Genomic DNA, 288,358 nt, shown 5'->3' on the forward strand with positions numbered 1-288,358 from the left:
TCTCCTCACAGACAACCGCCACATTTCTTGATGAGGAGCAGCTGTGCAGGACCTGGAACAAAGTCTACTGGCTAATTATTAAAATACTCAATAAATATTCAATAAATAATTAAACTTCTTGTATGCAAATGTTATTGATGTGCTTAAAATGCGACGCTAAATAAAGTGCAAGTTAAGGTGTTTTTAATAAAGTGAAAGGTAGTCCTAAAGTGCTGTACAACTTAATACAAATAATTGTAGGAAGGGGGAGTCTTCCTTACAAGGAGATTATCATATTTAAAATTTTGTATAAATATCTGCATTTAAACGAGTTTGTCTTTGTAACTCCTATTACTACTGCTACTAATGCTAACATTAATATTAATAATCCTTACAAAATTTAACAAAACTTGACAAGTGGAGGATGAAAGAAGGGATAAATAACATATGATAATTCTAGAGCAGATGAAAAGCGTCTGAAAATCAGGTAATTAAGAAACCAGGAAAAATCCAGCAAAGACCTGACACAGGAACAAAGTGATCCATCTGGCCCTTCAGTTGATCCAAATACTGCTCATCGAAGCCTCATCAGCAATGGTCTCGGTGCTTTCTGGAGCACATTCTTAAGAAGGTGAAACTGGGAGAGAAGGTTCAGGCATGTCCAACAGATCTGATGGAGTAATAAATCCAAAAGTTGAAATTTTCTTTTAAATTGTCATCAATATGTAAAGAGGAAGACCAAAAAGGAACATATCAACTGAAAAGCATCTGATTGGCAGCGGCTCCATTTTTAGGATGACGATGACCCCCAAATGCTTCTAGCTTTGAAAATCCATCATGAAGTCTGGAGAAATATTCCTAAAGAACACTTAAAGAAGTCTTGCTTAAGAGCGTTCGTGTTGTGTGAAGAATACAGCTGGTGGTGCCAAATATTAAAATAATAAATAAATATATATTCCAAGCAGAGTTGTGCGAATTTAGTTTTTCTCATATAATGGATTTTCATTTAAATTTGCAGATGTTCCATAAATGTTAAATATACGTTTCAAGGCCTTTGTGCAGTAATCCATTCAAAAAATACATTACTGTTTTTAAGCGTTAAACGATCCCGTGCAAGACGGTATTTATTTCAGCGCCCACTTCCACTCCGTGCCACTAGAGGGAGGCAGATTTTTTTATTCTGGATAATCAGTGACAGCAAGTTTGTTGTTAAAGGAAGTGGCCGAAAAAGTTATGTAGCATTACACACTGATACTATCCGATAGAGAAAAGGCCACCATGAAAGAGAGATAGGACGCGTTTTACAGTAACAAAAAACAAAAAACAAAAAAACAAGCACTTGCCGCTACGCACGGAAAACGGCAGCTGGAAGGGCGACCGGAACATCTTCGTTTATATCAGATGCTGTATTAAGAGCCGAGGCTGACACCGAGCAGTCATGAACGAGAATTTCGACCGAGCTCCCGGAGCAGGGAGATCCCGTAATTTTCCAGCAGACCCCGGACTCATGACAGGCGCTGGGGACGCTGACAGCAAGACCCCGCTCTTCAACCAAAGAGAGCCGCTGAGACAGCCGCGAACAACTCCTCCTTTTACCGAGAACAGCATTGGCTCTGTCAGCGACATACCTGATGGAGGTACGGAGCTGTCAAGCAGCAGCTCAGCTAATGCAGCTAGCTGCATTCAGATTCGGGTATTTGTCATTTTAACTCAATGGCAAGGAGACCTAAAGCACAGAATGTGTTTGTTTGAGTGTAAATATTATCTGGTTGACATTTTTCCTCTGGGGAGCGCTCGGTTGTGATAAATCTGGAGTTGACATTAGCTAGCTGCTAAGGGAAAGCTAACCTTAGTGCTTTTCGGTTGGGAAATCCACGCGTTTGTTGGATTTCATGTGATCTTAGGCATCATCTAAATAAAGCTCGCACTTAGTCAACTCTGTCTTACTCAGGTTAAACTTGTGCTTGTACTTGTAGAGTTGGTTTAGCTAAAGTTAGCCCACCGTCAGCGCAAAAGGAGGAAGAACTAGCTTGGCACTGGGGAGGGAAGCAACGATTTAAAAAAGCTCACGAGACTCCGTAAACGTCCAGTTTTTGCACCACTAGAAGCCTGGATCTTGTTTCTTAAGGGGTTACTTAGTAAAGAGGCTTTCATGAAATTGTCAGAGGACCACACTTTACAGTAAGAGTAAGTCGGCTATCATGAATGTAAGTAATACTTGATGGAGGAAAACGCAGTATTAGTCATCTAAAACCTCACGAACTATCAGAAATACACGAATGGTGCACAAATGACAGGGAATGAGGTCATGAAGAATCCGTAATTCATATTTGTGGCGCTTCAGATAAAGTGGTGGTTTAGTTCCTATTGAAAAAGAGTGGTTAGCACCTTTTCTATGTTGATATATTTGTTTCCATTGCTAAATAGTCTTTAATCAGTAGGATTATATATTAAATAAAGAAATGACCTTTTTTGCAAGTATCTTCATAAGTCTGCGCTGTACCTAATCTGTAGCCTACATTATAATCAATGCAGTCCTTTTGTGGACAGTTAAATATCTTTATGCAATTATTACATTATACAGGATGTCCCATAATGATGGAGACACTTTAAATTCAAGTATCTTTGAAAATAATAATGATGTTAAGTGCAAATATTACAATTTATTACATATTCTTCATATTATCTAAGATTTATGAATTACCTTCCTTAGATGGTCACCAGGAAGAGAACATTTATGCACTTTATCCCTTTTAATCCAAACACAGCATCGCTTAGCATATAAACTGGAATGGATGCAGTCTCTCTGGATGCTTTGTTTTACCTCTGCAGCTATGCAGGATTTACCTGAATGCACACTTTCCCTGAGGTAACCACACAGGAAGTAGTTCACTGTGGATCTGGATAACCACTGAATATCACCGAATCTCAAAATTAAGTTTCTGCCGAATTGTTCTGCAAAGAAGATATCAGATACCTGTCAAGAATATATCACATTTAAATTGCCAGTGTGTAAATACACAACATTTCAAAGACAGACAAATGAACGTGCGCTGGTAAATTAACAATAAAATGTGTCCCAACATTATGGAACATTTGCATTCACTGCAGATTCTGCTGCCCTCTTGGCCAAATAGCTCTTGGAAAAAAGGAGAAAAAAAAAAAAAGAAGACATATTTACTGTCAGTGAGACTGAATAAATAAATACGTTAAAATCACTTTGCCAAAAGCTGATTGTAGTGTCTGCCTTCAGGAGGTAATGCTCTTTCTGCATCAAAAGAAGTTGTCATTCGTCAGCGATATTTTTGAGAAATTATATAATACTTTTTTTGTCAGACAATCAGTTTTGGGCACTACACACCAGAATCATTTACATATTTTAAGGTCAGATTTTTCATCATATAAATGAGTTTTGGCATCCCAGTGTTTAAATTGAGGTTGGGCTTCTCCTAAAACACATTACACCTTTTAATAGTGCAAAGTTAGTTCTGTTGAACTAACAGTAGACAAAGACAGTACCATGTCTTGGTCTTTGCTGTTGTTGTGTTGTTACACACAGCTAACATTCATTTCTCGTGTTAAGTTTTTGGACAGTGCTGCGTCTTATATTACCTGTTTTATTTGGTGGTCTAAATGTCATGTCAAATCTGTGTGCATGCTGCAAGCAACGTCCACCTGTTGTGTCAAAGGTGTTAAGTATTTTTGTTAAGGGAATCAAAAGTCCAAAAAAAGTAAAACAATGACAGAGACCATGTAGTGCTATATATTGTCCACTCGTCCAATGATAAAGCTTGTTCCTCAGTGTTACAGACCTTCTTTGTTGCCCCAAAGATTGTTAAAAATAAACCACATTACAGCAGTATTTTTTTAATTTCTCTTTTTTAAAAACACCTTTGTAGTCTCCCATAAAGCAAAGCCTGGAAATATTTTTGTTTTTCCAGATTATAGAAGACAAAGCAGACCTCCGCAGAGTCCAAATTACAACAACACATCTGCTTCAAGAGGTGGTAATGATGTGGATTCCATGATCAAGTCATCAAAGCTTTCAGCTAATGCTCCCGAATTTGTGCCTTTGGGATTTAACCAATATGATGTAAGAGAACAGTTTCGCACTACACATTGATCCTGATGCATTTTATGGTGATAGTTTTTGGAGTTATTGTTGAATTTTTCTCTGAATTTTCATGTTTTTCTTTCAATTTTTGTATAGGACTCCGCTTACTATGATGACAGCGATGCCTATTACGGCGAACCAACTCTGGCTGATACAGTCACAGACTTTCTTGGCCACCTGAGTTCCTCGCCAGGGTCCTTTGAGTCAGATGTTGAAGACATTACTGGTATTCTCAATTCCTGGGTTACCACTGAAGAGTTGTTGAAGGAGCTGGTGGAGCTGATCTACACACAGGTTCAGTCTTTAATTTTAGGCAGTGTATAATATAATTTAAAACCTTTAGACACATATTTACAAAATGCATTTACAATACATGCAATTTTGTAAAGGGGGCCTCACTAATATCTTTGCCTTTCTTTTTATTGCAGTCCACTTCTATTCCAAACTTCGCTTATACTGGTGCCAGGCTTTGTAACTACCTTTCCCATCATCTCATAATCACCCCGGCAAGCGGCAACTTTCGTCAGCTCCTTCTGAAAAGGTCTTTTTTTCCCCTCTCCTTCTGATTTGTATGTATAAAATTTGGACAAGCTCCTATGAAAAGTAAATCAAGATGTATATAACCATTTTTAACCACTGCACTGGGCAGGATCAATATAAAATAATACAAATTTATTAATTGTTATAATACTGGCACTCTCCATCTCTGCTTGTTGTAAGTAATTAGCTGTAATTAAAGATGGGAATTTTATTTTCTTCACTATTTCTGCAAAACTTTTATTTTATTTTATTTTATTTTTACTTTATTTTTTTTAAACCAACACTCCAAACTATGGGGTCAGACTTTTACCCTGTGACCTGCCTGGCATATAAATGTAAGAGTTAATAAACATATGTAAGGTGTACAGCACCACAGAATGTCACCCATAGATTCAGTTTGTGACTTCAAAAGTAAGAATGTTGTCTGTTGCAGATGTCAAACAGAGTTTCAACAAAGGGATGCAGCTGTTCGTGGAGAGCCAGAGACTCAGAAGAAATTCCACTCGTATGTGCTGTTTCTGGGAGAGCTGTACCTACATTTGGAGGTAAGAACTCAGAGTCGCTGCAGTCTCTCCTTTGGATTCTGCTTGTGTTGATAGCTGGGAGGTGTCTGCTTACCCCAGTGAGTCTTTTTCCTATAGTAAGACTCTATTGTTCAAAAGAGCATCTAGTGTTAGTAGTCCTTGGTCTGTTCTCAGCCTTAGTGAGCCTTGCGCAAGTGTGCATCAATCAGTTCTCCATCTGCTGCGGGTCCTCGTTTAGAGCTACAGATCACAGCAAAGAAAACAGTTGCTAGCTGCAGTCAGAAGAGGTTAGTTTTCAATCTTCCTGATGTCAGGAGAAGAGACTTAAGGCAGCTGATATAGACATGTTAACAAGCAATCTGGGCAACATCTCAGTAGGAAACCACAAGTATGGAAATGCAGGTTAGCAGTGACAGAGCTTTCAAAGTAGACAGAATGAATCGGCCATTAAATTTATAAAACCATCGTGTTTGCTCTCAAACAGATGAAAAAATGCCAAAATTAATCACCAAATATAATTTGAGTGTTTGAAATGCTGCATAGCTTAGTGTCCTAGTGTATGCAAGGTTTTCTTTTAATAAGCAGCCTCACTACTTTCCTGGCAGCTAGTTAGTAATCTTGTCTTTGGAGCTAGGAAGGAGCATCTCACAGTGTAAGTCCCAAACACCAGAATACTGACCAGATTACTGTCATCTTTTAATTGTGTCATTCACTTTTCCACATGTGTGTAAATCTTTTATCTTTTAGATAAAAAGTGGACAGGGACCTCCAGTTCGAGCACGTGTCCTACTAGGTGCTCTGAAAGACCTGTTGATCAGTCTGTTCTCCAGTCCTGTGGATGCAAATCTCATCTGCGCTGTCAAACTGCTTAAGGTGTCAGAGTTCAGTTGAAAATGTTACCAGATTTTTAATTTAATTTAATTTTTTCAAATCTTTTGATGTTTGTCCATCATTAATGGAGGAAATAAGAATGTTTTGAATTTGCAGTTGACAGGTTCTGTCTTGGATGATGCCTGGAAAGAGAGTGGAGAGTCGCACATGGGAGAATTAATCAAAAGAATAGAAGATATTGTTCTGGATGCTGCCTGCAGCAGGTGTGACAACCAGTCTGATCTTTTATGTACCGCTTCTTCTTAAATCGAACTTTGTAGTTAAAAAGAAAGACGCATAGTCGCCTCTGATGGTCACATGTGAACACGTTCATCAGGTCATCAAAAATCTTTTGATTTATTTTCGTGAAATATTCATGAAAATGAACACAATTTTCTAAATTTCTAAACTTAGGATCAAGGGAGCATGTGCCATAATTTAAGATTTAGCCGTAAATTGCCATATCAGCTTGATTAGAAAAGTTTCTTATTAATATTTCTTCTCAGAGATGTGAGACAGATGCTTCTTAAACTAGTGGAGCTGAGGTCCAGTGACTGGGGCAGAGTCCTTGCAGCTGCAGCAGCTAGCAGTGCCACACCAGACAATGACCCCAACTACTTCATGGTCAGTTTTAACTGTGGCATGCTCCTCATATCACTCTTTTTGGCTTTCCTTTAATTCTGCATCTTTCACTCCCTCTTTATTTCTTATTTTTCATGCATTTGTGTTTCAACCTTCCAGAATGAACCTACATTCTACACAGAAGATGGCACTCCTTTCACAGCAGCAGACCCAGGTCAGTCTACAGATATGTCCATGCATACAGAAAATTAAAAAATCAGCCCTTCATGTGGATATGCACACATCTGTAGGCAAGGGACTTTTTAAAATATATGTGCGTTTTTAAACTGGCTCTTTTCAAGTTTCTGTTTCCAGTCCACTTGCAGTCCTTTTAGGGATTGTCTAGTAGCGTTTGAGCAGGCTGTAGGTACATACTATTAAGTTCAAACAGCAGCATGTATTTGCTGAATAGAACAGAATCTTTCTATTAATTGTTCTAAATTTGACCCGTGCACAATTACGTCTGTGTTGTTCAACACATTTTTAAATGTTTTCTTGGCTCTCCTCAGTCAGGTCATTGTCCTGTATGTAATTTACATGCTGCTACTACTTTAAGTTGGCATACGAATATGATGCTGATCTTGTTATCTCTATGGTTTTACAGATTATGCTGAAAAATACCAAGAGATGCTGGACAGGCAGGACTATTTCCATGATGTATATGGTGAAAATGGAAATGAAATGTAAGTACCCACTGTAAATGTAATTGATAAGGATCATAAGGACTTATTTATTTATTTTTGGTTCCCCCCCCCCCTCTTATCTTATTTACTGAAGCTTCTTGCTTTGTTAACTAGATACACCTGTTAATTCTCTGCTAATGCATATAGAAATAGAGGAATACATATAGGGAAAATAACACAGAAAAAGTAGAAGTAGATAAATTGAAAGAAAAATACACTTAAAATGCAGTGTGACAACATAAATGTGGGCTTTAATACAAACACAGATAAAGTATTTGTTAAAAAGCTTTATTATTTTTGGTGAACCGGATTAATTTACTGGCTAATTTCTTAGTTTGACAGTTTTGCCCTCCATAGTCATTCACCAAATGCTGAATTTGCTGAATACAGCATTAGCATTTTTTTATTTTTCATTTTTGTACATCTGAATGCCCTTCAGGCGCACAATTAATCCACACATGTAATGTGTTGCAGACATCATTGTGGTTCTCTTCTCATCTAATATCAAACTCCTTGTTTACTTTGGCAAGTAAGAGTATGTAAACCTGGAGAATTACAAATGTGAGCCGCTAAGTGCAATCATTTGAGTTTTTCTGTAAAAGTATTACACCTTTCTCATAGTGCGCACACACAGTAACACTGCAGGTGCACTAATTAGCTTAATCTTCGTATCATGTTACCGTGGTGTCATTTAGACCACATTTTGTATGAATTCAACCGTGTCACCATGCTTGCACAACTTTGGTCATGTGATCGGATAGTAGCTTCCCAAGAGAAGTCATGTGACCACCACTGACCTGTGGGCCCCTGAGCTTGGCAGCTGTGTTTGACTGCCCCACAATGCAACAGGGCTGTCCACAGTCTCAGATTCAGTTTAGTCAGCAGCTGGGTGTGAAAGAGGGCTTAACTCACTCCTGCTCCCCCCCGCCCGCTCTTTCTCTCTTTCTCAGAGCTGTGTGTGTGTCTCTCTGAATATGCTTTGAAATGCCAAATACTTTAATGTACACATTTTACTTTTAAGGATCTTAAAAGTAACATCCATGCCTCTAAATCCCTTGTGTTGCATTCACAGATACGACTTTGAGGACGAGATGGAGCCAGAGATGATAGAAGCTTTTGAGAATTTTTGTTTAGAGTCGGAGAGGAAACGACAACAATGACGTGAGAGCGAAGAATCTGAAAGTCTGAAGCAGGCATATACTGTACTTTTCCCACTCAACGTGCCGGAAGAAAAAGAAAAAACTAGCATTTGATAGGCTCAGATTTTTATTTTACTGCAAGCATTTTAACAAAACGAGCTGTTCATAGTTGCATTAACGACACTGTTTTCAGTCAGTGTTGATTAGAAAAATTGGGACAATCAGTGGGATAACTGTTCAGAAGGTTGAAGAATTTAGACTTATTTTGACATGGAAGCTTTTTCTTTGTTCTTTTGAAGTAGCTTCCAAGATTTTCTTTCCTTTGCCTAAACTAAATGCCAAGAGGGAAGTAGTTTGCTGTGGATTTATTTTTTTTGTTGTTGTTGTTATTTTCTTAAAGGTGGATGTGTTTTAATCTAATGTGTGCATAATTTGTTAACTGCTAATTAATTCCCCCAGTCTATAGGTAGAGGCCAGAAAAACAGCATCACAGAGATGCTTTATTCTGATGTTAAATTCTCTGTAGATGAGTGAGTTGGTTGTTTTACTACGTATTACAGCCTTTATCCCTACTGTTGTGATATTGCATCACACCGTCAATATTAAATACTATATTTTGGGCTGTTCACCTATTCATCTGGCTGCAGCTAACTGAAGTGTTCCAAAGCTCTGTGGAAAGCTGTGCCAATTAAGAAATGTTGTATAAGAAAATATTTAAATTCATTCACAAACTGTGAAGCGAACATTGACACAGACCTTTGTGGAAAATTCAGAGCTTGAAAACTGAAATCTGCATCTAAATCCAATTGATTTCCTGAATGTACTTTCAAATATATACACATCTTGCAGGTCAGGGTTGCATAACTAAACTGCAGAAACGGACTCCTTGTTATCCCGAGACTGAAAGACTGTTTACCAGCAATCTGTGGCTCCCATAAAACGGAATGTTGTTTTATAGTTTGTAAATATTATTTATAGTATTGTTTGCCTGCAATAAATTCTTTATAATGTGAGACTGCATTTGCTTGATTTGTGTTTTTGAGTTTATAGTTGTTGTTTTTTTTTTGTTGTTTTTTAAGTGCCTTTATTTTATCCATATTTTTTCCTGTCTCAATAGTAAGTTTTGTGTGGGTGTTTTGTGTGTAAAACACACACAAAAAAACATTGAAACAAACATTACCTCACATCATTGTACCAAGGATGCACTGGAAGGAGACTGACCTAAAACAAGAGAAGCAAGATAAACTTACCAGTAAATGCGGACATCAAGCTGTTGTTAGTGTTAGCTTCCATATTCACTACTGTATTTGTCAACTGGGAGGGACTGTCTGAATTCATGGCTGTATATTTATGACACTTACCTGGACCTGAAAGGACATGAGAATTTTTACTTTGTGTGTATAAATACTAAAAGATATGCCTCCTAGAAACATCTTCTGAACAAACTCTGCCATCAGGTGGTAACTCTGTGTCAGTACAGTACTTGAGTCCACATCAATTTTCCCTAAGGGGACAATAAATCTCATCACATCCTATCAAACAACTAGATTTGATCATTGCTGACCTGTACTCATTGGTACGTCATCTGCTGCAACCAGAACAGTGCTCTACCAAACTTCAGAAACATGTTGTGCCATCAAAGTAAAGAGTTAGAGTCATGAGGCTTTGCCAGTCAAGAAGAATATTTTTTCTTTATATTAGTACAATGTAGAAGTTTCAACAGGGTTCACAATACAAATACTCCTGTTATATCATTTTTTGGTTATGATGGTGAAACAAACACTCATTGCAGTTGTCATTCTGTCAGTAAGAGGTGATGGCTCATAACAATTAGCTAAAGTTCTAGAAAGGTTTAGCTTTTTTCTTATTTGTATGATTGTTTTTGGTACTATACTATTGCTGCTCCTAATCTCTTGAACAATCTGCCCCTTAGAGAGGCCCCTTCACTGTCCATTTTTAAAACACGCCTTAAAACCCATTTTTACTCCTTGGCATATGACACAGTATGTAATATATAAATAAATTGCTTGCTTGCTTGCTATATACACACTAACATCCGTTTTTAGGTAGACTTGCAAGTACCACGGTTGACTCCCTTTTGCATTTAGAACTGCCTTAAATCTTCATGCCACAGATTCAACAAAGTGGAACATTCCTTGGAAATGTTGGCAATTTTTTTGTGTATCATTGTTTTGCACAGAGTGAGAAAACAGGCATTAAAAATTTCCATTTGCTCCATGTGTGATTGTTCCACCCTTTTAACTGTCTCCCAGTTTACAGATATGAAACTGTACAATTGTGATTGCTACCATTTGGTGAATAAAGTGAATAATGTTTGTAAAGTGAGTAAGTCATTCGTTGTCAGGGAAGTCCATGAACAACACAACACAACATTTAACTTAAATGAAGGAGTGGTGAGGTCTTTTTTTGTCTTGAGATTTTAAGTAATTGTGCAGACTAATTATTTAGTTTCAGTACTGGCCTTATATTATGAAGCTGAGTTACAAGGAGATGGATGTGCAGCAAATTGGTTGAGAATAGATGGTACCGTGTTTTCTACCAAACACAAGCACAAAATGACAGCCTCTCAGTCTCACATCTCTTTCATTTCTACATTTACATTTTTGGAAAACAGGAAAACACTATACTATATCATTAACCTCGATGACACACCAGAGATATTTTTTCTTGATGCAGTTAAACAGCTATTATGTTCTATGGAAGCATTGGAAAGCAAGTTTCATTCAGAATATATTTTGCATTTCTTTCTTGTCTGTATATTTAAAGCACTAGAGCCTATACACCCTGGACAGGTTACCAGTAACACCTATGGGCAATTTAGAGTTTCCAATTAACATATCCCCACTCCCTGCTTTGGACTGTGGTAGGAAGCCAGAGAACCCAGGGGGAACATGAAAACTCCACACAGAAAGACCCCAGCCTGATGGTGGAATTGAACTCAGGACCTTCTTGATGTGGCAGTGCAAACCACCGTGCCACTGTGCTACTGATGTTGTAGTTAAAGCGCTATGGTGGCCCATTTACGGGAAATGCAAGCCAACAATAATAACAACAACAGTTACAGTTTGAACTTTGAATGAAGCCAGTATTAGTACATACTTTTTAAAATATATTTTCAATTACTAATTCACTGCCATACCAAAAAAAGAGAGAGAGACTTTCTGGGTAGTAAACAGTTAGCATCTGCCAGTTGTTACCATTTTGGAACAAAAGAAGGAACATTTGCTTTCTAGTCTGCATAAAATGTAATGCCATCAAACAATTTTCTCACTTAAATCACATACCGTTTCAAACTGCTCTGCTAAAAATGAACAGCTCATGAGTACAGTTTAAATTTATGTGTCATCCAAATTTATGTGGATGTGTCATCCATAGAGGAAGCACACTGCATATGGCTGATATCTTACAGTTTTTTACAGACGCTAGGACACATTTCTCAATACTTAGGGCACTTTTGCAAAACTCCTCACACAGTTTTTTTTAAAATTATTATTAATCCTTTATTTATCCAGGTAAAAATCTCATTGAGATTAAAAATCTCATTTACAAGGGAGACCTGGCATCATAGCAACAAAAGTCACATACCACATAGGTATATAACATTTAGTGGTATAACAGTGAGCACAACAGAAGTCTATGTGGGCTAAACTGAGGATCAGTTATCATTGTTTTGGCACAAGATGCATTCAATGACTACATCTCTCAAATTTCATGAATTATTTTCTCACTCGGACACAGCAATTGCCAAAAATCTTTGTACGTACAGGACATTTTGCATGTACTTACATACTGTTTTCAAAACTGTTAAACTTATGGCCAAAACAATAACATAATGCAAAACTGAATAAGACCGTAAAATTCAACAGCAATATTTTATTGAAACATATTTTAAATCTAAAAATGCAGTTTAACCAGCCACAGCTGATTCTCATTGTAGATGAACATCTACACAGGTGTTACTCCTTCAATTTTTCAACTCCTTCAATTCTGGCATGCCAGAAGATTACAGTTTTTTCTGAATGCTTAAACCCTAACTGTGATTCCTGTAGCACAATCTCTAAAACTATTCAGACTTATAGCAAAACCACTCACTGAGTTTGCAAAACTAAAAGCACAAAAACTGCTTTGCACTCAGTTTGCAATTTTGTAACACACTTTGCAAAACTGTAGGCACAATTCATTGCACAACACTCAATTACCGAATTTCCAACACACTCCTAGCAAAAGTATACACATGTATGGCTATCATTAACACTAATTTGCCAACTGTCTGGCACACTTTCACATGTGAAAACTTCTTTAGATAATTAGTTCACTTTGCAATCAGCCTAAGCACTATAATACAGGTAAGCTGTGTGTGCGGAGTACAATGGAGGGAGCAGAAAGAGTGAGAAGTAGAGGAGGCCGAGGAAGAGGACGTGGAGGTGAAGAAGTAGGATGAAGAGGACGACAAGGAGGAGCAAGAGGAAGACGAGGAGGGGGGAGAGGAAGATGAGGAGGGGGGAGAGGAAGGGTAGGAAGAGTAAGAAATAGAATTGCTGATGACATCAGAGCTACAATAGTGGACCATGTAATCAACCGTGGAATGACCCTGAGGGTAGCTGGCCAACGGGTCCAGCCTAACTCGAGCCGCTACACTGTAGCAAGTACCATAAGGACATCTTGAAATGAGAATATGTTAGTACAGTCACTTCGCACAAAGATTTGTAGCACTGCCATATGCCAATGAGAAACACACCAATACCATTGATGTAAAAATACTGAAATTGTTACTTTACAGAATTGCTAGATGACCAGATGCTGGGGGCAGAGGAAGCATGTTCACTGCAGACCAAGTAACCCATATAGTCATTATGGCGATTGCAAATAATCTTATACTTGGAAATGAACACTTGTGTTTGTTTTGATGTGTTTGAATAAACACCAGTACTTGAAGTTTGGATCCCTCTATGCTTATGGATCTATGACAGAAGTACGAGCTCAAACTGACATAGCCTACCTTGTGCACAGAGAAAGCAAAAGCCAGATGTGTTTTGTATTCATACCATCAGTGTGCAGTTGGCGCATTGTGTGCTTAGTAGATGATGGCTTGTGTGTACTGTTTGATACGGAAACACCATTTTTACGAAGGTGTGAAGAGTTAATCTAGCTGTGTTTGCTTTTGCAAGAGAACTACAATGTTTTGATTATTGGGTGACAGGTTTTCTTATTTGTGTGAAGAGTTTTGCAAAATTAGCCAATAGTTACAAAAAATGTGCTTAAGCAATCAGAAAAAACTGTAAGATGTGATGTGGATGGGAACCTGTGGCCAAATGGAGAAGACCGAGTAGATTAGCATTACTATTGTATGTGTATCAGTGGATGGTGTGTATACAAATTCTTGTATTTTGGGATTACTTAGTGCAAAAAACTAAAAATACATAAACAAATATTGACGAATTCTGCATGATGTCTGATTCATTCCAGTAACATATATTGAAATTATAAACAGAGATGTGTCCTTGTTTTACACAAGAAAACACTGTGTAATGCTACATGTTGCTAGTGTTTTTTAGGTCATTGTTTTGTGGGTGACAAAGTGTGTTTGTCGGCTGTCAACCTTTGCTAGTGTTCTGGAAGAATGAGTTTATTTGAGACCTGAATAAAGTGTTTTGGTAGTTGTAGTGCATTTTGAATGTGAAATGAACTGCTTTGCCAAGCTGAAGGTCAGTTAGGAGAATTGTGTGAAGAGTTTTGCAAAAGTGACCTAAGTATTGAGAAATGTGTCCTAGCGGCTGTAAAAAACTGTAATCTACAAACCACTTGCTGCTAACTCATGACTGGCATGAAATAAAGCTGAGAAAAGAATCCCCCTGTTTGCTTAGTGCTGTTTTTTTTAGTTGAAAATATATATGTACAAATCTTGTATATAACTCTACATATCTATTTTTGGTCACATGACAGGATAGTAACTTCATCCAGTCACATTTCCAACAGCAGTCTGTGCGCAGTCATTGACTCGTGAGCCCCCTGTGAGCCTGCTGGATGTGACTGTGTGGCTCAAAATGCAACCGGGCAAACAGGACCGGAGATTCCCATTGGTCAGCATTTGGGTGTGAAAGAGGGATTAGCTCTGTGCTAAAATCCATTCACCCAGAACTTGCTTTCATTCCTGTATTCATGTCTCTGCCATCCTCTGCATAACATGTTTTAAATTTAATAACTTGTCAAATAAACACAGAAAACTGCAACAAATGTCACATGTCAGAAAATGACACAAAGAGCACTTGCATTTCTGAAATGGCTTTCTTTAACTTGGGAAAAATTAAAGATACTTTAAAAGAGTTTAGGAGTTTGGTCCTCAAATTTCAACAAGTGGTTGATAATGTTATGATCTGTGTGCAAGTGCTATAAGCAGGAAATAAATGAGATGTGTGCTCAGTTTGTAATTTGCAAGTGTGAAGCAATACTGTGGATATTCATGAAGCTTCAGTACATAGAGAAACAAACCAGAGAATGACACTACTGACCTGACTTTAAATGGGAATGTATGTTTCTGGTGGAAAGTTGCTCATTTGACAGAATTTTAGCGACTCATGTAGAAAGAGTTTTTGAGAATATATTATTTTGAAATGTTTTGACTGTAGTCACAGGTGTAGTGGTGCTGGCACAAATATCAACAAATTGTATCTCAAACCCTGGAAAAACACACAATAAAACCAAAACTACCTTTTTATGCCAAGATGTAACAAAGACAAACAAATAAGGAAAGCAAGTTTACGTTTAAAAAAAACACATACGTGTGACGGCGGGCTACCTCATCCTGTGAAACAAAAGGCTTGGCCTGTGATTACAAATCGTCTCCTAACATCCTGACCAACTTGGAATGATTCATGAGTCGCCTTGGAGGGGATTTTCAATGACTCTCCCACACTGCCACATTCTGTATGTGCCTGACAGGAAAATAAACTGCTGGCTCGTCTGTTTCAAGATCCTTCCTTAGATTGTTTAGCATTACTTAACAAATTTAACTCTTTTAAAACCTTCGATACCGCTTTTGTAAAATAATATCTATAAATAAACGAATGTAGTATCCTGTTAAAGGTGGGACCCTTTAACAGATGCGGTTTTCTTTGTATATATGAGACCGATGAGTCAGTTATTAACTTTGGGAAAAGTTGCACTTTCAGTTTCTTATCCCAGAAAAGAAGCCTGCCCCCTTCCAGGAACGTCTTCACATCACTACTACAGAATTTCTTAAACTTGGCAATTTTGAACTCTAAAGGTGCTCCAGCTCAACAGATGTCTTACATTTGTCATGCTGCGCAAACAAAGGAGGTAAGACAAAGGTTTAGCTGTGAATACTGGTATGCATTGTTTCTTCCAGTCTTTGTGAAAATAACTGAGTAAACTGATATAAATAAAGGAGTGGGTGCAGAAGCCTGTTCCCACAGAATATTTGTTTCATTTGCTTTAGGTCATTTACTGCTTTAGTAGTTTAATGAGCTACATAATGACACTGTCTTCACATTCTTACAGTTGGATCACACCTTTGGTTAACAGAAGAGCTGCTATTAACCAAAGGGGTTTAGCCTTATGCCAAAACCTTAACGTCTTATGTCAGTTGACGCCTAACTTTCATTTAATATATGACGCTTGGCGAGGAGGAAACGTTAAATCATGTTCAAATCATATTTTTTTGTGTTCCAGTGAGTTTTGTGACTTTTGAGGATGGCAAAATAGAAGCATCACGATACTTTAATGTTGGAAATGGGACAGGGTTTAGCAAAATTCCTGTTTCATTTCATTATTAAGACAAGCAATTATTCTGCATACTCTTTGGCCTCACGATTTAAGACCAGTCAAATATTCAATATTTATCTCTCTTGACTACTATTTTCTTGACGAAAAAGTCTACATTTCCCAAAAAGTACAATCTAAACCCGTCACTGCCTGGCAAAGATCTTTCACATTCCACAACCCCTGTTCACAATGCAGGCTTTGTTTTAAAAATATCTAACTGACATGAAGTCATTAGGGTCCATTTCAGACCTATAGACCCAAACACTTGGAGTCTGAGTCAGGCTTCCAAGTTAAAGTGAAAAAAAAATAGTTACACAACCCAACTACTATGAGTTACTTGCTCATTAAACATTATGACATCAGAGGGGGTAATCATCTGTCTGGGGTATACTGCGCAGAGAGCTCCGGCCAAAGATGTTTCTAAGTGAGTAATTTGGAAAGGAACCGCTCTTTCAACTCTTTCACCACCCTGACCATTGCTTTATGAAAGGCCTACGTCATTGTTTTCCAGTTAATATAGAAAGGCTTTTGGTTACTCTTCAAACATATCTCATAGAGTTTTCTATTGTTTGGGCATCATTTTATAGCTTCTGGATATTTGACATTTCTTAATATAGTAGCTGCCCTGTCATGAACATAACTCTATGCTCTGCAGTGATTTGTAAATACAAAGAGTATAGCTCGAGCTCAGGGGGATGAGGAGACGTCTCAGACTGTTCTCTGTTAACTGATTGATGATAATTGCTTTTTATTTGGCAGCGGATGATTTAAGTGTTGTTAGTCCACAAATAGCGAAGCCCTAGAATGATGATTAAAGGGGATTAAAATTAAGGGTGACGGGTGTGGGCTTGTTTGGAACACTCATATTTCCTTTCCTTATGTCTCGGAGATTTCATCTTCAAAGTAGTGGACTTTAAACTGGACTTTGAAATCTGCCTGAGGGACTGCTGTCTGCTCTTAACTTGGTTCCGAGTTATACAGAGCTATAGCTTGAGCACACCCCAGACTGTAAGTGGTCCAGTTCCTCTGAGTTTATTGCTCACTGTTTGACGGTACTTTCTGTGTGTACAGGTAAGCGGAAGACAGAGCCATATTTAGACTGTCCGGTGCGTCACCGCTGACTGCGCGCTGCGGACTGTTTTGACAAGTGCGGGACTTTATTTGTTATTAAATGGACTAACGGTGAGGATGGAGCACTTCTGGCGGAATACTGTCTTCACTTTAATTGTCATAAGTAAGTACCAAACTTCTGTTTTGGACTTTAAAGATGTTAACACATTTTTTTCGCCGCAACCCTTTCGAGGGTGATAAACAGCCAATCCTCGCTGGGAAAAGCGGCGATTTCATAGTTTTTCAGAAGATCTTTTTTTCCCCTAAGCTGTATCAGTTATTCGATGTATATTTGACTTCAGCCTCTGAACGGTTTTTGCGCATTTTGAACACATTGCAAAACGTGTGAATTTCACCGGATGATTAGCCAGGAGATTATTTTTAATGAGATTTCCAGCTTTTATTCGTCTCTTGTAGAAATAATATCATAGTCAAGGCTCTACGTTATGTGGATCATAGAGGAAATAACTAATATTTTCACATACTGCTCGCTATCGCTGCCCTCCAATGTGTGGCAGCTGTGGAGCAGAACATGACAGACATTTTTAATCCGGTCCTTATTTCTGTTCCTGTTTCAGTTGTTATTCATGGTTTTTGGGTTGTGCACGGGACGCAGCGAGCTGTTTTTGTGCTGCAGGTACACGGGCGTGGCAAGACACAAGACTGGTGAAGGTTTCGTGAATCCTCTACCTGCTGAGAAGGGAGAGAGGCAGGCTGAAAGCTGAGCTCTGCTCTGCCTGTATGGGCTTGTGGGTCTATTGCTGCACCAAATTATTCTACCTGAGGGGATTCAAATGGATGTGTTTGGGAATACAGCCATCTCTTTAGAAACAGACTGATCCGTTACAGCTTCTACTAACTCAAACTTCAACTCTTCGTGAAATGTATGAACTCTGAGTGTGTGAAGCTTCTTAATGGTCTGCCTTTCTCACTGAGTTAAGGGGATGCTTTTTTTTAACAGAGCATGAGCCACAGATGCCTCAGATTGTTGCTGAAGATAAAACTGAAGCTGTATTACTTATAACCCTGTTCTGACATCAAATGCAATATGAAATGCAGATAGATATTTGTGTTGTCAGTTGTCACACTGTGATGTTAATTCCTCTTTCCCCTCCACCAGCTGACAGTATCTGGCAGGCACAGTCCTTCAACCTTGGTACTGCAGGTGCCAAGATCTTTAGCGGAACAGCAAAAGAAGAGTTTGGTTACACAGTCCAACAAGTGGAAAACAATCAAGGCAAATGGTATGAATTTCTGTCATCACATAAAAAAAACTTCTTGAATCAAAGAGGTTTCAGTGTCATCGCCATATTTTCTTGTCTTTAATGTTTTATAACAAAAACATTAAGCTGCTATAAGCCTTCAAGCAGTGTGCATATTACTTTGCAGTTTTCCTAGAAACAGCATTAAAAGTCGGGAGATAATGGCATTCACAGAGGACAGGTTTGAGGTCCTCGTTATTAGCCTGCACGCTACAACAGGCTCAATTTGGTGTTGCGCAAAAAGGTCGGACGTGCATCACAGAGTGGTTGGCTCCAAACTGACTTAAAAGCTTCAAACAATTGTACACTTGAGAAAAAAAATCCTGTTGTTGTACACAAACTTTAATATCTTTGAATCAGTGCGCGTGCAGTCACATCATGTTATTTTCAAAAGAATCAAGTTGGAAACAACAGCCTGTAACTGCAAAGAGATGGAAATGGAAATGTTCAAGCCACTTACTGGCGCACAGACAAGTCTCCACATTGCTACGCTACCACCAAGTTGAAGCAAGTTTTCAAAGCAATACATTCCATTGCAAAAAATGTGGCCTAGTCATTATTCTATTGCAGCATCCAACAGTAGTTACAAAAGTCTTAACTATTGAGTCAACAGTTCACACATTTTTAGTTTTTAAGTGATGCGCATGGAAACTGCAGTGGCCTTAGCTGATTTCATTACATGCTTTAAAAAGGTGCACTTTATTGTTGTTAAACAGCTGTTGTTCATCTACAGTTCTCACACCACTCTTATAAGGGTTGTAGTGTGGAAACGCTGCCATTTCATTTCCCGTGGTATCACTACTGAGGTTGAGCATTTTCACAAAAACATGAACATGTAACTAAACATGTGCTGATATTACCTGTCACGTATAACAGCTGATAAATATTGAATAAGGTACAGACTTTTTTTTGTCCCAAAATGTTTAATTTTGCACGTTACTATACTGTTTGAAACCGTCTTCGCCAATTTTTATTATACATGTGTAACAGTAAAGTAGTAATAAAATTCATTACTGTTTAACATTAGTTAAACAGTAATAACAACTAGATGTATGACTGTTGTACACTCTGAGTCACCATTTGTCAGAGTAACTCACCGCCTGAAGGAGTGACCTATTTGCGTAACTTGGAAATACAGAATCTGATAAAGACTACTGATTGCACGGTGCATGGTAGTCCGCAAACTAAACAGGAGATACACACTATTACACATCATACCATATATGACAGAATGATGAGTGCCTCTTCCTGTGCCTTGTTGAACTCTAGATTTTGAGAAATGTCTAAGTAACAGCAAGAAAGAGCTGGATGTTGTGGGAATAAAGTACATGAAGTGGATATTTTCTGTTTTAACTTTGATGTTTGTTTTAAAGAATGAAATAATTGAATTATCCACATATGTTATTAAAAAGAGCAGAAAAACTCAGTGCTGCAAGTTCATAGCCTGATTAAAAGAAAATCAGTTTTCTGTATTTTACGTGAAAATGTTTGTGTTTTTGCGATTACCAAAATTTCCCATACGTAGGTAAAGCTTTAAGGATAACGCCAACAGTGCATGTTTTTTTGGGTTTTTCTTTTTCCTAGGCTCCTGGTTGGTGCTCCTTGGAGCGGTTACAGTCAAAACAGGAAGGGGGATATTTACAAATGTCCCATCACAGGATCCAAAAACAGCTGTGATAAGCTCAATCTTCAAGGTAAGGTTTTTGATGTTTGTTTCACAAATAAGAGGCTACCTTGCAGAGAAACACACAAGAAGTCATTCTGTCCTTTTTATGTTTCCAAATTCGTCAGACGTAACAGTTAAATCCAACAAAGTTGTAATAACTTCATATATTGAGCTTTTAGAAGCTTTTTCTTCAGGTTGTAGAAATTCTTGATGAGAACTGTAATCTGAACAGTAATCTAATGATGTCTTTGCCACTTTTTTACAGATTCTGTCAATGTTCCAGAGGTTAAAAATGTCAATGCCAACATGTCACTGGGTTTGACTCTTACTCGAACGCCTGGTGACAATGGTTTGACGGTATGTTTGTTTGAGTGTGTGCAACTTCACACAAAGGAAATAACACTATATCACTGAGCATAAGGAGAGCTATTTCCAGTCTATATGCTCAGTAATGTATTTTTATAACCACCTCCGTGACTAACACTTTCTATTCAGTTAGGCCTTTACAACACAACTCCTTATTCGTTACTTCATACATCACAGCTCTAATAAAGACCTTACCCTACACCATTTCCTTCCTATTTATAAGTTGGCACAAACTGTGTGTGACTCACTCCAGTGACAAAAAATATGGGTGGTCTCTTTAGGGAGCTAGACTAGAAAAGCAGAGCTGGTTGTTTAGATTGGATTGTTATGGAGTTGTTGTAGTATGTAGTATGTAGCCCATGCTAGATGAGCCTGTGATGAGCTGTGTACTGATATTTGAAGGTAAATATGACCCTTAGGAAACTGACAATACAAGTGATAATTAAGAATTTCACTTTGGTCTCTGGGTTGCAGCCAGAGACGGTTTGAGGATCTAAATTCAAGGTTCATGAGGAAGATATAGAGTGTCTATGAAAGTGCTTGAAAGTGGGACTTCCACAGTGATGTAAAAATAGCACCCATGATGAAAATTGTCCAGAAGTTTCTTGAATGAGAAACTGTCCAAAATGATCAAAGCATGATATAATATTTATTGTAGGTTCTTTAAATGGCAATATAAAGTGCCTTGAGCCGACTGTTGTTGTGATTTGGCACTGTTTAAATAAAACAGAATTGAAGTGATATCAACTGAGGGCATTAGTTGATATCACTTCACCTAATGTTGTGTTATATATATTGACAGGAAAAATGTTCATACACAAGATATCACTGGAAACCTTTAAAGATACTCATAACAACAAGCTTTCTTTAAACTTCCTTGTTTCTTCCTCTGTGGTTGGCTGATACAGACATGCGGTCCACTTTGGGGTCAGCAGTGTGGCACTCAAAACTTCTACCCAGGAGTATGTGCCAAATTGGATCCCGTCTTTCGGCCTCAACCTGCCTTTTCTCCAGCTGTCCAGAGTAAGATGTTTTAATATGCTGTGTATAGTTCATTATCTTTCTTGTAGTACTTGCCTTTTCATGCAGTATTCCCTCAATACTAACTAAAGGAAATACAGCCTTTTGTTAATCTATAGCTCTTTAATTACCAGTTTCAGATAGATCCCGGTGCTTCTGGAAAATCTGACAGAGATCTTACAAAACATTTTTAATTAATGACTAAGTTTGAAATATTTTTTTCTCCAGACAATGTTCTTCATTTTTCAAGTTCCTTCGTGTTTCATTGTTAGTCATATCGTTTGGTTACCTTCTGTTTTACTGTGAAGTTGTTGTTTTTTTGTTTTCTTGTGGCCTTGTTGTGGTTTTGATTCCTGATTTTGTTTAAACTGTTGAAAGACACGAAAATATTAACAAATGGTGAAGTGCAACTAGGAGTTAAATATGACATATTATACCAAGCAAGTGTCAGAGCTCAAGGCTGTGGCTGAATGAATGATAAATAAATGCATTGCAAGAGCACAGTTTATTTAATTACTACTGACTTTTTCAGAGTGTGGAGGGCCAATGGACATTGTGATCGTTTTGGATGCCTCCAACAGCATTTTTCCTTGGGAACCCATTGTAGAATTCCTGAAAAATTTATTACCCGCTCTTGACATTGGACCCCAAAGTACACAGGTGACTATGCAACTAAAGCTGTAAGTCAATAGTTTTGACTTGCAGCATTGGTAAAAAAGAAATTACATCCACTTTCAATTATAAGGTTTTACATCTCAGGACATAATATCCTTGTAAGAATCTGGTAATGTCCTTACCAGAACGTAAAATTAGATAAATACAACCTCAAATTAACAAGAACAAATTACAGTTTACATGATGTAATAACTGAACAAAAACTAGGCCAAAATTCTGAAGCAGTGTGTGAAAATGTATATACAGACCATGAATCAGTAAGTTGACCACATATGACTTTATCAGTCTCTCACATCATCGTTTGAGGTTTGGCCCGTTCTTTTTTACAAGGTCACTTCAGTTTATTGAGGTTTGCAGCTTAGGATCATTGTCCTGTTGCATGATCAAATTTTGGCGAAGCTTTAGCTGTCAGACAGCTCATGTGGCTGCGAAACAAGCCCAAATAATCACCCCTACATCGCGGTGTCTGTGTCTAGTTGTACATAAACTTTAATATTTAGCACACTAACTGAGACCAGAATGTGAGATGGAGCTCTTGGTTTATTTTGCAGTTTTTCTGAGCATTGCAGGTTTGACCTTGGGTTGAATGTCAACTCCCAGATTGGCAGCTGTCTTGAAGGTTTTAGACAAGTGGATAATCTTTTCCTTTGTAGCCTGATGGATTTCAAATTGTTTAGCAATTTTAAACCTCCCCAGATTGGCCAGTAGTAATGTTTGCCTTTTAAAGATCATTCCTAATGTTTCCAAGAAAATTGCCAAAACTTCCTGTTCCTACTTACCCTCTTAATTTATATGGAAGCAGTTAGAGTATACTTTTTCCACACACAGGATTCAAACAGATTATTTTTTATAATGTCCTGATATGTAAATCCCTGTAATTGGAAAAGGGGACGCTTTCGTTTCCACATGACTGTAATTAGTCTTGTTTCTTTCTAGTTTTCCTGTTATCATTATTGCCACAGTCTGTAATTTGATGTAGAATTTTTTAACATTATTATGCCAGGTTGGCGTCATCCAGTATGCCGTGAACCCCAAATTTGAATTCAAACTGAATCAGTATCAGAACAACAAAGACGCTATTTCTGCAGCATCTAACATAAAGCAGATGTATGGGGAAATGACCAATACCTTCCAGGCAATTAAGTTTGCCAGGTTAGTTGATTTTTATCACATCAGAATCATGTATTTGTTTCATTTATCCATAAATAAATCCAATAACCTGCCTTGTCCTCTCCTTTCAGCACTGATGGTTTTAGTGCCCAAAACGGCGGCCGACCAAACGCTGCCAAAGTAATGGTGGTTGTCACTGATGGTGAATCACATGACTCATCTATGACAAAAGCAGTTATTGCCGATTGTGAGAAGAAGGGCATTACCCGCTTCGGTATTGCAGTAAGTGCTCATCTACCATTTACGCTGATTATTCATGAGTAAAAAGTATGATCATAACACTGAATTTCAGGTAACCAAGTCACATATTTAAGATAAATTTCCATGACTTGAATCATACGTATTATGTAATGGTGACATTTCCTCATTTTCTGCATTTAAGCATCCTTTGTTTTAAAGAACTGCTCACTTTATGTGCAAACTCTGACAAGTGTTTGAACTGCTAGCAAGTATAGAACCAGTTTTATAGCTCACCTTTCTAACAGTACTTGCTAACTGCACAGTACTGACCTGCATTAAATTCCTTTTCTGATAGTTTATATTTGCTCATTAATTTGCTGATTTGATTTGTTACTTAAACTTATATTTACTTTGTCCAATCTGGAAATGCTGTTTTGTTTTTTGTTTTTTTTAAATAATAATAGGTCTTGGGTTATTACACAAGAAATAACATCGACACAGAAAAGCTTATAAGTGAAATCAAATCCATCGCCAGTTCACCCACAGAGAAACATTTCTTTAACGTATCTGAAGAGGCAGTCCTCTATACCATCGCTGGAACTCTGGGCGACCGCATCTTCAGCATAGAAGGTACATAGAGGATTATGCCATTTCCCATCCCGTTGTTGTGTTTACTGTAACTATATGCAGAACATATAGTCTATGTGACAGTGGATGTACAGTGCCATGAAAAAGTATTTGCCCCCATCTTGATTGCTTGATTTTTGCATTTTGTCACTTAAAATGTTTCAGATTATTTCCTTTATTAAGAGGAAATGCTGCCCAAACCTGCCTAGCCTTGTCTGAAAGAGTAATTACCCCCTGAACCTAATAAGTAGTTGTCCAACCCTTGGCAGCAAGAACAGCAATGAAGCTTTGTGATACCTGTCAATGACTCACTTAAATCCCAGTGGAGGAATTTTGGCCTCCTCTTCTTAGGAGCATTGTTTTATTTCAGGAATACTGGAGGGTTTTCAAGTCTGAACAGCCTGTTTGAGGTCATTCCAAAACATCTCAATTTGATTTGGAGGTGGACTCACTGGTGTGTTTCGGATCATTGTCCTGTATAATCAGCGCTTGAACTTCAGACCACGACCTAAAGGCCAAATATTCTCCTTTGGGATTTTCTTGTAGAGAGCAGAGTTCGCGGCTCCATCAATTATGGCAAGTCGTCCAGGTGATAAAACAGCAAAGCAGTCCCAGGCCATCATACTGCCACCAGCATGTTTGACTGTTGATATGATGTTCTTTTCATGAAATGCTGTTAGTTTTAGGGCAGATGTAGCTGGACTCTGCTTTTTTTTTCTTCTAAAAGTCTGGGTGATTACCAAGATGTTTTTTGGCAAATTTGAGATGAGTCCTTGTGTTCTTTTTGGTCTTTTTCACCTTGGAACTGGATGCCATTTTTGCTCAGTTTCTTTCTTAATGTTAAATTGTGGACTCTGACCTTAACTGAGACAAGTGAGGCCTGCAGTTCTTTAGCTGTTATTCTGGGTTCTTTTGTGACCTCCTGGGTGAATCATTGGTGGACTCTTGCTGTGTCCCAAGGTTTTAGCAAACGCTTTGTAACTCTGTCCAGTGACTTTGTTTCTTATCTGTTCTTTAGATTGTGACATGATGAGTTACCATTTGATATCTTTTAGCCTAATAAACCTTTATTTTGTCAGACAGGTTCTGTTTAAGCAGTAATCAAAAAAATCATTTTTCTTTGTCCAGTGTGAAAATTTGTTTGATAATGTGAAACATTTACATGTGAGAAATATGCAGAAAACTAAGAAATCAGGAAGGAAGCAAATTCACTGCACTGTAGATTAATTTCATGACATGTCTTTTCTAACTTAAGATCTTAACATGTGAGTTTTCATTATCTTTATGTTACCGCTTGTTATGTTTGGGTTTTGATTCTGGTGTACACATAATGCTTTGTTCCCACAAGGCACTGGAAAAGGGGCAGACAGCTTCAAAATGGAGATGTCCCAAGTTGGATTCAGTGCTCACTATTCCAGCAAACAGGTACCCACCCAGCCAAAAAATGAATCAGATTAAAAAAGGGTAAAGGTTTGTCAGACATCTTTTTTCTTGCCTGCTAAGCTGTGGAAACATGTGCAAAACCACTTTAAGAATAGCTGGTTAAAGTGGTTAGTATTTGTATCCGATGGATCTGATCTGATTTATGTTATATGTGCATATTGGTCATGCAGTGGTGTAGTGTTTGTTGCCTAGATTTTGATCTTCTCTCTTTAAGGATGTATTGATGCTCGGAGCAGTGGGAGCCTATGCCTGGAGCGGGACTGTCGTACATCAAACAGGGTCACAAGTACATATTCTCCCTCTTTCAGCCTTTGAAGATTCACTGCAAGACAAAAACCATAGTTCACTACTGGGTAGGCATTTAATTCTTTATTTATTGGAGCAAATCTATAATACAGTTTGACTTTGTTAGATAACTGTTTGCATAAAACACTACAGGGATAGGTGTAATGGATGGCTATTAGTATTAATACCAATACGTTTACACTACAACTGCATGGCTTTGAAAGCCACATTGGAGGCCTATGAATTTATTACATATGAAGTTTTTATGTTTCACTCATTTCAGTCCAATCATTGTACTTTTCAGGGTAGAGCCTTTGTTAAGCAGCTTCGCACAAACCTGAATCATTCAAGCATAAAAAGGCATTTAACTCAAGGGATGAACCAGTACATATAGCAGATAACTTAGCAAACACTGAATTTTAAATTCTATCATTGCACACTTGTTACGTTCTAGGTCTAGGCGTGTCCTGAACGCAACAAAACATTGGCCCACCACACTCCACCCAAGCAAGAACACAAACAACAATCTCTTTTAAAATGCTAAGCAGCCATTTATTTGCTTCAGCAGTGAGCAGTGCCAAAAATAACAAACAAAACTCCCTAATGGTCCCTATGCTTTCTTACCCAAACTGAAAACCAAACAAAAGACAATTCCCTTACCTAACTCGCTACATGAAAAACAGGAGAAAACGTAATCAACAAAAATGGCTTCTCACGCCTACTAGGCTGCTGCAGTGAACAATATATACAAGGTGGGGGGGGAAAAAATACTCAATTGCTACTTTACAAATCTATTTACAGCTATTTACAAAACTAAGACACCAACACCACAATGATCACAACCCAATGACAAACTGAAACACAGGGCTTAAATACATAGAGGGAGCAATCAGGGAATGGACAACAGGAGGGAAACACAGCTGGGGCAAATCAGAACTGACGAGACAAGGAAGCGTAAACTGAACACACTGAGATAAGACAGACCTTCAAAGTAAAACAGGAAACACATAACAGTCACGCCTAACACAACACACTGACAACATTGGATCGTAACACACTGTTGTTGCTCGCAGCGTATCACAAACAAACACATAATTTGTTCCAATTTCTTCAGTCAAATCCATTAAAGATGCCAAATATAGCACAGTTGGACATTAAATAATGGCAAAATAATACAATATTTTTGCAACAACGAGGTGATTTGCAAAGAGCTCTTAGCCTTTGTAAATCCAAAATTTGATCTCGTGTTTACAACGTCATAGACTGGCCCGGTATGAATTTGCTTTTTCAGTTGTATAACAAAATGAACTGTGAGACAGTGTGTTAAACGTGTGATGGCACCCCTAAGTGATAGCAATGAATATTTTAAAACAAACACCAAGATTCTCAGTTTTGCACTGTGGTTAATTCGGTTTCCGCTCTGAGAAGTGGCACCTGGGCTGAGGTATGCCAAATTACACAAGAACTGGACCAGAAATGAGTGGCAACATGTCTTAAAGAGTGATGATTTAAATATACAGTGGAGATGAGGAGAGGGGTACAACTGTGAGTGTCTACAGCTGTAGAAGAAGGTGGTGGTTGTGTCAAGATTTGGGGATGCAGTTCTGCCAATAGTTTTGGGGCTCTCATCAAAATTGATGGCTTTGTGAACGCAGAAAAGATTTTGATCGAATAAGTCCTTGATTTAAAAAAAATTCCCCAGATGTTTTCCTTTAATTTTGAGCTTCTTGAGACAGCGGGGGCATGTACAAACTGCTCTCGAGTGATATCACCCTTATGAAATTTTATAGTGCTTGCTGAAGCAGGACACCTTTCTGTGCCATTGTTCTTATTCATAAATAGTTTAGTAAAATCATTCACAGCACTGCTACACCCAAAGTGCGCCTGACTAGAGGTCTGAACAGCCAGAATAACTGAGAGCACCATTGTTGTTGAATAAATGTAGAAGAGTAGTTATTAGCAGAATTAATTGAGGACTTGAGTAAATCTGTGTTATTGTTCTACATTCTGCCACTTACCGAGTAAGAATATGTAAAGAGTTTATCTGTCAGTTGGTGAATGTTGTCTTTATGTTACTTTCCAGGTTACTCTGTCACCACAATGCGTGTTGGACCCAACGAGTACTTTGTGGCTGGTGCACCTCGTTCAAACCACTCTGGACAAGTTATCGTCTACACTGTCGATGCTCAGAAGCAATCTCATATCATAGACTCGCAAAGAGGAAAACAGGTACTGATCTGATTCAAGATGAGTGATTCATGTGACGTGAAGTGTAAGGATCAGAGTTAACCGTTGTTAATTGGTTTCCCAGATTGGCTCATACTTTGGAAGCGTCTTGTGCTCTCTGGATGTAGACAAAGATGGGACGACAGACTTCCTGCTGGTTGGTGCGCCCATGTACATGAGTGAGCTAAAGAGAGAGCAAGGCAGAGTCTTCCTATTCTCTGTCACCAAGGTAAAATTAACCACTGACTACTATTTTAGTTCCATTTTGTGGTATGGATTTCCTGCACAACAGTGCAAAAGAGATTGATCGACATATGCAGACAGGAGCAGATATTCTGCTTCTTTTATAGATTTGTTTTTAATTTATATGTTTAGCTTCATCAGCTGCATACAATCTCCATCTTATCTTCTGAAGGGCATACTGAACGAGAAGGGATTCCTTAAGGGTCCACCCCCAACCATGGATGCACGTTTTGGGATGGCCATCTCTGCTATTCCTGACCTGGACCTAGATGGTTTCAACGATGTTGTAGTTGGAGCACCGCTGGAAGAGAAAGAAAAAGGTGTTATTTACATCTACAATGGAAAGAGGGACATGTCAGGTGTAGACTTCTCACAGGTACAGTACATATTACTAACATTTTTAATAACAATACCTTTTTACATAACATATGTGAACATAATGGGGTTTTCTCTTTTCAGAGAATTCTTGGCTTCAGTCTGGATCCTCAGCTGAAGTACTTTGGAAGGTCTCTAGATAGCTATAAAGATCTGAATGGTGATGAACTCCCTGATATCTCAGTGGGGGCCTATGGCAAGGTGGTGCAACTCTGGTGAGTTAAGCAAGTGCAACTCAGGGGAAATATTATGGTTTAATATTATGATTTTCTACACTGTGTCGCTTATATCAGTCCGTGTTTTTAGTCATTTCAAACTGAACTTTTTCTCAGGTCCCGTAAGGTGGCATCTGTGACAGTTAAAGCTTCTTTCAATCCTGATAAAATCAACATTTTCAACAAACCCTGCAACATTAATGGTCGCATGCTTTCATGCTTTGACACCAAACTGTGTTTCACCGCTGCATTTAGACCTGCAACGCCTGCTGGAACAGTCGGTAAATATATAATATGTACACATGTGCACTCCTTTTTAAAGTAATAGGCTTGAAGGATTTTATACCAGACTAACATAGAATTCAGACACTTATGCAGATGTTTATGACAGGGTTTTTTTGGGTTATTTTTAAACAAGCTTAGTCATAAATCATGATTTCAGATACAGACAAATCAAATAACAAAGGCAGAAGTTGTAGGTATTTGGGGACTGGCTCAGTCTGAGTCAGCCTTGTTGTTTCTCTTTTCAAACTGGGTGGTGGCTCTATGCTTACATTAATCAAAAAGACAAGTGCTGTAAGTAACAAGTTTATCATCTGATTCTCAACAGGAAAGCAAATCAGTCCATTTCCAGAAAGTCTGATCAAGATAATCCAAACACAAAAGATTGACTGCAGAGACAAAATGTGCCACACATAATTTTTGCTTTTTTTTCAGATATTACATACAATTTGACTCTGGATGCTGACTTGCTGTCTTCAAGAGTGACATCAAGAGGAATGTTTGTAAAAAATAATGAACGCCTTCTGAAAGATGTGAAACAAGTACCATCTACAGGCCTGTGTCAAGATTACAAAGTTTATGTTCAGGTAGTGGATTGTGGATATATTACACTACATTTTCCCCCAGAATAGGTGTGAATTATTTTGAAAAAGATCCCTTAATTTGTTCATACACTTTGTATTCAACAGGAGACACCAGACTTTGACAACTCCCTCAGTCTGAAAGTAGAAATTGAACAAGCAGATCCAAATGCGAACCCTGTCCTTGACAAATTTTCTGAAAATGCTTATCAGTTCTTTGTAAGTATTTGACACCCAGCACGTCCCTGATTCTAAGTTTATTATTATTATTTTTCCCCTCATGCTATGCCTACAGGAAACAAATCAAGTGACAGAAGACCTTATGACGAAGCTGTAAAGTTGTTTGTACAGTCATTTTAAATAACATGTTTTACCTGTGAGATGATTACTGGCTGGTTTCAGTAAGTCATGCTATGCTGTTATTTCCCAGCAGCATGATTAAAGCTCACCCAACTTACAGACATGTAATCATTTCCGTTTATGATGTCTGTTCTGTTGGAAATGCGGTTTTAGAAAAACGCTGCATCGTTTGGCTGAATTTGCTGCCGTGTCGTTGTTTTAGATCCCCTTCACCAAAGACTGCGGCTCTGATGAGGTGTGCAACAGTGATCTAGTGCTGAGTGTGAAGACAGATGCAAAGACATCCGGGTAAGAAACACTGAGCTGGACAAGGTAAAATATGCCATGTGCAGGGATCGTGACACCATGTGCTGTGAATATTTTTGTTTTTTGAGTTTTCAGGTAAAGATAGGACCAGTTTTGTTTTGTGAATCTACCTGATGTGTAATGGCAGCCACAAGATTGTGTGTGGCTGTGTTTTGTCTTTTTGGTTTTTTTTTTTTACTATTTGTGTGATTGATAATTGTGAAAGGCCCTGAAAACAATACATCAATAAAACAAATTATATGTAATTGTGGGACCAAAATTTACAAACTGTGCATCAATTTTTGTTCAGTAACATTTATAGACATTTGTAGTTCTTTTTCCAAGCAGAGACGTCTCCTCCTACTGGCAATTAGAAAAAGTTCAGGTTTAAGGTACTTTGCATTTGCTCTGCCTTTTAAAACAGGTGGCTACATCCTTCTTTATATATGAAGCATTATTTCGCTATGATAATAATAAATCTTCAATAACTTATACAGCCCAACTAATTTATCAACAAGCCAGTGTTTGCAACCAGTATTAGCTATATGTTGATCTATTGGTATCAGCATTTATGAAGGCTGATAAATGAAAATGATCAAATTAAATAGGCAGTGGGAGAAGCGTCCTGCAAACATGCTTTGAGTCTTGATGTTGCAAAGTTTTTCCATGAGGGGAAAACTTCCCAGTGATAACACGTGTTTGTAATGCCACAAACTCTTAGCACAGTAATGAATAATTAGACATAACAAATGTTAGGCAAATATTTTATGGTTTATGGTGGACACATTTCATTACTGTGCTATGATGGCTGTGGAGGAGATCAACATACAAGCTTTAAAATGTATGAAATTACAGTTTCAAAATGTATGTGTTTATTCACATTTTCCACATTTTGTCCCGCTGGCCGATTGAAGTCTTTGACAGGCCAGTTCTGGCCCCCAGACTTTATGTTTGACACCCTTACCCTACATGTTATAGTCCAATAATATTGCAATACCAACCAAAAAAAAAAGCACCTTTGTTTTTCTAACAGGGCTGAAATCTTGGCAAGTGTAAAGTAACTATGTGCACCATACAAGAAAGAAATGCTTTTAACTCTTAACAAACGTTACAAATGTTTCTGTTTTCTCTGTTTTACAAGTCTGCCTTCATTGCTTTATTGCACATATTAGAGCCCATAAAATTGCTGGATCAGACTCTGAAAAACATAAAAGATTTTGGCTCCTCGGTGTATTAACTCACATGAATACGTAGGAAGGACTTTATACACTCAACAAAAATATAAACACAACACCTTTGTTACTGCTCCCATTCCCCATGGGATGGACGTAGAGACCTAAAATTCATTCCAGATACACAATATAACCATCCCTCCCAAACAGTGGTCACAAATCAGTCCAAATGTGTGGTAGTGGGCACATCTGCCATATTGAGATAATCCATCCCACCTCACAGGTGTGCCACATCAGGATGCTGATCTGACATCATGAGTAGTGCACAGGTGTACCTCAGACTGCCCACAACAAAAGGCCACCCTGGAATGTGCAGTTTTTTGCGCTATTGGGGGTCTGGGGACCCAGAACCGGTCAGTATCTGGTGTGACCACCATTTGCCTCATGCAGTGCAACACATCGTCGCATGGAGTCTATCAGATTGTCAATTGTGGCCTGTGGAATGTTGGTCCACTCCACTTCAATGGCTATGCGAGGTTGTTGGATATTCGTGGGAACTGGTACACGCTGTCGTATACGCCGGTCAAGCACATCCCGAACATGCTCAATGGGTGACATGTCCGGTGAGTATGCTGGCCATGCAAGAACTGGGACATTCTCAGCTGCCATCTGCCCTGAACAATGTGAACCATGATTCATTCGTGAAGCGCACACCTCTCCAACGTGCCAGACGCCATCGAATGTGAGCATTTGCCCACACAAGTCTGTTACGGCGACGAGCTGGAGTCAGGTCAAGACCCCGATGAGGACGACGGGCATGCAGTTGAGCGTCCCTGAGACGGTTTCTGACAGTTTGTGCAGAAATTGTTTGGTTGTGCAAACCAATTGTTCCAGCAGCTGTCTGGGTGGCTGGTCTCAGACGATCTTGGAGGTGAACCTGCTGGATGTGGAGGTCCTGGGCTGGTGTGGTTACACGAGGTCTGCGGTTGTGAGGCCGGTTGGATGTGCTGCCATATTCTCTGAAACGCCTGTGGAGACGGCTTATGGTTGAGAAATGAACATTCAATGCACGGGCGACAGATCTGGTTGACATTCCTGCTGTCAGCATGCCAATTGCACGCTCCCTCATTGCTTGTGGCATCTGTGGCATTTTGCTGTGAGACAAAACTGCACATTCCAGGGTGGCCTTTTGTTGTGGGCAGTCTGAGGTACACCTGTGCACTACTCATGATGTCAGATCAGCATCCTGATGTGGCACACCTGTGAGGTGGGATGGATTATCTCAATATGGCAGATGTGCCCACTACCACACATTTGGACTGATTTGTGACCACTGTTTGGGAGGGATGGTTATATTGTGTATCTGGAATGAATTTTAGGTCTCTACGTCCATCCCATGGGGAATGGGAGCAAAAACAAAAGTGTTGCATTTATATTTTTGTTCAGTGTAGTTTTGCAGCTAGTATTGGTTTCTGTTTTGTGCACTTGACTGATTGTTTCTCTTAATTTTAAGAAAGGCAACACAAAACTGTCTAAGGTGGTAATTAAGATTAGGTAAAAGAAATCACCCTTAATAGCAAGCAACTTTTAGGGAAATAAAGGGGTAAACAACTTTAAACTTTCCTTCTCATTCTGAAAAATACTCTTGCTGTTACATGAAGAAACATAATTTGATCTCTTGTGTTGCAGCTCAGCACCCATTCTGGTAAGCCCTAATAGCCGAGAGCTGTCATTTGAAGTTGTTGTGAAAAACAAAAAGGAGAATGCATACAACACGCAACTCGTGATAACTTTCTCCAAAAATCTCTACTACTCCTCCATCTTTCCTCTGGTAAGCATGCCTAATAAAAACTACTTATGTTTACATGATGCTAATGTGAAAAACAACATGCTCTTTGAGTAAACTTTTTCAAAAGAATTTGTTTCTTATTTTCTCTAAAGTGTATGAACAGCAATAAATAAAAATAAAAAGCAGAAAAAAATGAATATTAAAGCAAGAAAAAAGCCAGTGGAATAAAGCCACAGTCCATAATGTTGTGTACTCTGCTAAATCTATGCCTTTACAGACAGAGGATGTCAAATGCACATCACAAACAGAAAAAGTTATTTGCCATGTAGGATATCCAGTATTAAGAGAAAACCAAGAGGTAAGCACAAAACCCCATAAAGGAAAAAATAATAAATAACAAAATAAAGTTGTAAACGTTCTCTAATCTTTTTGCATATACATGTTTTTGTTTGTGAAATATTTGGAAAAAATATTGTGTTATTTCATTACAGGTGAAATTTCGCATAAATTTTGAATACAGTCTTGAGCAGCTGGAAGATAAAGCCATTCTAAAATTTGTGGCCAAGAGGTACACTGAATTATAAAGAAACTCAGCTCCAGTAATCAGCTTTATTAAAATTATTAGTGATTAATAATGTTGTCTCTTTCCTTTAAAGTGACAGCAAAGAAGAGATAGATACAGACAATGAAGTGGACTTCTCCTTTCCTGTTCAGTATGATACTGGGATTAGTTTATCCAAGTGAGTTTTCCTTACCTTAATATTACTTTTTATCATTTAGTCTCAAAGCGTAAATCTGAAAGCTGATATTAATGTTAAAACATTCATTTCATGTACTTTTTATTCTAGGCACCCAAATATTAATTTCTTTGTGGCAGATGCAACCACTCCAGTGTTAACAGTGAAAACCTACGATGATATCGGCCCAGAGTATAACTTTAAAGCGGAGGTGCGATAAATAAATCAGTCTCATAAAATATCATCAGAATTCTTACCTTTATTTTAACAAATGTATCGTCTGTAATGCAATTTATTTACAGGTTTCTACAAGTTACCTACCCGTGAGCCTTCTGTATCTGACTATTAATCTGCCAATGACCAGTAAAGGTGGAAATCGGCTCCTGTACATCACCAGCGTGGAGGAACAAACAGTGAGTTCTCAGTTTCCAAAACCCAGGAACGTTCAAGAAGATTAAAAGCTGTTTATGTCATTATCTATTTGTTTTTTAAAAAGGAATGCAAAATTAGAGTGCCAAAAACTAAGTCCACTTGAGTACCGGTAGGTTGTAGAACCACCTTCAACATCTTGAAGTAATCATTTATATCAACATGAGAGACTTTATCAGTCTCTCGTGTTGATGTGGAGGATTTTTGGCCCACTCTTCTTTACAGTGTTGCTTCATTTCATTGAGGCTTGCAGGCATTCAGTTATGCACAGCTCTCTTAAGATCCTGCCACATTACTTGAGTTGTGTTGAGGTCTGGACTTCTTTTGGTTTTCAGCCATTCTGTTGGAATGGGAATCAATGTCCTGTTGCATGACCCAGTGTCAACCAAGCTTTTGCTGACAGATTCACATTAGACTCTGGAATACTTTGGTATACAAAAGAGTTCATCATCTTGTGGTTTCTCAATTTTTGTTTCTTTTTCATACAACATCTGCAACAAAATTGGCTCTTTCTGTTGCTCAGAAGTCAAATTTCTTTGTGAAACCGATGATGGCATTACTCAAGGTTGGCCAGCTTCCTCTTTCCCAGCCACAGATACTTGCAGATTTTATTTTTTCTTTGCGAAATTTCTCACCAATATCACTCAAATCAAGTTCATATATGTCTGCAAGTCTTACAAGCTCATCTTTCGTACAATGATCCAGAAAACCTTCACGTGGTGCTGCAACAAATTCCTGTATCCCTTCCGTGATTCAGCTTAAGGCCCACATAAACACTAATAAAGACAAAAGTCAGTGTTACTCCGGGTCACTTCAGGTCAATGCAACATGTCCCTTAAGTAAAGTAGAAGCACCCCCGTGTTGACCTACTCCAATAACCCTGGCCTTCATGCAGATTAGCTTTGGGCTATTTAAACACTCAACCTTGTTGGAGGCTTGACTGGTTTAGTATAGTATACTAAACCAGTCAAGCCTCCAACAAGCTAGTTACTCACAACTAACTGGTGCGGCAGTGGAGCCACACCAGCGCTCCACTGCTGGCAGATGAGACTTGCCAAACAACGGTCATAATGTTTGATATTGATTCACGCGCAGACCAGGTATCCTTGGTAAAGAGAAAATGCGTTTATTTACAGTGAGATACCAGGTGAGAATATATATACAGTGTGGCAGGGGAAAGGGTCCAGGGGGAAGCAGGGATTAATCCAATACACGCTCTCAGTGGGTTCCAAACACACACACGCTTGCTTGGGTCCAGGGCAGATCTATATACACACAGAGAAAGAAGTCCAGGTTAGGGATAGTTGCAAACTCTCAGGTTCGGGTTCAGAGGGGCTGATGGGTTAACAATCCAGCGAAGGATGACACAGGTCCGCCGTCATAAATAGTGCTCCAAATCAGCTGGGATCGGCTGCAGGTGTGACGGTGAGCACAGGTGCGTGGGCCAGAGGCGGGAGCCCGTAATGAGCACCGCCCCGGCAGAGGAGAGAAAGTGCAAAGGAAAAAAAACAAACAAAACATGTTGCCAAAAACAGATTCAGCCAGCGAGGCACGGGGACCATGACACACATAGGCCGAAAGGATGGAAGTGCAGAGCGAGTGGTCAAAGTTTAGAAATGAAAGAGTGTACGTTGTTTTCTGTTATGAATGTTTGTGTTTCTATTGGTTACCAAAGCTTTACTCCCAAATTTGTTTTTAACTATCAGGCAGCGTACAAATTCTTCAACTTTTACTGGATTCAAGTGTTATATCTGTACAATAAATGATAGAAGGCTTCTCCTCCTTCTGCAGGGAGGTTCAGTCAGCTGTCAACACAATCTAGTCAACCCTCTGAAGATCGGTGAGAACACTCAGACTGTGTCCTTCTCTGCGGAGAGCTTCAGAGGAATGGAGAAGCTGGTCAGTGAGATATTTATACAACTGTTGCTTTTAGCAGGAAGTTATGCACAATTCCAAATATGCACATCTGCACATGTGCACAGAAATCTTTTGACGCATAATATGGAAGAAAATAGTTTGTATGCAAAAGATGATGGTTTTGATGCACTACTTCTGTTTCATATTTCCTACATGAATAATAAAGCTATTCCTTTTTTTCTTTGTTTACATATAACCTTACAGTATATGCAGATTCCACCTTAAATAATATCACATTGCTTTTTTTTTTTTTTTTCTAATATTGAGTGTTGTTTCCTGATGTTTTTTTTTTAAACTAACAGGACTGCAAGAGTGCAAACTGTGAATCTATAAAGTGCATCCTCAAAGACACTAAAGTTAAGAGCACCTACTTTGTGAACGTTAAAACGAGGATCTGGAACAGCACTTTTATTTCGGTAAATATCTTCACATCGATTTTAGAAAGATGGTCTGCTTTTATTATCATTACATTTCTTAAGTTATTGATTGTGGAATTAATCAGTTATATTAACACAATTCGTGTAATTTGTTTTATGTTAGGCCACCTATCAGACCGTTGAGCTGACCTCCAGTTTGGAAGTGAAGACCGACAAACCTGATCTGCTCATTATCACAAACAAACAGCTGACTGTAAGATTATATTTCAGTTTTTTACTTTGCTGCTTAAATCTGACTAACATGATGCTGTTTGCTTAAAAGAGCAGCTCAGTTACTCCAGCTGATGAGCATACTCAATTGTCCTGATCATTTTCACAATTTTGTATGCAAAGAGCAGTGTAAAGCACACGAGTGCTCTTATGTAAGAATATTTTATTCATTTATTTTTGTTTATTTTGTTAATCATGCCATTTCTGGTTTCATTTTAAACTATTACGCCTGGATTTGATGGAGACAGACAAGGCAATGATGTCTCCTGTTCTCTTGCACTCTAGCTTGGGTTGAGAGTCAGCAAACCTGGAGAGACGGCCGATGTTCCAGTTGGCGTCATAGCTGGCAGTGTCATAGCTGGACTGTTTCTGTTGGCTCTGGCTGTTGCGCTGCTGTGGAAGGTATGTTTTTGTTTGTTTGCTTGCTTTTTGTTAAGATGTAGAGGAACAACAGTAGGATATGTAAAACTTAGGATGATGTACATTTGTAAAATGAGCATTTCATCTTTGCTGCACCCTGCTGCCATGAACAGATATGGATGATTTTAAAGAAATCTGCAGCTTTAAGTTTACTGATTCCAAGAGTTCCTCACCAATATGCTACATAGCACAGGGATATAAGAAAGAAAACAGTTAAAACTGGTAACTGGTCTTGTAAAAATCTGTGGAAGTATTCTTTTGGTTCACTTTTTCTGTCAAACTTTTCTTTCTAGTTTGGATTTTTCAAAAGAAAGTATCAGCAGCTTCAGATGGAAGATGCACAGCACAATGCGCAGGGCGATGAGGTGCTGTGAAGAGACAACCCACAGCTTTCTCTTTCTTCTGGTACTTCTCATTAGTTCTTGTAAAGTGTGAATACACTGCAGCTCTGCCACTGGAAGCTAGGCATTTTACTGGAAACTGGAGCCTCAGTGTTACTGGGATTTAATGCTTTGCACACTTTACAGAGAATTATTATCAGTCTTTACTCTTTGTGGAGTATTTGCACTGACTTTGAAATGTATAGGTTAAAAACTGTATTTTTCATTTTTTATTTTTGCTAACATTGGCACCCTTTTGTACTGCAGTGATTTTGAAGCCTTTGCTAAAATCTTTGGTTTGTTTCCCCTTTGGAGTTTTACACTGTAAAAGCATCACTTTTAAGCATTACTGTCTGTTTTGACGAATTTCAGTCAACACTCTTTCAATTAGAATACTTATGAATGTAGCAATTTTGTCAAAACATTTAACTTTTTAAAGAAGGCAGTAACTCTGTAGTACAAATTAGTTTGAGATCTACTGTCATCTCTGCCACTCAGGACTGTTTTTTTGTAATAGGACTAGTGATATCAGGAACTTATATGCAAAACAGATACAATAATTATCATGCAAAGTGAGTGAAATTTGTAATTACTGTGTTAGTACTGTATATACTATAGAATCAAATCATCGGGTTTCATATTTGCATTTATATATGGAAATGTTGTTGACAACATGGGTCAGTGGGATATATATTTGTGTATTTGTATTGTTATTGATGATATTTGTAAAATCCCAGTAATATCACAGTTATTCAGGTATGACGAGTTTGGTAGAAAATTGCTTAAGGCTGACCATTTATACATAAGTGTGTATTAGTCTATTTATTTTGTCGGTGAATCAAAGAATGGTTTCCATATTTAATTTCAGATAACAAATGTATAGCCAGACCAGGGATGGTGCTGTTAAAAACTGGATGTCCTTTTTTTCCCAGCACACAGCATCAAAATCCCAAAGAATTAACAACAAAAAGCAAAGAAGGCAGAATATTTCATAATATTTCACACGCAGCCAACACCCATGTTTCCGATTTACAGAAAAGATTGAATGACGAGCCAAACATGTGCTGGCACTACTTTACCACAAGATGGCAGCATGTTTCAAATGACGTGTTGGCAATGTTATAGTCTGGTTTGTTTGTTTTTTCATTACTCAGTTGATGATTTGGATGCCCCACATTCTTATTGAATTGTATTTCACAATTAAGGAGTTATATCAGTTGTATTGCTTTTCTCCTATTTTGTCTTCCATCACCCTGCTCCTCTCCTCTCCTCTGCTCTCCCCTCTTCTGACCCTGCTGGGAACCCTGCTTGGATCGCTCCAGTACAACTGAGTTTCCCCTCAAACTCAATTAATTCCCTCTCACATTTTTGACTGTCAGGTTCTCCCACCGTTAGGTTAGTCTCTCCCTTGACTGTTTAGGAATGTGTTTCTGAATGTTTTCCTTTGCAGCAAGCCAACGCCAGTACCCAGCAGAGTCTTTAGTGTACATTTTGTTGGATCTGACTCAATGGAATATGCTATTTGTCTCTAATAAGCAGCATATTTTTTGTGAGTTTAGGCTCGAGTCTCCTTGTTGGAGAGAATATATAGAATTTGATAAATGACTGAACTACTCTGTTTCACGATTACTCATAGGCTGTGGCGTTGTGAAACAACCTTTGGATTCTGTCTATATGTGTACAGGGAGCAATGTGGAAAGAGTTGATGAAATGAGATACAGTGAAAGTGTTTGTATACCTTTTGTAAATTAATTTCTCTAGCGTCTTCCACATGTGATTGGCGGTTCCAGCCAAATAAATGATTTATATCATAAAGGAATGATTACTCACAGATTCCTGCAGCGTTCTTGTAATTCAGCAGGTCGTAGCAAATGATTTAATAAGTGCTGGTCTTTTTTGCACTTTGTAAACTCTTGAGCACTACCTGCATTTCAACTATAAACTCTGCATTGTGAAACCAAGGTGCTGATTGTTTTGTTTTTTTCCATTTCTCTCTTTAAACAATAGAAAACTTTGTCTTTTCTGCACAAATGCTCAAGGTAGATTATAGATTTCTGTAGATGTTTGTAGATACAGACATGCAGTATTGGAGCCTAATCTTTTGGGATTTTACCACAAAAATGCCTGTTCAAATGAAAATGGATGCCCTCCATGATATCAGAAGTGCATGGAGCTAATCAGGATTTTATTATATTCTATGGCAGTGATTTAGAGTGGCAAAACATTCCAGTCAGTACTAATCATTTGCTTCATGGGCCTGTTTGAACCAAATTCAGCTCAGAGCCTGAGCCCTGCTTGTCCCTTTGCTTATGCCATTAATGGCTTCAGGACCAGAGCCAGCACTTTAAAGTTGATACAACAGGACAGAAGAGGGCTTGCATGTTGAGAAGTGTTTTGGAAACTTCAGATCTTCAAAGACACTGATCTCACAAATCATTCACACCAGACACTGAATGATTCGTTGAACATAATTTAAGATCAAATGAATGTTTTCTTGATTTGTTGAAATGAAGAATTGTCTCACAATGAATTAAAAGTTCTCAAAAAAGTAATATATAATATATACATAACCTTTATTTGGCACATTTGTTCATTTTGTTATCAAAAGCCAATTTTTTGATCACCCACACAAGATTTTATTACCAGATACTTTAGTCTCTTGATAAAATCATAAATCATCTGTGGCATTTATGCATGATTCAGAAAAGTGTCCTTTAAACAGATTATACATATTTGATTATAGGGACCTGCAGTAGTTTTCATTACTTAAAGATGTTTCAGAAAAGCTTGGCTGAAATGTTCAGTCTTTATCCAAATATGCAAAAGTGCATAAAGCTCCGGTGATTACTCTGATAACAGTCAACACAAGCTAGAATAGAATAGAATAGAATAGAATTCAACTTTATTGTCATTGCACATGCACAGGTACAGGGCAACGAAATGCAGTTAAAATCATTTTGATAACAATTTTCTGCAGAGGGGTTAAAATAAGATTAAAAATATACAAATATTTGCCATCAGAGGATCAAATAGCTGATAAGGATTGCAGAAAATTGTCAAAATATTTGTTCTGGTCTCATATTTGCTGTATCATGATTGTTGACTGAAGGAAATGAAGACGATTGCAAGGTCTTTTATGGGGGGTTTTGTGTTAAAAACTTGTTTTGCACTGAAAATCAAGCAGTCAGAAAAAGCATGTTGTCTTCTTATATGATGTTCATTCGTTTTTGTGAGTCCTGTGTGTGCTATCGTGGAAACCCCCTTTTGAGCGTATTTTTTATTGTTTCTAATCCTAAAAAAATGTAATAACATTAATATTGTTCATTGCTTATAACAGTAATGATCTGTCTGTAATAGGAGTGATCACATAAGTAACGGTTGACGTCTTTTTTTAAGAGAACCCCCCCCCCCCCCCCACACACACACACACACACATCCTGGTCTATATTAAAATCTTACATAAATATAGATTTGATACCAGATATTAGTATCATGGAGATAAACTGTACAGTGAGTGGTATTTAACTGGATACAGACAAAGAGATCACAGTGTCTTCTACCTGACCGTCAGTTAATTAATTTCCTGGTGTCTGGTTCGCACAGCAGACACTTTGATTTGAAGAGCTGTAACCAGAATTCCGCTGAAGAGGTCGCGCAAGGACTTCTGAAGGAGTTCAGCGTCTGTGAGCGGAGAGCAGTGTGTGTGTGTGTGTGTGTGTGTGTGTGTGTGTGTGTGTGTGTGTGTGTGTGTGTGTGTGTGTGTGTGTGTTTCATTCAGTGAAACGCAACACCCTGCTTCTCTGTCTGAAGGCTCTTCGGTAACAGGTTTAATTATATTTAAAAGCTTGACCCGGGAGAGAAACCCAAACAACTGTCTGTTCTAACATTAGCAGTGCGGCTGCGGACTACTACGAATTCTATTATTGTCTGGGCTCGGATGTGTTCCAAAAGGCAACTCACATCAAAAAGATCTGCTCTTTTGTCTGCAGTTGGTGGAAAAAATATATATATATCAGTAACCACCAAATAGTAACCTTAATTTGAAGGACTGATGGTATGCCTGGAAAGGCATGCTGGTAGTGGGCCTGTCTGCACATCACCATCATCATCGTCATCATCATCATCATCATCATCATTATTATTATTATTATTATTATTATTATTATTATTATTATTATTATTATTATTATTATTATTAAAGAGCACATGTCCACGCCATGTGTATAGAAGATGCAAAGCCCATGAGTGCTCTTTTTCCACGAGGAATCACGTGAAAGTGAATAAATGATGTGATGAAAGTATCACAGGGGTTAAAATTAAACTTCGGGAACAGTGTTGATTTCAAAACAACAACAACATTTTTATATCAGCTCATACTTTTTCCATCTTGCGCTTTCTTTCTCTGCAGAGTGCCTGAGCTCCAAGTATGGTGTTTTCTTTCAAGTATTTTCATATCCTTTAATTATTGCGGCAAAGAGAAAGTTGCTAGTAACGATGTCACCTGATTGGGATTGAAAGAACTTTGGTAAGGAAAAAAAAAATTTTCCCCACCCCCATAGAAGAGGAGACCGCCCACCAGAGACAGTCAACCCGAGACCCCTTATAGATTTAAAGAGAGGCTGCATTCTCAGACTGACACTTATTCAACACTGCCACCTTAAGCAGATTACTTTTGCGCTGCCTGTGTCAAATACGTGGTTCACTTTGCCTCTCCATCATGTTTGGGATGCTGAAACACCACCTTCACCCGGGCATTTTTCTCTTGTTCTTATGGCTTTGTCACCTCATGGAACATCAAAAAGTTCAAGGTAAGCTCTCCTTATCAATTTCCTTTTATTCTCTTTCGCTTTTTTTCTTTTTTCTTTTTTAAAACGTGCACTGCTGTCAGTCACAGAACTCGCGGGGTGTCTTCCACTTGCTGCCACCGAAAAACTTTTCAAAGTTTCTTGATAAAAGTCTCTCTACATCAGGCAGTGATTGCGTAAAGCGTATAGAAAACAGGTGCCCTGTGGGACACTTCAAAGTGAGATTATATGGCAAGTTTTGCAGTCGTCACCATGCGCGCGAACTACAGCCGCCACGCCGTGTTGGTGACAGTCTTTCACAATACCTGAACATATTTTTGCAACTGTGTGAGCGTTTAGCATTCCGCGATGTTGTTGTCAATCCTCCAACAAACTTCAGAATATCCACTGTGAGCGTGTTATTTATACATTTCCCGCTAGTAGCCTTTCTGCATTGTATGCAAACACAGTTGCAGTTTTATACCTATGCAGGCTTTTGCACCCATCATTCATGGTTTCGGGGGACATATTTCAATTCAGCATAAGAAACACACTATCTCATGAAGATTTAAAAAAATGTGTTTGTGTCTTTGTCGGTTTAAACATGCTGTTACTGTCTGTGGGAAGTAATATTTTTGGCATGTAACTGGAAAAATTGTTATGTATCACATTTTAATATCTCTGAAATAAACTTTACATTGCTTTTTTTAATAAGTAAGTCATTGTCTGCTTGCTGTCTGGGATAACGTAGTGAGTGAGGCGTTGGAGACGGTGGTGTGTGTAGCCTTGTTACCTAAAAACCGTGGTTTTCTAAAGGAGAAAGATTGGCTGCTATTTAACGCTGTCTAGACGCTCCCGTTTCTGTCCAGTGATAGCAAGCAGACACTGGGAATAAAAGACAACCCCCCTCCGAAGATTCTTCTTACTTTTTTGGTTATGGCTGCATTGTAAGGGCTGTCAGTCACAGTTGGGATAGGCAAGTGTTAACAGTCTCGCAAAAAAAAAAAAAAAAAAATCAGACAAAATACTGTCGGGAGGGCGAAAAGGGAGGGAGGGAGCGTCTCGGATAATACGGCTGCGTGTGTATATTGAGTCTGGGTCAGCGGGTTTTTAGACGTCCAACATGCGGCATTCGAGCTTTTTTGGTTTTTTTTTTTTTTTGTCTACAGCTGGGAACTGTTGGTTGCAGCAGGGGAAAAACGGGAGGTGCCAGGTGCTCTACATGCCCGGGATGAGCAGGGAGGAGTGCTGTCGGAGTGGAAGACTGGGGACGTCCTGGACCGAGGAGGACGTCCCCAACAGCACGCTCTTTAGGTGGATGATCTTCAATGGCGGAGCTCCCAATTGCATACCTTGCAAAGGTGGAGGTGCACTCATTTTCCTTCGTTTTCTCACATTACATGTAATCACTCATTTTGGTTAATGAATTAAACTGGTGCTCTGGTTTGCGTAATTGTCCCATTACTTTACGCGCCAGAATACACACCAGGGGAAAAAGAAATCCTCATTAGCATCACATAACACAGAGCTTTTGTTTTAGAAACCTGCGACAATGTTGACTGTGGGCCCGGAAAGAGGTGCAAGTTGAACCGAAGAAGCAAGCCGCGCTGCGTGTGCGCACCAGACTGCTCCAACATCACCTGGAAAGGACCTGTCTGCGGCTCTGATGGAAAGACCTACAAAGACGAATGCGCACTGCTAAAAGCTAAATGCAAAGGTCATCCCGATCTGGACGTACAGTACCAGGGCAAATGCAAGAGTAAGTAAATGTAACTGTCACCACATTTCTGAAAGCTGAACGAGCTAGAAAGAATCCGTCGCTTTCTTGTATTTCTTGCATTTCGTGTCATTTTCACACAACTCTCCCAATGTCTTTGTTTCGCCAGAAACGTGCCGTGACGTCTTGTGCCCCGGCAGCTCCACATGCGTCGTAGACCAGACCAACAACGCGTATTGTGTGACGTGTAATCGGATTTGCCCCGAGGCGACGTCGCTTGAGCAATACCTCTGTGGAAACGATGGGATCATCTATGCCAGCGCGTGTCACCTGAGAAGAGCTACCTGTCTCCTCGGCAGGTCTATTGGAGTGGCATATGAGGGAAAATGCATCAGTAAGTCTGCAGCTACACGCATGAAAGCGTGAGACTTTACTCCCCGAGAGAGAGAGAGAGAGAGAGAGAGAGAGAGAGAGAGAGGTGCAGCAGTCACCGACACTGAAAACTGTTTGAGTGCATTTTCTTTCTGGCCAGCTCTGCAGTAATTCACTGCTCATTTTTGCCAACATTCCAGTGAGGAGGGGGTCTTAGAGAGAATGTGTGTTTGGTAGTTGCTTGTGTTTGCTCAAGAAATGATAGACATCTTATTATTTCCTGATGTTGGCAGCACTTTCCCATTTGGGAAAGAGGGAATGAGAGGGGGAGGGAGATGGAGGAAAACAGGGGAGTGCTGGGGGCCATGAAGACATGCTTCAAGTTTTGAGTCAGATTGATTCTTACACAGATAGTAGTCAATTTCAGTCTTGTAGTCTTTAAAAGGCTAATTAAAAACAAAGCTTTCTGTTCCACACCACGAGGCCTTATCCCGTAAAGTAGGATTTAGTTTTTATTCTCTCTAATTCTCTAAAAAACTAGGTAGTCATTTGATCCTGCTTGAAAAACATTCATGATAATCCATCTAATCAAAGATTTCCTCTCTCCTTATTTCCTTCTTTCTTCTCCCAGAGGCCAAGTCATGTGAGGATATCCAGTGCAGCACGGGGAAGAAGTGTCTGTGGGATGCTCGGATGGGCCGAGGCCGTTGCTCATTGTGCGATGAGTCCTGTCCGGAGAGTAGGACAGATGAGGCGGTGTGTGCCAGCGACAACACCACATATCCCAGTGAATGTGCCATGAAGCAAGCTGCTTGCTCAATGGGGGTGCTGCTTGAAGTCAAACACTTAGGATCTTGCAACTGTAAGTAAATTACAAAAGCAAAATATAAAAAGAAAAGAAAGAAACAAAATCCTCCCCTCCTTCTCTGAGCAAAAGACAATATTCTATGTTGCTTTCCCAACAAAAACCTCCTGTGAAATTGCCCCCCACCTTCCACCTACCCTGATTTTCCCTGAGCTCCCACCCCGGCCACATCACCAACCACAGCTTAAGCAAGCAGAAAAGACTTGGGGAATGGAAGAACTTGCATGACATTGTCCTCGTTGCTGGCTTTTGTTCTCGTGTTGTTTTTTTGTTTAATTTTCGTTTTTTTTTTCACGTTTTCCCAATTCTGCAAATCCTGCTAACAGAAAGATGCGCGAAAAACTTATATCAGCAAACTGTTTGCAGTGGATCTATACTTTCTGAGAAAATAGGTGTGTCTATGGTCATGCTAGTGACCTGCGGGAGCAGGTTGCCTTAAATCCCATGCAGTATTTTTTCAGTCATTAATGGTTTAATGTCCAAATCTTTACAGCTTGTAAATTCCATGGTCACATTGTTAATTCCCTGGAAATGGTCTATTTTCTTTATTATTATTATTATTTTTGGCTATAATCAATTTATTCAAAATGCACTGACGCTTGTGACATAAACCACACTGCCAACACGTCAGTTAAAAAAAGAATGTGTTTAAACAGACGTATGACGTGCATAAGGTGATTGTAACATTGGTACCATTGATAACAATGATGGATTTGTACACTAAGATTCATGTGAACTGCCTGTCATAGACCAGTGTGAGCTATTTATTAACCCACAAATCTCCAGACAAAATACTAAATTTAACAACAGCTTTGAGGTAGTTTCAAATTGACATTCCAAATTTCTATTTAGAAGGTTGTTTGTTTGTTTTTCCTAACTGGCTTAATATAATGTGATTAAGGTTTGCAATGAAGTCCAAGGGACCAACTTTATGATCACCTCATGGGCTAAAAGTCATAATTTACAGTGTGCAGATTGAGCATAAGCTTGTTGATCCACGCTCCCTTACTTCCCATCCCATCATCAGAAAAACGTTCATTAGCTAACGCATTCATACCGCTTCCAGTGACTGTATCGTGTATCAAAACTCCTTTTGGATTAATGAGGGACTACCTGTGTTTTCATGTATCGTTACCCTTGTGCTTGCTTGTGTGCTTTTTTATGTGTCCAATGTAAATCTCTTGTGTAAAAAGAAAAAGAATATACCTCAGAACTGTGCTAACGATCTCTGACCTGCTTGCTAAGGTCAGGCTGTGACACAGAGTCCTCCCTCCCTGTTCGTTTGAGCCAGAAGCGAAAATATTAGTAATCAGAGAAAAGAAACTATAGCGAGTCCAAGAACACAAAAGCACTTTTCTGTGTTATGTGTGTCTGCTTTCAGGAATCTGCTCAAAAGAGACCTGAGCCACTGGAACCATCATCCCCAGTGCCCCTAAACCCGCTTCCCATCCTCCCCTTAACCCACCTCGTGACCTTCCCCTAACCTCCAACTTGCCGATCCTTTCCATTGTCGCTCCTTTTTCTCATGTTGCAGCCCTGACTTGCTCGATTATGTAAATGGACATTGTATAATTAATTGGGGATGCCACAGCAACTACTGCTGCCAAGTCACACAGACTGTTCCTCACACAAACATAATCATATACACAAAAGAAAGAAACAGAAAGGAGGCTGTGTGCCAGTGGCTTAATTGTGAGATTTATTTTTTTGACAGTGATATTCTGCGCTGTTGTGGTCCATATTCATACAACAGCTACCATATATTCTCCCATATAGCCATTACAGAAGACCAGGAGGAGGATGAGGAAGATGAGGACTCAGACTACATGGCCTATGTCCATTTATCTTCTATACTGGATGGATAGGCTCACATCACTAGGGGAACAGTCCTAGGGCAAGGAATCATGTCCATACTGTACATTATGTGTATGCTTATTTATTTTTTAAAGAAAAAGGAAGTATACATATAGTTCAGTCTGCTAGATGTTTATTTATACTTTTTGTGTTTTATAAATTATACATTTACACTGTCAGGCTATCACCTACCATGATATATTGTGTTACCACTCATTTCCCTTTTTTGTTGTTTTCCCTTTTACTTTCTTTTTTTATCATGAAGAAATATATTTGTCCAAAGAAAAGCAGTGTTATTTATTTTTCATGGTACCGTGTAAGTATAAGTCCTCTTCAAGCTGTAAATTGCATTCCCTGAGCTGTAAAAAATCTGCTTGTTTCTGTCAAATCTCTATCACAGATGTTTATGTCACACATACATAAATGCATGTTTAGGCTGTGTGTTTATTTATTGGGAAATATATCAATCATTTTATGTACAGAAGTGTGTCTGGTTTGTTTACAACTATAATTACTGACCAAAGGGATTCTCTCAATGGTTTTGCAAAAGAGCACTGTAAATGGTGCAACACAGCAGTGATGGAATAGAAAAGAAAAAAAGAGCCATTTAGTTTTTTCTTTTCTTAGTTTTAAGTTTCCTTCAGTTTTAGCCCTTTAGGTTTGTTTCCACATGGAGACTGTAGACATAATTAAATATAGCTTTTATTTTGTCTCACTACATTAGAGGTAAGTTTGGGCAATACTTGATTACTTTGGAAACAATGTGCCATTAACATTTGTGAGCTGTCTTCTTGCCAATGTACTCCGTACTGCTCTCACAGAGCTACACTAGGACTAACATACTGCAATACTCTACACTATATCTGACTTCTTCACTTTGTTTCTTTTTATTTGTTTTTTTTTCTCCTCAGAATGCATTTTTTTGTTTTCAAACATCACAAGAGAAATACAAAATTCTGTTATGAATATATAGTTTTGTATTTTTTATGTAAATGTCATATGTACATACAAAGTTTGATGGTATTTGTACAGATATGAAGAGTGAATCAATAAAAGTTTTTTTTCCTTATAATTTTATCTGACTCTGGTGGATTATTTATTAGACATATGTCTAAATCTATCATAGCTTCAATGCAAGCGTTTACTTTAAAGAATAAAAGACTGGACATCAATCAGATCAAATTAAACCATACCTTTTATAGGCTTAGTCTATTTTGATGGCCATCACTTCACATCATTGTCATGAGATATTTTATTCATTTGGACTGGCTAAAACTTGAGCTATAAACAATTTCTAAACTTAAAAAGGATTTGCTAAAAATGTATATTCATACATATCAGTAAAACTACATATACCTTTACCCAGGGGATTTTATCTGCATTTCCTGTTACTGAATGTTCCAAAAACTACGTTGTGAATATACAAATGAATTTACATGGTGTACTACACAATATTGATATTGTGCAATACACAATGTAAAGTATATACATGTATTAAACATATGTTTTAAGAAACAAATTGCTCCGTTTTTTAAGCTGTCATCAGACAAAGCATAAGAAAACGGGCAGAAAAAAGACAAACATATAAACTTCAGTGAGTAGACATGAAGCACAAGCAAATTGAAATTCTTCTCAGCGTGCGGGGTTTCCTTCTATTTACACCAAAATAATTGTTCTTTGTTATATAAGAGAGCACTGGCGTAAGTAGATGTCTGGGCGTCCCTTGGTGTGCTATGTGACACATCCAAAAATTCGGTTGGCAAAGTCCTTCATGTACCAGCTGTCTCCGCCACCCGCGCGTACTGTTTGTTCCTTTGCGGTTACCGTACGTCATCGTTGACAACAATCATGGCGTCCTCAATGTCACTTCTCGGATTGGGACGTTTGTCTGCTTTTAATGCAGCTTCTAAAATGTTCTTGAATCCTATCAGGTAATTTCATATTAATTGTTTATCAGGTTTCTGTTCGCACTTGATACTCTGAGCTGAGTTTGTTTGAATTATTTAACTCCCAAGTCGACTACAGCACAGAAGCCGTGTGTCTGTTAGCTTGTCAGCGGCAGAGCACTTTAATGAAGATTTTTCTTTTTCTCTTTTCAAAATAGAGGTTTCGCACCTAACGTGGAAGACTTTATACACTAAACAACGTCAGCGCCTGCACGCTTTTATCTTGTAGTACACTGGGCTTGTAGATAATGTCATTGTCCTTACAGCACTTGCTTGCCCAGCTAATTGGCTAATGCTAGGGCGAGCTAGAAATCAGTTTAAAAGCTAACACAATTAAATGATGCTCACTGGTCTGCACAGCACGTGCTACATACCAGACCGAGACAACTTTATTAAATAAGTGACTCAGCCGACAGCTAACCTTACAATCAGCTGTAGGGAGCCTGGAAGCTAACAATTAGCATGAAAGTAATTCACTGCTATTGATAGAATACAGTGCTTCTCTCGCAGTAACAAATCTGCAAGTTATAGTTTGAGGTATTCATGTAGCCACCAGACCCCAACGATACTAACACCAAGAAAAGTTACCTGTGTTTGTGGAAGGATTTTAAACAAACTGACCCCCGTGCTGCTCCACTATGTGTTTTTTGCCACTTTTTACCACACAGTTATTTGCCACAGTTAGTGGGTTTTGTGACACTTTAAAAGAGTACCTCCATATCATAAATACTTAAATACAACAATATTTTCCGCATTCATATTTCCGGTTAGTAAGGACAGTTAAATGCGATGGTCGCTAATTGATGGCTTGCCTGGCAGTCATCGGCATTTCTTTTTAATCATTTCCTACAAGTCTTCCTCTAAAATCTTGAATGAGAAAGAGAGGAGGCTGAGCTGGAAGTGGCAGTTGAAGATGTTGACGATCTTTAAATTAAATCCCCCTTTAGCTGAAAGAAGAAGAATATAGACTTTCAGTTGTTCATCACTTTTTTTTTTTAACATTTAGTCAGAGCAGAATTGATGTTGCACAACTGATTAAAAATTCACCATTGTCATTGATAAATGCCATTGGATTTTTCCATCATCAGAAATGATTCTGTAAGCTGTTACAACAGTTGACAGTTGTATTCACAGTTACTGTCTCCTTTGGGAGTTTTTAAAGAGAGAAATAATACGATGCATGCTTTTACAACTTTTATTATTCACACAATGGCATTATGTGCAGTGCATTAGCTGAGGTTATTAATAGATACCAGATTAGAATATGTAGTGTAACCATGTTGAAAATGAAATAAGACATTTATTTTGTTTTATAGAGTCTGGAAAGATGGAGATAATAAGAAATCATTGACTTGCACAGTATTTTCTTGGCAAAATCTGAAGTAATCTAAAAGTCAGATGAGTGATTGGATAAATCACAGTATTTCCTCAGCCATGTTGATGAGGAAGCATCCTATTACCCCAAGAAACTGACAGGGATAACAGTTAAATGAAAGCCAAAGGGCGAAAAGGAAAAAGCAAATGTATACCCAGTCATCTATGCTGTGTTTTTCAGTCATTGATGGGTTTTGCTACTTTTGTCTCCCCTGCTCTCAGGTTCACCTTGATTGTGTGGTTTGTTGTTGTTTTTTTTTTTTGTTTGTTTGTTTGTTGTTGTTGTTTAAATGTGTGATTTCTGTGTGTGGTTTTACACACAGAGCTGAGCTCACAGTTAAACAGATTCAGAGGTGAAGTGGGTGGATGAGGTAAAAAAAAAAAAAAAAAAAAAGAAAGGGAAAAAACTGCCTTTTACCATGCATTAAAAAGTGTTAAATATTTAAAATCTTAAATCTAAAACAATGGGAGAACTACTCTGTTTCATTCTTAAACCAGTTTTGGGTTTTATTTACAGACACATGATATACATTTTTATTTAAATGGTCAGAAATCAAAGGAAAGTGTGCAGATTTTGGTTAAATAAGGTATAAGAATCATTGCTTTATCTGTATGTTGTCATCGCGAATACTCCCATGTGTAGTTACTCCCCAAAGCTCCTTCAATGCCAGGAAAAATGCAGAGTAGGACTTTATTCATGTGATTAAGCTGTGCAATGATTACACCTGAAACTATATTCGTCTTTTCTTTTTTAAAAATCAGTTTTTATTGAAAAAATCAGACCTGAGACTGTAGTGAAATCTTAACATTCATTTGAAATAAATACAAAATTATGAATATATGGAACGTGCCATTCTGTGATGGCACGTTGCCGTTTTGTGATGGGGCACGGCTGCACTTTGACAAAGAGCCTCACAGTCCTCGCCTGACAGTTGACTACAGCCAACATTAAGCACGTCCTGTCATTAGGATGAGAGCGAGAGTCTGCCAGAGATTCACTAGACAGAACTAATAAGTGGCGGGGGGGATTCCCTCCTTGTCGCTTCCTTTTCACTGTACCCCCATCCCACCGCCTCCTCCAAGATCGTCAGCATTTCCAGAGCTTAACTTGTTTGTGTAATTTCTTTGTCACTTGTGTACTTTTGGTGCTTTGTGCTTAGCTTGTAATCACAATTAAATTTTTTTCCCAGGTCTACAAGCACATCAACACTGAGACTGGCAGAGAAACCAGGACAAGATACACAGCTTATTACAGTTGATGAGAAATTGGTAAGAATTCATCCCTGCTCAATCTGAGTTGTACATCGGTGTTTATCTGATCTTCTGTCTTCCAATTATTCTGCTGGGGGAAAAAAACTGTTAAAAAATTTTGTCATCTGCTGCCAAACTGAACTTGTCCTAGACAGTAGGCTTTTGTAACAATATGACAGTGATGACGAATATCATCATTTGTAGTTCAGTTCACAGCTCTGATTATTCCTATCCTCACAGTCCTTCTAGGTTTAAATGCCAGTTCATGAAAGAAGTGGCTACAACTATTTGAATGGCTGAGGAAATGGAATTTTTTCTAACAGGAGAAGTGGAGTAATATTCACGCACTGTAATGCAGTTATCTTCACTCAGTCCATTTACAATGTATAGTTTTGGGGGGGTTTTACATTATGAATGCCCCAATGATATAAATGTGGATACAGTAAATCATAAAAATATCTCACAGAATAGTGCAAAATTATTTTGTTAATGATAACAAAAACTATAGTCTCTGGTGCTTTCAAATACTCAGTCAAAAAATGGGGGCACTATAGTAAAGTATTGCCATACCATGTGCAGTATGTGTTTTATATCAGCTTCCCTGCCAGTACCTCCCTGCTTGAACATTTGCCTGGGTCAGTAGTGACTGATTACTGTGATCATTAACAGTAACACGTGATTTCTTTTGCTCTTTCTGAAGTTTCACAGATTCATCAGTTGTTTGAGGGCTCTTTGTTTGGCATCAGCAGTTATCAGATGCTTTGCATAATAGTTTTATTGCCTGTCGTGACAGAAATATTTCATAATGCTTGGTTTGTGCTACTCTTTCAATGTAAATTTAGACCAGACAGGCCCGAGTCAGCCTGTTTTGTTGGTAGCATATGCCCAACAAAATGATTTTGTCTAGACTTGTCGACTTCATCTACTCTGCCTTCATTCAGTAAAGTACGCAGCTGCATTAGGATAGCTCCTAATGCAGCTGGGTGATAACAGAATTTTCTAAATCGATGCAGCAGAACGGTAAATGTTGTTTTCTGTGTCATACATTGACCTGCAAAGTAGGCAGTGTTATGTGCCTGTAGTGCCCAATGCTGGGCAATGTTTGGGACATTTGCTGAAGTCGCTGCAAACAGTTTATCAGGACTTTTCACAGCGCTTTCTGTAACCACAAAAAGCTTCATGGAGTGGTATTATCCAAATTAGAATTTGATGTTTACACATGCACACACGAAACCAGGTTACAAGTGAGGGAAGTAATGTGTAGAAACAGTTTAGCAGCACATCTGTCTTGCAACCTCTTTGAATTTGGATTGTTAGTCAGGCAAATTAAGAAAATTCATCAGGGTTAGCTTGGGCAAATGGTGAAGTAGGGCTGCTCGATTATGGCAAAAATGATAATCACGATTATTTTCACTGAAATTGAGATCTTGATTATTTGACGATATTTATTTAACAATAACAATGTATTGAATAATGACTTTAAAGATTGTCAAAAAATAATATAAAATAGTGTGCAAATACTGATAACAGTGCAAATGTTTGCAATATAAAAAATAAATGAAAAATGAGTTCTGACTCCGCGAACCCATAATGTTTCCACACCACCGAAGTTTTTTTTTACCTCTCTTTTCAACCAACGGCAGTCACTCTCCTCTCCAAATAACTTCTGCTTAGCTTTCCGAACTTCCCTCAGGTCCTCTTAATCAGCGGTCCCCAACCCCCAGGCCTCGGACCGGTACCGGTCCATGAGTCGTTTGGTATGAGAGAGTTGAGGCTCAGGTGTGAAATGTACAGTTTTCAGGGTTTTTATCGGTTTTCAGCATTATTTTGTTATCGTATTTATCGTTTACTCGGTTTTCCTTGGTCTTTTCACGTAGTTTTATTTTGTTGTATTTATCCGCGACACCTTAAAGGCCGGTCCGTGAAAATATTGTCGGGCATAAACCGGCCCGTGGCGCAAAAAAGGTTGGAGACCGCTGCTCTTAATTGTTGTTACACGTGTTCGAAATGCAGAGAGGTGCGCTCGATTTGCCACACGGAGCAGCGCGAGAGTAAAGCACGAGGGAGGGGCTAATAATCGGCTCAGTCATTTTTAATGATCGTTGAAAGCCCAGATCGTAATCGTGATTAAAATTCGATTAATTAAGCAGCCCTATGGTGAAGTCTGTTTTGGTTTTTTGGGTTTTTTTTGTAGTTTTTAAGAGCAATCAAAATGGATTTCTGGGTCCACAAATACACAAGGGCAAGAAAATGTCATCTGACATTTAGGATTTTTCAAATCTCTTATCATTTCTGTCTACAGTTTCTGGCCTAGTTTCTGACTTGCGTAACCTCTATGAAAGCAATTTCAGAAAGCAACTTTCAATGTGATTACTTAAAGATGCTGAAAGATTAAATCCCTATGAAGCCCTGTTCTTCTTTTTTCTTCTTTTACATGGTGTCTATGACTGGTCTGTTTTGGGTGAATACTGTTGCTCCAAAAGAACTGTTCCTTTTAAATCAAGCCCCAGTCAGAGAGAAGCTAGTTGACCAGGCAACGGTTACTTTACTGAATTACTTTTTCTAGGATGTGGTATAGCTCTGTTTCGCTTTAATCTTTTTTTGTTTTAGCATTAAGTGCTGAACTATAGTCTAAACAGTGATAACCAAGCATTTGAAGTGGTTAACAACGCACCAACTGTACAAAACAAAGACTGATCTTTGACATTACTGCTTTGTCATAGAAAGTTGAATTAGAAGGTTACGGAGAAAGAGTGAGTTTGGGGAGAATGTGGGAGTCTGTTGTGGACTTGTTTTGGGGCGGGGGAGCAGTATGGGCAGCGTCAGTGTGCTTTTGTCCCAGACCAAAGCTGGCCATACTGGCAGACAAACCTTTGGCTGGGCGGAGTGTCTGTCTCTGTCCTCTCAGTAGGGGCCACAGAGAGGCACAGCAGAGGAGAGGAAAAAAAGGGCCTCTAAAAAATGTGTGTGTGTGTGTTGGGGGGGGTGAAAGAAAAGAAACTAGCATGGAAAAAAGTTTGTGAGACACCCTGAGACTCACGAAAAAGACAGTGGCCACTTCAGTGTTGTTGGCCACAGAGGTTCCTTTGTAGCATGCTGTTACTGGCGACGAGGGGAAGTACTCTAATGTTCACCCAGACAGGCCGAAAAGAGAGGCCCTCAGCTGTTTACAGTACAGTGGCCTCCGTCTCACGTGGTAGAGGGCATTGAGAGCACTCTCCCTTTTGGGCATTCAGCATATGTCAGCACGCTAGTCATTCATCAGGCTGTCAATAAGTGTGAATTGCTTTCTGGTTTGACCAATCAAAGAAAGATCTCGATCCACTGAGAGGTTATTCAGGGTTTGCACGCCGTCTCTCTCGACCAGCCTGAGGAGAAAGTGGAGTGCTGCTCGTTGTGCAGTGAACATTTCTGAATAACCTCTTTCAGATGATATTGCATTTTGGCCTGGGCAAATGATATTTTGAATTCACTCCAAAAACTCTGCATGAACATTTGTCTGATACTCATTATCTTGTCCTTAGTTCTCGTGTGTCCAGAAAATGCAGACTTTACAAGAACATGGATCTCTACATTGTGTTTGGCCATCTCCATTACAGACGAATTTAGAATCTCCTGCTGGGTCAAAAATCAGGGAAAAGGACATTTAAAGTGATTTGGACTGCAGACAGAAAAAAGTTTTAAGTACTGATTAGTCACAGAAAGTTTTTATACTGACAGGGATAAGTCCAACTGCTTTTCTGAAACTGCCTTTCTAAGTGTCATTCACTAAAATTGCGTGGGGTTTTTTTTTTTCCCAAGTTAAGAGTAATTGTAAAAAAAAAAAGTATGACGATCTGCTTCTGTTGTTCATCTTATACGACAATAAGTAAAGTAGCTGGGTTTTAAACTGCTGACCAAGCAGAACAAACAATTTAATAATGCCATGCCTATTACGGTCATTCACATTTTAGACTTGCGAAAACACAAAATCAAAAGATTTATTGAGTATAAAAAAGTGCATTTTTTTTACACTAGATGTATGGGAGGAAAAAAGAATCAAGCAAAGGCATCATCTTGAAACAGTATTTGCATTTTCTTTTTTCTTTCTTTTTTTGCTTGAATAGTAATTGAAAGCTAAATTTGTAATTGAAATAGCATTTTGATATGTTACAGAGCCTTACTTACAGTAAAGTCTTTGCAGAGGAGATGATTTTGATTTTAGGGTTGACTGTAAACTTCTTTAGGTAGGTTTTGTAGGATTTGAGTGTTTTCACCTTTTTCCCCACATTTAAAGCTCTAAGTTTGACTTTTATGAGCAAAATTTCTGGGCCATTGGCTGATTTTCAGAAATGATGCCAAAGAAAAGGACGTGCGTGATGGTCCACCAGTGCCCGTAGCTGTTCCCCGGCGTGCCCATGCTGACCTGCTTTTGTTTGTAATTACTGTTTGATTAAGCATGCTGGGCAGCTCCCAGTGTCCGACTGGCTGGCCAGTGATACACAGCTTTATACGAAATGTCTACAACCGCAGTCAATTAGAGTCAGGCCTTTTTGCTTTACTCTCTGGTCCTTTGCACAAACAACTGTGGTTATAACCATAACAGCTGCTTCAATATGCAATACAATATCTCTCACTAACGCGTGAGTCTTGCAAACAGAACGTTTACTTCTCTTTCAGCTGTGGCCAAACGCGCTCTCTCTGTCCACATAAAGGCAACACCATAATCTTAAAGCGCTTGTGAAGCCTTGTTATAGAGTTCTCTAAAGGCACTAGGGTTTTATTAGCCAGAGAAGGACAGTTATTAGACCGTGGGGAATTGAGTGAAAAGGCGGAATGACGACGGCAAGAGGAGAGTGTAGGTATGTTCACTCGATGCTTGGCATGTTTACGTTTGATAAGTTTTTGGGTTTCTTTATTTCTTTATATAATTTAGAGAACAGCATTTGCTTGGCAAGATGTGACATCACATCTGGCTAAAAGATGTGGGGTTCTATTGCGGTAAGATAGATGAGTCTAAAAGCCTGTTGTCGGTTGTTTTTAAAGACAGAAATTGAAATCAGATTGAACGATCTTGTAGTTGAAACATTAGAATTTATTTTCACTGTCGGACTCCCTGATACAAAATAATTGTTTTGCAAGTGTCAAAATCCCTTCAATCACCACCATAATCCCCCCCCCCCCCCCCCCCCCCCCCCCCACACCCCCCACACACACACACACACACACACACACACACACACACACACACACACTTGGGAAATTGGGGAGAAACAAAAAACTAAAACCCACAAAAACTGCCATTCTAGCTATGAGGACATTGAGCACCACCACTTTAAGTCTGCAGTACAGGCGTGAATATCCTCTGTCGAGCCTCAGAGACAGAGTGACCTACAGTGGAGCAGACCACATTCACCACCCCATCAACCCGCTTTTCCCTCCCTTCCCTCCTCTTCCAGCCTTCCTCCTTCCTTTGCACATAGACAATTTAAGTATCTGTTTTGTCTGCTTGCCCTCTTACATGGCGCAGTTGTACGAAAAAAAATCTCTGCTCAAGTTTGAAGTAGTGGCTGAGAGGATGTTGGTCTTTGATGAATGGCAGACAAGAGGTTTTATTATGTATCATCAACTAAATAGTATTTCATTCATTAGCACTCTCTTCCATAGACTAACTCTCTGAAGAGGACTCCTCAGCTGGGGAGTTTTAGGAAGTGTCCAACTGCTAAGTGTTGTGTTTGCAGATTGGATGAAAAAGGATTGCTACTTCTGTTTGACAACACTTCAATTTATTCATTACTTGTAAGCTACCAGCTCTTTTTGTAATTTTGCAAGCTGCTTTTGGTATTCATAAAATGTAACATGCTCTAGGAAATGATGCTTAAATAGTGTTGCTCTGTCTTATAGCTTTAAGTAATTGTTTTTCCTCACAAACTTGTACTCCACTAAGATTTTGAAACTTAAAAAGATACTCACAACTCACAGTAAGATTCAGTTGAAACGGGGCAAGTCTTTGCTTGACGCATTTTCATAGTTTGGGTTTATTTATAAATTGTTTTATTATAAAATGACATTTGAGATGCTCAGACAAACAAGTGTGTCTGCATCCAAAATATTCATAAATGACCCCTCCTCTCTCCTCTCTTTACCAGTATGTGTAATGTGAAATACAAGATGACTTTCATATACCAGCTGCTTCTTGTTCTCCAATGTTGAACCACTCCCACACATGAGCAAGCAGCATAATATTTGTTTCTATTAGAGATGCCCCCAGTGTCCAGTCAGTAATTGGCACACTTTTTCCACTTCAAAGACGTCTGAAGGTGGGAACCGGCCGAGGCTGATGAGTGAGGCTCTTGGTCTGGGTGTGGGCTGGACAGTGGGGCGTTAGGGGCGATGTGTTTGGGCTTTCGGCACATGCTGACTCAACATGATTCAGCTTTGGTGACCTTTTGACCCCTCTGGGTGCCAAGTTATAGATTTGGCATACAGGTATACATCCTATGATGAGCTTATTTGTGTGGTGGCAGCCCTGGTGTCTATAAAAATGTGACGGTGACGCTAGAAATGTTCTGCCAGAGCTAGTCATCCTTTGTTTGCTTGTTTGTCTGTTTGCTTGGTTACTGTACTAACTGGAAAACACACTGTGTACTTCAGCTGAGAACTGGAAACCTTAACAAGTCTAAAAAAAACAGCACGCCAGTAGTAATGTTTAGGTAATGTGAGCAGGGCTGTTTAGGGAAACGGACATTAACCAGTTAACCACAACATTAAGACCAGGACAGGTGAAGTGAATAACAGCGATTATCTCATTGCACTGCAATGTTCTGCTGGGGAAACTTTGGTCCTGGCATTCTTGTGGTTCCATCCTAGATGCATTAAACATGACAAAAAGCCCAAAGTCCTGACCTGTCCTCCAAACTTCCCAAACTTGCCGGTACGGTTGAGGAGCCACAGGGTAGTGACCAGAGAGCACAGAGTGTAAAAGCTCAACACCATCAAACTTGATCATTTGATACCAGCAGCTCCACGTTATTGTTGGCAGTTAGAAATTTTGGAAACGCTGAGTATGTTGAATGCTCATTTATGGATGATTCATAGGTCAGTGTCCAATGTTAACAAAGACCTGACTGAAATTGATTGAAAAAGGAACCAATCTCTAAAGGAAAACTTATAAAGACTTCAGAAAGTCTGGACAACTTTTGCTCAGGATTACTTTGAAAAATGACTCCTTGGAAGATAAAATTGAAAGAAGAGTGCTGTATATGCCAGCAGAAGAGTGCCAGATAATGTTTATATATGAGCTGAACAGGTAAAAAAGTATCATGGCTCATGCAAAACAACCCAGCTACAACTGCAGCCTTGTGGGGGTCACGTAAGGCCATATATGCTACTGGCCTTATTGTACTCTGGCTGAAACCCTGAAATCAATCATCTGTATCCACCCTGTTCTCCACGTTTTCTCACCTATCTGGTTTATTGGAGAGCTGATCATTCTCATAACTGATAACCAAGTCGTCCTGGATCATTGTAAGAACAGATGTGGCATTCCTTTATTTTATGTTTAAATAAATATTTTTTTAGTACCCAGTGGGAGTATCCAGTGATTAAGTGAAAAGACAGGGGCAATTAGTTCACTGAGTGATTAAACAGAAGGTCTTTATATGCACCTGTTTTTAATTCTTTGCCAAACCTGGGTACTCTGCAGCATAAAGAGCTAGTCTGTGTTCCAAGCAGTAGATATTTTCATCAAAATGGAATTAGATGAATAAAATAAATCATAAAATTTATAATTTATATTGCTTTACTTGGACATTTTCTCAAACATTCTTCACAAACTGATTTCAATATTCTTTCTTTTCTTTTTCTTTTTTCTTTTTTAAAAATCTTTTTGGCAACCACTTTTTAGGGTAAAATACATTTGATCTCTTTCATTACCTTTTCAGAAATGCAATGTATACCACAAAAATCCTTAAACCTTTATTGTGTTTGGATTAGATCTGCAGATAATATCAGGAATAATATGAAAAACACATTTTATATCACAGAGCAGGCAAAGGTGGGTTTTATATCCCTTTGTATAAACTGTGGGAAATGAACTGCAGGAAATGTAGACATTCACCTGCAAATCATCTGAAGCTGACAAGATCGGTTAAACAATATGGGAAGAGTGGAGGCTGGAAGAACACTTGGAGAAACAGACATCCACACCCGGCATCTTGACTTTTTCAGCAATTAAAATAGGCTGTAGTCTTTGTCTTCATTGGCGACTGGTTTCTATATTTGGAAAAATAACTGAGTCTGATTGAAGATGGCTTTGAGAATAGAGCTGTCATCTCAGCGTGCCAGGTTTAAAGACTTTGATGCAGTTATACCAGTCGTTGCAAGTCAGTTTACGCAAAGAAACATCTTTGACTGGTGTACAAGCTTCTTGAATATAGATATTTAATGCATAAACACACATCCCTGTATATTAGTTTTGAAGGTGAACTCTGTATTTCTTGAAGCTAAAATAAAAGAACTAACACCATAATAATTCTCCAAAGTTTTTACGTACTGCTTCTATAAATTATTCACTACTATGCAGGCTGCTGATATATGATAAACCTTCAAACTCAAGTATCTGTTGTCCAAACTGGACTTCCAGGTGCACATTTGGTTCTGGTTCATCTCCTTCAAACATGAACTGATCATCAATGACCAAAGAAGGAGATGAAAATAAATGGAAATTAGACCAGTAGATTCCTTTGTCAGGAAGATAGACATTGCAAGTCTTTGTATTTAAAATATTCAATATTTTGGACCCGAATGAGGAAAGAATCAGGTTTGAGGTTGTTTGAAGGAGTGCTTTTCATATTTTGGGTCAAAGTTGTTTTTCTATCTGCATTTCCTTCTGAGCAACAGCTGTCTGCTCCCCACAGTGTGTGAGTGCTGGGAGAGCCACAAATACAAATGTGTGTTCATCTATATTTGTGAGCATTTTGATTGATAGTTATTCATTCCCAAGTCTCACACATCTTAAATGTCAACCATCACAACTAATGGCCAAACCTGTACCCTAACCTAAACCTAGTTGTGACTTTAACCCGAAAGCCAAGACTTCACCCTCAAACAGGCCTTTAAAAGGAGGTGGGCCAGCCAGAAATGTTGTCACTTTGATCTAAAACTCAAACTGATTTCCACAAAGACAGATGGACATTTATTTGTGTGTTATGTTTGGTTTCCTGTGATATATGACTTCATTCTCTCATGTTGTTTGGATGAGCAGTTCCCAAGACTTAACAGACAGGCACGTACACATTTAGCGAATGTAAAGGTGGCCTCGTTTCAAGAAATGAATGATTGCCTGCATGTGTTAGAGTGGACATCAGTAAAGTGGAGCTACATAAATAACCTGGGTTATACTTTATTTGAATGGATGCTGCACTAATTAATAAAAACAGTACATTTCACAAATGTTTAATTTGGAGGTATTTGGGCATCCAGCTTCCCTCTATAAAACTATTCTTTATCATTTTCTTTCTTTGGTATCTCACCGCTTCCTACAGTTTTTCCACCAGACTTAAGCAGACTGAGATTTCTGTCTTGTTTACACCAAAAATTTCCATCCCAGTTCTCTGTTGGAGAATTAGGGGTACTAGCTTTCAGCATTCTGGTGGGCCCAGTGGCCCCACAGCGACAAGCCCCTGTGCTCTTTATTTGGCACGTAGCCTGGAGGTGTCAGAAATATCGACACGCTTTCACGTGACGGAGATTTTGCCAGCCATTACCCCCCCTCTTTGTTAAGCCCTGCATTCTGTCTGCCCAGCCAGGTATTGTAGGGTCCCGTTAAGGCCCTGTGAATAGTGTCAAACTTGATAGTTCTCATTTCGCTTCCTGTACATGGCAGAAGAAAAAGTGCCCACCGTGTGGGTTTTCCTTTTGTGACGGTCCTCTCTAGTCTTCCTGGGAACACACTGCATTCCAGCCACAATCGTTCCTTTTGTGAATCTGGGTATTGTGGGTGAGCTTGTTATGCCGATAACCCTCCAAGCTTTCAGAGTAATGCATGCAAATATCAGAAGTCTAGACTTGTATTTTTGCAAACAATGCCAAATAAGCAAGCAGAGGTTTTTCAGTGATTTAGAGCGTTTGTTTTGACACATTCTCCCTTTTTGTGCTCATCCACACCCAACCTTAGGTTGCGCTACATCTGGAGAAATTATTGCAACAATTTACCATATATGTCACGTATTTTCACAATAGTTACATGTAACTATAGTGTGGCCTGCTGATCCCAAGAGTGTTATTTCTAATGTGTCTCACAGAGGGACGTAATGGGTTCAATCGCCTAGAACAGACCAGAAATTCCACATTTTATAAAACTCTGCAAGTTTTTCTTAATGCTCTCTTTTAGAATAGAGAAACCTTTGGAGCATAGCCTTTTGGAAATAAAAAGTTACAACTTGCAGGCATTTTAAAGCATTTTTGATCACCTGCTGGAAAAAAAAAGAAGGAGAAACCCTTCATCTTATTTTCTTGCTGTTTAACACTGTCTTGTGTGTTATTGTGTCATGAACCATTACCCCCTCTGGGTGAAGAGAACATGTTTTCTTCCTCTTTGTGACAAGAAGGAATTGTTCGGGTTAAGTAGATAGGGCAGCCGGAAATAATTACCAAGCACTTGTGACGGTTTTTTTCCTCCCCCCTTTTGTTCGTCTTTTCCCTTTCATTTTAACGATCTTTTCAATGTTCAGATCTTGTTTATGATTGCATGGCAAAAGATGTTTCACTGAAACAAGCAGTAGTTTAGCAGTTGGACCTGTAATTTACTAGGCTTAAATACCATTGGAAGCTCCTTTGCCAAGAGGAAGACGGGCTTTTGTGTGGAGCTCATGCAAAATGACCCCTTTCTACAAATCAACTGGCAGATGACAGACAATGATGAAAATTTGATTCTTTGAAGTTGTAATGGCCATTGAAATGTGTAAAATTCTTGTATTGAAAGGAAAGCTCCCTGGAAAGCCCTCAGTCTTGGGTGGCTGCTGCCTGCGTGCTGGGAGGTTCATCTGTGTTTTGTCGCCGACTTCCCATTGCTTGTTTGCTAATTCCCTGAAGAATTGGACCAGATCTTTGATAGGAGCTCCAAGGGGCTCTAGTTGCTCAGGAATATGCATTCAGTGCACCCTCATCCAATTGTCGTGCTGTCCTACTTCATGAAGGTCTGCAACTAATTGAGGATTAGGAATTAATTTCAGAGATGGCCATTATATTTGTTTTATATTTTACATTTTTTTGTTCTCTAACTTCATGATTGACCTTTTCAAAGTGTGCGTACGCCCAAGAACCAGTACCACTGCAGACAAAGTCCAGACCTACACAGCAACAAGTACATTCATGCACCTTTGTGTATTTTCTTGGCAATGTATTCATGAAAAAATCAAGCCAAGAGAGATTTGCTATATATACAAGTAATGGTGACTTTTTGTTAATGTCAACATGTGCAAAAAATGTTATTTAAAAAACAAAAAATAAATAGAAAATGCAGAACTACCACAAAAACAAAAACATGGGAAAAAATAGAATAAAACTCCATCCTGTCACAGTTGTAGGAGTACACCTTGATTTCTATTATTCAGAGTAATTAAAAAGAAAATTTGAACTATTTAAGGCTCTAATATATACTCTTTACACACATTAAACAACTGTTTGTTGTGGTATTGGTGTAAAAGAGAACGATAGTAAAGGTAATGAAGGCAAATTAATTCGTTATTAATAAAAAAGCATTAAAAATAGTTATTTTGTTTCTATTTTTCTTTTACATGTGAAATACTTGTTTTTAAATCTCTTTTCAAATTAACAATATATGTGATGTAATCACAAATTTTGTTACTATTTAGCATTGAAATGGTACACATGTATATTTGACTTAGTAACATATCCAAACCAATGCAGACAGGTTAAAGCTGAGGAAAGATTCAGGGATAGTTATTCACACCTGTGCTGCCAGTAACAACCCAAACTTTAGCTTGTTTTATGGCACCTATAAAACAAAGTTTAAAAAAAAAGTATTCAATTCTCAGACTTTTTTGTGTTTTATTGTTCTTTGACATCAAAGATGTACTGAACCCCCTTTTTCCACCTTAATATTTTACAGTGGGAATAAATCTGAGATTGATGTGAAGTACAAAAATATAAAACATGAAACATTTGATTACATAAGTAACTTTTATGGCCATCAAACATTTTCCTGACCTCTGTTCTCCTGACATTGAGCTCATAAAACATGTTGCTAAAGTTGTATTTTTTTTATATCTGCAGGCTGACATCAAGTGTTTTCTTTGAGAAAAGCTTACGTTTCGCATGAACTCCTAATGTTCGCAAGGAGAGAAGAAGTCATGAATAATCTAATCAAAGTAGAACACTTCATGTGGACTGCTGGCAACCAAAAACATGTTGTTGGGTTTTGGGTTGGTTGTTTTTTGTTTTTTTTTTAATAAAAGGAAATTATTTATTAATTTCTTGTAAATCTGTAATTGCCAGAGTTTTCAGTCTTAGTCACACAGGCCTAGAGCTCAGTTGGCGACTGCTGGGCAGCAACTGGTAAATAGAGAAAATGTGCATTCCCCAACTGGTTATGAGTCACTGTGAAATCAATTGTTAAAGCCAAAGTCATGAAGGCCTAGAGGCTGGCCATTGACCGAGTGGGATCCAATCGGTGAAATTGTTTGTGAAGCGGTACATGTGATGCACAGATATCTTCCCATTTGCTAAGGTGAAGATTGAAGGGGCTGCAATCTTCACAAAGTAAAAGTTTGACCCTTTAAAACATGGCAGCTGTCCATCTCTCTGTAGCTTTTCATTTACTCTGTGCAACTTGTCTGCTGGAAGTTTCACAGTCTGTCATCTTCTTAAAAAAATCAGGCTCTGGTTGTTAAAAGGCACAACTTCTAATATGAAGATGAACGTTTTGCATTTCCAGTTTGGAAAGTTGTAAGTCAGCATTTGGAATATGCAGAACACCATCAGTAACCAGTGTGATTACTACTATTGTGTAGTAATTGTAATTAATTGAATCCCAAGAGAAAGTATTTCATTGCATAGCTTAAACTGTCACACAGTTGCCAGTTAACAGTGAAACATCACAGTTCTCCAAAAGTTGATTCTGTTCATCTGGACGTAACGTTTTGTGGAAGAAACGTTTCGTCACTCATCCAAGTGACTTCTTCAGTCTCAGCTGCCTGCAGGTTTATAAACAGTACATTTGCATAATGACTGAAACTAGCACCACTGAAGGAACAATGGGCTGGGAGTGAGTGACAAAACGTTTCTCCCAAAAAACACTGGGAGAACAGAATCAACTTTTGGAGGTTTACTTACCTGGATGATTGAGCATGCATCAAAACATCACAGCTGATAATCAAGAGGAAGACCTGGCTAACCAACAGGATTTGCAGCACATTTGTGTTCAGTCATCTCACATCTCCACCAACCAAAGGCTGTAAACCACGCTTCTGTTGGGAGGGAGTTGTTACACAAGCATATGTGAAAAGGAGCATTTGAGTGGTTGTTTTCACATTGTTTATTACAAGTGACTTGCAGAACACAAGTAGTAATTGGTGCGTGACATCAGTTGTAATGCTGGATAGTCATGAGGTCAAATGAGGCCACACTTTAGAAATTAGAAGCACTCTCCTAGTTTAGATTTTTATCCTGGTGTTTTGTTAGTTTATTGTGTTTAATTTCTGTGTCCTTTAGGACATCACCACTCTGACAGGAGTCCCAGAGGAGCACATCAAAACTCGTAAGGTTCACATCTTTGTGCCAGCCAGGACAGCCATGCAGTCCGGCGTGAACACCACCAAAAAGTGGAAGATGGATTTTGATACTAGAGAGCGCTGGGAGAACCCACTGATGGGCTGGTCCTCAACGTGAGAACCTTCCACCTCCTGATTCCTACAGCACATAAACTGACATTATAGAACCTCTGCACACAGTTGTTGAATTTTGGATTCTAATGCCTTGTGTTTCTATTTTAGAGCTGATCCCTTGTCCAATATGGTGCTGTCATTCTCCTCCAAGGAAGATGCCATTGCTTTTGCAGAGAAAAATGGTAAAGAATTTTTCAGCCTTTGGTTAAACAATATATCTGTTTCATCATTTTAAAAGTGACAAAACACTGTAACAAAGAAGTAGAGAAATAAGTCTCACCACTCAGTAGTCCTCTACAAACAGGCACATCGATTTTATGATACATACAATCTCCATGTATTGACTCACCAACCACGTAAATAGTTTTTATCTGGATTTTGTCATTTGTTTCTGGCTGCAAGACAAATAACTCTCAGCAGTGAAGTGAGCAGACTGTTGGACAGGCAGTGGTTCATTGTTAGATACTGCTGGTGGTGTTTAGAGTTGTGTTGTCAGTAGTTTTGTGGCATTAACCCCATGTATGATGTATCTGGACTTAAAATGGATCAGTGTACACACTCATTTCTTCTGGTCTGAATCAGTTGAGTTTGTATGCTTTTAGCCTTTTCTTGTGATTTTTAGGGTTCTTTTCACATAAAAACCCCCACAAAATTAACCAAAATGCTAAGAATGCGAGTGGAAACTTAACAGAGATTTTACATTGATTTTATGGCTAGTTGCTACAGTTTTGTAATCTGCATGTTTCTGGTATTTCTGACCCAGAAAGCAAAGCATACCTGGGCTATGGGAAGGCTGTTTGGGTTGGATCCAGGGTTGTTCACGTTCTCACCATAAATGAACCACTCTGGAGTTTGTTTGGAAGTGGACCGAGGCCACCTCCTCTGAAGGGTCTCGGTGCCGTTTACTGCACCTGAGTGCGTTTACTGTGTTTACATCTGCACAAACGAATCGCACGGAAACGAACCAGAGTTTGATTAAACTGTGCAGGTGTCAAAACAACCTCAGCTACTGCATCTAACACAACTGACCATCCAGAGCGGTAACATCATTATTTCCACGGTCATGTTTGCATATTTTAACATATAAATCATTTACAGTATATAGTTATTTATATATCAGGGGATATATAAACTGTGAGGGGAGATGTACCTGTGACCAGATTCTTTCAGGTAACTTTGCTTTTAAAAAAATTAATTTGGTGTTCCCAGTTGACCTTTTTAACCAAAAATGGTGATGGTGGGGATCCAAGCACCTTTCTTATACCAACTAATAAAAGATCAAAGGAATGCTTTTAATGGGCCAACCAGCTCATTAGACAATCGACTACAGCCCTGTTTTAGTAAAACAAAATGAGGTGGTTTTCTGTGGAGCTCTAATCAAGTTCATTTTTGACTCAGAATTGAACCATCTGGGAAAGTTTGTTGAAACCAAGCAAAGGAAACGGGCTTACTCTGTTTATTGCACCGAAGAGATTAGAGCCGTTCTGACTACACACAGGTCGTTGATGTCTACAAAACACCTCATTGCGGTTGGAGCTCGTCCAAAAGGAACATACGTGACGTTATCAGCCCCATCACTTACTCTGATGTTTTCTTTCAGGTTGGAGCTACGACGTAACAGACAAGAGGACCTCAAAGCCACGGGTGAAATCCTACGGAGCAAACTTCTCCTGGGACAAGAGGACCCGGCGGTCCGCCAAGTAAACTGAAGACGCCCACCTGTTAGGTGGCCTGACCTGCAGCAGACCTGTATGATTCTTGTCAATAAATGCATAATTATATGAGTAAACCAAACATTTGTGTCGTAATCGCTTTTTTTCTTCAAACATTCACCTCATTACCGACTACCTAATGTAGTCCATCCAATTAATGAAGTGTTTGCTCTCCAAGTCGAGCTGTGCAACAGCAAAACAAAGGGGACGGTATTATTACAATCTGAACCTGTTTAAAAACAGGGATAAATACGTCTGTAGGCCAAAAGCAGTGACATTTTTCCTGTGTGAGTGTTTGTTTCCATCCGGTTACCCTGATTGTTTCGATGTTTGGAAAGCTGCACAACTGGAATTTAAATAGGACCTTGCAACATCTGTGCAGCAAAGTCATTTCTTTTACAATCCAAATCCAAAAAAATGTTAACTATCATCACCTTTTTAATGAGGCGTGCAACACTAACTTGGATTTTGATTTCACAAGTTTTGGAACAATAATCCACATAAAATTAGAGCTGGAAAATATTCCACTCATAGTTTAGGTTTGTAAAATGTTGCCTAATTTCTCTTAATTAAAAAAAAACAAACAAAACAAAAAACAGCATCTTAGAACCTTGCCGAATATTCATTTAACCGAATGGCAAGTAAAAAGCTACAAATCCTGATGAGTTGAAATCAGAAATAAAAGAAAATAAGACTTGTAATGCTGAAAAATAAGATTTAGATCAGATCTGTTTTACATGAATCACACAAACTCTTCTAGTTTCAATGGCCTTGAAATGCTATTTGCCTGAAAGCCAAATAACACAAGCCAATAAAAGTATGCTGGTCTCACTGTGGAGGTCAATTTCAGAACTTTAGTCATAAATTCCCTAAAATTCCAGCTATTTACACTTGGCAGCGCACTAGTTGCCAGCGCTTGTATTTGCTCTTTGTGTTCAGTAAACAGTGGTGTTACTTTGCGCCGAGTCCCCCAACCTGCGTGACTGCACTGATATTCGCACACCAATCATGGGCGCCTAATTGGTATAGACCTTCATTAATTACCGCACTGCATTGCAAATCTTTCACAGCCTTGTGCTCGCTATTTATTTTGTTCTGTCACTCGGCACATCAAAAGTGCCGATCTGATATGAGCGTAATGGTCCATCTGAAGAGCAGGGCATGAATGACAGCATGTGTTGCTTTTCCCCTTTGAAATCCCCTCAGAGACGCAGCGGGGGAAAACGTTCTTGGCACAACTTTGTACCATAAAAGTTGAAAGCATTCCTACAGTCTTTGCCTATAAGCACAAAAAAATTAGGTGAAATGAGAATGGCAGCACAGTGGCATTGTTCGAGACCATCGCCGCAACGCAAACATCAGCGATGCAACGACTCTCATCAGTAAACGTGAGCTTTCAGGCCTTAGGAGACACAAAATGGTGTTACTCCTTGTAACCTTGTTTCCTAGTTTCTAATTATGCATGAATCTTGCTCTGCTGTCACACTGGTGAATAAAGATGGAAGTCATTATGTTTGTGGTGCTCACAGCATTAAAAATCAGACACAGACTTTGTATGAAAGATGGACTAATTCCCCATGAAGTCACCTTTAAAGCCTCAGTTTTAGCCTCAAGGCCAGAACCATCGTAGGTTTTTTGGAGCCAGAGCGGACCATATTTGGCCAGGAGGGTGGCATGATTGGGAAGCAGCTAATAGCAAACATCTTAAACAGCTTTTAGTGACACTTGTTGTACAAATAAAGAGCATGAATTTCACTCAACAAAACTGGAGCACAGATGTCAACCACAAAGCAAGCCATTGTAAAACTCTTGGACACAACAGATTTAATGCTGCCTGAGCTTTTAGGTTCACAGCGACAGTATATACACTCAATACAGCATTGTGAGTGAGCATATCCCCTTAGCCGCTTGTTAACCCAAATATCTAATCAGATTGCAGAAACTCCTAGCAAAGCGAGGTCTGAGGAGAATGGCCAGATTGCTTTGAGCAGATAAGAAGACAACAACAACTTAACCACGAATAACAGCCAAAGTATGCAGAAGAGCATCTCTGAATGTATCAGATGGGCTACAGCAGCAGAAGACAACACCAGGAGACAAGAAACTGAAGCTACAACTGACACAGGCTCTTCTGCAACATTCTTTCCTTGTAGCGAAACAGTTCAGGCTGCTGCTCCTGGTGTAATTGCATGGGGGATATTTACTTGGCACACCTTGGATCTCTTACCAACTATATAGTACCAACTAAGCATCGTTTAATCCTCACATCCTACCTGGTACCGTTGCTGGTGTATGCAGCTCACTGTTGAGTTCACTGTACTCAAATTAGTGTATTTACAGCACACACACTGCATATCTGGCTCGTAGAGCTGGATGTGCACCAGGGAAGCACCTGCTCATTACCGGTATTAGTGTTTTGTAGTGTTTTCAGTCACTAACAGTGTCATAATGTTTTATTGTATTATGGGTTAAGTAATAATTGGCCTCACCAGCTGGAACGTACACCGAGCAGCTGCTGCAGTCGGAGACACACTTCAATCCTGCATTCAAATTTAACTGCACTGACAGCGAAATGTGAGCAGTTTGGACACTTCTGTAGAAGTTATAATTCTACAAATAGTGTTCAATCTATGAAATCCTGATTGAATTGTTTTATTTACTGTTTGAGAAGACTACAAGCTGTTATCATAAAACTAAGAGAAATAAATCCATCCATCCGCACCCTGTTGGACAGCATAAAGATCATCATTGAGCCCAAGCATCCTGCTTCTACTCAGCAGCTGGACGTGACAGTTGTAGTTTGAACGTTTGCCAAGATGTTATTTGCCGAGCTTCTCTAAATGATACAAACACACACACGCGCACGTGCGCTGCTTTCTGGCCCTCAGTGACCTGATGATCACTCCTGTCTGTGGTCGCCCTCTGCTGTGAATTCCCCAACCAAAGCAGCGAGGCACGCAAGCCGCCTCGTCCGCAGCCAAAGACCAGCTTCCTCGTGTGTGTGTGTCTTTGTTGTGTGTTTTCATCACAAACACTGTGTGGACCCGAGCTTGTTTTGAAAGGCACAGATTAATGATGACTTTTGGTTATGCAAACAAGAGCTCACAGCAAGTAACAGTGAAACAGAACCTAAAGTGTGCTGTTTGTTATTCTTACATCATTGCGTACACTACAGACTCGTGCACTAATTATCTTATTACATGCTAAGACAATAAAAACAGCTTGGCAGGCTTGTCTTTTAATAGGTTTGTGTAAGAGGCTCCGTTTATTTTCTTTCATAGATTGATTCCTATGAAAGAAAATAAAAGGAGCTTTCTGACTTTGTGTCAGTTCACCTAAATCACACATTAAAGGCTAAAATTTATAAGAACTGATGCTGCAACAGAATTGCACATAAGCACAGCACTTTTTCCAACTATCTCTGTGTATGAGTTCTTTATGGGCAACAATAAAGAACAATGAGTGGGGCTGATTTATAGCTTTCTGTTTTTTTGTGATTTATTTCGTATCATAGGTATTTCATTTTGTTTTGATTGGCCAGAAACGCACATTCCCGTCTGGTTATTTCAGCTAAGAAAAAGTTCCTAATAGAGTTTCCAGAAACTGTACTATGTCATCATATACAATACTATCCAAACGTTTTAGATATTTAGGTTGTCATCAGTCAAGCAAAACTATCAAGGAGGTTCCCAAATTAATTGTATTTCGTGACAACAAGCCCAATTACAGAGTCATAAAAACTTATCTTCAGTGACAAGGAGAACAGTGAGTCCTGCGGCAGATGGTCTGGCGCCGACAACGGCACTGATCTCAAAAATCATGCGCTCAGCTTGAGATTATATGAAGAGACAGAAGACATGAAGACAACTTGAAAACTCTCCAAAACGCTTGAAGTGATCTGCCTGCCAAGAACCTTGAAAAACTGAACAAGTACAGAGTGAGCGCGGTCTTAAAAGCAAAAGCTGGAAACGTCCTGACAGATTATTCATCATCCTTACTTTACTGTATGTTGATACTGTGATATAGTTTTACCTCTCAAACCTGTGTGCCATCTACACCCACCACCCATTTTATAAGGTTAGCACAAATATCTAATCAGCCAATCACATGGCAGCAACTGTATTTAGGTATGTAAACATGGTTAAGATGACCTCCTGAATGGAGGGGGGGATTTAAGTGACTTTAAATGTGGCGTGGTTGTTGGCTTCAGACAGGCTGGTCTGAGTATTTCAGAAACTGTTGATCTACACACACCCATTCTACGGTTTACAGAGAATGGTCTGAAAAAGAGAAAATATCCAGTCTGGATGAAAATGACTTCTTGAGGGGGCAAACGGGATTGGAAGGCAGCAGAAACTCAAATAACCACCCACTGCAACCACAGTATACAGAAGAGCATCTCTGAACTCAAAACACAGATGAGGCGATTGGCTACAGCAGCAGAAGACCACAGTGGAATGGATCCATCCCACCTTGTATCAATGGTTCAGGCTGGCGGTGTTGGTGCCCTAGTACCAACTGAGACTACCCGAGTATTGTTGCTGACCATGTTCATCCCTTTATAAATCTCCTAATAATACAGGATTAATGCACCATGTCACAAAGTTTAAACGAGCTCTGACTGGTTTCTTGAACATAACTATGAGTTCACTGTCCTCAAATAGCCTCGCCGGTCACCAGATTGCAATCTAACAGAGCACCTCTGGGATGTGGTGGAACAGGAGATTTGCATCATGGATGTTCAGCTGACAAATCTGCAGCAACTGTGTGATGTTATCATATCAATATGGACTAAAATGTCTGAGTAATGATTCCAGGAGCTTGTTGAATCTGTGCCACAAAGAGTTGAAGCCATTCTGAAGGCAAAAGGGGTCCAAACCCAGAACCACCTCACAAAGTGTCCAGCGAGTGTATGTTTTGTCTGCCGCTCCAGTACAATAAATCTGAATAGAGTTTCTTTAAGGTATTCGAAACACTTAAAATTGAAATCAATATTTATTTATTTTAACCAGAAGCAGCGAGCTGATTGAGCCCAGTTGGGAATTATCCTGAAAAAGATTTTCACAAAAAAACTTAAATTTGAAGGAGTTATTTGATAGTTTTAGCCCTCTAAACAGAGGCTCCTCTAACATCTACTGTGCTGGAGTGACAGTAGAGATTTCCTACCTCATTTACATCTGATATGAACATGCAGTCTGTATCTGGATAACTTATCAGCCGGGCCACATGTGGAGGTGGTGCTGTGATCTCATTTCAACCAGGTGTAAAAGTAATCTGTACAGTGAAAACACATTTAAAAACAAGAGAGAGCGGGAAAAAAGCAAAACAGAAAACCAATCTCAAAAGGTGAAAGGTCACCTGACTCCACCTCATCTTGCCAACTAAAACAAGGCTGACTGAGACCACAGGAAGAAGCAGCAACTATCAGAGATGTAAGGGGGGAAGAAAAAGCTGTGTTGTTTCCACTTACCTGAAACTCACCATGTGTGGTCAGTCAGTCACACCTACATAATTTGCAGCTTGATATCAGAACAAATTGTGGGAAGGAAGTAGATAAGGAGAAACATTTTAATACCAGGTGGAAATGCAAAGACTCGTGGATTAGATAGCATTCTCCAGATAATCGTATCCAAATCTGGACTGCATTTTAAAATGAGGCTGGCTGATCTGAAATCCTGGATAAGGATAAGACGAGAGGCATTAATTAATTTTAAATGAATTTTCTTCTTTGACACGTTGATATTGTCACCGACCAATCCTAGTTAGTGCATATCTTAAAGCCAATGCCTTTGTTCTGATTGTGTTACTAGGCTTCAAGTGCAATGGTTTCCACTGAAGGCAAATCTTTTTAAAAAAATAAGAGCAGGTGACTGAGATAAGGAAGGCTGTATAGTTCCCCAGTGCTTCTGAGCTCCATGGCTTCAGCAAACCTTACACTAACAGGAGTAAACAGTCCTATTTGTTTGACACTATTTTCAGATGTGCATTGATACAGGGTTTATTCCTTAGAGCAGAGGTATCGAACATAAAGCCCGGGGGCCAGAATCAGCCCGGAAAACTCTTGTAACCTGGACGGCTTTGGAAAATCTGAAGGAGTGCACAGATTTTGAACTTTTAACTCTATTTTCACAAATTTTAGAGCTTTTTTTTTCCTTCTCTTAAAAATATCCCTTCGTTCATATAACACCAAATTAATTAAGTAATAGATAAACAATTAAATGACAAAAAGTTCCTGTTTTTCCACTATCTACTATGTAAATTTATGCTTTTCATGGTAAGTTCACAGAAAAAAGTACATTTTCTTTTCTTTTCTTTACAGGACAGTCTGGCTGATGAACTACCAGAATTTACACATTTATCGTGTTGTTTCACTAAAAGTGAAACACAGTAGCTTGTATGTGGCCCACAACGTAAAATTAGTTTGAAATTCCTGATTTGGAGGCTGGATTTCTGTGGCACCGAAACCAAAAAAAATGGCAGTGATAGTGTGTTTCACTGATGTGTTTTTGGACATCACGGGTACTTGAGTGCAGAAGAACATTATATGTGCGACAGTGGCGCACACACTACATAATCAGATCAATTCATTGGTGGTTTTGGTCTTTTTATGGCAAACGTTGACAACGAGAACAGTATAAAGCTCACCAGCCTGGATCCTTAGATGCACAGCCATGTGTTGAGTGTTAATGAAAGGTAGCAGGAAATATTTGAGGCATGCTGCTTGATTTCAGTGTTGCTGTCTTCAAAGCAACGCTGTTAGATGGCGCGACATCCCGCCCCCTCCTCCTTCGCTTCTCAAGTCTCCAGCAGAAGAAAGGCCGGGGTTAGGAAGGCCCTCTCCTGGGACTGAAGGCATCCACACCATAACACACTCATGTTCCGCTATTTATCAGTTGCTGTATTCATCTTTTCTGTTTTCCTATTCACACCACTATCAGGTTGGATGTGACACCACCCCCACAGAAGGTCAGGATAACACCCCGCACCACTACCACCACCGCCACCACACACATACAAGCACACTATAGAGTTATCCTCCTTGAAAGAGATCAAAGATGCTATTGATTGGTAAAGAAGACAAAAGGTAGCTGAGGTGGTTAAAGTAGGCCAGTTAGCATGCCGATGCCTCTGCGTCTGTTCTAATGGGGCGCTGACGTTCAAGATAAATTCCACTGGTGAATGTTTAACATCCCATTAATGGGTAGAAGAGACCATAGAAATGTCTCTACAGCCCTCAACAGCTTTCTCAGGCATAAATCACTTTACAGCATGTTTTTGGTGCAAGTTTTGTGTCACGTGTCTTTGCGCAGGCCTTTAGGTGAATAATAAATTGAACCCACGTCCACACTAATCTCCTCGTTGCCAAATGAAGTGCAACTTTTAAAAATGTCTGGAAAAGCAATTCATATTGCCTCTGTTTGAAGTCGTCTGGCACATGCTGGGTGACGATGAATTGTCCCCCAAAGAGTTAATTGATGGAGAGGAGAAAACCTTCAGGGAGGGAAAAGTTCAGTTTTCTACCTCCCCGTCCTGTTTGAAGGAGATGTGAGTTGGCAGTGCAGGAGAGGCTTGAAGATTAATGTTGCAAAAGGGGGCTCTGACAGCCTTTCCGCTGGTTGTGGTTCTCTTGGGTGGCCCGATTGGTCTTGGATGTCACTTTTGCTACTTAATCTTGTGTATGTGAACCAGGCTGATTCAGAGGGCTGGGGGTTGGAGGGTGGGGCTGTCCGCTGGGCAGCAACAGAAGAGAAAACAAGAGTGTCACTCTCCTAATTTTGAGCAGATTACTTTTGGATTTTGCGCAAGTGAATGCAACAGAAATAAAATTCAGATTTGTTGTTGACATGTTATTACTGTTTTATAAAGCTTTAATCAGCTGATCAAATCACCTTCAAGATTCTATAAAATTAAATCAAATGGATTTAATTGGTTTGTGGTGTTTAAATATGACATTCTGTACACTAAAGATGGCAGTCCAATAATTAAATAATGCAATAATACCATGCTGTTGAAACAGATATATATAAGGCCAGGCTGTAAATTATTACAGTGTTTTTAAAATGACTTGTTAAGTGAAAAAAAAGCCACCTCCGAGTTCCGTACAGTTCTATTATTATTGGATTACTACTGCTGATGCACATTAATGTGAACAGTAATTATTTTACCTACTTTAACAAGTATTTTACAAAAGTGAATCATTTTATGCTCATCAATATTCATTTCTTTCCCCCGCATCAGGATAAATTTGTAAAAAATTATGAACCGGCTGTTAAAACCATTATTTAAATGTATGATGCAGCCATTAAAGAGAGAGAGAGTCAAATTTGAGTATTTCAGTTAGGTTGATGGGTAGACTGGATCTGCTGCAGGGATTGTGACTGGTTATTACATTGTAAGCTCTGTTTAATAAAAACAAAACACTAAACACGACTAATCGGGCACAGAAACAGTCTTTTACAGTAAGCTTCCTGTTTAATTGCAGAAATTTCTAAATAGAAACACAATTTTATATACTTATAGTGAGTTTGCCTCACTAAAATAATTACTTTTTTTTTTTAATAAAAGCAGAAAATGCCAACCAAAACATACATCTATCTGCTGTTGCACTTTAGTTGGAACATTACAAATTTGGGTTGTTGTTGGTCTAATGGCTTAGTCACATTAGAGTAAAAATAGGACATCAACTTTGTTACAGTTTGGAAAAAACAATCGGTAAACTTGCCACATCACAAACTATTGCCAGTAGTTTCTGGTCGTCCAGAGGTTGAGTGTATAACGCCATCAACCTCTGGGCGACCATTTTTGATCGTAAGGAAAACCAGGACGCCTGACTCCAAACTGACTGTAATCACTGTCAGACGGGTTGGTAAAGGTTCGCAAATAACTGCTGTCTAATAATCTGTCTCATAAATGCAGACAGATTGGCAACACGTTGCAATCAGTCTGCGTCACTCTACGCTGATGAGCGCAACTTGTCTTCGATGCCTCTCTTTGCAGTAGGGGAAGTGACTGAACTGGTTGCCTTCTGATTTAAATCCTATGTAAAATGTTGCTCAGCACTTGTATCATTTTGCAGGTAAATTGCCTGCAAAATGTATCAACCTGTAACACCTACGTCACAAATTTTAAATCTGTGAGGTTCTGGCTGGACAGCTCATGTGAATCTGTCTTAGTAGACAGCAACATACCTGTGAGTTGCTGCTGATTTACCACTGTTGATTGCCGTAATATCACAAACAGATTGCATGAAATTGCCAGCCTGACCCCATTAAATCCCAAACTGATGCTGACTGATAGCAGACCTGCTCCACCTTATTGCCATTTTTTCCCCCATCTTGAAGCCCCAAAGTTGCTTTTAAGATGGCAACTTACTGGGCGAACACTTCTGCAGGCAGTCACACACCTGGTCCCCATCTTCGAAGCAACCATTTCAAAGACAACAAGATTGCAAGTTCATCGGACACAGTCACAATAATTTTGGGGCAGTGGTATGGTCCCCAGTCTAATGTGACTGAATGCACAAATAAGCACTGTGATAGCCCCACTTTAAGCTCTGAGACTGATTTGTTACAAAGTATCCCTTTTAGATGTTTAGATGAGTTCACAGACCTTCCAAAAATATCTGTGCTTTTAATCGGGGGAGTAAAATCACTTGTTTATTAGCAGTAAAGCAATTAGAAAACAAAATCTCCATAACTGACCCAATTAGCTGTCAGACAACCTTTTTAATTCAAACAATCCCAGGAAATACAATTTAACTAAAACTTAATCTGCGTAGGATCAGATCATCTAACAGTGATTGTTCTGATCAAAAAAAGAGGAAAAAATAAGTTATTTTACAGCTTGAAAAGAAGGAGAACTATAAACGTGTTATGACTACACAGATGTTAAACACTGAAGGGCCATCTGGTAGGTAAAGAGAGCAGTTTTTCTTTCTTCTTCTGAGGTCTTCGAATTGGCTTATCCTATTAGAGGATGTTTAGGCTCAGTTCTCAGAAAAACAGTAAACAGAGAGGGGATACTGCAATGTGACACCAAAGCAACAGACTGGAGGCATTTAATAATTCTCAAATTGACCAAAAAACATTTAAAAACTGACAACAAAGTGAAGACTGTTCATTACTAAAGATATGAATTTAAGCCTGGGATTTGTTTAGTCCTGTGCTTTCATTAAATGTTAAATAAACGCAGAAACTGAACTTTTCTCGAGGTTTCATGAGTCTTTATTTGGGAACAAACTTAGTGAAAAAAAAGAGGCTGTAGCTAGGTAAGTACACAGATATGTGTTAACTGCACACATGCACAGAACTCTGACAGCTGACCAATCAGTCAGCGAGCTCCTTCCAGCTAATATCTCTAAGCCAGGCTACACTGGTCTCTTACTTGACCTTACTGACATTTAACCCTAATCCTCAACACCTTAAATGCTATTTCAGGCCTCAGCTCTAATCTTATTCCCACCATGTAACTTTGTATCTACAGCTTGTTACTCTAGCAAAGCTGAATCATCTCAGCACTTTCTCCAGTTTCTATTGTTCCCTCGGATTTTATCAGTGACCGACTTTGCAGTTTCCTGCATGAGTCAGGGTGCGTTTCGTCATTGCATTAACGGCAACGTGAAATTTGCCCGAAACCAAATATGGCTCCGGCAGTGATCAAACTGCTCCATGCCAAAAGTTTGGCAAAACACAGGTGTTCCCTCTCTACGCAGCAACTATGTTTACTAGATTGTCCCTGTGAAAGACTCAGTTTTTCTCCTTTTTCGCTTTCGCGTGAAAGGTTTGTGTTTTGAGAGCTGCAAGCTGCCCACATAGTGTCGTCACTGGAGCTGCTTTCCCCGTAAACTGTTTGGATTCAATGAGCTAATCCACCTACAGCGTTTGGCTCTGGGCCACGCAGCACACCAAACACACCATAATGTCTAAAAGGCTCAAATTTATAGGCAACTGTTAAATATTTACTACATATTAGCGACTGATTAATCACCTGTTGCCTGCACACTCACTGCATCGGCTTGTTAGGCCAAGGCTCGTAAAAACTACAATCCAACAAGGCGAATGGAGTAAATGTCACATTGTTGTGTTAGGTAAAATAACTAAATCTATTATTTAATTTCACCTGTCTCAGAAAACACAACTTCGCCCTGATCCATCCTTCCTGATGTTCATGATATGTGTTGAAAGTAATTTAAAGCTGGCATCTGCACTACATGAAAGCCACATTACCTTCTGAGAGTGCAGCCAAACCACAGCTGTACTCTGCACATGTTCATCTGGTCTCCTGCAGAGAGAGGCAGTGCATGTCAGAGCCCTTTCTTTTTGTTATTCCTTGTTCTTCTCCACCTCTGATAGTAAATTCTCTACAAGGTCCACGAAAAAGGACAGTCGGAGCGTCATGTCTGTCAGTCTTCAAAGAGTTATGACAAGGGAGAGTCACTAGTAAAAAGCAGAAACTCTGATAGCCATCAGTGGGACGAGGACTCTAGTAAATGGAGCGCTGAGTCTAGACCACTTGAGACGAGCATGTTAAGGTCATACTCATAAAAGTACCCTAGACACTTCACTCCTTACAGGCCTGGAGGGGAAGAGACGGAGGGGGGAATCACCTGCACAGATGAGTCAGGAGATGCTGAACTGCAAGCTGCTACTGGGTCCCCATTACAGAGAGAGCAATAGCTCGCATGTGCAACGCATTATGAATGACGCTCACAGCAGCCTACACTGGCTGTGTGTGTGGCAGGTATGTAGGAAGGGAAGGGCAGTGGACTGAAATGTGACAAAGGTGTCATCACATAAAGAAAACGGGGGGGAAAAAGGCAAATGAATTTATAACTTCCAGTCCACTGAAGAACTAAACAGATCCTTCAGTGGCCACCACTAATTGACCTTTAGAAGGAATGCAACACCTTCTCCTTGACTGACATTTGCTTTTAGCAGCTCCTGCGGGATGGGGCAGTGGGCTGGTGGAAGGCGATAGTGAGGGAGGGGTGAAGGGAGATCCGCCATGCCCCCTGTCCCTCAGACAACAAAGAAAGTGAGTGATGTTTGTCTGAAAACCAAGAGCCGCAATCCCTCGTTTTGATGTGTGGGCCACCTGGGATGCGGGTCTCCGTCAGCACTCGGGCCGAGGAGAGAGGAAGAGAAACAGGACTCACACAGATCTCGTCCTCAGGACAAACAATCTCAGTGACAAGCCGGCCGCAATCCCACGGAAGTCACCCAACAGATGAGGCATTCAAACACGCAGAGAAAACAAGGGACGCTTAGGTGGCTACAAAGGGGCCAGAGCAGCACAGCATGGTTTCCTCCAAAGTTTGAGGATTAAAGTTTGATCCCTGCAAGAAACAAATTAATCTCATCTAAAACTCACAAATGGTAAAAATAAATAAAATTAAAAATAACATCATGAAGGTAGTCCTAACAAATATTTTCTTAAGCACTTTCTTAAGTTTAACTTTGAAGGATGTTACACAAACTTCAGCACTCCTGAGGTAAATATTGTGCTACTTTGTTTCCTTTACAAAACCTCAAATTTGGTTTCAAAATGCCCAATGCATGCATAATACAAAACAGGGGTTTTTCTCCTGCCTAACAAACTTTGGATACTTGGTGGAGATCATTTTGTATTGAGGTACACACCCAAATTTACCTCAATATTCCTGAAAAAGTGTAAAAGTAAGACGGTAAGCAGTATTTTGTCAGTACTCTAACACAGGACCATAAAGGAACAAATTTAAACAAAGACTACAGTTTTGCACATTTATCGTCTGGTGTGAAACTGAATTCACTCACACTGACCTGAGCATTAGTTTTTAGGATTTATAGGTCTTGAGACTTGGGAAGCTTCACTAACACGCTCCTGCAGCAGACAAATATTTTTTTTTTGCATTTCCACATTGCAGAAAAACAAAAAATAAAGAGATAATGAGGAAGTCTGACTGCCAGTCATCCTAAACTAATGTGAATAAAGACTTCCTTGTTCCAATAGGATTAACTGGAAAGAAATGACTGTGGCAGCTGTCTGGTTTGGTTCCCAAGGGCCTCAATTTCCACTTGATTAACTGACATGATCAAATTACATGTAGACATTTAGACTAATTTAATATTCTCTAATGTTCATGTTTTTCTTGTGTGTGTGTGTGTGTGTGTTTTTTTTAAATATAAGACTGTCAAATTAAAGTTTAAAGTAAAAAAGCAAACACTCTGATGACTCATATGGCATAACGATCCCGGCATGTCGCTGCAAAGCGTGAGTGCACTCACTCACTGCTTGGCAGGGGTGTAACTCGTTAAGCTTCTATCAGGTTTGAGCTGTTCATTAGTCTTATGGCTCGACCACAAACCCTTCAGGATCAACGTGCACGATAGGAGGGATTTCTCTACAGTCACATTTCAGCGTCTAGTGGAGGGAAGCTCTGAGAAATCTAGAAACACAGAAATCTGGCTGACTAAAAATGAGTGAATTACTAAGAAACTGCTGAATTTTTCATTAAAAGCAATTCTGGTTAAGACTCCCATATTCTCTAACAAGAGACTATTTTTTTTCTTTTTTGGTATTGTCTTTTAACCTAAAAGCAATTTCAAAGAGAAAGGCTTAATTAATATGTATTATTCATCAAATGAGCCACCTATTTTGACGTATGTGGAAACTCTAAACAACATGATTTTGAAATTTGCACCATAACTGTGGTTCATCTGCAACCGCTTTTCCATTAATCATCAGGTTAAGTTTAAACATATGAGATTGACACCTTCAGGGTAAACAAATCTATCGCTTTTGGTGCCGTGACACCAGTGGAAATGTCACGGTGCTGCAAATTTCTGGACTCGCCTCAATCATATCACAGATCTGGAAACCATTATTTAGTCCCGGGTACATTTCGTCACCAGCTTACATCATTTCGATGCGTTTCCGTCATTTGTGTTTGTTGTTCAAAGGGGTGTGAGAGTGTTGAAGGCAAGAGAGTGCTGAAACAAAGAGGGAACACCCCGAATAGACCCAAAGGTCCCGCTTGATTACAGACTGGTATCTTTCTCAGATTAAACGTGAGCGAAAGTGATTTCTACGCTCGGCGGAGAGCTTTTTTCTTTCCCCCTCACTACGAGGGGCCGAGAATGGCAAGCGGCCCGCACAGAGCATCGGCTGTGGGAGGCAGAGTCGGGGTACAGGGCCCAGATGGATGTCAGGGCAACATCTGTTCCACCTCCTAGCTGGATCTTATCAGGAGAAACGCTGCCACACACGCTGGACGGGAGAAGCCGGAGAGAAAGAGGCATTCTTTTCAGAGTTTAAAAAAACATGCCAGCTTTTGTTTGTCCTGTAAACGAAAGTTAGGTTCCCGGTCGGGTCACACATTTGCATTTCACAAAGCTCACAGGGTTCATTTTGTGGTGTGTGATAGCATTTGTTTATACTTTTGCTGTATGACATGAATTTCTATCTTTATACATTAAGTAGTAGTTGCCAAAATATGAACATAATCCAGTTAATATTCTTATAAAATTATATTTTGTAAGAATATTCAGTACCTAAAGTGCTTAAATTATAACCAATTTAACCAGTTGGCAAAAATGCTGCAGCTGTTGAATGCTGACATGTTAAATGAATGCTGTCATTTAACATGTGAGTCAACTGCACGTGTACTTTTGTTGATATCTATTGTTTCTGACACCCATTTCAGGACTTCTGAGCACAGTGTGCTTATTCTACTCTTTGCTTTTATGCAACAGAAGTAACATGAAATACAAACAGCATATATTCCATAATGTTTTTGTTTTTTCAAACAAGCTCTTTGACCTGTTTTCAATTAAAGTGGGAGAGAAAGTGTGAGAGAAAACACACCCAGGCAGCTTTGTCGTCACTTCACATCATAGTTTTGCTAAAAAAGATGAAATGCTGCAAACATGACATTGTTTTATAAACCCACATAGCTTCTGCTTCCAACAATATGAAATATCCTGGAGCACCTTAAATGTTCAAATGAACACCGGCCGTGTTTGAACAGCACCTGATGGAAGATTTCCTGTTAACTGAAGTGTGTGTGTGTGTGTGTGTGTGTGTGTGTGTGTGTGTGTGTGTGTGTGTGTGTGTATACACACAACAAACTGTAACTAAGTTGTAAATGTGAGAAGAAAAAAAAAGCCCAGATAATGACGTGAATGCAGCACTCTTGATGTCAGAAAATCAAAACCAAAAAGACAAATGATAAACTATCATGAAGGCTGCAGCCTCGCATGGCGGATAATTGCTCGTGGTTGGCAGCTTTGAACTGTGTTGCGTAAGTTCAGCGTGCTTCTGTGCAGCGTCAGCCGCAGTCGTTCTCTAGAGGGCAATTTTCCTTGTTTTATCCTTTTGTTACAAATCACACCTTCACTTTATATTGCTGCCAACAATTAGGCTTGCCATAGATTTGTAGATCTCTTTGCATCTTCCTCCCTTCCTGTCTACCATTAATCAAGATTCATTTTAGTAAATTATAAATTATGCCTGCAGAGACTTGAATGTACTGTCTCCATCACAGTAAACATCCAGTTTCGGTTATTGTTGCTAGGTAATGTACTGTGAACGAAAATCGACTAGAAAAGTCTTGACAGACGACGATAGTTTAACTTTGAAGCTTCGTACTGAGGGTCTGCTGCCAACAAGGACGAGACACTCCCCGAGCCAGACACCAGGCATTAAATGAGCAGAGCAGGTGAAGGTTTAGCGAGGAGAAGACCGTCTGCGTCTTCTTCAGGGGAATTAAATCACCTTTACAGACATGGAGACAGAGTGGGGAGAAGTGGAAGCGTGAGAGGTCCCTCGCCTCTCTTCTTTCTCCCGGGAGGGCTGCTCCTCTGAGGTCCTGGCCTCTTCCCTTCCCCTGGGCACTCGGCATGCCCACGCTGAGGGAGGGCTACTTTGGTGTGACCAAAGGGAAGCAGAGCGATCAAGAGTGAGACAGAGAGATGGAAAAAATCTGAGCAAAGAAAAGAAAAAAAAGAAAGAAAAAAGATAAGAAGAGGGAGAAAAAAGGACTTAAAATAGAAAGTGAGAGCGACAGGAAGAAAAAAGGGAGAGCGAGACGAGCGCAGCAGCCCATGGTTTGTCTCAGGGCTGCAGGAGCTTCCAGAGCTGGTGTGCAGCAGACTGAAGAGAAGCACGTCTGCCCCAGAGGCAGAGACTGGAAAACAGGATCAAAGAGTCGCCAGGGCAACCTGCATGACACACATTGTATTAAAGCCACACGGTTAATTTGAAAGAGAGGGAAGAAGGGCAAAAGGAGAAGAAAGGGGGAGGCAGAGGTAGCACAGAGAAGAGTATATTTATCAGGCACTCCTGTCTCACTCTGTTAACTTTCCACTCAGAACTTTCTTCAGCTGCTCCACTTTGACTCTCTCTTACTCTCTCTCTCTCTTTTTTAAACCTCTGGCTCAAACTCCTCTGTGTCATCTGCATTTTCCTGATTATCTCAGCTCAGGTTTCCACGGGTCATGCTAAATCACAAACCAGAGGTACTGTGAAGAAAACATGCAAACTTTCAATTCTTTAAATATTTTGTGCTAAAACATGAAATGCAAATAATCCATTATTCAAATATTTTCCCATTCATACCCATTTTGACCAAATTTATGCACAAAAACCCTTTAGCTCCACAGCTCGGCAATTATTCTGCAAATAACTGCATTACGCCCCTCGATAGCATTCAGAGGAAGTAAGAGGACAAATGTATCAGATGTTTTACTTCCACAGTTTAAGAAGCAAAAGTGATCAAAATGCCAACAAGAACTGTGACGGTAATTTTCCTTTTAAAACGTAAATTGCCTTTTTTGAGACAAATGCAAGATGAGATGATAACAACAACAATGTAAATACTGCATTTTTAAAGGTTTGGGTAATGAAATGACATGAAAAGGCCAACAGATCCCTAGTCAACAGATTTATTTTGCTTTCAAGCAAACAAATGTATCATTCTCACATCAGGTACAAAAAGTGGTTAAATCTCTACAAACCTGACAAAAATACTAATCAAAATAACAACAAACAATACAGAGTACGCAGGAAGGAGGAGGGGTGAACATTATTCATAAGCACATCTTCGGGACAACCACACACCTGTGGCACAATGAACATGACTCATTTTAAGAGGTGTGGAGTCCACCTGAGGGCAGCCGCACTGAACTGGCTCATCTAGGCCAAAGAAGCCCCATCGAGCAGTAATGGAGACAGGGAGCGGAGCAGGAGTGGAGGGGTAGTGTTGGTTTGGATGAAGTGGGGCAGAGGTACGTGATAAACAGCAGACGGGGAGGGGTCTTCAGACAGTTGGAAGGCATTAGTGTGTCGGACAGCGACTTGTCAGATGCAGCTGTTGCTGTGGCTGATTGATAGTTTGTATTTCACCCAGATGGGAGTCTGCAGTCACAAGCCAATGCTGAAAGGGATTATATCAAATTCAAAAGAAAAAAAACATACTGTAAAAAAACAAAAACATCATCAAAAGTGACAATTTTAGTGTTAAGCAACCAAGTCCATTACATTTCTCTACTTCTGGAGAAATCCAGCCTGGTCAATCATTGTTTTTTGTTTCTTTTTTTCTTCTTTGATTTGAAAAAATTCCTAAGTGTGACTCGTGTGTGTATGACATATAAAAAAATCTGAATGCAGCTCTAAGAGGTTAAGATACAGAGCTAGAAAATATATCCTAAGTTGCACATTTACAAAAGCATTCAAACTCATTTCCACTTTCTCTGAAAGAATAATGTCTCCATAAACTCACCTAACACTAGTCACATGATTAGTAGTACTTGTGTATGGCTGCACAGGAGGGTACACAGCAATATACTTGTCTGCATGTACATAAGATACTCCATGAGATACTCAGACTACACTATTCAGATTAGATATTCAGACACGGTGTGACACACCGATATGTAACTACCGTTCATAACACAAGGCTTTGGACTATGCACTCCAATCACATGATGGCATTCGCTGTTACCGAGTCAAAAGGAGAAGCACACTTGACAGCCATACAGTACTTCTCAGTGGAAAGAACTTCAACCATGCCCACCCAAACATCCTGTAAAGTAATTAGTGGAGATGTTAAACATATCTACAGACAACCTGGGCTCCACTGTGTGTGTGTGTGTGTGTGTGTGTGTGTGTGTGTGTGTGTGTGTCTGTCTGTCTGTCTGTCTGTCTGTCTGTCTGTCTTAGTGCTCAATAATGACCAAAGGAATGCCATACCTTCCAAATGCCATTGATTTAATCACAATGGCACAAACAGCAGTAAACAAGATTTCTGTTGTCGGCAAAGTTCAGTGATTTCTTTTGACAAACTGCTTTACGCTGGGTGGGTTTAACAGTCGCGCTCCTCTGTCAGGCTGTAGTAGTTGACTGTCGCTTGTGCACGCTCTTCCAATTTGAAAAATGAGACCGCAGTGAAGGGAGGATAACATACAATACACATCTCACAGAGAGAAACCAACAACTGCTGTATTTTCTTGTGTGTGTGTGTGTGTGCGCGCATGTGTGTGAGAGTGCATGTGTGCACATGTACATGGGCACCAGCAGGATGTGTTGGTGTTTAACCGCTAATGTCTCCTAGCATTAGCAGCTTTAGCATCATATCCTTGCCGGCTCTGTGTCTTTGTCCTCCAACAGGCTAATGAACTGACCGAAGCTCTCCTTCACCGCCTCCATGCTGTCAGTGGTGCTGCCCTCCAGGATCCAGCGCTTTCCTCGGGCCAGCGGTTCCAGCTCAAAGTACTTCTTGATCTGCGGCCAAACACACGATGCAATCAGCTAAAATAATCATTTGAAAAAAGTAAAATCTTATATTTAGCGTCTAACAACAGCTCCTGTTTTCAATACGAATAAAAAAAATATGAATCAACATTTTAATTTCCCCCCAGAACATCTCTGATCAAATTCAAAGTATAAAAAGTTCAAATAAAGCAAAAACACAATCGTCAAACTACAGCTTGTAAAGGCATGTAAGCTGGCACATTTTCATCTCATATCCTCACCACACTAGGTCAGTTCACACATTACGTCACCCTCAAACATGTGGCAGAAAGTAACTGTATAACGTTGTGCTTTAGTAACACATAAGACTGAAGACATAGTACGTTTTTTAGACCGGTATCCAGTAATTGCTGCTGTTCGACCCCCCCCACACACCTAAATGAAACACAACAGCCTCTTCATCTGACGAATAAAAGGGTTGGCACTGCTCTTTGTAACAGTTATTATAAAGTTCATATGCTGGCTTTTGGCTGCTCTTGACAGTGGGGGTGCTGTGAGGTTCAGGGGAGAACCAGAACCAGCTGTTACGTAAAAACAAATCTCAGCAGAGGGAAACAATGTCTTAGACCTCCACTGAAGGTACTGCAGGTTGTTAGGGTTTCTGACATTTTCAAGCTGAGAGATATGGAAACAATTTTTTTGCCCGATGTGAACCCAGTTCAGCCATCTCCTCCTGTTTGCCTTATAGCCAGTGAAGAATGCACAAAACCAAATGTGTACTGTCAGCAGCTCTGGGAGAAAAATGCAAAGCTTCAAATGTAACAGATGCAATAAAAACACAATTTCCCACCTTATTAACTAATTTAGTCAGTTTCATGCTCAGTTTGACAATGGTGTATAGGCTTGCAGAAATGTACACAATGTGTAACAGACGCTGGGTTGAAATATATGAATATAGGCATCTCTATTTCACACTCATCTTTATTAGAATATTAAGCTACAAGCTAAACTACTGCGTTTTTTCGAATGCAATATTCACATTGAGTATTGACTGGCTGGAAAGAGGACAGCACAAAGCTATTCTCTGAAGCTATTTAAAACATTACATTAGCTATTATCAATTTAATTGATTTCTTTAGTGCTCATTTCTACACATTTCTGCAAATATCAAACCGAGATTAATGACTGCAGACAACCTCAGTGTTCTGAATTATACAAGAAAACATGTGCAGCAAATAAACACCACAAAGTCCACAAGGATCGTCACACAGTCAAATTACTTTTCAACTTCAAGTGAAATTGCTTTTGTCTAGACCGTGCTGGGCTGTCTAGCTGTGCCATGGTGTGTGGCATGAAGAGGACGGAGAGGAGGAGGAGGGGGTGCGCACTCTTTGTGTCTGCTCAAACCCAGCCAGCCATGCCAGCGAGTGGGAGAGTGAGTGCCGTCTCTGCCCCCCTGAGCCGAGTCTCTGTCCGGGTGTAATGTGAGTTTAATGACAGATTAAGTCACCTCAGCCGCGTTTGGCTCAGAGGCCTGGCTAGAAAGCCGAGTGGACCCAAACAGTGTTAACAAATCTGTCTGGGTAACTTGAGCTGCCCTAGCCCAGGCTCTAGCCCCAGACCTAGACTGTAGACGATGTGGCTGGCTGCCTGTCTGGCTGGCTTACTTGTCAGCCTGTAGCCAAGGCCCTCTTCTGGAAGACTTTGGCCCCTGCACTGGCAGACAGTCAAAAGTCCAGAAGTGACCTCTGTGCAAGTGCAGACAGGCTCAAGCTTCTCTCACTTCCCCTCACGGGCCAATAGAACACACCCAGGGGCATCTCATAGTGTGGCAAATACCTTCTTTAGCACTGTGCGACAGATGAGCGGCCTTACCAACGACGGCAGATGACTTCTAAAGTTTTCAGTGCAGCTTTACACTTATGTGCGCATGATAAAACCACTAATCTGTGATCTTAAACAATCCCCTTTTTACTTAATAGCCAACTGATATGAACACCTTCTTGCGAGCTACATTTCATCGACACTGCATATCAAATCCAGAGACTTTAATCACACAATTCAGCCATTATATGCTGCTAAAAACACTGCCTCAGTATTACATTACTGAAAGAATCAGCAATGTAATGCAATCAGCAGTGTGGCCCAAACCAGTTTCTCTGAGATTAAATCCTCCTAAGCACACTTATGCTTGCTTAAGGAATTGCGTGAGGCAGTGGTATGGGTAAGCCACACAAGACGTGGATTGCCAGATGGCTCCAAGGATGACCACTGGGTCATCCAGTCTAGCTTCTTCTAGGTCATACAGACCGGAGCGTCTTGCCTTGTGCATGTTAGAAAGCAGCTTATACATGCATGAGGGTGTCAAAAATTCTTTAATCGCTTGTGTCTGTGTCAGCCGAGTTCCTGCTGCTCGAGCCTAGTCATGCTAGCCAACAGTCTGCGCTCTCAGGAGGACAGACATGAAATCCAGGAAAGGTGAACTCTTTGGTAACAGCCCTGAATAGTTAGTAACTTCTGAGACTATGAAAAGTCTAAAGAATGGGAATGTGTAAGGAATCTAACATACCCAAGGGGCAGAAGACAGACATATAAAATAATGTTAAAGCATGATTTCTTTTTGGAATATGAGCCTCGACTTAAGTAAATGAATTATAGATCTATTTTTTAGGTTGTATAATTTGTGACCCAGTGTCCGCAAGGAGTGGCTGTATAATATAGTCAGCTAAGCTTAAGCTCCAAACCTGGCAAGCCTACTTTGGGCTATTTAAGATACCCAATGGGCATATATGGCACGTGCATCCAGCTGCTCCCTGACCTGTGCCAGATTACTGCATGTATGGTCACTCTTGGCATCATGCCATGGCAAGAGGATCTCCTGGCAGAATAAAAGAGCTTTAATGAGCTCTGCTCTGGCCTCTTGACCAACTAAACAAACTGTGGAGCCACCTAAAGGGGCAGGGCAGCTATGGAGATAACTGATATTGCTGTCTGATACTACATGTGAAGAAAAAAAACAAAACCCTAACAAATTTATATCCTCTCCTCTGCAGTTGTCTTCACCTTCTAAAAAGGCATAAAGTAGAGCAGGTGGCAGTGGGCTCAGATGTCTATATTTTAAATTATAAAGCAGAGAAAAAACAAAAACAACAAAAACTGTCAGAAGTTTTTTCTCAGTATGCTTATTTATCATATATTTAGGTACACCAGTACAGTTTCAGCTTCTCCCAGCATGCCCTGGATAACACACACACACACACACACACACACACACACACACACACGCACACACACACACACACACGCACACACACACACACACACACACACACACACACACACACACACACACACACACACACACACACACACACACACACACACACACACACACACGACCAAAAAAGAAGAAGAGGAAGAAAGAAAGCAGCACCCACTCAATCCAGACAGATACTAAGCTTCTCTGTCAGGCTGGCCAGACATTCAGGTACTGAAAGTAGACGATGCGGTTGTGATTTACTGATTATTACCTGTTCATTCTTGCACCACAACTATCAAGAAACCCAAAAAACACAGCTCCTACCATAAAAAAAAAACCCTTCCGAAATGTATTAAACCATCACACTGTTGAGACAAAACCGACACAGCATCACAGACAGAGTACACAGAGAGCTGATACATAACTAAATGGTATGTAACCTAATGTGACTCACTTTTGTTGTAGTGTTTCCACAGCAGTAATTACCTCCAAAAAGTCAATTTCATGGATCATTTTCATTATTTTATTGGTACGCAGTGTTCCTTGTAGTTATTTCTGCTGTTGAATTTGTGCTGGGTAATTTGTGGTTAAGCACCTTTTCAACAGTGCGATGGCAGAAGTCCAAGTTAACATGGTGACATTAACATGTTCAGGATCTTTCTGATAAAGCTTACTACGGTTCAGTAGGTTGGTGCTATGTGGGCGTATTTAAGAAATCTCAAGTCGTTTTTAACATATTTGCAGAGGTTTACAACAAAGCCAGATGAAACAGATTTAGATTTGTTGGATACACTCCTACAGCAGATTAGAACCGAAAGAAAGTTAAATGGTCTGTGGTCCATTTCTCATGTATGGTTAACACTTTCCTCGGGTTATAAAAGCCTGAAAAACAAACAAACAATTAAATTAAATAGAGTATTATCAAATAATACTAATAACATCTTACTGTTTAAGTAATAAGACCATAAACAGAAGAACACAGAATGTTAATCTGAGAAGACGTCAAAACCTAAAGAGAAGCCGTTAAAAATACTCAGACAAGTTATGATTTCCTCCACACAACATCAAAACTGTTTTTTGAAACAAGAAGTGCTCATTGGTCAACCAACAGTTTCGGCCTAGAGCTTTTAATTAGGCTAAACTTCAGCAGAACCCTTTTTAAACAAAAAGAGCATCACTTCTGCTCACAGGATGTGAGCAAAACACATCTTTTTATTATGTGTATGCAAATAAATGAATAACATGGCCTTCGATGCCCTTCTCCTAATATTTACCATGACAACATATCTATGAAGCGTCACTGTCACATGTCAAAACCTCACCACACGAGCAGGCACAAAACTGGAGAGGGAAGCAATAGGGGGTCTCTTAACCAGGGAAAGTGGCAGACTCAAATATCCAAGACAATCAATTACACCATCCCTTGACATGTTGGCCCCTGTGAAGATATCAGTCACTTGGAAAATGGCCCACACTGGCGACTGCATTGAAACGGGAGGGTAATGTGAGATCCACTCACCATATAATAGATATGCCTTTGTTTGCTTTTCCGCCTTACCTAAAGAGCCTTAAAGACATGAGAAAGCCTGGAGGTCCCCAAGAGAGGAACACCTGGGAAGCCTGTGAATAAACAAACACTGTGCCTCAAATTGAGGGAGGTGTGAATCTAAACAGCCCACTGGCCAGTAAATAAACCCCAAAGCCTATGTAAGCACCTATTTAAAGCTATAACACTTTCAGTAATGGACTGAAGATTTTGCATCTAAGGTGGGCAAGTAAAGGTGGATCATGACCTGATCACTTGTTTGGTTAATGTATTAGCAGTAAGTAGGGCATGAAGTGAGCACTGCAGAATCCCTCTTTGAATATAGTTGAGACAGCCAGCAGCTGGCACAGCACAGCGAGAATACAATAATAGAGCTCAACAGGATCTCCATACCAAACCCTTTCCTATTGTGTGTGCACAGCAATATATATACAAGGGCTTCCCCCAACCAAAGACTTTCCCAGCCATTAGTCGCGTAGTCATTGCATGTTGTTGATGATATTAATTAAAACATTTAACTATATTTTTGGGATTCTTTTAAAAACGGTTTGAGTTGCTGAGCCCAGAAGAGACACTACAAAGGGTAACACTGTTGATGCTTTGCTAAATCACAGGGAAAAATGTCATATTCTTGGGGTTTTACCTCTCCGAAAGATCCAAAACTTTAAATTGCCTGCAAATCATATATACTCATCTAATAACAGCAGACACCAGTCTTTACATGTCAAAGCTGCCACATCACAAAAGGTTTGAGGTTTTGTTGTGCATCTGTATGTTTCCAGTCAAATCCCACTTAAACGCTATGGACTACGAATCTCGTCATCAACCAAGCTTGGGTCCATTTTAAGGGAGCAGTGATATGATTTACATGCCTCCACTGTTGTACAGCAGAATAATAGCTTTGCTTTTAGATGCATTTTGTTCAACTTTGTGTACATAAACTGACTAACGTGGCCCAGTGGACCAATCGATACTCTGACTCCCGGCCAGCGGACGTTTGTTGCCTTACCCTACGCTCTACACTGACCAACAGACAGAGGTGAAATGCCAAATACACAAAAACACATTAGCTGTCTGGTAGCAATTATATTTTTGAGGGATACAGAAATGGAAGCAATCAGCTTTTGTATACTAAAGACCACAGCAATCATCAATAAGAAGCAGTGCACAGCTGAAGACCTTGATGTTTCAAGCTGCAGTAGATTTAGGGCGCACTCAGGAATGCAAAGATCCATGAAGAAACCTACAGCTGTACTTTGAAGCAAATAAAGAAAAATGGATGTAGGGGGTTTAAGAACACACCAATGGTGTCAAAAAGACATATTGCAAAGACTTTAAACCTGAATTCTGAGCATGACAGGAGTGAGTGGGACAAACAAAGATGTGGACTTTGAGTTAAATCCTTTCATTTGCTGTGGAAACAATCCAGGTCTAGCAAGCATGTAAAAGCGCTGAGGCCACCCTGGAACCAGACCAGAGTTGTAGAACTGCTGGAGCAGGCAAAAAATGTCTAAAGTCCCAATGTCACAATGTAAAACCTGAGCAGCCTTGAGATTTACTGTCGTGTTCCACTCAGGTGAGACCACAGGGCTTCCCTTGGGCTCAGCTTAGCGCGGGTTCAAAGTGATTCACTTGCAGTACACTTTTCTTCAAAGCCAACTGACCACTGCCAGATCAGAGTTATCCTCAGAGGCTCTGTAAATCAAGGATGCACAGGGGACATTCTTACAGACTCCTTCACTGTGCTCCTTGGAACAATGTTATTGCTTTTAAGAGGTTACACAGTGATAATGTTATTTCCATATAAGCATTTTGAAAATTTATCTAGAAGATGTGCATGAGAAAATTCCCATTTGGACAATGAACAGGTAGATCTTTTTTTTTTTTTGCTTTGTTTTTACAAGCACAGAGGTATTTGCTTTTATTTTTCTTGCAGCAAGTCATATGACTTCCAAAAATGTCTGGCTTCCTCATGGGTAAATGATGCATGTTTCAAATTTGGTAGTGACAACATCAGATGCAGTGTTTCTGCAGAACACATCCTTACATATCTACATAGGACAAAAGGGAAAAAAAGAAAAAAAACATGGCATGGTATGTGGCATAGTGAGACAAGGGTCTAGAGGACAGGCTAAAAATATCTAAAGCAATCTGACCAACAGAAAAATAAGTAATGACTCAAAAACACCAGAGGAAAAAAAACCAGGATGGCAACCTCTTTGGTGTCCCGGTGAACGCACTAGATTTTGTTATTTTTAGCAACTGATTGCAAGAAAACCTTTTTCCAAACAATCGCAGTCCAACTTGGATTAATGGCAGTCACTCTGAGTCAGACTGGCAAACGTTTGCAAATTAATTTCTATTCCCCTCTTGGAATGGCATGGAACAACTAAGGAAGATATCATTAGTGCTTCAAAGTTAAAATGAAAAAGTTCTTCTCTGAATTTAATAAGCTGATGTCATGAAATGGGCAATTAGAGGCCTTAAAGCTGTGGCTGATTAGTTTATATGCTGATATTGGTACAAAGATGTCCAGAAGATCACTTGAGAAAGGAAAAGATAACATGCTAAAATCATACCTGAAAAACAGGGCGCACTTAATTTCATAAGCTTCTGATGCTATATATATTTAGATCACAACATCTAAGAGACCTCTTTGGTTGTGGTCGCTGGCATATATCGTTAAGTGAAGCTTAGAGATGAGGTGATGTTACAGGCCAGAAGCATGAATGGCATTTTCTATAGAGTGTGGGCTGGGGGCAAAGGGGAAGGAAAACATCCGCCCTCTTGTGCAGGCTGGAGAATAATTGGCAGGTTCAGTACATGGAACAAGGCCCCTTCACCAGGGTTTGACCTGCAGGACACTAAGAAACGTCTGCGAGGGTAGAATATTTGGGAAGTGTGTGCAGTGGGTGGGGGGGTGCGTGCGCATGTTTGGCTTGCCTTATTAAAGATTTACAGTATCTCAATTTATGAAAGGCCAAGGGCTCCCTGACAAGGAACATCTGGTCTATGGGACTTAAACGGGTGAGCTGGCGTCCTGCCCATGCTCCCTGCTGCAGGGGCCAATGTGCCAGCACCTTCCTTTAAGCCCGCCCTTTCTCTCTTCTTCTTGGGAAGGGGGCTGCCTTGCTGTAGCAGCCCACACAGAGGGTTCTCAAAGCCCAGGAGGTCTGTCCCAAGCCACCGCCTCCTTCTCCAGGACCCCCCTAGTGGGACTGTCCACCCCTTTCACTCTGAAGCCCCCCTTTCACACTGCAGTTCTGACAGTTAACCAGCTTGAAAGCTGCAGCAGGCCCCCGCTTCAGCACACAGCACGCGGCAATAGAATCAAAGTGCTCCACTCCTGCAAAAGATTTAAACCATGCGTCAAGTTGGAGTCTGTACACACACCCTCACATAGCAACTTCTCTTTGCAACGCTTACTCTCACAGACACAGACGTGCAAATCAAAGGCTATCAAATTTTTTTCATTCAAGGTTGCAGGCTTTCATACTTTTTTTTGTTGCTTTGGATACCTTCTCATATTTATAATCGTAATCACATAATCAAAGGAATCAAAAGCATACATGAACATGTTTGCTTGTAATGTGTAAACTAACCACAACAAAGCTTTCCCCCCCCTAAAAACAACCAACTGGCAGGCAAAAAGGACGAAAGACCAATCAGAAAACAAAAGCTATGATGAAACCAAGGCTTGTTTGTTCAAAACACACATTTCCCAACATGTGTTCCAGCTGCTTCAAGCAAATTTCACTAATTAAAGTGCACGCCACTCTATGAAACCAATTTTCGGGAAATTTACACATCGGTGGTGTCTCTGTGGATATGCATGGTTCCGAAGCTCATCATCAAACATGAGGTTTGATGTAGTTTAAGAAATGTGTTTGTTTTTGATGCATGGTTCAATACCCTTAGTTAGAGAACTGCTTCTGTCTGGTTTTAATCTCTTCCATAATAAGAAATCAGTAGTGTATACCCAAAACTGTGGATCAGTACAAACAAAAGCAGCCATAGCCACACACGATCATTTTCATACCACAACAGGCAAGGATGAAAGCCAATCCTGTTCTTCTTATCGCATCAATTAATTATCAATAAAGCCAATAATGGCCTTTAACACTAAAGCATTTAAGAAGTTAAGAACAAACTTCTGTGAAGCCTGGATATAAATCTACCAGGAGCCCCACATTTGTGAAACAGTGCTATACCCATCAAACTTTTAGAAAACTTGTGAAAAAGGGTACATTTCAATGGATGAAAAACCTCAATGGAAGGGAACCCCCCGAGATTCCCAGCGTTTGATCCATGTGAGTCAGCAAGGGAACTTTGGGGTCAAATCGCATACTGAATAGGCTTTTCGGAAGTCTTGTCCTGGCTTGTGACGGCCGGTCGTCCGACCCTGCTTGACCGAAAACAAAGGGAGGGCCACTGACCACAATTGGGAAAGACGGGATTCTTTTCTCCTACAGAGGAAAGTACGGTGCTGAATAGGGTCTGGCTGTCTGAATTGCGCTCCAAACGGATTCTGAGAGTGAGGACCCACTAGGGTCAGGGTTCAGAGGCATTTGACGTGGGCTATGGGAAAATGCGTGCACAGTGCCCACACAACCTGCCAACTGCCCTCTCACCCACAGTGCCCCTTAACCTCCCAGAGGGACAGACCACCTGCCCAGGGATGACAGGACGAGAAAGGCGGTATGGGTGGGAAAAAGAAAGAAAGCAGAAATGAAGGTGGGCGGGAAGGCTGCGCTAGTGGGTGAGACAAAGATGTAAGAGAGATAAAACATCAAAGAAACAAGTAGTCTCTAAGTAACTTCACATACTGGTCTTCCAAGGTCTAGCACACATTCTCCAGGGGGTAATCAATATGTGCTGCTTGACTGATTTTCCAACTTTTGCATCCCAAGGTGGGCTGGATGAAGCCCCGGTTACATGTCTGTAAGATCTCTCTTGAGATTTGCAGTGCTTTTTTTTGTAATCACTCACAGACTACAGCACATGGAAACAGAGGTTAATAGCAACATGGAAATGTATGTTACAGTACCCCTAAAAGTGGCTCATCATTTATCAAAGACTCGGGTATATCTATCAGCTAAAACATCTGGAGTCAACTTTTCCCTTCTCAGGAGTACAGTTTCACATGGGACCACCAAGAAAGACAGAGTTTATCAGCCCAGTCTGCTCTGAATCTTTTTTTTTGTAAGCACTTTCTGGTTATCACTACCAGGAGTGACAACATCCTGCTATGTCTGTTCCACCATCTGTAAGAGGATATGACCAAGCAAGAGTCAGGAGCAGTGTACCACATGCAAAATGCAAAGGGGACGGTCACGCCGGTGCTATCACCAAGGATAAATTCCTCTGTCCTGTTGTTAAGAAACAAAAGTGTTTTCTCAAGCCCATCTTATTACGGTCACCAAGAAATATTGATAGAAAAAAAAAATCATATTGAAATGCAGTGTGAGTTGAGGGGAAATCAAAAGTATCAATTTAAAGTGTAAAAAGAACCAAAAACCTGACGGGACTTGTAGAGTTCTAACACCTTGAAACATCTCTGCATTAAATTACAATACTACCTGAGTGAATTGGAAAAATGAGAGCACAGACTGATTAATTGTAATAGAAGACGTAAAGGCAGACACTGACATTTAAAGACAGCTTAATTGCAAGAGTCTGTTGGAAAATCAAGCTGTCAACGCCGTGTTTTACCAGAGAAGATAGAGTCATCTAAGTGCACATGGTGGGGCCACTGGCTGGAGACACCTCTTAAAAAAATATCACGCGCTGCTTTACATGGAATGTCACACTTCGGAGTGCCATGCGGTTCACCTAATCAACTGACGGGAGGGAACTGAACTCAGAAACTACACCGAACCGTGTGCGGATTGTGTGAAGTGTTAGCAAGCATATCTGTGTGAGATAAAAATCCACCATTAAGTGCATGTTGTAGACTTTCATCATCGCTATTCAGTTACAGTTACATACTATTCTAGTGTTTCAGTGCTACCGGAACACAAAGGAATGCAGGACTGTAATCTCATTCCTACTGTATGTTTCCCCAACCAAATGATATTTGTGTGCTCTGTACAACAGCATGGACCTCGATTATGACGAGCAAATATGAAGTGAATACATTTGATGCTACTGGCGTCTGCAAGAAGAAGTTAAATATTACTCACAAAACTGAAAGTCAAACGAATAACAGCCAGCAGAGTGGAAGAGTGCATTTTATAAATCCATAGAAAAGTGTACTCTTATTAAAAAAAACACCTTCAAGAAAAGACACTGGATGAACTTACTCTAATAAGCAACAGATCACCAACATATCGTTTATGTAAATGGCCTGAAAATAATATATATATATTTTTTATCATCTGTACAGATAACTGCTGTTACAATGCTGTCAACGTGTCCGGAGGCTAACTCAAGCTCGGCTTTCTGGATGTTGCTACATTATGGTCAATATGTTTATATAATGTGACCACAGAGTCATTTGCACTTGGCAAGAATTAAGGGACAGAGCTCAGCAAGGGCACCTGCTCCTCATCCATTTTTCTCCTGTAGCCAGCAACACAAGTCTGGGGTTGGAGAGAGGGAGGTGGGGGTGGGGAGCACTGGTTGCTGACCGGCTTCAGTCTAGACGGCTCAATACGCAGTTGACTTTTTAAACCCGCTTGTCTGGAAAAGAGCAGACGTGAGGTAAGAGGGGGGTGAGCTGCAGCAGAGAGGTGGTGGTGCATTTTGGCTGCCATAGCCAGCGAGCTAAACTCACTAGGCACAAGCAGAGGGAGAGAGTGAGAGAGGGAGAGAAGAGGGGGGGTGGAAGAAAAAAGGAAAGAGAGGAAAAGAGAGCGAAAGAGAAACAGATAGAGGGGCAGAGAGAGCGAGCAAGAGACACTATCAGAGAGAGCCATCAGTCAGTGGCTGGGGCTCCATTGTCAAGGTCAGTGAGTGGCAGAGTAAAAAGTCACACCACCTGACCCCCCCCCCCCCCCCCCCACACCACCACCACCACCACCTCCGCCGCCTGTCTGCTTTCCTGCTGTTCATCCCCTGTCCTCCTGCTCAGTACCGCCATCAGTCTTGTCTGCTCACTCAGCACACAGAAAGGAAATCTGATCTAAGTGACTGCAAAAAAAAAAAAAATTCTATAGTGAAGCTGTCATTATACGGGATGTATTTTACAATTTCTCTATTTACTTAGTTTGATAAGGGGAATACACCCCAGGCAAAAACAGCTGTATATGATTTCGATTAACATCTGAATACATTCCTTTTTCGCATGAAATAGCCCGTCGATTCCCCAGATCTGTGAACACTATGGTGGTCTCCCTGCTGATGCCGTTTTTAACTCTGCACCAGAAATTTTTATGCAACAGCTGGACCTTTTAAGTTCGGAGCCCATTCATCTTCATTTGGCATCGTGGAGAAAGGTTTTATTGGGAAATTAGTAGAATTCAAAAAGAATGTCTGTTAGAAATGCTGACTGCACTCGAGCTGCAGTTTTCATTAGTCCCAATTTTTGGCAGTCAAGCTGATAAAAATTATTTGACATTGCACAATGATCTCATCTTTACAAGACTGGCAACGAGCCCGTTTGGAATTTGTCTTAATTATTATTCTGCAGAGAGCAGGAGAAAGATGAAATTGGCTCACTTTTACTTTTGCAACATTACTTAACTCTCTTAAGGCGAAAGCAAACCGCTGAAGAATACCGACATCTGCTGAATCATTTGACGAGGCTGCAGCACTCCTTTACCAACGTACGTGATTAAATCTAGATGAAAAGACTAAGACAGGTCATAGCTCTCAGACTGCCCTTGTGGTGATTAAGCACTGACCGCAGCTTTTTCTGCCCATGAGGTATGTGAAAGAACAAAGGGCAAGCCACGCAACACATACATGCCGTGCAGCGTTAAGCATAGCATCACTTTTGTCGTGAGCATCAGTGTTTACAGACCAGCTGAGTTGTGCAAACACTCCTTTCGATATCACCGCCCCTTCCTTTTCCATCAAAGGCAAACTGAGAAAGGACATCCATTATGACCTTTCATAGATTAAAGTCAGTCAATGGAGAGACATTTAACATCATCATATAAACAAATAAATAGCACAGAACACATGTGATTAGATCAAAGTTTCCTTTTCAACGCCTTGTGTCTGTGTAGAGTTAAGACTTGTGAGTGTGTGTGAGGACAATAAGAGTAGCCCCCCCACTCCAAAACTTAAATCAGTGAGACCAAATCTCACAGATTTTGCCCTAAACCATGTCTTTTTGAAGTTACCTTCAAAGAAGTCAAATTATGATCCTTCACTTCAACTGCACGACCGCGTTTTAACTAAACATGACTGTATTCTGCAAAACGATCAAGACTTTAATGCTCTGCTGTCCAAATGACTAATTTAGCATTTTACTGAAGGACATTTTTAAGGTCAGCCTATCACATTTTTTTTTTCATTTTTCACTCTTTTGAAGACGTGATTTCATGTGTTTCAATGTGACTGTGTGTCTTTTCCCTCCTCTACTCGGGTCACTCCTGCAAAAAAGCTCTTAACGCTGGATTTACTACCTCCCTTTTTGCTTGTGCTAATAATTATTTTCTAGAGGACAAAAAGGAGGAAAAAAGGTTGGTAGTGGCAGCCTTTGTAAACTCCTGTTTAATAGACTAATAGAGGGGAGGACTGAATAAAATAAATTGTCACTTTTCAGTCTCATATGTGACGTATGTGGTGCACAACTTTTATCCCGATGATTATTCTAAATGAGCTGGCAATTATTAGACATTTGCACTCAGTAATGACGCAAATGCAAGGTATTGTAAGGGTGATCTTAACAACTTAGTTATGGCCATTTGGTAAAGGCGTTGCTCACGCTGTGTTGTTTCCTTCTAAGGTTCATTGATTGGCCCTTACCTGTGCCTCATCTTCTAAACAACCAATCAGCAGCCACTGGGGAATTTTGAGCCACCAGCGTCACAGTCCACAATGACACACACACCATGTGCCAGACGTTTGACGAAAGTTTCAGACACTGGGCGCCACATGAGTCACTGAGCACAGCCACCACCCAATGTGTGCCAAGACCTGCAAGTTCACCATGTGCAAAATGTGACAGAGGACAGTGGTTGACTAGCCACTTCCGTCTGGACTATTCCCAACACAGTTTGATCAAAAGTTGTGAGAGGACTTTCTGCAATGTTAAATTGCTGTCACGGACACTAGAAAAAAAAGAATACTGTTCCAGCCACATAAGAGAGTCAAAAACCTATAGGCTCCGTTTAGTAAATTAGGGGTCTTATGCAGCAGAAATGTTATTCTGAGGACCCTGCTTTTTCCCCCCTCTATAGAAAGCCTAATTTGGTCTGCATTGAATTTCCTTTAAGTCATATTTGCAAACTAAAATAGAATTCTGATGGTTTTATATTAACTGAACAAATGTTTTTAAACTTCAGGAATGTCAGTTCCATCATAACCACATCCGGATATATATACTTCCTGGGCTTTGTGTGAGAATTTATGGTGAGTCATCTTAAAAGCCTCAATTTTAACAAATTACCTGTTTTGGTCATAACTGCCAGATCACATGCCAACACAAATTATTAGGAACCTCTCCACATTTGGATCACATTAATGCACTGTATATTCAATTAGCAAAGAGTAGGCAAGATTCAGCATGTGCAAGAGCGACATAGTTTGTGCAGGGTACAACTTGCAAAAATGTATTACTAACCCCGCAGTGCACCTACGTACATGCTGCATGCTGAGATAACTTATGAACTAATTAATGGCTAAAAACAAGCGATCAACTGGATGTAACATTCAAGTAGCCATCTGGATGTCTACCACCTGTCGAGGGTGAGTAAGAGCATTATGTGGCTAGGAAGAGATGTGTCATATTTCAAACAACAAGTCAGTGGATTTTACAAACTTTGTCCATTACTACAATTGCTAAAGGGCATATTTTTAAATTTACAGATTAATTTATTTATAAATACTTTTGCCATTTGATCATGTGTGTCTCTCTACTTTTAATTGTAATCTCAGTTTTTGCACAAAATGTGATGCATTCACGTGACTGATTTATTAAATCCAACCTCTATCTTGTGCAACAGGTATAGATAGCAAAAAAGGTTGCATAGTAACGTCATAGTCATTTTTCTAATGGTAAAGGAAATGATCAATATATTTCAGTGAAAGCACACGGTGCTTGTCTTTGTGCTTTTACTGCTCACATAAAGATAAACCCTGTAAAGACAGACAGATGACTTGTGTTTGAGATATCCCACAGAAATAAACAGATAAACCATAAAAACAAAAACAAAGGTTTTAGAATTTCTAGTAAGAACACCAGTGCAGTACATTACTTCAAATTTATGCATCATCACATCACTGGTTTAAAGTAAAGATAACTTCAGAGAAAGTCCTGCACTAAGCCAGAACAAAGATATAAAATATGAACTAAACTGAAAAGAAATAATAAAATGAAGACATGACTTTAAAAAATACACAAGGGTACTGTTTTGTTTCATTTACTGTGTGAAATAAACAACATGAAAATATGTCTGGCAGTTATTCTCTGACCAGCAGTGGTAAAACAACACCCGACTGTAATTAACTTGAATTAATTTAGCATGCTTTTCTAAGTTTGGCTCAGAAAAACATACAAATAAGAATACGCACAGTGAAGAGAGTCATCACTATCATAATGATCAGCGATGAACGACTACATTAGAAAAAATACAGATTTCAAAAAGTATGATGAAACATCTAAAAAAGGTAATTATGACTGCACGTAGGTTTTCATAAGAAACATAAACAGCAGACTGTCAGAGCTTTGCAGGGAGGCTTGCAACGCTTCCCTGCAAAAAAACAACAACAAAAAGAAACAACCGTCACCAGTACAGAGATTTCTGTTCGGTGTTTTTCTGAAGAGAAAACAAGGATGCTGTATCAGTGCTGTAGAAAAAAAATACTAATAACTGATGCACCTTAAAAAAGGTTTCTGTGACATCCATGAAACAAAAAGATGAGAAAGGAATACTTTCCACGCGTTTCACACCTTCACTCAGTTAATTAAATAGAAAATACTGCTATCAAATGACTCTTGTCAGATTAAGTGGGCGTTAATGACGATAATGAAATGCCTGCAAGGGCAGAGGTTATTAGTTACTAGAAATTGTATATATATTATTGTGCAACATTAAAGTATCTAATATGCAATTAGAGGTGAGAACCTAGAAAATGAGCTACTTTCTGAAGAGTTACAAGCAACTTAACTTTAACTGATTAAGTGACACAATCACCAGAGGGAATGAACAGTACTTTTCAGATAACTGAAGTAAAAACTTAATCAGAGAAGATGAAGCAAAGTCTGCTGAGTGAGCAACACTTGTGGCACTTGGAACTGCACCAAAACTTACCGGTAACTTTTTTTATTTCCACAAAGTACTTCTCATTTCCATTGTCTGGCTGTCTTTCCAAAGCTTTCATCTTTCTTTACTTAGACCCTTTGGGACTGTCTCTTCAAGTGAGTTGGTCTGCACAGAAATACTAGAGGGGTATCACCTGCAACTGCCCCAAACACTGCAGAAAATAGGCTTGGGAAAGATTGACTCCATCTGAGGTGTCAGCTATACCGTTTGGTGTGCATGACAGGTAAACAATAACATCCCTTAACACCCGCGGATTACTTTAAAACGCATCAATTACGAAAGATTATTTCGACGCATCCGTTAAGCATGCCATTATCCGGATGTATACACATTTCAACAATAATCGTGAGAGTTGGAATCCCATCCTCTCTATTGTCAATGACTGGAAGTTCATTTTCACAGATGATAAACAGATTCCATCTGTCTACAGGCTAGGATTACTACTGAAAAGGGGGAACAATATCATACATGCTTAGCAGAAAGCCCGTTCTGCACAACAGATGCTAAAGAAGCCATTTAAAAAGAACAGAAAGAAGCAGAAATCATATTTCAGAAAATAAAAGGTTTTTGGCTTTTTACCAGTTTAACAGCACATGGCACACATCCCGTTTGTACTTCCACATGCTCAGAAAGCAGAGCTACCACAGGCTTCATCTGGAGGCTATGACACCCAAAATCATTTGATTCACTTCCAGACAGTTAGTGCCCTAAACTATTCATCAGAAACACTGTGTTCTGAGTGGATGTTGGCACTGAGGACTGGTCATGCCGCAGCCCACGTAGAGTCCTTCTGGTCATATGGTCATTGGAGACCTTTAACATTTCACTATTAGCTCCCATTAGGTCTTAGGGGGCTTAGTCACATCCTTAGACATTCTGTTTATTCTCTCACAATTACTGGTTAAACCTGAGGGGCAGTGACTAGGCTTTATGATTGACATTTCTTGCCACATGCAAGCAGACAGGATGTAGTCATACAGATTCACTGATCAAATGTTTTTTGTCATTTGATTCACAAAAAGAGAGAAGAATCGTGGTTAAAAATTAATAAAGTTAACAGTTTTCTGTGCTTGCTTCCAAAACTGCCTCCACTCTGCCAACCAACACCAAAAACGAGCCATGTTACCAGCCCACAATTCCTTCATGGTATAATGCAACATGGCACAGTGACGTTAATGCTTTAAATTTGTGCTCACGTATCCACAATGACTACAAAAAAACAAATATGTGGGCTTGCAAATCTGGTACATGCTGATGGTACAGACACAGATTTGTGCTATGCCCACAGTATAGGAGGCAAATTGAAAACAATTACCACCACCCACTTTGGGACTGGAAATAATACTGTTCCGAGTGGGAAATGAGAAAGATTTCCTTCTATATTTGTACTTAATAACACAAGACATGGCATCGTGACGCTATGACTATGATGCACACTACACTTGTCAGCAATACTTTGATAACAACTTAGGTGTGAAAAGCTACCTTAAAATCTCACTTAATACTTCAGACACAAATGCATATGAAACACTGGTAAAACAACTATTCTCAAATGTTTAGCACAGATCAATGTAACATTTCACCAATGCTGCACTAAGAAGGGTTTAATTGGTTTCAAGAATATTTCATAATTTCATTTATGAAATATTCCTAAATGGGTGCAAAAGTTGCAGAGTGAATGAAGTAAACAGTCTTTGGGCCGAAAAACTGCAGAGGCAATTCCTGAATACATCAATAAAACACATTCACCAATCTTTACTTTGATCACATGTGGTGCAACATTCTTATTTTTATCACTTGATATTAATTTTGTTTGTTTTTTGGCAAAAATGTGTATTAGTTTATTAGAACATGTGGTGGAGATTATTGCTCTCTGGATGTTGGTGTTCCCCCAGAGGAAGGTGGTGGGAAAAGGGAAGTCTGGACATCCCTGCTCAGACTTCTGCAGCTATGATCAAGACCAGTAGCAGAAAATAGATGGATGTCTATAAGTTTCAGAACTTTTTTTATTATCCATTTTAACAAACAAACCACAGCCATTCTAGTCTACTGTTTGTCTGTACCATGTGTTATTTTTCTTATTTTTCGTTTTTCATTTTTATACCCTATAAACATTTTGTGGTTAAAGTTGTTACCATCTGTGCATCAGAACTGCAGACTGCCTTAGGGTGACATGTACAGAAATGTCTCAGTGTCCATGTTCCTTAGCAGTGATCCAATAAGAGCCTCTAAAAACGTTGTTCAAACACACGCTCAAACTCTCTGCCTCTCAAACGCACCTGTATTAGAATCTTTTTTTCCCCTTTTAGAAGATCACTAAAATCCAGTCGTCTACCTGGTTTTGTTTGTAAAGAAATGCTTAATGGTTGGAAAACACACAAGGGACGAGTTAAGTACCATGTATACATGGCATGGTACTGTGTTGGTGAAACATGGAGCTTTATAGTCCTGCACAAGGATGTTCCATGTGTCTACTCCCACTTGGTAACAGTGTCAAAAATCTGTGGTAAAACTGTTAATGTGGGGTGACGTTTGTTAACCTTAGCTTTTCGGCGGTAGAGTAAAACCAAGAGTTAAAAACTGCAGCCATTGTCTGCGCTTCTCTTCTGAATGTTTTGATCTTTGAAGTCATTTTTTTCTTCTTCTTCATTTTGTGGTAAACTTTGCCGTGGCCATTCCCTTTCATCCTGAAGCAAACTCTTCAACTAATCAACATACAACAAAAATGATGAACAAATTGTCACCTTGCTGGATGTACACAAGCATGACTCCATATCCTCTGTCTTGGCTGTGTCCTCATAGCCTGTCCCTCTGCACAGCCAAGACACAAATGTGGAGAATTAAAACTGTCTTTGGATGAAGACCCACATTAGTCCCAAAACCAACTTATTCCTTCTGACTGAAACATGAAAATGATCAATATATATGGATCTGTGCTGATTTAAGCCAGATTTGCACCTTCACACAAATGTTCCTGTCATGGCAATTCAGACTGAAACAACTGTTACTGTTGCCATTTTATTTGTTTTGGTTTACAATGGTTCACAGATGGGAATCCACCTGATGGATATCCTTTAAAAAAGATGGAGAACTTAAATCATCTGGAACTACATTAATCAACTTGTGTATTACAGAGCACCATCTACATACAGACAAAATCTTGATTTATCAGTTAATTATTCTTATTAATAGTTATTGCAGTCTTTGAATTTAAAAAGAACAATCAGATAAACAAGGTGGATCACAGGATTTGGTGTGTATGGGTAAACAAGCAGAAAAGTAAAATGGTCACGACTAGGCTACTTTTTCACAGTTCTTTGTATTTGAGTTAGAAGATGTTTGCATTTAAGAGTTTCACTGAGGTTCAGGTGCAGACCCCGAGGCTTGACTAATCCTACTTGGAGTGCCAGTCCCATTAGACCATGTAATCAGGAATGCACTGCAAAGCAGGTGTGTTAATAATGCTTATTAAACTAACGCCCATTTACTGCTGTCTGCTTTGGATACCTGATGTTTGTGATGTCATGACAGACATGGGATGGGAGGGAGAGAGGAGGAGGTAAGGTTAGTGAGGAGTATTTTCACAGACTGGCAAGTCCAGACAGAGAGGCAGAGCGAAAATAGCTCTAGGGGCAAACAAGGTAACCTTTTTCAAAAGACGCTTCAGGGGGTGTCTGCCAAGTCCCACACAATACTGTCTGCAGTGAGTGTCTGTGCTGCAGTTGTATTGCACTGCCGAACAAAATATCTTAAAATGTCTGGGTCCATCTTCTTAAGGCAGATCAAATACACTGCAACAGTCCAAAACTGCTCATATAAATGGCAAAAGTTCATCACCACCTGCAAATTCACCTGAACCCCCCCCTGTTAAAACTGTTAAATTATTACTAAACAAATGGCAGGAGTTCTGCATGCAAACAAACAAACCCAAAAAAAAGCTAAGAGTACAATATGAAGCACTGCTCTGGACTTTAATACCGCTTTATTACAGGTTGACTAATGCAGAAAATTATTACCATGCTGGACAAAAAAAAAAAAAAAGCTATTTAGACTATGAGGGAACAAGGTTTAATCATTCCGCTGAATTGTGGTATTGCATTTCCTTAGAGATTACAAGCGGAAAAGATCAAAGCATCTTATAGATTACATTTTAACTCTGTGATTATAGGACATTTATTTCTTACTGTACTTGTGTTTGATAATTACCACTGCCGTTATCTGTGTTTTTTTCTGGTCCATGGAAGTTTGAGACTTTTTTCCAACTGTAATGATAAACATGTTATACATGTCTATCACACTGTTATACTGTGGAATGCAGACCTAGTCTCCCCACTGGTGCCCCGGATTAAGCCAGGCACATAAACATGCTCCACTGAGGTCATGCATATCTCTTGTGTTCATGATATCATGACCACAAAATAAGCCGTGAACACCTAGGATGTAGCTATAATCAGATGTCCTACATGGTAACTGTTGTTAAGAATAAGACCCAGAAAATAACACTGCCTAAATCATTTGAAAGATGAGCATATCCCTTCTAAGACATCTCCGTGATTCACAGGGAGGGAGAGAAGGGGGGACATGTACAACAAGTCTGGGCATATCCATGCCAGCCAGGACATCCCCATTAAGGGGCCACTTGCTTCTAAAAGTGGAGAGAGATGGGCCATGTGGATCAGATGGCCAGTTGTTTACAAGGTGGGTTCCCACTAACATAGATAAGAACTGACAAGAAAGCAGGTGATGCTTGACCTTGCCCTGACACTAGGATCAGAGGAAAAAAAGAAAAGGGGAACATACAGCCCTCTTTCACAAGTGTTGGGACATACTATAAGATGTAAATAAAAACAAAACAAAATGTCACCATTTTCAATTCACCTTTTACTGAAGGACAACATATCAAAAATAGAGATATGACATATACCATATACTCAACTTTCGCATAAAATAACTACAGTAAACTGCATTTGAATTTAAGATTTACAGAATCAGTGGCCAGAATTATTTTCTCTTTGAGTTCTCTTTATTCTAGGACTGCATCCTCTTTGAGTTTACTGATGTGTTCTGGTCTCATTCACGGGTAATGTACCAGACAGAGCAGATTACTGCCTTTCTTCATTCTCTCTGCTTGGCTGAGGAAGTTCTCCCTGCCCATTTCCTTTTGCCAACTTTCTCTGTTGTCCTCTTAGTCAGGCTGACAGGGACACCAGTAGTAATTCTGGAAAGCCCTACCTTGTTTTTCATAAAGACCAAATAGGTCAATGCAACTCAACCAATTGCATCAGAAATGGGAAGTAAACAGACTTAGTTTGAATTAAACAGGATAGAAACCATTTCAGTTGCTTATTTGTTCTTGCTCCATGACTTCTGCCCACTGTTTCTTTTGAAGCAACAATTCAGCCACAGGGACTGTTTGAAGTGATGGTTACAACTGGATTTCTGTGACTGAGTGATTGCTATCAGCGACTTATGTTTTCTTAAGTCCTTCAAGAGCGAACTGAAGAGTTCCACACTGGCTTTGCACTATGAGAAGACCTGGGACCCAATGCAGTGTTTACATACACTCACTCATCCATCTCTCACACAACAGTGACTGAGGAGTGTTGGGCAATGAGGCGTTCAGATCTTGTCCACGGTCTATTTGTCCCCAATGAGCGGTGGCTTTTTAAATGCAAATAGCTGAAAATATAGTCATGTTTCTTGGCTATGCCATGTAAGGTGTGACACACTAAAAGAAATTAAAATAATAAAACAAATGTCTTGTCTACAATAACTTGTAGAATGGAATCAATAAAACTCCATATTACAAAAGTAGCTATAAAGGACAACCCACTAAAGATTGACCAGGCAAAAAGAAAAATGTCATGTATTTTCTCTTACTGTCTGGAAGTAGTTGTATTCTCATCATGCGTGCCTCAAGAGGAAGGTAGCTCTGGAGTATTTTACAAATATACAGATTCTACTTTGACACGTACCACCCACCCAAACAGTATTGGCAGCAGTCTCATCCAGCGTGATAATGCAGCACGCCACATAATTTTAAAGTGTCCACAGTGGGCTTGGGAACTGCTCAAGAAACATGAAAAAGAGCTTAAAGTGCAATTTGGCCACCCAACTCCTTTGGCAGCCACAGGATATGGCACAACCCATTGGACCCAAGGGATCCACTGCCAACATCTTGGTGCCAGACACTACGGGACACCTTCAGAGCAATCTGTGTCCATGCCCCGACAGGTCAGGACTGTTTTAGCGACATGAGACTGACCTAAACAACATCAGGCAGTCTGTTTTAATATTGTAGCTAAGAGTTTTATATTGACATTGATTAACTCGATACTGATTAAAGCTTATCTACAATTTGCATCTGTCTACTCTTTCGATTTTGACTTAGGCTAATACAGTACAACAGCCACGTGGACAGTACCTTTTCAGGACCTTTTACCAGTGACTTAAACCCTGCCGGTGTCATGTACTCAGACAGGCACAGTGAAAGAAAAGAAGGAGAAAGAGAAGAGCTGGCACAGAAGTAAGGTCCACAGGTTTGGCATTCACTGTGGCTGGCAGAAACATAACTAAAGATGGCTGAGTGCATTCCCAGCCCTGGCAGAACAAATGGAGCTGTTGTTTGAGTTCAGAGAAGCTGGCCATCAGAAAGGACTCTGCAGGAGGGAAGTGGCAGGGTGGGTAAACCAGACAGGGACATACGAGGACACTGGAACAGGGTGGCAGGGTTGCATCGCTGACACCACCCACTTCAGCTCCAACAAACAGCATCGAACAGTTCCCGCAGGAGAAAGCTTATGTAGAAAACAAAACAAAGGGTCAAACTCAGTGTAAGCCGCCAAGTGAAATGCAAAAGATTTTGTACTGTATACGAAGAATGTGATTTGCTTTAACAAAAATAAAGGAGTTACAAATAAGATGAAGAAACACGCCGTGACATGCTACTTTCTCTAGGCATTTAAACTGCATAATCAAAGCCCTTTTTGTTTATGTTTTCTGAGTGAAAATGACTGATTCACAAAACAGAGCTTCAAAATGTTAAGAGATTATTTAACCTCAAATTATCCGTTAGGATAAAACTGTCAGGATTTTCCTGTCTTCTTTTGCTTTCAAGCACTTTGGGGGGGTAATCTAGATTACAGCGAGCTGAGGAGGACCGTCTCATGTGGCACAGATAGCCCAGGGGATTCATCTGTCATCGGATGTGATTAAGACATACACTGAGCTGGAACAGTATCACTGCCCAATGCAACACACACTACGAACTGCCACAATCTAAAGTAAGACCTTTAGGTTGTGTGTGGAGGTGATGGATTTGAGCTGACTTGAGGTAGTAAGATGCTTCAAAAACCCTTTGGTCAAACAGTTCAAGTAACTAAAGTTGCTTCACGTCAAGAATTATAAAGAACGCAATGCTTTTCCTTGAGAAGTAAAATACTGGAAACTATTTCGATTTGAATACTTTTTTTGTTTAAAGAAATATTCTGAACAGTTGTGAAACTATGCCTAAAGTTTTGTTTTTGGTTGTTGACAACCGCATGCAAGTCATATTTAATCCCATAACTGTGTAGGGTCTGTGGATACCGACTAATGAAAAACTAAAACACGTGTAACAAGACCACAACAATATTGTTCCTATCCATAGAAATATTTATACTTATTTCTAATCAGATGTACATGATGCAACCAGCCTGCTCGCTAACTGGAAATGATGTGAGGACTGTGTAATGGCGTACAGATTGGGTTAAGTACAAAGCAGCCAGTATGGTTCAGTAACCCTTTTAGCATGATAGGTTATCTTGTGTGAAGAATGTTTGAGATAATGCTGCAGCTTTAATCATACCCAGGCAGGCTTGTGCTGCTCACAACACCTGGCTTCCAAATCCTGTCCGTCACATCTCCATTTTTGGTAGACATTTTTTAGAGGCATTAACGGTGCCTCGGTGTACGTCTGCAGACAGGGTGGCTATGGCTGTTTACCAGCTTTGGCTACAGCACTGAAACAAAAGAATGCTGCTTTTGACAAAAGACAAGATTTTATTACAATTCATCTTAGAGTCATTTGTTTTTAGGTTTAGGAATTTACAAACAGATGGGTTTTTTGCAAAGTCCAGACATGACTGACTACCTTTTTCTATGCTCTTATTTTCTGAAGAAGAAGAGTAAAATCAACATATTATTAGCTTTTAGGAACACTTTAAACATTTCATTCTTCAAACACTGCTCAAAGGAAATATTAGCTACTTTACTGGCCTGTTCTTTTTGACAGCACCGATAATGTAAAAGCAGTAAACATGTAATCTGAACCCCAGTGTGTCTGGTCTGAATTGTACCTCAGAGTTCAGATCGTATTTTAAACATATATACGTAGACAAGACTGAGATTACAAAGACTACGAAGAAGACTAGCTTGTTAAAATTCCATACATCTGCTTAAAGACCCCAGACCTTTTTAATTGTTCATCCATTTGCCTACTATTAGTACCCAATACTTACACATTATGAAGCTTACTTGTGTTCATTTGTATAATCACTGGTAGAATCTTAGTGCAATAACATGAACGGTAGTCCAATGGTATGGGGAAAAAAATACATGGCTCATTTTAAGTTTAACAGCTTCAAAAGAAACAAATGATTAAAAAAAGAAAATCAGAAATTATACTTTAGGAGGTGATATTTAACAGACAGGTTCTAGGTGACTCTGAAGAGGTCGTGTAGCTCTAATACAAAACATTTTGACAGATGTGCACAGAACTTTATCAATCCCCAAAATGTACAGGTGTGCAAAGCTTAACCCTCATGCACAAAAGCCTGTTTCCACATCCAGCATCACAAATCTGTTCTCTCTTTGACAGGTATGGCCATATACTGTTTACATGAAAGATGATGCTTGCTGATGCAGATGAGCACCTCCCAAGCAGTTACCTCACTCCCCACCTCCCTTTTGGCAGAGCATACCAATTTCCACCTGGATGGTCTTCAACTATGTGCCAAGAGGATATCACGGCAGCTCCATATCCTCTGTGTGACAGTGTAATTCCCTCTGCCCTGCAGCCATGTCTGCTAAACTCAGACAGTTTACATGTTCATGTAGCTACATTGCACTGTGGAAGAATGAATTGCCAAGTATTCTGTGCATTCATTTGATTTCTGGCACACACGGTTTAACCCCTCCAACATGAGCTGTCAGAAGCGCAGTCAAAAGGTAAGCGTGTTCAATCTTTCTATCGGCTCAGAATACAAATAACTCAAACACTACTGAGTTATTAATGCACATTCTCCTTTGTTATATTTTATTATATAATTGTATTCTGTAATTGAAATGTATTAAAATATCTCAATTTTATGCAAAGCAGCAGAGAAATGAATATAATACATGACTGAGTGGCTCTGCGGTACAGAGATGTATCAAATTCCACAATAATTAGGTATTATACCATTTCACACTCCATTACAGTACAAAGGAAACCAGTTATATACATTTCAATCACCTAAAGTCAACATTTAATTAAAACTTCCAAAACATGCCAAAAGCTTCAGATAGTTGACAGCTGGGGTTTCTTTTAAGTGGTGTTGAAATATAGCATGATTTCATTTGAATACAGCAAAGTATAAAAACTGCACAATTCATTTTAAAGACTGCAAAAACTCTGGCTTAGTTTCAGTAACTTACAGTAACTAAAAGTATAATCCTACCTGCACTGCACAAGTTAAAATGAAGTGTAGTTACAGCTGAATAAATGCACTGGAGAAAACATTCCAGAGGTACTCTTAAACAGAAGAAGTCAGATATTAAATGGGGTCTATTACAGTTTTCATTGTTTTCTTTCATACTGATACAGTTATACTCATAGATGCTTATATTTAACAAGTTGTAAGGTCAGTATATCAGCAAGAATTTGCTGTGACTCAGAACCTCAGAAAAATATTTTTCCCCCCCACTTGCGTTTCTGTATGATGTCAAATACAGTTGATATCCCTAATATGGCAAGCAGAGGAGGCGGTTCCCACACATACAAGCTTCTGGTGGTAGAACCTAGGCAAAGCCACTTAGAAGAATGTTGCCTTAAAGGGAAGATGAGCTTAAATGGAAGGTAGCTAATAGCTAACTTTGCTACAAAAAGAATGAGTGTCAAGTATATTATCACCAGAATTATCACCTTGCACTTGTATTCCTCCACCAGCACGTCTACATGCATGCAGGGTACATTCATGTCTGTCATACAGTAGTTTAACTGTTAGGCACCAGAGTATCCATCTCCTTTGAGTGTTTGAACAATGGCCAAAAATACATTCTTGTAGAAAATTATGAAGTCACAGTAAGGTTCACCTATGACCTTTTTGGATATGAAATGTCATCACTTCATTACTTTATCTTACTAGACAGTTGCGTAAAATGTTGTCATAATTACTAAATGAATTTTTGAGTTATGGCCAAAAGCGTGTTTTGTGATGTCACACTGTTCTTGACATTTGTCCAATGAATTCAGGTTTGGAGCTGATGTAATGAAATACCCTTCAGATGTACCTGAGGTATTGCATTCACAAGAATGGGACCGACATGACGTCGCAGTGACCCTCACCTCTGAACAAAAAAAAAAAAAAAAAAAAAAAAAAAATTGAATCAGTTCTTCCTCAAGGATTCAAAAGATGCCATGTTCACGACAACAGGACAGGCAAAAATAAAACCCAAAAATATCACGCTTCCAACTACAGCTGTTCTTTTTGTGGAGGCATAAAAGTCTCACCTGATGTCAAGCATGACTAAACAGGCTCTGAATCATAATGTCACTGACCTTTAAATTTACGGCCGCTTTCAGATGCATTATATTCTTAAATGATTCATAGTGAGCAGCAAATGTAGCCTGACCTTTTAAGTAGTACTGTAAACATATCCTGTATTTTGGAAGGACTGGATAGTCCCAGTGTAACTACAAACAGACATTGCTGATCACATATAACTTGTATACTTCTAATGAATTGAGATGATTCGGGCCTCTGATTAGGCTTCCCTTAGCTGTTTTCTGGCCCAACTGGGAGGAGACACTGTGATAGTCTCAGAACCTGTTAGAAAGTTTATCTAAGATGGTCTGGGAATGCTTCGCGATCTCCAGGAGGAACTGTAAAGTGTTGTTGGGGAGGAGGCTGTCTGGAATACCCTGCTTTCTTACCCTGCAGTCTACATCAATAACGAAGCTAAAATGCTAGTACTTATCTGAATTTCAATTTAAGCTTAAAAAACTAATCTATTTGACAAATTTGAATCTAAAACATTTTTTCAAACCTAACTTTCCAATCATGTCAATGTTTCATAACGGCCAACTGGGTGCCTTCTCTCAGACGTGTTTTGGGCTTAAAGACAGATAATGCACCCACAGAATGTGAGAATCCATGACAGGTTCCCAGACAGTATAAAAATTGGCTAAAGGGTTTTTGTAAATAGGATGTAACACTCATTTGAAATAGCTTGAGACAGTAACAAACAGACAAGGGCAAACAGAGGCATATGTTAATCAGCTTTTTATAACTGATTTTCTATCGTAGACAGCACCCAATATCCCCCCACCCTCTACTACTTCAAGCTAAGGCTATCAGACACTAAAGCTGCAAAAGTAAAATGACCTGGTGACTGTTAAAGCCCTTGAGAGAGTTTCTGTCTGGTTTCTGGGCTCATCCATCAATCCTTAGACTAGCTTTTATTTATTTATTTATTTTTTTATATATATATATATATATATATATACACACACACACACACACACACACTGTTCCACAGAGCAAAAGAAAGAACTGACTTCTGCTGCACACAGCTCAAAGAATGACATAATTTGATTTAGCAAAAAAAGCTTTCTGGTAAGTGCTGATTGTTGATTTTAGGTATTTGAATAAATGCTACCAAAAATCGTGCCATGAATAAACAGTAGCTGGTGAAAGTACAACCAAATAAACCTGAAAAAGGGTCCACTGCAGCTTTTATGTGTTTAATCGATACATATTTATGTGTTAACATGTTTTTATTATCTTTACCCTGATGTCTGAGAACACCCGTTGCGTGGGTACTTCAATTCATGTCCGTGTCCACTTCTATCTCCACATACACACAAGCTAACATCATCATTGTGGGTCCTGCCCTTGTGGCCTTCAGGTCAGTGGACGTGCCGATTACCCGCAAGACCTTGACAGAAGACAAATCTTAGCGCTTTGATCAGTGTCGGTGGGTCACCCCTCAAAGCCTTGTTGCAGGATTGGCGCTCGCCAATTAGCACAATTAGCTTCTGGCAAGCTGCCAAGGGTGTCACATGGGACCAGCTTTGCACTGATGATACCTGACAAGCCCACAGAGCTGTCATGGTTGCTGGAAGGACAGGAAAACACAGACAAAACAGATTGTGCCATGTACCTGCATAGGTCAGTGACAGAACAAGCACTTTTGGGGTGAAAGATTAGTTCAACGTGTAGCAGAGAAATAAAACAACTTTATAGCACATGATCTAGGTTCAGTTTAAAAAAAGCACTGCTTTTAGTACATTCACCATATTGCTGCACAGCAAGGTACAAAAACAGTCCTGAGGAGGCATTGGTTGTGCAATGGACTTGTTAAGTTTTACTCTCGGTTTTTATAAAAGTGGACAGTCATATATCCTTAGCTGTCATTTGCCTTTTAAGACAGGCAGAGATTTTGTTTGTGAGGCCTAGTTCTCTTAATGTTTTATCCAGAATGCTCAGCTGAGGGACTTCCATATCTCAAGTCCTCTGTGGAGATGAAAAACATTTGCAAATAAAGTGGCTTTATGGGGGGAATTCCAACCCATGCAAGGCTTTGCTGCTTTTACACACACAAATGGGTACATGGGTACAGTATAGAAAGACATCTGGAGGTGGTTGTGCCATAAAGGAATGTAGATATCAAAACATAAAGGCTTGGAAAGTGCAGCGAATCATATCAACGCGACTAAAACTTCAACAGGAGTATAGCTGCTGTGGGAAAAAAAAAGAAAAAAAAAAAAGAGAAAGATCAGCTGCCTCAGTCACTTTGTGGTCATAAACTCACACGCCAGTTAGATATACTAAATGAAAATGTAAAAAAGTTAAATTAAAAAAAGATCAATTGGATAATAATCACAAACCAGACAGCTGCCAAGAAAGGCCAAGAAGGCAGGTGCCCTACAAATCTAAAAGAAATCCTACTTCTCTTTTGTCACCTAAGCAAAAAGTTAATGTTTCTGTTAAAATTAGATACATAAATAGAAAAGGGTTCCAGCATACCTACAACTTTGTGCTATATAAAAACCACAAGCAAGAACTGTGGGATGGTTACAATTGGTGTGCTGATTTAAAAAAAAAAAAAAAAAGAAGGAAGAAGAAGGAGGAGGGGAAAAAAGCCCCAGACGATGGGCAGAGAGATAAGGAGAAGGGGAGGTCTGGGGCACTGACGTTCTGCCACAGAACCAGTCTCATTTGCAGCTTTGTGTTTCCTTAGTCCTCTCGCTTTTCCTCAGCCCAGTCAGTGTAAACTCAGTGCTTGGCTACACTGAATATCTTAGGTAACACTGCTTGAGATCAGTATCTCCTTTCAAAACAAGAAGCCAGGAAGTGTTTCGTCTGTCTTTATCACAATTCACCCAGGACTGTGGTTTTCCTCTTCACATCAATTCCACTCTTTATGGTTTCCTTCTTTGTGTGAGTTAGGTTTAAACCTTTCCAGCTGAGGACAGTAAAGGAGAGTGAGACCACAGCGTCTGCGTGTGTGGGTATCTACTTGCGGTTTATTCAGAGTGCAGCTGCATTCCAGTGGCTGAGCAGTGAATTGACCACATAACACCATGGTGCGTGCGTGTGTTTGTGTGGGAAACACAATGAGGAAGGAGATTACAGTGAAAAGGACTGTTGATGTAAAACTGTTTGATTTCCACCGGTGCACGCTTGCATGCATAAATGAGTACATCCGCACAGCTGCCCAAGGATGGGCGTGTTACAACACACCTTGTCTGACAACACAGACGCATCTGGAGGTCTTGAAGAAGAGACAACTTAAAAGAAGGACTTAATTATCTGGCCTGAATACCAAAGACACTCTAATGAAAACATTCCCATCTCTTCTTCTCCTGCTCTTCCTGTCATGTTGCTCGTTCTCCATAAAAGTAGATGTTTGCTATCCACATTAAAGCCTCTAAGTAAAGAGCGGCCCAAAACACCTTATCATCAGCTGCTAATTGCACTGGGAAGGAGGCTTTACGAAGAAAGGAAAAACAGTGACCTCAATAAACTGTATTGCAAAACTGTGATTTATGTCAGCGAAACAATAATCAAAGAGAGGAAGCTGAAACTTCAACCTTTTCTCATTATGTCATTATGTCCAAAACTGGTTTCAAAACAACTTTGTGGGATTTATGCACTGTAATCAAATCAAATGGACCACCTGAAATAGTTGCTTCACACCTTGGGTGTTTTTGCAAAAATTATTTGGCCTGAGACACTGTTAATTCATGTCTTCCCTTCTAGTTCAGAGGGCTTTACATGAACTAATAAATATATCAGTTCACAAGAAGTCATCTAACTTTTCTACAAAGGGCTGATGATGATGTTAAGCTAAGCAAACTGTGTTGGAAATAGACAAACCCTGCTCTTAACGGCTGTTTTAGTAAAACGCACTGTACTACAGCAACAGTCGCGTGCTATCCCCCAATAACTAACATTAGCTTAATATAAAGGCAAAAGGTTTAGATTAATGGCATTCAGTGTATCCATATTTGAATATTTAGTTACAAAGATACAAAGGCATATCCCATTTCTCCCATTACCGTTTTACTAGTAAAATTGGTTTACTTTGCATTAAAGCTTATTTAAGCTGACAAAGATGCTGAAACAGCACCACTGTACTGTTGTTTACTGCATGGCAAATAAAAAGGCAAAATGTCTTTTTATTTTCAGTGCCTAGAACAAACTGAGGCCAAATTGTTTTTTAAAAAATAAAGCACCATATCCACTACTTTCACAGAATTAGTGCATTCTAGTGTGGTTATAAGCCAGATATAACTGTCTAAATACATCTGTCTTTTTAAGAAGCACACAATATCTGATCATTATTCCTCCCACAGTGTCTGTAAACATATTCATGAGTTCATCTATTCTCTTAAAGTAAATGTACCAAACGCACTTGTGATTTTCTGCATCTGTGATTTAAAAAAGCTTAACAATAAATCAATCAATGAATTTTTCACAAACCGTTACAAGTTATTGTGTAAAAATAGTAACATGTATGCACGTCAGCGCCTGAATGTGTTGTTTTTCATCCTGATCAGTCAGTCAAAAGCAGTTTAAACTGTGGTCTGTTAATGTTGTGTCATCGTGCTTTATGACTTCATTAAATCCAATAAAAAGAATGAGCAATCCCACAGCTATCATCTAGGAATACTCCTGCCTCATTTTCCTCCTGTTTCTACATGTTTTATCAATAGTCACACCTGATTTATTTGCAGACTAAAGAGATAAATTATTAATAATAAAACTGATAACCATGATTTCTTTGTGACATCCGTGAGCCATCAGAGAGCATAAATATAACTTGGCCAACAAAAACTTCTGTATATTTAAATTGAATTTGCATACATTTTACATGGCTTTTATCTGGATATTAAATACATGAAATTAGTGTAAAAGCATTAACCAACTTTGAAAAAAACCTCTCTTTCTCTTAAATCAAAGAATTGTTGACAAATCGGATAAAAGACAGTCAGAAAACTATAATAATGCATATGGCTATACAACCCCCCCCTGCATTTAGAGCCTTTAGATCATTTTTAGAATTATAATGGATAATTATTACTAAATTGTTTTATAAAACAATATCTCTTATACCCAAGCAAATACCTGACAATAGGGAAAATAAGAACCATCGTGGACGTTTTTAACCAAGATACCACATATATATGAAGGAGTGCAGCTCTGAAGACCGAGATAACATTGTTCTATTACTGTCAATGAAAGTGGTGGCTTGAAAACTTGGGGCATAAAAAAAACTAAAAGTAATTTTGGGGCACATAATTATAATTAAAAGTGTGACCTTTATAAAAATCTGGATATGACTGACTATGCTGGTAAAACCTTACCAGCGTTTTCCACTCAAGGGAAAACGCACCACCCCCTATTCTCCCTATAGCATCTCCACTCTCTTGATAGTTCCCAGTCAAGATCCACCCCTGAAACCCTTCCTCAAAAAAATCCTTCAGGAGGTCAACAGAGAGATTAAGACCCTTCGAATGGGGTCATGGAGATCAATGATCAAACAGAGAGCCAGGGACAGGCCCCATACCCCCCACTCCACCCACTTTATTTCAGAAAGCCTGATAATAAAGACAAAAAGGCTGGCTAACAATTACTTCCCTACACCATGACCCAGCCACCCTCTTAATCTCAGGAGGTGGCCTCACCTATAGTTGTCACTGAACTTTCCACCAATCAGTGATTAGAACATTTCTATTTTGTGTGAGTCTCAAATATGAGCTAAAAAATTCAAATGAGGGCCAAAAAAAAAAAAAAAAAAAAAAAAAAAAAAAAAGATTTGTCTCAAACAGTTTGAATTGCTAACATTTTAAATAAACTAATGCAATACAGCAAAATGCAATTCTGGGCTTTTTAAAAGTGAACTTTCCACAAACCTCTTTACATGGGAAGAAAAAAAATGTTAGTTGTGGAGTTTCTATCATTGTGTGAGCCACATTCCTGGGGACCACAGGAGAACAGAAACTGGCTGCGAAGAACCCCACTCAGCTGTGGGGTTGCTGAAGATGTTCCCTGCAGAAAACTTGCCTCCCACTCAGTTACAGCTTTTCACATGCTGGAGTAAGTTCAACATTTTTCTAGCATACTTGGATTGTAAAAGAAAGGACGCCACACAGTTTTGTAAGGACTTGCAAATACATTTTTGGTATAACCACGTATGAATAGACAAGAAATTAAAAGTAAAGTAAGTGAGCATCAAATAAGAGAGGGGCCAGAGGTCTTAAACTTCCTGTCCCTAGTGCTTTTGCAGTGACACTGTCAAGATTTAGACGCTCTAGATCTCAGAAAAGAGGACAGAAATTAGCCTTAGTTTCTAAAATTTTAAGAAGCTTCACATCATAAAGTCAGATTTACACTGTGAGCGATGAACTGGTAGAGATTCAATTTGATTTTCAGTTTTAAGTTCTTTAATAGCTGGAATCCCTCAACAGACTTGAAAATAAATAAATAAAGGTGAAAATCTGTGCAATGCATATGCAAAGTCTCACTTGACCACTCATCAGATGGCATTTCACGATGTGTAATTTTTATTTATTTATTTATAAATGAGCGTGTCTCTCATTTATACATATGCAGTATGTGTTACAACGTAGTATATGAATGCAAAAAACAAAAACAAGTCCAAAATGCCAAATGTAAAAGTGGGATTTCCCCTTTTTCCCCCATTAGCTTAAGCTAAAACAGTAACCACTCTAAAATTTTGTGACTCAGATAAAGAATTCACAGAGTCACAAACCAAGATATTTTAAAAAAAGTGAACTTTTTTGGATACATTTAAGTATGGACAAGGAAAATTTGTGGGGGAGCATACTGGTTAACAGTAGATGCAAAAAAAAAAAAAAAAAAGTTCATTCAGTTAAACGTACTCCTGCTAGGATCAGCTGAAGGCAGAAACCACAGCCCATATAATGCATTGTCTGCGTCTGTGTGCCCACTGGTGTCTCTGTGTATGTTTGCATCTGCCAGCCTGTTTTAGTCAAAACATGGCCAATTGATGATCAATGATTGTTTGCATGTTTGGTGAGGAATCTGTCAATATCTGTGTCCTCTTTCGTGTCTTAATCCTCTAGATCAGGGGTCGGCAACTTGCAGCTCCGGAGCCGCATGCGGCTCTTTAGTCCTTTTAGTGCGGCTCCGCGTGGTTTGGGAAAATAAATTAGAAGTATTTAGCTGAAGTGTATTTTATTTATGTTAGTTATTTTTTTTAACTCGTAGTTCTAAATTGGAAGATTATTGTGATATTGAAATATAAAAATAAAATTATATTTTATTATTTTTTCATCGCTCAAAATAAGCGTCACACTTGCGGAAGCCGGTATACCCGCCGAAAGATGAAAGTACAGCCCCGATTTGCAGACGCTGTGCGCAGAGATTCAGGAGCAGAAGTCCCATTGTAAACATATCAAGGCAGACCCGACCATATTTCCATGAACACGCTTTTCAGCATCTCTTTATTGACCACTTTTCACACACGGTTGCTGTACGCATCCAGCCAGCTGCAGCTTTTCAGCTCACAGCCCGACACATACCTACAACAGCATAGATAGCACAGACGTTAAGGCGGCGAGGCATGATTGCGGGTGCCGCTCAGGTGCGTCCGCCTCCCCTGCAACGGTGCTGCAGACCGCACCTGACCACACACATTAACCTGGTAAAATACATATCTAAGCAGTGTGTTTCATCTTTTAGCAGCATAGTGCATTTTTTCCAATTATTTTTTAAAAGTCAGGTCAAGGCTCCAAAATCCCAAAGGCGATATAAGGGTGGCGGCTCACAACAGTTTTTGTTTGATACATGGATCATTTTAGTTCAGCTGGGTTTCTTTCCTTTTGTTATATTTCTTTAATAGTTCAAAATGTGTTAATTACATAAATAAAATGTAATTTTCTCTGTAGCATTTCATGGATTTCATAAGCAACACACCTTAGTTGTTCACACAAAGCATAAAGGTAAAAAACAATATATACAGTGTTATCTTCGTTTTAGATGTCAAAAAGTATTTGCGGCTCCCAGTGTTTTCTTTTGTGTGGAAACCGGGTCCAAATGGCTCTTTGGGTCTTAAAGGTTGCTGACGCCTGTTCTAGAAGGAAAGGCAGACTGAGAAATCATTTTTAAGAAACAATTTAATAATTAACAGACCAACAAAAATTGTTTTTCCTCTTTAAAATGCCCTCCACTTGTCCAGTTATGATGCTTGTCAGTGCAGTGCAACTCTGCAAAGGCAACATGAGATTTCACATGGTACACTGAAAACAGATGTGCTGCAATTCATACCAGACTACAAAATGCTCAAAATGAAGAAAAGCATAATGGACTCCTCAGGTCTGGATTCACTTGAGCTTGAGTGTGTGAGTATAAGTGAGGGAGTGAGTAAATGAGGGAATGAGAGTGTGAAAAAGAGAAAGAACAAGAATGGGGAAGAAAATAAAAGACAGTACAGTGTGTGCGTACGTGTGCATATGCGGGCATGTGCATGGGGTGGGGTGGGCTTTTCAATCATCCAGGGAAGCTGACCCCAATGTTTCAACGCCTCTGTCTTCAATCCTGCAGGGGAGCCTTTGTAATGGCTCCCAAAGTCAGATATTGCAGCCTGTTCCTTCTTCCTCTGTTTACCGTATTTTTTGTGTTAGTTCCCACACCAGGCATCATGACTCAGTCCAGACCTCCACTGGTTTTCCCACTCTTCATATGCTGTATCATCAGTTTTATTTCTACTTCTGTCTTTTCCTCAGACTACAACTAAAAAACACCAACATCCACGACACTGATAGCATTTTCTAAAACAACAGCACCTCATGGATGCATTCCATTAAGGCCTGCCATCCAAACAGACCTGCTTTGTTGAGGTGTTATATCAACAGGGTGACCTCCCCTCAACACCTCCCTAGCTTCCTTGGGCCCCCCAATGGCAGGAGATTGATGTCAACAAGGAATTTTATCCCATGTTTCCTTCTACCTCCTCCAGACCCAACCTGCTCCCAAAAACACTTGCTCCAGCACAGAGGGCTTCAGTCAGGCCTTAACAGGCTGGCTAAGCTATATTACCCCATTGCCACCTACTCTCACCCCTTGCTCTTACAGTGTCAGAAACACCCTAAGTCACTGATGTGACACCATAAACAAAGAGTGCCCCAGAAAACAGCACTAACAAATGCAAGCATGTGTGTGTTAAGGAAATGATCCTTGTTCTGTCAACAGTGTGGTTGCTGTGAGAAAAAGGTCAACAAGGAGACGTAATTTGTGTATAGTGTCATCGCCAGAAAAGCTGCCAATAGAATTCAGACCAACTAAATTTGGGACTGTTTCATGGGTGGTGCTTGTCAAACATTCACAAGAAGCAAGAACCTGCAATGCAGCTGCTGTCTTTGAAGGTTTGTAGAGTTCAAATGAAAACCTGCTGGAGGAGTAAGGGGTCTGCAACAGCACATTTACAAGTTCCAGTAAAAATTTGCAGCATTACTTAATTATATTCATCTGTGGCTATAATCTAATATTGCAATCTAGATCACAGCCCTGCAATGACAGAATCATGATACTGCTTTTTCAGCAGGCTTCCAGAAAAGCTGTAAAATTATGAAATATTCACTCAGAGGCCAATTTGATTAGATGTTAATGACTGCCAATTAAACAGGTGTACCTAACAAACACTGACATGGCAGCAGCTCAATGTCTTTAAGCAGGAAGATGACTTTGTAACTTTGAACCAGGCCATCAGAATGCAGAAGAAAAGTGATATAAGTGACTTTTAATATGGTGTGGTTGTTGGTGTCAGACAGACTGGTCTGAGTATTTCAGAAACTGCTGATCTACTGGGATTTTGACGCAACTGCTAGCATTTACGGAGAAAAAATAATCAGTGAGCAGAAGTTCTTTAGGAGAAAATGCCTTGCTGATGTCAGATGTCAGAAGGAAATGCTCAGATAGCTTCGAGCTGATAGGGAGAGAAGAAAAATTCCTTGTTGCAACCAAGCTATGTAGAAGAGCATCTCTGAATACACAACAGTTCAAACCTTGAAGCAGATACCTTACCATGTCCATCCCTTTATGACCACAGTCTACTCATCTTTATCACTGCTGTCTCTATATACCACGTCATAACGCTTTGATCATCTAAAACTAATGTCCTGAACATTACTTTGAATTCACTCTGTTCACATGACCTCCACAGTCACCAGTAGTGCTCCTTTTGGCTGTGGTGAAATGAAACGGGATCTGCATCATGATTATGCAGCTGACAACTGTGTAAAGCCATCATCGCAATATGGATGAAAAATCTCTGAGGAATGTTTCCATGATCTTGTCAAAAATTGGTGCCATGAAGACTTAAGGCATTTCTGAAGGCAGACAGAGGTCCAGCAAGCACTTTACTATGGTGTATAGGGCTGCCACGATTAGTCGACTAGTCACGATTACGTCGACTATTAAAATCGTCGACGACTAATTTAATAGTCGACGCGTCGTTTGAAGCTTTGTAAGATCCCAAAAGAGGCAGGAATAAGTAGTAGGATTTAAGAGTGTAATAACGGACTGAAACAGAAGATGGCAGCACTGCATGTACAAGGATGCCAGCTGCCGTTAAACCCCGAAGAAGAAGAAGCTGTGTCCCAGAATTCATAGCGCAGCCCAGCTCAGTTTCGAACAATGGCGGCAGCTAGTTAGTTTTAATATTACTCTTATTATTCTTTCTGGGTCACAAAATAAATGTTTAACATATTTTCAGGCGAGAATGTAGCTATGGAAACCTCAAATATCTGCTCAGTTTATCAAGACTATTTTACTGATGCAAATGGTGAAAATCACAACATGAGTAATATTGTCGATGGGTTCAATAAATTCTTCATAAATGTTGGCCCTGAACTAGCAGCAGACATCCCGTGTCATAAAAATGAAAATATCAGTAATATAAAATCAAATCCCTTTTCACTGTTCCTCTCAGCTACAAATGAGCAAGAAGTAATAAATATCACATTGAAATGTAAAAGTCTTCAATGGATTATCATGACATAAATATGTCTGTAGTTAAACAGGTTATTCTGAATATTGCTAGTCCCTTAACATATATCTGTAATTTATCATTTCAGTCTGGTGGTTTTGCAAAAAAAAAGAAAATTGCGAAAGTAATACCACTATATAAAAGTAATGACAAACACAGTTTTACCAATTATAGGCCTATTTCTCTACTGCCTCAATTCTCAAAAATTCTAGAAAAACTTTTTAATTCAAGATTAGAAAAATTCCTTGAAAAACATCAAATAATAAATGTTGGTCAGTATGGTTTCAGAACGCAAAGAACCACTTCAATGGCGATAATTGAGGCAGTAGAAGAAATTACTGATACACTGGATAAAAATAAATATGCAGTTGGTATTTTTGTTGATCTCAAAAAGGCCTTCGACACAATCAATCACTCAATATTATTGGATAAATTGGAAAGATATGGTATTCGAGGGAAAGCTGGTAACTGGTTAAAAAGTTACCTAACGGGTCGGGAACAATATGTTAGCATAGGGCATTACCACTCAGAGAAACTTGGTATTACATGTGGTGTTCCCCAAGGGTCAGTGTTGGGACCAAAACTTTTCAATGTATACATAAATGATATTTTTGATGTTTCTCAAGTACTTAAACTCATACTGTTCGCAGATGACACCAACATATTTTTCAGTAGCGATGATTATACTGATCTTGTAATGACCGTAAAAATGGATGGACATAAATAAATTATCATTAAATATAAATAAAACTAAAGCAATGTTTTTTGGTAATTTAAAATATAATGTAGAATTACCAATTATCATTGAAGGTGTACCAATTGATAATGTGAGTGAAAACAAATTTTTGGGAGTCGTAATTGATAACAAAATTTCATGGAAACCCCACGTCAGACACATAAAAACCAAAATTTCCAGAAGCCTCGCAGTTTTGAACAAAGTGAAACCATACCTTGATAAAGATGCACTTCGTACTCTGTACTGTACTCTGGTTCTTCCATATCTTACATATTGTGTGGAAGTGTGGGGAAACACATATAAAAATACAACTAATCCATTAGTCACAGTACAGAAACGAGCACTGCGTATTATTCACAAGGCTGGTTATCTAGATCATACTCACAAACTCTTTCTTCAGGCAAAGTTACTTAAATTCCAGGATCTGGTTAATTACAATACATCCATAATTTTGTATAAAGCTTTTACTAAACTTTTACCGGCAAATTTACAAACTAGATTTGAAATTCGAGAAAAGGTTTATAATGTGAGAGGCTTTGGAGAATTCAAATTACCCAGAACTCGAACAACCCGTAAAGGCTTTTGTGTGTCTGTATGTGGTGTGAAAATCTGGAACAGTCTGAGTTTACAATTGAAACAATGCAAAAATATTCATAGATTTAAATTTCTCTACAAACAGTTGGTCTGGTCACAGTATACTCAATGATGGTTTTAGTGTGCTCTGTAATGTCTGTTCTCTTACCATTGCTGGTATGGATTCCAAAAAAAAAAAAAAAAAAAAAAAAAAAAAAAAAAAAAAAAAAAAAAAAAAAGTGTGCGTATGTATGTACATATATGTACATGTGTGTGTAGATATATATGTATGTATATGTATTTGTTACTTGTAGTTATTACTGCCTGTTACCTGTGGTAATGCAATTTATAATTTATATATTCTGTATTCAGTTATGAAGGCTCTAATTGTTGTTTGCGAGCTGCCGTTTAGATGCTTGTATGTGCCCGGGGCTGTTGATGGGTCTGTATGCAATGATGGGCGTAGCTGCGGGAAGTTTGTTTTTTTTTGTTGATGAGTGAGTATAGGGGTGGGATTTAATAAGTTTTCTTCGTCCCACTCCTTTTTCAGGCAATTTTTGTTTTTTGTTTTGTGCATTTTATGTTCAATATAGGTATTTGTTGTGCCTGAAAATGAACAAATAAATGAAAATGAAATGAATGAAGACACCACATACTTTCAAAAGCGCTCCGACGTTTTCGGAGACGTCTGTTACCCACTAGCTCGATAGCGAGCCGGGGGCAAGGCTCACTAGAGCCGTGAGAACACCGGACTCCCGGCAAATCGTTTTCAAACCCACCGCCGTCTTTCGCTACTCAGGTTAAACATGATATATGAGTCACTTAGATAACTTAAAAAATTTATTGTTTGGCTTTTTTTTTTGTATTTTATTTGTTCCTGAGTGAATCGGTTTGGCTGAGATTAAAGTTAAAGTTTTCACACAGCTGAATAAACCTCAAGCAGACAGCTGATTATCAGAAGTGTGAGATGCTCCAGAATTTACTCCGGTTTCCTGTTATAGTTTAGATAGCAAGGAGTTTATTAAACTTCACCGAAACAATCTGCAAACTTCATTAAAATTGAATAAACTATCATTTTGTCTTTATTTTTAGTTAGCACATACCTTAAACACTTAAAGCTGTAAGCTAATGATAGTTATATAAGAGCAGATGCTGCTGGTGCAATAAGCTGTACGTTTTACGTTCAATGGATTTGATTAGTCGACTAATCGCAAAAATAATCGGTGACTAGTCGACTATCAAAATAATCGTTTGTGGCAGCCCTAATGGTGTACTTCATAAAGTGGCTGGTGTGTGTTTTTTTAATCATCCTAATTATACACATTAATATCTAGACACACTACCCCTTTAAACTGAATATGCGTGGCGTCATGGGCGCCAAAGGCTCACTGACTGGCACGGGGCACAACAGCTGGCCCATGTGACTTCATTGGACATAAGAGGTGAGACAGCCCAATTTTCGGAAAATCTCAGTGTTGGCTATGACAGGAAGTTGTCAGAACACACATGCATCATCTTGCTGTGTACATCTGGGCTGTCCACTGCCTGAGGCACCTGTGACAGACACATACGCATCAGAACTGGACCATGGTTCATCCTTCAGATTCAATACTTATTTTCCTCTTGCATAAAAATGCTGAATAAATAAACACACATAATTTATCTTATGTCTCCAACTAGAACCAATATCATGGGAACCTTGGCAGAAATGGAAACAAACTCCAGGAAGAGACCCCTGTGGACGCTGAACAAATGTTTAGTTAACGTATAGAGAAGTTTTCCTCTCAGCCGTTCTGTTTCCACTTCTCTTTTCCATTACAGTATCAAAGATATTTAGCTCTATATATAACACAGAGACAAAGAAACAAAGGGTTCTTTAACAGTTGGTCTAAAATTTTGTTTTGTCTTATGCAAAGATTATTTATGAGTCACTGAACATTAAGCTCCTTCAGTGACAAGGCATGAGTCAGATATGTGCACACAGGGACGGTAACACTCATAATGACCATAGAAATACAAACACACAAACAGATTACAACGAATACAAATATGGACATGAAATAGCATTTCTTTGGTATCTAAACTGGATTAACCACTGTGAAAAATTCTGTCAAAGTATATTAATAAACCATAAGAATAATTCAATTAAATAATACATGTTATCACTCACAGCAGATTCCAGTGCTTTATGTTAATCACCAATTTGTCATACGTGCTAGACACGATGTATATATACACAAGAGCATAGAAGGTAAAGTAAATAGAAATTAAAATAAAATTGCAGCTGGAGTTTCTTATGATCTGTAATCAATTCAAGTGCATGCATAACTAAGTCAGAAATACTATGACAAACACACATAGAACAGCAACATGGAAAACGTTCAAATTCCCAGTGACGTTCAGCTGATAGTAGACATAGTATCAAAACAACTGCATCAATCCTGAACAACTAGTTTTATGCAAGTCTTTCATGATGAACTAAACAGGGCCTTCCAACGGGGTGCAAAAAAGGCCTTTAGGCAACTTTTATCCAACCCCTCCATCCCCATAAGTCAGTCTCATGTATCATCAGTGTTTGCACACAGTTCAGCCAAATCAGAAACTGATGACTGACTGATAAGGACACATCACGCCAAGACCGCTCAGAGAATATGGGCAGGCCACAGGCAGATTAATTAATCTGCTATGATTTGAGGGCCAACAAGGGGACCAGTGTTGTCGAGCTCAAAGCGAGCAGTTGCCATTTAAATGATCAATAAGATGAGTGGGTTTCCGTGACTATTGTGGCTCATGCTCAAGTGCATCCAATCCATACTAATTAGTTACATTAAGTTAAAACTGATTCTGGTGGTGTTGGGCTCCAGAGTGCAAAAAAAATAAAAAATCTGTACAGAGTCTAAAGCTTTTCATTGGTTGCCTGACATGTGTGCATAGCTTTTTTCTGCGTTCCATTGCAGAACACTAAATGTTTGCTCTGTGTGTTGCTGCAGCTGATTCTTTTATTCATTTCTGCTGCTCAGAGTGCGATCAACACCCGCTAGCTGATCTGTAAAATTGCACTCCTGTTTCATGCACTTTGACTCACAAGTGTGGCTAAAATTGAACCGCTGGCGTTTGGTGTTCGATTCCTGCGTCATAATATCGAGTACTGATTGTATTTGTGACGTTTGTTGATATCCCTTTTAAACATTGTACCTAATTAGAGACAGGTCATCATGTTCTAACATTGTCTATGAACAAAGTGTGATTATATTTGGAAGAGTGAAGCCAGTTGCTCCACTAAATACGAATGCAAGTAATATTTAATAAACCTAGTTAGAGGTCCTTGCAGCACAACACAAAAGTTATTATTGTGGCACCAAAGACTATGGTTTGCTTCTCAAATTAACTGCTCGCACACCTAAATGCAATATTTTTCTGAAGCCCAGCAGTAACATCTTTGCTTTAGTTACAATTACTTTATGTCACAACAGAATCAGTCTCACAGCTTATCCCTTTTTCATTTCCCACAGTGGATTTCACATCCCTGAAGTAGCAACATTGGTGGTCCAGGGTAGGAAATGCAGATGGTGCTCTCTCTAACTATTCATCTTTGTCATCATTTAGAAACATCAAATAGGACCCTAAACATGATGTATGTGTGTATATATTTCTGTGTGTGTTTGTGATTTTGAGAGCGAGTGTCCACGATTTTAAAACGTATGTAGTGAGCACTGGATAAGAAATGCTAGATATAACATCCTACTCTAAGAGACTTCTTAGAGTCTCTTAGAACTGAATTTTTTGACCTTTTTGTCCTTTATACCCAAAACACAAGCAGTCATCAACTTTGTCCCAAGGTGAGGGTGTCACACGGGTTGTTCTGATTGATTACATTAAGATCTTTAGAATCAGAATACTTTATTGATACCTGGGGGAAATTATATAATGCTGCTAATTATGTTATGTTGTGCTAAATTTTGTTATATGAGATAGGTGACACAGAATGCCTTGCTATAGGATCATTTCACAGCAACATACTGTATATACCCAACACCTTCATGCTTGGACTTGGGCATGCTTTGAAATTAAATTAACAGATGGATATTTCTGACTGCTGAACTGAGAGTGTGATGTATATATGCATTTATAGAGATGCAAGTTTATCTTATCTCCTTAACTGCTCTCTCCCCACCCAAGTTATTCAGCAACAAAAATGTGAAAGAGACAAAAAAAAAAAAAAATGGAAAAGACACAGGTCTGGTGGAATTTTCTACTACTAAACTAATCTAAAGAGGTCTTTAATAATCTGAGTTTATCCCTTTGCTGGGGACCAGACTGCCTTCGGAAACCCCCCCCCATAAAACCCAAAGTCCATTGACACACAAAAGCCAGAACTCCACTACTATGAAAAACACAGAAATTTCATCCTTAGGTTTCACAATTTTCAATATCTGGCAATATGTTAACATTCCAAAAGTCATTATGTTGTCCACAGTAAACTGTGTGACAGCCCTAATGGGCCTATTGTATACAACAAGTTATTTCAGTGTAAAAAGAAAAGGGTCATCCATGTGTATGTGTATATTTATATGAGTGTGTGCAATGAATTCTGCAAAATGATGTCTTTACTAACCCAGACGTGTAAGGGGCAGTGTTTACATCTGCAAGACAAACTGAACTTTGAGAGAAACATCAAATGGAAACATTAGCAGCAGCACTGACAACAAAACTAACTTACCTGGTTCGGCGTTCTTGCAGCAGGCTTGTCCTGATGATTTGCAAGGATGAGGAAAGGTAGTGTGCAGAGCTGTGGGTGTTGCAGAGCCGAGTGGAGCTCATTACGTGCCGCCTCCAGGTCCTCATCTGATGATGCGCTATCCAGTACGAAGACTACACCCTGTGATCCTTGGTAGTAACGACTCCAATACTTCTTGATGTTGTCAGCTCCTGTGGACGGATGTGATGCTATTAAATTTAGCCACTGTTAGAGCTCTATATTAGAAAGTATGACACTTGTAATTGTTGTGTTTGTAAATTAACTTTAATGAAAAGAAAATATACATAACACTCAAATATATAAATTATGGATTAAGGAATCGGTTTGGTGTAAAACCAAAACAACCAAAGAGATGCTGACAACACGAGTCAGACATGACCGCCACCTTCCTCTGCTTCCATTCTAATTTTCACTCACAGCAAAGGTTGCAGTTGTAAAAACAAATTTGAGAAAAGACATTAATAATTAGTTAATAACAAAATAAACACACACAAAAGCTTTTAATGTAACCTTAGTGTTTCAACCATAGTATCCTATTACAGTATCATGCTCAAATTCATTGACCTCTTTAGAATGACCCATTCCTCCACAGATGTCTCTAAAGGCCTACTGCATGGTTAGGTGCTAGATTTATTACACCTGAGGCAAAGGGATTGAAAACAGACAGAGAGGTGTGGCCCATTACGTTTGTCCATATAGTGCAGAGCATTGTACGGCCCTCAGGTCACATCCGGCTCTTTGACTGTCCCTGAGCGGCCCATGTGAGATCAATAGGAAACTAGGATGCAAACATAGATAAGTATACGTCACCCAGTTTGTCCCATTTCAGCCACCAAACACTTTGATAAAATCCTCATCAGTGAATGGCTTAATAATTTTGCTATGTTTTGGATATCACAATACAGCTTTGTTGCTTTATTTTGGAGGTCAATGCTATTTTTTTTTTTTTAATTTACATATATTCGTGTGCAAGTGACTGCAGCTTCACTGTAAATGCATTGGACCAGATGTTTCACAGCTGCAAGTTATACTAGCTCTGAAAGACATCAGCTCACATTAAAGAAAAATTGATGAAGAACGTAGAGTTTTTCCACAAGACCTGGACTTCTAAATATTTATTTACTGAAGTCTGAGTTAAAGCTGGGTGCTTACTTGGTAGAGGGCGGATTGCTGTTATTAAATATTACAGTTTAAAATGTCATTAGGAGACTAAACACAGAAAAAAACAAAAAAACAAAAACAAAACCCAAAACCAAACAAATTATTGATGCAGAACAGGAACTGACATCTGATCCTTTGCTAGCAAAGTTGCAAAAGCAACAAGGAAAAAGCTTGGTTCATCCCTGGATGGGGCTTGGTCCATCAAGACCAGCTTAGTGATTCGGGACAACAACAGGAAGTGATTTGTTCACCTGGATATTCTGGGGCTCAAAATGGGACAAACTGGCAGGTGTTTCAAGCAATGGCTGTCCAAATCTGACAGTGAAAAATGTTCCAACTTTTAAGATGAACCCAGAACTGAAATTCAGATTTTTGCAATGTATTACACCTCAGGAGGTGTTGTGAAAGTCAGTTCTAAAATGAATGTTGTTGACGTAGTATCAGTGCAACTTCATCAGTGCAAGACAATCACAGACAGTTTGTTCCACTTCTGGAGGATCATGAGACCGAACATAGTGACATAGACTACCACACAGCTGACAGAGGGTTCAGCCTGGGTAAATTGCTAAAAAGAAATGGGATCCGAGGACGCAATTTTGAGAGCTTTGTGAGAAGGTAGGTAAAGCTTCCAGAGCTCTCAGATGCAGAATAGAAGGCAGATCTTCAATTTACTAGACACTCAATGTGAATTCAATACACTTGTTCAAGTCCAAAACAGACTAGATTTCTATAACTGAATAAGAAAAACGAACTAACTACAAACAAAACAGCAACAGCACTTTGCATCAAGTTAAGTCTGAAATTTAGTAGAAACTGCACATACTCATTAAACAGCGATAAAATGCTGGTACTTTTGTCTTTTTCACATTTTCATTGACTAATTCTAAAATCTACAGTGATAGTAGTTTGTAAAATTAAATCAATATTAATAAATTAACACTGAGCAGAACTGAGTTCAGCTTACTGGTGTAACCCTGCACAACAGCCCCAGTTTCCCATTGGGAAAATTAACTTCCCACTCTAGAAATAGTTTAAAGGTCATTTGTCATCTTTGCTTACTTTTAAATGAACATGTTAAATAAATGGTTAATGTCCTTAATTACAGCACCAACTGTTGGACGTCCGCTATGAAAAATAATTCCTAATCACTGCCACAAAGTATCATCATCAACATGCTTGTCAGTTAGAGAATCATCTTCAATAACAAGAAGGACAAGCGAGTCCTGCAACAGATGGCATGGCCACCACTGAGTCCTGTTCTCAACATCACTGAGTCAATCTGAGATTATAAGAAGAGAAGCAGCAATTGAGATCACCTAAATCCACCAAACAACTGTGGCAGGTTCTCCCTGATTCTTGGATCATCTTACCTACATCACTTCTTCAAGGCAAACTTGCACTTTTTCCCAATAGGAACTGGTGAATTTTAAAAACAGGGGGTAGCATACAATTTTTTTCATCTTTAACGCAAACTGTATAAATGGAAAGTCTGAGTATAGGTGTTATATGATTGTATCTATGGGAGTGTCTTTTCAGACATGTAATCATTTATAATGATTTAAATATTCATTTTCAGCTAATAACTTCTGTCTGTTTATTTCCTGGGACTTTTTCTGATGGGCTACTTTAGGGAAAAAGGTTGGTTTACAATCTTCACTGAACAAACCCCTGCCAAAAATAACCTCAAACAGCAGTGTCCACCACACAAACAAGAATCAACCTGTTATGTATTAAGAGCTGCAACACAAAGTCTGGTCAAATCTCTGAACCTCTCTTTTGCAAACCCATCTACACTACTTGAATGTACCTTTGTAATTACAGCAAGTCTAATTGGTGTTATTTATGGCAAATCTCACCATGGGTGGGACGGTGTTGCAGTAGTTACCACTATTGCCTCACAGCAAAGAAAAACCCAAAAAACAAAAACAAAAAACAACCCATGCGTTTTAGGTTAAACTGTGACTCTAAATCGAGCATAGAGGAGAGGCAAATAATGTGCCTAAAGGCACAGAACAAAGCATTGTGTGAATGTATGGTAACATGTGGCTAGGAATCAAAAGACTAGAAAAGCACTGTATGAATGCCATTCCATGTGCATCATTTTTTACTCTGACAACACTTTTCTTAAAGTCAGTAAGGAATAACCAATAACTGTGATATCTTGGCAATATTCTTTCATTTCTTGGTCCTTCAGCATTAGGGGTCTTGTCTTATGAAATAAGAATAATTCATTTTAACTGATTGAATCCAAACTGAGAACAGCTGCTGATCCTCACGAGGAATGTATGAGGAGGAAAGTACACATTTCCAACAAAATTTTGAAACAAAAAGTTTAGTTTTACAAATTCAAAGTGCACATAAGGGTTGTTGTTTTTCCTAAACAAATCTCTTTCTTATATGAAATCTATAAAAAGCTGAAGTTCCACCAACACTTTACTGCACATCACATTATAAAAAGAATAGCTGTTGTCTGGTTTCACACTTTTAAATGTATTCACTCAAATGATTACTGCCCTTTCCACATGTTTTCTATTAACAGGTACTAAATGTCTGTTTTACACGCTCAATAAAGTTGTTGTCTCTATGTACACTATACACACAAGTATGTTCACTTGATTGTAGAAGACGTACTTTCTCTGGTTAAAATTATCCCTCTCCATCTGGTGAGGTTCCTTCCTTTGCAATCTTGTGAATTGTTATTTTGTTATAGTTGCTCATAGTAAGTTAATTGCCAAGAAGTGACGAACTGTGAGGCAGGCAAATGTTTAAAAATCACGAATTGCTCTCAGTGACATTTACCTCCTTTCTCTCATGCTCTCCTTCTCTTCTTTCCTTCCTTCCTCCCCCACTCTTTCTACTCACACCTCTCACTAGAGTGGAAAGCTATCAGACAAAGTGGCACTTGAGAGATTGACTAGGAAGCTTCTCTCAACTTTGCCTGGAAATGGTGGAATGTCTGTCATGTCTCGTCGGATCTTGTTGGCAGCTTCTGCCACCTATTGGTCTGTGAGCAGGATTTGCAAACATGATGTCATGATTCTTGGAGGAAGTTACTCATATGATTAATTTTTTAAAAGTGCACCATCGGTGCGCCAGACCATCTCTTTGCTTGTTTTTCCTCTCTGTTTTTGACAACTTTCATGTATCGCTTTTATTTATATCCACCAAAAAGAACGTAGAATAATAATTTAAAAACACATTTTATAGTTTTAGACTGCAAGCAGACATAACAAGCTGGAAATTGTATCACGAGAAGTTAAAAATAGCATGTCAGTAACAGTCACGGCTCCTAGTGAACTTGTCAAGTCTTGACTCATGAACTGGACTGCTTGTTGCCTCACTTATTCCATGTGTAAAACCTGACAAAAGTAACATTAAAATGCCTGCCTCCAATATGACAGATTCCCTGCCTGAACATGACAAATTACATGGATAAACAATACATCTGAACCGAGTCCTTTTAATCAGCTAGTTGAAAGAATCTCACATAGCGCTGTCAAATCTTATGGTATGCTTTGTTGGGTGCTACAGAAGAAGAATTCACAGCTGAATACTATCACTTTTTCCTTTTTCAATTTTATTTGTGTTCCCTTGAATGCCTCCCATTTACTTCTAATTTAAGTTACAATTTGCATTTCTATGAATGTTCAACATCCTTTCTACTTGCCCTCACACTTATCTTTTGGTTCAGCTCTTATTCATTCAAATGTTCCCTTTCAGGAAGAGCTGATTGCACACTTGCTGATAGCAATAGAATTACATTTGCTAATGATCCAGGCTGTTGTGCCCAAACATCGTGTGTGACCAATGTTCATGCAAATAGATATGCAATGCACAGGGGAAAGTGTAATGTCTGCAATTTTCTGTTGTATAATTTACAAATCATAAATGCTAATCACCTGGCAGACACTCCAAGTTACCAGTGTTCCCTGAACACCTCATATGAAGCCAATTGGTTGTTATGAAAGCATAACAGACAGAAACAAGCACATAACATTTAGGTTTGTAAAAGTGAATAGTCATAAGGATGCATTTAGTGAATGGCGTGCATGTAGTTGGGTGTAATAAATGCAAAACACCTGAAGTGGGCCCGGGGACAAAAACAAATGCTAGCCAAGACATTCATTTCTAAATAATGAAATGGAAACTGACCTTGTATTAGTCACTTGCTTTGACAGACAGGAATTGAGTTGCTGGGGAGACCGCTTCATTTATTTTTAGTCTGCCCAAATTTGGCTGCAATTTCACACATGTTGGGAATTTTCTGGTAGTAGTGGGGAGTGCAGCTAAAATTACAGATGTTCCCTAAACACCTCAAGCATTCAGATTTCAGAATTTCTAAAAAAAAAAAACCCAACAACAAATAAATAAAATAAATTACACTAGCGAAACAGCTTTATTATGAGTCTGACATCAGAGTCACTTCTCAGAAATTAAATGGCTGGATAACACATCTGACTCGTTATATTTTTTTTGTTTGGCGAGTGCACATTTTTGCAGCATGTGAGGCTAAAGCAAAAAGGAAGGAAAGTACTAACACATTCCATGTACTGCATAAAATAATAAAACATATGAAAGTATGCATGGTTTGAGGTCTGGGACCCATGAATCTTAAATTCATGCCCCAAAGACCTTGAATCTGAATCTTACTTATATTGTATGAACACTTGCTGTGTTTTGCATGCATTTGATGATTCATTGCACATGCACAGCCAACTGCAACAGGACACTTATGTGAAACACTTATGAAGTTATCATGCATTACTAATGCAGCCAACTCTCCACACGCATAAAACATTTTCACATTCTTTCTCAAAGTTATTGACAATGAACGTTGATATAGGTCTAGGCTTTTGAATTTATTGAAATGTCAGAACTTTTCCACCTGAAAAGGTCTGCTGCTTAGTTAATTAATTAATCATCTATAAATAAATAACTTTTTTTTTAATCAAACCATTTTCTGTCATATTTCTGCAAATTTTTCTCTAACTTTTCACTAGTGATACTTAATGTTCTGCTTGTGGTGAAAAACAAGGCTATTTTAAGTTGCCAGTTTGGGTTTGAAGATATTCTAAAAAGGGCATTTTGACTAGTTTTAATATTTCAAAGACCATAGAATTAAAGTTAGTTCATCATCAAGAAAGAAAAAGAATCTGTAGATTAGTGGAGGGTAAAAATACACATTTGTTCCTTCCGTAGTAATCTCCATCTTCCTTAAACAATTAACTTTCCTTGCGTTACAAAATATTGTAAAACCCTAGTCTCAATGTGACAGAAAGTAGTGCACTTTTTCAGTTTATTTTGAAGCATTCAGTGGTTACACTTTACGGACACCATCTGAAGGTGAAAACACGGCAAAATTAAGATTCTGTCTGAGTTACGATCCCCGTTAGAGGAGAAAGTGGGAAAAGCAGACATTTGCCATTTGTACAAACATGTAACAGCATGTTCTGATTTTGTGTTTGACTTTTAATTAATGAACAAAACTTGGATGCAAATGCCAGAAAAACGTCAAGCAGTCAATACGCAGCAAAAATTAAAAGCAGCTTGAATTCAGACTCTTTCTGTTGCATTCAATAGCCTGTGTTTATGAATTCTTTCACAAATTCAAACAGCATGCCGTGCTCTATATTTCAACAATACATTTCAACAGTTGAAACCCTGCCACCCTATACTTCCTTTGGTATAAATAAGACTACTGTGAGGGCTTGATCTTTTTGTTTTGGTCTCAGATTTACTGTCAGGTTTAGCAATAACTTATTAAATAGTTTTGCTTCTTGGTTTAAGTTTTCTGGCAGCTTTCACCTTAAACAAAAACTCAGTATTAGGTCTTAAACTTTTGAAAAATAAATCCCGGAAAGCAATCCTCTTTGAAGTTATGCTAGTGCCAGAGACTAAGGAAAATTGCTACAACAGAGTGACGAGCGAGCCTTCTGGGACTGTTGAGCAAAGCTGTTGTAATAAAGTTTTCTTACTTCACTAAGGAATGACCTGGCTGGAACTGGAGTGAGGAGTAAAAAACACTTCCACTGTCAGTACATCTGTCAGCCTACACATTAATCCCTTTCATTTATGCACACAATTAACAGTAATTGTTTATAGAAATGCAGCTTCACAAAATATCCTAAATGACTGTGTTACTGTATGCAATAATTTGGCAGATGTTACTATAAGCAATCATTTGACTGGTGTTATTATATGTAATATTTTGGCAGAACTTTTCCTTTTTGGGTGTGTAACCCTGGTCTTCGATGGCTGAGCCATTTTCATCATGCGCCACTGTAACTGACACAGCTGTTTACGGTTATGGAAAAGTAATGTGAGTGGTTCAAAGTGTAATAATCAATCACCAAGCCACTGATGTTTATATGACACTACCCACCTCTCTTACACAAACAGTTTCCTGCACTAATATGAACAAAAATATTTAGATGATCTTGCTTGTTTCTGATCTACGGGTTCTGAAATACTGAAAATGTTCAATATTTCAGAAATTTCAACATCAAAAGTTGGCATTCCCAGAGCACCCTGAGGATGCGAATGAGTTCTTTCTGATCCACCATTTAACCACAATGAACATGAAGGAAGGTAATATGCTTGAATAAGGCTTCAAATGCAGATCGGTTACACTCCAGACTTCAGAACTCCAAAACCAGAACAGTCTGTGGCTTTCATCATCCGCTTTAAATGCAATGCAAATTACTTCACTGTGGTTGGATTTTTCCCCCCCCCACACAAAGCAAAAGCTTCTTTCAGGGTAAATTTACACACACAGTGGGGATATTTGATAGGAATGAGAACCGCATATGGTCAGTAGTAACTACTATGTGGTGTTTTTGTTCAGAGATGCGCTTGGTAGCTAAATTTGGCTGTTAAATTTTCTGTCATGTTAATCTGTCTTGCTCATCTCATCTCACTTGTGTCCTAGTTAGTCCATTGTTCTGTGGAGAGTGGGTTGGCCAAGAACTACTGGGACAGGTTTAGGGGATTAAACTACTTCAGGTTTTGGGGGTAAATCACAGGTTTGGGTAAATGGTGCCCCTTTAAGGCTTCATGTTGAAAAATGATCAATGACATCTACATCTCAGTAGTCCTCTCAACTGAGACATACCAGTGACACTGACATAAATACTCCAGAAATGACAGCATGTGTGCATATTCGTATGTATATAATGTTATGACATGAATATAATTTTACTAATATGATATGCTGAATCCTTTATTGTTTGTGAAGGAAGTTAACAGTGATTCATATCTATCCCACTGCTGTAGCCTGACATTCACTTGAAACTGAAGTGTGTCTGTCCTTAGCAGAAATGTGTCTACAAAATATTTTGAACAATGCAAATCACTTTTGTTTATTCCACAGCTTTTCCAAGTGGGTGCTACTGAGTGCAACATTAAATTATTTGGGGCTACTGACACTAGGCCAAGGCCAGGAAGATCGTGAAGGACCTCAGCCATCCCAACAACAGACTGTTCTCTCTGTTGAGGTCAGGAAAGCGATTCCGCTCCCTGAAGACCAACACAGAGAGACTGAGGAGGAGCTTCTTCCCGCAGGCGATACGGTCTCTCAATCACACCCCCACACAGTACTGACCCACACATATAGTTCTTACACACACACTGGACATTCTGGACATTGTTTTCACTTCATCACTTAAATCACTTTAAGCATATTTGCACTGCACAAGACATAATGTGGATTGCACAACACTGGACACTATATTCTTCATTTCCAGTTAATACTTGTACAGCTGCTGTTATTGTGTATATATTTATTTATTTATTTATTTATTTATTTATTTATATTTCTTCATACATTCTTATATAGTTCTATACTGTGTATTTTGTTGTACAGTTATTTTCAACTTTAATTTATATATTTTATCTTACTTATTCCCAGTTAAATTTACCCTTCATTCTAATTTGTGTTGTACAGTTATTTCATTTTTAACCTTAATTTATATTTTATTCCTTCCTAGTTAAATTTACCGTTTTTAATTTTTCATATTTATTTCCTATCTTATTCATAGCCTTTTCCTTTTTTTTTCCCTTTAGGTCACGAGCAGTTGTCTAAGCATTTCACTGCATATCGTACCGTGTATGACTGTGACAAATAAAATTTGAATTTGATTTGAATTTAGAGGGATAAATGAACGCAAACTTGCTTCTAAAATGAGAAAACACTTACAAGTGCTTCTAAATTCTACTTATTTGCAGTGATCGTTTTCCTCATCTTACCAATTAAAGGCATAAACAGAAACTGTGTAATTTTAATTAACTACTAAATCTTCACCTATGTGCACCAAATGTGCATTGGCAAATGGCGAAAATTGAATGAGTAACTGTACTTTATTCATACACATGATTAATAGGGGTGGGGGGGAAATCGATACTGTGTAGTATCGTGATATTTTGTTTGCTAATAATGTATCGATACAGGGACAGCAGAAATCGATATTTTGTTACAAACAATTTTTTCGTGGACTGGAACAAGTTTAAAACTTTTTTATGTAATGTAAAATTATATTTTGTTTTAATTTACTTTCAAATTCTTCAGTTGCTGAATGGGCTGCATAGTTTTCATCAATTGCATAGTTCAGAATAGCTATAATTGTACCAGATGGTTGCATTCAGTTAAGTTGGACTAGACTGTAATACAAACCGTTCAGTTTATAAAACTGACTGAAATGAGAGAAAGATTGAGTGTGAGCCTTTGATATTAGATAAAATGAATATTGATAAAGTTTACCTTTATGTACAGAATTTGAATATCGCAAAATATTTTTAAAAATTGCAATAATATCGTATCGTGCGTTAAGTATTATGATAATATTGTATTGTGAGTTGTATGGTGATTCCCACCTCTAATGATTAAACCGATAAATCCTACTCATAAAAAAAATTGGGCAAGGCTCCAAATGCTATTTAAATAAACTACTTTTGTAGTATTTTTTAAATAAACAACCATTATTATTACTTACTAAGATGTTATGGTTGCACTATGTTTTACCTTGGAAAGAGGAACTTTAAGAATTAAGGCCTTTTTTCAGATTTCTTTTTCAACTATATGATAATAATGATGCATGCAGCACCTGTATACAGTCATTAACATGATCACACAGACACACATGCTAATCTAGAAATAAAAAGGTCAAACTTAAACATCATACACCAAATCAATATTCATTAACTATCACCAATAGCGTATGTATAGTAATGAAAAATAACAAAGTAATGTAAAGCCTTGTTTCAAATAGTCTACAGCCCGTATTAACAACACCTCTGCATGTACAAAGATGCACCGCTGTTGTTCAAATCAAATGTCTAAATTCTTAACTCCAGCCACATCGCTACAGAACAACAGCAGTGTGTTGTGACTATTAGGGTCACTTCATCAGCTGTCCCTGCGTGACATGAATGCACACTGTGAAATGGCCCGTCTAGACTTGACGTCACATCACTGTCCACACATGTAGACACACACACACACACACACACACACACACTGGAGGTGCCCTTCCCACCTAATCCTCATACCTGGCACAGTAGCTAATGTGTGTCAGACTGAAGATAAGTACAAAAAAATGATGCAGTTTTGCTGCAGTGTTGTTGTCCACTGAATAAATGAACAGTATCAATCTCTTCATGCTTCCATCCTAGAATTAAAAAGGCACAGTTCTCTCTGGGTATTTATTTATTTAACGCCTGATTATAATTTCTAATTAGTCCTGAGAGGGTAATACAGCATGGCATACTGATGACACTGATTGACTGTGTCACTATTTAAATAAAAAGCTAAGACAGAGCAGAAGATTATTTGGATTTTGTCGCCTCTGAGAGCAGACAGACTCTGCGGTGAGATCACACTTTTGCTCTTTTTCCATGCACATTTATCTTAATTTACAAATAACTTGTTCGGAGGTGGAATCCAAATTATTCAGATTCATCTTCTCCAGGTTAGAGTTAAATCAGGCTTGGATGTGTTTATTTTGTCCTTTCATCCTGTCATACTCTTCTCTCAGCAAAGTTTTGTCAATCCTGCAGAGAAGTGGAAATTACGAAGTTATTTACAAGCTAAATACACTGACTGGCACGACAGACAAGCCTTGTCTGATACGAGCAGGGTGTTTTATCAAGGCCAGACAATGTGTCTAAATCAATAAGGGAAGCTTGACAGGAGTAAAACAAAGTGAGGCATTGTTTTGGGGAGTTTTTTGGTCTTTTTTTCTTGAAAACATCTAACAGCACAACACAGACACAATTTTAAAGATCAGAAGGTATGGTAGGCAGAAGGAAAAGACAAAAATCAGAGTTAAGGATGAAAAGGAGAACAAATTAAAATAAGTCAGTAACAAATGCATGACTCAGACAAACATATCGCCCCGCCTGGTAACATCCATCAGGGCATGCCTTCCCAAAGGTTGATTTGTGTCTTTAGTCTATAGGACATTTTGTAGATATGATAATCTGGTCCAGTGCACTCAAAGCACGGCGATTTAAAAATGCATAACCAGACTTATGCGGCATCTACACAGAATCTACAGCGTGAGCAGCACATTGCCAGGATAGATCGGCTCCAGAGCCCCATGCTACGTGTAGAAAGAGTTCAGACACAGCACTGAACTGTAGGTCACATGCAGTTCACATGCTATAGTTTAATGCTATAGTTAAGTTCGCCAATATGCAGAAGCACCGAAGCCTTGGGAAAAAAAAGTTTATTCGGGTGTCAAGTAAAATACAAGCTAATTATGCTTTAAGTACGGATTTACTGGCTTAGTATAGCTCAATATAACAACATGCTTATGTGCAGTACTCCATAAACAAAGAAAAAATAAAGACAACACTGTGCTGCCTGAAGGCACAGATAGCTTGCATAGGTGGAACGCAAGAGCAGAGTTCACCACGCAAAACAACACACGTACATTATGACCTCTGCCTTCTCTGTAGTGGAGGCTAAGCTAAAGCACAAACAACAGCCCAAACAAATAAGCGTAGCTCATTTGTTTTCTGCATATTTTGATACTATCCCCTGGTGACAATACACAGATCCACCATGTAGGTGGATCTAGTTGTGCATGACCAATGCACAACCATTCCAGTCCTTTTATATTTTTATAGCAAACTCCAAGTACAACACCATATGATCAAAATTACAGGGTCACCTATACATATGCTCCTAGAGGACCTGTTTGGCGATAGAAACCCATGTCATGAAGTTCCCAGTACACAGCTTTTGTGCTGATGTGAATGGCAGAGAAGGTTTTAACTCAGCAGTTACTGGGTCTCAGCAGAGTCTTGGTGACTTTTTCACACAATGCACCTCAGCACTCAGTGAAACTGCACTCTAACTTTACATGGTCGGAGTTATTTGGTTCATAAGCGCTTTTATCTTGCAGTAACACTTATAGTTAATTGTTGAATATCTATGTAGGAAAAGCTTTCACAAACTGACTTGTTGCTGGTTGGTTTCCTTTTGCTGTACCATGCTCGAATTTATGCCAGATCTAGAAATTTTCCTAGAAATTACCCAATGAAGGTGATTGTGCGTGCAAATGTCAGAATCAGCTGCATGGAATATCTTTAACCTGATTGTTGGGGTTTTTTGTGTAATTGTAGGGTCTTTACCTTTCAATATAAAAGGACCACGAGGTGAACGTTGTTGTGATTTGGCACTATAGAAATAAAGAAAAACAAAACTGATGCAAAACATCTCCTGCTGCTTGCTACACGTGACAAAGGACAATTTCTGATAATGTCAAGTTTGTATTCTCCTCATATGTTCACGAGTTCAACTTATGAAAGATTTTGCTGTGTGCCAGAAATGTTGACCTTAACATACTCCCATATGCCCGCTTCCAGTTCAGCTGAAACTACCTTTGTCTCCCAGATGTAAAAGGTTGAGCAATAATGAGACTTACAAAACCAAGGAAATGAAGAACAGCACATAAAAAAATAAAATGCTTGAATGCTTGAGCTTTTGTGAGGAAGTTTTATGTGACTTTGTGTCTTTTAAATGGTTTGTGTGCTCTACTCAAACAAACAAATACTGACAAACAGGTCATCTGACCTAGGGCACATACGTCACCTAAATACGCAAAACTAGCTTTACCTTTCTGACTGTTAAGCGTCAGTACCTCACTGATCTTCAATAGGCTTTCCGGTGGCATGGGAAGGAAATACACGGGAAGTGCTTCACATCCTGACACTTCTCAACAAGAGCGTCTTCTCTTGCCTTAGTCAGGGCTGAGTAAAGAGAACAAGCCACAGAGGCATTGTGTAAAACAAGGGTTGCGGGGTCAGGAACACTGATGTCTGTGCGTCACATCTTGTATCATTTTTCTGCATCATTGATGCAGTGCAAAATAACATAAAACTAAAGCAGGCATGTTTGCTTGTTTTAAAGCCATAGGGAAAGGGGAGGAATAAAAGAATACTGACAGAAGTGGGAAGTGTTGAGTAAGTTTCAAACTGTGCAGAACAAGCCTGCCATAATCAGAAGACACTCTGAGGGTCTCTGCATGAAAACTGACCAGTGGAAAATTATGCAAGAACACAAACTCTTCCAATTATATATTTGCGTCATATACAACTGGAAGAAAAGGTGGATGCCTGTGCAGGGAAAACATAATGGCTGCAAATCAACACCTTTTCTCACACACAATATCCAATATCCTCAAAAAAAAAGAAAAAAAAAAGAAGAAGAAGAAGAAGAAAGAAAAAAAGAAAAGAAAAGGTAGTTAGTAGAGGCATCAAAACATGTGCTTGTTTTCACCGTCTCCAATACATCCATATCGGATGGCAACATAAATCACTCAACTGCCTGTGCTCTGTGTATTTACAAGGAAAGGAGCAGGGGAGTAAGTGTTCAGGCAGGAGGGCTAAGAGAAAGAGAGAACAGATTTCATCACGCTTTTCTGTGGTGGCAGCCTATACTAACGTCTCTAAATCAAGTGTGTCATCCGTGGGACCAGTGTTTTTCCAACCACAATCATGTTACCACTGTTACCACCAGACTGGCTTTGACCCAATCCAGAAAAACCTCTTTTGGGGGGGAAAAAAACAAAAAACAAAACCCCTAATGCGTTCTGTCCAAATTTGGTAGCTCCCTCGTTGGTGGTCCCCCCCCAGTGCCTCTTTTTGCATTTGTGTGAGTGTGTGTGCTTCATCTTTTCAGACGCCTAAGTTGGGTGATCCTTGAAAATATGCACTGCACCTGTCATGCACAGGAAACTGAAATTACAAAACAATCTATTCCTTTTATTTCTCAAGGCTCTCTTTAAGGACTTCGATTGCATTAGCTCTGTTTATTTATCCCATCCTCCACCTCAGGTTTCCTCATCTCAACTTAATAGCTTCCTCGAGGGTTGTACATTTCCAGGAATAATACGGTGCACGTTGTTCAGCATTGGAAATTTAAAACACACCAAAAAACAAACACACTAACACATCTGACGTCTATACACACACACGCCTGTGTCTGAAAGATGTCATGCTACAGGACACAAAAAGAAACATTTTTCCCCATTCTTGATGTTTGTGCCCGCTTGTGTAAATTTCAATTGAAGAGATGGGGTGAATACAGATTAAAGACAGACAAACCATTAAAGTATATATCTAACAGGTCACATATGGACTTTTGTATACCTGTGCAACATATGAGTGTTTTGTAATCGAGGAACAAAATATTCCAATGATGTCATTGGAAAAAGAAGCTGGTCATAGTTTGGTGGGTAAACAGATCATAAAGTACGGATTTCAAAAAAGAAAACATTCATTATGGCACAATAACCGTTGCCTACTTTATATTGTAAGGTAAAGACCCTACAGTAATACAAAGAAAACAGAAAATCCCAATAATCACATGATGCAGTTACTGTTACAGGGGCCAGTTAACCTGTTAATGTCTACGATGGCCCACAGCATTTCATTGCTGGGTCACTCCGTTTCATCTAATACAGACGTTACAAACTTGAATTCCTGCATTTACTTCTTACCTCCAAGTTCTTTTACATTCAAGATGGCATTTGGAAACGGTACTGCTTTGATGCTGAAACCTGAGAGGAAAGAAAACAATGAAAATCCATCATTGCAATCACCTAAAAAAAAAAAATTGTACTTCCCTCCGTGTCAGTGTGTGTGTGTCCAGCACATGCTAGGAGTGATGAGAGTCAGCTTTTAGGAATGCTGGCTCCATTTACTTTTCAATAGTGAGAAAGTGGATTTTTTTTTCTTTAAAGAAAGAAAGAAAAAAAAGGAAAGAAAAAGAAATCAATTTTATCATTAGGTTTCCCCGGGATATTTGGTGTACCTTTTCCAAACCAGCTGGTGAACACACACAGGACTGACAACATATTTGTGTTATAAACATGAAAGAAAAACACTTTGTGTGGTCCAGTTTTAGAAAAACAGAAAAACAAGAAGAGCTAAACAGAAAAGTGTTTTGTTCTATGTTGGGGTTAGCGGAGGATACAACTAAGTACTATCGTGTATTATGTGGTTTGTTTATGCGGCTGCGTACGGGAAATAGTGGAGAAACCCACTAAAGGGCAAATTTAATGTTGCTCAAATTATGCTAACTTGTCTTGGTGGGAATTCATTTCCTGACAACATTTACAAATAGGAGGAGAGATTTGAAAGCAGATTATGATTTTACAAGCATCTAAATTAATCACTATGTACATTACAACAGTGCACAATTATAAAGCAGGAAGTAAGAATATTAGCAGGAGAGTTCCCCCTTTATTGGCCTTCCTGTTCTTCCCTCTGTACATTTGGCAGATGGACAGTGCTGACAGCTAAATCTGCTTTCAGAGATGAACACTAATTTTCTAATTTATCTATTAAGGCTTACTCATCAGCAGGCGCAGAGAGCTATTCACTCACCTAACACACCCCCTGACACAGAAAAATGCAAACTAACTGTTACAGGCAGCACATTTGGGAATTACGTTATATTTAGCTTCTCCTGGAAAAAGAGTAAATCTAAAGTGGGACTTCTGCAACAGCTCAACACTGCTGCTGTCAAAGCCCGCGAAGGAGACAGGAATGTCAGGGTTCTTGAGGGATTGCATATATGGAAAGCAGAGTGCTGACTACCACAAGAATGATGTGCAAACCCTGAAAACTCCTTCTATTCTGGACATAACACCAGCCTGCCACTTGATTGAAGAAGAAAAAAAAAAACAAGTATTGGCAGGTGACATCCTGACATCTATTCTGGCACAAACACTGGGACTGGAAAAAGTCCTTCCTCTATTGGAAAACTAATACCTGGATAGTACTATCTATCTGTTTCAAGAACATGATGTCCTTCAGATTCGAATCACAAAGGACTAAAAAGGAGAAAGATTGCAAGAACACATGTGAGCGAAGGGAGATAAGCATGCACCCTCTGCTGTTGTACCTAATTTTTTATGCCTTCTTTTCCACTGATCCATGTCTTATAACCACATACCTGTTGTAGGAACTATGCCATCGGTGCTCTCACTACAGAGGCGTGAGAGCAAGCTGGTCTTTCCAGCACCTGTCAGGCCAATGCACACCACATCATACTCTGGTCTCGGCGGTGGGGGTCCTTTACAGCACAGTGCCCGAAAACACTAAAACAAAGCATACAAAGCAATGAATGCATTGGAAGACAATTCTACGCGACGGGGGGGGGGAGATAGGGAATTGGAGGGAGGACCGCTATAATTCTGCATTTGCAATCAAAACAATTCTTAGGATAAATTCTTGCCTCCATAACTCTGCATGACAACTCTCACAGGCATTTCTGTCTTCATACGGCAAAACAAAAATTCACTCCTCGTGAAAAAACAGGCTGAGTATAGGATACACGTGCAGCTGATGTACAAGGAGCAAAAAGTATACAAATGATTGAGCAGAAAGCTTAATAAAAAAAAAGAATGCACCATGACAAAGAATGATACTACCATGATTTCTACATGTACGAACGATCTAATTTAATCATGCCACATAGAGAAAATGTCATTGACAAACTATATTCAATCAGGGGGTTAGATGCATGCATCCAAGTGCTGGTCCAACACGTTTTTGTCTGCATGTAAACCTTGTCTGATTGGGCCCTTATGGCAGCCAGAGGCAGACCTGTCACTCCATGAATCACGGCCTGGGACTGAGGGCCTGCTGTGAGACATTAAGGGGCAAATGCAGTGTGAACCGTGAATGAGAACTTTAAACTTGTGTGGGGAGATCAGTATCCAAAACTAAAAAGAGATCTCTTTTATTAGCAAGACAGGAACCAGTCTGGACATGGCAGGACAGACACACGCACGCACGCACGCACGCACGCACGCACGCACACACACACACAGTCTCCTACCCATCTACGATATCACATTTCAAGTACAAGAACATCAACACAAGATTTCCTACTGCTCATGTCAAAGGACGACCCTCCTCAACACACTGTTGCTGCGCTCAGAGACTTTAACAAGAAGTAAAAACATGCGCAAGTCTACATGAACTGCTGCACATCTGTGTGCACGCTGTCCAGGTGTGCCATCAGAAAAAGAATACCTCGGTGGGCAGAAGCAGTTAAACTAATGAGAGGATAAACAAATATTCATCATCAGTTTTCAAGTAGGTCTGTATGTTTGTATACTCTGGCTTTAAGTCGTTGTAAAATACTTTTTATCTCAAGTTAAAAGAATCAAATGAACATCCAATAAAAGAGCAATTTTACAAGATGCATCCATTGCCACTTTTAAATTGGAGGAGAACAAAACAAAGTGCTTCAGCCTCAGTTCATCTACAGAGCCCAAGACATCAATGACTACCGGGGTCAGTTTTCAGAGTCATGCCAAAACAGGACTGCCGTTTGATGGAGATGTGGGGAATCTGCTTCAGCAGAACCAGACGTCGGCTGAGCAACCCGAGCCCCCCCGACTCCTTGGTGAACCCACCAGTCTGCTCAAACAGGAAACATTCTCCTTTTCCAGAAAAACTGTAAGATCAGAAACACACGCGTGTCAGATGGAAGAGCACATGTACAAACTTGGTTTGATTGGGTTATTTTCTTCTCTTCTCTGAAGCCACATGTACAGGTTTCTGTACAAGGTGAAAACTACCCCAGCTGTCAGCCAAGAGGACTGACAGCTGATGTTTAAAAAGAAGGGTTGAGGTAAGTGAAGATGGAAGAACTCAACCAGGTACAAATAGATATTGAGTTGAATAACTTGAGTGTTCCGAGCCCTATGAAATAATTGCTAAACCAGGAGTAAACATTGTTTTTAAAAAGGCATTGAATCAGGGTGCTGCCCCATTGCGGGAGCAGAATGAGAGGACTACTCCCACCAGAGAGTTGTGATTTCACAACAGTTACTAAAGGAGCATCCAGGCCCTGACCCTGGGGTCCCCATGTACACAGTGGCCCCTGTGAGAGAGAGATGGCAGCTCCCACCTCTGGCCCTCTTTGACAGGTCAAGATTGACGAGGAGAGCTTGCTCAAAAGGCTCACAGGAGAAAAATAAATATATCGGTAGGCCTTTGCCTACTTCGAGACATGCCCCTCCCCGTCAACCACATACTCAATGTGTCACTGAGACCAAGAGCACAATCACAGAGATTGTCCAATGATGAGTATTTCCATAAATCTCCAAGCTATTTATACACACAGCTGAAATTGAGTTTTTAGTTGTATTTGACCCATACAGTAACCTGTACTTTGATATAGGAAAACATCTACGGAAACTCATGAAAAATAAAACCTATGAGGCCACTTGTCAATCCTGCCAAAAGACTCTGGGAATGACAAGCATTTTATATAGACTCTATTGATTAGTTGCCTCTTATAGAATTGGACATGTTCTAGTTGTGCTTTCCTGAAAGACCTGCCTAGACATTACCTCACTGTTGTTGTGAAAGTTGATTAGCTAGGCTTTATGTAAATGAGAATCATATCACAGAAGATGTAGCCAGGCTGCATTTTCTCCTCAAGAGAAAGATGCATGACAGGAAAAAATGGAAAAAGAAACACCACGCTCCCCAGGCCTCCAATTTTAAAAAGATGCCAAGACTTTTAATGGGTGACAAAATTAGGCCTCCTGGCAGCAGAGCATAGCTCAAGTAGACACTGAGCTTATTAGCATTTAGCCTCATCTAAATAATGGGGGGGTTCCCATATCAAGAGTTTAAAAGGACAATGATGTATGAAAAGTGCTGCAGTTCTTTTTCCTCCCAATGTTTTACTTCACATAATGCTCAAAGCCACACCACATGGTATAGCGAGAACTCCAACAATGTCTCCACAGACCCTCCTGACCTCAAGTTTGTTCATTTGCATATGGTTAACACATGATATATACATGGATTTAGGGACTGAAAAAGATCAAGGCAAAGGGTCCCACTGACTAAAGGATTCAGATAGACTTAAAAGAAAAAAAAAAGGAAAAAAAAGGAAAAACAACTAATAAATGAAAACATTTTTGTCAGTGACACATAAACTATCATGGTGTAAATTCACCTGACGTGGTTGGATGGAAAAAGAGCCAGGCTCTTTTTAGAAAATGACTTTGTATTTTTAGAGGTAATAAATGTGGGATAGAGGGAAGCCGCTATACCCACAGAAGACTAGTTCACGTTTCACTCTCGTACTCTCTTGCTACTGTCGAGACACCACAGGACCGGAAAATAGGCAGTGGCACGACAGCATGTTCCAAATTGAGGCTCCCAACAAGCTTTCAGTTTGTATGGACAAGCTTTGATCTTGTTGAAGTTATTAAATTTAACTTTTGTGTTGTCAAAGGAGACACAGAGAACATAGAAATCAAATATGCCAGCTTGGAAACGCTGATTTCATACCTATTCTGTTCAACCGGATCTTTGGAAACGGTAACATAACAAGTACGGTTTCTGCATATTTCTAAAACATCTCAACAGGTGTGCAGCGTCAACTAATTCTGCTACAGAAATACTCATGACAGCTACATAAATACTAGGGGTGGGGGGGGAAAAAAAATCGATACTGTGTAGTATCGTGATATTTTGTTTGCTAATAATGTATCGATACAGGGACAGCAGAAATCGATATTTTGTTACAAAAAAAGTTTTTGTAACAAAACTCTGACTTCAGAGCATGTTGATCAGCTCCTTTTTCTGAGCAAGAATCCTGACATTCCTTCACTGTCCAAATGTGTTTAACTTTTTTTTGGGCAGTAATAAACATGACAGTTTACTTATTTTAATTTAAGACATGTTTTATTTTAATTAAGTTTAAAACTTTTTTATTTAATGTAAAATTATATTTTGTTTTAATTTACTTTCAAATTCTTCAGTTGCTGAATGGGCTGCATAGTTTTCATCAATTGCATAGTTCAGAATAGCTATAATTGTACCAGATGGTTGCATTCAGTTAAGTTGGACTAGACTGTAATACAAACCGTTCAGTTTGTCAACAATAAAACTGACTGAAATGAGAGAAAGACTGAGTGCGAGACTTTGATATTAGATAAAATGAATATTGATAAAGTTTACCTTTATGTACAGAATCTGAATATCGCAAAATATTTTTTTAAAAATTGCAATAATATCGTATCGTGCGTTAAGTATTGTGATAATATCGTATTGTGGGATGTATGGTGATTCCCACCTCTAATAAATACTACCCAGTAATGGTTACCAATCTTTCTGGATCCTTACGATCTTTAAGTCTTAATATTTTTTTATCAGGATGGTTGGCTAACATTACCCAAACTTAACTAAAACTGACAAATGTTTTTCCAGAAAAGTTCAGATACAATATTATTCTGCAGAAATACAGTAAGAGATGAAACTTCAACTTCAGCAACTGAGTAACTGTAAATGTTTATCCAGTGTTTAGTGTTTTTGGAAAAAAAAAAAAAAATAATAAAAACAGTTTGGGGAGACAAAAGAACGAAAATTCTGTAAACCTTTGGAAATAAGGTGATAAAATAAGAAATAAGATTGATTTATAGGGAGTAAGTGCAAGATGACTGAGTCAACTGCCCTCACCACATTATACATTTTGCAAAAAAAAAAAAAAAAAAAAAAAAAGTGTCTGAAAAAGCAGCAAATTATACATGAAGAAAATCTGTCAAGCTGATGCATAAGTGCCCTTTTTAGCCCCTGTCCTGCCCATTAAGCATGTAAAACACCATGTTGAAAGGTAGATTACTCATCAGTGAGTAAGTCGGAACTATTTGCAATCATCACAGTCATGGTGCTAATGAGTATAATAATGCCCGCTTAAAAACTGCTGTATCACATTTAGCCTTTGGTATTCCAGAACACACAGACATACCAAGAAGTAACTGCAGCCTCCCCCTTGGCTGCAAACACATAAGCTGCACATACTGACTTCCGGTACAACAGAAGGGACAGGATAGAAGAGAGGAGGAGGAGGGAAAAAAAACAAACAGAAAGGACACCCAAGACACTGGCCTCAGTAGTCATGCCCACTGCAGACAGACAGACAAAGAGTACGGGCAAGCAGTTTTTTTTTTCTTTTTTCTTTCCTCCAGACTAAGTGTCGGGACAACACTTGTGTGCAGGGCTCACTCCTGACCTTTGGAAATGACAGTCCTTTATATGGGTGTCCCCATGGAGGAGCAGTGCTAACAGCTATGTGTGTAATAACACACCAACTACAGTCATAACACAGGCCTGCAGTGGAGAGGAGAGGCAGGCTGTGAGGTATGAAGGTAGTGTAGAGCGAAGCAGGGAGGTGGAGAGGGTGTGCAGGCAAAATGGGAGTGGTGGTGGGTGGATGGCTGCATTCATTCATCCTCATTCATCTTCTCCCCCCTTCAGTTGTTGTTATTTGCCACTTTGAAGCTGGATGGGGGGTGAACAGTGGGACACAGTGTGGTTCAGTACAGTGAGGGTAGGGGGGGTGTGGGGCGCACTGCATGCCATTCTCGTTAAGGGGCGAGATAGACGTGCTAGACACACAAGGCTACTCAATGGACTCTTCCCATGCTAGGTTACTGCAGACTGTTGTTACTCCAAAATCACAGATTGCTTCAGGCCCAGGTCTGCACCACCACACACCAAACCATGCTCCACCCTTTATTTTGCTTCGTAACATAGCATATATTTCTGACCATTAATTGGGCATGCTTAAGTGTTACTGGCATTTTTCTAACCACACATGCCTCTCATAGCAGTGGATTTTCTTCCACTGGTGCAGACAAGATGCTACCAGTATTATGCCTATGAGCACAAGCACGAACGACTGTTTTCTTATACCTTAATTACAAGTAAAAACAAATGCCATGTGGATTTGGCAGTGAGAACTCTGATATGCTTTCAACTGTAGCTACAGGTGATGAAATACAAGATTTACTGCACTTCAAAAATGATGGCCAGTTAAGGACACTAAACAGGTGCCATTCATTATCCCGCATCAGAAATAGATCCCTGAACAAACACACACACACACATACACACACACACACTGAAAGAGTACACTGGAACATTTGGGGGATACGCATCGCTCCCGTTCCATGTGCCTCGACAATACACATCCAGTTGTGTGGAATGTTTTTGATGCAGGGCATGCTGAATATGTCTACTGTTGACTTCAACAGCTTAAAACAAAATATCGCAGAAGGCTGCTGAACTGAAATGACAGACATACAGCAATAAGAAGATGACCCTGTCTGCGCCAGCTCAACATCCCGTCTGGTGAAGTAGACCGTGTCTTACTTAAGTCGACAAAACAACCCACAACCCATTATGCCTGCTTGTCTCTGTGTTTACGGGGAGGTCTTGTTTTAAAGGCTGATTTGCTTGTCACCGTTTTGCAGGCACATCATCCCTTTATTCGAAAGCAACAACCACTCTTTTTCTCACTTTCTCCGTCTCTCTCCCCTATCACCCCCGCTACCCAATGCATTCATCCCACTTCTGTCTGTCTGGCCCTCGTTTCAGAGCTCAAACACTATTGCCCTGACGCTAAGATGTCTGGACAAGGAGACAAGCTAGAAAACACACACACACACACACACACACACACACACACACACACAGAAAGAGTGAAGTTAGAGCGCCCCCCAGCTTTTTGCTGGAACATACCACATCTTTTACACTGCAAAGGAAAGGGCAAAGCTTTGCTCCAACTCATTTAATGTAACTTAAGTAACAAGAAATGGCTCTAAAAACCTTCATGTATCAAATTTCCACCAATTCTGAGAATCACGTTCATGGCAGCAAACACAGAAAGAGAAAAACAAATTGGTGCTGCCTGCCACTATCGAACAGAAGCGAAATCCCTTCATTAATTTGGCTAAACAAGTTAACGTGACAGACTCTTTGGAACCTTGAATCCAGTTTTAAAACAACCAAGATATGTCTAGACTATAAATCTCAACTTCGAAAAACAAACTGAAGCATCTACTTGCTTCCCCCCCCACTTCACTTCCCCTTTTCAGTAAGCAGCTCCAATGTTAGCCTTCTCCTATCTGGCCTGACATGGTAGCTTGTGACCCTGCCTGGATGAGGAGAAGGCCAGATCAAAGGCAGAGGAGCAGCCTTGGAAAAACACTTGGGCTGAGAATGGACGGGATATCTGTCAGGAAGCCTTTCCCACTGGGCTCACTAGTGCTAGAGCCCAGGGATCAGGTTACCACCCAAAAACACCGACATGAAAGAGGGGGAGACGCTAATCCGCATACATGGGGCTCTCTGTCTGTCCTCCAGTTGCACTCCACCACCAATAATGTATCCCTTCGTCCCCTCTGCTCCTTACCCTCTAAAATCTCCACAGCTCAGTATCTCTGAGTCACCGCCAAACCACACCAATTTAACTTACCCATACACCCCCCCGGGCTTCTCTACACCACCACTTCTCCCTGCTTCAACACCCCGAAAACACTCAAGCTTCATCACAGAGGATTAACAGGAAACCCTGACACACCCTTTTGTTGAGGAGACAGAGGGGGGCTTGGGTGGTTTGCCACCCCGAGAGGGTCTTTTTTATCCACTGGGGTTCCTGATCCAGTTAGAGAAGGAGACGTGAGGACTTCATGTCTCAGCATTCTTACTAACATCAATGACATGCACACACAAGAACTTCCACAACTCCAAGCTGTATAGATGAGGCCTGCTGGTGGCTATCAGTTTTCCAGTAGCAATGAGCAGGGACTAAGAAAAGAAGGATGCAGTGAGAAAAGAGGCTGGGGCAGGGAGGGAGCATTTGTAGGAGTGTGTGGGATAAAGGGAGTGTTCAAAATGAGGATGGCATATATGTGTATGTGTATGTGTGTGGCAGGGAGTGGGGGGTGGGTGTCAGTGCTGTAAATCTTGATGTCACTGACAGGAAGACTGTTGCAGGACCATTACCATAAATCTGACAAACGCTAAGTTGATGGGAGGCTGTATCTGTCTGGTCAGGGACCAGTCTAGACGGTCCTATTGAGGGGTCCTACAGCGTAGCCCTGTTTGTTTCCAGCACCATCTGGATGTGGCAGTAAGTACCCGCTGCTGTGGTTCACATATGCAAACAAACACAAAGTATACAATGTGCACCATTCCCATAGCCATTGCAAAGGCCCTGATCTTTGTATCTCAAACAATAACCACAATTTATTTGTGTAGTGTACTGACAGAAACTCTAGAACAACAGGTTACACACAGTATCAAAGTAATATCAAAGTTCTGTGGTCAACTTTCTTGTATAATTATTGCATTAAAATGTTACTGTGAACTTCTGTGGATGATAAATTGGTAGCTAACTATTCAATGGGCTCCTAAGGACTTTTGTTAGATTAAAGCAAATCTACACCACATACACTAAACCGTTAAGGTTGTGAACACGAGAACTCCACAGTGGTGGATGTTTGCACTGAAAGCTGGGTATACGCCGCAGGCTGCACGGTCCTGAACAGTTTTGCTTGTTGGCAGGATGTATTCACTCAAGGAAGCAGCCGCTGTGTGGAAGTGGTGCTGCCATGAGGTGGGTGGCATGTGTCACATAAAACCCGAATGAATGTCCAGCAGAACACTGCATGGCAACAAAATGAGTACTCTTAGTCACTTCACCTGTCAGTGGTTTTAATGTTGTAGCTGAGTGGTCTACACTCTAATAACTGTGTTGAGGAAGATGTGACTCAGTGATTCATACAGATTACCTCATAGACACGCTATGATTAACAAGGTATGTTCTCAAGTTTAACCCCCCCCCATAAAAACACCATCTCCCAAGAGATGGAAACACAAAAGCATGATAGTTCTGCAGTGCTGAATGCTTTTCAAGCATCCATAACATTTGCAAGAGTCACTGTGACACAGCTCTTACAGATGCTTTTTGTAGCCTGCGTTTCCTGCCTAAAATCTTATGTTCATTTTCTACAAACGAAGCTTGAAAAACAAGCTCTTGTTTAGTTTATCAAAGATTTTCTATTGAGGCACCGAACTACTTTAAAAAAAAAAAAAGAAAAGAAAGAAAAACAAAAACATCTCCTCTCTCTCCCTCTCTGAGTCTCTCTCAACAAACTGGGCAAGAGTTCACCTGAGGAGAATCTGGGACTGATCAGCACTGCACGGGTTCCACACTTTGACCCAGGCGTGGGTCACAGTGTAGCCTGAGGTGAACACTCTACAGTTTAATACTTACACTTTGTTTTTGATGAATACAGACGTGTCCCCTCATTAACAAAGTTCCTAATCTTCATGCCTTCATGCTTGAAAGGAATGTAACGAGTAGCATAACAAATGACTTTTAATGTACTCCATTACTTTTTAAAAAGGTGTTCTGCGTAATATATTTAATAATAACTTTGAGTAATGACTAAAAAATAAATAAATTAAAAAAAAATATATATATATATATCTCTATATATCTCTCTCTCACAACAAAGAGAGGAAATACCTCAACAAACATGCACAAACATTTGACCCACAGCAAGCAATTCATTTACATGAATATAATTTCTTTATTGCTGCTTAGAAATGGTGGCGACTCTCAAAATGGAGCCAACGAGACTTGATGAGGAATCAAAGTCAAGTCCAAGTGATATTGATAATGGAATCTGAATCACTAAATTCGTATCAAAACCCGGGTTAAGATTGTCTGAAAGATCTGATGATCTGTAAGATCTTGGTAGGAATAATATAATCCAAACAGCGTGTCCCTCTAGACCCCCAGCCCCCTTCCCAGCCGACACATTTATCTGTCTGGAGCCTACCTTGGAGCTTCTGTGTTTCATGACATCTACTGGAAAATTACATTAGGTTGAGAATAAGAGGGACAGCATTAAGGGGCCCACCCACGGGACTGTTTTCATGTTCTTCTCTTTTTGTTCAAGAAAGCATAAGGGTGAGGTGGTGGCAAGGCAGTTGCATTCACAGTGGACACCTTTACTCCATGGGACATCCAGAGGGTAGATAAGGAGGCCACAGAAATGAGGGGGTTGAAGGGGTTCCACTGGGCGCCAGTACGGTAAATAAATCTCCTAAATTGGGGAGAGCGATTAGCTTGGCTGCATTAGCATACTGCGGCGGCAAAAACTTTGGTATCCTGGGCACAGCGTAGGGCAAAAAGATGTTTTTCTGCACCCATATAGAGGATCAAAGCTTAAGGGGCCCCCTTTTGAAGGCCCTGAAACTAGTGTGCATGAACCAAGGGGGGTGGGGGGCGCCCCATCTCACAGACATAAAAAGGATGGGTGGATGGGAAGGGCACTCCTCTCACTTTCATCAGTTAAAGCTCATTTTCATACAACATTTATGTATCGATGACAATCGATTGTTGATTAAAGCAAAATTAGGGCCCCCATTCTCCCTGAAAAACGTGTGGGAACGTTTCAAGTTTGTCGTTAAATGTGAAAGACTTTTCCTCATTAGTCATTTCATGGCTCCAGTTTGACAAAAAAAAAAACAACAACAACTAAAAGCCATCAGAACAAGACGATTTTTATATAGACTGTATGTAACACAACAATAATCATAACATATCTATAATATTGTTTCACTGAACTAGTCCTCACATCATAAGATACAAACAAGGCCCAGCCACGGGGATGATATTAACAGCCTGACCCTGTTGATAACAAAGTGTGTGGATTAGTGTTTGGGAGATCTACCAAAGATGGTAAATGGAGGTGTTGTAACCCACAAAACAGAAAAGACATTACTTATTATGAATATAGTTGTGGCTAATGATGTAATCTAAACTCAGTATGCAATCCAAAGCTTTCTGAAACCCGTTATCAAATCTTCTTAAAGTCAAATTGCAAGAAACTGAATTTACAAATAACTAAAACTCATGATTCTATCTACTCTTCTGGCTATATTAATCAATACTGACATTTCTTATTTAGTTTAATTCTTGTTTACAACCTACAGCCCAAACTTGAGTGGATCGGCAGATGATGCGAAATGTTGACATGATTAAGAAGTTTAAAATAGGAAGCTGATCAATGGAACTTTAAGCTGTGGTAATTCCTTCTTGTTAAACTCCACTGTAGGACGTGCAGTGATGTGCCCTTTCACTCGCAAACAATCTTTGCCAGAGTTCATTCGGGGACTTGGACAGAGAGTTTCAGTAAAGTTATTACAAAATTTGTGATTTGTAAGACACAACTCTCTGTACTCTGTTGAACAGGAACAGAATCCAAATGGGAAGTGCTATCGGATCACAACCCTAGGTGTGGCACTAGCAGTGATGCCAAAGAGAAAACAGACATATTTTCACTGAGAAAAGGATCATGAATGATGAGTACTGCAACAAATGAGGACACTAACATCATTACATTTATGTGGAAACTTAACATCTGTGAAAACCATACTTCATGCTGTCACAGATCTGGAAGACCTCTTTCATATCTTGCATCCAGATTGAGTGTGTGTGCTTGACAGAGCTTACAACTCACACATGTCAACAGAACAGGTCTTAAAAGCAGTGACAAACTGAGAAGTTCCCAGTTTCCATTTATCCAAGTAAGTGTTGCCCAACAACAAAAACTTTTGCACATGGCAATATAGTGAAAGGCAGAAAGCAAGTACAATCCCTTTGATTCTGTCTGGGTTTGGTTAAGACATCTTGTTGAACTACACATTACAGCCAAAATTCTGACACGACACATATGCATACACAATATACTATACAATTACATGCATCTCTGACCACCTCAAAGTAGGTACAAGCTGACCACAAAATCCCATTCGGTCTTATACACAATGAAAAATGGCCTGGCTTTCTTGGGTTCCTTTTTCCTTGCATAACCTCAAGATAAAGCATCATTAGGAAAAAATAGGACATTTTATATACTGCAAATACTATAAGAAAAAACTGCAGTAGTGTACAATGTCATTTCTGATGTAAAATGTCAATGCACCTGTGATTCCCTTCTACATCCTTCCTATTAATAGAAGCAACAAAGCTCATGCTAATTGATTTTGTCTATGGTTTTAGAAGTGAGAGAGCCAAGCTTTCATTCTATACAACTCTTCTCTCTTACTTCACCACCGCTGAGGTGTGTTTAACTGGCACAGCTCACACAAGAAGTGGTATTTATAGGAAAAAATTAACTATTTAAGATGCTGGTGTTATTTATTTATTCTTTGTTTTCAAAGGGTTTTTTTATAGGTTTTTATGAAGAGAAGTTGTGAATCATCCACTTTACAAGGTTATACAAAGGAATGACAACATTATGCTAAAAAGCCTGTAAGCATGCAATTCAGGCAATTTAATACCTGAACATTTGCTATTATGAATCTTCTCTAATTTTGATTTTATTTTAATTATGAGTCACATATGAACAGTACTAAATAAGAAACCTGAGCTATAGTGAAAACATAAAACACTAAACAAATAATCCAATCCATTTTCCTTATTTTAGAAAAAACGGGGTTAACATACAAAGATTGAGAGAAACAGTGGCTTATCACTAGTTTCACACAGCTTGTCGTCCTCCTGGATAGTGATAACAGACGTGAGAAACCCAAACACATCAAGTTTCCCATAAATATACTGACTATGAAATTGTTGAGGTCACTTGGGCATGTCCTTGGAAATAAAATGAAAATATAACTAGTTAAATGTCTGGAGGCTCAGAATTTCTTTGCTTAGAGTCTTGACAATGAGAGGAAAAAAAGAAAACAGCCGTATAATTGTTAGTACAAATGAGCAGATGAAGACGTAAGAACGGTAATCAGACCTGAATATTTGTGAAAGAAACAAATGAAATGATGCTCAGTGACCGTTTGATGCCATCCGTCAAGTGTGGCAAAGGCCTATAAGGCAGTGATTCCTGAACATGTGCAAATATTTACTGAAAACAAATTTTAAAAGGATAAAATTAAGAAAACTACACGAGATGAGACGCCAAAGCCAACCATCTGGAGGTATTTCAAATCACAGGTCATTCTATGCCATAACCTTATCCAGCGAGTGAATCTATAAGAGTTCGGGGCGTTTCGGCACGTTTGTCGGACGTTAACCAGACACATTGTTTTAACCTTTGCCGGAGAAGCTTCTGTCTCATTCCCAGGGGCTGGCTGTGTAAAAGGGTCAATGACTTCAATAGGCCTTCATTAAGCACAGTTAGTGTCAACAGTTAATTATGCAAATTAGGGGACCCCTCATGTGGTTTGTGGGTCCCTGGGCTCCCCCTTTCATTGCAGCCTCACACACACACACACACAAAATAAAAGCACCACCCTGCAGACACACATACTTCATATAGCACATACGTTCACGTACACACAGTATGCCATTCACACGTTACTTTTCCTCCTCACTCATTTCTTGCCAGGAATCAAAAATGCAGTGTTATGTGCTGATATATAAATGGAGGCCAATGAGGCCCCTGAGGTCTCCAGTGGCTTTTCTTGCCATCAAAGGACCTCCGGAAGGTTCTTGCTGGGTGAAGCTGAAAGCCCACCAAGTTCTCCTCATCAAGGCTAGTGAGTGGGGGGTGGCATCCATGCTCCCTCAGAAACAAAATGGGGGAGAAAAAAAAAACTGCATCAAAACAGTCAATTAGGCAAAAATGCATGACAGCCAAATTCGAGCATTGTTTCTGTGATGGTAATGACAGGCCCCTTCCACACATCTGATGTCTGCGGCCCCCTGATTTTCAAATGGTGGGAAGCCATCAGTAATTAATAGTCACACGCTTCGGGCCCCTCAGTTGTGACTGGCGGATTCTTTGTAGGCCCGGGCTAAAAAACTTCCAGTCCACATCTACCTACTTCTTGTCATCCCATCACTGCTAGTTTGTGTCCATCTCCCTCACAAATGGATCCATCACTGCCTGCTGTTTGCTTCATGTACATTGTTTATCAGCCATTTGAGTGGCTCCACTTCATTGTAGGGGGATTGTTATGGGCGCCAATTGTAACCAGCTCCCCCTGAAGCCTCCATCTAAACCCGTTCACCTCCCACTAATTGTGGAGAGATATGGTCTTTGGGGGGTTTAAAAGGGTGGCTAGATGAAACGGCCTCCGTTGTGAACTGAAAACTGTTCAAACACCACAGTTCCTTTTGGAACCGGTCTCTTGTTTGTTATTTTGTTTGCCTTTGCTTTTTTCCCTAGCAAAGAAAACTTCTCAAAAACAGCAGTCTCAGAGTGATTATGTAATAGTAAATCAAAAACAGACTGTAAGCCACACTGGTCCAAATCCACCAAGTGAAGCTCTGGGAGCAAGTCTCTGTTCTTTCACCATGTGATACAGGTGTCATATTTTTGTGGCTACAGGAAAGAATATCTTGCAAGAACCCCATAACCCCACAGCAGTCTATTCCTGAATCACGGTAGATATTTCAACGCCAGGTTGAGCAATGATGATTGCATTACTGGTTGTCATTTGGCTCATCCAGTGGCTTGCTTACACAGCCAGTTCCAAAATTGTTGCTAAACACGTGCTTGGTCCAATGTAAAGATGTCATACAGTGAATCCAAAAGGTGAGCCAAAAGGACCGAGCATGGGCCAGGAGACAGGAAGGGTCTGCGCAATTCATTGCCACCTAACTGAGTGGTATGCATTCATGCTGTGATCATTTTGGTGGAATATAGCACAATCGATTTAAAATAAAATAGCAAATTATAATGGATTTGTCCAACTTTAAAGACAGTGCTTCAGGACAGTGATCTGGAAACTAAGCTATTATGTTACAGCCTTGTTTTGTTCCCAGTAACCCCCCCCCATTATTCGTTTTTAACGAGCAAACTGAAGCATGTTTGATTAGTCCAGTTAGGTGCCTGACCTCAGATGAACCGATTATGTTTTTCACTTGCTGGAGAAACTGAAAATAAAGAGCTCTTTCAACAAGAAAAATAAATAAATAAATAAAGAAGGCTGCACAACAGGCCTAGAGGTTCATGACCAGGGCAACAAAACATTTAATATAATGGCTTTATGTTTCATTTGCCCAGTGATTTTAGATCCCCTAATACAAGGGGGTTATATCAAAACCAGCTAATATGGCACAAGGACAAACCTTAATCCGCTTTAAAATAAGGCTGATCGTCAACATTTTACTTACTATACAGTCACCATTTAATTTCAAATCCAAAGTGCTAGAGTACAAAATCATCAACACCCCTAAACATGTGCCGCTGATACTTTCTACAGGTGTAACAGCATGAAGAAACATTAAGATAGAAAAAGCTAAGGGCTGAGCTGAGGGAAATGTGTCTCTGCGTGCACATGCATGTGTGCGCGCACGTGTGTGCGCGTGTGTGTGTGGGCTACCACTATACAAACTGTATAACTAAATCCCACACAGGGAGCATTTGACTTAAGCCAATAGACTCCACATGTCTGTCCTACTTCAAAGGGGGCAAAAAAACCCCAAAACCCTCCCAAAAAACAAAACAAAAAACAAAACAGAAAACAACGTCATACAAGCCCGTTCTCATCATCTCCAAGTACAGAGTAAAAACTTGGTGCATGAAGCTAACATTATTGCTCACACAAATAAACAGTTTCACGCATCAACACTTTTGTGACACTGTTAAATATATTAGTAGCTCGGTAAATGGAGGGTTAACTGTATGTGAACTTCTTCACCAAGTCTTGTTTTCAGCTTATATTTGCTCTGCATTATCCTGACACCTACTGGATGACTAAAAATTGTCAATGCCACACAAGTTACAAAAAAAAAAAAAAAAAAAAAAAAAAAGTTACTTTGCTGACACACAGTACACATAGTGATTAAACAAAATCAGGACGATCTATATGCTTGAGTTACTTTCTGTTCATCCAGTCCTCTGCACGCTTAGAGTGCAACGTCAAGTCTGGGGTCACCTGGATAAGCAGTCATCATATTTAGGCTCAAAGATTTTCTCTGCTATTACTGATAAGTCTAGTAATTGGGTTAATCAGACAAACGAGAATCTTTTTCCTTGCAACTAAATTGTGAGCAATCATTGAAGAATTGCCCCTGGTAAATGGCTAATAAATAATTTCATAAAAGCAAAGCCAGTTAAAAGACTGTGCAACATCTTGCTTTGATCAAGAATGTTTCAGCATTACTAATAAAATCAGACTTTACCGGAAGAAGGAAAAGACACACACACACACACACACACACACACACACACACACACACACACACACACACACACACACACACACACACACACTAAGAGCCAAGGCTGATGGACAGATGTTGTGCGTATGGAAGTATTGCGCAAAGAAGCTTTCATAAATGACTGTGCACAGAGGGAAACGTTTACTTAGTCAAAGGCAGGAAAGAACAGTCAGAGGCCAACTGTGCCACGATCCATCACAGGCCTGCGTATGACAGTGCACAGTGCAACCTGATTCAAAGGTAGCCTAAGCCCTTCCTGAGACTGGCCCCCAGAAGAGAGAACATCCAACCTACCAATTTTGGATGAATGTGTATGACAAAGGACAGGGAAAACATCAGCATGTCAGAAAATACTGCAAAGATCTAAAGGGTCCGACTTGAAAGAAATCACCTTATGTTAACCTGCCACAGGAAAGATGGGAGGAATTCAAGGTGTTTCTAATTTTGAACAGTATGGGAATAGATTTCAGACTGTAGATGCTAAATAATCTTGAAGAGATTATTAAATTATTTTCCAGGTCAGGTCATCTAACTCTTCAAGTGCTCGCTTTTGTAAAGTCTTCAGAAAACCGAGTGCAAGGAAGCAGATTTTAATACTTTTCTTTATCTTGCTTGTCAAAAATGCCCCATAAACAAATGTAAACACACTTCTTTCACTTCAGTCTTTTCAAATGCAGACAGAACATATGACATTGTCACGAAAAAGACACAGGAGTCTGAGAAACTACAGATGGAGGTGAAACTTAAAATGCGCCACAGCATCACACTAGGAAAGAGGAAATTTCCATCACCTCCGATCAGAGCGGCAGCTGATACATACACGCAACTACAGCGGAGTCATTTAACCAGAGAATGAAAGACAAGTGTACCCTTTCCTCGAAGACAAAAGCCAGATGTTATTGAGTGTTAGTGGGCTTTAAGTCCAGTGTGAAAGGGGCTTAAGATGGAAAGGAACACATTAACAGGAAAGGAAAACATTAACAAGACAAAAAAACCGTCTACCCACCCATGCACACCCACACACACAAAGCATGGGTAATGGTTTGAGTAGAGTCTTGGCAAATACATCCAACAGGTCATGAAAACGTGTTTTTGGAACTTTTCACTTCTGCTTTAAATGAGTGAAAACGATTGCACACAATAAATAAATAAATAAGAACAAAAGACAGTGTGTGTAATAGATGAAACTTCTTGAATAGCACACGTCTTTGGTGTGGTTTCGCATGCTGTTACATCTTGCCACAAACACCTCAAAAAAGTGACCCTGTCAGTTTGCCCTCCGCAGCCCAGAGGTTTTCCATGTATCCTCTTAAAACCAATTTTCTCTTCAAGGAAATCAAAGTCAAGTGTTTTCTTTAAAATATTAATCAAAAGAATAAGTTTAATAACCCCAGGTCCCCCTTTAAATACTACTTTAATAACCTGTCCTTTGCTTTCCATATTATTATTAGTATAAATTCAGGTAATAGCAAATGAGCTACTCAGAAGCTCATGCTTATGTGTCTATTTAATGATAAAGTAGGATGTAGTGTATTTCATATTCAGAAATAATAGTATCAGGGGAAATTACCATAACAAACTCAATAGTAGTAAATCTGCAATTGAGCTAATACAAGAGTGACTGCATGGCTCCACCCAGAGGACACAGCAGTAAATTTTTATGAATTGAATCTTGAGTCTCAAATGAATTTAACAGATTTTTTGTGTTTAAATAATATATTAAAAAAACAAAAACAACAACAATGTGTCATTTTTTTTTTTTTACAAACCCATCAAAACGTGCAATTTCAAAAGCAATGGCCGACTCTCTCTTGGGTGTCTGTCAAAGACACTATATTAATAAACTTTACTTACTTTCAGATTTCAACAGATATAAGGCAAAGAACATTTAAATTGTATTTCAGGTCAACAGGAACACAATTCTCTAAATATATTTTTAATTCTGACTGTATGTTTATTTTATTTGTAGGTTTGTTGGCTTAAAGTAAATAATTTGTTTGTCAAGCAAGATAAGTAGTTTTTCAAATATAAGCATGTCCTGTGATTTCTATTATTAATACATTAATGCATTCCTATTGAATCCTATTCTGGATGACAAAGCAGCAGCAGCTTCCAAAAACAAGGTTGAAATATATGCTGAGATGCTGCTATTCATGGGTCGACTTGTGTCTTCTGTTGGGATATTTCACAATTTTCCCACAAGAAATCATCTTTTGATAGGTGAAAATGATTTGGACAGTAAATGTGTTGTGCAAAACTATATTCCTGAAGATTTCTGTGAAGAGCAGATCCAGTCTTCTTAAAGATATTTGGGAAGTCTCATAAAAACAATACTGATTTCCTCTACTCACATTTAAGGAAAAATGTTCAACCTAAAAAACTAAAATATCATGACGAGAGTCCTCACAGTGGGCTCATATTTATGGCATTTATTAGGCAGTTACACGGACCAAGCAGGGAGTCATGTTACACCAACTTAATAAATGACTGCAAGCACAATTAGACATTATGGCTCCAAAGCAGCATTTGACATGATTTCCATGAAGAAGCTTTGAAAATGACTCTTCAAGCAATGCAACTTGTTAAACATGCCGGTTTTATGCTTCATACACCAGGTTGCGGAAGTCTATCAGGACTGGGTAAAAAGTCTTCAAACTTTTTTTTGTTAGCTCTGGTTCACAGTTAATGAAGTTTCAAGCTAATTTTCAGTCTTATAGTTCAGTGTTTAGTAATCACCTTCAAACTGTATCTCATAGCAGTACAGTGACATCATCAGAATCTCCAGTTCCCCAATTTGTCATATTCATGGACACAAATATTCAACCCTTACTATGATTTATGCCCACATACACAAATGGGTATTTTTGCTTCACTTTTAAAGGGCAACAACATTCACAGCTGGAGGCTGCAGAGGCTGGTGATTTAGGTTAACAACAGTAGCCACTTCTTTTATGGATCTAATTTCTTGGTTGCCAGGGGGATACATCCCTGTTAAACACTCCAACAGGAAACTCGCCCAACAGGAAAGAGGACACAAAATAGGCTTCCTATTAAAATACATTAGTCAACATAAACCATGCTAGCTGTCATGAACAAAAGTGACAAAATGCATGAATGGACACAAACAGAGTACTTTTGCAATGAGACCTGAAAAATTAAGTGAGTTAGAATGTCTCTGTCTCCGCTGTCTTTGAGAGTTTCCTACAGAAAACAGCAGAGCATTCCTTTTAATCACTCAAAGGCAGACTTTTATAGACTTGTTTTTAAGTCATTATCTTCTGAGGTTTTCATGTTGTTGCAGTTAGTCTTCATTAAGCTGTACTATTCTGTTTCAATACCTCACTATAAAATGCAGTGTTAACTTTGCAAACCACCTCGCTATGTGAAACAGCTTTGGAACATTAGTCTCCGGAAAAGCAACAATGTGGGTTTGACCACTGAACTGTTAACTGCCATCTTCTTACAATAAAACACAACAACAAAAACAACAAAAACAACATAAAAGTGATAACTATCACATGTGCCAACACTGAGTAAAAAGGTCAATAGATTACTCTTTTTGTAACAGCGAAGTAGTTACTACAAAGGTTGTCCTTTTATCATGTGGTAGTGCAAAAACAAAGACCAATAAATTATTTGTATTGTGAGTTCAGAGAGACGTGCAAGTCAAGCTATAACCCAACTTAACTTTAGTAAAGTGTCCTGAGCATATGCAGTGCGTTTTAAAGAATGTCTAAGAGAGAGAGGGTCTGTCCAAAAGCAGATCCCTGGATAGTCTTTGTCAACCACAGCAATGTCTGCTCAATAGCAATAGAGGGCGCCATTACCCTTTCTTCAACTCAAGCAAACAGCATGTCCAGACAAGAGTCCTTTACCTCTTTTTCACATCACTGGTGGAAAGCATAAAGCTTGGTGAAAAAGTGCACTGATCTTGTACAAGTCAGATACCCGTGTGACCAAAGAATGGATCCTGGATCTACAGCATTGTTTCACCAGCACAAAACCATAGGATGATTTGAGATCAGCTGACATATGTTGTGGTCACATGGGTTCCACTAGCATTACATTTGAATGACCTAAAGACCCATCCCAAACACTGCACATGTATTTAGTTCCATTTTTTCCACTTAAAATGGGTAAACAGTTTTGTACTGCAATGTTTGAAGAAATAAAGCATGTTTTTTCCTTTCATTAATTCTTTTGAAATTACATCAAAACAGAAAAACATCTCAATATCTCCAAATTTGGTCTGTTACCAGTTTTGAAAACCGTGCTACAGATTTATTTTGGCCTTAGTCAGCATGAATGTCCTAAGATGTGGCCAAGGAGCAGGCTGTCCCTCCGGATCACTGTGTGAATATTTCAGCTGTCAGTCCAGAGTTTATTTTTAAGATTTTTACCTATAGAGGGAAGCTTTCTGTCTTTACAAATGATCAAATGTGGGTTTTTGCATATGTGTATGCCCACATAGACAAAGAAAAAAGAAAAAGAAAAAAAGACACAGCTACCAAAATCACTTGACACTTCCTCCACATGAGGACAGAAATATCTGTCCTCAAAGAAAAAAAAAATTGGAACAGGAAACCCCTTTTTATGGGATTGTGCCGCTTTCATCACTCATATAAAAGAGGATTACATCTGAGGCCGATAAGGCTTCAGTGGACACAACATTTGTTTGTTACAAGTGTTGTCTAATATCTTCATTTCACAGACTTGATAGCGAACAATACAGAAGCCCCTCAGCAACAACTGTGGGGTTGGCAAAACGATGACCTAATTTCACTTTTGTGGTATAGCAGTAACTGATTTCATTGCTCAAGGAGAGATGTCCTGTTTAAGCTGCTGCTGCAATAAAAGAGTCGTCAGAAATAGTAAATGGAGCGCAATTTTCATTATAAGGAATCCCTCAGAGATTCCACAGACTGTGATGCTGATAATCACGGTGAAACTTCTTCTCGCATTGTGAATGTACCTGAAGTCTCTGTAAAAAAGACTGAGCAAAAGTCTAAGTTAATGTCTTCTAAATAAATCACTTGTATTGAAAATCTACAAAGCATTTGGAAAACAACACAGCTATAAATGGAAGCACCAGAAGTGGGTGGCAGGGATACAACTATGGGACGCTTAATCCAACTGATGGAAAGGAGTGGGCTAGATTTACATCCAGCTTGAGATGGCACATCTTTGTCAATCACGAGCTGAACTATGAATGACACATGCAGACCTGTTGCAAATTAAAGGTAAAAAACTCAATGTATTGACCTAGTAATGCATTGAGTGACTAAAAATGCCATAACACCTTCATCATCATGATCATCAACATCATCAGTCAGTATGATTGACTTGGGGGAAAAGGTGGGGGGGGGGGGGGGGGGGGGGGAAGGAAACAAAACAAAATAAATAAAGCAATGCAAAACTTAGACAAATACATCACTACCAACAACACCCTGTAGCTAAACTAAATAGTTCCACTACACTAGACAAAACACAAATTACTCCAGCTGTGGAAGGATTAAGAAAAATATGTCCTGTTGAATTTACAGTCTGCATGTAGAGATTCTTGAATTCACTTGGAGTAACAATGATGCATACTAGATAAAAAAAAATGATAGAAGAGAAAGCGCCCTTCTGGCTTGGATTAGGAATTTGCAACCCATTCGTGTCTTGCGGATAAGCATATTACAATATGTGCTTTAGGGTCTGAGCTGGGGCTAAAGATGGGTCCTTGTCATGTGAGGTGGACAAAGACTATTGTGTAACAGAAAGACGCTTTAAGGCGTCCCTTAACAAAAAGCCCACGGGGAGTGTTTTCAGATTCAAGGGCGACGTAAGGGAGGCTTCTGCAAATATAGGCCAACAGAACAGATTTATGTGGTGAAGAAAAACAGATACATGAGAATAAATAATTTAGTAATTCAAATAAACATACTTTAGCTGCATGTTATCAGACTTTATGACGAGCACTTTTTATCCAATTGTGTGAACTGATATTACATCCACCCATTTTCTTTCACTTGTCCATTTTAGGGTGTTGCCAGTGAGGTGGAGGGCTATAATTTTACTTTTGTGGAACTGCTATTTCTTTTTACTCTTTTTAAATTATGTTTAAAAAACAAACAATATTCAAAACATTCCTGAACCACCCCAGCTTCAAAAGGAATGTGAGCCTGAAAAAAAAATTCTTCTAGTTCCTGATGCACATGGTACACAAAGGCCGAATGCGGCATCGCCCTGCTCTGTCAGCCAATACATCTCATACAGGAAGTTTTTCTTTGTTGTTTCTCAAACATGTGCAGCCAAATTCCTGCCCAAAACGTCCTTGACAAAAACAAAACAAACTAATAAGGACTGGCAGACCGTTTTTAGGAAATGGTACTTGATCATTGGGGAGTGACCAGTAGGTACTGTGGTTATTTTAAAGTGTATTCATGGCCCAGTCTGGGGCAATAGCTGCTCCCATCCTGCCTTTTTAAAAGGACGGAAGCAGTATGGAAATTTACACTGCGAACACCCTGTGTTAAGAAAGGTTTATTTATGGTAAAATAAATCTGTCTGGCATATGACACAATACACATTTCAAGAAATTGTTTTGTTTTGTTAATCCTGAAACTTATTGCAATGAATTCTAAAAAGGTCAAAGCAACTTTTAAAAGTTTCTCATTCACTCTGACACAATTCAAATAAATTCAAAAAACAAAACGTGAAAATATATGTTATGAAATTATGTTAACTGCTGCACAAGTTGATTGCATCCAAAAGTAAGATATCTCAAGATAAGAGAGCTTAAAATATGTCTTCCAGAAAACAGGATGACTTTTTCTCTAGAACTAAGATGTGAATTGGGATTTCCTGCAAGATGGGAATTATTTTTCCCCCTAAAATCTGCTCTTCAAAATAAATTTGGAGAATAAATGTTACATAGAAAAGCGCCAACTCTGCTTAGGTTTATTCATTGTGTGTCAATTCACTTACTTCATTTACATTAATATAGCCTTGTGGAAAAAAAGAAATAATGCTGTTTACCCTTGCCAGATCAACCTGTCAGCACTGAACCAACAAAAAGCCAGAAGACAAAGGATGCAAAAGAAAGTACATCTAAGTACAGAGTAGGGCTGCCACGATTTGTCGACTAGTCACGATTACGTCGACTATCAAAATCGTCGACGACTGATTTAATAGTCGACGTGTCGTTTGAAGCTTCGTAAGATCGCAAAAGACGCAGGAATAATAGCAGGATTTAAGAGTGTAATAACGGACTGAAACAGAAGATGGCAGCACAGCATGTACAAGGATGCCAGCTGCCGTTAAACCCCGAAGAAGAAGAAGCAGCTGTGTCCCAGAATTCATAGCGCGGCCCAGCTTAGTTTCCAACAATGGCGGTAGCTAGTTAGTTTTAATATTACTCTTATTATTCTTTCTGGGTCACAAAATAAACGTTTAACATATTTTCAGGCGAGAATGTAGCTGTGTAAACCTCAAATATCTGCTCAGTTTATCAGGACACCACATATTTTCAAAAGCGCTCCGACGTTTTCGGAGACGTCTGTTACCCACTAGCTCGATAGCTAGCCGGGGGCAAGGCTCACTAGCGCCGTGAGAACACCGGACTCCCGGCAAATTGTTTTCAAACCCACCGCCGTCTTTCGCTACTCAGGTTAAATATATATGAGTCACTTAGATAAATTAAAAATGTTATTGTTTGGCTTTTTTTTAGTATTTTATTTGTTCCTGAGTAAATCGGTTTGGCTGAGATTAAAGTTATAGTTTTTACACAGCTGAATAAACGTCAAGCAGACAGCTGATTATCAGAAGTGTGAGATGCTGGAGAATATACTCCGGTGTCCTGTTATATTTTAGATAGCAAGGAGTTTATTAAACTTCACCGAAACAATCTGCAAATTTCATTAAAATTGAATAAACTATCATCTTGTCTTTATTTTTAGTTAGCACCTTAAAAGCTTAAAGCTGTAAGCTAATGATAGTTATATAAGAGCAGATGCTGCTGGTGCAATAAGCTGTAGTTTTACGTCCAGTGGATGATGATCTGATTAGTCGACTAATCGCATAAATAATCGGTGACTAGTCGACTATCAAAATAATCGTTTGTGGCAGCCCTAGTACAGAGGTAGGAAAAGGAAGAATTTAAAAAAAAAAAAAAAAAAAAAAAAAAAAAAAAAAAAACACACAACAAGATTTTCAATCATTTTTAATGATGATAAATCTAACTCACATCCTCACTTTCAGCCAATTTAGGAATGCCAGCCTAATGTGGATGCCTTTTGACTGTGTCAAGCAAACCAGAGCACCCAAGCAAATATAAGGAAAATAGAAACGCCATACAGAATAGGGCTGCCACGATTAGTCAACTAGTCACGATTACATCGACTATCAAAATCGTCGACGACTGATTTAATAGTCGACGTTGTAGTTTGAAGCTTTGTAAGATCACAAAAGACGCAGGAATAAGTAGTAGGATTTAAGAGTGTAATAACGGACTGAAACAGAAGATGGCAGCACTGCATGTACAAGGATGCCAGCGGCCGTTAAACCCCGAAGAAGAAGAAGCTGTGTCCCAGAATTCATAGCGCAGCCCAGCTCAGTTTACAACAATGGCGGCAGCTAGTTAGTTTTAATATTACTCTTATTATTCTTTCTGGGTCACAAAATAAACGTTTAACATATTTTCAGGCGAGAATGTAGCTATGGAAACTGAAAATATCTGCTCAGTTTATCAAGACACCACATATTTTCAGAGACGTCTGTTACCCACTAGCTCGATAGCTAGCCCGGGGCAAGGCTCACTGGAGCCCGTGAGAACACCGGACTCCCTGCAAATCGTTTTCAAACCCACTGCAATCTTTCACTACTCAGGTTAAATATATATAAGTCACTTAGAGAACTTCAAAATGCTATTGTTTGGCTTTTTTTTTTTTTTTGTATTTTATTTGTTCCTGAGTAAATCGGTTTGGCTGAGATTAAAGTTATAGTTTTTACACAGCTGAATAAACATCAAGAAGACAACTGATTATCAGAAGTATGAGATGCTCGAGAATATACTCCGGTGTCCTGTTATATTTTAGATAGCAAGGAGTTTATTAAACTTCACCGAAACAATCTACAAATTTCATTAAAATTTAACAAACTATCATCTTGTCTTTATTTTTAGTTAGCACATACCTTACACACTTAAAGCTGTAAGCTAATGATAGTTATATAAGAGCAGACGCATGCTGGTGCAATAAGCTGTACGTTTTACGTCCAATGGATGCACGATCCGATTAGTCTACTAATCGCAAAAATAATCGGTGACTAGTCGACTATCAAAATAATCGTTTGTGGCAGCCCTAATACAGAAAAGATCCCAGGAGGGTTTAAACCTAAAACCTTCTTTCTATGATGTGCATGTGCTGTTTACTGAGCCAATGTGCTGCTGTGCATAAAAACACAAAGCAGATAACTTAAATGATATTACCATAAGAAAAGTACTTTTGGTTTATGGGGAAAAAATACTCAAAAAAATATTTCATCTTTACCGGGACAAAAACGATGCATGTGTTACCAGTGTGGTGACAGCTGCACAAATCAGTAAAGTTTAAGAGAAACCCCTCTTTAAATAGTGATGTTTTTCTGATATTTATCTGCCTTTATAAGGTTATTTACTTTGATTCTCAACAACTGAACGTATCTACTGCGTCTTACAAAGACATCTCTTACACAGCACCTTAAACAGTTTTCACTACTATCCAATAAAAAGACTTATTTTCTGACTTTGGTTCAGTGAGTCCTGCATTAATGTGAAAGAATTAGTATGCTGCTTCAGGTTTCTTATATGGGCCACCTTGGGAGTAAAGCTGCCATTATCTTGTGCACACTCTCTAGCCTTTCTTTCCAAATTAAGCTCAAAGCAGTCTTGAGCATCTTGATCTAAATAGTGTGACCTGAGTCTGAAAATTAGAAGCAGCATGTATGAGAAACACTTTTCCACTCCATTAAAAACATAATGAGTTAGCCACGAAGTGACTAATGCGATCACTTAGACCCTTAATGGTTAAGGGTCCAAAGAGCAGTAGCTATGGTACCCATAGCACGTGGCCACATACTAATATCCCAGGGCACCTGCTGCTACAGAGAACCTAACCAACATCTACCTGCACTGCTGTAATAAAAACAGAATAGATACATGGTTTGTATTGGAAAAGTTTGACTGAATAAGCAGATGGACATAGAGTGACTCAGCACAGAGGTTTCAGTGAAAATGTGTCCAATTCAAAAGAAACAGGTAACTCGAGATAAGGAAGGCGTGAGCAGATAGCTGGGTGATATCGGTCTAAACCTGTTCTCAAATAGATGAATCCGGTATCAGTGACAACATGCTGATTCTGTGAAATTCTCTGTTATTCTCTTTTAACTGCTCACACATCAGCAGTTGTGCACAAGATGCCAGTGGGAGACCTAGCAAAGCATGGAGGAAGAGAACAGCAAAGGGTCAGCAGTTTGGAGGTATTTCATGCCTGCCATGCCAACGACCTCTTTGACAAGACTGAAAAGATCAGATGATGACTGTGGGCTTCTCTCCCTCTCTTTTTACCTCTCGTGTTTAGTGAGAGACAGCAGAAGCTATGAGGACATTGGGTAGATGTAATACTTGTTGAGGAGCATTTATGATTACAATAACATAATGCACTGTCAACTCTATTAGTAGCATTTCACATCAGCCATCTCTTATCAGCTTATCAGCTGTGGATGCAAAAAAAAAAAAAAAAAAAAAGGAGAAAACAGAACAACTGTTTCCCTAATCAAAATAATTCTACATGCTTTATTATTCCTTTATCAACACACAGACACACACACACACACACACGCACACATACACAGTCCAAGGAGTCAGTTTTTCCTGTCCCACCACACAGCCCCCATAGACCAAGGCAGATGGGGCTATATTAACAAATTTTGCCAAACAATATGCTCCAAGTATCCATGATGGCACGAACCAACTTACTGTCTGTAGAATTGCTAAGCCTACTACATAAATGTGTTTTTTCCTTTTTTGTGTGAGATGTGTTAGTACTCCTGATTTTCCATCAAGATCAATAAGAAAAAAAAACAACTGTTGGTTAATGAAATACAATGAGTACATTTCTTATTAAAGTGCAGCTGCTCTAATTTGTTATCTTCCCACATTTTGTGATTTGGAGTCAGCTTCTTCGCTTTTTTGTTGGCCTAACTAAAACATTTTGGTTCAACATAATCGCCCTGCTGACAGCAACAGCAGGTTCAAGTTCAGGTACAAAGCAGGACAGCGGTGTTGACAGAGGAAGGGGATCATCGGACTAACTTTCCCAAGGAGATACAACCCAACACATAAACCCTGCGACCCAGAACAATAGTTTAACCTCAGTTCAACCTTTCTCACAGCTCGATTTTACTTGGACGAGTTCATGTGCCGCTCACAGACAGTATAAGACGAGGGCGTAGCTATTGAGACATCAATCACTGGTTTCTTAAGTTGCACTTTGAAGCCTTGAGATCAGCGTTTTCATTATCTCCCTCTTGGTTTCTAAAAAGTAGATATGACAAGAAAGGGCAGGTCTGACTGCTCACAGCTTATCAATCACTAATCATTAGCCAATGACCATACCACTGATAATCATCCTTTTTAAAGCACAATATGACAGATTTACAAAATAGACTCAGAATGACCCAAAAGACAGAAATGGACACAATTTCCCCAAAGACTTTGACAGGACTTAGCTTTTGCCACCTAGTGGATTTGTCACAGAATGCAGGTTTGAAGCGCTTCCGAAATGGCTTTGTTTTTCTGACCTGAAAGCTACGTCTGTTGAATTCTGGCTTTGGAGCTGCTATGCTCAGTTCTCCAGAGCAGAACAAGGACTGAAGCATGGTGGCTGTGGGGGTCGTGTGCAGGGTGGTTCATGATCTTGGTTAGATCCAAGAAATCTTTTCTTGTCACACTACAATACCTGTATTTATTTTCCTAGTGGTTTATTCATCCACCCATCCAGATAGTCTTTTATTTATTAAGAACTTTATTCAACTAATTTACACTATTTCAGAATTTTTGTTTTTTTATGTAACTCCTCTTTGTTATTGGCCATTTTTTTTTAACCTAACTGAGCGATTTCTTCATTTCATATTGCATCATTTTTACTGAGCTACTATATTTAGGCTATTTTGTTATGGGTTATATTTAATGTTTTGATTGCTGCGACCCAGTAAATGCTCAAATTTTGAGAGAAGTACAGCTTATCTAACAATCAGCTGCAAAGTGATTTGTGACGAGATAAACGCTTTATATGAGAACAGCTTTACTGAGGAGGCAGCTGATTACATTCCTCCAATTACTTCGCAAATAAAATATATTGCAAGTGGCATTATTTATTGAAATATTTAATTTACATGTAGCTGAATCTGTGTGGGAAAAAAACAAAACAAAACAAAACAGCAGTTTACTTCATTTTGCTACAGATTTCCCTTTGTTAGTCCCAACCCACTCAGTCAATAATATAATAAAAACTTTTCATAATCTGTGTTACAGGAATAACTAAGAGTACAACGGACAATTTGCACCACTTAATATAACTAGAGATCTAAGAGCCCAGCAGCATTGTTATTGTTGTTTGGATGTTGATGGTGCCTCAAGAATTAAGCAATCTGACAGAAGAAAACATTAAAAGCCAGTCAAACAGGAATAAAAAAGTATTATCAGCAACAGTTGCTACATTTTAATTTACAAGGTCTATTAGTTTAATTCCAATACACCTAATACCCATCTACTTATTCCCACTCATTTGATTCAAGAATGGCTGAAACGATGAGTCAACGATGAGGCACGACGTTTTAATCAAACAAACGCTTACTGTTAAACACTTATTTCAGAATCAGCCTTTCTGTTTATGTTCATTGAAAAGGCTTTACCAGCTGGTGAGAGAGTAACAGAGGAGCAGACAAAATGCAATGTGAGTCATCAGCTGCTGTTAAAATACAACTATTTCAAAACATGTACCAAATACTGCAGTGCTTCTAAAAATACGTCTATTTGTCTATTTATGTTAACCAATATCTCTCTTACAAGTCACATGGCAGTAGAAACTCAAAAACAAATTTGACAGTTATCACTATTTGAATAATATGGATGGATTCGTTTAAAACTATGATGCACTTAAGACTGCCTGAAGCCAGTTGCTAGGAGCTCAGGTAGAAAAAGAGACAATAATCTGTCTTTTTGCTTGTATCCACCTTTTCCAGCTTAATATTATGCCAACATACACATTAGAGCGCACTCTATATTCAGTGATCAACCAACTGTAAAGCACTGCAAGGAAAGATTAAAAGCATACTAAAACTAGTAGTAGTATGTTCAATCTAACACATAAACACACAGACCGCATCCCTCCTGTTCTCCAGCAAACAAATACCAGCATGTTTGCATCTTCTTACCGTGTAAAGCCCAATCCTGCACAAGGCAAGGGACAGCTGCATGTGCTCCGACATTGCGTTCAACAACAAGTGTAACCCGCGGCAACAAACAACCCAAGCCTCTGGAGTAAGTGAATGGGTGGAGGAGGATCAGGGATAGCTGAGCGGTGCCAGGTCAACACCATGAGTCCCGTTCTTCACCATGTCACGTTCAGCAGCCCAAAGCCACAGTTCAATTCTTTTTTTTTTAACACTTGAGATTGAGTTTTGAAAGACTGCAGATGAGCAAGACTGACGGTTGTCCAGTGTTTACTCCCTACATTCATTCATAGAAAGAAAAGAAAAAAACTATTACCACAAGGATCAGCAGACTGACACAAGCTTAAGATTAGTTTGTGAGGATCTCTCTCTCCACAGAGATTAAGGACTCTCTGACAACTAGGGATCCAGAATAAGACTGCAAATTGGATTAGTCACCATTACACACCCACACACTATGGCCATACTGTACGCACAGCTTTATGGAGAAGAGAATATATTGCTTTCCATGCATGGAGGAGGATAAAAGGATCGACCACTTGAGTCTGCAGCGGTCGTGGGGATTTCAATCATTGTTGAGGAACGTTTTGTTGGAAGTCCGTTAACTGTGAGTCATCTTCAAATTGCTTGCTTTGGTCAGCTCGGCAGTCTAGTTCTAGCTGCTGCCACTATCAACTGACACAAATTTGTAGTTAAAATATAAAATGCTCAATATTAATTCAATACGCTACATGATGAATAATTTCACCAGGAGGAGGCAGGAACACTTATTGAATTGAGTGAAAGTATCTGATATAGGAGTGAAGAAAAGTCATGTCTGGGGAACTTATTGCCAAGTATAAAATTGCAAGTGTTACACTTAAAAGTGACAATCAAAACTGTAATTCCAATTATTCCATATAATGTTTTTTTCTGCAGTTATGAATAGAAATTTTTGCCATGCTCTTTAGTGCGTCTTGGGCACAAACACTGATTTATATAATCTGAGAATTTCTGGGTCATTCCATTTAAAGTCAACAAAATCTGAAAACTGTTTCCACCTGACCTTCTCAAAAATCATCTGATTCTTAGCACAATCATTTTAGCATACCTATCAAATCATGCAAAGTTCATATTGTGAAACAGCAGAGTGAGCAACAGTGTTTTTTTCACCATTTCACAACGATAAACTGGTGCAGTTTTTCAAGAAAAACGATGATATATCCTTTCATTTTGACGTGTAAAAGGGATTATAGATAAATAATTCTGCTGAGGAAAAGATTCTGGCATTAGACTGTGGTATTTGGAGTAAAACTGCTTAGATTGGATTTCTTTCAAAAGAAAGAAATGTTTTTCAGCCCTGAAAATGTAACACGGCTACGAGGTTAGGAGGGTTCACAAATTCTGGAAAAAATAAAAGATGCTGTCAAATTTAAGAATGACCCACATCTGTACTTCAAGGTCCTGCCATTCAAACAAACTAAAAAAAATATCTTACTTTCAAGGCAAAATTTTGCATGGCTTCATAACATGAAGTTATTGTACAAAAATAATCAATTTTAGAGGGTCAAGTAGTGGCTGGCTGATTTTGTCATGGAATTTTTTTTAAGCCTACAAACAATCCCAAAGTCAACAAAACAACTTTTCATCTAGTTGTTCTCAAATTACAATGTCCTTTTTCTTCATTAATTTAAAAACCAAAGCAACGGTGCAACTTTAGATCAGAAATCGGATTTTTTGTAAAGTGTTTCAAAAAGTGCTAAATAAATAAATCAAAATCCTATTGAATACAGTATATTCAAATCATATTCATGTCACAATTTTTATAGCAGACACCACCTTCTGTATTAGGATTAGTTATATGACAGTCTATGATGGCCCATTGTAAAGCACTTTATCCAATGATTGTAGGTCAGTAAGATGAACTGTACAATCGAAATCTTGGTAATAAAGCTGTATTTAATGGTTTGATAGACCAAGCCATTTTTTTATTTTTCAAGTAAAATGAGTATAAATCAAACAACAAACTCATTTGCATTTCCTTAATCCAGGAGCGTATTTTCCCCAGTAAAGAAATGTTTCGTCGTACCCAACGCTATGATATCATTTATGGACTGAGACAGAGTAAAGGAAGTGGAACTCAAGACAACATATCAGTGGAAGTCAAGATAAAAAAGGAAGTCAAAGTGCCAGTATTGGATTATGATCCATTATCTTAACAGCAACACTGATCTTGATCCATTCCAAGATACTGATCAGTGGTCCTCTCCATAACACAATGAGCTAAACAGCAGATGGGAAGGACAAAAAACATGCAGGTTTACAATCAGTGAACACCGTAATCAAACTTAAACCCTCCAAGTGAAACCTGACTCAAACTTGTTGGCTCAAGTAAATGATTAGCCTAATATCGACCAAACAATAAAAGAAGCATATACCCTACTGAAACATTTTGAGTTTTCTTATCTGGATACAATAGGTCATTTTTTGTTTGCCTCTGGAGAAGAAAAGAAAAAAACTTGGCACAGATCTTTGCCAGCGCCAGTGAGGTGTGTAACACGGTCAGACAGGGGACAAAACATCAGCCTTGTGTCCCATATGCCAACAAGATATATTCATTCTGCCAACAACTTCCCATCAGCTCTCTTTCCTCTGTGCTTCTGCTGTGAGATGTCAATCTGCCAGCACCTGCTGTGTGCCCTTGGAAAGGAGCTCTTCTGAGCCAAAACACATGCAAGCTTCAATATATTTTCATAAAGGTGTGATCCTAATGCTGACTGCGTCAACAAAAGCATGGCTATTTTAAATGTTTTATTCAAAAATGTTGCCTGTTGTACCCTGGTGAAATCTCCAAAACACCCAAGGCATCATTTGAGCTTTTAATTCCTGTAAGCTAGTGGGATCATGTACCAAAATGCTTTCAGTGTAACGATAGCAATCATCAGAAGACATCTCATGTGATCCATGGTATCACAATACAATGAACAGGAAGTATAGCTTTCCCTTAAGCCTGCATTTGTGAGTTTCGTGTTCTTCACTGCAGGTTAGTTAACCTCAGTGACTTGGAGGAGTCATTATAACTCTGGAAAAGTTTACAAAAACATCTAAATGGGCTGATACTTATACAGCACTTTATATAACATGCCTCATTCACACCCATTCATACAAGCACTTTTTCTCTGGAGAAGTGCTTTCTATCTAACATTTAAACACATTTATATACCAACTGATGCATTGGAAAGCAACTTAGGGTTGGTATCTTGGCCTGAACTGAAGCAGCCAGGGATCAAACCACCAACCTTCCAATTAACAGATGACCTGCTCTCCCTTCTACCTACCCAACATGTGACAGGAAATATATATATCGTATCGATATTTTATTCCAGACCAAAAATTAACATATTATACATTAACTTTCCTAAAAGTAATGCAGCATTTTACTTCATTACTCCCCAGAGAAAGTAATCAGTTACACAGTTAAACATTACTGTCTTGTTTATGACCATCTCAGAATATAAACCTTATGCTTCAGTCAGACACACCGACAGAAGTCCCTATCCTTTGAAGGACGTACAATCGATTTTTATTTTAGCGTTTGTTTGAAAAGCCAACGACACAAAGCAAAACTGACACACACAGTTAGAAACGGAGGCTACAATGCTACAAGCCTGTGGAAGTTTAGATTCTGACTGCTAGGCTAGGGATGGCATCCACTCAGTTATCATTACTCGCGTTCTTCACTAGCTTTGCGTTAGCATGCTGTTTGTGCACATGCTTGCAAAGAGCCAGTTGTGTTAGCAGTATAATGTGGTTGTTTCTGTCATATCCATTACTCCCTAGACCTTTAATACAAGAAAAATAAAAGTTAATGTCCATGTCACATGCACACACACACCATTTCCCTACTGACTGGCTCACTCACCAGGTTGCAGTTGTGGCTATGCATGTCAAATAGTAACTTGTCAGGGAAAGATAATGGCAGTGGGTCGGACTGCGAACAAAACATGGATACAGGTGTTTAGTCCTTCAGTAAATCCTTTAGTGTATTAACAGTAAAATGCAAACGTTTGCTCAAAATTTCTAAGCATAAGATGAAGTGATCTCCAAAAGGTAAAAAGCAAGAAGAAAAAAATTCTCACAGAATTTTTGAATGAAAAATGAATGGAAAAAGTACCCTGTGGGTAACTCTTAATAAACTGTGAGACATTAAGAAATGAATTTACACAAGGAAAGGCAAATGCATGAACATTTCAAAGCTTTATAAATACAATATTATACATGACTTTATATTATATATAATGTCGTGTATACCCATTAAGTAGAAGGCATCTCACTGCAAAATTAAACATTAAAGGGTGGAAATTAACATTTACACAAGACTGATGCATACAGGAAGTAATTCCTGTGCACTGATGAAATTAAAACAGAATTTAGTGGCTGAAATAAGAACACTTCTTCAACTTTTAAGAGTGAGCTTACAATCGATTATAGTTTAAGCTTGTGTTGCAGCTAGTAGTACAGACAATGTTTTACTGGTAGTTGGAAGAATGTATTCGGTTAAATACCAGCTAACTATGGAAGCAAACATCACAACAGTATGTTTTATAAAGCGGGATAATGATCTTAAACGCATCACAAGTGGCTTAAAGTTTTGTCATGGCCCCCACAGTCCCCTGACCTAAATATTATCAGAAGTATATAGACAGGCCTCTAAAGAGGAGTGCATCTAAGATAGCGGGAAGGTTTCACATAACTTGAAGTCTTTTCCATGAAGATTGTTTTTAATGGATTTTTGCCCAAACAGAGAGCTTCTTAGCTGATTTACAAAAACTCTTTTCAAGCTGTATGACACTTGCCAGTTCAAGTGTAGGGCGACCAAACCTTAACATTTTTTATTTTGAGATCGTAAAAGACAAAGGTTATTCCATGAAGTCATCTTTTATAGGTTATGTATTCATAGAAACTTTCCCATGCCACTGTGCCCATCTCACAAGTAGTTTAGTTTTACAAACTGCAAATGCTACTACTAAGGCCTTAAGTTTTACTTTGTGTTACCTTCTAATTATGGTAAGAACCAAATACAGTCCCGATCAAAAGTGTAAGACCACTTGGGAAAAAAAGAAAAGAAAAAAAAGGAAACAAACAAACAAACAAATTTTAAAACAAGGTTCCAAGTAGAGCTTCAACATGCAACAAGAAGAAACAGGAGTGAGACAAAACATTTTTTGAGCATGTGGTTTATTGAAAACAACGCTTAAACTGAAACAGGCTGTTTTACAGCCGATCAAAAGTTTAAGACCACACCTCCAAAAAACCCGTAAACCCCCCCAAAACAGAAATCGAAGTTCCAAACATGAACTCAGTAATGAGTAGCTCCACTGTTATTGTTGATCACTTCAAAAATTTGTTGCGGCATGCTTGATGCAAACATTTCCATGAGGTGAGTGGAAACATTTCTCCATGTGGTGAAAACTGCCGCACAAAAGGCATCTACTGTCTGGAACTGTTGTCCATTTTTGTAAACTTCCCTTCCCTCCCAAAGGTTCTCAATTGGATTTAGATCAGGGGAATATGCAGGATGGTCCTAAAGAGTGATGTTATTCTCCTGGAAGAAGTCCCTTGTCCTGTGGGCATTATGTACTGTAGCCTTGTCCTGGTGAAAGACTCAGTCGTTACCACACAGACGAGGGCCCTCAGTCATTAGGGATGCTCTCTGCAATATCTGGACATAGCCAGCAGCCATTCGGTTTGATGTCCCTGCACCTCCTGAAGCTCCATTGTTTCACTGAAAGAAAAAGCACCCCACCGTTATGGCGCCTCTTCCAATGTGGCGCGTAGAAAACATCTCAGGTGGGATCTGCTTGTCGTGCATTGGAAACCATCAGGACCATCAAGATAAAAATGTTTTCATCAGAGAATAAAACTTTCTTCCACCTTTCAATGTCGCATGTTTGGTGCTCTCTTGTAAAGGCCAAACGGTCAGTTCTGTGGTGTTCGAGGAGACGAGGCCTTTGAAGACGTTTTTGTTTTTGAAGCCCTTCAGTCTCAGATGCCGTCTGATGGTTATGGGGCTGCAATTGGCACCAGTACCGGCCTTAATTTGGGTCGAGGAACGTCCAATGTCTTGACGGATAGCCAATTGCATCCTCTGGCTCTGTGCTGGTAAAATTTTTTGGGTGTCTTCCACTTGACTTTTTTTTGTTCCATAACCTTCAGGATCATTTAAAAAAATAAAAATTAAAAAATTAAAAAATAAAAATTAAAAATGACTGTCTTACTGCATCCCACCTCAGCAGCGACGGCGCACAGGCGCTTATGCAGTTTAATAGCCCAACTATGTTCAAAAAGGGAACTTTCTTTGCCTTTGCCATCAGAAAGTCATGACAGTGTGACTACCTGACAGAAAATGACAATGAATCCACATTTTTGCACAAATTTGGCCTTTTAAAGGCATGTGGTCTTAAACGTTTGAAGGCTATAAAACAGCCTGTTTCGGTTCAAGCATTGCTTTCGATAAACTGCATGCTTAAAAAAATATATATATATATTTTTCTCACTCCCATTTCTTCTTGTTTCACATTGAAGCTCTACTTGGCACGTTGTTACTTTGGATCAGGACTGTATGACTCAAGCATCAAGGCTTTCCATTTGATAAGGATGGTAAGCAACAACTGTTTAACGACAACCATCACAATTAATTTACAGATTTTTTTTTTTTTTTTTTTTAAATCCAATTGTGTCAAAATCATATCAGCTCAACAACATAACATTAACAACATTACATATATGAAAGGATAAAATATTGGATGAATGTCTGGCAGTCACTGTCACAGAGTCTTTGCATAACTTAAATTTTTTTTTTTAAGTGCTGGTTGTTTGACATTAAACAACGTCGATATTTATTACAACATTACAGATCTGTCTTTGTAAAGTACACAGCAAGGTTTTCACCAGAAGGTCAGTCCATGAGGGTTTATTCATTCGTGTACAGGAAGTAAATACGTCATCACAAAAGGCAAATATTGTGTAAGACTGAGGGAAAATGTGTAAGCTGTAAATCTCACCACACCCATAAATGAGACGAATGAGCACTCAGACCGCTGTCACAAGGACAAAAACAGAAAAATAATTCTTACCTCACACCACATATTTTGATTTTTCTCCATTATTCCCTAGTTCGTTATATTAAGAGTTTTCTTCATTAAACCCTTTTTTGAGCTACTTTGCCTTATTATACATTTAATTTTTTTGAGCCAATATACTTTATTTGAGCTTTGTTGTTAAAAGTTGTATTTAATGTGCTGGCTGATGTAACACAACAATTTCCCAACTTTTGGGATAAAATATTTCTTATATGAATAATACATAAAGCCTTACAGTCTAATAAGCAAATTTCTATTTAAAAAGGTCATGTCTGCTAGAATACCATTATAAATAACCCTATATGTTCTTGTGTGAGCTATAGAAATGAACCAACTAACAGTACTGCCATGTTTGTGTTTTCACAGACAGCTGTGGTCAAAACTTTCCACACACTCATCGTGGGAATGAATGTCACGGTAATGTTAGGATTTTTATTATGCACTTTAATTTTTTTTTTTTTGGGGGGGGGGGGGGGGGGGGTCCTAGATTTAAATGAACTCTATCGAATGTGCCAAGAAAAGTGATTAAATATACATCTAGAATTATGCCACAAGCTTGTTAATGGCTCCAAAAGCCTCTGGTTAAGGTACAACTTGCTAAGGGACATTTAACCAAATATTAGTGGGGATACGTATTTATTTGAGAGTGCATGTTTACTTTTTAAACATGTGTGGATTAGAGAAAATCCAAAATAAACTCCAACTTGTCCATGAAATTCTCAATTTTAAAGTAATTAAAGACATATGCTGTACAATCAAACCAAAGACATTGCCAAACACTACAAATGTACCATGGTAAGACTGCGTCATGGCAACAACTAGCACCAAATTCCTACATGGATGCAGCAGATCAGTATGGCCTTTTTTTAAAAACACAATGCTGACCTCGCAGAAGTACAGCCTCTTCAACATGCTCCAGCTCCCAACTGAATACACCACATCTCAACTACTGTCAAAGCTCAAACCACAGTTATTTCCCAGCAATGTGCAGTAACTGTCAGCTTCCATTCCTATTTGTGCTACCGCTCTGCACGAAACCTGATGCAAAACCTTACCAAAAAGCCTGAACAGGAAGCAAGACTAGAATAACTTATTAAAAGTTTAGCAACACATTCAAATTAATATAGGAAAGCGAAAGAGACGCAGTTCTGGCCTAGGCTTGAGCCAGGTTTCCAGTGTTGCACAGCAGGAAAGGAGGCCCTGCGCCTATTGAGTGCCTGACCTCAGAGGACAGCCAAGCACTCAGCTCCAACAGCCCACAGTTACAGCTGTGCTTTCTGCACAAAACTATTTGTCACGCCAAATCTTAAATCCTTCAAGCACGTAAGCTGGAAAGTGTTTACATTCCTGTCAATATGTACATAGGGGTAATTTTACTTTGTGCTTTATGATGAGGAGAATATATGGCAGCCTGTTTTTTGTGCAGTTGTTACAAAATGATTTGAAATCGTTGTAAATGCTGTCATGTCTGTGAAGCACCTGCTGGGTTTTTGTTGGCTCAAAATGGTCATTTTGAGGGGATTACTACACATACAAGGATGACTGGTCCTCATATAGCTGAGGCAAGGAGTCTGTGTTACCTGACTTCAGAGGAGTCTGCACATTTGATTTAAAAAAAAAAAAGTGTATTTTAAGCTTTAGTACATTAAACAGCACTTAAAAATGCTTATTTGCAGAAAAAACCTTAGATCAGAAAAACAAAGGAGGCTAAGGAAAGTCAGATTACATTAATTTCATGACACACAGTTGCTATTTTTGACAACTGTACCTTCACCCTTTGATACCAAGAACTTTCCATTACCATCTAACAGAGTTTACAGTATAACCCAAGTAAACTAAAAGTGTGTCACAGAAGCCACAAGCAAGGTAGACATTAACAGTACAGCTGTTGTGGTGGCAGCTGCTGGATAAGACTTTGTCATCTTTGCTCAAGAAATGTCCCAGCGAAGCCAAAGTTCGAAGTTCCTCTTCGGTCACATCTTGGGAGGCCCACTATAAACAAGCTGATAACACTGGGTGGGCAAGTTCCTTTGCATTTCACACTGTCATGTCCCCCATGTGAGATGACAGCACATTGTTTGTGTACACTTTTTCCTCCGGCTTCATAAATTCCCAGGGAAAGCCTTCAGTTACAGCTTCCTCTCCATTGTTGCACTGTTTCACCAGCACCCATCCCATTCCTACAATGTGGGCAAAGACCCAAAAAACATAATCTCACGGTTTAAAGCTGGTGCACTAGTCCGGATTGAAATAAATCTCTTCTTTTTGTTTTTAATCACAGATATTAAAAGTATGCAGGGGAACTAATTTCTCAACCCAGTGACAAACTGTCACTTCGAGTGACAGTTTGACTCCAAATCCAACATAGTGCAGCTTTATCCCCAGCAGCAGCGAGTTGTGTGAAGCATGGCAGCTTCGTGGCACATTAGAAACACCTGAAGAGTGTACCTAGATGCCTAGACTTGTGTCGAACAGCTAGAAACAGCTACCAGGCAAAACCTAGAGGCTACAACAGAAACCTGACATTAGCATAAAACAACACATGTCACCACGCCTATAGTTAAACACAAAATTAGTTAATAGTAACAAACACCTGCGTGACACCAACAGCTTCACTGGGAGCCCAACTGCCAGGAAAACAAACGTTCAAAGCGGTCTCTTATTGGCACAAGGAACCCCACGGCATTTCACTTCACGTACTTACCAGATAATCCATGTACTATCGCTGACCAGTCACAGCAGCACGAACTGGCTCTGTAGCAATTCCGTTTTTTGTTTTCTGTTTTCTTCAGTGAGTCGAAAATGTTACGGATTTTCACCGTACGTCGCTTCGTATCCCCCGCCTTTCGACAGTCAAAGCAAAATAAAAACCAGCCCTTTTCGGAGGGTTTACAGGCAGAATGTAGCCGCCTTCTTCGCCACTGAACCAACTTTCAGTGCAGCAGAGTCTCCGGTTGTTTCAGAAGACGAGGGTCGCCGGGTTGGTGAGTGTATTTCTCAACAAACAGCTCCTTCTTCCACCGGCAGACTTCCAGTTTTTATCACACAATATCAGTTGAGTGTTTGGTTGAGGAAACTGTTACGAAGCCTTCCACGCTACGTCACGCACGTCGTTTTGCGCACGCATCGCGGTCACATGACCAAACACATGGGTTGTCTATTTTCACTGTGAGGCTGAATGTCGCTAAATTTGCCTTTTTGTTTCTTTATTATTATTTACTTTTAAGTAGATTTCAGAGATGATTTCTGTTTATGTTTTCACTCCGAATCATATGATTTAATAGTAAATACTCCCCTGACACTGAAGATGAATAGATTTTCTCACATAATCTGCGTTACAGCCACACGCCAAAGTAAGGATTATGGAATATACAGAGAGATATAGATTATTAAATCATTATGTAACATTAAACATTTGGCTCACACGTCCTTTTCAAAGGAAGCGGACAGTTCTGGCAGCATCGAGCATGGAATATTAATGTCATGTCAACTGGAAAAAAAAACATCCTGTACTTATTTACATTCCACCAGATTACTGGTGTTCACGCAGATCTAACACATCTTTCAGCTTCAGCTGCAGTTTTCTACAATGTTATCGAGCTTTCGAGCAGACTAAAACAAACTCTGGCATAATATAGCACACTATGCATAATGAACGAGAAGAGATCACATGATAAGCATACATGAGAGTGAAAGACTGGTTCCTAAACGTGGCTATTAATCCGAAGAAGAACAAGAAAGAATGCATATGCAGGTGCATAACAGCTTTCACGCAAAGGGTGACAAAAAAAAAAAACTTTGATCAAGAAGCCTCAGAGTATTGCTAGCTACTACTATGGCACCCTATGCAAATATGGTTTCATCTCATCACCTTCCCCAAAAAGACTGCAAAGAAAACTATCCGTGGGCAAAACTTCAAATTAGCGGGATAAAAGTAGTAAGAACTATCTAGACTCTAGATAGTTCTTACTACTTTTATCCCGCTAATTTGAAGCTCTAATGAAGCTCTAATCGTGTTTTGCTCTAGATTAGAGCAAAGCACGATTAGAGCTCACGCAATGCAGTTATGTTATATCAATGTAAAAAGTCTGCTTATGTGATGGAAGCTGAATACTGAAGTTATTTATATCTCTGGAGACCACATCCTTCTTCAATATTTAATGTGATGTGCTATTAAGGAAACCTCCCTGAAGTCAGTAAAGTAAGGTGAAATGGATGTCCCGTGGACAAGTCTGTAAATTGTGGAAAAGTGGTAAGAAGAGTCCAAAGGATAACATTGCTTTTGATCTCATCTACAGAGAATTTCAAACGTGTAAACGTATAGGCTACGTGTCTAGTAATGTTCTTTTTTTCTGGAATTTGGCTCACTCAAATGTCAGTGGAGAGACCCCTGGTGGCCTGTAGGTATATAGTGGTTGAGATAACACAGCACCAGAAGTAAAGCCCATCAGGACTTTCAAGGACACCTATCCATATCCACATCCAGGAGAGAAACCCAGAATCACAAACAGACTTACTCTACTACCTGAGCTCAGAGTGATCAAAAATCTAAATGTGGAACAAGCACTGCTTGTGAAAGACAATATGGGACAAGTCCGAGTTTTGAATTCTCATTTTAAAATAAAAAGACAACAAACTTTGCAGGTTATCAGATTTTCATACCTTTTGTGAGGCTTATGTGTCAATATTAGGGATATTTAGCCACTTATTGTGATAACGAGCACGGTAACTAGTTATTATGCCAAAATCAGGAACGCGTTAGTCGTTACTGGGATTTAGATAGGGTCGTTACTTCGTGTGGTGGCTGTCGCAGAGCTTCCACAGATTCAGTAACATTAGCAAGTGGTGGAGGCAGCAGGTGGATGAAGGAAAGGGGATGCAGAAGGAAAAGAGACCCGAGGCGGCCGCCGGTCCAAGTGTGAACTGAACTTCAGGTAAGAAGTTATGACCTGCAGTCTCTCTGGGTCAGATATGAACCAAGTTTAGTTTATTTTCGTTATTCTGACTTTTTCCGTACTGCGTGCTAGCTAGCATGACGGAGTTTCTATACCGCTGGGTTGTGCTATGAAGTTAATGATGTTTAACTTTATTTTGTTCATAAGTTGCCAACCGTCCCGTCTGGTATTCAGAGAAAATATTACGCGTTTCTTATTGGGGTGAAAAGGAACAGTTTGTCCCGTAATTCAGCTACAATGAAAAAGGCACAAAGCTGGAGTTATTCTGTGTTTACGCTGCACAGCTGCCTCTTCTTCTCTCATTCTCCCCCCTCCTTCTCCCGTTTTTACTTCAATCATGAAAACTGATCAATGATCAGCTGATCGGCTCTCTTGTTTATTTATCGCTCACTTTGCGCAGAAAGAGGAAACCAGCGGATGTCGCGCTAAACAACAGCAGCACGTTTAAGCTTGATCAGCTGTTGTTAGAATTTATTTAATATTAATTTCTAGTATCAGCTGATGTTTGCTGGAGCCACAGCTGTAAAGCTGCTGGTCATGATATGGTTTGGTTATCTGGTGAGAGGGAAACATGAAGATGAAACCAGGAGATGTCCTTACTGAATCATCAGAGCTGAACAGGTGATGGAGAAACAGGTTTACCCTTTAGGTGACATGGATGAGTTGAAGTTATGAATTGTTTCTGAGAGACAAATAACACCAGGATCCTTTTCTAAGTAGCTGACAGCTGGTAACTGTGCAGGGGCGGGTCTAGCAAAGTGTGGCCAGGGGGGCATGTAGGGCACTAACAGGGAAAGGGGGGCACAAAGAAATACTTTTCTTTCTTATTCTCATTTAAAATGTCTCGCTTTTAAAAAAATAATTATCTGAATCTTACAACAAACGATTGATAGATTGATACATATATACCATCAAAACAGTGAACATCACTGTCACAGCAGTGTTTGTTTTCATTCAAAGGCTTTATGATTTTTGCTATAATGGCGGCCAGTCTCTAGTCAAAATGCCCGGGACGATTTTTTTGTCCCAGTCCAGCTCTGTAAGCAGCTCATCTGCAGTCTGGTGTTACCTACATCTTCCTGTTCAGAAGGCAGAATTTCCGAGTTCTGAGTACAATCAAAAGCATCACGACTGCAGTTTTTGTGTTGGATGTAAAAGGCGCACATGACGCTGTGACGTAGGCTAGAATCATGGCGGCGGTCAACGGTCCAGGCGTGGGATTTCTCTCGTGGAAATATGCACATTATCTTTTCCTTTCTATTGGTAGGTGGCACAGTGCACTTGTGGCAAGTGAGCAAGCTAGAAGACTGGCAAAGTTATGGAAGAAACACATTAACAAGAGAATTCTGAGTAAAACCAAAGTTACTTTCCCTAGTAACTAGTTACTTTGAAAGTAACGAGTAACTTGAAGTAACTGAGTTACTTTTGAGAGAAGTAACTAGTAATGTAACTAAGTTACTATTTTAAAGTAACTTACCCAACACTGCTTATGACAGACGCGTACTGTCACTTAACACCATATTTTCGTATCCATCCATCTCTTTTCTCAAAATTTTGAAAACGTTCTAGAAAAAGAGAAGAAAACTCTGTGCCAGATGAACCAAACGCTGATTCGTTTCATCTGGATGTTGTGTTTTCAGTGAAAAGCTGAAAAAGTAAATGCTGGCATTTTATTTTCTTTCTGGTAAATGCCATTATATTCATCAGCATCTGCAAAGCTTGTGGATTGGGTGACTGTTTTGATGGATATAACATCAGATATGCTATCCTTCACTTGAATGTAATTTAAAAAGGCTGTCCCTGCTTTCTTCACACACGTTGGGTAGAAGTCAGACTTCAGAAAAGTGTCCTGCAGAGTCAGTCCAAATATGAGACGAGTCAAAATGTGGGACAGGAGAACAAGGGATAAAAATGCTGTGTAGTCCCACATAAACCCGCACGTATGATTAACTTACCGTACTTTGAACTAAAAAAAAAGTCATTTGTTTTATTATAAGGCCATTCACTAAAATAGTATTATTTTCATTTCATGTTGAGTGAATTGAGTTGTGACACAGATGCACACTTTAAAAAACATCCCCTTATCTTTGCTACTTATTATTAAGAACCCCCCGATGTTTAATCGTTTTCATTTATATTATTTGTACCAATAGCACTTTGGGTAATGTAAAGAATTCACACACTTTCACTGAGAGACAAAACAAAAATGTGCCACATGGGGGCAGTGTCTACCAGGCAAAGTGAATTTATGGACCTCTTTCCCAAGGAAATGCTTACCTGCTATATGTAACACCATTTAAACAAAGCTTTTCAGCTTTTATTCAATTTTGAATCGATAAACAGTACTTGGGATGGAAAGTGGAGCGACCGCATGTAACAATTTTCTGATACTAGGAATATAAGTTCGATAATCGCGTTATTAATCATCAGAATAATGGAATCCCGTCTCTCCCACACTTTATTGTCTGTGTCCTTTATAGGTGGCTATGTTGAGGCATGCAAGGTTATCAGTGGAGAAAATAGAGGAAATTTTACCATTTATGTCTCGGTTAAATTATCCAAAGACTTATTGTATTTTTTGTAGTTTATTAACTTATAAGTTGGACATTAAACTGACTTAAAATACACAGAAGTAATTTCCCCATTGAGCCTTTAACTGAAAGTATGAGTGTTTAGAATGCGAACAAAGTCAGGATGATATCAGTATTTTGCTGGCATTACTTTTGACTGAGAAACCACCGAAATCCGAGCCTGACTCCTGATATCCGAACATCATTTGCGGTCTTATCTCAGACTAGCGGGTCTTGTTGTGTGCAAATATTTGCCATTTCCTTTGATAAAACTGTAAAATTTTAAGCATTGGAAAATTCAATGACTCCTTGGTTTGTTCTCGATTATAGCTACGATTAAGGACAGTGAAGTTAATTCCTTAATATTTTGAGAAATAAGTAAAACTTATAGTTTTGCTGGGAACACTTTGTATTTATAATCACTGACAATAAGATACAGCTTAAGCTTAAGCTGTATGCCATAAAAACATGCAGAACTAAGACTCCTGCTGTATTTTCATATACAGAAATGGATCAAAGTACTCATGAAATGTAAATTGATGCAGGAGAATGACCCCTTTCTTCTTCTTGCCCTTGCGCTGCACTGTTAATTATTAACTAGAGTCAACATCATCAACAGTCAGGCCTCTTTAAAAAAAAATCATTAATAATTATGTATAATCTTAATTTGAAGTAATTATGCAGTGAAGCTCTGGGATTTGATGCCTATAATAGTCATTACTTTTCTGGAATTTGTAGACTGCATTTAGAGCGTTATAACCGTATGGAACGCCTCTTATTCACTAACACAATATGTAAAACTCCTGACTGTGACCTCAGCGAATACTTTAAGCCTTAAATCATGTGCTGAGGCTTCATCTTATCAGCTGTTATGTCTCTGCCGTTGCTCCCCGCAGGCGCAACGGTTTGTTTCCGATTGGAATCAATCAGTCATCGAGTCTAGAGAAACTCGCAGCGCTCACGGCAGGTTGATTTGTGTCGTCTGGGCGGATCGCGGCGTGCTGTTGCTCCACCCTCGATTATTCAGCCTGGTTGACGTGCGGTTGCTGCGCAGCTTGTGAAGACAGAAGCGTACGAGAGGGATCGGAGGGTGACTGCTGGAGCTCAGATTAGTGTTGTTGTAGAGAGGAAAGAAAAAAAACCCACTAATCCAGGTTTGCACGCTGCAGGATTACAAACACCCCAGTGCTTTTTCTCCCCAACACGGAGGACCGCGCTGAGAGGATCTGCTTGAAGACGCTGTTGTAGAAGTTTGTGCTCGGAGTTTTGAGAGTAGTTACTGTTGGACTGACCGAGCTAGCCCGGCTGCCCGCTGTGCCTTCCTCTGTCCCGGCCAGCCAGCCGTAAGTGAGCCCGCTGTCCTGCTCTCCTTCCAGCTGTGGTGAATCATGGCGCTCAGAGCCAGAGCGCTGTACGACTTCAACTCTGAAAACCCCGGAGAGGTGTCGGTGAAGGAGAATGAGATCCTGACTGTGTACAGCGAAAAGGACATCGAGGGCTGGTTCGAAGGGGTGAACAGCAAAGGGGAAAGGGGACTGTTCCCCGCTTCGTACGTGGAGATCCTGCGGAACGATGCCGCCTGCACCACTGTCAACAACAACAGCTGCAACACATCTGGGGACGCTAACCCGGACTTTAGATACGCCAACATCCCATCCGGAGGTTTTGACGGCTCTTATAAACCTAAAGTTGAGAACTTTTCTAAACCGTCTCCTCCTGGTTTCCCCGCTTTCTCACAGCCGCTACAGCAGCAGCAGCACGGCTACCAGCAGCCCAGCCAAGGCAGCGATGATGACTGGGATGATGACTGGGATGACAGCTCTACTGTGGCAGATGAGCCAGGTACTGTAGGGGGACGGTACCATGACTATGAAGGCAATGGACCGTCCACTTACAGAGTGACAACATCATCAGTGCCACGAGGTAATGCTCAGCAAGCCAAGAGCTCTGCTACAGTGAGCAGGAACCTGAACAGGTTTTCGACCTTTGTGAAGTCAGGGGGAGAGGCGTTTGTGCTCGGAGAGGCGTCCGGCTTTGTGAAGGATGGGGATAAAATCTGCGTGGTGATGGGTAATTATGGTCCAGAGTGGCAAGAGAACCCTTACCCATTCAACTGTGCGATTGATGACCCCACTAAACAGACCAAGTTCAAGGGCATGAAAAGCTACATTTCCTATAAACTGACACCCACCCACACACAGAACCCGGTGAACAGGAGGTATAAGCACTTTGACTGGCTGTATGCTCGGCTAGTGGAGAAGTTTCCCGTAATCTCGGTGCCACACATTCCAGAGAAGCAGGCCACGGGGCGGTTTGAAGAGGATTTTATCTCCAAGAGGAGGAAAGGCCTCATATGGTGGATGAACCACATGACCAGTCATCCTGTCCTGGCCAGGTGTGATGTTTTCCAGCACTTCCTCACGTGCAACAGCGCAGACGAGAAGGCTTGGAAGCAGGGGAAGAGGAAGGCAGAGAAGGACGAGATGGTCGGAGCCAACTTTTTCCTCACCATCAGCCCCCCGCCGGTTCCGTTAGACTTCCAGGAGGTGGAGAGCAAAATAGATGGATTCAAGACTTTTACTAAAAGAATGGACGACAGCACCTTGCAGCTCAATGCCACCGTCAGTGAGTTTGCCCGAAAGCAGATCAGTGGCTTCAAGAAGGAGTATCAAAAAGTAGGGATGTCATTTAAGGTCCTCAGTCAAGCCTTCGAAATCGACCAGCAGATGTATTCTGCAGGACTCAACCAGGCGATCTCCTTCACTGGGGACACATTTGAAACCATCGGAGAATATTTCGCCGAGCAGCCCAACAAGGATCTCGACCCAATCATGGATTTGTTAGCTCTTTACCAAGGACATCTGGCAAACTACCCAGACATCATCCATGTTCAGAAAGGTAACCACAGTCATACACATTTACTAGATTTGTGCCCTCTGAGGAGCCTCAGCTATTTTGCTTTACGTCTTTGGATCCTTGAGACGTCAGTGGGGAATTTATGATGATTACAAATGAATTTTACGCAGTAAGCATAAAGACCAAACTGAACTACAAACGCAGAAAATTATCAAATACACACAATTCAAATTCAGAAGAATGTGCTTAAAATGTTTCATAATCCCAGTGACCCACATATACACTTAAAGTAAAGCAATATGGCAGCTGTGGGATCATTAAGACTTCAGTTTCAACCACAAGTTTTTCTGAGGTTTCAAAGTAGAGAAATAAGCATCTTTTCTTGCTGTGACAAGATAAACAGGGTCATTTTGTCTGAGGCATATTTGCTGTTGTTAAACTGCAGTCAGGTTACTACACAGGCTATTGCACTTTGCAAAACAAATAGCCGTTGTTTGCATTTGGAAATTGGCTTACATGCTGCTGCCTCTGTTTGTCCCACCTGTTGATTGGGTGGAACCCTTCGGCCTATGTTTGAGTTTCCACTGCTGGTGAAGCATCACGTGTTAGTGGACGGAGAGAATGTCCTTCCACGGTGAAGCCTCGTCAGTCTTTGCACAGATTAAGTAAATTGTTAGACTAATCTAGGCCATCCTCCTACAGTACCCTGGCCCAGCAATTGTTCATTGTGTGGCAAAATGTCACTCATGAGAGGATACACTGTTATACAAAAGAAACTGTGGAACTGCTCTCACAATCGCTGCCATATATGCGGTACAGTTAATGCAAGAGAAAAACAAAAAGCAAACCACACCTTTGGTCTGTAGGTCATACCTGACAGACTGCTTTCCGCCTTTGTAGATACAAACTGAAAGTCCTGCCTCAAACAGTGCAATGTGGGACATGACAGAGGACACGGGCTAGTGTGCTCTCACAGGCTAATCCTTCTCATTTTTCTCCACAATCCCACTAAAAACATCTTACTTGTGCTTCATTGATAAGACATACAATTTTACAAAAGATGCTAAAAATGGCATTTTGCCAGTGCCACTGCCTGTGCCCCCAAACCACTGGGCCCTTTCACTCCACAGTCGATGACAGAGAGTGAGGAAACAGGACAGACTTTGTAGTGGCTGCAGTGGGTTACAAACATCCCAGTCACTTCAAATCAAGATCACCACGTAGGCCACATACAGCTCCAAATAAGGCGACAGCCATTCACACAGTCTGGTGTGATAAGCCCAGCCCAATTCCACAGATAAGATATTTGGAAGACCTTGCTGCAGGCACAATGTTGAGAAAAGATCAAGGAGTAGTACAAACACACAGCGGTAGACGAAAAATAAAGCTGAAGGAAAACCCGCGATATGCAGGAGATTAAAGGAAGAGCATATTGAATCTAAAATTGCTTTGATCTCATCTTGTTCCTTTATTCTGAGTCCAGTTCAGCCAGTTTTTTTGGGTTTTTCTTCCACATGAGCTTTCATTTCCTTGTAATCATTCTTTAAGCCAATAATCAATTTCAAACAAAATTACAAGTCTGTTCCAGTTTATCATACCTGTTAGAGGCTGTAAACATTTATAATCCCACATAGAAGAACAGTTGACGTGCTTACTGTACAGCCAGTATTTCCAAACGTGTGCTTGTTTATGACACCTGAATTGAAGCCTGTCACTCAGACTGCCTGAGGAGCATTAAATGCAAATATCTACTGCAAAAGTATTCACGCAGGTATCATTATATTCAGCCTCCAGTGTATATTTATGTCTACTCACTTTAGTATCTTTTATAATTTTCCATCACATGGCAACTGCTACTGCTGCAGCAAAGCACTAAAATTAAAAAATTAAAAATCTATCTATCTATACACACACATATATGTGTGTCTGTCTATATATATATATATATATATATATATATATATATATATATATATATATATATATATATATATATATATATATATATGGTATAAAAACTGGGGGCTTAGGTTTCACTGTCATATCACTGTTTGAAGACACAGCTGTGGGGCTGGGAACATAAAGGTACACCAGCCACATACATACTCATTAGTAATACTCTTTAATAATTTTTCATTTCTATCTATTGCTCTGTTTACAACCATCGTCACCACATGTAGAGGAAGTGTGCTTCTTCTTTCCCGTTAGCCTCTCTCCACACCTGAAAAGAGGACTGACCACATCCTTTGTTGTCTGAAGCCAAACTGCACGTTTCTGGAGAAGTGGTGCACAAGTGAAATTGGCTGGGATTGAAAGACAAAAAGTTAAAAGAGGATCTATATCATGTTCATTTCCTGTTTGCATTTTTCTGTGTAGACTCCACTAGAGTAGCTTCACATGTTCAAAATAATTCTTTTGTCCAGCCCCTTCTCTTCGTCCTCTGTCTGAAGCAACGCATTTGATCTCCTTTCTACTTCCTTTAAAGCCCGCTCTCTTCTGATTGGCTGGATTTTGTAAACAGAAGGTTAAAACACCTCTGTGCTTGCAGACGTTTTATGCCTGGTATATCCATATTAAGCAGAATTTATGGTTCAGCATGTTCAGTCTGTTGGCAGTGTGGGGATGGCCTGTCTACCTGCAGAGAGCTCTGCTGTCAGATGGAGGCAGTATACAAAGTATATGGTGCAAACAGTCTGCAGTGTTATTGGTCCATCAGCCAGCCATGGAGAAAGGCAAAGTTATAGCATATAAGAGGCTGAAGTGAACTCTGAAATAGAGTGTCTAGAACACGGTGAAGCCTGAGCTTATGCCACACAGGGATTATTTGAACATACGCTAACCCCATTATTTGAAATTTTAGACATATTTATGAGCATCCACATGATAACAGCTTAGGGAAATAATGACATGTAAACTTTAAATAGCACACAGAGAGACAAATCACAGTGTCTTGACTCCCTTTTTGGAAGCTTATCTCCAGAGGTAGTCTTGCACTGATATGATGGTTTCTATCTCGAAATGAAGCATACCAAAGCAGCTGCTTGTCAGACTTTATCAATACCTGCATTCCATTTTTAGCCTCCTGTTCCTGTCTCACTGTGGCCAGAGACTCCAGACAGGTTTGGATGCAAGTGACTTGTGAAATGTGAGCTTTCCCACAGAGGGACATTGACCACCACCCTATTGATCTCCACCTCCGCAGGGACCAGATTAGCTGTTAGAGTGCAGCCTGGCAGCTATAATGCTAGCTCACACTATTGACATCATATATGGCTTTGCTTTCCAAAGTTGTTTAGCTTTACTGTAATCTAATATTGACACCCTAAGTATTGTGTTGTTTCTAATAACTTGAACCTCTTGAGAGAAGAAAATGTTTATTGTCAGAAAGTTTATTGTTAGAAAGTTTATTGTTTAGGGTCTTACCATGCAGGATTAGCAGTGAGTACAATTTGTGTTGATTATCAAAGAATCTGCAGCTGTTTTTTTAAGCAAAGACAGAACAATTCAAATGTTTTTGATCAGTTTAAATAACATCAAAATAGAGGAAACATGAATATTAATATTAACAAAGAAAAAAACCCAACTTTTGACTGCATATGTTTCAGTCTAAATTTGGTTCAGCTGCCACCAGTATGTAGAAGTGAAAGCACATCTTTTTTTTTTTCTTGTGTGCTGACCTTCTGCATTAGCCAAATTTAAACAGAAGACGCTTCTGCTGCTGAAAGTTTCTGTTCAGATAAAGCTTGGTGTGAAAAAAAGTGATCTTGTAATTGGTGCTTCTTTAAGGAAAACACAAAAGAGCACAACTTTATGCTCTGAGCTGTGTAGTCACAGTGATATAGTCAGTAATAAGTCAGTAAAAATGCTCAGTCACAAAGTTTTGATCATGTTTATGAAGGAGTAGTACTATAGATAACACATCGTTGTATTTCGATGTAAAGAGGAAGTTTACTGGTGTATGCTATCTATCTATATTAAATCCCACAGACTGTTTGCAGAGCACAAATTCAGTAAGGGAGAACCTAGAAGTCAAGCTGAACCCTTAATACATTTTCTTTTGCCTCCTTATCCTTATTCACATTTTTTTATTTATGCATTTTATTCCCTCCTTAATTTTACCAGTTCAGCACATCCTTAAGATCAGTATTTTCTCTGCTCTCATCAGTTTTTATCACCACATGGTGTTATAAAACAATGGCAGGCGTGCAAAGGAAAGCATAGATTTACAAGGATGTCAGGCTTTCCTGCTGAGTCAGCCTTTCAGCGTGCACTCCTGTGCAAACTCTGCGGGTCTGTTCTGATATATTGTTAAAGCCTATTTAAATGTCCTCTGATGTGCAAGTGGGTGACAGAGTGATGAGATGGGCATTGCAGCTGGTTGTGCAGGTCACAGGCTCGCTGTAGCTTGGTGTTGTGTAACTGGTGATTATATAAGACCTGAAACGGCTTCCTGCAATGAGCCCAGGAGGGCTGGGTGCCACCTCCATGCGGGGAGGACTTCTACACAAGCGAATATCAGGACTAACCTCGTTCATCACTATCTGTGATGTTGGGTTTGTGCATCTATTTGTATTTATATATCTAGCAAATATAAAATAAGCTTCAGCTCAAATATAATGAGTAGATTTTAAAACTGGAAGGTAAAGAAGCCATAAGGAGAAGGAAGTAATAAGAACTAATGAGAACTAAGACATCACATACAATTTGAATATTAGAGTTTAGAACTAAACCGAGTGTTGAAGAAATAACTAAAGAAAGATCATCCTGCTCACTATTTTTGTTCCAATAAATACACTATATGTACAACCACAAATTGGGGTCAACCAGAGCAGCAGACCGAGCACAAGACAAATGAAGAAGAGTGTGCGTGCAGGGTGGAGTGGGTGGAGACGAGTATTAGGGGTGATGCATGACAGAAGGGTTGCAGCAAGAGGGAAATGGTAGTGAGAGCTACTGTGGTGTATAGTTTGGAGGTGGTAGCACTGATAAACAGGACAGGAGGCCGAGCTGGAGGTGGCCAAGTTTTCATTGGGCGTGATCAGAATAGACAGGATTAGATATGAGTATATCAGAGAGACAGCTCAGGTCGAGTGCTTTGAAGAAAAAGTTAAAGAGGAAAGGTTGAGATTCAACTATAAGAAGCAAATAAGCTTCATAAAAATGTTGATGCGTTGAAAGAAATTCTCAGGTTTTTAATGATTGACTCATTTTACCCGGTGTAACTTATAGCACTTAAATAAGTAGCCAGTGTATGAGTGCTGGCAATAAAAAGACAGATTAAGAGCAATAATAATGAGTCACATGAAGACTGCTCAAGACTCCTTGAGACATGCATGGCTTTCCATTAATCTGATGGCATTTCAGCATGCCAGCCTCATGTCTGATTGAGAACCTGCTGACTTTTCTGTCTGAGTCGTGCAGCAATCACACTAAGACCTGATTTTTATTTCTGCGGGGAAGCTTTGTAAAGCCTACGATGTAACCTAAGGAAGTGGCCCACGTCGCCGCCAGCATTTATGCTTGTGCTGATACATTAAATGCAGATTGCCTCAAGGTCATGTCCCAGTGTTTTATATAGGATGCCAGTCAGAGAAGGAAATGAAATTCCAGGTTTTTTCCCCCTCCTACATCCGGCTGCATCCACCCAACCTGACCTGACATTTCTAAGTAGGTGGCAGAGTTTACAGGGTAGGGTTTCAGAGGGGTTTTGCACTGAAGCATAGATCCCCATTAAGTTGGACCTGCTTAACATTTTCATATCATTTTTAACACAGTATTAGCCTGAACTGCATACAGTCACATTTATAGACTTGTTGCATGATTGGGTCAAAGTTTATCAAGCCCAAATTTTCCCAGCGTACCAACGTTATTGTAAGACCTATGAAGTTTGCAATGTTGCATCTTCCACACCTGAAAAAAAGCTTCTCTCTGTGATCAGCAGCTCTGTTTGTGCAACAGGTCTGCAAAACTTACTTGCAGCTGTGAAAATCATGTAGCTTTCCATATTACACTCTATTGACACCATATCTCTGTGATCAAACTCTTGTCTTTTTCAAAGTCTCCATGGTAACAGTTATTCTGTCTTAATCCATAAGTGGGCTTTAAAACAAAGGAAGCCGGAGACCTTTAAGGTGCAGGTAAACACCATGTTTCCGCTATCATGCCGTCCATCAGTCGAATGTTCAGTTTACTTATTTAAAATGTTTCAAAATTGAGATCACGACCTGGAATTTTGACCTATAGATTGCAAACATTTTTTTCAGTGGTGGAAACAAGCATCCATACTTTCAACATCTGTGGTTAACTTGATCTGTTTTTGTTTTTTTTTCTCATACCCTTTCACCTCTCTTTCTGTCATATTCAGTCCGCTGTACATCACACTAATGTCAAAGATCTGGGTTAAACTTCAGCTGAAGGAACTATAGCCAGAAGGCAAACTGAGCAGATTTTGGTGGGGGGAAGGGCAACGCGTTGTCTTTTTTGAGGGAGGATTTTCAGCATTTTTTTTCTCAGTGTGATCAAGTTTGGTCTTTGGTCTTACAACTCGAGTCTAAGAAAAGAAACTTAATGGAAACACAAAAGGTAGTGACTTAGGTCAGTGTGCCCTTTGTGGTGTCACATTTCAGGAAACAAGTAGGCTGCCTCTGAGTTCTTGCTGAGTGCTGGTGACTCAGCTCATATAATGACAAAAAAAATTCCCATGACACAACAACACAGGACGTTTTGCATGCCTTAAGGCCACAAATCACACCTCCAGACTCTGCTCTGAAGCCAGGATTATAATTGGCCATGCTGTTCACGCTATTTCACCGCTCTTGCTACATCTCTTCAGTGTCAACACTCAGTAACTTCCACATATAGTACGTCTTACACTGGTTTCCCACGTTTTAAAGCATGGGGCAAACCAGTGTTTCAGCAAGGACCAGTGAAACACATGTTTAGAGCACATTATTACTTCAAACTATTCAGGGCTAAGTTACTTTGTGAATAATTTTCTTAAGTGTTTGGTCCATCAAATGCCCGAACAAAAATTCCAAACACAGCATCATATTTTGTCCACTCAACAATCCATAGAAAACACAGGGAACGAGCAAGTCTTCACAATCAGAGACCTGAACCACATTCAGGGATTTTTGACAGCATACTTCAGCTGTAAAGCTGATTTCATGCTGTTTAAAAGTCTAACTGAAACATTGGGGCCAAATTCTAAGAACCAGGAATCAAAAAATGATGTACGCACACATAACTTTCATGTCCGCATCCTCACCAGTGGGTCCATGGTCTGTGGCTTTCCTGTTTGCTACCAGCTGTGATATGTGACCATATTTAAGTAGGGAGTTCAGAGAGAACATCATTTCCCACCACTTTCTCGCGCCGTGCAGCTTAACATCAATTTCTCACGACATTCATTCCTTTCAGCTGGTCAGCAGTTTGATAAGTCATCAGCCACGAGCTCCTGTTGTTGTGACTCTGCTTTCCGCTCTCATTGAACCATCTGTCTGGAAAGCCGGAGGCTAATTTCTTATGTTTTGTCTCTTTTGACTGAAGGCTTGTTTTGTGGCACTGAAAAGGTAGTACTTTCTTGTAAAGGAAGTGTCAGTTAAGCATGAAATGCAGAAATGCAGGGCTGTAAACCATCATTTCTGGTGCTCTAATGCCACAAGACCCCACCACAGCGATGATAGAAAGTAGCTCTTTGTGCATGTGCGACAAACTCGAGCAGGCATTTGTGCAACTTTCAGTATGAGTATGATTCTGTGGATTTGTTGCAGTGGGTTTTCGTTAGGAGTTTAGTAAAGGTGCAATCTTAGTTTTTCACGCTTTACACGAATGCACTGCAAACATCCAACAGTTGATGTCAAACAGTTATTAAAATGAGTGCACTCCTAAATAGCCCTGGTAGTTGAGAGAAACTGCCAGAAAAATCCCTTAAATGGTTCGAGGCTTTGAAATGACTTAATAGATATTTTTAGAGTTGTGCTCCTAAATATAGATACAGAGAGCCTGTCTTGCTCATAAGTGTTCCCACTATTTTTGGTCAGTTTGATAAGTTAAAGGTTAAGCTTGACCAAATAAGATAGGTCATGTTTTGTTTTGTTTTTTTAGGGGGGCTTGTGCTAAAAAAAAAAAAAAAGAGTTAGAAAAAAAAGAAACTTGTGGTTTTGTTTTGTCTGGTTGTGTCTGCATGGGTTTTTTTGTTTGTTTTTTTAACTTGACTGGAAAACTTATATGTGCAGTGTATGCTAACAAAAATCTGGGACTTTCTGGAGTTTTGTGTAAATAAACAATTTGTACAGCGGTTGAACTCTTATTAGTTCAGAATGGTAGGAAAAATGAAGGTTAACACTGAAATTGAATTTCTTTTATTCCATCTATCTTCTCATCCGATTCAGATGGGGTGGACCCTGGATAGGTAACCCTCCTGTCACAGGGCTAACATAGACCACCATTATCACCAGTTAACTTAACAGACCTCCGTGCTGTGAAGTTTTAAATACATGCTCTCTCTACATTTTATTTCTAGCAACATATTTGCTCACTGAGCAGCATATTACATCAACTACCAATTATTGTTTTTCCATTGCTGAAGAATAAATAACTGCCCAAATATAGCAACAGAGAGCCAGGCTACAGGTGTGGCCAATATCAGGTAGTGACAACAGCAACTTGGAACTTGGTGGAAAACCCATAGACGCTACCATGACATCACCCAGTGATTCATCCTTTCTATTGTGACTATTAAAAGGGACACTAACTATGGGTAGCAAACAACAGGATTGAAATAAAACGGGCCTACCAGAGAAACTGAATACCAACTCCTTTGAGTGTTTTTTTTTTTTTTTTTTTAGTGTACACTCTGTAGGCACAGTCACCAAGCACAATCATCCCAACTCCACCTCTGGTCTGCACTTGTATTGTACATGAAGTCATTCATATGGTCCTGTCACGTGCTTTAACTGTGATTTTTCACTGAGGTAACAGTCATAGGGGAACCACTGGACTTCCTTCTTGGGTACTTCTAGGGATCGCGCTGCAGGAGTTCCCAGTCCTGTGGTTAAATGTGCCCAGATGTGGCACACAGTGACTCAAAACAGACACACCCCTAACCTTGAATACATTTATTTAAAAAATATTACCCCAAGTGCTGATGTCACAAAGGTGAACATTTGCTATAAATACTGAAACTACTTCCTTGTTCCAGGCTGTAAATATTCAAAGTGGGATATATAGTGGCCAGAAATTTGCATTTTGCAGTTCTGGTTTCCTCATGTTGAAGTCGGTGGGTTTTGAGGTGATTTAGACACTTTCATATTTTGTTCTACAACACAAGTAGGTCAGTTAATGCTCCACTTGTTAATTTTGTACTGCAGGTTTAGTGGTGTGGGTGCTTTTCGTGGACTAGAAAACAGAAAAATATGTATTAGTTTGATTAGAAAAGAAATTCTAAAATTCCTGCTCTTTTTAATCCCCCATACAGGAGCGCTGACAAAGGTGAAAGAGAGCCAAAAGCACGTGGAGGAGGGAAAAATGGATCGGGCACAGGCAGAAGGAATCAACGAGCGCTGCAACATCATCTCCTTCGCTACGCTGGCTGAGATCCAGCATTTCCATCAGATCCGCGTGCGAGACTTCAAGGCGCAGATGCAGCACTACCTACAGCAGCAGATCACCTTCTTCCAAAAGATCACGGGCAAGCTAGAAGAGGCTCTGCAGAAGTACGACAACGCGTAACGGATCGTTCGTCTCGATCCGTCGGTTTAGACCTCGCTGATTAATGGCCAAGCGCTCCCTTTGGCCAGCCTGCGGCATCTTGGCAAACAACAGCCAGTTCCTCACACACACACAAACACACACATACACACAAACACAGACACACTGCTGATGCTGCTTATCCAGCAGGGAGGGATTTTAAAGGAGATTATGGTCCAGTAACAGCAAAATTTCAACCAAATCCAGGTTTCAGTGTATGTTGGGCCACATTTTCTTGGGCACTGGATGTCCTTGTTTTAGAGACGATGGGTACTTGGGAGTTGGGTTAATTCATTAAAAAAAACACTCAAATTCTTTTAGATTTCTTGAGAATCAATAAAAATGATGGTGCACCAGTTTGGTATGTGGGTGAATTAAATAACCTTGTATTCACTGCTGCCTAAACATCTGGTGCGAGATTTCCTACATTAAGTGTTTTTAGCCTTAAAACTGAGGTTTGAACTGTTGGAGTGGCTGCCGCGTCAGCAGCAGCGGTGCTGTCGTGGCCAACACACTGCCTTCTGGAAACACTCGAGCCCTTCCTGCTACACTTCTTCTTGGACAAACAGGACAAAATGTTTACAGTCTCCTCACTGTCACCACTGTGTCGCTGTGCCTTCTGATCATGTATCTCTGGTTATTTTTGTTAATAGCTACTTCAAAGCTTTATATACTGATTGTGTAGAAATATATTGTATTTGTTATTATAAAGCTACAAATTTTGCAGTCTTTGTTGGGAAATGATATCAGATGATTATTTGAGGACTTGTTTCTTAACACTTGCAGTGTGACGACATCAGGATCAAAGATTACCTGCTCTGATAATGATCATGCTTTACTTACCTACACAGCAAGCTGATTTTAGGGGAGGATGATGATGGACACTTACTGTAACCATGCCGGATGCCGGTGTTGTGCCAAAAAGTGATTGTCTGCCAAAAACTGATTGCTCGTATTTAAACTGCTATAAGTAACTTGTTGGCATATAATATGTGAAACATATGTCAAATGCATCCCTCATGGATGACACAAAGTCATATTGAGCCACAAACAACATTCGTGTAACAAGGTAGAAGCCGCAATCAGTTTTTGGCAGCGACTTTTATAGAACCTTTATTTATGCAGTTAAAAAAAAAACTCATTAACATTAAAAATGTCTTTTGTAAGAGTAAGACAGCAGAAATGGCAGCAAATATTACAATAGTTCTGTAAAAATATTGTAAGTGGGGAAAAAGGACCGGATTGGTTATAATGTGAGTACAATAACACAGATACTTGAAAAAACAGATAATCTTTTAATTCTATATATAACCCCTTTGTAAACGCTGTTCACCGAAGTCTATTTACCAACATACGTAAAGATATTACACATAAAAAATACACGGAAACATTGGAAATCACTTTTTGGCAGGCAATCACTTTTTGGCACAACACCGGTTTTCAACCTTAGTTTTTGGGCGTAGTGTTCATAGGCAGGCTGTAAGGGGGTTCGGGGGTTCCTCACCTGTTTTAATAATGCAGTCCTTTTGATAGCACACTGATGTTTTTAACATTTACGATGCTGGCTGCATCGTAAGGAGATAAATGTAGAAGCAGAGAGGCAAAAATAAATTCCTTCTTCACAGAAATATTGTTTGGTTCTTTGCATTTCTCAAGTACTTGACAAAACTCAATCATTTAATCTTACTTGGTTAAAAGCCAGCAGATAATGGTGTATGTGCTGACAGTTAGCTGCCAGCGGTCCTTCGTCGACAGACAGGTCAGACAAGTGTCATGTATCCGGCTTAGCATTTCACAACAGCAAAATAACAAAGGGAGCGAACTGCACGGCTCTGTACGTTTCCTTGGCCGCGTCCCCGGAGGACCGCTGCTGTGTTTGTTTTATGCTAAGCTCATGCTCAGCTCACAGACAGATCTGCTGACAGCACAGGAGCCTGGGTGGCCATATGGGACATCTGGCCACTTTTAAAAGTGTCTGCAGCCGTGCCAGCAGCTGTGTCACTGTGCTCTACTGTAATTGCTCCCTGCGATAACATGTTCACGATGTAATATTTGTTCATCAATATGTTTAGCAGCCAGCGGGTGGCGACTCCTCTGGTTGCAAAAGGGCACGTGCTTTTATAGAAGTCTGTGGAAAAACAGCCCCCGCTTCCCTTTCTCTGTGTCAATTTTCTGATGAGCTGATGGGTTCAGCTGCTAGTTTCAGGTCACACTTGCAAAAACATGAAGTTTAAATTGCAAATTACGGTCTGTGCAAAGGGAACTACCTGCATGTTTGTTTAGCAACCTCATGTTTGATAGTTAAAATCTGGTGATCAAAATCCACTTTGGGGCTGCGGAAGGAGATCATCCGATGTAAAACTTTAGCAAATGAAACCCCTTGTGACACCGGAGCGGCCAAAAGTAGCTGCCTCATTAGAGTTTGAAAGGGGAATTATCCAGGGTGTGACTGCTGGCTAACAACTTTTCAGTTTCTGGTTTCGAGACCTCAAAATGATGGCGCTGAAAATGCTCAACAAATGCTTCACAATTTGACTTTAGTAACCAGTGGGCGACATCCATCTTTTATACTGTTCATGACATAAATGTCTAACTTCTGTCTACAAAGTCTTGAAACATTCTCTCAAAATCTACAGATATACTGGTGCTGTCAGCGTTAATCTCGTTAAAATGATGTTAACGCCATAACCGCATGAACGCGGCGTGGATATTTCTGCCAATTCAGTTCGATATCCCACCCCATTGCATCCATTCTGTACTGCTTATTCTTATCAGGGTCTTAGCTGGTTGTATCCCAGCTACAAGACATTATATAAAAGTTAGATTTATATTTTAAAAAAATGATGTTGATAGATGAAAAATCAGAGGATCGCTGAAGGTTTCATCCTCACATAGTAGAATATCTTATCCAGATTTACAAGAGTCCTTATCAAGATACTGGTCATACTGAAGTAGGAATTAAAACATGACTTCCTCTTCTGAGGTTTTTGTGGTGATGCTTCAAAACAATTGTTGAGACAATTCACTTCAAAGTGAGGGACAAAATGACATGTGGGAGCACTCGCCTTCTCTTTTCCTGTTTTCTTTAGTTTCTGTTGAAATCGCTTTCCTCTCCAGCACAAACTCAACAAGATCCGTTCAGCCTTTGGAAAGCTCATCCTTCAGGCGTTCTGTCAGTCTGCCAATGCCTGAGGAAATGGGTGCTCCTGTTTTTACATTTGTGTTCTGGCTGGCCTGAAGCTTTGGGGTTTCTCAGTGTGTAAAACTCACAAATATTAGGCAAAAGAGGTTCGTTGAGTAAGCGTAAGCACTTCTACTCTTTTTACCTGTGATTGTGAAAAGTACAAACTGGCATGATTTCAAATCCTCCGTACACACACATTTATCATCACACGATTGTATCGTGTATTTGCAAGAGTGTGTCTTTGTCTAATGTCATCGTAAAGTCTGCAAATGTGATCTGAAGAAAAGGGTTGGTGGCGCTGGTGGGCGGTGACGGTGTTTCACTCACCGCAGTCTAGCCACTGCAGGAAACAAACAGCTCTTAACTGACACTTGGATTGCTTGTGAGACAGAACAGTGTCAGCAGCTGGCCACATTCCACAGAGAAAAAACATCAAGTGTGCAAAACCAACAACAAGCAGAGCAGCGCCGGAAATACCGGCCGGGGGGGTTAAGGGGTTACAGCATAGCACGGTGCAAGCGTAAATGCTGGTGAGTAAAAAACACGGAGCAAGAGTCGCTGCATTTCAACACTAATGAAAAACATCATGTGTCCGAAATAAGTTAGCGCTGCTCCTCTGAGACTTGGCTGTCTTCCTTTTGGATTTGCAGTGGATCTCTGGAATTCTCAGAATGTAACCCCAAATATATTCGGCACCCTTTCCAGCTGCTCTCACACAAGGAAAAAAGAAATACTTAGATAGCATGCTTTCACCTTTTTCATCAGCGAACAGCTGTTTTCACCTTTTTAAATTTATTTTTATTAAAAAAAACCATATTACTCTGTCAGATTTTTAGTAATGCTGACAGGAGAAAGAGTATCAGTTAATTAAAAGGCATTTCTCCTGCATATGAGCCGGCACCGGCGCTGCATTTAACCACATTAATGTCATTAAAACTGAATCAGTGTCTCGAGGTCCTTGCTTGTGTAAATGATATCTTTCAATATTCAGGTCAGATTCTACTGATTCAATTGGGACAAAAAACACTGAAACACAACCCTCTTCAATGAATCCTCCATAACTGGAACTTACCCTAAAAACCTGTGCAACGTTTCACATCTGCTACTCTTAACTCGTACGAACTGAATGGATCACTTCCTTCTTGAGAGCTCTTGCACTCATATGACATAATTTCACCCTGAGTGCCATTGTGAGTTTGACCCTGGCTTCCTCTTATTACTCCAGCTCATTAAAGGCTTCCAAAAGTTACATTATAATACCAGGAAATGCCCTAAGGCAAACCGCAATGATTTCATCCCTTATATTTCCTCTTGTGATATTACAGAATTCAAAGAGGAACAACAAAACCAAACACAGGATTTCTGTTTAAGGAAATGGCTTGTTTCAAATGGCAGTACAATATTTTGAAGCTAAGGTGCGACTTTGAAATAACAGAACATGTTGTTCCTGCTTGCCTGTTGAAACTGCTTTTGTGGCTTCAGTTGTTTCAGTAACGTATGATCTCATCTGTGTAATCCAGGACTGTGCGCTTGTACTTGGCAAAAGGTTTCTGGTATAATTTCATCTTCTGCAAATGTGCACAGAGAACAGGACAACTTGTGAAGATTTTAACACTCCAACTAATGCTTATAGGATAGAAAATAGTTTTTTTCTCTTCATCAGGTGCAGCATATACAGAAAACATTTTAAAAGATTAGTTCAGTTTAACTTGGTTTAAAACTACAAGACCATAAACCCAACCCATCCTTGTGGGTGTCTCATTAACTGCCATGAATGTAGAGTTGTGTGAAAAATGTAGTATAACCTGTGAGTCAGTAGCTTGTAGAACCTGCTTTAGCAGCAATAATTTGAAGCTAATATTTTCTGTATGACTTTATCAGTCTTTTACATCACTGTGGGGTATTTTTGACCCACTCAGCTTTACACTCTTCCTTCAGTTCATTTAGGTTTGTGATCAATTGTTTATGCACAGCTCTCTTAAGGTCCCACCACAGCATTTCAGTCAGGTTGAGGTCTGGATTCTGACTGGGCCATTTCAACACGTTGGCTGAAATGGAAAAGAATCATCCTGCCGGGCATTCCTCGGAGTGTTTGGGAAAATTGGTCATTATGGTCAAGCATCTAGACTTTGTTTCAGTCTGTCCAAAGGACATTTTTCCAGAGGTCTTGTGCTTTGTCCAGATGCAACTTTGCAAACCCAACAGTTCTGCCACACTCTTTTTAGAGAGGGTTTCTTCTGATAGCCCTTCTAAGCAAGCCATATGCGTTCAGTCTTTTGCTTTGCATGCTTTTACTGTCAAGGTCCTGGGTCATGTGACCCAGTATTCTGAGTTTCTTGATGTTTTTGTTATTCTTTTCAGTCTAGTTTCATTTCAGTTTATCTAGTTACATTCTGTCATGCCTAGGTTACACTTTTAGTTCATGATTTATCAAGCTCCCCATTTGTCTCATCCCTGTGTGAAGCTTTCTGTGTCAGATTGTCATGTTAAGTCTTCGTGTGTCTATCTGTCATGTTTCATGTCCAAGTTTTCTTTGTTTGTCAAGTTCGAGTCATTTCTGGGTCTCGTTATGTTTCCCGTTTTATTTTGAAAGAGCCTTGTGTTTTTTGTTTATTGTATTTAGTTTCACGTCCCCTGTCCTGTCATTATGTTAATTGTTGTCAGCTGTTTTCCCCATGTGATTCCTCTTCCCTTGTTCATTCTTATGTGTATTTAGTCTGTGTGTTTCCGCTCAGTCAGTGTCAGATCGTCTGTTATCCTCACCGCAGATTTCATAGGTGTGCCTCATTGTTTCACTGTGTTTCCTAGTTTACTCAGTGTTCATAGTTTTTTCACTGGTTGTCACAGCCCTTTGTTAACACAGTGTTTATAGCAGGGCTGCCTAATCCCAGTCCTCGAGAGCTACTATCCTGCAGCTTTTAGATGCATCCCTACTCCAACACAGCTGAATCAAATGGTTTGATTACCTCTTCAGCATGCCATCATGTTTGGCAAAGGCCTGATAACAAGCCATTCATTTGATTCGGGTGTGTGGGAACAAGGATGCATCTAAAAGCTGCAGGACGGTAGCTCTCGAGGACCGGGATTGGGCACCCCTGGTTTATAGTCTCCTTAGTTTCCCTAGTTTCATGTTTCTTGTGCCATCAGCCACAATCGCTTTATTTTTAAACTTCGTTTTGTCTCCACCGTGTCTGCATCTGGGTCTACCTCGTTGTCACACCGGCGCACCCTGCCGTGACATTTAGTTGTTGACACAGTTGGATCCTAACTCTTCAAGTTTATCACTACAAACACCTCATCAATAAGCAGTTCTAGCCACTAGCTTATGTGATTTTCCCAAAACGCCAAACTACTTTTCTTAATAGCCAGAGTAGAATTTATGTCATGAAAATGATATAAAAGATATCAATTCTCCAAGTCTGCATAGAGAAAGAAATACACATAGATAGAAAAGATCACTTCTGCACACTTCAGTGTTTCCTCAGGCTTGACTCTATCAGGTGTACTGCAGTCAATTCTACCTGCTTGAAAATGATGATCTCATTTCAGAAATTTCAGCTCTGTAAATTTTATTGCTTATAAAATCGCGCGTCTGCATCACCCTGCAGCTTCTTTGCCTGCGTAGCTGAACATCTTTCTTTCTTGTAGAGTTCATGCTTTTGGAATGCGATGTGTTTGCTTGTACTCAGCATATTCTAGCTGGAGGTGGGGGGGATTCGAGCTGGATCTGTTTTCAGTTACTGGTCTTTGATCTGACACAGGGGAGAGATCCTGTCCTGACACAGCCGCCAGATTCAGGTGCAAAGGCGATATCGAGCACCGAATCTCGGGGATAAACCGATTCTCTTTCTCCAGGGAAAAACAGACAACCACTCCTCCCAGCACAGGATTCATATCGCAGTCTCAGTGGAACAATGTCTACATGAAAAAGTGTGAATGAAGATCAAAGAAGCATGTTTCATGTTCGCCTGGGAGTTCTTTTTTCTCTTTTAAACTGAACCCTAAGTGTACAGACTTCAACACCTCTGCTATTTCTCACAAAAATAAAATCAAAACCATCCACATTTGTTATTTTTATTCACTTACTGCATATTCAGTGGCAGTGGAAAATTACAATTACATTCTTTGCTGTCAGTGTCTCGTGAGACGTGGTGACATCACTCGGCTGGAAAGGTTGTTAAGTAGGGTTGTTCCCACAGCTTTAAATATCTGAAGGTAGATGGCAGGATGACGTATAACTTGTTCCCTTTCAACAAACACTACATCTGAATACCGTCCTGTTTTGTTAGCTCATCGTGCAACGTGCCTGGAATATTTACACCCTGTCGTATTTTTGAAAGAAAACGAAAGCACCTAATTTTTATGAAAACAGTTTGAGAGTACAGGATGAGCTATTGGTGTGAATGATTAATGAGGTGTTAATTAAGTCTATCAAGCGCTTGTGTTACTCCCAGGAGTCTGATTGTTTAGCCCACAGGGATACTGCTCACATACTTGAACTCAGAGAACATTGGCGGAATAAACCAAAGGAATTTTCTGATTTTAATTAAAGTCTTTATCTTCTCAACTTCTTCCCAATCAAGCTGACAGTAGAAAACTTTTCTCTTCTTTGTTTATCTATTACGGTTAACTCTACAAGTAGATCTGTTTGTGCTTAGAGATTTTCGTGGTTTAATGTTATTTTGCTCAAATCCAATGCAAGCAGTTCTTATTTGTGCAGGAAGTGTGATTAGACAAACATGCCAACAGCTCCCATGAGATCATCCACTGACCTCAGCAACAAGCAGCACCCTGCCCACTGCTAGGGCGAGGCTAGTCCTCCTGGAAAAGGCTCAGATTTGCTACACCCTGCTTATAAAACATTATTGTAGGCTAAAAATCGCATTTGCTGTTTCTAAATCTTTCACTGTTCCTAATCTGATTTGGAATGAACACAGTATAGTTTCTGTAGGTGGCTATGGTCTGAAATAGCACTAGAAGCACAACAAAATATTTCATTTTTGGGTTTGTTTAGTACTGGTATCATGAAATGAACATCCTGCCAGAGGCACACCCACTGGAAAATGTCCAAATACTATGTGCTAAAAAGACTTAAAGAGACCAGCTTGTGGAATTATTTTCTGAGGTGCTCTTTTTCTCTTTCTTAGGACAGAAAAAAGTTAGAAACTCCTGATATTGTTTGAAGAAACATGTTAAGTCACTCATGTAACACACAGCAGGACATGATGCAGTTTAGATCTGTTCTTGCTACTTAAAATACTGTGTTTGGTTTAAGCAATGGAGGCGCCTGTATAGTGCACGGAGGAGGCAGGAAGAAACCGAGCACCTCTTTGTAAGCCATTGGACAAAAACCTGCACTATCTTCATATGTGGACATCACTCAGATTTGTACTAGAGAGCTTGCAGGGTCGGAACTGTTATCCAAAAACGTTTAGAGCTGCCTTTCATCAGTCAGCAGCTTAATACAGAATCGCATTTTAAATTTCACCCCCATTTTGGCGACCCCTCTGACCTGTCCTCTATTGCTACCATCAGCCCACACAAATACTTGGGGACCTGATGATGAACATTTCCTATTTTGCTTCCTCATAGTTTACCTCTTGCATGAAAGCTTGAGTAAAACCGACACGAAAGACAACGCGTTTTCTGATGGGCTTGTTTAAACCACATGTAGCGCCACAAAAACAGAAAAAGAATCTTTTTCTTCTCTGCTGTGTGCAACATTTTCTTATTGCAGTCTCTAATGACTGTGACAACCTTCATGGACCACCAGCCGAGAGTTTAAGTTAAGCCCTGGATAAAAATATGTAGGGTTTTTTGTTTTTCCTTAGGGGTATACATGTGCGTGTATCCATACAAATGCAACATGGGAATTGTTTTATTTCTCAGCTGATACAAGGGAAGAGTGGAGGACATGCTGTATGTCCTGTACCTGGCAGAAGGTTCAGGAATGTGGGAGCACTCTGCATTCTTTAGCCCCGGTTTTGTTTTTATAGCCCTCACACAGGAAGCTCACTGCAGCAGGGCCTCATTCATGTTGTCTGAAAAACGCTGACTGCCATCCCACCCCCACCTCTCTGGCCGCTCTCCAAGACACACACACACACACACGCATGCATGCACACACACACCAGACAACACACAACATGCATTTTTGTAGTTGTGGGCCACAGTGGATTCTCCCCTCCCCCACCCCCATCAGAGAGTTTCATTTATAGCTCTAATTACAATAAACAAGCAAGAAGAACTGGGGAAGAGGCAGCTTAAACAACGATTTTCTCAGTGATAGCAGTTAATCAAATACTAGCTCACAAGTTTTAATATGCATTTTTAATATTTCTTGTCTGCTCTGAATTAGGCGGGGTTTTTTCGGTTATGTTTCCTGTAGCAAACATAGGTTTTCAAGTTGCATTTGCCAGTTTTTACACAAGCTGGATTATAAAAACTAAAAACAAATTACATTTCCCTGCATACTTTTTGATAACGTCACAGGATTCAGGGCGGGGCGTGTCTGTCTTCACTGAGTTTGCACATTTCAAAAACTTCAAATGTAACTTTGAAGTAAAAACTGGAAAATCGTAGGTTATTTTTTTCCTTTCCACCCTCTTACTCTCACACAACAACCCCATCAGTTTGACCATCTTTGTCCACTGCTACCCACAGACCTCAGTTGACAGGAAACTGGCCTACCGAGTGACTACTGGTGGTCTGACTTAGCTTAAATTCAGCACGTACACTCCTCCCATTGTACGTGTTCACTGCTCAGAAATTAACTGATTGACAGTTGACCAAGATCAGCGCCTAAGCATACGTGTTAATGGGAGGAAAAAGTGAATGTGTGTGACCAGTGAATCAGTTTCAAGATGACTACAGATTTATTACATCCTCTCCATACTGTTCAAAAATGATTTAATGTCGAGAACATGCTCCTCGGGGTATTACAGAGAGAGAGAGCATTTGAGGCCAAACATCTGTTGCATGACATGTGATAATATCCCACTGTGGCTGAATCTACTGACAAGATTTGACAGGGAGTCGTCCTGTCAGTGGACAGTCGGACTCGTGGGAATTGTCCGCATGAGCGTGTGTTTGCATAGAGATACTGTTGTTGTTGTTGTTGGAATCCCAAAAAGTTTTAAAAGCTGATGATCCAAATCAGGTCATACTCGCAGGACCAAATCACTAAAATGTAGCCTTAAATTTGACACAGAAAAAAATGTTATTTAGATCATATTAAAAACAAAATGTCCTGCAGCTTAATCATCAACAATTCAAGCAGCTTTTGGTTAAATCTAATAAGTTAAAATCGGTGCTGGCTTATTTGGCAAAGAATGCAGCCATTCAATGACAAGTAAAAAGGAACGAAAATACACACATGCCCCAAAGTGCTCTCATATGCTATTTATTAAGCATAAGTGTTGACAAATTTATAGAAGAGCAACGCATGTATGTCCAAGAAAAATCACTACACATGCAGAGCCATCCTTACAGACACTCAGAGAAAAAAGGAACTTTTAACAGGATTTTATGAGGTGCTATGAAAAAAAGCAGCACACCCCATGAGTCAGTAGACTGCAGAATCACCTTTAGCTGCAATAACTTGTACGGTAGTAATCATTTCCTGAATGATTTATCAAATTTTCTGGATGACCTCTGCAGGTGTTTGTTAATAGACAGCTCTCTTAAGTTCCTGCCACCGCATTTCAATCAGATGAGGCACTCTGACAGGGTCATTGCAACACTTTGATTCTTTCTTTTTCAGCCATTCTGTTATGTTTGCTGTTCAGCTTGCTGGTGAGCTTGTTGCATGGCCCAGTTTTAGCCAGGCTTTATCTGTTGGACCGATAGCCTCACATTTGACTTCAGAATACTTTGGTATGCAGAAGAGTTCATCGATGACTCAGTGACTGCATGGTGCCCAAGTCACAGCCCAAATCATCATCCCCCCACCACCATGCTTAACGGTTGGCTTGAGGTGTTTGTGCTGATATGATGTTTGGTTTTCATGAAAGGTGGCCAAACATATCCATTTTTGTCTCATGCGTCCAAAGGCCATTGTGCTGCCATGTTCTTTTAAGAGAGAAGTGGTTTTCTCCTGGCAGCTGTTTTCTAAACTTTAAAATTTAACATGCTAACTGAGGCCTGAATATGTTGGGGCATTACAAGCCCATTATCATCAATGGAGCTCCAGTGGAGAGGGTGCAGTCCTTCAAGTATCTTGGTGTCCACATCTCCTCAGACCTGACATGGGCTGCCCACATTCAGGTCCAGACCAAAAAGGCTAGGCAGTGCCTGTATCACCTACGACAACTGAGGAAGTTCAGGGTCTCTCCAAAGATCCTCAGGATTTTCTATACAGGCGCTGTGGAGAGCATCCTCACACAGAACATGACATCGTGGTTCGGGAACAGCTGTGTGAAGGACCAAAAAGCTCTCCAGAGAGTGATCCGTACAGCAGAACGCTGCTGCAGGATTGCTCTCCCCCCGCTTCAGGACACCTACACCAGGAGATGCCGGACTAGAGCAGCGCAGATACTGAAGGACCCGTCCCATCCTGGCAACAAACTGTTCCAACTTCTGCAATCTGGTAGAAGGTTCCGCATCTTCCGGGCAAGGACAGAGAGACTCAAGAGGAGCTTCTATCCCCAAGCCATCCGTGCCCTAAACACACACACCCGCCCTCTCACATCATCTATAATTGACTGAGACAGGACTCTCTTCCAGACACTAAACCAAGGCACAATGTACATTTCAAATTCCTTTAATTTTAAATATGTTTATATTGTCTATCCTGTAAAATAGTCAGATGTCTGTTCATATTAATGTACAGAATTCACCTGCTTGCTGCTACTACTGCACATTCACCCAGTGTATATACTATATGTGTATATATATATATAATGTTCTTCCTCTACACACCCCCCCAATTTTTGCACATGTCGAGGAGCGTGTCAGGCTACATTTCACTGTGTGTTATACTTGTATAACTATGCATGTGACAAATAATAAAGAACCAAGAACCTAGAACCTAGAACCATTTACTCCTGGGAATATTGGCAAGTGTCTTGAATATTTTCCACAATTAAAGACTTCAAATTGTTCATTTCTATGCCAGCAATACGGGTCTGCTAAGTGGTTCACACACACTTTATTTTTGACATCAATGTAAATTACACGATTACACAGTACAGTTTTCCTGGCCAGGGATTTCTTTTAAAGTGTGCATCTATTTGCTTTCAGTGCCACTTCAGATCACATCAGCCATGTGCAGAGAAGGGAGAAAAGCACCACTCAATGCCAAAACATAGGGGGGAAAAAGCCTGTCATGTCTGTGGATCAAGCAGCTAATCTCTTCCCCAGCAGAGGAGAAATGTATAAGCGCCCAGATTAAAAAAAGGGCGCCTGATACTCATCCCACATGGGTAAAGAACTCTGGGAAGGAAAAAATTAGATCACTTGCAGCGAGGCCTTTTTGTTTTACCCCATCATTTGCACAGCAGTGCTTTCTCCTAAAAGAAAACCATCTTGGCTTTCGGCACCAGCATGATAGATTCTGAAAGCTTTTGCAGTATTTTACATGCCTTGATTAGCTTTTACGAATACACTAAATGACACTTTGTGGCTTTTTCAAGGCAGCGACATTGTTACTCTAGAGAGAATATTCAGTCTTTTTCAAAACTGCAACACAGTCTTTGTAAAATCCAACTGTAAAGGGAAGAGACTCAATTAACCATCTGGGTTTGTCTATGTGGAACCTTATTAAGCCAAATGAGCCAAGACACCATTGTCTCTCTTAGTCTTGTCTTACAGGGTGCTATTGTTCTTTAACCTTCAGCCCCATAATTTCCAACCCTTAAATTACAATGATTACTCTGAGATCTAATATCAGAGGGCAAGAACCCATCATCTCAGAGTCTCAATCGCTCCATTTAGTTGCCCATAAGTACAAAGGGACAATATGTTATCGGCATTAGCTCACTTTTACTTCCCAGAGCTGCAATTTTAGTACTGCACTGAACTGTACTGTTGCAACTTTGGCACAGTTAAGAGAGACAGTGTCATGTTTATTCGAGATGCAAACTGATATTCCACTTTTTCTTTTTCTTTTAATTTGCCATAAGGTTCAATAAACAAAAACTATTTATAAAAACATCCATCCATTTTCTTCTGCCTACTTGGGACTGGGTTATGGGGGTAGCAACCTATGCAGAGAAGCTGAGACCTCCACCTCCCCAGCCAACTCCCCCAGCTTGTTCAGGAGAACACCAATGCGTTCCCAAGCCAGGAGAGAGATATAATCTCTCCGGTGTGTTTTGGGTTTGCCACGGGGCCTCCTCCTGGTGCTGGTGTGTTACGGAGGTCCTTGAAGTATTTCTTCCACCTCCCAACAATAGCCTCAGTCGAAGTCAGCAGTGCTCCACCAGAATCTCTTCAAGGCAGTCTGAAACTCTTTTTCTGTGGCCTCTCCAAACTCCCACACCAAAATTTTTATTGCTTCAGCCGCTGCCTGAGGTGCGCGCTGCTTGGCCTGTCAGTACTTATTGGATGCGTCCAAAATCCCAGAGGCTAACCAAGCCCGATAGGACTCCTTCTTCAGCCTGATAGTTCTTTTCACCTCCGGTGTCGACCATCTGGTTTGGGGGTTACCACCATGACAGGTACCAACCACCTTGTGGCCGCAGCTCAGTGCAGCAGCTTCAGCAACGGAGGTGCTGAATATGGTCCATTCGGACTGAGTGTCTCCAATCTCCCTCGGAATGCTATTGAAGCTCGAATGTCGTGATTCATGGGGGTTTATGAATTACTCTTTGTCTGGTCCCTCACCCAGGATCAATTTGGCATGAGACCCTACCAGGGGGTAAAAGCCCCCTGATAACATATCCTCTGGCATCCCTGGGACACACAAACTCCTCCACCATGATGAGGTGGCAATTCAGGGAGGACAAAACAAGCAACAATGTAATTTTTTGGCAATTATTTCATGGTTCGGGCTTTATAGGGTTAAACTAGCTCAAACTTCTAATAGGTACATCAGTGTTAAAGTTAGTCAAAGGGAGATTAGAACTGATGACACGTGCATGACAAGCAGTCAATAGTGACGTGGCATGTCACACTCATTCTTTTCTCAACCCCATGAGACTTGCTAGAGGCATGACTGGGGTAGCGACGTTACTCCACCATTTTGTTCCCCACTGAAACTTAACAATTAAATAAACTGGGGCAGATTCTTTGTCTCCAACTCACAGTTCCTCAGATAATCCCTTGACCTGATCGATGCATGAATGCTGGAACATACTTTTGTAGACCTTTGTTCCAGGGGAATTTTAGGAACACTGAACTGTGATTTAGTGCCAGTATTAACACTATCATTCTTAACACAACAACACTAGCAGCAAGGATAAAGAAACTCTAAAATACAACCGTACAGAGCCACTGGGAAACTGTAAAAGAAAGCTCCTTGTCCATTATTTTCTCTGACAGTTTACTAGTTTACATATATATGATATCCCTGAGATAAAAGTGGTAAATAGAAAAAACATTTACATGTTTTCATGAAAAATCCTAATTATTCTTTGAGATTATAAAGTGATACATTTGCAAATAAAAACTAATTGTGAGTTTAAAGTCACATGTGTTTTTTCTGTCATGGAACCACCTGGCTTTCATTTGCAAAACTGGATCAATCTCATCACACCACAGAATCCTCTCATAAACTGGGACACACACGTTTGAAAGGATATGCAACAGTAACTGATACACAAAAACCTTTCGCCCAATCAAAATCTGTATGTTGTTCTCTTCTGAATAGCCCCAATTTATTCTGATAACATGTCATCTAAAATACCAAATTACTCCTAATTACAAAGTATAATTTGATTGGATCATCCACTGTACATAATTCAAACAGGCAGCAACAACTCTGGGGCAATGAGGTTATATTTTAAATGATCTCGAGAACTACTCCCCTAAGAAGTGGCAGGTCTAAAAAGCAACAGATGAACAGCATTTGAAAGTCATGCACTTAAGAAATAGGAAAAATAGGAAAAAGTAAAGTAAGTAAAGAACTGACACAGGACCTAAAAGATGAAAAGGAAAGGGAAGCAGGGAGGAAAGGCTGATGCATGCCAAATTACACAACAACTGGACTGAAAATCACTGGCAACAGGTCTGATAAGAGTGATGAATCCAAATTTAAAATTCTTGGTTCAGCATGTATGGAAGACATCAAGAGAAAAGTAGAACAGTGAGTGTCTATGGCCATCTATGAAACACGGTGGAGGCTTGGTCATGGTTTGGGTTTACACTACAGTTAGGCGTGTTGGGGATCTTTTCAAAATGTATGGATTTATGAATGCAGAAAAGTACGATCCGATTTTGATTCACCACAGAGTACTATCTGGAATGTGTCTTATTGGCAATAGCTTGGGCAGCAAGAGCATACCTGGACAAAAAACAGAAAATTGAGGACTATCAATCAAGGATTGGCCTCCCCAGAGCCTGTACCTCAACATTGCTGAAGCTGTGTGCAATCATTTTGAACAGAAAAAAAGCTGGGGGAAAAAAAAAAAAATCAAAGAAAAGCTTTTAAAGTCCTTCAAGACTTTAAAAGTTTTCCATGAAGCCCAGAGAACTACTACTTAAAGAAACTACAGGAAAGCTGCCTAAGAGAAGAATTAAGGTATTCAGATAAAATATCGACATTTAAGCTCAGTAGCACTTTTTAACTTTCATAATAGATTTGGTTGCATTTTGGAAAGTTTTAATAAAATGCTGAAAATATTTTCCATTTTACTATGAAAATAAAAAGAAAATGAGGGCAGCTCAAGACTTTTGGACACTACTGTAATTTAATAATTTTAATATTTTTTAAAAGTGAGATTAATGGTTAAACACTGACTTTATATCCAACCAACTTCACATGTGTCTCAGTATCCTCTCTTTTTTAACACCCTGCTCGGCTCTGCCAAACAAAAGATTGTAAATCATTTGTGTAAATCACAAAACAAACCATGCAAATTATTCCAGACAATATAGGCAGAGTGGTTTGTTAACAGCTACTTCAGTCCTTCCTATCGTCTGCATTCCTAAACCAAACAGGCAATCTAATCATATATAACACTTGCGGGTGGTCTCACTATGAATATGTGTGTTTATATGATTTATCTTTGGTTTTTGTGATGATGAAAGAATTCAAACAAAGTGGTTTTGGCACAAAAAATGTTGGCTTGACAGTTTGGGACTGAGGTTGGAGGTTTGGATTAAAATACGGGGAAGTACAGGAAAGGACAATGACATGCCTGTGTTTGTTTATGTTTGTGTGTGTGTCCGCTGTTTACCCCCGTCTCTACTGAAAAACCATTACGCTAGTATTTTTCAAACTTCCTCAACAACTCCTAGTACTGTGGTCCCAGTTTAATAAGTATCGTGAATGGTGCTTTTATTGTGAAAGCTGCACAGCTAGGGGATTATCCTAATATCGAAATTCAGTTATATAGAAAACCTTTCACATATCAACTTGTTTTGAGCAGCCTACTCTCCCACGACATGATGGGACCTTTGGAAGTTTACCCAAAATTCAAGTTTTCTCTATTGAATTATCAAAACACAAAATAAATGAATAAATAAAAATAAATAGAAAATACAAGGTGCCTGTGCCCGTTTCTGTTACTTTATATTACAGACTATAACCCATGATACTGTTGCTCAGAGCTGGTCCTGGGAAAATGTGAGATTTGTTACATTGTGACACTTGAAACTGGTTCAGTCATTTTTATCAGTATGGTGGACCTACTAAAAAAGTACTGGGCGCTTCTGATGACTCCTAATTGTTGGCACAGTGTGTGGTGAGTTAATAATAATCCTTTAAACATCTTTTAAGCCATTCTGCTTTTTCAATCCAGAGCTGTCCACCCCAGACAGGTCACTCGTCCATTACAGGGTTAACACTGAGTGGCAACCTCACACTCTCTGATTATGTCAGTTTAGATTCACCAATTACCCAAGAGGCTGGAGAGAATCCAAACACTCCCAGGGAGACCATGTAAACTCGACAGCGACAGGCCTCAGCTGACCGAGTGTTTGGACGGCTGCTTTAACCAACACGTCCCTCTGCAAGCAAAATCTAACCCTGCTTTACACCACGAGTGGGGGTGTTACAGTCCCAGCAGGTCCACTGTGGGTTGTTGTGCATCTCTGTGTAGTGTTGCTCTCTCACTTCCTCTTCTGAGTTAGGTACCACCACTCTTCCTGTGGAGCAATGATTTGCACACAGCTGACTCTACTTGGCAAAACACCCTAGGAGTGCAAAGTCTAGGAGTGAGAGGAAGTATCTAGTTCCCCTGTGTCATTATCCTGGCAGCGTTTGGGTAGTGTGTGCCGTTGTTTACTTCTCTGGGTAAAGGAGTGGGTTTGCTTTACCTTTTTAATTTCCACTTAAACCCTTCCTGCCTAGAACACAAGTTTTTCTGTTGTCCTAGTCATTTCTTTCAAATAATATTTGTAATATGTAATATGCAATGTTTGCTCTTTGTCTTCTTTTCCCCTGGAACACTCTTATTGTCACACCTTCTTGGAATTTCTGAAAAATGTTATAAACTATGCATGGAAACAAACGGTCCAAATGAGAGTCCAAGGCAAGGATTCCCAGCATTAATGTACCAATCTGGAGAGGAAAAGGGGATATTTTTGAGTTCTCCTACTATTGCCCCATCCAGATGTTTAATTAATTTAAATAACAAGAATGTGTTCAGGACAGGATTTCACTTGAGCTAATCTGGTAAAGCATTCCGAGAAGCTTATGTATACAGAATCCAACTCCTCAACAGGAGCGCCATCAACACGGTACAAACCATGTTTGACTCTTATTGTTCTTCACGACACGTGTTGGTGTCCTGAAAAAGTTTGGCTTTTGTGCTCCTGCGGTCTAAACTCTGCATGGACCGGATCACAACTGATATTCAAAGACCACATCTAAGGACGCAATTGTTGTCACATCAATAAAAGAACTGGCTAAATGAAAACAGATTAGGGCTGGGCAGCAAGAAGAAAGGATAAATGTCAATGGAATAATAACACAATAAATGGTCAGTTGAAATAGAAGACTTTAAGAATGTAATAAAACTCAGGTACCTTGGATTAGTGAAATGTAAAACTATTTCACGGTTAAAGCTTACTCTATATGGAAACAAATACTAGCCTGCAAATCATGCCAATCCTTCGCTCTGACATTATTTGACTAGGTCACAGTATGCTACGGCTCCTAGCTGAAAGCAGTAAGTGGTGAAGGCAGCATTTCTAAATAATACAAGAATACATCTTAGCCAAGAAAGACCATCTTACCTAATCCAAAGATAACATCCAAGGGAGCCAAAATTATTCCTGAAGATCTCCTGGTCAAAAGCGTGTGACACCTTGCTTGTGTCAAAAACAGAGTATAAAATATGGATTTGCCTCCCACTGATTTTGGACTTTTGGGTCACATTATTAGTTTTACAGCTGACTTTAGCTATACTTGGTTACCAAGCTGCATTCATAAGTTATAAATGTGCAACATACAGACACAAACACTGGGTAGTTAGTGGTAACTGAAGGACTAATAAAACAGTAAAAGATCAGTCATCAAAACTGAAGCACAAACTTCTGGGATGGTCAGCAATACAAAGCAAGCCGTAATACAAGACAGATAATACATTAAAGACAGACTGAAGAGCTCCAGTTTAATAACTAAGTGGGGCATGAGGCCTAGCAGACAGTGGCTCCAGCTGCCAGTCAGAACACCTGACAATCAAAGCTATCATACCCCCTTTAATTATCCAGGTATATGAGTTATTATTAAAATAATAATAACAATCATCATCATCAGCCCAAGGACAGTTGCTACGAGGATCTAAACATGCTTTTTAATGTTGTAAAGTTGGACATTTCAATACGAGCCTGTGGGGACTGCTTCCCTTCTGCAGTCCCGACAAACTGCACTTCTTGCAGCTTCCATCTTGTATTCATTTTGCAGTTGCAAAGGCAGCTCCTCTTTGTCGAAAAGCAGTCAAACACCAAGAAAAGATAAAGTGAATTCTTTGTTTTTACAGTGCCTTTGGTCCCGTTTTTTTCCTCCATCGTGTCTAATTTTTTTCTAAATTGCAAAAGCTGTGGAATGCAAAAAAATAAAAATACATTTAAAGTTTCATTTACCTTTTTTAAAGTATTCACTTTGCAGTATAGAACATTGTGCAGCTATGTATCTGTTGGTGAAACGATGCAAGACGTTTTCAATTTACAGCAGAACTTATTTATGCTTAGGCGTACATTCTCTATTTTTCTAAGGACCCTACACACGGCCATGGCAACAATAAACTCAGGTCTTCCTGTGCTTTGTTGCACTTTCACTTTCTGAATGTCATTATTGTGGTTAGCAACAGTATCCCCGTGAAGGGCAGTTGACATCACTGTGTTAATTTTCCAGCTCGCATGTGATGCAGCTGCTCACTGCTTTCTGTAAATGAGCGCCATTAGCTCATTTACAGTCAACAAGACACCCCCAGCTGCCCAGCACTGATTGTGTACGAGTCTTGAGCTGAATGTGTTTCTTGCATACTTCATGAACTCACTGTCATCTTTAATTAACACCTGTAACGTCCCCTGTGTTTGTGTGCTTCGGGTCAAGAAAACAAGTAATTGCTTTCTTCACATGATACCATCAGCCATGTGGACTGACTCACAGCAGGGAAGCTTCAGCTAGAAAAAAAAAGACTCACTTGGTTTTGCAAATCACACTACATGGCAACCAGGTTTGCAGCCACTCAGATTCACTGGCATTTGCTGTGAACATATTAGGTATTTGAACAGACATTCTTATGGAGGGGACAAACACATCTTAGTGCAGATAACATCGCATGAACATTCATTAAAGTAATTGCAGGAAACTGTGAGAATTCATGATCACAACACATCTTTATCTAATGGTGTAATTCGTCTTTTTTGTAGCAAGCATAGTGCCACAAAGTGGAGGGTAACAAGCAGCAAGATAGTTTAAATTACAGTGATAGCGGAAACTGCCAAAAACCCATTTAGGAAGGAAAGAAATAAGTGATAATTTGGTTGCTAAACATTTTTTTATGAGGAGAAGTAAACTAATAATTGACCAGAACGACTGCACACGCATATTACACTGCTACTGCAGAAACTAAAATAAAAATAAGCTGTTTACAAACATTAGGTTTATTTAAAATATGGTATAAATAAATATGACACTTCTGTTACATGGCAAGTTACACAACTGAGTCGAGACTAGCATAAAATAAAAGGACAATTCTCTTCAGTATAAAATAATTTCATGCCAATGGTAATTTTATCTGACCGCAGTCTCATCCCCCAGAGCAGTACCATTCATTTACAGCAGTTACATTACAGTGTACACCAGACGTATTCAATAATTTGACCACATAAGTTAGAACTGGTTTATCAGTGATAAATAATAATTATATATCGTTCAAGGACTCATTTCAGTCACAGAAAATCTGCTCTTTTTCTAGGAAAGCCCTGTCAGCAGCTGTAGTACAGTGACGTTTTGTACACAAAAGTCACTCCTCAATAAAAAGCAAACATGCTACACCTCAGGTGAGTTGTAGATCAATGAGCCTATTAATAAATTATAGAATAATCCTTGTGTTTTATATTTAATAACTGAGGTAAAGATGTGAAGAGTAAGAGTAGAGTTGTATAATTTAAAAGATTTCTACCTTGATTTTTTTGTATGCACTTCTTTAAATATAAAAATACTGGAAAGAGTAAAATAAAATTACATCATTTAACCAAATGTGTTATCAATGACTTGATCGGGTCTATGAAGAGAGTGGTACAAAGCCATGCTGGGAAACATTTTGGGCAGATTTTCCTTTATGTTATGTCCCATAATTTTAAATGGACCTCAGTTATCAACAACACATGTAACCCTCAATAAAGGTGAATGACAAACTTCCTGAGTTTACAACATTTCTAAACTATAATATCTACACAAAATCTGCACAATCAGTTGAAATGCCAGTGTCAGTCTTAGTAATTCACAGTTATTAGAATCATCTTCCACTCTGCTGTTCATAACTCTTAATGGGAGAAACTGCAACATGCATGAGGACATTGTTGGTTACATATACATGAGGCACAAACATTGTTTATAATTCTCTACAATTACCACTTTGTAAATGCTCTAGTGAACAGATTCTGTCCCACTAACTGAATGTGCAGCAGTGGTTGTGGTGATGGACAATGAGTTAATGAGCTGTCCTGCTTCTGATAAATATATCGCAAAGGACGTTTCACATCCAGCAGACACAGAATATTGTTATCACCTTGTTGGGACAGCATTTAAGGGCATGTTTTAACTCTTGTTTAGCTCTTTACAAAAACTCTTGAAATTTTCCTTGCTAAATTATTCTCCTTCTGCCAACCCAAGATGGTTGCTGACTGGTCTCTAGGCCCGTGTGACTGGGACTGTAGCTATTGGATTCAAGGTAACAGCCAGCAACCATTCGACAACCAGCTAGGGAACAAATATTTTTCCTTTGCAGCCTGTGTGACTAGGGCCTTATTCATTTCATCATATTGCGTCATACATCCAAAATGGTGAACAAGTTATTGTCACACCGTCAGTGGTCATGTAACTCTAAAACCTGAATAGTGACAACTTCTGCTATAAAAGATCATACCCAGTATTGATTCTTCTGCAAAGTGGGAGTAGCGGTTCTAATCATTTGACATGATGTAACAGGGGAGCCATTACTCCATGAACTTACAACCATGTTTGAATCTATTGCGTTATAAGTTGTGCCCTGGTTTGGTGTCAATAACCGATCAAGCACTGGGCTGCCTGGGCAGTTATGGTTTAGAGGAGTGACAGTCACAGTGGGAACTGCTGGGCTCCTTTGGGTTTGGCCTTGGTAAGATGAACTGTTTGGAAGACCGGTGGATGTTTGCTCCTGTGCTGTAGCAGTGCTCTGCTTTCTTTGCCTGTGGTGTCGAAGAAAGACAACCAGCACCACAAAGATGATTACAAGCAGCAGCAGAGCAAGCAGTGGTAAGATAATCAGGAGTGGATTAGACGTTTTTTGAGGGTAGGACTCGACACGAACTGGTGTGTTTTTGAAGAGAAACTCCTCTGTTTGAGATGGTTTGCCCAGAGTTGTACCAAAAACGCTAGTTCTGTTGGAGTTTCCCCAGCGGTTGCGTCCTCTGAACTTTTGCTGGTTTATGCTTGGTTGTTGGGTGGAGAGGAAAACTGTAGACAGGACTGGAAAAGCAGTCTTGATTGATGCCTGAGGCACAGATGATGTAGCTGAAACAGGACTCTTTGTGGGTGGAAAAAATGCTGGATCATATGGCACAACTGTAAAATGTAATTCCCCTTTAGCAGGTTGGACGCTATCAGCTTTCAGAACAAATACTACTGAATCGTTTAGCTCTTCAACTCCAGTCATGTTAGCATTCAGCTCTAGGGCTACCTTCGCCTGCATGATCTCTTGAAAGGTGAAGGACTCCACTGGGATAGCTTTTATGGTCATTTTTAATTTTGGTCGAACCACTTTCCCATACCTAGGATGGGATAATACTTCAAAGACGGGGTCACTGTCACTTATATTAGCCAGTTCAGATGCATTGAGAAAGTTTACATTGAATTTGACCGTAATCCCATTGGGAATCCTTAAACCTTTACCAGTCTGGAGTAAAGGTTTCACAGTTATGTTAAGCACTTGGTCAGTCAGATTTGCCTCTGAAGTGAAAGCAGTGAACTCAAAGCTGTCTTCGACAGAAGAAAGGGAGATCATATGGTAGGACAACCTTCCTGTCTGGAGATCTTCCTGGTCAAACAGCGTAACCTCTCGGTTGTCTCTCAAAAGTTTGCCAAATCTCAGAGGCCTTGTAATCTGGTAGTAAACTGTGACATTTTTCCCATTGGTCTCAGCAGCAAGGTTGTCCTCGGTCAGAGATACTAAAGTCCTACCTTGCTGGAGTTCTAATCCAGTATTTTTGACAAGAGTGATGGTAATTTCTGACACTTCTAGGTTAAAGAGTTTGTATATTGGTTTATGATAGCCATCTGTAACACTGAAGTAGAACGCTCCAGAGACAGAACTTCCATCATGGACGAAACAGACACTTCTGTTATTGATTTGAGCTTGGGTAAAGGCCACTATTGACTCATTCAAACTTCCTTTGAGAGCCAAGTAACCATTGCTTGGCTTGCTTATCACGGAGAACTTAATATCATCAGGAGGATTGTCCAAGTCTTCAATTTTGAGATTTTCTGGCCCAAGGGCTATTGTATCTCCTTGTACCACCTTCAGACTTGGAGCTTTGGTTTTTAGCAAAGGTGGCTGGTCATTCACAGGGATGACTGTAATATTAAAATGCTCCACAACAACATCACTGTCATCTTCAGGGCGTTGCGCAGTTTTTCCCTTAGGATTAAGCCAAGCGCTGAATATAAAAGAATCCTGAGTTGTCTCCGAGTTGTCGTGTTTATAGGTGATACCATATTTTTTAATAATGAATTGTGAGAAATTAGGTTTCTCCTTGGTTAGGTTTCTCTCACCAACCACGATGACACCATGTTGAGGCAGAGATGTTACCTGAAACCACACCTCATAGGAGCTACGCTGAGGTGTAGGCAGCTTGGACATCAGGTTAGTGGCATCGAGCTTGGACTCGTCAATGATGACACTCTCCCCTTCTGTCACCTCAGCACCTGTCACCAAGCAAACTTCAATTAGTCAGTCCCAACAATGTGCTAATGTTAGTGCCATCATCTACAGTTTTAAGAGTTTGAGAGGTGGGTCCTAGGAGAAAGCACACCTGCCACTTGACTAATTGTTTTAAAAAAGGAGGGCTTGGTAGCTAATATTCTCTTGCTTCTCCCCAGCAGGCAAGCATGTGGCTTGTCTGGGTGTTTTTCTGGTTTACTTTTCTTTCTTTTAAACACTTAGGCACTGACTTTTTCTCCTCCCACTTTCATTTAATTAAACAAATGTTGGTTCTCTTAAACTCTGTTATCTGTGCCGTCTCCCAATTTCATCTGAATTTTACACCGGTTCAGAACACACATATTGTAAGGATGCTCACATGATGAAGTTAATTTTTTTTTTTTTTTACCTCAAAGCAGCAGCGTGTCTGACCAGAGCTGCTAACACAGCTGTAGAGTCATATTCATACCTGTGTTTGCAAGCAGGATTGTGTTGTGTTCAGGTCCAGTATTCTCATATGAGATGTCAAATCTGAAGGTCAGACTGTCCACTGAAGCAGGTGGTGATGCTACAGAGAAGGTCATCGAGTCCATGGCTTCCCAGCCAACTGACTCAACAGGAGTTTGAATGTAAAAAACCTCTTTCCTGTCCACCTGTGGTACACACACACTCCAAAGAGTCAGGCAAGCCAAGTTACAAAAGAAATGTACATCTATGAAGTTACTGAAATCAGCCATCCTCAAAATGAACATAATCAACTGTGTAATCTGTGCAGCGGCCTCATTCTTAAAGATGTTTCTGCAGTCTGCATAATATTTATTCATTACTTTAAATCTGCTCTGCTCAGCGGTAAATATAGGACAACCATCACAACTGTGTCTGTGTCACATAATAATCCACCAGTAATAATTGATTACATAAAAGCATTACATGTTTTATTCATACAGAGGAAATCTGGCAGTGTTCCACATCAGCGGAGAAAGCCTATTGTTTAGTCTTTCTCTGTTTCATATTACATAGCACATAAGGGTGATAAGTATGGGCATGACCTCTGGCTCCTCACACTTACCATATCTTGTGTGAAAGTGGAGATGTCTGCTGTTGAATTATTAGGCTGCCTCATCACCAGACGCCCCAGTTTAGGATGCCGTGTCACACTGAATGTTATTACACGGTTTGAGGTGTTGCTCATGTCATTGGTCACTGCTTGTAAATACTCATTTGTGATTGGTCTCGAAGAGCCTGTACAGAAATGAGAAATTAAATAAGAATAGTAGCTTTACTGATAAAGTGGCCTGCTTCAGCATCCGTCAACAAAAAGATTGTTTTATTGAATTGAGTATCAAGTTAGCTGAAACCACGCAGTTAAAACCTTTTTTTCTACATTTTGTAAGTTTTCCCCTTTGAATGCGTTCCACATCTTTTTGACTCCAAATTATGCAAAACAAGGTCTGGAATAGACCGATGAGATTCCTTTGATGTGTCAAATTAAAGCAGCACTGCAGACATCAGAGACATTTTTACAGCACATCCAACTGCAGTGCGGGTGTTACATAAAATCCAAACAAGAATTTAAAAGTAGATCGGCTCCTTGCAGACGTAAATCTTCCGCTCGGGGAAAATGTAAAAAGAAGTGTCCACTGAGAGTAATAGGTGACTTCTAAGGAATTCTTTCTTCTTAAGATGGATTACATAGATTTCCACAGTCCTCCTGTCACTGTGAATATTGTTGGGATCCTAAAAGTCTGGTGATGAATGATGGAAATCAAAGATAGAGAGACAGAGGGGTGAAAGCACAGTGTAACCCATTCATCACTTTTTTTAAGCAGTGCTCCCACCATCCATATCTATCATGGGAAATTTCCTGCCTGGAAGAAGAGAGAGCAACAAGTTTCTTATCTTTTAACGACAAAAAACAAGCTTCTAATAATATCCAGTATTCCCACCATTAAGTAACTGTATCGGCCAATTAGATAATTAGCTTTGTGTACTAAAATAAAAGTGTAAATGTCTTTACTGGCACTACGACTATCCGTAAGAATGCTTTCAGGTAAATGTGGTTTCTAAATTCAGCATTTGCAACCATTTAGCAAGAAGTGTTTGCACAGTTTCCCAGAAAGCACCAAGACATTTAAGGTGTCTGTGAGGAAAGAGGAAAAATAAATAAATCTATCTTCCCTCCACACTGTGAAAGTGTTTCATGTCACCCCTCACCCCATCAAAACCCTTCATTGTCAGTTAAAGCTCCCATCCCGCCCTTTCTGTATCTCACTCTCTCTCTCCGGCTTGCCTGGCACGAAGCACAAACAGGGCTGTCTCAGGCAGACAGTGGCACAGCTTTTCAAGTACCCACTCACCCTGTGGCTGGGAAGCTCAGCAGAGCGTGCCAGTTGGCTGTATTCTATCCTCACCATATCCGTTCCTTCTAATTCACACTGAAAATCTCCACCACTGACAGACTACTGAAAATCTCAGAAAACTAAACATGTTTGCAGACACAGTTAACACCCAGCTGGCCTATTTTTATCTCCAAAATATTAACAGTAAAAAATATCAAAACATTAGGACATGGCAAAAGCTGATTCACTGGTCTGGTATTCGGGGATAAAAGTGCTTGCTGCAGCTGTTGTAGATGTACTGAATTATTTAACTAAAGGAATTCAGTGGTGTTTGGTAGCGGTCAGGCTGAGCATACAAGCAAATTTTGATGCAAAATACAGTTAAGTAGAGACTGATGGTGTCAGAAACAGTTAATGTTTCATAGAAAAAAAATTCCCCACCCCCAAAAAAATCCTAAAATAAAAAGAGGAAACCAATACTGTGCTCATGGTTCTTACTAGTACCACAGAAAACTTGTATGAGTTGATGACTGAGGCGAATAAAAATATGCCGTTTCAGTTCTTTTCAGGAAGCAGCTGTACACTTGATCATGACACAAATACTTTTAAAAAACCTCATATTATTAGAAGGGAAAATAAAACAATGGGAAGCATAGTTAGTAGTTTAGACTCAAGTCTTTTTGTTTCTTGCTGTCAACAAATCATGTGAAAAAAAAGCTATTTGGTTTTAACCACGGCCAGATGAAGCTCATTACTTCTGTCAAGGAGGTGATACAGCTGGTTTTGGTTTGTTTGTTAGGAGGATGACCCAGAAACTTATGGATGGATTTGATCTAAACCTAGATCCAGATCCAAGGATTTCTGGAAGAATTCCTTACTGATGCAAGGAGGGTAAAATTCAACATTTAGCATAAAATTTAATAGAATTGAGTATTTTTGTAAAACACATCAAAGTTACATAAGACAACAGCTCAGTTCAAGAAAATATCAAAATAACCTCAATCCAGATTTGCTTCTGGATCAAGGGAGTTGCTTCGTGTAAAGAGTGAAGGGACTTTTCTTGCTTGGTGGAAGTATGCAGTGAGACCACATACTGGTTCACTGTTCCACTGAGCTCCATTATTCTCAAAAATAACACAGCACTGATGTACAAATCTGGTTCTGCTTTTCTTTTAGAATTGCTCTGTTCGTAAGTTTAAGGACATCTTAAAGTCAGATATTTCATACCCTTTGTCTGAGAGCTGAGCACCAAAGAAGAGGGAAGAGGACAAATATTAAAAAATAAACAAATAGGGTTTTTTTTTTAACAGTATTAAAATTTATATAGCCAGTTTTAGACTTTAATAATCACAAGCTTCTCAAAGAACAGGTTTACCTGGAAAGACCTTTAGTGGTTGACTCTTCTCCAAACTGAGAGCTAGGGCTTTAGCAGTAATACTGAAGATTTGTCTGGGAGTGAAGTTCACACCATCATTGGCCTGGAAGTTGAATCCTCCTGACATAGCACCTGGAAACATCATTAAACAAAACACTAATATTAACAGATCAAAGGATAAGTGGCATTTCCTTTACTCAAGAAAAAACAGCCTTCATTTAGTTTTGTATGTACAAGTTTTTACTTTATTCTTGGCACAGACATATAAAAGAGCTCAAGAAAATGTAACAATTCCAAACGTCTAAGTAACCTCTGAGTATAGAACATAAATATTATAATGTACGTGTGGGTACACGCATGTAAAAAGAACACTTTCTTTTAGTCTTGCACGCTGTTATGACAAGCTTTCATGGTGGCACAAAACAAAGAAAAAGGTAGATAAAAATCAAAACAGTAAGCAGAACCCTGATCTGAGTCACCATTAAATGTTGACAAAAGTTATTCACTACGTCACAGCAGTTCCAGACTATCAAGTATTATCACCTCCAATCTGACTTTCAGCCCACTTGGCCGGTCTCATTTATACAATCAAGCCAATGGATAAGAAAGAAGGTTGCACACCGTTCCTACAGATTACTCTAATTCACAGAGAAACTGGAGAGAACATCAAACTGTAGCAATTGCTAACAGCACCTTCTAGTGGGTACAAAAAGGAATGGCAAAAATAAAAGATTTAAAAATATTTGGAATTATTTCATTTAAACCATGCAAGAGAATGAAAAGAATATAATATATCACAGTATATCTGCTGAATACCCTATAGCAACAGAAACTACTCCAGTGTCCATCACAGAACATTAGCTTTTGTTTGGAAATTTCCAGTTTAGAGTATCGACTCTGGGTTGAGTTACTTCTAGAACATGAAGGACCTGAAACTGTACTTGTTTAGACCTTGAGCTTGTATTGCCTATGAGCTAAATATTGTGTTCACTCATTCTTAGTGTATGACCTTTATATTTGTGTGTGAGTTTGTGTTTAAAAACACAATTTTAATACAAAATGTTCCTTTTACCTGATGAAATAGAACCTGATTAAAGACTACACAAATTAATTTGGGCAGTAGACTATAAAAAATTACATACTGAATAATATTATGATGGTAATCTGGCTGAATAATTATTAATTACATTCCTGTTTGGTAGTTAGCATTTATCAAAATTATTTTAATATGAAATTGGCTGGACAAAGTTTGCTATTTCTAGTTAAATATTTAAATAATTCAAATTAAAATATTAAATTCAGTAGTCCTCTCTCTGATATAGCATGGAAAATACATTTACCTTTGTGAACAAACACCAGCTGCCCCTGGTCTATGTGGGCCTGGGTGAAGTTGAGCACTGCCTTCATCGGGGCACTCTTCAAGGCCAGGTGTCCATTGCTGGGTGGAGTCACCATGAAGTGGAGCTCCTCTGGTGGTGTGTCTTGGTCCTGCACACTCAGATCATCCAAAGTGATTTCTGTCACTGAGGACACCCACACCTGGACAGGGGGCAGACAAGGACAGAGCAGAGACCATCTGACCTCAAGGAATCTACAAGATTTTGTTTGACAGGGCTCATAATGCGGAGGCTCACAGTGCATGACAGCTAAACCCAAGTTTGACATTTATTGTGGTATTTGGAATAAAAAGCTGCCACATCTGATCATGAAACTGGGGCACAAAACTTGCTAAAATAAAGCTTATTTACATTTGTAAATGCCAATCTTTTCCCATTTAATCTAGGCAGTGTAGAAGAAGTATGCAGTACAAAGTCTGTAAGGTAGAGCAAAATTATGTGCCATTTTATGAATTAAAAGTATCTGCACCACAGCTAAGCTACACCTACTTTCTGCAAAAATATAATAGCATACAAATGAAATAAAAGCCAGGCACATAAAAGACCACAGAATTAGCTCATGTGTTCCTGTCATTCATTAGCTAATGCAACTGACAAAGATGCTTTGAGTGCGAATCCAGCTATAAGGCTATTTCACAGGCTTTCTTCTTCTTTCTTTTGTCTTGCTTCTGTGCAACATAACATCCACAGAAGGACTGCTACAAAAAATGTTCTAACTCAGGCAAATATAGGTGGTAATACAATAAAAACCTCAGGAAAACTGTCACTCAAACCAAGGACATTTCAAGACTAAATATAGCCATGTAAACTTTATACACAGTTAGGTGTTCTGCAGAGTGTTGGTTTGGTACAGTGAAGTATTGCTTCCATGTAAATTCAAAAGCTCAAGGCTAACACGAAGAAACAGAGGATCTCATTCACACACAGAACACGAAACTACTGAACCGTGCAGACACTTGACAACAAAAGATGAGCTTCTACAGTCCAGTCCAGAAGAACGATTGCATAACAAGCAATTGTTGTTAGGACAGGTTGTCATTCCACAGTAATTAATGCAATGTTGTGATCAGAATGATGTGAATGTATGGCCTGTAAAATGCGATGAACTGCACAAACCTTTTCCTTGTAAGACATTTTGAGCTGTCAAAGAACACGTGTCACATATGATATTAACAACACCTCTGCTTTTATAACATGTCAGGTCACCAGCAGCAGCAATAACAGATCCCTGAAACTGAAGCAGCTCAAAGGAATACAGCCATCATTAATTCTATTAACATCTGTGCTTTTTATATTGGCACAAACCTGTCTTCTGTGATGAGAAGATCAATGCCAGCAATATTAAAGATGATAATTGTGTTGTGTGTACTTCCTAGGACAAAAATAAATTTTATTTTTATTTAGTCTTGTGTCAAATGCTACAAAAAGAAAATCATAAAACGATGATTTTATGAAATTAAATGTTATCTTGTTATTCCCTAAACATTCACGACTGTAAAAGTCCGTATAGATTACCTATAAGTAAAAGGTTTAAACATTCCGCTGATACAAACTAGGGTTGGGTGTTTTTTTTATTATTTTCCCACTGGCCACCCTCAGTCTAATAACCAGCAGTGGCTGATACATCTGGGTAGGTGTGTTCAGGGTGCACAGCCTGTATCTTTTGGTAATGGTGGAAAAACTAGTCCCTTGTAAGTAAGCTTGCTTATCCAAAGTTTCAGGATAGCTTGCAAGCTCAGAAATTTGTCAGAGGTTGGTGCTTTGTTCTATACCAGCAGTCCTCAACCCCCGGGCCACAGACCAGTACCGGGCTGCGAGAGTTGAGGCTCGGGTGTTTATCGTTAACTTGGTTTCCCTGGGTCTTTTCCCGTGTTGTAGTTGTGTGTCTTATTTTGAAAGAAATATTTATGCGTTACCATACCGACCAGAGAGCATTAAGGGGTAGAGAGGAGGATGCTACTCTGAAATGTTGTTGGCGCATTTCAGGAGGATGCCGCTAATAAAGTTACACAATTACACAGTGAATTCGCATTTATTATTATATTTACAAAATACCACAGTTTTTGTCTTGGCTGTATCATTTTATTTTGTTGTATTTTTCTGTGACGCCTTAAAGGCCAATCCGTGAAAACATTGTCTGACATTAAACTGGTCTGTGGCGCAAAAAAGGTTGGGGACTGCAGTTCTATAATATCTAGCATCAACCCTAAAATGCCAGATCTCCATAGCAGTGTTTGTGTTCAACCATCTACTTTAGCTCAACACACTGGGGTGCCATGGAGCTATTGGGCAATTGTGTTGAACTTGTTTGTTTACAGAGCTGAATCTTTAATGACAGAGCACAAAAATAGGCCAAACAAAATGTCAAAAATCATCCAATACAACAGTTTCAAAAAGAAAACAGATTATAGCTAAACTGTATATTAACAACAGAATCAGTAAATAGCAGTGCTGACAAACTCACTGCCCACTTTGTTTGGGACACCTCCTCAACTTCTCCCTAACATAAATATTTAATCAACTTATCATACGGCAACAACTCTGCATTTAGGTTTATACATGGTCAAGAAAACCTGATTTAAGCGACTCTAAATGTGTATTTCAAAAACTGTTGAACACTGGGATTTTCTCAGAGAATGGTCATTAAGAAAGGAAATATTCAGTGAGCAACAGTTCTCTGGGTGGAAAGCCCATGTTGATGTCAGAAGATTGGAGTGATGAGTCTTGATTTCTGCAGCAACGTTTAGATAACAGGGCCAGAATTTGGTGTCATTAAAGAATGAATCCATTCTGACTTGTACCAACAAGTATGGTAGGTGATGATGCTGTAATGGTAATGGGGATATTTTCTTAGCACACTTTGGACTCGTTAGGTACAAATGAGCATCATTTAAACACCACATGTCCATCTCTTAATAGCTACAGTGTACCCATTTTCTCATGACTGCTTCCAGCAGGATAACGCACCATGACACAAAGCTCCTATCGCATCAAATGTGAAAATTACTACTAGTACTAGAAAACTGTCAGCGAGTATCTACATAACTCTATACGGACCAAGATTCATACTTTTAGCTTTTGGTATGAATGCTGAGAACCAAACAACCAAAGCTGAGCCAGAAAGTAAAAACATTAATTTTAGGGGCAGTGGATAGTAGTGGATTCATTATTTACCACGTAATTATTAATCAGTAAACAACTTACCGTGAAGACATCACTTCACCTTGCACTACTGTCTGTTCAGCTGAGATGCTAAAAATGCTACACGTGATGCACACTCTTCCAAACTTGAGTTTCTATAAATTGTTTTTTTCAAATCACACAAACTACATGATCACAGCATTTCTAAATGAGTTAAAAAAAAAAAAAGAAAGAAAGAAAAAAAGTTAGGTTTCTACTTAATCAACAGATATAACGTTCTAAAAAGAGAACAAGTAAACACTTCCTGTTAAAAAATATTTTTTGTATGTTTTACAGAATTAAGTTTCATCATGTGCTTTTTTGTGTTGAAGGTGTGATCACTGTTGTTTTCACACACTTACCGAGCAGACTCTTGTTTATTGGCAGGTTTGTGCTTGGTGAAAGGTGGGCAAAGTGAACAATTATCACAGTTTGCAGAAGAGAGAATTTTGAACAAGAGTGAAACAAAAAAAGAAAGAAAAACAAAAAGAAAAAAAATGCATTCCTTACTTTAAAAATATAGAACTAAATATGTCAAGTTGGATCTGAACTTAAATAAAACACTAAACACTGGTGAATGGACCTGAAAAGCTCAAATGATAATTAGCAATGAGCTGGCCTTATACTTTAAATTGTTACATTATTTAAATGGATCATAATGTATACCAATCAAATAGAAGCCTCTGGAATGGGACAACACACACTCCACATCAGCCCTGCAGCAGAACATCTTAAGTGAGTGTGCGTTCTTCTGGTGTGAAATGACTCCACCTCCAATAATCCCCTATTTAACAGGAAGTCACAGCAGGACTGATGAACAGCACACATGAGATATGATAGACCTCATGCTGCTGCTTATCAGGCTACAGCTTTAGTAATAGAGATGACAGATTAGACAAATTTATTTGAGTCATTAGTGCAAAACCTAAACTGCTTGATGCTTCTTTTTAACATGTTTTTAATAAGATGTCTTCTTTTATTTAATCATGTGTCTGTCTTAGCCTTTATTCTCTTGGCAAGTTCAAAAGGTGGAACGCTGCACTATGAGAAAGAGTCCTCACAACTCAGTGCAGCATCGCCATGAACAATACTGGTTTCAGTTACACAAGATATTTTCAAGAAACAATTGTTGGTCTTTATTTCTGTAAATAAAGAGTTGAAATGTGGCAAAAGGAGTAGGGGCTATGACCTGTAGCAAACAGCCAGCAGCTAATGTCACATCGGGTACACATTTACCATGTGATATGTGCCCTAACCACTCAGCCACCATCTCTCTCTCTCTGGAAATACTGGAGTATTTCCAAGGGCAGGTAACGTGTACTGATAATTCCAGCTTGCAAAAAGAAATATAGCAAGTCTTTTTAAAAAACTGAAACAGAGAATGTAATATTTGCATAAAAAGTGTTTTTTCTAAAATAATTCAAATGCATATACACACATGATTGCAAGAAAAAAGTTCACTCTCTTAAAATCATGTGCAGGGCATTTTTAAGACCAATGATTAGAGGTAAGACAGGGCCACCTTGTGGCCACTGATGAATCAGCTCCCTAGACTTAAAAGCCTTGACCTCCAACTTAACACATATTTAAAAAAGAAAAAAGAAAAGAAAAAATGGCTCATTTGATTTAAATTTAACAGAGCACACATGCAGATCAGTTTGTCAGTCAACATCACCAAAATGTAAAACTTGCCAGCTACTCTTTAGCACAGTAAATGTTAGAAGTTGCTCCTCTCTGTGTCTGCAGGATCCCAGAGGAATTTGAGGCATTTGGGGCACAGACTACAAAGACCTATACTTCAAACTCTCCTTACAGCTGGATCTCCTCCAACTCCAGCCAGAGTTGTATTTGTATTACAGAGTAGCACAAGACAGCACTGCTCAGCAAATATACACAAAAGACAACTTGTTTAATTTATAAGTATAGATATGTATAACATATCTGAGTAGGGATTGCTTTTCACATACAGTATACTAAACATATATTAAATAACCAGAACATTTTCCTTTGGTAAGAAAAGGACAAAAATAAAGGTGAAGTAGAGCAAAAGTGGACCAAAATGAGGCAGCGTGGTCACAATGTTTACCATTTTTAAACACTCAACACTTGAATATTGTTGAACAGATTTTATTTATGGAAATTTATTTTCACCATTGGATCTACTGTCTCTGTAATGCTCGGAAATAATCCTTGACTTAATTAAAAGTTTTTATAATAAGCCTAAGAAATCATTTCCAGCCACTCCAGATCCCCCAAAAATAGCAGCTCATTGTTCAAGTCATTGTGATATATCTCAATACTAGTTAGAGTTGTTTGAAAATTTAACTTCTGAACATCATACCAGACTTTCCTGCAAGTTCTTTTTATGCTTGATTTAAGTTGCTATTCTATGCTGCAAACCCCTATGGACCCTCTTCCACATAGCAAACATAGTTTCCCCCATCCACCCTGCCAGCCAGCCATGGCAACTTGTAACACTGCCCACATGACAGTAAGCTCTAGTGCCAGACCTCCTAGTAAAAAAAAAGTGTCTGAAGTTTAAATATAGAGCAGACTCACCCTGAGGACCCTGTTGGTTATAATAACAGGAGGCTCGTCGTTGGCGGGTATAACCTGGATGTGCACCATCTGAGCTGCACTCTGCTTCCTCAAGCTCGTATCATTGGCCACCAAAGTGAAATTGTCAGCTAAGGTTTCACTGCTGTCGTGGACGTAGTAAATGAACTCATGCTCCACCTGAATAATGATCACAGAAAGGATAGACTGGCATAGCAAAGGGTCTTCCAAAACACAGCAGTGCATAAAACTACCTTATGATGCTTAGGTCACAATCTCTTCTCTTGCATATAATTTCCACATGATAATAATGTGAAACCTCTCAGAAAATACTTAAGGGCATAATGACAAGATTAAAAAAAAAAACTAGGAAAATGATGATATTCCTATTGGGATAGGGTGGGAAAGATTTTTCTTTAAAGCATTTAATGAGAACCAAATCGAAGGTTACGAAGGTTACTTAAAATAATTAGTCCAGTCAATTAATGAGTAATTGATGGATGCATCCTCTAAATTCTAAACACTTGATGCAAACAAAAAAAACCAAACAAAAAAAATAAAATAAATGTCACTGCGACACTAAATCAAAGCAGTTTTATACCCACCCAACTGCCAGTCTAATGCTATTTTCTGTGGTAACTGTAAGAGAGTTTGTCAGAATATCTCACCTGCCTCCTGGTGAAAGTGGTTATGGCCACACCAGGATGTCGTGAGTGCTCGATGTGACCATGCTGCGGGGGCTGAGTCAAATTATAAAAGAAGTTGATTCCCGAAAAGTGTCGATTGGTGACTTTGAGCACATCCTGCGTCAGTGCTTTGGCCGCACCTTCGTTCAGTGTGATATTGGAGACTTGAAGTGGGATGAGCAGGGGGATGATGTCTACAAACATTTTAATGTTAGTGACATCAGTGACCCCGTTGGTGGCATCAAGGATGAAGGTGTCGTTGACTTTGTTTGGCTCCACCTGCACATACTGAATGTTCCCGCTGTTGATGTCATTTTGGGTAAATGTGTTGACAGGGGACTGTTTGGTTCCGATGTAGCGCTCTTCCGCTTCAACAAAACGCCTGAGAAAGCCATAAGATGGGGCTACCTTTACGGTGAACACAATCTCAGATGGCAGGTTGTCCTCGTGGGTGACCTGCAAGAATCAGAAAACATTTGGTCCTTAAATTTGAAATGTCTCTTGTGTCACTGAGGTTTAGTTGTCGTGTGATTCTCAACAAAAACTGGCAAAATAGTAAAACATAAAAACAAAAACTGGTCAAAGATTTGTTTTAAGCCTTTCAGCAGCATACAAGCAGTTGATGTAATATTTCCTTCAATTCAGATTACGGTACTTATTTCACTCATTTATCAAAAAAAAAAACTTTAATTGAATGCTTCAAAGAAATTAAAGTTCTTTAAATGAAAATACTCACCTCTAGTTTAGTTTCATCAATCTTTGCTGGTTTTCCCTCTTCCACCAATAAAGTATCATGATGCTGTACAATGGGAGGTCTCTGATGACTTTCCAGGTAAACCTTCACATTGACCCTGCTTGTGAGCTGAAGACTTTTAGCTTTCACCGTTATGTTGAAATAGTCTGTCAGATATTTGCTGTCATTGTGCCGATAGCGGATCAGCCCTGCTTTTAAGTCAGCTTGTGTGAATGTCACAACGGTTGTTTCATTGCAGTAAAGACTTCCATGCTTTGGACCATCGTCTAACTTGAAGATAACCTCCTTGTCATCTCGGATGTCCAGATTTGACATTACACTATAATTGCTGGTGGAAAAGACCACTGAATGACCTTTCTGGACCAGCAGGCCGGTGTTATTGTCGACTTTCAAGAAAGGGTCATGTGCACTGATGTGTAAAAGGCCTGACACAAAATGTTTTCCATCGGAGACAAAAAGTACAAATCTGCCAGAGCTCACACCTTTGTGAATGAACAGCACCCGCTTTTCTTCCAAATCCTTCTGTCGAAACTGGAACAGCCGATAAGTGGTGTCATTTACCAGCACGAGGTCTCCCATTGGGATACCACGTCGAGTGTAAACCAATTGACCGTCATCAAAGTCAGAGTCGGCATCTTGATATTGCAGATCTTCTGTAGTGAGTAACTTCTGTCCATCCCTTACTACGTGGAAAACTTTATCAATTACACGTACTGGTTTTTGGTCATTTAGCAGCTGAATGGATATGTTAAAAACACTTTCCTTGGAGCCAGGTTCATCTTCTGCAATAAAAGGTTTGAATCCTTGGGTGGTGGAGGCTATGAAAGTGAATTCATCTTGAGTCGTTTCACTGTCATCATGGACATATATTATACGTTCCTCTAAAATATCTTTATTACTAAAGGTTAAGATGTTGTCATAGCTAGCATTGGAATTTGACTGACTTATACGGACTAGCTTTCCATGTTTTGGGCTGTTTATAACTGTATAAAACATATCCTTCGTGCTCAGAGTCTCTGCAAAGAGCTCATCTTTGGTGATAAGCTTACTTTCTCCCTCCTGAAGTGAGAGTCCTGCATTTCTAATAAACACGCTGTTAACATCAGCCTTAATAGAAAACTGAAAATCATAGTTCTGTGACTGAGCATGTTTAGAAACCAGATGAAATTTGAATCTGTCAGTTGTATCTTGGTAAGGTCTGTCAACTAGCTCGTAATGCACTTTTAGATCTGTTACATCTCTTTGGCTAAAGGTGGAGTTCTTCTTTAAGACTATGGTGTTGAGAAGTAATTTCCCTTTCTTTGGTGTAGTGAGAACCCGAAAATATAGGTCATCCTCTGAGAGAGTCACACCTTCAGTTGTGGCAAAAAGACACTCTGAGTTTAGTGTCACTTTCCTCACTTTATCCAAATCTATCATAGTGTTTCTCACCAGGTGGTACTTTACCCACTTCACAGTGATTGGGAACAAGATTTCAGTGGTTTCCCTTGCAGCCACATTAACTTTACACTTGAAGTAATCAGTGGGATTAGATGTCTGGATGTCTTGGAAAGTACTAACATATCTCAAGCGCTCCTTTTCTAAAAGCCTTTGTGAAAATGAATCAGTATGCCTCCATTCACCACTTGAGTGAAGTCTCTGGAGTTCTCCATACTGAGGTGGTTCAATGACATCGTATCGAATGTCTACAACCTGGTTCACAGCATTTGTTTGCAGAGCCAGCTGCTTTGAGCCAATAATAGCAGTTTCTCCTTGAATGATATCAAGGCCTGTGTTGTTAGCAATCTTATACTCGAGTGCTACAGCCATAATTCGTAAAACTACAGTGTTGCTGACCTTTTCCCCATCACTAACTCTCAGAACTATCCTTGAATTTCGAACCCCTGTGTGAACGTAGTATACCCTCAGTTCGTCTAAGTCTATATATGAAAATGAGGTCACTGCCTTGCCTGGGTTGCTTTCAACTTCCAAGTATCCTGCATCAGCATTCAAGTTCCCAAGTACAGAAAAGAAAAGGTCTGTGTAATTGCTGTCAATGTCTGTTGCCATCAAAACATCAGTGGTGAGGCGTTTCTTTGAGTTCTCCAGCAGAACAAAGAGATTTCCTTGAGGTAGACTCAACTCAGGTGCATCATTAGTGGATGTCACTGAAATATTGTAGCGGTACAGTTTGGTGCCCTTTAAATAATCAGGAACTTGCTTTCGACTACTAGAAAAAATTGAAAACATGAAGAAATCATCCGGTTCCTCTGAGCCTCCGTGGATGTACATTACTCGCTCATGCCAAAGGTCCAACATGCTGAAAGTATTCTCCTCTTGGTCCTGATCGACATCAAGCCTTATCTGACCTCGAAGTGGTTGCTCCTCTATCCGAAACATAATTTGAGACTGTCGAATGCCAAGTTTTCTAAAGTCCAAGAGAACCTTGATGTGTTTGGCTTCAAGAGATGCTCGACCACCCTCTTGGACTATAAGGTTCTTAAGCTGCACAAAATTGAAACCATACCTTCTGTCCAAGCCCCATGCAAGTGTGGACATATCAATCGATGGTGTTGGTGTTATCAAGTGAAAAAGAGATCCTGGAGTATTTGTTGGATTCAAAGCAGTTGGTGGATCTGATTCTTTCTCTGGCTCACAACCAACTGATATATCTTTGGTGACTACAGCATTAGAGAGACCCATCTTAACTCTGTTAACTGCAATGTTCTTTAGACATCCTTTGAAGGAACCTCCCCTGGCACGCTTTCCAGATATAGAGACAAGCCCCATCTTTTTGACTTCAGATCTTGTGCCATCATCGATGCCTCCAACAAAAAGATAACCTTTAAGCTGGAGCGCTTTTGGGTGAGGGATAATGCCAGATTTCACCATCTCTCCATCAATAGTTAGTTCAAGGCTTTTGGAACTGAAATATAACTTGATGGAATGCCATTTTCTGTCATTGATGAGCGTGAGTGAACGAAGCTCAGTTTTGGTTTCACCTGTTCCAACAACAGCCACAAGCAAACCGTCCTGAATCTCCAGAGCCACAAACTTCTCCTCTCTGGCTGCATTGTACAGGATAATTCCCTCTTTAGCTGAAGTGTGCATAACACACTCAAATGCAGCCTCCTGCTCAGTAATCCAGGTTGGAAGAGAAATGTAAGCCCTCGAGCTGAAGAAACTGATAGGGTCCTCTTCAGTGGCAAAGAACTGGGGACTGCAGCCTAAAGACACTTCATGAACATTCTTGTATCCGGTATATGGTCTCAGTGATGACAGCAAGTCACGTTCATTGAAAAGTACATCATCCATGCAGCCTCGGAAGCAAACTGGGTCTCTGGGCAGGTAAGGTCTATCCAAGCCCCCTGAGCCTCCAACATAGAGACCATCTGTGTTGAGACTGTAATGGGGACCTGGCACCTTTACACTGCTGTGAGAGTTTGAGTCAACAGTAAGAGTGATGTTGAGCTGCACATGATGGACTTCCACATGGTGCCAGGCCAGATCGTTGAGATGGGTTCCCCGGTCTGATTCTAACATCTGCTCCCCCGATCCAAGATCCAATTTCAGCTGGGAGAAAGAACAAAAACAACTGGATTACAAAATATGACATTTTACGAAATATTATGCAAATGCACAGAGCAACTTAAGGAGGAAATTAAGTAAATTTAGGCTTATTATTACATAACAATAAAAAAGTATTTGCTCCCACCCTGATTTCTTTTTTAAATATTTGCTATACTTTAATGTTCCTGATCAAACAGTATTTTCTATTAGATAAATAGAATGCAGTTTTTAAATGAAAATCTTGATAATTTAAGGGGAAAAAATATTCAAACTTACATGGGCCTATGTTAAAAAATAATTGCATAATATAGCAGGACAATGATTGGAAGCATATTACCTCAGAAATAGCTAAAGAAAACAAAACTAAATAAAAAAAAACCCCTCTTCAATGTGGCTGAATTAACACAATTCGGCAAAGAAGAGTGGGCAAAAATTCCCCCAGAATGATGTGACTCATTGCCAGTTACTGCAAATGCTTGATTGTACTTTTTGCTGGCAAGGGTGGCACAACCAGTTATTAGGTTTAGGGGGCGATTACTTTATCACATATGGCTTGGATAGCTTTTTAAATAAAACCATTAATTAAAGACAGCATTATGCATTTACTCAGGCTATCTTTATCTAATATTAGATGACATCAAACATCTAAGTGTGACAAATATGCAAAAAAAAAAAGTTGGATGGGTATAAAATACTTTTTCTAACTTTTCACTTTTTCCAATACCCTTTAAAAAAAATATATATCCCACATTAAATATGACTCATTGCTAGGAATGCTAGTAGTAGTATGCAGGTCCAGCATGTGGCTCCAGACCGATTACCTCAGGAAATACTGAATGCACTGCCATGAAAATTTGGTTTATGGTCCCCGAAGGTTGACACTACGGACTTCAGCGACTGTGAAGACCTATCAACTTTTCTCTAAGGACTTTATTTTATGTTTGTTTAGTTTAACACAGTTTGACATCACTGTGACACAAACACTTACAGCATATAAAGTCTTAACTTTAATGACCCAACAACAGATTGACAGAACAGAACCAACATTGTTGGTTCTTAAAACAAGGATCTTGATATATTTAGTGATATCCAGAATACTTTGGTAAATTGAACACCATCAGGAGTTTAACATAAATTAAACAGACATTCATGGATGAACTTTGATAATTTTAGTGACTCCTTAATTTTTTATCCAGTAATGCAAAACCACTTTTGTGCTCAAGTACATGTTATTTGGTATGATCATACAGAAAATATAATTTTAATACAATCTAAAATTGTTTATACAGTGGTACACATGTAAAATAATAATTCTTGAAATATTTTCATTGTACAAGCAAAAGTAGAGAACCCCGAAGGAGAAGCAAGATTTAAATTGCTTATTTTCCATGATGTCACCTGTGATTATAACAGTGAGCTTTGTCTGTCGTTTAAAGCAGGAAGAGCACTATTATCTTTTTGCCTTCAGCTATGTCCTCAGAGAATCACATCACCTTCTCAAACTAATGCACCATTTAGATGATGTGCTTGTCAAGGCTTGCTGTTCAGTCGCCACTATTCATGGACTGGTTTCCGGGAAGCGACGCTCATGCCTGACTCACACGAAATGAGACCCCAAGCCAGAGGAAAACTTGTGTGACGGAAGAAATAAAACAAAACAAAACCCTAAAATGGTAACCACTGCCAGTTTATGAACACGGAGTTCACTCCTCGTGCTTACTAAGGTACAACTCTGCAACACAGTTGTCAGTGTGATTCATTCCCAGCAGCGAAAGTCTAACACAAATAGATGCTTAGTCACAGGGATTTCTCTAGTCTGAAGCAGAAAAGCTCTAATGCATATCTGATGACTTCCTATGTTTCCTATGAATGTGTCTACTTACAAAAAAGTCTTCTGGCAGTATATCTGTGCATTCTGTGTGCTGATTTAGCCTGGCAGGGCTGCTTACAAGATGCTTTAGAACAGGGGTGTCAAACTCAAATACACAGTGGGCCAAAATTCAAAATGAAACAAAGTCGCAGGCTAACATTAATATTTATTGAAAAAAAATTCTTCCTCCAGATATAAGAATGAATCTTTTCTTATGGACTCAAACAAGTTTAGCTGAAAAACTGAATATGGAACAAGCAAAGTTTAATACTAAACAATATATATATTAGCTGTATAATACCAGTAGGCCAGCTCTAATAGTAATTTGGTATGGCTTCGCGGGCCAAATGTAATTAGACTGCGGGCCAAATTTGGCCCGCGGGCCAGAGTTTGACACCTATGCTTTAGAAGCTATCTTCAATGGACATTTTGATTTACCTTTAAATTCTCCATGCAAAGCTTCTGTTACAGGACTTTAATGCTTGTGGCACAAGCGTATCTTTAATTACTAAATTCCTGTGTAAACCTACTGTACACCTACATTTTGATAAATACAAAATAAATCTCAAAAGGTGGCAGTGAATGCTATATTTAACCACATACAGCTTCCTTTTAATATAAAACTGTTGCTGAAACATGATATTTCATTGTTTTCCACTCCATTAATTAAGGCTCATTCTAGTATGAAATTCAGAACCCAGATAAACAGGAACCAATAAACTTTGTGAAATAATCATTATTACAATAACAGATCAGTGAAAAAAAATCTGTATGATACATGTTTGAATACATTTGACTTTCATTCACAGTTTACACAAATTTATTTATAAAAGCGTTTGATTTTGAACAGACTGAGCTTTGTAGGCTGAGTTTAAGAGGACAGCTCATGATTGAACAGAACAAAAGCCACTGGAGTGTAGATATATAAGTTTAAGATTAGACTGATGACAATATTTGAACAACAATGTTTAGGTCATTTAACTGTGCATACCTTCTATATTACATTACATTAGTTATTATACTGTAGAACATCAGGTAAAGAACAATACACTACTTAGAGATGGGATGACTAACTCATTCAATAGTTGCAATGACAAACAATTTTGTGATATTTCATGTTTTATTCTTGGACTCTACTATAGGTCTGCATGATTGATGGTTTAAAATAATCCATATTTATTACATATTGGGCTTTGGTGCCTTTGGTCCTTTGTTACATGGAAGCAGTTGGAAGTAGATTTTTGGGGGTATATCATGAAGAGCTATAAGAAGAGGGAATAAAACTGTCTGAAATGGGGAATTTAAAGGAGTCTGAAGTCTGAACTTTTGGCTCACAGAGATTACTTGCACATATATTGGCCTCATTACTTTGGCCATGTTTAATATGAGCATCCACAATTGTAACAGACGTGTGTTTCACTGTCATCCAGCCTCTCAATCATGTGGTTTGAGTGACTAATCTGTCCATGATCTCAAAAATCTTTCATCATCTCGTTGTGTTCACTGTGACAAGAAGTGACTGGTATGGCATTAAGACTCAGCTCACACCACACAGGCTTGTCAGCTTGTGTCAACGTGTTCAGAGACTGACACTGTCAACAGAGACAGAGCCACAGCTAATGGTGACGAATGTTTGTTTGTCCAAAATGCACATACATGTAGTCAGACACAAAAAGTAAAAACTGGATGTTGTGCATATAGCATACTGTGTGTGTGTGTGTGTGTGTGTGTGTGTGTGTGTGTGTGTGTGTGTGTGTGTGTGTGTGTGTGTGTGTGTGTGTGCGTGAACATGTGAAATTATATGCCTGAACACATATGCTCATGTCCTGGAGCCATGGATGTACCCACCTGCAGGCGACCTGTGTGGAGCTCTAGTAAAAAGTAGTGGGTCTGTCCAGCGGCGAGAAACAGCAGGCCATTTGTGCTCGAGGTTCTGAAGCGAATGCGGAGCACGTTACGGTCGGACGACTGTCTCGCCTTGAGCTGTACAAAGCCGTCACCATAGAAGGAAGCTGCGAGAGGAAAAGGGATTGGAAAAAAAAACCTAGAGACTTAGAGGAAGAGTACATGTCCTCAATTTTGGTGTCTTTTTTCAGGCTAACTCACAATTATTTAAACTGAGACGAGTACAAGAGAGAACTGGGACAGGAAGTAGAGTAGCAGTGACTACAACAAACAGAGCAAGTCAAGTCAAGCATTGTGGTCTCAATATAGTCGACATGTGACATTTAGATATAAAAGCCAGCATAATTATCATCAAAGCTGTTCTTTACAAGTGAGCAGACTGTGTATAAGTGGGAAGGGCACACACAGAGCTTTACACCACACGCTGCGCACAAATTATACCTCACCTGATTTCAAAGACTTGTCAGATTCTCTGGATCTACTGAGTTTAGCCTTCGCGGTGGGCTAGTTACACTTAAAAGGCTCCATGCATTCAATTACAACAAGAATACAATTATTGTAGCTTTAAAGCTTTACCTATAGAATAATAACCACCTTTAAGACGAAACTAAACTCAAGCCTGCAGAACTGCAGGTTTATCTCTCGTTAGTAGCTGTAGGAGAAAGTTGTTCATGGTTTCTCTTAAATGTATAGCAGTTACATATGTTGACTTTAATGCCATAACAGCAGTGTACCAACTGAGGCAGTGGATGTGGAGGAGGCTTGCGGGAAGTCCGTCATGTTCGGGCATGCCCTGCCCTGACAGGAACCTTCAACCTGAACATGAAAGGCTCTGACGTCCCCACATTGTCTGTGGCCCCATGTTCCAGAAACAGCGTGGCGGACGGACCCAGCTGTTTCTTCTACATCACCTCCCTGCCATTTCACATCACCCTGTAATCTGGGCTAACATGCTCTGAAGCGTTTTTGTCTGAGCCTCCATGCCCGGGCACCACCAGTTCAGTTTTGAATGAGCTCCAGAGTCCCCAGCATATTGAATGGTTAACAAACTGAAGAAATGTGCCCATTCTACATTTGATTTCCCCCCCCCCCCTCCCCCCTGCTGCTAATGAGCTAAAAGTGCTCAGTGGGGGAAGCTAGATAAAGTTAATGTCTGCTCATGCATTACTCCACCTCCTAAAAGGGTTAATGCACTAATGTGCAGTTTGCTTAAACTGATCCACTCTGTGTGGACCGTGCAATATTTTCTTTTTAAGCAATTCGATCAGTTAAGCATGTTAATAAGCCCTTGAGGCACATTAAGATACAATAATCAATGAGAATGAATTTAAAATATAAACAACTAGAGAAAGGAAAACAAAATAAAACTTAGTTTGTATAACTGAGATGGAGCTTTAACACATCTAGGCCATACGTGCTGTTGCTTCATTTAGAAATTCTATACATAGATATATTTAAAATCATACACATTCTTATTTTGTTAACCTAAATTTATACAATTTTGGCTTGCTTCACATGTTAACAGCCAACTCTTATTTACTCCCCGCAAACAAAAGTCCAGACTTTAAGTGTCAACTAATGCTATTTTGTCAACCATGAGCTAAATCATCTGGTTAATATAATGTCTAGTAATTAAAAAAACACTTTTTCGTTTAACCAAAACAAACAACCACGATATACTTACTTATTATTTAATAGCTCAAAAGAAACTAAAATGATTGTCCCTATTGTGAAGCCAGAACTACAGTGGCCCCTAGAGACAAAGCACGTACAAGTTCCAAATAGCACGTACAAACTCCAAAACACTTACAAATTCCAAAGCACGCAGAAATTCCAAAGCATGTACAAACTCCAAAACACGTACAAAACTCCAAAACACATGCAAACTCCAAAACACATACAAAATCCAAAACACCTACAAATTCCAAAGCACGAACAAATTCCAAAGCTGAAATGAAATTAACTGACCAGTAACCAACCTAAGTTTGAAACCCTGTTTAGATGGAACTGTTAAATGTAGCTGGAAGTAAACAAAAACTGATATCCACAAAGGCATCCAGCCTTACTTATCTCTATTTATTTGTCCCGTGCCATTCATCTTCATGGTTCTGTGTACATAACAAGGAATAAGCACTTCCCAAAACTGTTCAAGAGGAATGCACGAACATTTTTCTCTTAAATTCACAAGGATGGACATGCATGCTCAATTGTATTTTAGCGTCATCAAGATGACGTTTAAGTCATATGACTGAAAGTCATGTTTGGTTAAAACAAAAGGGTCAGAACCTCCCCATCGCTGCATCTCCCAGTTTGCTTGTGAGGAAGTGGATTCTGGATCAGATGAAGAATGATGCCCCCCCCCCCAAAAAAAGTAAACAAGCATTCTGACATGACCAAAAGTTTGAATTTTTGAGGGAATGTTAATTAAAGAGCACTGCAGACTAACCAGAAAACAATTCCCATGTTTTGAATGTTGCTCTATAATCTAGATTTCAGCAGGGTTAGTTTCTGTGCATTAAGGACATTTTCTAAGAGATTTCACAAACTGCTTTTTCAACAACAAAGCCAGAGAACACCTAACAGTTAATTTTAGGGGCGACAGCAGTGCTTGTCACTGCCTGTGTGCTCAGTTTATACAACAAATCAGAAATGCAACTTGACTGAAGTGCCTGTTTGGGTTTTTTGTGGACTCTCTGTTGCCCTTGCTTGTTTCATAATGCAAAGACAGTAGAGATGAAAAAAAAAAAAGAAAACATCCAGAAATCCACTGAAGTAAGGCAAATATCTATACAGTAGTCATGTGCAAAGAAGGATATAGTAAGTGAGAGTCACTCTGAAATAATTCCTGAGGCCAAAGCCTGGATGAACTCTGAATTTAGATGACACATGTCTGGGATCAAATTATTCAAATGGGCTAAGGAATGCTCACATGAATGCAAATAATGTACAGCTAAACTGAAAATCACATCTCCCTCCCTTTAGGTCTCCTAAGGCAGCAACAACTGTCCATTTCTTTGAATTTAATTGAGTGTGCTACTGTCACAGTCTGATAGTTCTTCCACTGCAGTGGGCATCACAGTCCTATTTCTGCTGCTGTCTCTGATCATATCAGACTACTGTGGGCGTCCATACAGAAACAGATTATAAGAATGGGTGGGGGTTACTTAAATGAGAGGTATACTGATGTTTTCAGCTGAGTTAATATAAAAGTAATCACAGGGTTGTGCTGTTTAAAGACTAAACGAGCTGCTATTGTTGCTGGGAGTAATCGTGACACTGCAGCCAAAAGACCCTGCAGCCTACCCTCTATCACATCGTGTTTAATCCTGTTAAACTCAGGTCAACATTTTAGGACCTGTGATGCAGAGTAACGCAATATTATGTACCGAAATCCGTCAACAAACTATTGTTAAGTGATAATAAGCATTAGTGCTGTAGTTTATCACCGCCAACAAATATGGTGAACTGCACGCACAAGTACGAGGTATTTATAAACTGTTAATCACAGCCAGAGACTACAAACTAAAAACAGCGAAACAACTCTTCAAATTTAACAAGGGAAAGATTAAAACACCCTGCCACTGAACGCATCATTAAATAAATGTATCGCTGTCGTTTTCATTTGATAAAGTGAGAGAAGTTGCAGTTGTTACCTCCTGACGCCAAATGGACAAGAAGCGACCACCAAAGCAGACCACAGAGCCACAACTTCTTCTTCTGGGTGTTTTTCCCAACAGAGTCCATCTTCCTCGTCTCGGTAGAAACGCTAATGTTTAGCCGGCAGTGGAGTCACATATTTACAGACTGGTTTTCACTTCTTCGCGCTTCGCTAACGCGACATAAAGCGACTAGAAGCTGGTCGTCCGACCAGTCAGAGAATGTGTGCACTGCCCGGACAGTCAGCAGGAGATCCCGAACTGAAGCTCCAACTGACCCTCGCCAAACTCCGCCTCGTGCGCGTGCGTGCACGGGGAATTTCAAAATAAAAGCCAGGAGCGAGGGTAAACGCTGCAGGGTTATTCAAGCAAACGGCGGCAAGTGGAAACAAAGATTGAAAATGTAAACAGACATTTGGTGAGCACACAGTGAAGCTGAATTAGAGTCATTCGCCGTTATTAAAATGCAGTCACGTTTAACCCAATATCTGGGAATCTATTTTAACCAAAGCCTAATTTAAACTAATTATTGGGGAAAATGCTGCTGATAAGAGAACTAAAGAATTAAATGACCATTGCCAAAAGGGGGAAAGCATTTGCAAAGCGCTTGGAATCAGTTTGTTTGTTTGTTTTAAACATTTGTGCCCATGCCACCTTAAAGGGCTAAAAGTTTCAAGGCACAACTGTTTTAATATCTAAAGAAAATTGGCTTAATATGGCCAAGTGTTTTCTGTTGACAGTTTTCAGGTGTTTTACTTGTGCTTGTGTGCGTGTTTACAGACAGGAGGAGGTGATCAGTTTTACCTCCTGGTTATATGTCAGGGCATCTGGTGTACTAATATAGTGTGTTTAAATGCCAGTTATTACTTTTTTCCCCATGTATAATAATATTTGGTTGACAGAAGAATCCCAGAGAACACCTGGACTTCCCTTATGGCACAGTATTTGGGAACAGCTACTCTAAATCATTTCTTTGTTTGACTAGCTCACAAGACTCAGCTTAACATAACACTAGGCAGACACACTTAAACATCATAAACTATTGAGGGAAATTATGGCTATTTGGTATTCCAAGCATGAGTCCATAGAAAAAAAAAACTTTGAATGTTGTAAAATGTGCAGTTTAGCACACATCATCTCTGTGTTTTCTTTCCCGGTTTTTACTCAGTGAGATTCAAATGTTTGTAAGGCTGTTAAGCATGAATGTAACAAGTGCTTGTTACTGTCCTTACATGTAAATACACACATAATATACATCTAGCATTCAATCTTTGTAAATAAGATTTAGAACTTTTACATTTTAAGGCAATCAAGTTTGGGTTTTTTAGTCTGCATTGAAGATCTTAAAACATTTATGATGTTTTTGGTTGCAAGTGAAGCAATAATAATAAGTAATGACATGTTAACACAAGATAACATTTGAATGTAATATTTAATTCAATAATAGGTATTTTGTAACTGGATTTGAATATTGTGTGTAGCTTCCTAATAAACCCTACTGTTCTATAATTGATTTCACTTTGTGATTACTTATTTGACAGCACTATAAAGAGCATCTCTCCAAAATAATTAAAGTACTGTTAAAAATATCATATTAGTTTTATAAAATCAGAGCTTCAGAGAATCAAGTCAAACTCATAATTAAATGGTTGATTTTAATTTACAGTACAGTACAATTCAGCACATACTGGAGCTGTGTGAATACTTTTCTAATCACATGCAGTCAGCAGGTACCCAGAAATTTTCTAAACTCTTCTTTGATGTATCTGTAGATTGGACGGTAGAGGCGTCTGTTTAACACCATGAGATCAACAGCAGTCTCAGTGTGGGCGACTCCATGAAGAACATTCAATGACATCTTAACAGAGCGCAAAGTGAGAAGCTCAGAGAATCTTATGGTAGATTCAGCAGGAACCATAATGTCATTGGTCCCATGGAGCAAAGCGAATGGAGGCAATCTGTCAGAATAAAAAGGACTGTAGTAAATAAATGTCTGTAGTGTGTTTGTGTTTCCAATAAAGAATTGATGTATTAGATTTCAGAACTGGTGTTAAACCCATTTTTTTATCCTTTTCCACTTACCTGTTGACTTTGTCCTGGCTGAGCTTCTTTAGTAAGTGTGTTGGTGAGTAGTATGGAAGGTTTTCCACACCATTCATCGCTTTGTGCATGGGGGACACTCGTTCAACTCCTCGTTTCTGTTCATGCTCATAATGGTCCACGATGTTGTAGACGCCGCTCAGACCTGTCCGGTGGATATAAAACAATTAGTCTACCTTATTAAGAATAACAGGAAAGAAAAAGGTCATTTTTTGATTAAGTTGTTAATTTTCATATTTTTTAAAAGTGAAAATATGAAGTACTTATAATAAAATAGTAATATGAGTAAATGTGTCTGTAGCTTAGGAGACAGAACAGGTCATCTGCTAATCAGATAGTTGGTGGTTTGATCCCTGGTTGGCTCAGTCTGCACAAATATCTCTGATGCGTTCATCACAGTGTGAATATTAGATAAAAAAGCACTTAGACATAGAAAAATAATGTTTGTGGGAGTGCTTGAATGAGGCAAGTTACACAAAGTCTTTGAGTGCTCAGGTAGACTATAATACAATCTGGTAATATACAAAGAGTGAGACAAACATCACAATATTGAAATGTGTATATATTGAATCACTGTAGGGGAAGACCATTATGGAAAACAAATACTAATATTAAATGATGAACTTCATTTCTTACCAATAATTCCTCTTATCGAGAGCAAGACTTCCTGCTGCTTGCCTGGCTCTATGGAAAGCTCCTCTCTTGTATCAACAAGAAACAGTGTGGTGAGTGTACACAAATGTGCACCTGCTGAATGCCCAATTAATACAATGTTGTCCTATAAAAAAAATACAACACAGAACAGCATGCTGTACGTGATTATACATTTTTACCTACTGAAGATTAAGTTAATGCACAGATACACAATGATTTTATTTTTAAAAAGGCTCTGACGAAGATAAAGTACAAGCATGATTAGTCTGTATACAGGGGCTCAAAACTTAGCACTGCTTTAATTCTAGACCGACACAGCTGAGCAGCAGTGTTTTAGAGTTTTCCCTGGGCAGTGAGGAAGTTGGTAAATATCAGAATATCAGGAGTCCTTGCATGCCTAGCTCTGTGCCTAGCACAGAGGTAACTGGTTCATTATTAATTTTTATAAAGAATCCTTAACCTCCTAAGACCCGAACTCTTCCACGACATGCATTTTTAATTTTTCTTTGATATTTGGGCATATTGGGGCCCAATGAATGTAAAAACAAAGAATTACCAGATTTTTTTTTTTTACCTTATTTTTGTTTTTAAGAAAAATAAGAGCCGCATATGAGGATATTCATTTAAAATCTTGATAGAACAGTAGCAGTATAATGTCCTCGTAAGTGGATATCAGGCGCTTGTAGAGCAAAATTAAGTATTTTGGTCTAAATAACCCAAAATGTGATGTCCACATATGTGGACGCCAGGTCCTAGGAGGTTAAATAATACTAAGCTGTCTTACTTTGTCAAAGTTGAATTTCTCTCCATTCTGGTGGGCCCAAATCAAGCAGTCAGTGATATCTTGGACCATCCCTAAAACATTCCCCTGACAATCACAGTCAACCAAGAGTCAGTTTAGAAACAACTTTATTATTTAAAATGAAAGTTGATCTTTGTCCTGTAAATTTACATTTTTGGTTTACCTAATTTAAATTCAATATGTATTTTATCAACTAACACACATATGCGATAAAATATTATCATTCATAAGTTGTGATTCAAGGATGTTATGACTCATAACATCCTTGTGATTACTATGTGTTGTTTAAAATCTCTCACCTTTGGATATGTGCAGTAATCAGGACAAATTACAGTTGCTTTCAGTTCTTCAGCCATCCGACTCCCCAGTAAACAGTAAGTGGACCTTTCTCCTGTGCCCCATGCACCTCCGTAGACAAATACTACCGCCGGTGATGGCAGCTTCCTTACATTTGGAGGGTGGTATAAGTCCAGCTTGTTGCCTCTGCGGCCAAACGTGATGCCCTGTCAAGCGTCCACACAAACAAACTGATTATTCACACGTTCTTCAGCACTAACTCAACTGATAACGTCATTGATTGTAAATAATAATCAAGAAAACAGGTAGATTTTCTCAGTGAGTTATCCTTAACCTACCTTTTCATAATACTTTAGATTCCTCTCATCGTTATACCATGACTTCAGCTGAAAGTAAACTTTCCAATACTGCAGGTATTTGAGAAGATCCAGTGTAGTGAGGGTCAGACGATATATTCGCCTGATGAAGAGGCCAAAAGCGTAAATGAAAATTACAAACATACTGCTCAATGAGTGGGCCAATAAAACAAAAACATCAAACAAAACAAAAGACAATAAAGGAACATGTGTAAATTATTTTAAAAGTTACCTTGGATTAAGAGCTTCTATGTACTTCTTATACCCAGGCTTGTCAGGCCAACCATAAATCCACTGACAGGCTAAACAGATGGAGTAGAGCAGGCCCACCAACATGACACCCACAGTCACAGACAGTGACATGTAATATTTTATATCAGACCTTTAAAAGCAACATATATTATGTTAAGATTCATTAAAAGTACACTTAGTTTGTGATCTTCAAGAGGATATACTTAACTTTTGCATTATACTTAGGATCTTACATTCTTTATGGCTTTATCTTTCCTACCTGCAAACATAAAAAATATAAATTATAAGTAACAAAACATAAGTAATAGAAAACAGTATAAATTGTTTTCAGAGAAATGATGGCACAAAGTTACGATTGCAGTTTTCAGAAGTGTGTCATATTAAAGCTCATTTTGTAAAGACTTTTAGTTGTAACTACTTAATTTAATAATGTTTTACTTAAGCCGTAATTATTAACAATATTAGGTCTTTTTCTGTTAACCCAGGCTTTCTGCTTTAGTCTCATTTCACATGCACATAAAAACGAGTTATTTGATGCTTCATCCACCCTCCTTCTGTGCACAAAGGATCAAACTAAGCATCAGAGGCAAAAAGGCTTGAGTGCATTAGTGGACATTCAAAGAAAAATCCACATAAATGACAGGACCAAAATTTTGACACCAGAAAACTGCATCGTGATGTGATGATGATGATGACATTTTTCACTACATCTTTCACAGGGTTTTAATTAATGTTGTGGCTCATGAAGTGAGCCACAACATTAAAACTGGGCATCAGAATGAAGAAGAAAAGTGATTTAAGTGACTTTGAATGCGGCTTGGTTATTGGTGCCAGAAGGACTGGTCTGAGAAGTTCAAAAACTCCGGGGACTCACTGGGATTTACTGGGATTTTTCCACACAACAATCTCTCGGGTTTCTCTGGAGTTTGCAGAGAATATTTTTCCATCTGTTCGTCCATCCATCCTCTTCTGCTTAGTCAGGGTCAAGTTGTGGGGACAGTAGCCTAAGCAGAGAGCACAAACTTCCCCCTCCCCAGCCACCTTCTTCAGCTTATCCGGAGAAACGCTGAGTTGTTCCCAGGCCAGCCGAGAGATGTGTCTCAACCATGTTCTGGGTATACTATACACCCTTGGAATGCTTCAAGGCAGACTGAAAGTCTTGAGTTTCTCTGGGTGAAAATGTCTACTTGATGTCAGAGGTCAAAGAAGAATGGACAGACTGCTTTGAGTTGATAGGAAGACAACAGTAATTCAAATAGCCACTCATTATAGCCAAGGTATGCAGAAGAGCACAGCAGGTTGAAACTTGAAGCAGATGAGCTACAGCAGCAGCAGACCACATAAGTTAAGAACAGGAAACTGAAGCTACATTTCACATAGGCCCACCGAAATACCCCAAAACAAAATCTGATGCTAAAAGAAGGTTTATTCAGTTACTAAATAGATCAGTTTGTTGAGTTATGATATTTTTTGAGTAGAAGTCTGTTTAGTTTACCTCTTTTATAGGCCTACATAGTTCTTAAAATAGCTTATTTCTATTATTGTGTATTTTTGAAATAACCTCTTATCTTTTCTGGGATATAATAAAAAAAAACATAATTTAAAGATTATATCTGTGCTTGGACGTTCTTGGCTGCTTGGTCCATTTGAAGGCAAATTTGAAGGCACTTATTAAAGTTGGCTGATGTGTATATTTGTATTTAATGGCTTAGGACTTTCAGAACATTAGTACATGGCTTTTTACATAATTCACAAACACAAAACCATTTACTTATGAATAGCTTTCATAAAGAATTGGAATAGCTTAGTGATGGTTGTCCTTAAAATTGTACCACAGCACTCTCTAGTGGGGTTTTATAGGACGTACCAGCATTCAGAAAGGCGCTTTCACTCGAGAATAATTTTAAAAATCATATGAGCACTTAATAACTCTTGATAATAAACTGATAAACGCGATCTGTATATCAAATAGTTCTGGTATGGAATTTAATATAAGTTTTCTGTCACGTATTTTCGCAGTTCTCCTACCGTTGGACGTTTTGTTGCCAAAGTACGTTTGTCTTCTCTGTCACGACCTCGTTGGGCGAATGAGTAGAGGTGGAGGACAAATGCAAACAAAAACTAAATATATATCTCTCTCTATATATATATATAAAAAAGAAGAAGAGCAGTGAAGAGAACCCACCTGCACTTAATAATGTCACTGCGGATGACTGAAGCACATGTCAACGTTCATACTGTGTTGTTTCATGCAGGTCAAGTAAACGAGAACCACAGAAGAAAAACAAACAACTTCAATGCAAAAGTTGAAATTCCATTTCTTGTCCCAGCTTACCCGAAGTGTAAATCAATTCACGACAATTCAAAAGGCTCGCAACACGGCAACAGATTTTAGAAAGGGTAATGTAAGCGAACCTTAAACGCACTTCGACCCATTAGACCTGACATGAGTTTGATTTATGGCGCTTATCTGTGGTCTTCATGCAAGACAACTCGATAGTACAGCACCATAATGTTCGTAGTTCCCCTGTAGGTTTAACAGCCCAATCATATCATATCAGCAGATTATGGAAATGGGAAAAGTGTTACAATTCATATTTACATTTACAGACCTGCCCCACGTTTGTGCCCCGTTTTCACGCAGGGTGTTCCACGTTAACTGGTTTTTGGTGGTTAGATTTATTTACAGATTCCACTCCCCGTGCTCCAGATGTTGCATCCGCAGATTCGTCATTTTCACTGAGCGGTCAGCTCTGTCTGTCTGCCAGTGCGTCATTCAGTTTGACAAGATTAAAGACTTAGGCATTAAATAAAAATAAAAAAGGTCCCCATCTCCTGCCCAAATGGATCAATATTATCTTCAGACAACAATTAAATTATTTTAATATAAAAAACAAAAGGCATTATAGTTTTTGCATGTTCCTACCATTATTTTAATCTTATTTTGACTTTTTGTTTCTTTACTTAGTTTTAGTCTTTATTACTTATTATTTTATTTCTAACAAATACCAGAGGCAAGATAAATGAGCATAGATATTACAGTTTAAGCAGAATTTTAGAAAGCAGTTGGCTCACAGGCGTTTAGACACCCAAAGCCTCACTTGAAATATCAATAAAACCCTAATCTTGCAGTTTGTGAAAACAAATTTTTCCAAATGAACAAATATCAAAACTGAGGATACGCCATCTTTATTTTAATTTACTTTATTTTAGTTAGTTTCTTAAGTTCTCAAAATGATTTCAGTTATATTTTTTCCGAAGGTCTATTTTTTAATTTTTACTTTAGGTCACTAAAATGTTGTTGTTTTTTCACATCACACATCATAACATTGAAATGTATTCATTTCCAGTGCTGTTTGGGGTGTGAGAACAGCCACTTTTAAATGGTTGGTTCCTCCCTAAAAGGCTGTTGGAAATTCATTAAGGGTGTTTCATTTCAAATTTTAATGTATTTTCTTCCATCTGCAGCTCCAACCATTCCAAACTGCTGGAGCTGGCTTTGGTTTGGTAATGTTTGGCTAATTTATCCAGTTTTTTATTCATTCATCAACTTTCATTCTTCATTTCTGTGTGAATCAATGCTGATTCACGTAAACGACTGGCAAATGTTTACTATGAAGAGTATATGTATACTTTATAAATAAAATAAAATTGAAATTAAATTGAATGAATATATTTGACAATTAGAAAAAAAAATCTGTGGTCTTTCTTCAAAACTGATACAGCTTTTAATGATCCTAAATGTGTCCTTTGTTTGTTGGACAAAATACTAAATCCCAAAATATAGTAGTGAGAGCAGAAGTATAATTATCTTGCAGGTGCCATTTAATAACCATACAATAACTCATAATAAAGATCAGAGGTATTTGTGGTAACTTTCCTACATTAATCGGCCACTGTCCATAAGTAATTTATCAGTACATAAAATATGAGCACTGGCAGTGTATGGCCACTAGAGGGGGGTAGAATTATGTCACTTGCAACAAAAAAATTTCAGTCAAATCTGTTCAGAGACTGAAGCTAGAAGACGATAGTGAGTTAAGATGGAAAGATAAAAGGAAGTATCATCATTAGTGGTTTAAAGCTTTAAGGACTACACAAATCAGGGATATTCTAGCCAAAGTACCGGGCAAAACACTGAACCCTGCCTTACTCTCTGATCCGTTAGAGAGGAAGTAATTAGACGTGGGGGGGAGTACTTGTATAAAAGTGCTTTGTCAGAAATGTTCGGTGCTAATGTAATATGTTTGTAGTAAATTATCCCTACAAATGCAACTATTTATTACACCTCTGTGTTGTATTAATGTCCATCTAGCATCAGAGACATTCTCTATAAATTAAGGGGTTTTGCTGGCCCTGACCATGGAAAACCTTCGCTTCAGCACTGCCAATTCAAGGAAAGCAGAGCTACTGTCCAACCTGAGGGTTATTGTTATAGTTGGCCACACAGAGCGGAGCCTCAAGCCTTGAGTTGGTGTGTGGTTCTTCCTCCGTCTGCCACAATGTGGGGAGTCCCAGGTGCTTTTTGTAAAGCTGCAGTGGAAATGAAGCCACTTAGTGAATGAGAGCCATTCAGCTGCACTGAGCGCACAGTCAGCCCATTCTGAATGCTGTGGTAACTATTCACAGCATTTGTCACTTACAGTTTAACACTATCATCAATTGAATTATGTCATGTAGAGTGATATAAACATATTAACACCTGACATTCATTCCTGATTCTGTGTGGGTGTAAGCTGAATACATTAGCTTTTGTTTTGTCATTAAGTCCATTAAAATTATTGGTCTTTTATTATTAGTAGAATGACATACCAGGTAGCCAAATACAGGAACCCGGGGGGATCTATTTGAACTAAAATAGGATTTACAATTATTATTCTGGAAAATGCTCATGATAGTAGAACTATATATAGTCCATTACCACAACTGATTTAGAATTCAGGCCCCTCTTCTATGGAACCACCTTCCAGTTTGGATTCAGGAGACAGACACTCTAGAGACTCTACTTTTAAGATTAGGCTTAAAACGTTCCTTTTTGCTAAAGCATATAGTTAGAGCTGGATCAGGTGACCCTGAATCCTCCCTTAGTTATGCTGCAATAGGTGTAGATTGGTGGGGGATTTCCACGCTGCATCAAGTAGTTCCTTTTCAGTCACCTTTCTCACTCAACATTAATAGACCTCTCTGCATTAAGTCACACTTGTTGTTAATTTCTGGCTCTTGTCCACAGCATGTCGCAGCAGATGGCCCCTCCTCGCTGAGCCTGGTTCTGCTGGAGGTTTCTTCCTGTTGAAAGGGAGTTTTTCCTTCCCACTGTCGCCAAAGTGCTTGCTCATAGGGGGTCATTTGATTGTTGGGTTTTTCTCTGTATCTATTATTGTAGGGTCTACCTTACCTTACAATGCACCTTGAGGCAAGTAATTTGATATGTTACAGTTTTATTCATATTTACCAGGAATATACTATGTAACCTGGAAAGTTTTTTTTTTTTCAGATTACACTTCAGATGAAGCCATCTTTGTGAGCTACGCTCTACTAGCCCAAAACTTACCTCCATTCACACAATCTGAAAACAGTCTTGCTGCCTCTGGTGGTTCAGATCCAGCAATTATTATTATTATTATTTTGAAGAAGGCAAAGTCTTTCTCAAAAGGTGCTTTTTGTTTTTTAATTGCCCTTTTAGCTTGCTTGGCACAGTACTGGCATTACTTAACTCCCTCCAACAAGGGATTAATCAAGCCAGCTCCTGAGGTCATCTGATATTCCCAAACCAGCTGAAACTATAGGACATTGATATTTGGCAGGAGTTTCTCACAACAGCTTTTATTTCTTTAGGTGTTTTTTCGTGTAGTTTTTTTGCAAACACAAGAACGTGATCAGTTTATCTCGTCAAAGGCCAGACAGTGAATATGATGTGTAGAGATTTCATACCTCAGGTGAATCAAGTCCCACACCTCCACCCCACCCACCCACCAATCTGAGCTATGGTCTGATTCATGATCTGAGTGGCCTCATCCCTCAGGTCACTCACACACAGACTCCATACACCAACCAACTCCTTCCCCTTGTTTTGTACATATTCCTCTTGTTGGTTATTTATTCCCCTTGTCTTACTATTTTGATTTCCTGCACAGTTGATACAGACCAAAGTTTTATTCTATTCTACTTGCAGTAAAAACATTTGACACACATTTTTTGTAAATAATGCTCAAAATTCAAACATTTTAAAGCAATTAAGTTTTACAGAACATGGTTACTATTGTTCTGCAGTGAAAATCTGATGGTATTTATGTACTGTTTCAAAGTTATACTGGCTCAAAAATTGCTAATCATTCAAGACTTCCCAAAATATTTTGCTCTCTGTAAATACATGTATATCAAAAAGAGTGACGGGTTAGATTTTAACACTATCACAAGATGTAACAACATTGAATTTTGGAATATTAGGCATAATAATTTCAAGTAGGTGTAAAAATGATGACTGTACTTCATTTGTCAATAAAACTTGGGTTATTAATGTGCTGTTACAATATATTATACACGTACTTTTAGAGTATCAAATAAAACACTTGAAAATTCTCAAATTTGATAATTAAATAACAGCTACAGATTTGTTAACTGTATTCAACTTTTAATACTGTGTATCAGTGCAATTCTTACTAGCGCACATTTCTCCACAACTTATTTTACTTTGTGATTATTTATTTGAAAGCATCGTAGAGAACAACTCTCCCACACAATCACAGTATTGTTAAAATATAATGACAGTGTTATTAACTCAGAAAGTGTTAAACCAAACTCAAAGTTAAATGGTTCATTTGAGGTATAAGAACAAGTATCTAAAACGTAAATGTATGGATCATTCAGTATGTATTACAGATTTTTGAATGTTTTTCTAATGATGTGCAAGTACCCAGAAGTTTTCTGAACTCTTCGTTGATGTATCCGTAGATTGGATGGTAGAGGCGTCTGTTTGACACCATGAGGTCAACGGGGATATCAGTGTGGCTCGCTCTGGGAAGCAGATTCAATGACAACTTAACAGAGCGCGAAGTGAGAAGCTCAGAGAATCTCATGGTAGATTCAGCAGGAACGACAATGTCATTGGTCCCATGGAGCAAGGCGAATGGAGGCAATCTGTCAGAATAAAAAGGACTGTAGTAAATAAATGTCTGTAGTGTGTTTGCATTTCAAATAAATAACTGATGCACTAGATTTTAGAATTATAATTGGTTTTAAACCCATTTTTTATCCTTTTCTCTTCACCTGCTGACTTTGTCTTGGCTGAGCTTCTTCAGTAAGTGTGTTGGTGAGTAGAATGGAAGGTTTTCCACACCAGTCATTGCTCTGTGCATGTCAGAGAGGTATTCGATTCCTCGTTTCTGTTCATGTTCATAATGTTCCACAGTGTTGTAGACGCCACTCAGACCTGTCCAGAATATAAAACAGTTAACCTAACTTATAAAGTATAAATAAAGGAAGAGGAACCACAGATTAGCTAAAAATGCTCAAAATGTGTTTTACAATCTCCATCAATAATTTAGCTATGTATGTGGCAAATATTACATCATGAAAGTTTAGTATAAAATTAAAAAACATTTCTTTAGATGATGAACTTCATTTCTTACCAATAATTCCTCTTATTAACAGGAAGACTTCCTGCTGCTTGTCTGGCTCTATGGAAAGCTCCTCTCTTGTATCAACAAGAAACAGTGTGGTGAGTGTACACAAATGTGCACCTGCTGAATGCCCAATTAATACAATGTTATCCTATAAAAAACAGAACAGCATGCTGTATGTGATTAGATATATGTATTTTTTAACGTTTATAACAAACAATTTGTGAATGAGTATAAAAGCATTCATATATGCACTTAATCCCAGGACATCCTAGGTCGCGCTGCGATTTATTTTGTAATCGTATCATCAGATCTGTGGCAGCATGCCGTATAGGTGAGGAGGGAAACTGAGCTATTAGCTGAGCACCTGGTGATGACTAGGATCAGGTGATGCAGGAGCATGCTGCACACGCTTTGTGTAGTGAAGGTACGTTGGGGGCAACTTCAGAACTTCGACAACATTCTGAGAGATGCTAAGGACACTGAGTCCAAGTGAACCACGCTCTGCAAAACCATTGCTGAAGCTGCTGTAAAGGGTTTCAGCTGTAAGGTGGCTGATACCTGTCACAGGAATAACCCTTAATCCAGTCAAGCTGAAGAAGCAGTCCGAAGCTTGGTTGACTTGTGGGACCTCCTCAATCCCACTGACTGCTTCGGTGCTGAAAGCAGAGTTTGGGAATGAAGAGGAGGACTCAGACATTAATGAGGGCAAGGTCACTGATGTAGTTAAAAAAAACTCATTGGTGGTAGAGATTCACCCACGATTCCCTAAGGCTTTGCAGGTTATGCAATTGTCTTGCTGGATCACACCCGTCAGGCTTCTTGGAAGGACTGTCCCAGGGTATTAGAGAGGAGAGCCAGTTAGGTGGACCTTGGTTACAGGAACAATGTGGTTTTGATCCTGATTGTGAAGACTAGAAGAGCTCTTTATTCTCTTGAGGACTGAAAGTAATGTGGGAGTTTGCCCAACTAGCCTAGAAGTGTTTTATGAACTTTGAGATTTCACCATGTTCAACCACATTCCTCATGGTGTCTTTCTTGGGTTTGTTTTGGGAGTATGGTGTATCTGGCCCAGGTTATCCAAACCCTTTACAACCATATCGAGAGTTTGGTTTGGTTTGCTGGCAATAAATCATTACCAGTAGGTATTGGACACAGCCAAGGGGTGGACGGTGTCAGATTAATTTGGTTCTGTTAACTTTATCAAACCACAGTCTCCAGCTTGTACTGGGGCCGTTTGCATGGAGAGAAAGGTCTGAGTGTCCCTCCTGAGATTTTGCTGAATCCTCCTTACACGGCTCAGTTTCTAGGGTCGGGAAATCATTCAAACTACTTCTGTATGATGATGTGGTTTTTAATCAACATGTGGAAACGACACCAAAAAGAAGATTTTTACTGCTCAGAGGGTTAAACAAGACCTAAAAATCTGTTTCCAGTTTATGTTGAATAAATAATGATAAATAAGTTACATTACTTCACTTCAACCACCAGTCACAATCCAAAACAGTGTCAAAAATTAAAAAATAGGAAAAGACATGATGCAGAAGCTGTCAGAATTATTCTACAAAATAAATAAAACATTTACTTAATCTGTAAAAACGCATGTATATGAATATGTAACATTTGTAAAAGTCAGTATTTTGGGTCATGGTAGCTATTGTTATTGATTAATTATATTTCAGGAGGTTTGTTTGATTGTACAGATATAGGCAGCTTATTATTCATGTTCCAAAGAATACTTAAATAATACTAAGCTGTCTTACTTTGTCAAAGTTGAATTTCTCTCCATTCTCGTGGACCCAAATCAAGCAGTCAGCGATATCTTGGACCATCCCTAAAACATTCCCCTGTTGATGAGAGTCAGCCAAGAGTAGTTTAGAAGTTTAATATTTGAATAACCCCCCCCCCCGCTTTTACTGTGTTGTTCAGAAGCTCTCACCTTTGGATATGTGCAGTAATCAGGACAAATTACAGTTGCTTTCAGTTCTTCAGCCATCTGCCTGCTCAGTAAACAGTAAGTGGACCTTTCTCCTGAACTCCAAGCACCTCCATAGATAAATATTACAACTGGTGATGGCATATCTTCTAACTTGTCTACATTTGGAGGGTGGTACAAGTCCAGCTTGTTGCCTCTGCGACCAAATGTGATGCCCTATTAAGTGTCCACACAAACAAACTGATTACTGACAAATTTTTCAACAAAACAGGTAGATTTTCTCAGCAAGTTATCCTTAAAATACCTTTTCGTAATACTTAAGGTTCCTCTCATCGTTATACCATGACTTCAGTTGAAAGTAAAGTCTGGCATACCGCAGGTATTTGAGAAGATCCAGCGTAACAAAGCTGAGACGATATATTCGCCTGATTAAGAACACAAACACATAAACAAACCTTAAAAACAGACTCTGCTCAATGAGTGGAACAAAAATGCAAAATAAAAACAGAGAACACATCTAAAGTATTTTAAAAGTTACCTTGGATTAAGAGCTTCTATGTACTTCTTATACCCAGGCTTGTCAGGCCAACCATAAATCCACTGGGAGGCTAAACAGATTGTGTATGACAGGCCCACCAACATGACACCCACAGTCACAGACAGTGACATGTAGTATTTTAGATCAGACCTTCAACATGAACATATATCAGGTTAGAATTCATTAAAAGTAATGTCAGATAGTGTTCTTCAAGAGGATATACTGGACAGACTCTTACATTATTTTAGTCTCAGTCTGTCTGTCTTACCTGCAAGCATAGAAAGATTATAAGTAACATAATATAAGCAACAGGAAACAGCATAAATTGTTTTCAGTTACACAACAGGACAAAGATATGATTATGTCGTTTTCAGAAGCATTTCATATAAAGGCTCATTTTGTAAAGCCCTTTCAGTTGTAACCACTGGCCTAATTTAATTAATGCTTAATACTGTTTTAGAACTTGTATAAGTGAGTAATAATTGACAATGTTAAGTCGGAAGGCTGCCTTCATCCTGCTCCAGCTTTAGAGAAAAAACATGGTGCAGAACATCTGGATAAAACAAGTTTCTCGCTAACATTGCACTTACACCCATCACCCACAAAATCAAAGTCATCTGTGTGTCTCAGAACAAGGTTTAAGTGAGTGATACGTGCCAAAATAACGTCCACATGAGTGCCAGGACCCATATTTTGACAGCAGAAAATCACGTGGTAATGAGACGATTAATGTTCCTCACCTATGTAATAAACTACATTAGAATTTATAAATGCCTTATTGAAAGTCAGTTAGAAACTACGACATTTCTGGACAAGACTGGCCATTTAGAACGATAGCTTATGACTTATACATAGAACATTAGCACATGGTCGTGACTCGTGTAGGTCACTAATAAATACATTAAAAAAAACTTCGACGTCATGCCTGAGTATCAAGAATTTCTACCAAAGCGCCCTCTAATGGCATGTTTATGCAATAGCGCCACCATTCAGAAAGGCGTGTTTAAAATCTTTTTTTAGCCATTTAATAAGTCAGTATATCAAATATATTGAGTGTCACCCACACTGGAACATTAAAATCATATGACCATGTATAAACATTAGATCATAGGTTGAAATGCATTGAGAAATACTTCATTTATCAAATGATTTTTACATATAAACGGCTTAAAAGATTTATTAGACCACCACCCAATCCAAAATTAACAGTGTTGGTAATTATGTTTCTGTAATGGTTTATCCACCAGCATGTGCAAGCTATTTAAGTAAAATTATACTTTAATGTTAAAATGTAATTATCAATGTTATCGATGAATTTACAAATTTGCTGTTTACTATTAAATAGTATTATTTGTTTTTATTATGATTCCAAATTATAGTTATTTACTTACATACCTGAACAGAAGATAAGTGTATTATTATTATTTTTATATAAGTAAAAATATCAGCACTTTGGTTGACCAGATCCCGCCAAACTGGTTGTTGGGCAGACATGGGGTTTGTTGTGTGGGACAAAGTGGGACATGTCAGCTTTGTAGCTTGAAATGTTCATATCTAAATTTAAAATGATAATAATAAAAAACAAACAAATGGAAAAAACAATTTTACAACACTGGCATTTATCATGTATATGCTAAATATATTATAGTTTCAACTCTCTTGATAAAAGATGAAGATAAAAGGATGCTTAATGTCGTATTCTTTTCAATTTCACCATCGTTGCAGCTGCTAATTGTTTTTTGGTTTTCAGTTCATATGTACTGGTGGATTGGCATACCTGTTTTCCTGATTGTCAGATACCTGTTGTATCTGACAATTTTAACTTTTTTGTTACCACCATATTTCCCTCTCTGTGCAAAATTAAAAAATAACTAGCAAAAAAAGAGAAAACCTCTGTTTCTTAGAATATACTGGCTGCTTCAATTTCTATGTGGTTGTTTCCACTGTATTCAAGACAATGTCTTCTTGGTTCTGACTAGAATTACAATAAATACAAAAAAGCCTTTCCTTCTGAGTAAAAAATAGACTTTACAAAGTGCTTGTCCTGCAGATACAGTCAAAATGTGTGACACTGTCTTTAGATGTGAGACGGGCAGGAGGACAAGGAATAAAAAAAATGTTGTGCAGACATCTAATCACCCTAGACAGCTAAGCAAAATTGTGCCCCCTTTTTCTTTCTTTCTTAGAGAGCTTTGACGTAAAGTTAGCAGTACCACTTACTCAACTTGAATCGTGAAGATAATGAAGACAACGGTGTGTCTGTGAAGGTTCTCAGTCATCCAGGTCATCGTAGTCAAAGGAACTTGCAAAGAAAAGCGTCTGGACTTCTTTAAGTTGCTAGAAGACAACAGTTCTGACAACGGTTTCCTACCGTTTGACTCTTTGTAGCAATAGTATGTTGGTCGCTAATAAGCTAGCATATATCTTTATTTAAAAAAGAATAATAATAATAAACGACTATCAAAACAAACATACCAAATAAAAGGGTACTTTCTGTAAAAGGCCGGGCTGTATGTACATCATGTAACTGCAGTGTAGCCGCTTATGAAGCGAGCTTCCAAAGGACCGGTGTTCTGCCCTCTTGTCCTGGGGCTTGTCCTGACAACCAAACACACAAAGATAAATACGGCGAAGTGGAAATAGTCTGCTATTAACTTCCGGTTTTGCGATGATAACCAAAGAGCGTCCGTTGATGTTTGAAAGTACCATTTTATAGTTAATTTGTGACATTGATAACGTTATATGTCAGCAAAATAGAGATAGCAGGTCATTTGTTACTCTAACGTTTTAATTATTTATTTATTTTCTTACACGTGAAGCTTCTTGCATGCATACATTTTTTGACGTACCGATGGCGGACATGGAGGATTTCTATCTCTTCATTGTCAACATCTCTGCAGTGATACTCCGGAAACACATGCTAAAATAGTTTGGTGATAAAATACAATACAATACAATAAAATGTATTTTCTCGAAGCTTTCAACCGTGATTCAGCGGAAGGGCTTTGTTGATCTTTCATAGATTTATTTTATTTTATCTTTTCATAATCCATTTGTTGAGAAGGTCGCTGAGCTGTGATCGAGCGGTGCTACTGTGATTGATTAATGTCAGACCAATACAGTATGTCAACAGTATGCTACCTAAAGGGAAAACGGCGAGGGCGTTTACGCATGCGTGTGGCAGAGTAACGGGATTTTATTAGACTCATGATCTGACGGTAAATACGGATTTTATTCTACAGATGGTTCCGGTCAGCTGTTTCACCAGATTTCAGGGTTATATGTTGAAATAGTTTGTATTAATGTAACTCGTGGATACCCCCCCCCCCCGCCCCCCCGCGCGCGCGCTTCAACCCATAACACCACACACACTAATTATATTGTTTTTTCTCTCCATTTCAGATACGGGATACGGTGACAGTGATAAAATCTGCCCATATCATTTTAGTGCATTACTTACTCCCCTTAGGCGGTTTTTTGAACTGATAATTTGCGACGATTTTGATAGGATGATTATGGGGCGCCTGGCATTAAAATCTTGACTTGGAGACTTTTTCACAATGAAAATGAAGCTTACAAAGGTATTTCTTTGCTCAAAACTGATATGCCCCTGGTTCCAGTTCCAGTTTGTGTGTTATGGCCAAAATACCAAATCCCACAGCAATCCCACAGCTCTCAGATTACTAAAGAACGTCCATTATAAACATTTTTTTTAAACAGTGTTTTATAACTTCAGTATTTATTGGACGCTATCCAACTCGATGCAGTGCTTTTGACTATACATTATTCCGGAGCCATCACTTCATAATCACATTGCTCTCATTACAACAATTAGAGACCAGTCCATGAGTAACTTTATAGTGTATAAAATAGTAGCACTGGCAGTGTATGGCCACCAGGGGGAGGAAGAATTCTGTCACTTCCATCCTGAACTGTTTCATTGATTTTTAACATATTGCTGCTAATTATCGCCCAGACATTATCAAATCTGTTCAAGGACTCTAAAGCTATGAGACAGCAGTGAGTTAAGATGCAAAGATAAAATGCTTTTAGGATCAATATTAGTGGTTTGAACTTTTAAGTACTTCACAAATCTCGGATAGTGATATAATTTATCTGTTCTTGCAGCATTCAATGTATAAAATCAATGAAACCAACTGAAGCCCCAAATGCATTTAAATGATCATGCTATGCTTTGTCAGAAATGCTCTGCGCTAATGTAATATGTCTGTAGTAAATGGTTTGAAAACATGCAGTCCAGCAGTATAATTATCCCTACAAATGCAACCAATTGTTACACCTCTGTGTTGTATTAATGTCCATCTAGCATATCTAAACCAACATAAATTCTATAAATTCAGGGGTTTTGCTGGCCCTGACCATGGAAAACCTTGGCTTCAGCACTGCCAATTCGTGGAAAGCAGAGCTACATACGAGTACTGTCCAGCCTGAGGGTTATTGTTATAGTTGGCCACACAGAGCGGAGTCTCAAGCCTTGAGTTGACGTGTGGTTCTTCCTCCGTCTGCCACGATGTGGGGAGTCCCAGGTGCTTTTTGTAAAGCCGCAGTGGAAATGAAGCCACTTAGTGAATGTGAGCCATTCAGCTGCACTGAGAGCACAGTCAGCCCATTCTGAATGCTGTGGTAACTATTCACAACATTTTCCTTTTACTGGTTAACAATTGCATTATCCTCAAGAAAGTAATTATTTCATGCAGAGCGATATTAAGATAATAACACCTGACATTCATTCCTGATTCTGTGGGGGAAAGCTGGATTTGATATATTTTAATTTTTGTAAATTTTTGCTGACCTGAATTCAAGGGGAATGTAAAAATGGTGAAACCAGTTGCAAAATGCCAGAGTCATCACTTTTTTTTTTCAGATCAAACCAGCTCTGTGATTTCTATGATGGCGCGGGGAGGCACAATGCACCATCTCACTGCATTCCTTCCACAAGAAATTAATACCTCACACCTGTCATGCCACAGAATTACAATTCAGTGCAAAATGCTGAATCTCTACCATCCGCATGGAAACTGCTCTGTAGCAGGAATGTGTAGTCTGCCTCTTTTCCTTTAAATTATATCAGTGCTTTTATTTTCATAAATATTTCTATTGCTGTTTTTGAAATACATAATTGGCGCATTTTTGTTTATCTGTAAATGAAATCTCCAAAGGGAATGAGGAGACAGCTGCTTCGTGACCAGTGTTGGTCAAGTTACTTGAAAAAAGTAATCAGTAACTAATTACTGATTACCTCCCCCAAAAAGTAATCCCGTTACTTTACTGATTACTTATTTTCAAAAGTAATTAATTACTTAGTTACTTTTTAAAAACACGATTTACAACCTGAAGAGGTGATAAAGTGATAGATCTTTCAGCCCAATTCTACTTTTTCTGCATAATCCATCATACAAAATGTAATCAAATGGAAAAGTCTCTTTTTAACTTGTTTTATTAGTTTTAATCTTTTAACTTTATGCATCAAGCAAAAATTTAATTATATGCAACATTCTCTGACTGGAAGAAATTAGTTTAACATTTAAACCTATTTTCTGCACATTCCACCACATAAAATAAAATATTTTGTGTGTTTACACTCAGTCTTTCAAATAGATGCAAGTAAAACACAGCAGAAAATAAATAAAGTCAAAGACTCAGCGGTCCTGTTGCTCTATTTTCACCTGTAAAGCAGGAGTTGGGTAGGCGGAGGTTTACCCTGGTGCAGGTGTGCTGCGGTCAGTGGAAGGATATGGCAGCTCTGTGAGTTTCCCATTACGTCGTAGCTACTCGGTGCTTCCTTGGAAGTTTAGGGTTTTTTTCGCTGTAAAAAGAAGTTTTCTTCCCACGCACAGCGGACACTAATGTTTTTGTCACTTTTTATGGAATCAAACTCAAAGTAAGGTCAGTACTTCCACACTTTAAACGCTGCACGCTCATACTCTCTCCTGCACTCGATATGTGATCCACTGTTGATCTGCACACAGCTGTTGTCACCAACGGCGCACTCGCTTACGTCACTGTCGTGAGACATTCTCGCAAAAGATTCACGGTTTTAGTAACGCAGTAACGCAGCGTTCCTACGGGAAAGTAAAGGTAATCTAATTACCGTTTTTGCAATAGTAATCCCTTACTTTACTCGTTACTTGAAAAAAGTAATCGGATTACAGTAACGCGTTACAAATAACGCGTTACTGCCCATCTCTGTTCGTGACCATGCTGGAGAAGAAGACCTGCTGTTTCCAGGTAACTCAGGTACAGCAACGAGACAGGATGCCAAAATAAAAAATGTGATCATCAGATATTTCCACTGCAACTGTCACTGTCTCAGGCACTATTTCACTGCAGGGCAACCTGCACGTGGCGAATAAAGCCTTGATTAATTAATTGATTGATTGATTGATTGATTGATCTGTCAGCAGCCCGAGGATTTATGACGTTATGCTTTTGAGTGCCTGTCCAGAGTGTCGCAAAAGCATCGCAAAAATCTCAAGCAGTTTTTAAACGTGTTGTAAAAGCAGGATAGATAAATCTCTAACATTTCAGATGTATAGAGAAAATAATAACCCCATGCATTTTAAAAGACGTGATCAGCTCATTACTGTGACAAGTGCTACCGGTGCTGAGTCATAGTCAGAAGGGTTTGTCCACATTATAACTGGAAAGGCTTGTAGTACTGGATGTACCTTTGAAATCCCATCTGTCCTTTTCACACATGTTCTCACAGTCTATTCACTTCAAATCTAAAAATACATCCAATCACTCTTCTGTATTTGTAGCACATACATTGCTAACACTGATGTTCATTACTGATGACTGACTTTGTGTTTCGATGGAAGGCTACAGCTAATTACTTTTTCTCACAGTGTCACAGCAGTGAAGTTCAGTTTACCGGTTACATTTGAACTAATTTCATATTTTCATGGCAAAACCAGTATTGTGTTTGTCATTGTTGGTGTTCCTCAATAAACAGAAGTTTCTTTGTGTATATGATTGTTTGCACAGGGAGTGTTGGGAGGATTTTCAAAAGATGAGTCACGTGTAAACTAAGTGTCTGAAACATGTAAACTAAACAGGCCATTTTCAAATTTCTTAGCTTATGTCTAAAATATGAAAATAAGAACATTCAATGTGTGCAAATCACCTTAGGGTGAGTTCTAATAATGAAAACAGGACGTTGTTTGTGAAATTCAGTAAAAAAAAAAAAAAAAAAAAAAAAGGAGACTAGGGATAACATTTAGTTTTCCTCATTAAATGTTTGTATGTGCGTGTCTCTCTGTGTATATCTTTAGCTGAACTTGTGTTTACTGCTGTAAATTTGGATAAACCAGTATGTTTATATCCCGCCAGTGAACCCTTGCTCTGACCCAGTCCCTTGAGCTCCTAACCGATGTGCGGCACTGAGCCGGGACCCAAACGTGCCACTTCTGTGTTTCTCTCGCTTGCTTTTCCTTCCGAAACGTGCTCTCAGTGGGCTCAGGACCTCCAGACTCAGAGCCATCTTTTCACTGGGATTTCACAAACATGCCAGGGCCCCAAAAGAACATCCCTTTCACAGTGGGAACCATGGAAACTGGCACTGACCATAAGGTCCAGTTTCTAGGTATCCCAGAACCTGGAAATACACCCGGAATCCCACAGACGCCAGACGAGCACTGAAGACAGAGGTGCTGGCATTCATGCACATTTTCAGTGGGCCCTCTGACTGACTGGAGAGAAACAGAGTGACCATTCTTGTCAGATGCATCGGATGAATGTTAACAAGTTTGTGAGGATGCTCAAGACAGCATTCTTCCCAAAGTGTGGGGCCCGCCCCCATTGCAGGGTTAGGCGCGGTATGAAAAGGGGGGAAAAAAACCCCAAAACGCTCGGACACTGCTAGCACGGGGCGGCCACAGAAACGCAAAGCAGAAGATGAAGCATAGCTGAATATGTTTCCAAACCAACTTCATTCTAAGCCAAACACTAGAAAATATGGTCTTCCCTTTGGCTTCACCTATACAAGATCCAAGGTAGGTCTCCCCTGCATAATTAGAGTCCCCTGTCAGGAGCAGGCGCTGCTCTACACATCACGGACAAACAGTATCCCACATTCTTGATTTTTAGTTCACAAACACTTGTTGTAATGACTAACTACTCCTGACATTTTGGAGATGTTAGCTCTTTACACAGTAAAGTTACAGCAGGATACAAATAATATCAGGTTGATCCTGCCAGGATTTGTTCCCCCTGTCTAAATCAGGGACAAACAGTATCCCACAGTTGTTTATGTTTTTAAACCCATTTTGCACAGAGAGGCATTTTTTGGCAAAAATGTATTGATAGCAATGTTGAATATTATTACACAGGAAAAAAAACCCAACTACACGTAAAATAATCACACCGTGACGCCTCTGCCTTTGTAAATGGAGGGACAGTAACTGCGTGCGTATATGTAAGCGTGTAAAACCTGAAGATAGTCAGATTAACAGTAACAGTATTTCGTCTCTATCAGCCATTCTGCTATTCATCTCACGGAAACAATAACGTGGCGCATAGCGTGATGTGAAAAAAGGCACATACCTTTGACGTTGGGTGACAAACTCTGTATTCCTCGTCCACACCTAAACGCAAAAAAGGAGTTTTAAAAAATCTCCGTTTTCGGTGATTCAAAGCGCCGTTTACGTGTGGACGAAACAGCTGTCAAAAATACCAGGTGCGGACATAGCATAAAAGAGTTAGGAGTTTACTTACTTACTACCTGTAATTTATTGCAGATTACTTGTATTTGCTTAATTGTTTACTAAATGTCTGAGGTGTGAAATAAACCGCAATGGAGCAAAAGAAGGGTGTGTGTGGTTGGAGGATGTGTTTGTGCGTGTGCGTGCACGCGCGCAGGGGGCGGGGGCGCGAACATTTTTCTTGTAAAACCCCTTTGGTAGGCCCCCTAGCAAAAAAAAGTTTGGGAACCACTGCTTTAGAAAAAGAATGCCGAGGGTTGCCAGAAAGAAAGAAAAGTATTTGATGGGGAAACTGGCAAAGAAAATAAACGATGTGTGGCCATGCACGTGTCTGTGTGCACAGCCTCGGGGAACTTCAGTTGGTCCTTCCGCCTGTACAGTTTGGTCTTTATATAGTCCCAGATCGGCGTAGAGACCGAAGAGTCGAGTGTCAGTGCGTCATGCCTCTTTCCTTCACCGACTGAGCTAACAGGAGGTTAAAAAAAACCTTAGAAACTGCTTGTAAAGCAGTGCATCTCAACCATGGAAGTATCTGTTGCATAACAAGCTAGATGGATGTCAAGTCATTACATGAAAAAAATGAAAACAAAAAAGATAATTTTGCACAAGCTGGGCTGACAAAGCCCTGACTCAAGCGCTGAGGGGAAACTTTATTAGTGTGTAATGTCCACTTGCATTCACACCTGTTTTCCTCACTTACTGTAAACTCTCACAGTCTTCACGAAAAAGTTAAGCTGCTGCAAATAAAAACAGTGACTGCGCGCCATAAATAAGCCACTACAGTCAGTTGGGTTGTTTATAGGTTTAAGATCACAGGTCTGCTCTGTGCTCAAACTGAAACATGTCTCGCTGGTGCTATTGCATTTGTCTTGACCCCCTGTGAGAAATGTTAGTCAGCTCAGCATGTGGTTTCTCTCTGGATGACATATCCATCCATCCATCCATCCATCTTCATCCGCTTATCCGAGGTCGGGTCGCGGGGGTAGCAGCCTAAGCAAAGAGGTCCAGACCTCCCTCTCCCCAGCCACCTCCTCCAGCTTGTCCGGGGGAATACCAAGGCGTTCCCAGGCCAGCCGAGAGATATAATCTCTCCAGCGTGTCCTGGGTCTGCCCCGGGGCCTCCTCCCGGTGGGACATGCCTGGAACACCTCGCCCAGGAGGCGCCCAGGGGGCATCCTTGCCAGATGCCCGAACCACCTCAGCTGGCTCCTTTCGATGTGAAGCAGCAGATGCTCTACTCTAAGCCCCTCCCGGATGGCCGAACTTCTCACCCTATCTTTAAGGGAGAGGCCAGCCACCCTGGATGACATAACCACATAAAACTGAGAAAACCCCCAAAAACAGCTATGTGTATTTTCACAAGATCAAAAGCCTGTAAACTAGAAAATGAAAGGCAGATATAACAGCTCATATAAGAACTTCTGAATTACGTGTGGCAAAAGCATCGCACTGCAGAAGACAGCCTCCGCCCATCCGTGATGATATGGTCACGCTAGTCAAAGCGTAACTTGATGTAGACATTTACGCATCCCCTCTTGACTGAGCTGTGAGGATATCAACCTGTATGTTTACTTTGGATGTAGACAGCAGGAAGAATACTGTTCCTGCACGAAACTACTCACATCAAGGTTTCTGGATATTTTTAAGCATCTGGGTCACAGTTTCTAATAAGAGACTGCTGGGTTTTGTTTTTTCTAGTTTGCTGGCATTTTGAGCATCATATGATGAGATGTAGCTCCAATATTTTAATGAGAAGGCAGATTTCTCTACAGCTGAGGTATTGAACACAGAGGAACTCACGCCATAATGATTCTGATGGATAAACAGAAAAACAAACCAGAGTTTATACACTATTTAAGGACTACTGCCCATTTAAGAGCTCACTTACTGGTGTAAAGCTTTATTATAGCTGCAATATGAAATATGATAGTTCATCATCGAGCTGTTTATGAAGTAAAACACCTTTCTGTGTGACAGGAATATGGCCATTAACTCTAGCCTCACATGGAAGCAGCAGCATGTTACTGCATACAGCCAAGTATTTGGAGACTGAACTGGTTGCCCAGGGTAAAAATTAAAAAAATGATGACCCCGCTGCTTGCTTCATTATACTGGGAATAAATCCAGCCCCTTTCCTCACCCCACCGAGACACTGCCAGCATTTCTGAGAGATTTAGTTTTACACACTCACACTGGGTTTAATAATAATTTGAGAAAATCAAAAGGATAACTTGGCTTGTTTACAATTCAGAACCTTTTGTTTCTCTCCATGCAGTGTGAAGCTATGATAATCCTTTCCACAACCTGTACCAGTATCAGATCCTACTGGACTGGAATACAGGTATATAAACATTGGTTCTCACTCTTGGCTAAGCTAATGTATTTAAGAGTTTTTTTGTGAATATAATTTTTCTTTGAATACCGGTTTTACGTCCAGAAAAAACAGTTTGGGCTTGGCTAGCAAATGGCCTCAAATCCAGTAATTTATTTCAAACCATACTGACTGCTTCTCTGGGGTAGTGACTAATTACTTAGACCTCCTTGTCAGCAATATCAAATCATCTGCAATTATTTTCAACCACCATTTGAATTTTGAATCTCTCTTCTCTAGGCTCATCCAGCTTTGTTTCTTTCATCTAAGTAACAATAAAGTTAGACCTTTTCTCCTGTCTCAATTACTTTAAACAATTCTTCGTGTGCACCTCTCTGTCCTCGTTAGCCTGTCTTCATTTGGTTCAGAATGCAGCAGCTAAGATGAATTTGAAAGTTGTATTATTATGTGTAAAACCCTACATGGTAGCAGACCTGCTGAGGCTTCACTTCAATCGAGCCTTTGAGGTCGTGGCTCTTAAACTTGGGAACAGCCTCTGTCAGCCCATTGGGTTGGCTGAATCAGTGGTTTATTTTAAATAGCTGCCGGCTTTTCCTTATTTCTGGATATAGTTCATAGCAAATGTGCATATGGAAGTGTGTCTCAATAAAAGAATGCAGTACCATATGCCTGACTGTGTGTTTGTATGTTCAGATATGAACACTTATTTTTAATGTGTTTTATCCAGACTGTCCAGCACTTTGTGACCGTTTTAAAGTGCTAAATAAATAAAGTTATTATTACCAGAGGTGGGACCAAGTCATTGTTTTGCAAGTCTCAAGTAAGTCTCAAGTCTTTATCCTCAAGTCTCAAGTCAAGTCTCAAGTAATGTCAGGCAAGTCAGAGTCGAGTCTCAAGTCACTGGTGTAAAAGTCCGAGTCAAGTCACAAGTCTGAAACTTTGAATTTCAAGTCCTTTCGAGTCTTTAAAAAAAACAAACGAAAAAATAATGTTGCAGTTATGCTAAATGTAAATATTAGACCATGTAATTTTAAAATCTGTGTTTTTCTCAACACATACAAAATAGTGAACTTAGAAAATATACACAAATTGTGAAATTGCACCTCTTTAAAATGCAGCTCAATTAAACTTAGCTCCAAGAATAATTTTCACCGACAGTTCTGAGATACGCTGCATGTTATTCTTGGATGCGGTTGTAGGACCGGCTTTAAAATCGCATGACAAAAATATCATACACATTAAAAAAAACTGTATCACCAACGTAGCCTGGACAACATTTGCTAGTTAGATGAAGTCAGCTATCTCATCTTAGCATATTTATATGCATATTTATAATTATACGGTTCTTGGAGTGAGTGCATACACTCATGAAGTTTAGTAACTTCCGGTCACTGCAACAAGCCCAGGTACAGTTTACCGACGGATGGGTGCAGGACCTTGAAATGCACCGTGTAGAACGAAAGACCATCGTACGTATCATAAGTTTACCAGTCTCACAAATCGTCATCATAAATACACATTTGTTAACCGTTTATTAATATAACCTTTGAGCTCAACGGTAATTAATTAGTAGTGGAAATAATTTCTGGTAGCATCACAGAAATGTAGCAGTGACAATAATATTGTATGCTGTAATCGTACTGGGCAATTAGTGATACAAAAAACCTGTTTTATCCTGTGAATAAAAGTATGTGTTTTTGTCAGTGTACCATAATAACAGAAGCGAAACGCAATATTGTGTCAGGATAATTTACTATTTATGCACAATAAATAAAGGAGCATAGCGCGACAATTTCTGTTCAGCGCCAGACTTGCTTGTAACCTATATCACCAATTATGTTAAGAAAAATGACGCATTAACTACAACAGCAGACTGACCTTTGTGTAAATGCTTGGAGCAGACTAACCTGTGAGCTGGAGTGTTCTGGGACGTTATATTTGATCTTTGAATGGCTGCAATCCAGGCCATCCGTCGCCTCTTTGTTACTTCGGAAACATGGCTCGAACAATTTCTCTTCAACGACGTAATCCGATAACAACCGATCTCTTTACCCGTCGGCTTCCCGTGGCTGTCATGCGACCGGCTATTGCAGTTAATAATACAACGGCTTCTTGACATTTTTGTTTCTTTTTATCGCTGTGTGACTGATTTTAATTGAAAGCCTGCGTGCGCTAGTACCGCTTGCCACGAGTTCCCAGAATCCTTTGCGGTTCTACCCGTGAATGACGTCACATTTTCAATCTCTATATAATATGCATGTTAAATGTTATATTTGGGGTGAAATATCAAGTCTTTTCAAGTAAACCGGTTCAAGTCCAATTCAAGTCCCAAGTCATTGGTGTAAAAGTCCAAGTCAAGTCACAAGTCTTAGAACATTTTTTCAAGTCAAGTCTAAAGTCATAAAATTAATGACTCAGTCTGACTCGAGTCCAAGTCATGTGACTCGAGTCCACACCTCTGATTATTACTAAATGTTGATCAGTCAAGTAGATTCCTTGTTGAACCACAAAGGAACAGAAACCTTAGGGAGGTGCACAGAAGGAGCAAGTTAATGACTCCAGCACGGTACTCGTTAATCAACTGTACATCACTATGGCAAAGGCAGGTCAACAATGAGAGGCAGCGCTAGCAATTCACTGACTGTGTACTGCCTCAGGTGTGCCGACATTTAGATACATGAAATCCCTTCAGAGTAGAGAAGAAACTCAGCGACTCATTAAAAATGAACAACTCTGATTAAAAGATACAGCTTTTAATCAAAGTTTCAAGTGATAAAAAAATGTAAACAGCCTCAACCACAAGTATGAATGTTTGTAATTGCACTGCACTGGAAGAAAACGATAGCACAACGGGGAAACGAGAAGTGGCTCTTGCAAGCAGGTTTGTATAGTCGGTTGGTGAGCGACAGGCTGGCGTTTGTGGCAATTAGAAGGTGTGGAAGTGGATGTGAAGAACCTTTGGTGATATTTACAAAATGGGAGGAACTGCATTGTTGATCGTCAGCTGAGGGTTCAATCTCGATATAATAGGAAACCAATTTGCAGGATAAATTATGCTCCACAAGCTGACCGTATCTGATATGACTGTTAGGCAACACATCAGACCGGCTCGTGTTGTGCATACATTGCTAATATGAACGCCATCAGAAGCGTTCATAAAATTGCTGTAACCTAAAGGGCCAGCGTGACCCAACCTCTCACCCTTATGGACCTGATATGTCAGTGGTGAATGTGCCACTGTACATATATGACGAGCCAAGTTGGCCAAACACTGAGATACATTAGAAATAAATGATATTAAATAACCAATACTACCTCAGACCAACATGTCTGGGTGCATTTTATGCCAGAACAGACTCATCATGTGCACAACTTTCCTGATGTGGATGATCATCTATGAAAGGGCCAGGGCTCAGTTTACCCATTAGTTATAGTTCCTAAACTCCTGCCTGTTTAGGAAAACCTGCATGTTTATAAACCTACTTGTGAAACAGTTCCTGCTACTGTAGGTGTCCCAAGGCTTCAGTGACGCACACATGCACAGACTTGTGATCTTAAAGCAATACCAGGTAAGCTGCAACTTCTAGTAATACTGCACTAATGATTACTGCACTAGTGTACTTATAGGTCAGAAAATACACATTGATCCAATTCACAAGAGGGATAATAGATTATAGATGCTTCATTTTCCTATGGAGGTCCAGTTCTCTAGATCAGTAGGTAAAACAAATCTACACCATTTATTTAACAGAAAGACAATGTGTAGCAGATCAAAGGGCAAATGCTTCAATATCAGTATAATGCAAAACATCAGCCACTGGATCATTTCATCTTTGTGTTAATATTTTGAGTTCTATTAACAAAGATAAAACTAAACAATTAAGACTATTTTCTGACTCACTAAATGTTTCTGTTTTTAATTAATCCAGCAAGTTTCACTACAGCACCATCTGTGAACTGCTCTGATATTCTCACTGCAGGCACTGCCCATACTGTAGAGAATGACATAACCCGATTCATGTTAACACCATTGTACACTTGTTGTGTTATTAACTATGTGAAACACATAAAGGTACTTAGAAGCAGCTCTGTAACATTCTCACTCCTAATTAACTAGAACATTACCAAGCACATGCAGGACTCAATAACGCTCCCTTTAATGTGTGGCCTTGAGTAATTGTGTAAAATTCCAAAGCTCTGAGAAACCTCTGGAAATGTCACAGCGAGTTCACTTCCCAGATTAAATAGTTACCTGCATGTTTTTTAAATGTTTTGCAACATTCTTATCTAAGATTACAAGGCATGTTAATCTGGAGGCTGCGGGTAAGTATCACTACTTTCCTTGTAGTTCTTTGGGATGTTTTTAAATGTTTACAGACAGGTTTTTATAAAAATAACAAAATCACAAATGTACAAAAAAACAAAAAAAAAGTGGTGAAGAAAAAAAATGAAGAGATCAAAGATGGGTGTAACCTGTGTTTTTGTAAAGACAGGAAGGTAGAAAGAGGCCCGTGTGGCTTCTTTCTACATTTTTTTCTCCTCGTGAATCCATCTGGGGTGTAAACACAATGTTTATGTGTTGTGCATATCTGTGTGCGTCACTGAAACAAAATATTTATTGGAGATGCTTGCTGTACGAACAACTGAGGCACATTTGAGTACTTTGACGTGTGTCTATGCGGTATGTCACAATTGTCAATCAAAACGGAGTTGCAGTCAAAAAAACGTAATCGCATGTGATTAAGATGAGATTTAAGGATGAGTTTGACGATGGATGCTGAAGAGACTGGTTCTTGCCTGGTTCAGCTTGCAGGTGAAACATGCTCTCGACCCTCTTCAGTTTGTTTACAAGCCTCTTGTGGGGATAGATGATGCTGTTAGCTGTCTTCTGCAGCAAACTCACTCACTATCAGAGAGGCCACCTGCAGAAGTTCTCTGATGACACATCTATCTATCTATCTATCTATCTATCTATCTATCTATCTATCTATCTATCTATCTATCTATCTATCTATCTATCTATCTATCTATCTATCTATCTATCTATCTATCTATCTGTTTGATTTGTATAAACATGTTTGACTCATAATAGCTCACAGGTTAAACTTTACATTCTTTGCCACAAAGAATGTAGTATGAAGGACCAAGACGTCCTTATGGATAAATAAACAAATGAATGACTCACTAGTTGTTTAGTCTACTGAATTACGAGACTCAGTTCCTGTCTGGGGGCAGTTATTCTTCTTATAAGGGAATGATGTGGATAAAGAATAAAGAAAAAGGAAAACAAAACAGAAATTAGCTTGGGAAGATACAGTTTTTCTCAGTCGCTTTGGTGCGTTTCTCAGATCAGAATTGAAATTCTCATAACTATTAGTTCAACCTCCACAACACTCAGTCATTTGTGCACATCATAGTAGCAATTTCTCCTCTCTCTGAACAAACTGCAAATGATTTTGGACATGAATCAGTTGCTTCCATACATTTCCCTGCTGCTTTCTGACATTTCCATTTGCTTATGTCATGTCAGTCAAAAGTAATCATACCTATGGATGCTGAATAGTCGTTCCCAATAAAACTAATAGTCATACATCCATTGCTTGAGTCATCACACACAAAATTGTTGAACTAGTTATCACATGCCAAATATTGGCCATCTGTCAAGCAAATCCTATACCTTTCTGTATCATTTTTCCTGGAAATGTCTCCGAAATTGAAAAATTGATCTCAGGTGAATTACAGCTGTCACTCATGAGGAGGCGTGTGAAAGTTTAGTTGTAACCAATGACAAACAACTTGTTCACTGTCAATTATGGATGAATCCTGTGAATCCCCAATTGGCAAGCATATATAAACTGCGCAGGAGCTAGTGTGTACCATTTCTACACTTCTGTGACACAAAATGGAAGGTCAGCACCGTGGAAGAGGGGTGAGGATGAGGGGAGGAAGGGGAAGGGGAAGAGGGAGAAGAGGCAGATATAGGCGGATTCCTAATGAAATAAGGGCTACAATTGTGGACCATGTTGTCAATCACGGCCTCACCATGGAGGAGGCTGGTCGAAGGGTGCAACCCAATATTGGAAGAACTACTGTCAGTTCAATCATTCAAACATTCCGTAGGGAAAACAGGTATGCAAACAGTAATACACTGTACTGTACTGTGCCATCTCAGACACATCACATGTTACTGTACTGTATTTGCAATTTCACAAAAAGTTTACTCTGCACCACATAGGATTGTAAGACAACCTCGCGGAGGCGGAAGAGGGCCCCTTTTTACCCCACAGCAAGAAGAAGCCATTTGTGCAATGGTCATTGCAAACAATGCAATAAAGCTGAGAGACATACAAAGCGCTGTCACGGTATTTGGCAATATTGAATCTGTTCCAATTTCAACAATTGACAGAGTACTCAAGAAAAATGAAATCCACATGAGCAAATGGCCCTGCTAGCAGCCATGGATGCAGCATGTGACGACATCACAGCAGGGTCCTGCAGAGGATGGATTCGCCACTCCAGGAGATACTTTCCTCGCTGCATTGCGAGGGATAACATCTGTTGTGATGTAGATGAAAATATGTGGCCAGACAGACAGGAGCATCTGGATGTGCCAGAATGATTTACTGTACTGTTACATGTGCTGTTTATTGTTCACATTAGTGCACAGCTCTACCAAATGGGTGATTTTATGTTTACATACAGTGCACAAGTGACTGTAGCATATTTTTCTTTTGCACAATTCTGTAGGATTACAAACACTTCTACACAATGGAAATGTGAAACGTACGTATTCAGTGTCTCAGTTACTCCCAAGACTCCCATAACATCTACAGTGACTTTACTGCACATTTCAGATGGCTGTACAGGTAGGCCATAGTGCTGTCGTCAGCATTTTCAGGTGTCACCAATTGTTTTTGCAATGGGAAACACTGAAATTATAAACTGTCATAGTGGAAACATGACAATGCCATTTGACTATCTTGTTCATAAAGATGGTGTCAAGACTTTTCATTTTGATGGCACTGACAGTTTCATTGACATGGATACTTGCTTTTGAGGTATGGATAATCAATTCTGTGCATGTGACGTGCTTTTGCAGGCTATCCACTAGGTTTTGCAGTTTGCACTAATTGTTTTGGGAAATGCACTAACTGCTGTGCAAATGTTAATGGTGTTCTGAGAAACGCACCAAAGCGACTGAGAAAAACTGTAAATATGGAGAAATAATACAGTGAAAACAAAATTTGAATATCAATTATAAATTAAATGTAAATGAAAAAAGAAATATTTATACGAGCTTATTTGAGGTGTTTGCATTGCCACTCATTTGATTTGTTTATTGTTTTATCAAAGGCCATCTTCTTTCTTTGGATGCTCCCTTTAGGGGTCACCACAGCGTCTCACCCTATCACCAGGCCTCTGCATGTCCTCCATTACCACATCCATGAAGGTCCTCTGTGGTTTTCGTCTTGTACCCCCTGCCTGGGATTTCCATCTTTAATATCTTTTGTCTAGTATAACCACTATCCTTCCTCTGCACGTGTCCAAACCCTCTCAACTCTGCCTCTCTAAACTTTGCCTCCAGTTATTTTGACCTTCAGTTGACACACATCCAGCACAGCTTAGCCTTTTGATAAAATATCCCCTTTGCCCCATTTATAAGTTTGAACTTCGGTCATTAACGAGACCATTTTGAGGTCCCCACTTACCTTTCACTCACTTGAACTGTTCTGGATGTGTGTCAGCTAAAGGCCACTAAAAAGTAAATGTGAAATGGGATCAACTCCATGTCTCTGTCATCTCAACTCTCCCAATGTGGCTTAACTGTCGCTGTTATAGCAACATTTTTTCAACAATTCCTTTATCGCAGTCAGTGAAATCTTCCCAGTTTAACTGATGGAAATATATCACTACACATAATACAAGCCTGCAGAATGGGTTGTTTTTTCACAGGTGGAAAAATAAATGAAAAACAAAGATCTGAAACCAAAATGTTTCAATTTCTTTTTTAAAGGTGATACAAGACAGGAACGTTCAGTCGGATTCCACATCCCCATCACAGGTGCACTTGTGAAGTGCCAGTGGAGGTGGTGTGAACATGGGGAGAGGAACAAACACACTGTAAAACAAATCAAAAGAAGTAACTACAGTCCTACTCTATACTATTACCACCACTGTGGTGGACAGTGTCGCTGTCCCTCACAGCAGGATCTTAAAGGATCTTAAAGCACCATTATAAGCTTGATCCTGCAACACGGAAACTTTGGGGGACTCTGGGGAACTTTGCTGACAGATTCACAGTGATAAGATGTCCAGACAGATCAGAATGAACAGTAAATATGAACTCGTCCAGACAACTGTTAGTTTGCCAAGACCAGTAGTTCATTTACTCTGCGATCAGTCATTATGCCCTTTGTTTTTATTATGTGACTGCCACTCTCACTTTGCATTTATTATGAACTTTCCAAACCCAAAGTTTGAAACTTAAAAAAGGGGCTTTTCTCGGCAGCATCACGTGATCAGATTGTCATTCACATTAGGTCATCTCTTGTTGGTAGAAACAGTACACCTCGTCGGTCTGGAAGAACTCCGCCCCAGCCCATCACCTGATCCTTCTTGCCCAACTGCCGCTCGTTCTCTCCATTTCACCATGTGTGCACCACTCCCTTCCTTTGAATTATTTGTTTCTTAACTGTCAATGATTTCCAGTCGGCCCCTCTGAATTATGTAATCTGTGTTCTGGGAACATTTTAAAGAACTAATTTGAAATATTATTGTTGTTTCGAAAAACTACGAGATGCTAGGCTGATGATTTCTTTTTTAATTTCTTTAATTTACTTGAATATAAAAGTTTACCTCCAGACAATAGACATGAGCGCTTGGAACTATATTAAAAGGAATTCTAAGTCCAGCTATTGTCTGCAACCACATGAGGACAATGATGACGCTGTTGTCTCAACTGTGGTTACAGACTGAGTCAATTTCTGAGAATTTAACAGTGATACTAGCAAGATGGGTTTTTTTCTACACATAACATCTCAGAAATGCTGGAGGAGCTTGAAGTTTCACAAAATTAAAAACAAAAGTGTATAAATATTTCCAAAGAGGGATTAAACGATATGGGCAGATTAAAGGTTTAATGAACACAGTAATCATCATAACAAGAAAAACCACAAGAACCACACCATGTAAATTGAAATCAATAGTTTCAGGCTGGTCTTATCCAGAGTGTCAAGTACAAAAGCAAAGCTGTGTATTATTCATCTCTGATATGTGTTGTAGTACAACGGCTCAATACAGTGGCGCAGCTGTTGTTGGGGACTTCCTGACTTCCAACTGGTGAGAGGTGGCGTGATGTGGATGAGGTGACTGCAGTGTGTGTATGTGTGTGTGTGTGTGTCTGTGTGTTTGTTTGGAGTTAGCTGGAGTTTTCAGACGGGCTTTTGCATTATCTAATTAAAGGGCAGACAGAGACAGTGGTGTGATATCAAGCCTATCTTTCAGATGGGTGAACACACTCACACCCATTTGCTTGCTCTGATAACCAGCCTCCTGGGAACTCTCGTCCGAAGCCAAACTTTTTGTCGCACAGAACAAAAGTGTAAGCCAGAACAGTCTGATCTGATGAGTACATTCCTTTCTGCTGCGGTTACTGCCTTCACTATATTACTGAGGACAAATTAACTTATAAAAGTCTGCAGTGTGATTATTAAATTCATCGTCTTTTTTTCTGTCTACCTATATCTTGCTTATCTTTAATAACGGAGACATACTGTTATCGGAAATTCAAGCAGAACCCAAATGCAGACAAAAAAGGCTGACTGCAAGGTTGGAAAGTGATAAGCTTTCTTTTTTTAAAGTACAGAATAGATAATAACATGTTTATGGAAGGTTAAGCTGACTTATATCACCAGATGATTATTCAGCGACGTGTTACACGTCCGAGGATGCTACAGGAATGTGTTACGAGGTCAGTGAGGGAGGAACAAACCGATAACAAGCAACAAGGTAAGCACTGAATAAGAACACAGAATATTAAACAAATAATGAACCAAGCAGCAGCTGCTGGGGCTGAAAAAGTGAAGCCATTCAGTTGAAGTGTCAAAAACTGCAGTTCCTCTGGGTACATGGCTGAATCTAAAAATGAGTCAGTTTCTGTTTCCGTTTTGCTTGGTGAAATTCTGCTGCTGCATTAGTATGTTACTTAGCACTAATTAGCAGTTATTTAGTGTTTGTGGATTGTGGAATGTTCTAACCTTAGCTGATTACGCCATTAATTACATTGTTCATTTATATTCACTGTGAAAGGAGACACATGAGCAAAGTTTTCAAACAATTTAATCCCACAATAGAACAAGGAACTATAGACAATGATATAGAAGAGTACGAGAAAAGAGAAGGAAATTAACCCATTAAATTTGATAAAGTTTTAATAATGCGTCGGGTAGGTTCCTCCGGGAAAATTTGTAGACATATAAATAACCACGAAGGGACTCGAACCCTCAATCTTCTGATCCGAAGTCAGACGCCTTATCCATTAGAACACGTGGTCATTAACACAAAAACAAAGGACGGCTGACTGTAACACCTCTAGCTATTGTGTGTTTATATATATTAATGCATTTCATGCCTCTACAAGAGAATTCTTTTTTTTAATACACTGTCTTATATTTTATATTTGAATGCTCTCTTTTTAGCACAACTAAGTCAGTTCCTGCAAGAGCTGAGCTGATAGCCTGAGCATGGTTGCTCCATCCCTTTAGTGCTGCATTTTTCCTGTTTGTCTTTAGTCTCCCCAGGAAGAGGACAGGAAGTTGATTGGGGAAAAGGATGTTTGAGCTTTCTCAGCTGTGTTTCAGGTGATCTAAAACCAAAGTGACTGTCCTTTGGTCCACATGGCAAATGTCACCTTTCCTTCAGGCAGAAGTAGCCAGGCTTTGTTTACCATGCAGTTATTGTGAAATTCCTCTCCTGTGTATTATAACACTGAAGAAAACACCAGGAGCTCAAAGTGCATGCATTAACCTTAATGAGGTCTGTCGTCTGTGTGTTTGCATTCTGGTTAGATCTACATGTATGTGATAGTGCATGACCCCAGAATGAACTCTACACTCCATATAAACCCTCTCAGTTTATCTCATTCACTTTACACTTGCAGCCTATGTTGGCATCTCTAAACACGTGGTGACATTTGTAAAATCAACATTAAAAGGATAATACTTCAAAAGTAACTGGTAACATTTTTTAACATTCTGAATGTTCACAGGTTTGTGGTTGTATGTGTGAATGTGTGCTGAAAGATTTTTTTTTGCTGCACATGAAGATCCAGTGTTACTCGCTCTGCCACTATTTTCAGTCTTTCGTTCCAGTTAAACATTTGGTAACTTTTTTTACTCATGACTTCGAGATATTTCTGTCATTTACAAGCAGTACCTCTACAGGAAT

General features: G+C 39.3%; 9 protein-coding genes across 29 annotated transcripts; 5 read left to right on the forward strand and 4 right to left on the reverse strand.

Moving 5' to 3' along the window:
- The first annotated feature begins 1,188 nt into the window (after window positions 1–1,188).
- On the forward strand, window positions 1,189–9,483 carry paip1 (poly(A) binding protein interacting protein 1). The gene is made up of 11 exons (XM_004546987.3): window positions 1,189–1,616; window positions 3,921–4,072; window positions 4,190–4,387; window positions 4,522–4,634; window positions 5,067–5,178; window positions 5,905–6,030; window positions 6,145–6,251; window positions 6,534–6,651; window positions 6,769–6,823; window positions 7,253–7,331; window positions 8,404–9,483. Exons 1-11 carry the CDS (start codon window positions 1,418–1,420, stop codon window positions 8,489–8,491), a joined length of 1,347 nt encoding a protein of 448 aa, XP_004547044.1. The 5' UTR covers window positions 1,189–1,417; the 3' UTR covers window positions 8,492–9,483.
- Window positions 9,484–17,228: 7,745 nt separating this feature from the next.
- Window positions 17,229–40,096, forward strand: itga2.2 (integrin, alpha 2 (CD49B, alpha 2 subunit of VLA-2 receptor), tandem duplicate 2). The gene is made up of 30 exons (XM_004546986.6): window positions 17,229–17,507; window positions 18,504–18,627; window positions 20,230–20,339; window positions 20,577–20,668; window positions 21,586–21,700; window positions 22,230–22,357; window positions 23,376–23,524; window positions 23,614–23,764; window positions 24,187–24,352; window positions 25,698–25,774; window positions 26,007–26,145; window positions 28,161–28,306; window positions 28,389–28,532; window positions 28,719–28,922; window positions 29,006–29,136; window positions 29,254–29,417; window positions 29,854–30,005; window positions 30,108–30,218; window positions 30,562–30,647; window positions 33,506–33,647; window positions 33,883–33,963; window positions 34,097–34,173; window positions 34,262–34,345; window positions 34,454–34,553; window positions 34,645–34,755; window positions 36,563–36,670; window positions 36,991–37,104; window positions 37,229–37,318; window positions 37,621–37,737; window positions 38,049–40,096. Exons 1-30 carry the CDS (start codon window positions 17,462–17,464, stop codon window positions 38,127–38,129), a joined length of 3,540 nt encoding a protein of 1,179 aa, XP_004547043.1. The 5' UTR covers window positions 17,229–17,461; the 3' UTR covers window positions 38,130–40,096.
- A 2,652-nt stretch (window positions 40,097–42,748) lies between these two features.
- fsta (follistatin a) lies at window positions 42,749–48,799 on the forward strand. Of its 3 annotated transcripts, none has more exons than XM_004546985.3 (6): window positions 42,749–42,943; window positions 44,089–44,286; window positions 44,460–44,678; window positions 44,806–45,030; window positions 45,640–45,870; window positions 47,255–48,799. In XM_004546985.3, coding segments are annotated over exons 1-6 (966 nt in total). In that variant the 5' UTR covers window positions 42,749–42,852; the 3' UTR covers window positions 47,257–48,799. The 3 variants fall into 3 exon arrangements, with proteins under 3 accessions (XP_004547042.2, XP_004547039.2, XP_004547040.2); XM_004546982.4 differs by having other exon boundaries at window positions 47,650–48,799; XM_004546983.4 differs by having other exon boundaries at window positions 44,089–44,280; window positions 47,650–48,799.
- Window positions 48,800–49,501: 702 nt separating this feature from the next.
- Window positions 49,502–67,978, forward strand: ndufs4 (NADH:ubiquinone oxidoreductase subunit S4). Its single transcript, XM_004546981.5, has 5 exons — window positions 49,502–49,658; window positions 52,238–52,316; window positions 66,012–66,184; window positions 66,293–66,366; window positions 67,785–67,978. The coding sequence occupies exons 1-5, from the start codon at window positions 49,576–49,578 to the stop codon at window positions 67,886–67,888; spliced, it is 513 nt and encodes a 170-aa protein (XP_004547038.1). The 5' UTR covers window positions 49,502–49,575; the 3' UTR covers window positions 67,889–67,978.
- A 16,823-nt stretch (window positions 67,979–84,801) lies between these two features.
- Window positions 84,802–187,103, reverse strand: LOC101486382 (ADP-ribosylation factor-like protein 15). 4 transcript variants are annotated; one of them, XM_076891015.1, is made up of 7 exons: window positions 186,695–187,103; window positions 180,771–180,839; window positions 147,329–147,473; window positions 145,869–145,928; window positions 130,669–130,877; window positions 86,553–86,652; window positions 84,802–85,306 (listed from the first exon to the last, which is right to left on the reverse strand). In XM_076891015.1, exons 1-7 carry the CDS (start codon window positions 186,704–186,706, stop codon window positions 85,272–85,274), a joined length of 630 nt encoding a protein of 209 aa, XP_076747130.1. In that variant the 5' UTR covers window positions 186,707–187,103; the 3' UTR covers window positions 84,802–85,271. The 4 variants fall into 4 exon arrangements, with proteins under 4 accessions (XP_076747130.1, XP_076747129.1, XP_004547036.1 ...); XM_076891014.1 differs by having other exon boundaries at window positions 84,802–86,652; XM_004546979.3 differs by lacking the exon at window positions 180,771–180,839 and having other exon boundaries at window positions 84,802–86,652.
- Window positions 187,104–192,504: 5,401 nt separating this feature from the next.
- On the forward strand, window positions 192,505–205,749 carry snx18a (sorting nexin 18a). Its single transcript, XM_004546980.6, has 2 exons — window positions 192,505–194,413; window positions 203,850–205,749. The coding sequence occupies exons 1-2, from the start codon at window positions 192,904–192,906 to the stop codon at window positions 204,101–204,103; spliced, it is 1,764 nt and encodes a 587-aa protein (XP_004547037.1). The 5' UTR covers window positions 192,505–192,903; the 3' UTR covers window positions 204,104–205,749.
- Window positions 205,750–224,391: 18,642 nt separating this feature from the next.
- Window positions 224,392–251,708, reverse strand: cspg4ba (chondroitin sulfate proteoglycan 4ba). Its single transcript, XM_004546976.4, has 10 exons — window positions 251,302–251,708; window positions 247,592–247,755; window positions 240,307–243,876; window positions 239,553–240,026; window positions 238,888–239,064; window positions 233,092–233,290; window positions 231,752–231,883; window positions 229,107–229,279; window positions 228,507–228,690; window positions 224,392–228,042 (listed from the first exon to the last, which is right to left on the reverse strand). The coding sequence occupies exons 1-10, from the start codon at window positions 251,390–251,392 to the stop codon at window positions 226,001–226,003; spliced, it is 7,206 nt and encodes a 2,401-aa protein (XP_004547033.3). The 5' UTR covers window positions 251,393–251,708; the 3' UTR covers window positions 224,392–226,000.
- Window positions 251,709–252,769: 1,061 nt separating this feature from the next.
- Window positions 252,770–258,497, reverse strand: LOC101484211 (uncharacterized). 12 transcript variants are annotated; one of them, XM_023152130.3, is made up of 11 exons: window positions 258,181–258,491; window positions 257,951–258,002; window positions 256,640–256,948; window positions 255,999–256,024; window positions 255,746–255,895; window positions 255,496–255,616; window positions 255,160–255,363; window positions 254,843–254,926; window positions 254,041–254,182; window positions 253,387–253,549; window positions 252,770–253,262 (listed from the first exon to the last, which is right to left on the reverse strand). In XM_023152130.3, coding segments are annotated over exons 4-11 (1,101 nt in total). In that variant the 5' UTR covers window positions 256,001–256,024; window positions 256,640–256,948; window positions 257,951–258,002; window positions 258,181–258,491; the 3' UTR covers window positions 252,770–253,027. The 12 variants fall into 12 exon arrangements, with proteins under 12 accessions (XP_023007898.1, XP_004547029.1, XP_076747131.1 ...); XM_004546972.5 differs by lacking the exon at window positions 256,640–256,948 and having other exon boundaries at window positions 258,378–258,497; XM_076891016.1 differs by having other exon boundaries at window positions 256,640–258,002; window positions 258,378–258,497.
- Window positions 258,498–261,572: 3,075 nt separating this feature from the next.
- si:dkey-193c22.1 (uncharacterized) lies at window positions 261,573–279,094 on the reverse strand. Of its 5 annotated transcripts, XM_076891020.1 has the most exons (10): window positions 268,334–268,535; window positions 268,079–268,211; window positions 266,097–266,126; window positions 265,859–266,008; window positions 265,625–265,745; window positions 265,324–265,536; window positions 265,148–265,231; window positions 263,394–263,535; window positions 263,032–263,194; window positions 261,573–262,902 (listed from the first exon to the last, which is right to left on the reverse strand). In XM_076891020.1, coding segments are annotated over exons 3-10 (1,149 nt in total). In that variant the 5' UTR covers window positions 266,099–266,126; window positions 268,079–268,211; window positions 268,334–268,535; the 3' UTR covers window positions 261,573–262,628. The 5 variants fall into 5 exon arrangements, with proteins under 5 accessions (XP_076747135.1, XP_076747137.1, XP_076747136.1 ...); XM_076891022.1 differs by lacking the exons at window positions 268,079–268,211; window positions 268,334–268,535 and adding an exon at window positions 278,821–279,094; XM_076891021.1 differs by lacking the exons at window positions 268,079–268,211; window positions 268,334–268,535 and adding an exon at window positions 274,424–274,683.
- Between the last annotated feature and the right edge of the window lie 9,264 nt (window positions 279,095–288,358).

Source organism: Maylandia zebra, linkage group LG12 (genome assembly GCF_041146795.1).
Source record: "Maylandia zebra isolate NMK-2024a linkage group LG12, Mzebra_GT3a, whole genome shotgun sequence".
NCBI classification, from domain to species: domain Eukaryota; kingdom Metazoa; phylum Chordata; class Actinopteri; order Cichliformes; family Cichlidae; genus Maylandia; species Maylandia zebra.

Bases quoted from the DNA above. Each gene is read 5' to 3' on its own strand.
- paip1 (XM_004546987.3), top strand. From the start codon at position 1,418: ATGAACGAGAATTTCGACCGAGCTCCCGGAGCAGGGAGATCCCGTAAT. The intron at 6,031-6,144 runs GTGTCAGAGTTC...TTGAATTTGCAG, and splicing joins GCGCTGTCAAACTGCTTAAG to TTGACAGGTTCTGTCTTGGA. The intron at 6,252-6,533 runs GTGTGACAACCA...ATTTCTTCTCAG, and splicing joins CTGGATGCTGCCTGCAGCAG to AGATGTGAGACAGATGCTTC.
- itga2.2 (XM_004546986.6), top strand. From the start codon at position 17,462: ATGGAGCACTTCTGGCGGAATACTGTCTTCACTTTAATTGTCATAA. The intron at 25,775-26,006 runs GTACCCACCCAG...TCTCTCTTTAAG, and splicing joins CTCACTATTCCAGCAAACAG to GATGTATTGATGCTCGGAGC. The intron at 36,671-36,990 runs GTCAGTGAGATA...TTAAACTAACAG, and splicing joins TCAGAGGAATGGAGAAGCTG to GACTGCAAGAGTGCAAACTG.
- fsta (XM_004546982.4), top strand. From the start codon at position 42,853: ATGTTTGGGATGCTGAAACACCACCTTCACCCGGGCATTTTTCTCTTG. The intron at 44,287-44,459 runs GTGCACTCATTT...CTTTTGTTTTAG, and splicing joins CATACCTTGCAAAGGTGGAG to AAACCTGCGACAATGTTGAC. The intron at 45,031-45,639 runs GTAAGTCTGCAG...TTCTTCTCCCAG, and splicing joins ATATGAGGGAAAATGCATCA to AGGCCAAGTCATGTGAGGAT.
- ndufs4 (XM_004546981.5), top strand. From the start codon at position 49,576: ATGGCGTCCTCAATGTCACTTCTCGGATTGGGACGTTTGTCTGCTTTT. The intron at 49,659-52,237 runs GTAATTTCATAT...TTTTTTTCCCAG, and splicing joins ATGTTCTTGAATCCTATCAG to GTCTACAAGCACATCAACAC. The intron at 66,185-66,292 runs GTGAGAACCTTC...TTTCTATTTTAG, and splicing joins CTGATGGGCTGGTCCTCAAC to AGCTGATCCCTTGTCCAATA.
- LOC101486382 (XM_076891014.1), bottom strand. The intron at 147,474-180,770 runs GTGAGTGAGCCA...GCTTTGTTTTAG, and splicing joins ATAGCCACAACTGCAACCTG to TGTTTTCGGGCACTGTGCTG. The intron at 86,653-130,668 runs GTAAGTTAGTTT...GTTTGGCCGCAG, and splicing joins CTGCAAGAACGCCGAACCAG to ATCAAGAAGTACTTTGAGCT.
- snx18a (XM_004546980.6), top strand. From the start codon at position 192,904: ATGGCGCTCAGAGCCAGAGCGCTGTACGACTTCAACTCTGAAAACCCC. The intron at 194,414-203,849 runs GTAACCACAGTC...TCCCCCATACAG, and splicing joins CATCATCCATGTTCAGAAAG to GAGCGCTGACAAAGGTGAAA.
- cspg4ba (XM_004546976.4), bottom strand. From the start codon at position 251,392: ATGGACTCTGTTGGGAAAAACACCCAGAAGAAGAAGTTGTGGCTCTGT. The intron at 247,756-251,301 runs GTAACAACTGCA...TTCCTCTCGCAG, and splicing joins TGTCCATTTGGCGTCAGGAG to CTTCCTTCTATGGTGACGGC. The intron at 239,065-239,552 runs GTGAGATATTCT...ATCATTATTCAG, and splicing joins CCACTTTCACCAGGAGGCAG to GTGGAGCATGAGTTCATTTA.
- LOC101484211 (XM_004546972.5), bottom strand. The intron at 255,364-255,495 runs GTAGGTTAAGGA...GACGCTTGACAG, and splicing joins ATCTAAAGTATTATGAAAAG to GGCATCACGTTTGGCCGCAG. The intron at 253,263-253,386 runs GTAAGTGGAAAA...TTATTCTGACAG, and splicing joins AGCCAGGACAAAGTCAACAG to ATTGCCTCCATTCGCTTTGC.
- si:dkey-193c22.1 (XM_076891022.1), bottom strand. The intron at 265,232-265,323 runs GTGAGAGCTTCT...TCTCATCAACAG, and splicing joins ATTACTGCACATATCCAAAG to GGGAATGTTTTAGGGATGGT. The intron at 263,195-263,393 runs GTAAGAAATGAA...TATTCTGGACAG, and splicing joins GTTAATAAGAGGAATTATTG to GTCTGAGTGGCGTCTACAAC.